At 44.4% G+C, this 288,358-nt stretch overlaps 1 protein-coding gene across 3 annotated transcripts; it reads left to right on the plus strand.

Moving 5' to 3' along the window:
- The first annotated feature begins 54,484 nt into the window (after positions 1 to 54,484).
- On the plus strand, positions 54,485 to 240,128 carry LOC144829153 (serpin B10-like). 3 transcript variants are annotated; one of them, XM_078687998.1, is made up of 8 exons: positions 54,485 to 54,633; positions 127,055 to 127,247; positions 144,014 to 144,133; positions 152,717 to 152,863; positions 165,474 to 165,591; positions 177,954 to 178,096; positions 186,542 to 186,715; positions 198,402 to 199,031. In XM_078687998.1, exons 2-8 carry the CDS (start codon positions 127,080 to 127,082, stop codon positions 198,804 to 198,806), a joined length of 1,275 nt encoding a protein of 424 aa, XP_078544124.1. In that variant the 5' UTR covers positions 54,485 to 54,633; positions 127,055 to 127,079; the 3' UTR covers positions 198,807 to 199,031. The 3 variants fall into 3 exon arrangements, with proteins under 3 accessions (XP_078544124.1, XP_078544122.1, XP_078544123.1); XM_078687996.1 differs by lacking the exon at positions 198,402 to 199,031 and adding an exon at positions 239,525 to 240,128 and having other exon boundaries at positions 54,486 to 54,633; XM_078687997.1 differs by lacking the exon at positions 198,402 to 199,031 and adding an exon at positions 218,678 to 219,306 and having other exon boundaries at positions 54,486 to 54,633.
- Positions 240,129 to 288,358: the final 48,230 nt, after the last annotated feature.

Genomic DNA, 288,358 nt, shown 5'->3' on the forward strand with positions numbered 1-288,358 from the left:
TACCCCCTCACGAGTTATCCTACCGACTTGCAATGCGCAACAATACTTTCATACGAATGTTACACTATTCACACCAGACTAGCAATGCCACTAATTGTTGGGTGTGTGGTCGACTCCCCCCTTTCCAGACGTCGAAGGGAGTTCTGCCACACTTTCCCTATCCGTTTTCACACAATGGTTCGTGTGGAGCATGGTTTACGATAACATCATCCCTAGACGATAAGTCCCTTTTGAATAAAACATGTTTCCCAGACAAGGAAGGTCTTTCCCATAGGACAGGGTTAGATCTAGAAAATGAAGTATATGATCTAGGTAATTTCTCTTCCAATTTCATGGTTTTGAATGTTCAGTCCGAGACTAATGCAAGAATACTGTGGTCAAGTATAGTGACAGTGGGAAATTTAATTTCAAAGCCTCACGTCATTCTTATTTTGTATGTGGCCAGACCGCATATGTACGTCTGCCCCTAGATTGGGATGGAACATGTTACATTGCCTTCCTACTGCCACCAGTTTTTCTAGCCCCATCCGATTATCACAGAAATACACATCTAGTACACATCAGACATAGAAGGGAGATCGAGTCCCCAATTGTCGATCAGACTGAAACTGCATTAGAACAGTATACAGATTTCAATAAAGGTTTCTTTTTCTTCATAGGACCTATCCAGAATAGTAAGCTAATACGTAGGTTAACCCGAACCCTTGAAGCAGTAGTGAATGAGACTACTTTTGCTCTAGGAAACTTAACCGAAGAGAAATCTGCTATGAGATTTGTCGTTCTTCAGAACCGCCTTGTTCTTGACGTCATACTGGCCGATAGGGGCGGAGCTTGTAGAGTCATCGGATCTAGTTGTTGCATTTTCATTCGTAATAACGCACCGTCTGTATATTCAGCTATAACCAGACTTCACAAGATAGCCCATCAGTTACACCAGAATCCAGGCACCTGGACATGGTCCGGTTGGCTCTGGAGTATAATATCTGCCTGGGGATGGAAAGTACTGTCATTCCTAGGAATAGTAGTAATGATCATATTCAGTTGCTGTCTCTGTTTACAATGTGGCCCTGCGATTTGCGGCTTGTGCGCTACCTCTTGTATTCCAAGTCCAAAGTCCCATTCCCAGAAGATAAGAGACGAGCAAATGATGCTGTATGAACAGATAGATGGTATCATGAATATTAATGTTTCCTGAGGGAAACGTAGGGAACAAGGAGGGAATGAGGAAAATTGAATTTTGCCCTGTTATGTGTCCCTACGTGTTCCCCATCGTAAGTTATATGTGCATGATCGATATGCATATTCACCCCCTTGACTGAATAAAGACGCATTTATAGTTGTGTCCAACGTTAGTATGCCAGTTATCTAGTCCCTCGCGAAAGCAGCGAGTTTTAGGCCTATGTTGCCAACGTCTTTACATTGTGCACGTTAAATCATCGAGTTGTCCCCGTTTCTAGGCCTCACAGGGCCCGGACACCAGATTCGAGTCTCCAGTCTCCTGAAACCACTCCGAGGAGCGATGCAGCCCCTCCCGTATCCCTGACCCTTCACTTACTTTCTACCAAGCAGCGCGGTGCCCGGCCTGGCCTGCCTGCCTGTCTGCCAAGAATATATTATGCCCTAGTTATCAGTTCAGCTCCCCGGCTTCACATTCCTAAGCTAACGAACCGCATAAACATCTTCATCTATAGTCTAGTCTTTCTGTCTCCATGCAAGAGAATTACTGAATTAGTATCCATAGAAGATTCATAGCACACGCAATACATGTAGAATATATGCATGCACCAGCCTTAGTGACAAGTAGCCTTTGCCCTGATGACTTCTAGATTCAAGCAACATGTTCTCCAAACACGAGATATCAGATATGCTATAGGTACATGTCGTCCTGACATCCCAGACTTTAGTCTCCTCTTCTAGTGCCAGAAGTCAGAGGCCCCAGCTCTCCCCAGTTACACGTCATGGCTCGTTTGCGCGCACCAGTAGGTTAAAGGTTCCAGCTGCCCAGGTAGCCCCCTCCATGTGTCCACCCATTTATGACACTTCTGTGACGTTTATATCACATGTCTTCGTGCACGCCCTGTGCACGCCTTCTTTTCACGCCCATATGTTCTTATCTTTCGTTTGTCACTTGTTACGCCTACTGTATTCAATGCAATTGTACTGTTTTACTATATATACTGTATAATGTTAATGAGAAGTTGCAGTTGCCATTTCCATTTCCCTTTCCTTGTGTCTATCCCTTCCTGAACCTTTGCAGGTGATGGAACCCGATGGTCCATTGGCTCGAGCCATCTAATTAAAGCCCATTCGACTCAGATACCACGGATCCTGCCTCTTATTTATTGAGCTATCTGTTTCAGTTAATGCATAGAAAAATATGAAAAACAGTTTAGGGCGGGTTGTTACCCGAGTGAGTTAGGACAGGGACAATTAGTGTCTCGAATACATTACTAAATTGACCAAACCTATGACAAGGAACCCTTCCTTGTCAAAATATGTCAGAGAAAGAAACATTGTCTTTTACGGAAAACCATATACAAAATTTGATTGCTTCTAATCCCTTCTCAGGTCTTTCTCTAAGTACTACTGCAAAACACCAAAATGAGGCAGACAAATTAACTCGTCTCCAAAAGAAACACATTAGGACAGAACTGCATGGGCATTTCCTTCTACAACATTTGCGGGCCGGCACAATACCTTGGGGTCTACAAGTCAAAAATATACCGGTGATCTTTGTGGAGGATCCGGAATACAAAAAAGGTTTTAGCTATATAAACACTAAATGCAGCAGAGACCTTATGGTCCACACAATTGAGACTGCCCAACGTTTATGTAGTGAGGAAGAGAAAGAAATCGCTGAACTTATAAAAGCCATAGCCGATAACAAAACTGAAATAGAGGCTAAAAATCTATTGGATAAAATTGAGAAAGAAATTCAAACCTTTAAAGATATTACAATTAACACCAAAACTGCTCAGTTTGAGAAAGACTCCAAATCGTTCAAAATAGAACAAGTGTATCCCTTTTTAAAAGAGGATTATTACACTACTGTTGATTCAAAAAGGGCTTTAAACTCATACCAGGGCAGGTCTAGGACAAGGTTCACCACTTTTTCTTCCACTTCATCATCAGGATCATCTCCTGATCCCAACCAAGGTCAACAAAACAAAAAGGGTTCAAATCAATCTTTTTTAGGAAGGGGCGGTCAAGAGAACGTCCGCTTCAAAGCACCATGGGAAATGCGGACAAGGAACAGGTACTACAACAATTAGATGTGTCGACAATAGTTAACCTTTCCAATAAAACCCTCACTGAGGACGAAAACACTATTCTGAACTTGGGTCTCAAATTTGTACCAAATCGACGGACGGATTTCACAAAGCTCAAACTTGAAGCGTTGGATTTTTGCCGTAAAATTTGATTAAAAACTTTTTTTGCTTGCGCTGAAGTCACCATGAGTTTTGAAGCTACAGGCCTCAGGGAAAAATCTAAATTTTTGCCTACTAGTAATATTCCTAAACAGGTATACGCTTTTGAACAAGCGGTCCTGTCATCCCTTACAAAATTGGAAAAAAGTAAATCATTTATTCATCACAATATCAGTAAGGGTCAACTCAAAGCCATAAAAGACTTGAAATCAGATCCATCAATCATCATCAAACAGGCCGACAAGGGTGGTGCGGTGGTTGTCTGGCCCCGCCCAATGTACCTACTAGAAGGTAGGAAACATGTAGACAATTTGGAGTGGTATCGAGCAGTGAAAGATGACCCGGTGGCAGAAATCCAAGCCAAAATTGCGGGCATTACCAAAGAAGCATTAGAAAGTGGCTTCTTGGGTCCAAAAGAACTTGAATTCCTAAACAAAAAGTCACCAAGAACGCCTGTTCTTTACTTTCTACCCAAGATTCACAAAAACAACACAACACCCCCAGGTGAACGACAAGAGAGTAGTGCAGACATCAAGGAAGCTAGGTAATCTGTCAGCATATTACTGTCGACATCGGTAAATTACGTGGCATAGGTGTACCCCACATGTTCGGGGGACGGCCGAATATTACTTCATACGGTGACAGGCCAGAACGGGAGTGGGCGACCATTCTCATATAAAAAAGGGCGACTGGCAGGGCTACCATCCAATCTACACCTTTCTCGGCACATACCTTTGCAATACGTATTTTCACAAAAAGATGTGGATACGATTCACTACTTGTTTTCAGACCGCTATTAATAATGAAACATTTCTCAAATCTGGAATAAAAATCACTAGTGTCTTCGTCTTGTTTCTGTTTACAGGCTGAGATGGCATCCCAATCTTCCTTTTTCGTGGCTAGTAATCTTGGCAAGACTTGTATTAACAGTTCGGGCAACTCTTTGGCTTTATCCCAAAGACCAGTACCTGGGACTCGTGTATTATCTTCGTTCTCTAATGCTGTCCAGTCTATCTTTTTCTCTCCCACCTCCCATTCTTTTTCTTTGAGTTTTTCATATATGCCCGCAGGCAACAGGACCTTTAACATTTTGATGATATCGGGATACGTGTATTCTCCCATACGGAGCATGTCTTTTAACTCACGGTGGAACCCTGCTGGATCTTTATCGTGACAGGGCACTAACTTTTTCATTTCTAGTAGTTCTATTTTCGTTATAGGGGTGTAAACAAATACTCGTTCGAGCTCACCCCCCGTTCCTTTAACTGGATGTACTTCTCTCAACGGATTCTGTCTGTCTATGTAGAATGGGGGTGAAATAGGAACAAAATGCGGAGTCAGGAACGTTCTGTATTTGTGGCGTTGTTCTAAAATGACACTAATTAAATCGGTACCTAGACCTTTCCATCTGTTTAGTAGTAACTCGTTCAATACATTATATAAGGGACCTGGATCAGAATGCTGACTCTCGTACAGCGTAATGAGGTGTACCCAAACCCGTCGGACCGGGGACAAATTAATGAACCCGTCTAGATACCCCCAGCAACGGTACTCACCGGGAAGCAAACTGAAGGCCTCTGACTGGACTGGACTGCTACGACGTCTGGTTACTGACAGGTGGGCCTCCGGATACCTCGGACCTTGCTCTCTCGGCTTGGGCTCTGGTCGGGACGATCCGCCTTCCTCACCGCCTCGTCTGGATGCCGGACCGCAGTCTCCGTCTCCTCCATGGGCCTGAGGGAGACTTGAAGCAGAAATATCTGCACGTGCACAGTAGGGTTCCGTCACGGCTGTAGAAGGGTCAGGGGGCCTGCGTTACATCGCCGGCGCGTGGGGAAGGGGCTCGTCCCTGTTCGGGCGCCATTTCAAAATCATCTCATGATCCCAACCAAGGTCAACAAAACAAAAAGGGTTCAAATCAATCTTTTTTAGGAAGGGGCGGTCAACAGAACGTCCGCTTCAAAGCACCATGGGAAATGCGGACAAGGAACAGGTACTACAACAATTAGATGTGTCGACAATAGTTAACCTTTCCAATAAAACCCTCACTGAGGACGAAAACACTATTCTGAACTTGGGTCTCAAATTTGTACCAAATCGACGGACGGATTTCACAAAGCTCAAACTTGAAGCGTTGGATTTTTGCCGTAAAATTAGATTAAAAACTTTTTTTGCTGGCGCTGAAGTCACCATGAGTTTTGAAGCTACAGGCCTCAGGGAAAAATCTAAATTTTTGCCTACTAGTAATATTCCTAAACAGGTATACGCTTTTGAACAAGCGGTCCTGTCATCCCTTACAAAATTGGAAAAAAGTAAATCATTTATTCATCACAATATCAGTAAGGGTCAACTCAAAGCCATAAAAGACTTGAAATCAGATCCATCAATCATCATCAAACAGGCCGACAAGGGTGGTGCGGTGGTTGTCTGGCCCCGCCCAATGTACCTACTAGAAGGTAGGAAACATGTAGACAATTTGGAGTGGTATCGAGCGGTGAAAGATGACCCGGTGGCAGAAATCCAAGCCAAAATTGCGGGCATTACCAAAGAAGCATTAGAAAGTGGCTTCTTGGGTCCAAAAGAACTTGAATTCCTAAACAAAAAGTCACCAAGAACGCATGTTCTTTACTTTCTACCCAAGATTCACAAAAACAACACAACACCCCCAGGTAGACCAATCGTCTCCGGTTGTGATTCAGCCCTCGAGCCGGCATCAAAATACATTGATTTTTTCCTCAAGCCTTTTTTGCCTGAGGTCAAATCGTACCTAAGGGATACTATTGACTTCATTAATAAACTCAATGAAATGACATTTGACTCAGAAACGCAATTGATGGTAACGCTAGACGTTACCTCTCTTTATACTCAAATTCCCCAAGAAGAGGCCCTTGAGGTGATGGAAATCTATTTGGAACAACGTGAAAGACCACATAGAGTTCCTACCGCGTTTATTCTATCTTTGGCCCAAATCACATTGAAAAGTAATTATTTTAAGTTTGAAAATGAATTTTTTGTCCAGGTCAAGGGCACAGCTATGGGTTGTCCCTATGCTCCGGAAATAGCGGTGCTGTACATGTCACAGTATGAGGAGAAATTCATTTATAAGGATAATCCCTACAGCACAAACATCAAACAATGGTTGAGGTATATTGACGACGTCTGGCTCCTGTGGCAGGGGAGCCGGACAGAGCTCATGGCCTTTCATGAATGGCTAAATCTGAGACATCCTGATATTAAATTTTCCATTGATTGCAGTAATCAAAGAATGACATTTCTCGACGTGGCGGTCTGCACTGAAGGGGGTAAGTTCACTACTACCCTATTCAAGAAGGCAACAGACAAAAACACAATCTTACACTATAAAAGTGCACATCCGCAGGGTTTAAAACAGAACCTTCCGTATGGTCAACTACTTAGGATTAGACGTAATTGTTCTGAACTCGATGAGTTCAATGCACACGCAGACACCTTCTGCGACGAATTAGCCAAAAGGGGCTACCCCAAAAAACTTTTGAAGCATTCTAAAAAAAGAGCACGCTTCACTCCACGAGAAGAATTGCTGAAAGTTAAAAACAAAAAGGAGTTGGAGAAACTTGTCTGTGTCACCACCTATGGGGTCCACACAAATAAATTTCGACAAATCATACTGCGTAATTGGCACTTGTTGGAGGGATTGGAATTTCCCTTACAAAAGCCAATTTTTGCAATGAAGAAAAATCCAAGTGTTGGCCAACAGATCATTAGAGCTGACAGTCACATACAGAAACCAAAAAGTGATCTGTTGGCTAAATGGAACCTTAAACCAATCACAGGCCACCATAAATGTGGCACTTGTGTGGCCTGCAATAATGTTGTGGAAGGAGATGAATTTTGCCATAATGGTAGGAAATGGAGACATAGCTTACACACAAACTGCAAAAGCAAAAATGTCATCTATGGGATTCTGTGTGCATGCAATAAACTGTACATAGGGAAAACATGCCAGCAAGTAAATGTCAGGATAACGCAACATCGTTCCCGGCTAAAGAAAAAAGTCCAAAATGCCCCAATGGTCGAGCACTTTTTGTCCGCCAACCATAAAGAAACGGATTTCAAATGGACAGTCTTAGCTGGGATGGACCCACAGCACAAATCGCCTATTGTTGAGAAGGCACTGTTGCGCAAAGAGGCCTACCTCATACTTCGCTTTGACACCATTAACACTGGCCTCAATTCAATTAGTGAAATCACCAGACTTTGAATAGTGAACAGACACCTTAACTACAAGTCACATAATGCACCATTTTGGAAGACCAACACGGGCCACCCGTGATTGGTCAAGAAAACAGCGGACCTTTTAGATAGGCCGGTGCAATTGAATTCCCATTCACTCTGTGTAAAGGAATGAGGAAGTGAAACGCGCTGCCAAACTGACAGGTACGTGCAGACAGTCCGACTGACTAAGGTAATGCGAGCAGGCGCCATGCCACATAGCGTCTGTGCCTCAGCAACAGATAGGCAGCCTCCGCATTATTTTTCATCTAGAGAGTGCCCCCCCTTTTCATAAATCCAACCTTAGAATTTGGACGCGGAAATGCAGCCGCGCCGCTTGTAAACAATTCTGCGCGCGCCCTTCACCGCAACGATTAAAAGCCAAGACTCGTGTTCGGCGTTTAACGTTTTACAAGCCTTTCACAAGCACAATGTGTGATTGCATCACAAATAATTAGTGCCCGTGTTCCTTCATGTAGGATCACTGAAACTGGTGGCAGCCTAAAGGGAGACCGGACACACCCTGGTACCTTCAGGAAACGAAGATGTTCTTGAGGGGCCCGCGAGCCGCCCACACTCACAATTTCAGACGACTTTAAAAACAACGCAGTAAGTTACACTATGCTCCGGCATACAACATCTGGGAGCAAGGTGATATTTATTACTGAAAGTGGGTAATCCGCATTTTTAAAAAAAAATGTCTTTCAGTGCTGTATGTGAAAAAAAACGAGGAAAATAAACGAGTGGCAATATTCCTAAATAGGAAACGGCAGAAACACAACAGGCTCTCCCCTTACCTTAGATTCAGGTACGAGACAATTGGTTTTTGTCTTTTCTTTTTTCCAATTTGCATTTTAACTTGCTAAAATACACACAATCAGTATCTGATGTAAAAACACGTTTTTTTAGAAAGGCGCACAGACTCTACGAATCCATGAAATTTGCTTTGGACCAACTGAACTTACCTCAAGTCCCCTGAGGTATGTTCCATTTTTAAAGTTGTACATATGAGAAGGATGGAGCAGGTTGAGGGGAGCAATTTATAACGAGTGTCCACAATTTGTTTATGTTTTCACTATTAGGTTTAAGAAACGAGGGAAAGAATTCATTTGGCCCTGATGAGAGTTTGTGAAGAACCCTCCCAAACTCGAAACGCGTAGGCGAACAGGATCAAGTCCTAAGTCTTGAAATATAGATAAACTGCTTAGGAATTTGAAGCCTACTAACACTTCTACCGAGCGGTGGTTGTGTTTTCAGCAGACTCATTGGAAGTCCGCTTATCGGTCAAATATTGTGATTAAGTGCTCATTATGTTGTGATTGAAAAATATTTTGACATTTTCTTCCCTTTTGTGTGATATGGTATCACTTTTTTGCACATTATTTATTAGTTATATGTTTCCACATTGTATATGTAATTTGATTCATGTTTCTGTGTTGTGTGGTAAAAATTAGACATCGCGACATTCATGGTTAGTACATGAAAGGCAATGGTATTTCTCTTGACTTAAAGAATATTCAGCAAAGGTTGCTTTTTATTGAATAAAACGGCACAATTAATTGCCAAGATAAACATATTAAGTTTTGTTTATCTTTTTTCATCCGAAATTGAATGGTGTGAAATGTGAAGTGTGGGTTCCTTCTTCTTTTTTACAAAGTTTAAGGCATAGATGGCACAGCCAGCTCTGATTCTCAAACATCCTGTTGTAGAGCAGCCAGGCTGATCTCGTTGAATGCAAGCACCTTCCTGGGAATCTTTCCTTGACTCCTAAAGCGTGGATTCTCTGTTTAGTACTTGCTATCCTGCTTGGTTGTATCTCCTCAGCAAATATATGGAATCTAACGTAACGGCCAGAATTGCCGACTTTGGAACTGGGAAACCCTGTCTTGGCTTCGGCTCAACATTCTGATATTCTGGGTAAACCACTTAATCTTAAACCTAACAAATGGTAGGCTCCGTGCCTATCAATAATGAATGTGTCCTTGTGTAATATAACTGGTGCTCATGTGAAGCGCTCCAATTCCTTCGGATCGAGTTTGCATTATATAAAACACCAACAACTAAAAATTGCGATTGTCCTGCTCTTGCAACTCTTCAGGCTCAGAGAGTAATGGAAGTGCCTGTTGTCCCAGTCTGTGTGGTCACTCCTATGTCGGTTAACTGCCTGGCCATGCTGTGCAGGTCCGATGTGACAGAGTAAACCCCCGGAGAACCGAGGTTGGTGTTCAGGGATGGTCACATCTGTGGTGGTATCTGTGCCTTCCACAGACACTGGACTGAGCCCCGGAGGTTCCTTGCATGTGGGAATCCGACCTTCTACCCCAAAAATCTTTAGAGTTGATTGTGCATCTTTTCTCTGGATTCTCTGTCAGATTAGGAGGTCTCAGAAAAATCATTGTTGCTTAGTGCCTATATAGCCAACCCTCCCCACCTTTGCAGAACCTATCATGCATTTGGAATAAATAAATCACACAACACAATTTTGCTGTAAGTTTATTCCTTACAAAAGTATGCCAACGTGGTGGGTTAACTTACAGGCGATCCAAGGGCAGGCAGCGGTGACTGACCAACGCTGCACTGCCCCCCTGAAGAGCCAAAATGCATCGTGGCCAATCCAATCGATGCTACCAGTTATGAGGGGATTCCCCCCTTGAATACCATGAACCACTGAGCCACCACTTTACTCACGCCCTTTTTAGGGTGTAGTGTTGCAAGGCAAGCCTCCGGTTGCTCAAGCTTCCAACCGCCCGAAGGACTAGCGGGCGCCGACGATTCTTTCTACAGGGTTCTGCTGTAAAGACTCCTGGGGTTTGGCACAGGCACCCCTATTGTGCTCCTGAAGAGGTACCCTTCTGTAACCTTCCACCTTCGGAACGCCCTGTAACTCTGCCTGCAACACAAATGAAAAAAAACATTAAACAGTCCTACCTAGCCGTGCTCACCAGCTGATACACGGGTATGCGGTAGGGTGGGAGACGACGTGTCCAGCGCCAAAGAGGGTGCCAGATGAGTGGGGGCAGCTATAAATAACTTGCGTCTACCCTCTGAGCGCCAGAAGTGATGCGGCCTGCGTGCAGGGCTGGGGGACTCCACCAAGGGGTCCCCTCCACTAGAGGGGTGGCAGTGTGCCTAAGTGGCACTGAGGTGGCCGCCCTTTTAGGTGGCCCACTGTGTGATTCGCGGGCAGCCTCATAGTGCATACATAGGCAACCCTCCCCACCTTTTCAGAACCTACCATGCAATTGGAATAAATAAATCACACAACACAATTTTTTGGGGAAAAGTTTGCTGCAGGTTTATTCCATACAAAAGTATGCCAACATGGGGGGTTAACTTACAGGCGATCCAAGATGAGTCAGCGGTGACTGACCTACGCTGCCCTGCCCGCCTGAAGAACCAAATTGTACCGTGGCCAATCCAATAGGTGCTACCAGTTATGAGGGGATTCCCCCCTTGAATACCATGAACAACTGGTCCACCACTTTACTCACTCCCCTTTTTAGGGCAGAGCGTTGCAAGGCAAGCCCCCAGTTGCTCAGGCTTCCAACCGCCCGAAGGACTAGCGGGGCGCCGATGATTCTTTCTCCAGGGTCCTGCTGTAAAGACTCCTGGGGTTTGGCACAGGCACCCCTATTGTGCTCCTGAAGAGGCACCCTTCCATACCCTTCCACCTCCGGATTGCCCTTTAACTCCGCCAATGCCCAGGATCTGGCCACCATCATAGCTGGGGCCCACCCACCATGGCATTCTCCTAAACCACCTACAACCTGCTGTTAGCCCTTCTAGGTAGCCCATTTCCTTGTCTACATCTGACAGGTGTACCCCAACCCTATCACTACTATGTGGTGTTCCACAAAGAGGCCACACCCAATTAACCAGCCATACGTATTTTGACTTGAATTTGATTGAACCATGCCCTCCCAATTGGTGGGCTTGTCCCTGGCTTTATTTTCTTCTCTGTGGAATGTGATGGCCTCCCTGGAGGGAAGCTCTACTGTAGTGTAGTTCCTATATTCCCAGTAGGCTCTGTGCATTGGAATAATATACCCTATAGCAGAGGTCTTCAAACTTTTTTCCGCTGAGGCCCCCAAACCAAAATATTTGAAAGTTGGCCCCCCCTTCAGAACTCTATGACAATGACTGGCGAGTGGAGGGGCAGGAATGAGTGCAGGGGGTAGGGGCTTGTGAGATCATTTCATGGATACATTTTCAGTAGCTCATAATCCACAATAAATCTGAAACCTACAAAGAGCAAATTCAGCAAACAAAAACAGAAATTGGACAACAAATTCTGCTCCCCATAATCAGTGTGTTGTGTTCAGCTTGCACATCTGGCGCCAATGCAACTACACCTGTTGCACTAGTGATAGATAGCAGCGGCCATGAGTAAAAGGATATCTCCTCTGTCTGTTTCAACCGTCTCCCATCAATGCCTAATAATCACTACAGTCTTGAAACAGGCTCTGTACCATTTGTTTTTTGGGTGTTCTATTCAGGGCAAACTCGGCCCAAGGGTATTGCAGCGCTCCTTTACATGAGCACCATTTACATTACACAGGGTCAGATTACTTGTTTTGTTTTTAGGCACATGGAAATTAAGTGATTTGCCAACGGGACGTTGAGACAGCATTGGGAGCCAACATAGGCTTGAACTAATGAAGCCACTTGTAGCTCTAGGAATGTTTCTTAATATTGAGAGGTAATGTGAGGGAGTCTGCAAAGTTTCAGCCCTCTGTCCATCAACTTATTGTCTTTGCTTTGTTTGCCCCAAATTGGCAAGGGAAGCCCAAACATGGGTCCCTTGCTCACTTTGCCACTGGATTCATGCTATCCTGGCTAATAAGGGGCATTACCCCTAAACCGGTCCCAGGATGCTTGTTTCCGGTCCAGGAAAGACCTGGCTTGGCAGTAAGGACTGGACTGTTTCCACGAGGAAGAGGGTCAACACTGATTTGCGTATAACTGGGTCTGAAGTAGGATGACAAAGTGAGCAAAAGAACAATGATGGATTCAACCCAGATCTAATGTGACTGGGGCCGAGTGTCTGAAAAGTTTCAGCGCTCTGTCCTTCATCTTATTTTGTTTGCAATGTGAGGGTTTTACCAGTTGAGTTCTTGAGTGCATCTTTTTAACAAACCTTCATCGAAATGTTTCCAGATGTAGCCTGATTACTTTTTACTAAAATATATAGATAAAAATGATGACTTACATATTTTCAGTGTTTTCTGTCACAGGCTTTGATTTTTTAGCACTATATACACATGTCACTATTTTCCACTGCGTCAACTAGGATTCAGCATTATGATTTTCTGGTAGGACCACTGAAATTATGAAACTCTGCATCATTTTCCGCATAGTTAGGGATTTTGCTGCATTCGTCACTTAATGAGTCATCTGCTGCATAATCAGTGAATGTTAACAAAAAAAATATGTTTCTAGCTCAACGGATTGAAAGGTATTAAAAATGTAGTGACATGTTGCCACGCAATGGACAGCCCTTCGCAAAAGGTGATTAGGCACCTTTCAGTTGCTCATTAGTGTATTTCAGGGGTAAACTGGTAATAATGAAGTGAAATCTTTGCCGAAACAGTATTCACATGTGTATAAATGGAAACATAGTGAAATACTATCATATAATGTACCACATTAGGTCGTATTATTTGCATTTTCTTATAACATAATTGATTTAGCCCTGCCGCATTACTTTGGTCCTTTCCTGCTGCATGCATCTATTGGTGCTGCTTTCTGGCCACAAACAGACATTTGCTTTGATTGCATTAGGCAACTGAGGTTTTGTAGTAAAAATGCTTAGTTTAACTTGTGTTTATTTTCCATTTGAAGTGTGCACATATTTTTGTATGCAGTTACCAGAAGGTTAGAAAAATAAACCTGTTACAGAATATTTTGCCCTTTTTTGCCACATCCTTGACCCTGCCACACCAATCACTGCCCTTTCCCCAACATACCGCCTCAGGGCATCCAGGATCACTGTTTATACTCTCTGGTAAAGCCCTTCAGCTGCTGTATGCAAATCAAGATTGCCTGGAAACGTGTCAAAGGCAAGTAAATAAATTCGCTCTACCAGGTCTTCCTGATTTGCATATACTTCAAGAGCCATTTGCGTCCCCCTGGGAATGCAGCCACGGCCCCCCAGGGGGGCGCGACCCACAGTTTGAAGAACTCTGCCCTATAGATATGACATAGGACTGAGGTCAGTATGTTTCTATCGAATATACTAAACTTAATTGTGAGTGCCAGCTAGCTCAGAGGTCACTAGAAACGTTCTCTAATAGACAAGAAGGGATTAGTTTCTGACAACCGTATAAACATGACAACTTTGTTTCCCTAGAATAAAACATATCTTAAGAGTCGTGGAAACAATAGTTAACTATTTTACTCAGTCTATCGTGCATGCCTCGTTTCTACAGAGTTGCAGAGAAAATAGAGAGACGGGCGTTTCAATAAATGGAATTTATTGAACAGTCTTCTTTCTCATGCAAGAGAGGTGAACTGCTACAATTGTTAGACAGAATGCAAAGTATAATGCGTGCAGCTAAACAGTAATATAAAATAATACTGAAATAGCATTGTCTGGTGCTATGACATATATAAAAATATATACATAAATAACACAGGCTAAAAAACTCAACTGGTGCTTCTAAAATACGCCTACCCCAATGTACTTAACCTAGGTCTAGTATGAGGTAATAAGTAAGTGTGCTCTTTAGCATAGGTTTAGTTTTTGCCAAGAATTTGCCAAAGGTTTCTCTAGGTTCTAATCAGCTCCATACCTTAGAATGAAGGAGGTTTGGTATCTCTGTCTCGAACTCGATTTTCCAACACCCCGCAAGGGGAGTCATAAACACTGGAGCTGGATTCTCAGCAGTGGAGGACAGCTTCCGATCAGTGTGTCAGCTGGAGAGTCGGCTTCCTTCGATACTTGCTGTTGCGAGCTGCGTCAGGCAAGTAGGTAGTCGAACTGCACCGAACCACACTGTGCTTTGTCATAGCAAGTGAAGGTATATATATACCTTGAAGGTGTTTTAGGAATGCCACCTTCGAAGTAAAGTCGGGCATGTGAACGTCATGAATGAACCCCTAAGGAATAGTTGTTCATGCATAATGATGAGTTTCTTGGAGAAATCAATATCCAGGCTAGGGGAAGTCCCTTCTGCTTAAGAGTCTGGTTTTCCAGGAAATCATTATGACGTTTGGTAAACAGATGGAAGTAGCCATGCCTGTATTTGGGTTGCATGGGCTATGCCTAAATAAGGGCTTGATTTCTATGCCTATATCAGGGCAACGCGGATTGTACCTATATAAGGGCATGAATCGGGAATTTCAATCAGAATCTAAAATGCCATACCAATCAATCAATCAATCAGGTCATTTGTAGAGCGCACTACTCACCCGTAGGGTCTCAAGGCGCTGGGAGGGGGGGGGGTGCCGCTACTGCTCGAACAGCCAGGTCTTGAGCTTCCTCCTGAAGGAGAGGTGGTCTTGGGTCAGGCGCAGATTGGTCGGAAGTGAGTTCCAGGTCTTGGCGGCCAGGTAGGAAAAGGATCTTCCTCCTGTCGTCGCTCTTCGGATGCGGGGGACGGCGGCGAGGGCGTGGTTGGTTGATCTGAGGAGGCGCTTGGGAGTGTAGAAGTTGATCCGGTTGTTGAGGTAGCTCGGGCCTTGGTCGTGTAGGGCTTTGTGCGCGTGGGTGAGGAGCCGGAAGGTGATTCTCTTGTTGACCGGGAGCCAGTGCAGATCTCTCAGGTGTCCGGAGATGTGGCTGCGTCGGGGGATGTCGAGGATGAGTCTCGCCGAGGCGTTCTGGATCCGCTGGAGTCTCTTCTGGAGTTTGGCCGTGGTTCCGGCGTAGAGGGCGTTGCCGTAGTCCAGTCGGCTGGTGACGAGGGCTTGGGTGACCGTCTTCCTCGTCTCGGTGGGGATCCACCGGAAGATCTTACGTAGCATGCGCAGGATGTTGAAGCATGACGAGGAGACGGCGTTGACTTGTCTGGTCATGGAGAGGGAGGAGTCCAGGATGAAGCCCATACAACACTACTGTTCACTTTTTAACCACAGCATATTACCCTTCAAGCTAATGCAAGCTCCAACCTCCTGCTACCTGTAGTTGCCAATCCTTCTAGCTGGATAATCACCCTATCTACCTCTGATAAGTGTGACCCCATCCCTATTGCACAGAAGAGGCCATGCCTCTTTACCAAGCCCTTCTAATTGGTTTGCATTTGCGAAGAACCAAGCCCTCCTGCTTTGTGGGCTTGTACCTGGCTTTATTTACCTTTCTGTAACTGTTCAATGGACTCACCAGAAGTTGGGAACCCCTGTTCCCAACTTTCACCACAGCCGTGCTACCCTTAGAATTATTGCTTGCGGCCGACCAATCCCTATCTCTACCCACTGACCTCCACTAATCTGGGAGCACAGTGCCAACAGGAGCAGGACCCACGAGAGCAATAAAACTAAGCCCTTGTTTACCCCCCTACTTGGCGAGTCCCCAATTTGAGGGTACGAACTGAATAATCATGTCCCACGACAGCCCCTGGGCATTGCTATCTCATCCTTGGGAGTCGAGTGACATGTGTTGCATAAGCTGTCTCATGTCCATACCATTACCTCGATCCTTGCCTGTCTTGAGAGCCCCAGACAGCCGATTTGGACGCTGTCTTGGGGAATCCTCCCTCGCTACCGCCAGCTACAGCGAAGCGAGTAAGCTCCGCCCACTTTACCGGCCACGCCCCCTTCCTTTCCTCCTTCTCCCCTGATCACCATATAAAAGTATGTGCATGAGCCGGAGGCGCAGCGGACGGGCGCAGCGGCGCGCCTAAGGCAAGCCCGTCTGCGCCCGTCCGCGCCTGTCCGGGGCTAGGGGCGCGTCACTCTGCCCAACTTACCATCTACTCCCCCGTTCAACTACGCTGCCTCCAGGGACCATGGCCCTTACCAGCCTCCACCTGCTCTCTCATTTCGTCTCTTGGTCTGTCTCCGGCTGTTCCCCTTGACATCCCCCCTCCCCAAGTTGCCCCCCTTCATTCTTCTACAGACAATGTTTTCCCTGCCACCCCCAAAACCCTCTCGGCATTTTATCTTAACACCCGATCTGCAGTAGCTCATGCACACGAACTCTCGGTACTACTAGACCTTCATGCCCCAGATCTTCTTTTCTTAACGGAAACTTGGTTCTGTGATGACTCCCTCCCTGCTCTATTGGCCACTTTACCGGCCCCTTATTACACCCTTCGCGCAGACCGCCTTACTGGCAGAGCCGGGGGCGGCGTGGCAGTCATCGCCCGTACCGACCTTCCCTTCCAAACTCTGTCTTTGCCAGATATCGCTACCACCGAGTATCTGGCTATCCGCACCATCTCCATAACGCCCCCCCCTCACCTGCATACTTACCTATCGTCCCCCTCAATCCCCTTTATTGTTTCTCCCGGATTTTTTGGAAGTCCTGGCCACGGTCACCGTTAACAACTCCTCCATTTTACTTCTGGGGGATTTCAACTTCTGGCCCTCTGACCCAGCTGAATGTCCATCGTCAAAAGAATTTTCAGAGACCCTCCAATCGCTCAACTTTACTCCTCATATTCACTCCCCTACCCATATCAAGGGTCACATCTTAGACCAGATCTGGTCCTTGAATTGCCCCATAGAGTCCCTTTCCATCTCGCCTTGCACGTGGTCTGACCACCACCTGATTTCATTTGCCCTTCCCATTTATCATCCGGTCAAGCCCCCTCTTCCCAAAAACATCTGGGTCCGCGCTTGGGGACGAGTTGATCCGGAAAATCTATCCTCCCTACTCACCACTTCCCTTCCTCCCTTACAAGGTCTACCCACCCTTTCCCAGGTCAAGGCCATTGAACAGTGGCTCTCCCTAGGCTGCAACTCTATTGCCCCTCTTAAACGAATTACCTCTAAGCGGGAGAAGGACGCCAACCTGTGGTTCAACGAAAATCTTAAGGCCACCAAACTTGCGGTACGTCGCGCGGAGCGGGCTTGGAGGAGAAATTATTGCCCCTCATTGCGATTGGATTTTGTTAATATCTTGACCCAATACAAAAAAGACATCTTGGAGGCTAAAACCATCTACTTCTCCTCCAAAATCCTCGCAGCAGAAAACCAGTGGAAGGAAATTTTCTCGATTGTGCACAATCTGGCGTTTTCGGACAGAACAACCTTAAAGCCCGCCCCTTCCATAGAACTCTGTCACTCCCTCAATAACTATTTCATTCAGAAAATAGCCACCATTAAGGCCAATATCCCTCCTCCCTCCCCCACTTTTGTTGACCCTCAGTGCACCCCTCCTAAGGGAGAACTCACTACCCTCCCCCCTCTAACCAGGGAATCTTTGACTTCCATAATACCTCTTGTCAAATCTGGTTCCCCATTAGATCCCTGTCCTGCTCATATTCTTCGTCACATTTTCATCACTTGTCCAGACCCCCCCCTTCACCTCCTTAATAGCTCTCTTTCTCAAGGCGTAGTGCCTAATCCATTCAAATCAGCAGTAATTGTACCCATCTTGAAAAAGCCGGGCGCGGACCCCTCAATCCCTGCCAATTTTCGCCCCATCTCCCTCCTGCCTTTCCTGGCAAAGGTGCTCGAGCGCCATGTCACCTGCGCTCTGAGCTCTTTTGTGGAGAAGCATGGAGCTCTTGCCCCCCGCCAGGCCGGGTTCCGCCCCGCACACTCTACGGAGTCCGTAGTTCTCTCGGTCCTGGACAACCTCAGGGAGGGTATGGATACCAACCAGCCCCAGGCCTTGGTCCTCCTCGATCTCTCAGCCGCCTTTGACACGGTGGATCATACCATCTTGTTTTCCCGTGTCAGGGCGGCGGGGATCGGGGGCACCGCATTGGTCTGGTTATCCTCCTTCCCGAGTGACCGCACCCAGGCTGTACGCCTGGGTGATTTTACTGCGGACGTTCGGAAAGTTCAGTGCGGGGTTCCCCAGGGCTCTTCCCTTTCCCCTCTTTTGTTTAATCTTTATATCGCCCCTCTTATCTTCTCTCTGCAACAAATGGAGGTCGCCGTATTTAACTATGCGGACGACCTCCAGCTTGTCTTTAATCTGTCTTCCTCCCTCTCTTCTGTTCTTAATTTCCAATCTGTTATGATCCATATCCGGGACTGGATGAACCACAATCATCTAAAACTCAACCCAGACAAGACTGAGCTGGTGTTGACAGGTGGTTCATCCAGCCCCTGGTCGTCTTTATTCTGGCCCCCCTCTCTTGGCTCTCCACCTATCCCCTCTACCTCAGTCAAAACACTAGGTATTAAACTCAATTCTCAACTCACTCTTCACTCCCAGGTTAGTTCTGTGGTTTCTTCTTCTTTTCTCTCACTGCGCACTATACGCAGGGTGTCCCGTTTTTTTTCCTTTGCTGCCCTCAAGCTGATCACCTTGGCCATGGTGGTCTCCCGCCTGGATTATGGCAACGCCCTATATGCAGGTATTCCTGCATATAGTTTACGGCGTCTGCAACCTAAAATCTCTACATTGGCTCCCTGTTCGTGCCCGTGTCCAGTTTAAGCTCGCCTCCATTGCCTTTCAAGCTCGACTGGGCACGGCACCGGCTTTCATCTCATCCGAGATCACCCCTTACGTTCCCACTAGGGAACTACGCTCATCTACCCAGTCTCTTCTTACAATCCCACGGTTCCGGAGAAAGAAATGGGGTGGCTCGAAATTTGCGACTCTCGCTCCACTCCTCTGGAACTTTCTGCCCCCTGAGCTCAGAGCCTTAACCCTGTATCCGCAATTCCGGAAGCAACTCAAGGCTCATCTGTTCACAAAGTCCTTCAATTAACCTTTTAGCAGTTTGTTTTTTTTGCTTAGCCAGCCCCGGTCCTTTGTTAGTTGTAGCGCCAAGAAACCGCTGGTGTATGTGCGCTTTAAAAATAATTTTAAATTCAAATTCAAATTCAATTCCATACGAGTACTCCAGATGACCTCCTCGCCTAAACTAGGACAAAGGTGGGAATACCCACAGGAGGTGAGGCCTGAGGTCCTTTAAGGGTACCCCTCGTGATCTGCTACATATCATGTCCTTATTGCCTGCAAAACCCATCAGTCTGACTGTGATCCTCAGATGCTGTGTCGCCATGCTGGGGTCCCCACCCCAGCATATGTGGCCCATATACAGCTTTTGCTAAAGGTATACCAGAGTGCCAAAAGGTTTCTAATGTTTTGGCTTTGAGGACATGGAGTAAAACATATGAAAAACGTTACTTGCACCTTCTTAAAGTTGACTGCAATATGTGTTCTGATAATTGTCAACATTTGTGCTCCAAACCCATATTTTCAACACTATTGGAGTAACAGCCCACTTCTCGGAATGGCGCTAACCCAACCAACCTGGCTGACTGACTGGCTGCTTTGGTGTAAGTAGCCCTTAACCCGACTTTTGCTAAAGATATACCAGGGTGCCGAACATATGCCAATGCTTTTGGATATTGAGAACCTGGCCTAAAACATACAACCTATGTGTCTGCACCTTCTTAATAAGACTCGCAAATGTGTTCTTGTAATTGTCAGTGTTAGATCTAGCACCATTGGCGTGGGTCTCCCTTCCATTTTTTTGCTGTTGCCTCCTGTGTTTTTGCTGTATGTTGGATTCCGTTTTGCTCGTCTAGATGCTTTTGGCACTTTGCCACTGCTGTTCAGTGCCAAAGTGCAAATGCTCCCTTTGTAAAATTACTGTTATGGGTTAGTGTTTCTATGATTGGCTATTTGATTTACTACTCTAACAATAAGGAGCTGTAGAGGGAAAAATGAACTGGTCGCCCTCCTCTCAATTTATATCAAACACACAAAAGACCTGTCACCCAGGGCTCTAGATTCATATACGTGGAGGTGGAACTTTTTTATCATTTTTCTTCACCTATCACTCCTCACTTTCTTAAGAGGCAGTGTCCTTCCACTTTATTTGCCCAATTTTATAAAACAGTGTTTTTTATCAAGTGACAGTCATACATCCCATATATAGTTACATATGGGAAAAGAACAAACTGGTGTATCTACCAAAAAACACACCTATAGATATGTTTATATTACAAAAATTGTGAAAAAGCAAAATGGTACCTCACGTGCGCACCACCAGTCGAGCTTGCTGATTGGTACTCACCGGCTACGCTCACTTTTATCATCATCGGCAACCATTTCACTTGAAAAAATATATATAGTGTCCCAAAATAGTGCTAAAAAAAATCAAATATGATAACACAGTGACATGTGCTTTGCGACTACCACACAGCAAGACCCAGTTAAAACCGGCTGCATTTATGCAGACCACTTTCTTTCTCAGCCGACATGTTTCATTGCCAATCCCTCTTTAAGGCAAGTTCGTGAGGGCAGGGTCATTCGTTGCAAATATTGGACACTGGTGCAATTTCTAAAAATGACTGTCAAATGACAAAACAACACAAAATGGACTGGTTACTATAACACATCTTTCTTCTCAGCTTTAAAAACACATACATCAATGTAGGGCATTTCATTAATAATCTTTACCATGTGGGAGTCCAAGTCAATCGTACCAGCTCTCCAATCATTGTAAGAAAAGAACTCCAAACGTAGGCATATCCTTAAAATGGTTTCTAGATATAAAGAAAACAAATGATTGCGCGTGTCTTTTCACCATTTGTCCCCTCTTCTTGTCCCCTTTGGAATCACTACGGGCTTGTACCCCGCCTTCTCATATCGTTATATCATTCTATGTTGTAGCCTCAACACAAGCCGCGTATATGTCTATCTCTATGTGTGCGCTGTGATTCAAATTATCACTTACTTCCTCACCTGTATTTAACTTCTGTGAACCACTTCATAACCTCACCAGTCCTTATCTTAACTGCTACACAGCACTTCCTTGGCAAATTTCGCTGTATGCTGCTGGCCCAACTTGTCTTACCGCCCTTCTTGACACGGGGCGCGTCTTCTCATTCCTCGGTACCGGCAAGCCGGCACTGCATGTTTACAAAGGCTACGTCCACAACGTTTCGCGCTACCTTATTCCAATCATGTGATTTTCTTTAGGACGTTGGCGGCCATCTTAGACTTCGCTATTCTCTTCCATTCACACTACAAGTATGACACAACAGACTACCTGGAGCCCGTTTTTTATGTTTTTACATTGTCTTCTATCTTTTGGTCATTAATCTTGATGCGACAAGGCGAACCCCACCCATTTCCGTAATTTGAGATTTCAAAAGAATCAACATATCGAAATATTGGTCAGCATTAAATTATGCTTTCCCAATGCCCTCCAAGCCTACCTGCGCCCCCCACATTCTCAGGGATGAACACACAGCGAGCGGGAGACAAATTATGCTGACCCATTAAGGATCCTTTATACCACTAGCTATTCATAGCGGCCATTTCGGAATGGGAAACTATCTCAATCAACTTTATTATTCCCCTGTGTCCCTGCACTCTAAAAACAAGAGCTTCAATTCGCTATCCATACGATCTCCAAAACAAATGGAGGAAACAGGGAGGGTCCACCTCACGGACACCAACAGGATCAAGATCTTATTAATGGATACTTTACACTCTGTTAATTTCTTATTTTGTTCCATTCAATAAAATCATTTAATCCAATTTGATCACATCTCTCTTGGAAAATCCAACGTGCCTCTTTAATTGCAAGGACACTCTCTATACTGTAGAGATCTCCCGTGACATTTTCCAGCTCTACCCACGTAAAGGAATGTTTACTTTCTTTGTAGTGTTGTACTTATTTAGTGGAAAGTTTGCCTGCTCTAATAGTGCTCAAATGTTCCTGCACTCTTACTTTAATCTTGCGTGTTGTAAGACCACTATATTGCAGTCCGCATTCACATGTCAGTCTATACACCACGTTCACCGTGTTGCAGTTACTGAATTGGGTCAGATGCCACACTCTCCAAGAGTTAAGAACCACCTCCACAGTCTTTTTTGTCATCTTGCACACTGAACACATACCACACAGGTAGTGCCCAGGCGGAATGGTGGCTTCATTGTGTGGAGATTTCGGGTGACAATCTACCAATTTTTCCTTCAAATTGCTTGATCTTTTAAAAGCAAACCTGGGTGGGGGCATTTTGAACTCAGTCGTCGACAGTATAGCCCAGTGTTTCCTTATAGATTGTCTAATCTGGGTCGCCAGAGGATCAAATGTCATAACAACCGGAAGACAATCTTCCTTGGTCCTCATATTTTTCTATAGTAGGGAATGCGAGGCGTTTTAAGCACTCTTTTTCTTGCCTGATTCACAATTCTGTTTGGATAATCTCTCTTTCTGAATTTTTACACAGTCCTTCTGATTGTGCCAGAAATGATGTTGTCGTGGAGCAATTCCTGCGATACCGCAGGAATTGACCCACTGGCAAAATATTGCGTAGTGCTCTCGGATGATATGAATTATAATGTAGCAAGGAGTTTTTGTCAGTTAGCTTCTGATGTACCATTGTATTTAACGTGTTATTCTCTACCTTAATATCCAGAACAAGGAACACAACTCCCTGATTACTGTAAGTCCAAGTGAAGCGTAAACTGGTATCCTGACCATTCAAATACAAAAATGGAGGGTCTGAGGGACAATTTAAAGACTTACACAGATTAAATCCCCCTGATTCTTTTTGTCAATAACAAAGTAATCCGTGGTCTATAAAGAAAAAAAGGAAAAAACGAAGAGAAAGTGTCTTTAGATACAATTCAAAAAGACACTGTAAGCCTTAAGTGCTCAGTAACAAAAGTGCAAAAAAAGGGAGGGTATAGAGAACAAGATCAAGATGTAGGATAGAAGGTCATCAGTAGGATGACCTGAATGGGGACAAGAAGAATCCCTTAAGGATCATTGGTGTCCCATCATTACACATTACGTGCCCAGTGTCATCATCTGGGATGCCAAACAACTTTTCTTCGTCCTTGCTCCATCCAGGAGGGGGACAAACTGATTAAGTTGTATCCTCTCGTAGGGATCTTACAGGAGAATAGTGTAAGAGGAAGAGACTCTCTTTTATAAATGGTGCAGTGCAAAATAACAAAAAAAGCAGTGTGTTTAAAATAGGATGTACAACGGAGACATAGAGTAATAGTATTCCTCTTAATTGCAATCTCACAGTTGTACTCCTGTCTAAAAACAGTGAAAAAAGAATAATGAGCAGTTTGAATTAGTCACTGCTCATATGGTCGACATGTTTCAGCTTACGGGGCTAAATCTTCCTAGCTTTGTTCAGGACCTTTGTGCTCAAAAGCTTTGTCACTGCAATTAATACATTCTTATACATACTGTTTGTCAATATTCTACCATTTGTGATTCAATTTCAAATCCTCTGTGTGTACATGATGTAACACGAGGACTAGACCTCACCTCTCTTGGCACCAGCGTTAGTCAAGGAGGCCCCGCTCTGTCTGTCATTGCCTCCAGCTTGGACCACGCTGGGTTTGCTGAGAGCACATACCCGATAACTGGCCAGAATGTTTGCACCTCATCCGAATTATAGATACCTCTATTGAACCAATGTTGTGTCATAATCCAGTACCAGTGGGTACCTACCTTTTGTGCATCACCAAGTCAGTCCCTTCGTTAGTTTAACTGTCAATGTTAAATTAAATGACATTAAAAGCAGTAGTTGTCTGGTCATGTACACCCCATCGACCTCTACAGCTGGGTACCTGACTAGATCTGCTAGCTGGGGTACCTAAATTGCTCCACCTTAGTGGTAATTTGTGGTAAAACCCATGTGTTGTCCACAGCAAAGGGCCGTGCTGCAAGGAACAACCGAAGTGCCCATAAATCCCTCTTGGAACACCTCTGCTAGCTGGGCTAACACATCTGCTCCTATGCAGTTGTAATTTGGTAATTCACGGCGCTGACAACCGCAGGGACCTATTGCAGGGCTGTGCATACGTGGCCCTGGCTGAACTTAAACAATCGGCTTAGTGTGTATGGGTTGACAACGTTGCCTGGCAATGGGCAATACTTTTGCCACAGCAACTCCATACAAGATGTGCCAGTGCAGGTGCAAGTAAGAGCTATATCCAGCCAGCCTTACTTGTTTTTTGTTTTTTTTACGGAGTTTTATATAGCCCAAACTTGACCCAAAGGTATTGGGTATCAGAGCGCTTTACACGAGCACCAGCTGTGTTACATGAGGACACATTCATTTTTGTTGGGCACGAGGACATTAAGTGATTTGCCCAGAATCACAGGATGTTGAGCATCCTTGCCAAGATTCAAACCTGGTTCCCCAGATTTGAGGTCGATTGCACTAGCCATGAGGCCAACTCCTTTATTCTAGTTGTTTGTGTATAGTGCCTGTCGGAGATAACATAATTGTGTATTTGAGAGGCGCATGTGCTCCCATAGGCATGCTGGCGCTGAACAAGGGAGGTGTTACCCCACTCACTGATACTCTTTTGACAACCTCAGGGGGTGAAGGGTTGAAGAACCCAATGGAGTTTGATCCTATGACCATGAGGTCGAACCAAGCATATAAATCGGTCCAGATTTTCTTAGCCATTGCCAAGACCCCTCCTGTGCCCTTTTAAGCTCACCATTTAACTTCAAGTGGCCAATTGGCTGGCAACCCAGCGGGACCTGGCAGTCCAGTTTAACCTTCTTATCCCACAGCGTGATAACACTCACCGCTGCAGATGCCTTGGTGAGCGAGTATCCGCTAGCCGAACTAGTTAATTCAGTAATTGTTTAATTAATTTGCTACAGTGTAAATGAATAAAACAATGCACAGGCAATTGAAAAGTGCTAAAGACTGTAATGTGAAACATTTGGACTTGTCTGTCAAAGTTAAGTTGTTCACATTAGATACATTGTGTGAGCAGTGCCAGTGTACCAAACAGAACGAGTTATGGACACTAAGTGACCCTAATGGAACTAATGCAGAAGTTTAGTGTGGATAGTTGTCCAAATGTTACCTGGCGTGGTAGAAATACCAGCCCCCACATGCAGTAAATTGGTGATACAGATCTGCTCCCTCTCCCCAGAAGTAAAAATATTAATAATGTGAGTGGTCCAATGACATCAATGGCAGAATGTAAGATTCCCAGTTTATGTTCTAACGCAGCCCCCCTTATTGAGGATGTTGCAAGGACCCCTCTACCTCACTTAGAGTAACCCGGATACTTCTCACTTAACGCGCTTGCATGTCACTCAAGAAGGACACCTGGCAAACACGTGACGCACTGCAGCTAGGGGAGGATGCAAACTGTTGCACCTGATTCTATGGGGCCATCTACTAGGGCTTGGATGGCCAGGCTCTTTTTATAACTTTTCTGAAATTGCTTCTGCATAGAGGAGACATCTAGTCATGACTTGGCCCTGCAGCTATTTGAGATACCAAGACTATTGCCTGTGCCAAGCCATGTTCAGATTAAGGGGACAGGAATGAGCACAATGCTCCCAGGTGTGCGCATGTTGCCTGCTTGGAGTTTAGAGGCCATACATACCATTTATCTTGTGTTTGAAATTAAACTATAATGTTGTCCTTCTCTCATATCAATCAGCAACCCGTAGGGTTCTTTGTGTTATCTTACTACCTAGGGTGCGGACTGGAAGAGTGCTGTGGACATACTGAGGACTAATCTACCCATGCTCTATCTCGGTTTCCTGCACATCAGTATCGCACGCCTAGTAATACACCCCTGGGTTTACCCTAATTGACTCACAAACCGATAAGGTCAGCACCACCTTACCATCATAAGAACTCCACAGTCGTTTTGTCTGAACAAGAAAAGTAGTTATACACTTCGGCGCTCTTAAATACCGCTCAACACTGATGTTACTTGAGGATAAAATAAGGATCTGAAACCAATCCTTTCACATCCTGATCGCAAGTCCTAACCCCTTCTGCGAGAAACATTCATCCCTTCTATCCAAGCCCTTCTTGCCACAGCAGAATAAAGTTGTTCTCCATCTGTACAGTGGCAGCATTCTTTCAATAAAGTAGATGGTGCCAAGTTCGGTCACTCGCGGTGGCACAAACCAATAGTTGGCCAAGCAGCGAGGTATCGTTCAAATATAATTTGACTGCATTCCACTTCTCCCAGCAGTATGAACACGTGGCATGCAGCATGAAGAGTTTGTGCCCGAGTATTCGTCTGTCCCAGAATTGATTAAGTCAAAGAGGCAGCTGCAGTATGCCTGTGGCTAGATGCTTTAAGACACACCTGCATGCCTGAGCCACTCACAGCTAGTGCCGTCCCACAGGGCCCACCATCAAGATAATGCCATGTCAAAATCTCTCTCAGGCCACGTCCCCCGGTTGCCTTACAGACCTAGTACAGATGCTGCCAGGATCCACGTAAGGCCAATGCGACAAAAGTCCTAACAGAGGTTTTCCCAATAGCAACACTGTTGGTGAATAGGAAACCTGAAAACTTGGCCAAAGGGAGGAACCACAGACCTAAACACCTTATGGCACCTTGGAACATGGAAGTATACGCTAAAGGGGGGGGGGGGTCATTCGACCAAATGAATGTCTCTACCCCACACCATAGGGTCGATGCCATACAATTCTCAGACCCTCCAGCCCGTCACGGGTCCCAAATTAAACAACAACTGTTTCCAGCACTACAACAAGACCAAGTGACCTGCTCCGAATCACAGGATGGAGGGCAGACGCCGAGACCCAAAACCGGGTCTCCAGCTCCACCGTCGCGAAAACCACCCCTGCCACGCCAATCACACCCAAACATCAAGCCAGTGACTAGCAACGCTGCCGCCCCCCCCCAGAGATACACCAACAATTCCGCTAGGTGCCTCCGGTGCGCACCAAGATTTTTCGCAACAACAATGATGGCGTCAACACTGCTGGGGCTTGAGCCATGGTCCTAGGGGAATGGCTAAAATCAGCACTGAGACGTTGCCTCTAAATACGCTCTAGCCTAACAGATGACCCTTGCATCATATACCAACCGTACAGCATCTGGCTGTAAGCGCTCACTGCTTCTGATGCATCAGCGCTTCCTGACACACCGCCAGCTCACCCTGATACAATCCGCTCGATGAGAGCACAAACCATACCTGCCTGACACTCACACCTCAACCAAGCTCCCACACAAGAGCCCTACACCAGCCATGTGGCCTCTTAACATTCGTTACAGTTGCACATGGGCTGTCAACAACTAATTGGCATTCTCCACTAATGTTATAAATGGTTTCTGTTTGGCTAGGGTATGCACCTAAGCATGACAGAACCCACCACTCTATTCAGGGTAAGGGAGATACCACTGAAGATAACACCTGATCACCCCCTTAATAGCTGGCAGAGTAGTCAGGCTTATCCAAGAGGCAATGTGTAAAATGTTTCATGTTGCACACTCACACAGCAGCAACACACTAGGCACACCACAAAGAGACTCAATGCAAGGTTATATAAATGATCCTTTGTTTACTCCATAAAATATACTACACTGTTCTACCAGGCACTCGCCATGGCTTCGCAAGGAGTGAATAAATCACTAGGCCAGTCGGGCCACTGTCCTACGGATCACTTAGCACGACCCAATAGTTAATGGTAGTAACTGTACTCAGCATAACACATTATGCATCAGGATAATCAGCAGTGGACCATTCTAAGTGCTTCCAGCAGGGCGCATACCATAAGTACCTCATGCCTAACTTAGGCAAATGCCGCTCACCATAATGGTGCGTACCATTGTCATCACCCAGGGACTAGGGTGCAGCTTCTGCACCCCCTATTGCCCTTTAGTTGGTAATTTTCTTCACTTTGTCGAGCACAGAAGTCTTCGGGCCTCTCTTAAGGTGATTACTGCTACCGACCGGGACTTTCACTATTCCCCCGCTTTCCAGATGAGGCACGGGAGGCCCCGTCGAGGTACCTGCCCATGGTACCCAAGTATTGGGGCCCAGAATCAGGCTCTCAGGCAGCTACCTGCGAGCCTGCGATAGAGGTGCCAACCACTTGTGGGAAACACAACTGTTCTGAGCCGCCCTCTTCCGACCTGCGCCAGGTATGGACACACCCGCCCACCTCAGGTCATGCAGGCTCCCCTCTGGGGGTCGGTGCTTGGTCGCACAGCAGAAACTGTGCATTCAACCGCTATGGAGGCTGTCTCCCAACATTGGGAGATGAGCCCGCCGGGCCCACACTGCAGCCCAGAGCCTCACCTGGATCATCCACCCACTTCCACCATGGAAGCTGACAAAAGCACATAGCGTGGTCAAGATCACCCAGAGGATGAGCGCCACCCACAATCCTCCAATAGTTGAGCAGCACCTCCACACACCTCTCGAACATGCTGCACGAGAAACCGGTCAAGAGCAATCTGTGTCTGAAAAGGGGGTGTGGAGGACACCCAACAATACCAAGTCACCATTCACAATAGATGCATTTGCCTTCCATTACTACGAAGCCACCATAGTCATAGGATGCAAATCAATGTCGTCACTAAGCCAAATGGTGACTTCGAAGCCGAAGTACCCCCCTTCTTCTAGGCCTCACAATACTGGAAAGCACTAAAGGCCATGAACCACTAGCAAACCGGAATCCCTTGATGCCAAACCACTGCACCGAGGCCCCGCCCGGGACCCGAGAGGCTACCCGGATCAGCACCCCATTGTACTGGGCCCACGGCTCCTTCTGCAACACAGTCAGGCCCCACCAAAAACAAAACAAAATGCTGCTTACTGCCAGTGGCCGCTCGGAGTGCACAAAGCTCACCGGCCCCTCAAGGCTGCGTAGAACTACCAGCTCTCTCATGTGCATGTGGGCGTTCTCTGAGGCAGTGGAGCCACCACGCCCCACAAAACAAAACAAAATGCTGCTTACTGCCAGCGGCTGCCCGATGTGCACAAGGGGGACTTGGGGGGGCAGCCGACCACAGGAGGTCCCCCCCACGGGCTGTTTGGGAGGGTTGGTGGGGGGGAAGGTGGCTTTTAAACCTCGAGCCGGGTTTTTTCTAGTTGGGCTGGTTTTTGGTTATAGCCCAAAAGGAGCCCAAGCAAATAGGCTTGGGGCTCCTCCTCCCGGCCACCATTTTAGGTTTGGTGACCTGGTGGCCGGGAGTTGTGCTGTTAATCTTTTTTCTCAGTACAAGTTTGTTGTATTTAGTTAGGAGGTTTATTTCTGCTGGTGTATTATGGCGGTGGAGGACTACCGAGTGCTTGAAGCTATCAGACTTCTCAGTGAGGCGGGAGACTTGACCCGCGACCTACGCGACAGGCCTCAGCTGGGGTGGCAGCGGTCGTTGCTGCCTGTATGACCCCGAAGTGACTAAGGGTAGAGTCGGTAAGTGAAAGGGGCCGCCCGCACTTTAAAAAGGCAGCCCCAGGGGAGAAACCTTGTAAGGTTGTTGTGCAGGGGGCAGGTGTGGGGCCCGGGTTGCCCGCAGCGCAGAGTGGGCCGCTAGTGGTGGACAGCGCAGAGGTATTGGGACCGCCGGAGCTGCTTCCTGCTTCGGCGGTTCATGTTAGAGCGTCATCGGCCCCTGTGCAGCGCGGTAAGCGGGGGAGAGGAGGGGCGGCAAGAGGCGCTCTGCCTCGTCAGTCGCCTCCGCGAGAGAGGAGTCGAGGCTGGGAAGGGAGAGGGAGGGGGAGCTGTTTTCAATTTTGCATACTTGCGGCCAGGAACAAGTGGTGGTGATGGCAAGGGAGGAGCGAGTTGATGATGTCATCGACCCCTCCGGTGTGTCTAAACGGGGAAATGTGGGGGGGCAGGATGGGAGGGGGGCTGGGAATGATACTCCTGCTCGAGCTCCTTTATTGGTAGGGACAGATACGGTTGGATTTGAATGGACACAGGTACATGAGGGGGTGAGGGCTGAGGCGAGGGGGGAGCTGGTTCCTTTGAGCCCCCTCCTTTTTTCTCCACAGTATTCCAGCAAGGAGGACGTGGTGCCTGTGCATAGTGGCTCGGTGGGGGAGGGGGAGTGGGCTCAGGTGGGTGGGTGGGTGCTTTCCCCATCTCTTGGTAGGGGTCAGGATACAGGGCCATTTCCACCCCCTCACATCCTTGGGCAGCTGGTGGGAATGTTCACGGGGACATGGGCAGGACACAGAGATTGATGCCAGCGGTAGGGGAGGACAGGAGACAGGTGGGGGCCGCCCGTTCTTGGAAGGCCTAGATATTTTTCCTTCCTGTGAAGAAGGGTTGCGAGATGCCGGGTTCGGGGAGGGTGGCACGGGGTACAGACAGCATAAGAGCGGGGTGGGTGCTATTGATATGCCTGTTGAGGTGTCACAAGAATATGCCAATGTTGATAACAGGGCTCAAGAGGGTCGGGCCCTTGGTCCAGTGGCAGGGCAGGCTACGTGGGAGTGGAGCAGTGAGGAGGAGGCGGGAGACGCTCCCCCTCCTCTCGCTGCCGCTCGGGGGCAAGTGGGAAAGTGATAAGACAGGGGGAGCAGGTGAGGGGTGCGTGGTCAGGTGTAGGTGCTTCAGGGAGGCAGGAGGATTTTGGGGTTTTTAGTTGTGAGGGACCTGGCACATCAGTCCGGCCTTTTTCTCCACAGGTTAGGGAATGGCGAGGAGCTGCAGACTCGGTAGGGCGAAGTGCGGCCCAGTGGCGCCGAGAAGGAGGGAGGGTGGAGCCTAGCGCGGCACATTCCGTATTGTCGGGGAATCCCGGCGCGGCCAGCAGACGAAGGTCCGGCGCGACCTCGCTGGCCCCAACAACAGTTCAGTTACGTCCTGTGAGTGGACAGCAGAGACTTTTTCTAGGAGTGGTCAACGTTTAGGGGAGTACCTGCACGTACAGTCGGCTCCCCCGCCAGGTGTACCGAAAGGGGCTGGTAAGGCCCATACCGGTGTTGAAGGGTCCGGTAAGGCCCGCGGTAGGCTGTTGGTGACTGGCCCTCTACAGATGGAGGAGCCCTTAGTTCTGGATTATGATGAAGACAGCCCAGAGGAAGGGAAATTGCGTGACAATGAAGTTGGGGGGGGCCTTCTCATGTTTCTGCAAGTTTTTTGCAGGCACCTGCGGTGGTGCTGCCCAAGAGGGCTGTGGTGTCCTGACCCAGAAGAGAGCGCGGCCCCTCGGTGAGGGCTCCTCGGATGGCGGACAGAGTGGAACAAGTGTCATGGCAGGCGGTGCCTGGCGAGGCCCCTTGTTAGAGCCAGGTGAGAGTTCTGAACCACGGGCCAGATCAAAAATGGTGTCTGTGGGGACGGGGGTGGAAGAGGCTGGGGGGAGGAGTGAGGGGAAACTTTACAATGGTCACTATGTTAAGGATCAGGGGGTAGGCACGAGGGAAGGAGAAGGAATATTGGGCGCTAAGGTGGAGAGTGGGATGAACATGGAGGAGGTTGAAATGGTTAAAGAATCATTACATAGCAAAGAGTTGAAGATTAAGAAGCTTCCTTACATGGGTGTGACAAAGCCTTTGGGAGCACACCTGATGTTATCGACAAAAGAGAGAATTTAGAAAGGGGAGTATGTTGAAATCCTGAAGTTGTTACACAGGGAAGTACGTTCAAAAGAAGGTTCTAAAGAGAAGGAATATGAATTTGCTAAGCGCCCGAAAGTACCGCTAACGATTGGAAATTGGACGGCAGCGTGTTTAATTTATGCTAGTGTCTACTGTGAAAAGTTTCTGGAGCGCTGCGTTGCCATTTTCAAGTACATGGACGTCATTAGAAAGGCGCAGATAATGGGTAGTGGTTTTGCGTGGGCCCAATACGATGAAGAGTTTAGGGCCCGCATGGCCTGGGATCCAGAGGCCAAGTGGGGGGAGTTAGATACTGATTTATGGCAACACACTATGGGTGCTCCAGCTGGGGGGAAGACGATTTTCACAGCTAGTGGTTTGCCGTTAGTATATCGGCCCTTTCAGGGGAAGCCCACCCGGGTAGGGGTGGGGAGTGCATCAACAACAACACCACAGACTGGGGTTGGGGCATGCTGGGACTTTAACAAGGGCATGTGCACCAGAGAATACTGTAGATTTCAGCATGAGTGTTCACAGTGTGGCAGGAAACATCCCTTGGTCAAGTGCTGGGGGACAAAGAATTCAGGCAGTCAGCAGTGGCAACAGCAGAGTAACAGTGCACCAGGCCCTGCACAGCAATCCCAGGGTGCTAGAGGGGGTAAAGGCCTTCAAGGAGTTGGGCCCAAAGGCTCATACTCCGGTTAGGCTAGAACAGTTAGCGGAAGGGCTGCAGGGTTATGGGGATGTGACAGTAAGGAAGATGTTATTGGAGGGCTTTCAGGAGAGGTTTCGCCTTGGCTACAACGGGCCGCGGCTGCGGCGCTGGTAAAAGAATTTGAAATCTGTTGATGAACAGAAGGTTGTTGTGCAGGAAAAATTGAACAAAGAGGTGCGTGAAGGGAGGATGGCAGGGCCATTTGAGGACTGGCCTTTGGAAGACTTGATTTTTCACCAATTGGTGTAGTCCCTAAGAAGGAGGCAGGGCAATACAGATTAATTCAACACATATCATGGCCTGAGGGGTCTTCAGTCAATGATTTTATTGATGAGGAGGCGGCCTCTGTGTCATATTTCTCGGTTGACGTTGCTATGTCACTGGTTGTGACAGCGGGCGCAACTGCAGAGATGGCAAACTGCGATATAAAATCTGCATTTAGATTGCTTTCAGTCCATCAAGATGATTGGAATCTTCTGGGGATCCATTTTGATGGGAAATGGTACATGGACAAAGCATTGCCGATGGGTTGTTCAATTCCCTGTGCTCTTTTTGAATCTTTCAGCACCTTTTTGCAATGGTATTTTACTCAACGCACCGGCCATGAGTTAGTGACACACTATTTGGATGACTTCTTTTTTGTTGTTTCCCCGGCTCCACGGAGTCCCAGGCAGCCCTGGACACATTCCAAGAGCTTATGGAAGAACTGGGGGTGCAGCTAGCACCAGAGAAGACAATGGGTCCTTGCGCGACCATGTCTTTTTTGGAGATTGAGAATGATTCAGTGGCAATGCAGACTCGCTTGCCAGTTGAGAAGAAAATAAAGATGTTGGAACTCTTAGAGATAATGCTAGCAAAACAAAAAGTGAGAGTCAAAGAGATACAAGTTCTGCTGGGCCATCTTAACTTTGCTTGCAGGGTGGTCAGGGCGGGGAGAACTTTTTGCAGGCGTCTTGGTCGGGCATTGTCTGGACATCATTTGCCTCACCACCATGTCCGTTTGTCAGCAGGGGTCAAGGAAGATCTACGTATGTGGGCAGTCTTTCTGCACTCTTTTAACTGAGTCCCATTAGCCAGGGAAGAAGACTGGGAATGGGACTTACAGATTTTCTCAGATGCAGCGGGCAGTGAAGGTTTTGGCCTTTATTGCAGGGCAGGTGGTGTGCAGAGAAGTGGCCTGACCAGTGAAATGAAAATGAAATGAAATGAAAAAGGTTCTTAATAAAGCGCACTGTGACCAAGCGGCTTCCTGGCGCTAGAGGTAGGAGCTGAGGGAGATGAGAGAAGCCTAAACTGTTTAACAAGAATATGCAATGGAAAACAAATGGGTTTTTAGGGCCTTACGAAATTGGGAGTAAATAGTGATTGATCTGATCGGCAGAGGGAGACTGTTCCAGAAAGAGGGACCCAAAACAGAGAATCTGGTGCCTCCGGTTTTGGATCTACGAAACCGAGGTACATTGGAAAGGAACTGATTAGAGGAACGGAGGGAATGGTTAGGGGTATAGGGAGTGATGAGAGAGTTGATAAAGGCTGGGCCAATGCGGGCCCGAGCCATGAAGACCAGACAGCCCATCTTAAAGAGGGATCTCTGAGAGATGGGGAGCCAGTGAAGTGCTTTCAGAACGGGGGTAATGTGGGAAGATTTCGGGAGGTGGAGGATAAGGCGGGCGGCCTGATTCTGAACAGCCTGTAGGTGGCGAAGTTCATACGCTTGAATGCCCACATACAGGCTGTTCCCGTAATCGAGGCGGGACAGAATCATGGCCAGGATAATGAGCTTAAGGGCGTCAGAAGAAAAGAAACGGGACACCTTTCGGATGATTCGGAGGGAAAGAAAACAGGAGGAGACAACCGAGCTGATCTGGGCATGTATAGAGAGGTCCCGACTGACTTTAATGCCCAGGGTCTTTGCCGAGGCCGTTGGTAAAGGTGGGGGGCCAGAGATGGAAGGCCAAAAGGCAGTCGACCAAGGGGAAGAGGAAGAGCCAGTCAGGACCAACTCCGTCTTGTCCAGATTGAGCTTCAGTTGATTCCGATTCATCCAATCTGAAATAAAGACCAGAGTGGAGTGGAATTTGGGTAGGGAGTGCAAGGGAGAAGAGAGTTCAAAAACAAGCTGGAGGTCATCCGCGTAGTTATACACGGAGACCCCCGTAGCAAGAAGGGAAAGAATAAGAGGACGGATATAAAGGTTGAAAAGAAGAGGGGACAAAGAGGAGCCTTGGGGAACTCCACAGGAGACCAAGCGGGAGGGGGCGGAGTAACAGGAAAGATGTACCGCCTGAGTCCGATCTTTAAGAAAGGAGGCGAGCCAAGAGAGGGCAGTGCCCCGGACGCCCGCTGTGCAGACACGGTCGAGAAGGATGGCATGGTCGACCGTGTCAAACGCAGCGGACAGATCGAGGAGCACCAAGGCTTGGGGCAGGTTAGAGTCTGCCTTACTCTTTAGCTCGTCCAAGATGGACAGAACAACTGACTCGGTGGAGTGAGCCGGTCGAAAGCCCGCTTGGTGGGAGGCCAGGAGATGGTTATCCTCGATGTAAGAGGAGAGAAAAAGAGGTGACATAGCTCTCCAAGATCTTTCCGAGGTAGGGGAGAAGGGAAGTAGGCCTAAAGTTAGAGGGGAGGGAAGGATCCAAACCAGGTTTTTTTAGAATGGGACGAACTATAGCGGATTTAAAATAATTGGGGACTAAACCAGAGGAAATAGAGGAGTTAAGAAGAAAAAGAGGAGGGTCAGGGCAATGGGTGAAGAGTACTTTCAAAATGCGAGCTGGCGCACAGTCGGCGGGGGAACCGGACTTCACTTTCTGGAGTAGAGCCAAGAAAACATCCTGGGAGATAGGGGGAAACTGATTAAGGGGAGGAGAGGACAAGGAGGGGGGAGAGGAAGGGGGAGAGGGAGAGGCGGAAGGAATATTGGCTTTAATCTTGGAAATCTTCTCCAGGAAGAAATCATTAAGAGAAAGACAGAGGTCTTGGGAAGGGGTGATGTTCAAATTGGCTCTGTCGGATGCAACAAGTTTGCGAACTATAGAGAATATCTCCTTAGGTTTATTTGCTGAAAGGGATATTCTCTCCGAAAAGTAAAAGGTTTTGGCTCGCAGAATGGCTTTTTTTATAGCTCACCAGTGGAAGGCAGGCGGGAGGAACATTGCCTTTTTGGAACTCTTTCCAGTGTTGGTAGCTTTGACACTATGGGGGCAGGAGTTGGCTCATAGGAAGGTTCTGTTCCGGATTGACAAAATGTCCGTTGTGGAAATTATCAATAGACAGTCGGCCAGAGATGAATAGGTTTTGAAATTGCTGCGAGTCTTTGTGTTGGGTTGCCTTAGATATGACATCACTTTTAGGGCCTTACACATTCCCGGTGTGGACAATGCTTTGTCTCATTCGCAGTGGGAGAGATTCCATGGGCTGGCCTCGGAGGCGGACAGGACACCGACCCCCAAGCCGGATCACTTGTGGTATGTAGGCAATGTAGGGTCATACAATTGATGATAGGTTCTTTGTCAGCGTCTACGCGAGCTGCATATGCTCTGGCCTGGAGGGATTTCCTGGCGTCGGGTGCTTGTAGGTGGGAGCCTGGCTGGCGGCGGTCTGAATATGTTATCCAGTTCATTCTTGATTTAATGGACAAAGGCCTGTCCAGAGTTACCATAGCCGGAAAGCTAGCAGGCATTTCATTCATGGGGAAGCTCATTTGGGGTTACTCTCCTTCCGCAGGGGAGGTAGGGTGGAGAATGTTGGAAGGTTGGGCTAGGGAGCGCGGAATGGAACACACAGTTCGTAGCCCCCTGTCATGGCAGACTTTAGCCAGGGTGTTGGAAGCGTTGCCGCTGGTTTGCAGAGATAAGTTTGAAGCGTACCTTTTTTCTACTCTCATGGTTTGGATGTTTTTTGGGGCGTTCAGAGTTTCTGAGTTGTTGGGTTCTAAGTTACATAGGGGCATAAGGTGGAGGGATGTGCGTTTGTCAGATAAAGGGGTTCACGTTTGGCTGCCACGATCAAAAACCGACCAGAGGTGCAAGGGAAAAGGGGTTTGGTTGGAGGCTTCCTCCCCGGTTAGGACGTGTCCTTTCCAGTGGGCCCGGCATTGGTGGGTTTTGTCCGGTGGGAGTGTCGTCGCCAGTATTTTTCAGCATGCAGATGAGTCCAAGGTCACGGAATACCAGTTGCGTATGGTGCTGCGTAAGGCTTTGCGGAGAATAGGTCTGGATGGGGCAAAGTATGGTACTCATTCTTTCAGGATCGGGGCGGTGACGGAGGCACACAATAGGGGTTGGTCTAGACAGGATATTATACGCTTGGGGCATTGGTCTTCAAACTGCTTTCAGCGCTACGTGAGACACAATGTGGGGGAGGCGCCTGCGTCATCCTCTTTGTCATAAGTCTGATACTGCTTTTCTCTTTTCAGGATCAGTGGCTCTCCCCCGCTCGGCAGCAATGACCATCTGGATTGTGGGACATTCCTTCGTTAAATGGGCCCATGTTTAAGCATGCCGTAGTTACTTTGGGTCATTGCTGGGTTTCAATGAGCGTTTGTTTAATGTGGTTTGGAAAGATAAAGGGGGGATGCTCTGGAGGGAGTTAATTCCGGCGCTCAATTCTTGGCTGGTTGGGGGCCAGTGCCCGGATGTGATGTTAATTCATTTGGGTGAAAATGATTTGTGTGGAGTCAAGGGAGTTGTTTTGTTGAGGGCTATGAAAAGGGACCTAACACTTTTGAAACAGCAGTGGGCAGGTTGCCATGTTTTGTGGACGGAACTGGTTCCACGTAGGATTTGGAGAGGTGCGCACAAGCCGAAAGCAATTGATAGGGTGCGCAAGAAGATACATTTGGAAATTTCCAGATTTTGTAGAGGTCTGGGTTTTGGGAGAGTGAGTCACAGAGACATTTGTTTTGACGCTGTTGAGTTGTTTCGAAGTGATGGGGTTCACCTTTCCAGGTTGGGTATGGATTTATATCTTTTAGAGCTGCGAGAAGTCTTGTCTAGGTGTTTGAAAGTACAAGAATTTGCCAGTTAAGGTATCTGCAGTTGTCTTATAATTTTTTCTTGTGGTTGGTGGGCAGAAAGGGGGGGGCAATTCTCTCCCCCCCGCTTTCTGGGTGGCAGGAGTTAGTGGTGTTTTTGCCGGATTTTGCAGGATTATGGTTGGTTTTTGCTTAGTTGTGTTATCGACAGGGTGAGTTGGGCAGGATAAGTTGTTGGGGTGGTCCCATAGGTTAGGGGAGCCAGAGTTGTTGAGGGGTTAAGCAAGGGAGTTTGTATAATAGTTTGAGGGATTTGCTAAGTTTAAATGATTATGCAGGGATTTGCATTGTTTGTTTTTGTAATGATGTAATGTATGGGTGGGGGGCGGGGTCAATGACATTTTAGGGGTGGGGGCAGTGATTGGGGGTTAAGGAAGCATGTTATTTAGTGAGGTTTAGTTTTGTAAGGCATTGGCCGAGGTTTTGTAATTTGTTAATGTGCACCTGTTTCAATAAAGCGGCCTTTTTCACACAATAGTTGGTTTGTGGTCTGCTTCCCCCCCCCTCCCAAGGGGGGATTAGGGGGTAGCCGACCACAGGGAGGTCCCCCCCCGGGCTGTTTGGGAGGGGGATTTTAGACCTCGAGCCGGGTTTTTTCTAGTTGGGCTGGTTTTTGGTTATAGCCCAAAAGGAGCCCAAGCATATAGGCTTGGGGCTCCTCCTCCCGGCCACCATTTTAGGTTCGGTGACCTGGTGGCCGGGAGTTGTGCTGTTAATCTTTTTTCCCCTCCCTCCCTCCCTATTATTAGGATATTTCTTAGGGTTTTCATTTTTCTTTTCCCCCCTTTGTGAGTTGTGTTTATTGGTACAGGTGTGCATGGGTTTTTGGTGCTGTAATGTCGCTTAGAACAGGTGCGGTGCGGGGGTTAGTGGTGTTTTTGCCGGATTTTGCAGGATTATGGTTGCTATTTGCTTAGTTGTGTTATCGACAGGGTGAGTTGAGCAGGATAAGTTGTTGGGGTGGTTCCATAGGTTGGGGTAGCAAGAGTGTTGAGGGGTTAAGCAAGGGAGTTTGTATAATGGTTTGAGGGATTTGCTAAGTTTAAATGATTATGCAGGGATTTGCATTGGTTTTTTTTGTAATGATGTAATGTATGGGTGGGGGCGGGGTCAATGAAATTTTAGGGTTGTGGCGGTGATTGGGGGTTAAGGAAGCGTGGTATTTAGTGAGGTTTAGTTTTGTAAGGCATTGACCGAGGTTTTGTAATTTGTTAATGTGCACCTGTTTCAATAAAGCGGCCTTTTTCACACAATAGTTGGTTTGTGGTCTGCTTCCCCCCTCCCACCCTCCCTCCCAAAGCTCACCAGCCCCTCAAGGCTGCGTTGAACTACCAGCTCTCTCATGGGCATGTCGGCGTGCGCTGAGACTGTGGAACCGCCACGCCCCACAAAACAAAACAAAATGCTGCTTACTGCCAGCGCCAGCCTGGTGTGCATGCAAACAGTGAGGGGGCGGGGTGAGGGTGGCGGTCCATCCCGTGGCACCCTTGCATCTGACCTGCGGTTGGTTTTTAAGTGAGTGGGTGCATTTCATGCGAGAACAGCAGCTTAGTATGGATATCAGACACTTCTCTGCTTGTCTGAATTGAAATTGGAAGTAAACCATGTCCAAATGCCATCCACCCACACTGCCATGCGTAGTTGGTGCATGTGCTGCCGAGAACCTAGACAGATGGGGAGCCCTGACTGCACCCGAGTGATCTGCGCTGCAGTCAGGAACCTATGCTGGGGCTAACGGCAGTGCAACCCCTCGACGTGTGCCCCTGAGCAGCAACTGCTCGTGTGGATTCCCCCCTTGAACCTGTAGCCGCTGGCAATGGGCCACGACCCACATCCATGATACATCGTACCCAGCCTTTGCCGCTTTGACCATCTGGCCCACCCCAAAAGATAGGGAGCGCGGGTAGATGGCGGCCAACCCCCACACCACTGCGCAGCCCACTCACAGCCCTGTGCAGCAGATGCATCGAAGCCATGGTAGCGGGGCTTATCCTGCCAGCTGGGCAACCTACAAAAGTGTGGGGGGGGGCATACGGTTTCCCTCAAGATCACCCTATTAGTATAGGCGGTCGGAGCGACGGTGATACAAATCCCACTGACACGCCCTGTAAAAACAGTCAAGCCCCGGGACGGTCCAAGCCCCCGCAGGCCTGACAAATGTTTCACTGGCTGGATCAATCTCCCCTCCAAGCAACCCGACTCCCTAACCCACGGGACATACCGCACCACACAGTAAGTGCTGAATTGGAACACCCGGGGCAGGTCCATCTAGCTCCAAATGACCGTTTAAGGAGGCGAGAGGAGCTGCCCCAAATGACCCAGACTCACCGCCAAAAACCCTGACTCTTTCTCTGACAAAAGCACGATGTGACACAGAACCAGGAGACTACCTGCAGACGGGGTGTCCAGGGCCAAAGAGGATGACAGCTGGTCGGGAGGCTACTCTCTCACGCACACAAGGCACTCCACAACTCCGGACCAGCATACCTCAACAGGCGACTCAGCTTCTACACCCCCAAACGCCAGCTCCGCTCCACCGACCTCTTCCTTGCCATTGTCCCCTGCATCCGAAGAGAGACCTCCGGCGGCAGATCGTTCTCCCACCTCACCGCCAAGACCTGGAACACCCTCCCCATCCTCCTACGGCAGACCCAGGACTGCTAACCTTCAGAAGACTCCTCAAGACCTGGCTATTCGAGCAGTAGTAACTTCCCACCAGCGCTTTGAGACCCTCACAGGTAAGTAGTCCGCTTTACAAATGTTCTGATTGATTGATTGATTGAGGCAGGTATAAATATCTCGCCCCTACCATCTGCACGCCGGAAGGGACGCGGCCGGCACGCCGGGCTGGGGACTCCACCAAGGGGTCCCCTCCACTAGAGGGGTGGTGGTGTGCCTAAGTGGCACTAAGGTGGTCCACTGCATGAGCCGCGGTCAGCCTCATTTCCATGCCTTGTTTTTGTGGTGACATGTAATGTGCATACTTGTAATGTAATGTGCATACTTGTAAAGCGCACTGTTGCCAGCCGGCGTCCTGGCGCTGTATACCGCTGGGGAACCCGTCCTGGCTTTCCCTGTGGGATGGTCCCTGCTGGGAATCCCCAAGGTGGAGCCAGGCATCACCGGCGTTGATGGGGCCATTGTGGAGATTAAGCAAGCTAATGCCCAGAGTTGCCGAGTGGGACCCCTGGTTAGAGTAGGCACCGAGGCGAGAATTATCGAGTCCGCTGACCCTGGTCCATGACCCTGCCGCGTCGGGAATCGAACCCTGGTCCCGGGCCGACTTCTGCTTCCAGGTCTGCCGCCTCTAACCAGTGAGCCAAACCACTCCATGTAGTGCCCCGACTCAACGTGACAACGCTGATGCGACTCTACACGAACAGAGGCGGCGTGACCTTAATTCATCTGCTGCTGGTCACCAAAAGAGGGATATCCGGTGTGGTGCCCACCTAAATACCCTGCTGCCCTCCCAGAAGTGACATCATGGCAGGGGTCATGGGGGCGGTGAGATCTCGCACTCCAGTGGCTTGCTTCTAGATCAGGTGACCACAGAAAAAATACTACCCTGGTGTAGTGGTTTAGTATCTAGATTTAATGTGTTGCTTTATGTATTGTATTTTGAATGTCCTAATGTTCCTTCTCGGGCGGGGATCGTTCGTTCTTGGATGTTCGATCAGCTGATGTCAGTTGCTGACCTGACCTTAGAGGGATGCCGCTCCTTGCCGTGGCTGAAGAAATGATAAGAATAAACCTACTTATTGATGAAAGACTACAACCTCTCGTCTGATTAATTAACTACTACATGTTGGCGACGAGGATGGGATACCTTCAGGAATATCTTCAGCCACACTCGAAGAAGAATCCACGCATATTCCTATACAGCATTCGCTTCTTGTGACTCGGAAGCTTTTCCTCACAAATCAAGAGTCCTTGAAGCGGTCTCGTTGAGGACTAAAAACTGGTAGAATCAATCTAATTTATGTTTACCGGATTGGGAGAGCGTTACCTTCACGCGGTAGACCCTTGTGCTGTGCTGAGATTTGAAAGGCTTGATACACGCGTGCACTCGGCACGCTTATGATCAAAGGCCTTACGTAGAGGCACGTGCAGGCTTAGAGTGCATCAGTTTGAAGAGCCAGAAAATCTACGTATACACGTAGCGGGAGGATGTACAGAGGTCATCTTAACTTGGGCAACTTAGCGCTACTGGCGGCAGTAAGCGATCAGCTGATCACATGTCACGGTGATGCGCACACCATTATTCTAGTTTTATCATCAGCGTATTGGAAATAATCGGTGATGAGCACACCTACAATACATTTAAGCATCTAGATTTTACGAATTGCAGCAAGTTTAAAAGTTTTGTTTACAAAGTTGTGTACAAATTACAGCAAGTTTAAAAGTTTTGTTTTATAAGTTGTTTTGTGCTATAATATTTAAAAAATAATAATAATTATAGCTATGGCAACACAACAACAGATTTCTCAGCTTACACAACCTCCACCATTTCAAGCTAAACCAGGTAAGCCAGGTTTACCCTGGCAAGAGTGGTTCGGTTTGTTTGAAAACCACTTAGTGGCTATTGATGCCACAGAATACTCACCTGCTCGTAAGTTCGCTTTTCTTTTTGGCAGTTTAGGTTTAGCAGCACAACGCATTTTTCAGAGTTTACCTCCGATTCCTCCTCCCACTGGCCAATCGGGTGACAGACATTGTAACATTTATTTGGAGGCTATAGAGAGACTTGAAAACAGTTTTCTGAGCTTCCTAATATAATGTTAGAAAGACATAAGTTTTAAAAAAGAAAACAAGGTGATGAAGAGAAAGTGGAAGAGTATGTATCAGCTCTGAGAGTGCTAGCTACTACTTGCTGATTTGGTCCTTTATCAGATGACATTATCAGAGATGAGTTTGTCTTCAATTGTACATCACAATAGATAAAGGAAAGTATTCTTAGTTGCAAAAATCCTTCACTTTCGGAGGTGATAGACATGGCCTTAAGTATCGAACACCCTGTCATCTCTACTAAAGTCATGCAATCCAGTTCTAAAAACAAAGTTAATTTTGTTTCTGAGTCTGAGGAAACTCATGAGGAAGGTCTATTTGCTGTGGGTTCGAAAGACAGCTTAACTAAATTTGCACAGAGGAAAAACGAATCTTATTGTTACAGAAGTGGGTCGAAATTTCACTTTGGTAATTTTACAGGCTGTCCTGCTTTAGGTAGACGATGTTCTATATGCAAAAAAACTGGTCACTTTCAAAAATGTTGCAGAGGTCAAAAGAAAATGGTTCAAAGTTCAAAGTATCGATATTGAAACGGAGGGTTGTGTTGCGTCTTTTGATAATTTACTTTTAACAGTGGATTAAACTGATGAACCTTTAGAGATTAAAGGCCCCTTATGTGTTGCTTTAATTGATGGTAAAGAGACAAGAGTCATGGCCAACTCAGGATCCCCAATAACAATTCTGCATGATTCGTATTTTCTGGAGAACTGGGGTGAAAAAGTTACACTTTCAAGTTCAGATGTAAACCCAAAGGCCTTTGGTGAAAAGGATATTGATATGTTGGGATTTTTTGTATCTGAGGTTGAAATTGTAGAACAAATATTTACTACCAAAGTATATGTGGCCACTAAGGGCAAAAACATTGTGGGCTTGAAAGATCTGGAAGGATCTGGCACATTTGGGTCTTTGTTTGGTCCCAGGGGATGTGAATCCTCTGAGGGTTAATGAGTCCTTTGTGGGCAGTGTGGATGAGTTGGTTATTGATTTAAAAAGTTTGAAGTCTGAATTTAAACCTGTGTTCAACGATCAAATTGGTTGTGTAAAAGGGTTTGAACACAAGATAAGGTTATTACCTGCTGCGCAACCAGTGGCGCATAAAGTCAGACAAGCCCTTTGAGTGCTAGAGAAGAATTAAAATCCATGTTGGAAAGGTTATGTTCACAAGGCATTATTCAGCCCACCGAGTGGTCACAGTGGGTGGCCCCCATTGTGATTGGGCGCAAAAAGACAGGGGATATTAGACTCTGTGCCGACTTGAGGGGCCTGAATAAAAGCATTGTTATTGACTTCCACCATCTTCCTAAGATCCATGAGCTTCGTGAAATTTTGAGGGGAGCTCAGTGGTTTTTGCTGATCGATTTAAAATCGGCGTATCATCAGATTCCACTAGCTAGGGAGTCTCAGGAACTGACTACATTCATTACACCTTTCGGTGCTTATAAGTTCCTGAGACTTCCAATCGATCTAGCATCCGCAGCTAGTGTCTTTCAGGGTTTGATGGACATGGTTTTTAAAGGTATGAAGGGTGTTCAGACATAATTGGATGATATACTAATCTTTTCTAAAAATTCAGACGATCATGTGCAACTTCTGAGAAATGTGTTGACAGCAATTGGTAAATATGGAATGACTGTAGGGGCTGACAAATGTAAGTTGGATGTGAAAGAATTGGATTACCTGGGTCCCACAATTTCTTGCAAAGGCTTCAAACCAAACTTTTCAGTCAGGGCTCTCAAAGAGGCAAAACCACCTACTGATAAAGATTCTCTCCGTTCTTTCCTGGGTCTTGCAGAGTATTATGCAAGATTTGTCAATACCTATGCCCAAATGTTGAAGCCTTTGCGAGTGTTACTAAAAAAAGGTCAAAAGTTTGTTTGGTCTCAGGAGCTTGACGGGGTATTTGCGAATATAAAAGATCTGATTATTTCAGCTCAAGCCTTGCATGCTTTTCGTGATGATTGTCCATCTATTATCACAGTTGATGCCAGTATGAATGGTCTGGGGATGGTCCTTAGTCAAAAGGTGAATGGCAAGGAAGAAACGGTGCTGTACGCCTCTACATCGCTCAAATCTTTTGGGAAACATTACAGCACCATTGAGCGTGAGGCTCTGACCTGTATTTGGGCAGCCCAGAAGTTTATAATGTATATCTGGGGTCGCAAATTTGTGATTTTTACTGACCATAAGCCCCTTACTTTATTTTTTGCAAGGTGTCAAACAATACCATGTCTGCAAGGTTAACTCGATTAATTTCAAAGTTACAAGAATGTAACTTTCAGATGAGACATATTCAAGGGGGCAAACATTTTCAAGTGGACTGTCTGTCGAGAATGTTGATGGAATATGATGATGAGGAGGATTTGGAGGAAGGTGAAGTTGAGTGTGTGGCAGTACTTGATGCAGTGGAGAATTGCAATTGTCATCTCTGAGTCAGATTGGAAAGTTGCATGTTCAGGGTGCTATTTTGTCCAGGGTTGTGGAATATTCTTCTACTAAATGGCCGGAGACAAGAAATGTATCTGTGGTGAGCTAAGAAATGTTTCTTTAGTAGCAGATGACATTTCAGTGAAGGATGGTTTGGTGTAAAAGGGAGATAAGTTTATATCCCCAGGTTGTTTAAGAAGAACCTTGCTCATAAAGGGCATTTAGGGACAGGGTCGGATTGGGATCACAATTCGGCTCGGGCACTGACGAAAAAAGTGGCCCACATTCAAGAGGCGTGGCCCATATTTAAGGGGCGTGGCCCACATTCAAGGGGCGTGCCCTTTCATGAAACACCATTTGCACAGACAAGGAATGAAAGTGGGAGGATACTGTTCTTGCACAGGACACAGGGCCAAGGTGACAATGGCCTACATGCTGAGCAACTAAAAAAAATAGCAAGGCCCCTTTCTGTCACAAAATTATTCCAGCCCTCCATCACAGGAGCACCTGAAAAGCAGCAAAGCCCCTGCTATTACTAACCTACTTAGCCCTCCCCAGACCTTCAGCTCAGGAGCACAGGAACAGAGGTAAGGCCCCTGCAATTAGTAAATTAATCAGCCCTCCAGGCCTCGGGAAAATGTCCTGGCAGGGGAGCACAAAACACAGCTTTCTGGGTCATCCAAGGTAGCCAGGTAGCCAGGGGGGAGGCTGAGGTGAAGCTGGTGCATGGGAAGTGCCTTCCCAGTGTGTTATGGCAGTTTGAGTGTTTACCATTTACTGTAGTATTACCCTTGTACCTGTGTATGGTACCCTTTTGTAACTTGCACACGTCACTTTTCTCTGGTATCACACTGTATGCTACCTCTCACTTTTGTTTGCTTTTGATACTTGCACAAGTGCCACCATTGCCTACGTAACGTTTGTTCTTGTGCTGGAGTGTCTGCCATTTATTGCAGTATTATACCTCTACTTGTACATTGTACGCTTTTGTTACCTGCACACATATCACTGTTTCCTCCTGTAATGTACCGATTGCTACCTCATGTATTTTGGTTGCTCACTATTGTCACTTTTGATTCATGTAACTTAACGTTTGCTTTTGTAATTTGTCCACTTGTAATTTTTCTCCTCATGTATTATTGCTGTTCCTAGTGTGAAGCGCTCTGACACCTTCGGGTAAAGTCCGCGCTATATAAAATTGCATAAATAAATAAATAAAATTAAAAAATCCCAAACATCACCTGGCCCCCACAGCAAGAACCATTCTTCCTCGCCCACTATGCCCTGAATGTGAAGGGCTGTGGGCGAGGTGTTAAGACTAACACCGTTTCTGGGCTGCATGGGTCCCAGGGGGGCCGAGGTGAAAATGGCTCAAAGGCCTGAGAAACACCTGGCCCCCAGGGAGGCCTATTCTTGCAAACAATCACCCCTCCCCAGCCCAGCCTCAGCTTGATTGCTTGGCAGGGGTGAAGGAGAGGCCACAGCTGACAATCGCTGTCCGGCCGCACAGCGAGGCTGCTTTCATTTTCTCTGTCTGTCTCCGTGTACTCTGTGGGCCGTTTTTTTTCTCCCCTTTCCTAGTCCACTCTCTGTGGACTGGTACAGGGGAGAAAAAAACGGCCCACAGAGGGCACTGAGGGCGGCACCGGCCCTTCGGCCCATGCCCGAATGCCCGCCTTGCCAATCCACCCCTGTTTAGGGGTGACTAAAACCTGCATGAGGATTAAACAACATTACTGGTGGCCTGCTATCGATGCCCAGGTGAGAAGTATGGTGGAAGGCTTTGAAGAGTGTTTGCTATCAGACAAACACTGGAAACTTTCAAAGTTACCTTTACACTCCACAGAGTTTCCTGAGAAACCTTGGGAAAAAGTTGGATTGGATTTTTCAGGGCATTACAATATTCTAGCTGAGTCATCGAGATATTTGATTTTAGCCGTAGATCTGGAAGGTGCACCTAGATCATTAGTAACTGATAACGGAACCCACTTTGTTTCGAATAAAATGTGTACATTTTTGAGGAGTCATAACATTAAGCATTTGAAGGTGGCTATGTATTCCCCAGCTTCTAATGGGCTGGTGGAAAGGGGTAATAACGTACTTAAGGAAGGAATACAGATAGCGTTGGCTGCTGGTCAGGATGTAGGGAAGTTTTTACAAGGAAATGTGTGGAATTATAATACTTCACCACACTGTACCACCGGTATCACCCCATTTGAACTTGTAAGAGGTAGAAAGGCCAATTTTGCCTTGCTACTGTCTTGGTTGGATAATGTATACTCACCGAATAATTTGGCTGTAGGTAACTCAGTTGAAACTGAAGCAAGTAGTTCTCTGGGGTGCCGTATCAGAAAACCTCCTTCAAAGTTCAAGGATTTTGTTTCATATGAATGCTGTCTGAGATGTCTGTATTTTCATTATTGTATAAAAAGGGGGGAGGTGATGTAGTGGTTTAGTATCTAGATTTAATGTGCTATTTTATGTATTGTATGTCGAATGTCCTAATGTTCCTTCTGGTGCGGGGAGCGTTCGTTCTTGGATGTTTGATCAGCTGATGTCAGTTGCTGACCGGACCTCCGAGGGACGCCACTCCTTGCCGTGGCTGAAGAAGTGATAAGAATAGACCTACTTATTGATGAAAGACTACAACCTTGTCTGATTAATTAACTACTATACCTGGGCAGTGAGGAAACACTGTGGGGCTGTTCCCTCTAGTGTCCCCCTGCTGGAGACGTGGCCTTCCACCTTCCCGGTTATAGATTTGTTTTTTCACGTGTGGCACGAGTGCATATACTCTAGATTGATGACACTGATATTCAAAAATGACAGATGTCCAAGGTGTCTGTAGGCAGCTTGGTACCTCATGGCCAACATTACACCCAGTGCGGGAGGCTGCCCCAACTAGGGGAGGCAGCAGTGACTAATGTGTGCGGATGTGCTGGTTGCACTTGATTACCAAAAGCCTTCATTTTTTGAGACTTGAACTTATTTTTCATCAACAGACTGATGCAGAGACCCAGTGCTTCATTTCAGCAGGTGGTTTCCGGTGCTCGGCATCAACACTTAATTTTCAGCACCAGGGCCTGTGACAGCCTGTCACAAGGTGGCGCTGTCTGGCTAACTTAGAGATGAGCACAAGGACAGTTAATTATTAACTTAATATACGTTAAAATTGCATACTACCTAACACACAAGCCATTCTTATAGCTTTGAGTGCCTGAAATAGTATAAACTGTCACACTTGTGGGCGTGTAAATATTAGTACATGTGTTGTTACTATCATTGGCGGCCCTGGCAGGGGCAACGTGTTGTACAAGGTGCAATGGCCTCCTGAGGAGAGCGCTGGTACTTATTATTATTATTTTTTTTACAAATTAAGCACTGAGAGAGAGATTGAAAAGGCGGGGATGTGAAGTTAGTGATTATTTATGTATTCCCATGACACCACCAAACGTCCTAGCTTGAGTCTCTGACAGTTGCTCCAATTTGACGTAAAAGAATCCTTGCCTTATATCAGGCCCGGTTCTAGGGGGTGAGTCGGGTGGGCCAGGCCCACCCAAACATGAGCCTGGCCCACCCAAACAGGAGCCTTGACCCTTGCAGTGAGGGCTTGAAAGCAGGCGTGCAACGCACAGGTCGTGTGTGTCAGCCTGGGCCGAGACAGCTTCCCGGGTGCACACACACAGAGACAGTTTTAGAGATCATCGTAGCCGCACCCAAGTACTTCACAGGTTTTTAAAAGACCATTTACATGTTAACAAAGCTTTGTTGATTTTTTCACCCCTTCATCTCTGCACGGCGAAAGGCAACAAATCCTTTCATTGACAATGGTAACCTTTGGTAACCTTTGCCTACTGTCCTGCTGTGTTGATATTTCTTTTTCTATGCAGTGCAGGAGAAAATAAGTTTGTTTATTCCTAGTCATCCTTCTTGACCCCTGCAGCGTCTTATCACATCAGGCTGTGACACAAAGTTTGACTAATGGAGTAGGTAAGAGAATGCCTTGTTACATTTTTTTCTTTTTTAGATCTCCACAGGCCCAGCAGGACAGATAATTCGAGTTTGCTTCATTAAAAACTGTTTTTATCATTATCATGCTGATGCAGGACAACAATAGCACAATACAAAATGCCCAGATAACGCTGGTGATTAATGATCCTGCTGGAGAGCAATCATTTGTCGGTTAGTAGTTTTTAAATTCAGATGAACTTTATTTTATGTGGATAGCTCAGTGGGTTACTGCCTTTGTCACAGAGATCCTTGTGTTACTTGCAGTTCAGAAGTTACAATCCTAACATAGGACAGTGACAAATGAACTACATACAAACATGAATGGTATAGTTAGAACTTCGCTTTTTTGTTTTGTGATATAGTTAGAACTTCCCCAGTCTTTCATTATTCTAATGTTGCAAAACGAGTATGTTTGGGCAGATATACATTTTTATCAGTAAAGCTGACCTCCATGGAATACTCTTTAAATCCTAAGGTTGTGTTTCCCCAGACCAAACCCTCTTAAAATATACTGCCCACCAGTATGGATGACATGTGATTCCTACACCTTGTAATCCTCGTTGGCTTATGTGACATTCCCTGTAGACTGATTTACATACTTGATTCACTGTCTCTGTATAATGTGTGCGTGGTGTAAAGTACTGACACACACTACACTGATATGGGTAGCGCTATACAACAAATGAAATGCATATGAGAGAGGGGCTAGGTAAAGATGAGAAGAGGGACAGTGTTGGAGGGTGGCAATGAGGGAATCCGAGGAAGAGGTCAATAGGGGGGAGCTATGGAGAGATGAGGGGCACTGGTGGAGGGTGGTAGTGAGGGAGTCCGATGAGGAGTTCAATGGGGGAGGGCTATGGAGATATGAGGAGCACTGGTGGAGGGTGGTAGTGAGGGAATCTGAGGAGGAGGTCATGAAGGGGGGGGGCTGCAGAGAGATGAGGGGCGAGGGTGCAGTGAAGGAATCCGAGGAAGAGGTCAATAGGGGGGCCATGGAGGGATGAGGGGCACTGTTGGAAGGTGGTAGTAAAGGTATTTACGGAGAAAGAGGTTATTGGCGGGGCACCAAGAAAGACTTTCGCATCAGCGCTGAAGCCGGCCCTGTCATGGCCTTTCTGTTTTTGTTTATTTAATTAGATGTCGGGCCATAAGGGCTACTGTGGAACATACTTTAAAGTGCGTTTGTGAGAAAGTGCAATCTTTCTTGCCTTGGTATGCCCCCACTTTTTTCTGAACTGCTGATGTGCTTTGATTGAGAGTGCCCTGGGTTCCTGCCAACCAGGTACCCAGGGCCTGTGTTTCTTCCCTGAAACTGTGTTGTAACTAAAACCCAATTGGCATATCTGGCCACCTGTCAGTCCCTAGTAAATGGTACCCTAGGTTCCCAGGGCATGGTGTACAGAGAAGACCCCTGAGGGCTGCAGCACTTATTGTCCCACCCTCAGGGGCCATGTACCCTGACCCCCACACACTGCCTTTTCAGGCTGAGTGTCTAGGTACAGAACTAAACAAAGAGTCGACATGGCACACATCCCTGTGTGCCATGCTCACAGAACCCACTGCCCTGGCATACTTCAGTCACCCCTCTAGCTGGGTGCCTTATGCCAGAGGTGTGGGCACAGGTGCATGAGCCCTGTGCCCCTTTTAGTACCCAGGGCCATTCCTGGGCACTGTAAGTGCAGTGATGCCATTACGAGTATGTGGTGCTGAGAGGTTGTCATTACGCACTCCACAGCACCATAATGGCTACACTGAAGACTGACAAGTTTGGTACCAAACTTCTCAGCACATTAAACCCACACTGATGCCAGTGTGGGATTTAATGTAAAATGCACCAGAGGGCATCTTAAAGATGCCCCCTGAAAAACCTAACCTACAATCCACATCTGGGCTGAGTGGCTGCAGAGGCTGCCACACAGCAGACATGTTGCTGGACCCCTGGGTGGAGAGCCCCCCGCTCTCCTGGGCCTGCAACAATGCACATCCTGGGTGAGGTGCTAGGTCTCCTCCCCCAGGATGGGCAGGGGGGAAGCTTCAAAGGCATGCCACCTCTGTGAGCTTCTCCAGACTAGTTGCTGTACCCAGCAACTGGCCTCCACCAGTCCTGACCCCCACTCTGGCGGGAAGACTGGCGGGAAAAACTACGTCAGGAAGGGGGGGTGCCAACCTGTGCCAACCCCACCCCTCAGGTGGGGGAGACAAGGTGAAGCACGACCCCGGGCTCCGGCCATCTTGAAGATGGGGAGCCCTACCCAATCACAGCTAGGCTCCTGCCCCCCCTCCCACAAGAGAGGAGCAGGTTAGGGGGTGTACCCACACCAGGACAGGGACCTATTGGTCCCTGTCCTCGTCCTACCTGTAACGCCCCTAAATTCAGTATTTAGGGGCTCCCTGAACCTCCCTTCCTCAGATCCCGATACCACAAGAAGAAAGAAGAGCAAGAATAAGAACACCCGCCGCGCAGCTGCTAACAACAGGACGACAGCAACTGACTTGGCCCCAGCCCTACCGCCCTGTCGATCCTGGAACCTGCTCCTGCCTAAATCCCGGCGACTCCTGCGGACAGCAACCTTGGGCCACCCGGAGGACCTGCCTGCCTTGACCCTCTTAAAGACTGGGACTCCCATCAGCAGAGGCTCTCCTGCAACAACCCCGTGGTGCCAGCCAGGAAGCTCCGGACCAGCCCACTCTGCACCCGCTGAGCCCGGCCCATGCCCGAGTGATCCAGGACCACGAGGACGTCCCCCCGGCGACTGGGACCTGAAGTCCAGTGCCCAAAGACCCTCCTCGATGAACCAGACGACACCTGCAGACTCAGAACCAGGGCCCCCCCAACCGCGACCAGCTGAGGGTAAGGTTTTCCGAGACCCAAAGACACCCCTGCACCCGGTGCCTCCTGTGCCTCCCTTTAGGGTACCTACCTGTGCTCCAAGATCCCAACTTACCTCTCGACGTGCTGGTCGCCCCGGAGAGTCTCCACCCCGAGCCTGCAGCCTTTGTTCCCTTTTGACCTTTTCCATTGGATAACATTGAGCGCCCAATGGCTCAAAAGCACCCTGCACCCGGCCGCCGAGCATAGCTGGCTGTGCCACCTTGGTCCTATCCTGCTTCCCCCTTTGCCCTGAGCAAGTGACCAGGAGCCCAGCTCCTACAGCCGTGTGGCCTGCTAGCCAGCAGCCACCAACCGGAGGCCCCCCGTCCCCCATTGGATAACATTGGGCCTAACTACCACTGCACCCAGCCGCCCCTGCTCTGCTGAGGGTGAACCAACTGTACCTAGCTGACCCTGGGGGACCCCTGAGTCTATGCCCAGAACCACAACTACACCAGTCGAGGACTCACCAGGAAACCGGTAACTCACTTACCTGCCATTGAATAACATTGACTGGTTTGACTCGAAAAATCTTCTGTCTACTTTTGAAAACTTTAAATATTCCTATAAAATCATCCAACTTCCGAATTCCGAAATACTCACCTGTGATCAGGAGAGGAGCCAGAACTGTAACTTTCAGCCCAGTGCTGAAACGCAAAAGTAATCCCTAGCGGGTTTACTAGTATTTTCTCCATAGGAATCCATTGTCTGCTTTTCTATGAAATTTCTTCTAAGTGTCTACTTCTGAAAACTAGAAATATTCTTTAAAAATCACACAAAATACTAAAATGTAATTACTTACCTGTTTTGAGTTGAGACCCCAGTGCTGGCCCCAGGAGACCAGTACTGGATTACAAAAGTAACGAGATCGTACTTTGCCTGCAACCAGAATTTTCTCCCATTGGATAACATTGCCAGATTCCTGTTGAAAAGTTTCTAAGTATGAACTTTTAAAATAGCTTTTTATTCCTGAAAAATCACTACAATACCCAAAACGTTTTTGCTAAACTGATTTCATTTTAGACCCCAGGACTGAACCTAGGAGCCAGTCCTGGGATTACCAAAGTAATCAACTGTGTTTATATAAGGAAATCCACTGAGCTCAATGCTAAAGTGTGTGTAGAATTGTGTTGCCTACTGCAACCCCTGTACCTATTGTCTTTCCAAAGTTTATTGCCTTTCTGCAAAGTACTCATCTATGGCCTCTCATATTGAGAGCAGTATATTGTTTATGCCTGTTGGTTCTAGAAATTAAATAACTATATCTATTGATATAAAAACAATTGGCCTGGATTTCAGTCTTTGAGTGTGTAAAACCTTTTGCTGACTGAGTGTGTACAACAAATGCTTTACACTGTCCTCTGGTACTGCCTTACTGCTGGACCAAGCTACCACTTTAGAGAGTAAGGTCACACCTGGCTTTAACCTCTGTTATACCTCTGGGGTTTGTGGACTCTATATACTCTGTACCTTATTCTGGTCCAGTATATATAGAGCCACTTTCTCACAGCGTGCTAATTATATTTATTGCTATATTCAATGTTTTAAGCATGAAGGTGATTTTACTAATGTTTTTACCGGGAAAAATGAAAGTGGAGCCCGATGGTGCCTGATATGGAGCTACGGCCCAAGGTCAGCAGTGAGATAAGGTGCAATGGAGAGGGTGGTAGAAAAGTGGATAATCAGGCCTGTAAGGGAGTGCGTTGCAGAGTCCGAGATCCGGTGGACGTAGTAATGAAGAGGGATTCTCCCTGAAAGCTTGCACAGAGAGAGCCCGAGACGTGTCACTTACCTGATACTCCCACCTCAGAAACCTCCTCTTCCCATCAAAGGAACAGTACATGGAAAAAACACTTTTTGCGAGTGATAACATTAAAAAGAGATTTGGAAAAGAGTGAGTTTTACTGGGCCTTGTAAGACTAGTAAGAGATAAAGGAGGGCCCTGAAGCAGGCCTGCCCAGACATATATGCGACAAATCGAGCCCGCAATGGCCCACCCAAATGCACCCTTGGCCCACCCAAATAAAAATTCCTGGAGCTGGGCCTGCCTTTTATGGTCACATAGCGACCAGCTCAGGAAGGTGGAACACAGGGAGAAGGGGAACCCATCGGGGGCGGTGGAACAGAAGGGGAAAGGACTGTACCATGAGGTAACATTAAATGAATGACTGCTTGAACAAAACAAAAGAGAAAGGCAGAATGTCCCAGGATACTTGCTTGCTAAGAAACATCGAGTCTGTCACGGAATCCCCAGTCAGGGCCACTGGGGGTCCATTTGAAAGGGCATTAACCGCCACAAACTGCCTTGATAGTGGCAAAACTCTTTCGCAGACGAGTGCAGAGCAGCAGAGTTTGTCGAATGGAATACAAGTATTCTGGTTGCAAACGCAGCCATTGCCAGAGGGCAAAAGGATGTGGCCCTATTAAGCGCCTGTTGAATAGCTTAGGTAATTTGTGATTCATGCATAAACCTGCATAGTGTGGGATAAATCTCTATAAATTGTGTAAACCAACATTCCTAAGCAGGTAGTTGTGCCTGTAGACATGTAGTTGTACACACCTTAAAAAAAACAAAAAAAAACCTAGGCTCGTCAGGAACTAACAGGGAGTGGATGTCACCAGTGGTATTTATAAGGAGCACACCCCGCAAGAGCAGGCAACCCCTCCAGACACGGACAGACTTCAGTGCCGACAAGAGCCAGGTAAACTAACTTCTGTTTGCTTTTGATAGCTAACTTGCTGGCGCTAGGGCTAAAGGGTTAACACATGGCGTGGAAGGTCCGAGGATGCTGCATGTTTATGGAAAGATGATTCATGAATGTCGGGGCGCAGCTTCCTTTGGGGCCCAGAGTCCTCAGGGGCCAAGTGATAGTTAAAAACAGCGACTAGGTGGTCCATTTCCGTCCTTGCACTAGGGCCCACCCAGAACGCGCTGGCATTTGCTCCAAATTCCGAATCACAGGTTTTACGCGATTACACAAAAATTGCTTTCTGTTCATGGTATGTATGTACAAATGTGCACAATAATGACACTGCCCGTAAGGGACTGTTGCAATTTCTCTGAAAAGTTGTTGCACAACTCTGTACGTCTGCAGTAAGACACAAGTACTTTCAGAAAAAAAGCTTTGCAATTTGTGCCCTGTGTTCCTATTATAATAGTAAAAGGAGGTGAGAAAATTTAGCACTTAATGCAGACATACAGACAGGGTCGGACTTGGGGACCAAAAGCAGCTCTGATAAAAATGCTCAAACCAGTTCCGCTAGCTTCCTCTCATCGCTCTGTCTCTCTCTTTCCACCCATCCATTCTCTCTCTTTCCTCTCTTCTCCCTCTCCGATCGATTAGTTCCACTTCCCTCCCGCTCTATCTTTCTCCCTCTCTCTGAAGCCCTCCTGTGCCTACTATAATTACCCTAAATGAGTTGGGAAAGTGACAGAGGCAGCAGGAGCGGCCCTGGGCTTTTAAAGTCAGCCTCCTTGGGCTCCAGCCCAATGGGGAAATGCCCGGTGGTTTAAAAGACCAGTCCGGCCCTGCACACAAAAACTCACTTTTGAGAGCACATTTGTTTCTCTTTTAAATCTCATTGGCTGCTGCAAAGTGGTTAGATAGGGTCTTTCTGGGACATGGCCATTTGTGGGTGTGGCCCCGCTTAACACCCATCCGTGAAACTCTAACATGAGCTTGATGATTGCTCACTCAACTCATTTTTCCGCCTGTCAGCACATACGCTGCTGCATGACTTCCAGCAGCTCTATGCAATGTTGCACGCATCTGGTAATGAATCATGAACCTCGTTTCCCATGGCACATTTTTCATGCCTCTCAAGTTTCGTTTTCATATTTTTACATACTCCTAAAACTTGCTTTTCAGCATCTAATGTATTTTTCCATTTATTTACTTATCAATTTTGGAAAGCGCCACGTATTACCTTTCTATTAGTTCAGAGCACTTGGCTCATTTATACTAATACGAGGGAGGGAGGGAGGGGACCTTGGCGTCCACTGAGAATGGACGGAGTGCTCTTGCCTAATACTCTTTGATCATCATCCCTCACCTGCTCCGATTAAACAGAAAGTGATTCTAAAGAGTTCAGTTTCAGGAGTTCCTTTAAAGGCGTGTGGGGGGCTCCACAGTTCGCACCCCCTGGATATATGTGGGAAATAAAGGGGTGGCAAAATATTGTAGCCTGACTACCGAGGATCAAACTATTGTGAAGGCAAGTATATATCGGGAAGTATACTTTTTCTATACTTATCCCCAGTTACACTACACATTTACTTTGTTAAGGTACAGAGATATGGAATTGAAAATAGTAAATATATATGACTTTAGAGGTTAAAATGGTCCTACCTCCCGGGATTCGGTTGGCCAGGCACCCAGCAAACTATCTAACTTATCCCTACTACATGTTTAGGTTGTTTATTTTCACAGTACCAGCACTTCTCTGAAATAACTTAAGATGGTAAAATACTCATAATTTCCCCCCCAAATCTTCAAATATGCTTATGCCCCATGCAGATTTCTTGTCTATATCGCTTATCTAATTTATGTCGGCACATCACTGCTTTTCACGTGTTGCTCCTCATGCTTTCCTCTCTATGCCACTCTAGAGGTAGAGTTGTCAATTGTGTCTGAAGAAGTCTCCAGCCATTTTTCTGGTGTCTATATAAGTGAAACATCATAAACATTGTAGATCCTTATCCTCCAGGTGGGGAATCCCAAAAGTATGGGTTATAACCCCATTCAACAAATAAGCAGTGAATAAGGCAGAGCCCATTCCAGTCACATGGATTCCCCAAATGTATTTTCAATTACATGGCTTCATTAAAATTATATTTGTTTTATTTTTTAAGGAAGGAGCTACGAATCTGGAATTTATGTGGACATCATATAGAACCTGTTAAGCATATGATTTTCCATAGAAACCAATTGCGAGGAGGCCAAGCATATATTTCCTATATTGTATTGTGTTGTAATTACATATAGTTCTTACTACCCCTGACGAGGAGTCAAAGCACTTTTTGGGCGAGTAGCACGCTACCAAGGATTAGTGGTGAATTAGTATAGTGAAATATGAAATTAATTTGAGCGGTGGGTATGTTAGTCAGTTATTTGGATTGAGAAGGATAGTAAAGGGATAGGAAAAGGTTTGCATTTATATAGCGCTTGATACTCCTGATGAGGTGTTGAAGCGCTTTTAGGCAAGTAGCATGCTTCTCCTGAACCAAAAAACGATTAGTGGTGAATTAGTGTGGGGAAATATGAAATAAATTTGAGTGGTGGACATGTTAGTTTGATATTTGGATTGGAAAGGACAGTGGAGGGATGGAAGAGGGAAAAGTTTGCATTTATATAGTGCTTGCTACCCCTGATGAGGCGTTGAAGCGCTTTTTGGCAGGTAGCACGCTACTCTGGAACCCAAACAGGATTAGTGGGGAATAAGTATAGGAAAATATTAACTTAATTTGAGTGGTGGACATGTTAGTCTGTTATTTGGATTGAAAAGGGTTAGCAGCGGGAAGGATCTAGAAAGTTTTTTTGGGGGGGAGTTTATAGCAGTAGGATGGGGTTTGGGCTGAGTAAATGGGAGGTGGAGGGGAAGAGTCAGAGGGAAGGATTTAGAAATGTTTGTTTGGGAGTTCTAAATAGTAAAAGATGTATGAGATGATGCAAGGAGGGATGGAGGAAGGATGAGTCTAGAAAGGGTTATTTTCGGGATCATAGTAGTGGTATGGGGTTTGGGATGAATGAGAGAGGGGAGGTAGAGGACCTCTCAGCAAAATATAAAGGAGCAAAGGCATTGTAATAACTAAAGGTTAGGTGTACTTTTACATCGCATAAAGTAGTCTCAATTTGCGACCAGTATTTTTTCTACCTGTGCGGACCCAACCTATGCACAAATTCCAAATCTGAATGTGTCACTATTAATGTTCATGAGGTAGGTCGCAAATAGCGACTTGATTCGATTGGACAGAATCACAGGGATAATGATCTGCAAGGGTCAGCAGACCACCATGTCTCTGATAGCTTTTCAAATGAAGAATATTATTATTATTATTATTTTTAAATTGTCCATTTTCCTTAAAGTAAATGGGGCTGCACTCATATCAATTGGGCTTTTGAAAGGGACACTCCCAATATACCCTTCCAAGTACTGATTCGATATGGAGTCCAAACCCCTTTTAGAAGCTGTTAAAATATTACTTATCCTTAAAATGTGTTTAGTAAATAGCAAAAAACTTTTTTGCTGGTGTGCACAGCTATTTGGACTGTTTGTGACCATAAAAATGCTTATACAACTTGCTTCATATCTGCACAAGATCAGACAGTTTGGTGAAGCCGAGGAACTAAAACTACAACTGTTACGTGTTCCCAGGATCTTGGCTTTTCCACTACATTTTGATGAGTGAACCAAAAGACTGGGTTCAGTCTTCAAAGACATAAGATCCAATGAGCATGTGTTGGGTTCCAATCTAGTTTTATTATCACACATTACTGCAAACTCTAAGCCGAATTCTAAATTCTTCCAATCTTGTAAAGATAACCAAAGACAGAAAATAAATGTGTAAAATCACACAACTTAGTCCCATTTGGAGACCAGGATTAAAACCATTGCCCTGTTTCCACAGTTTCCAAAATGACAACTAGATCACTGTTGTGGGGGTGGATCTGATAGCAAGATGCAAAGAAGGCTGTCCCCAGGGGTATGACATTGTTGGGAAGCAAGCCAGATTTTAATGCAGCGTTTATTATCAGGATATTTTGTTACAGTGGTAAAGGTGTGGTTAGACGTACAAAAAAACTTTCTAGACTCTTACCTCTTCTATTCCTCAAATATTCCTTTTCAATCCAAATAACAGACTAACATGTTCACCACTCAAATTAATTTCATTGTTCCCTATACTAATTCACCACTAATCTTGTTTTGGGTTCTGGAGTAGCATGTTACTAGCTGAAAAAGCTCTTTGAGGCCTCGTCAGGGGTAGTAAACGCTATATAAATACAATTGCAATACACTACAAATGCAGTAAACTGCGGGCTCCCAGAAACAAACGGGAGACTTACTAAGGCCAGTCATTATCTTTCCTCATTAAACATAGGCCGGGAACAGCCCTTTTTATGTCTCCCCTATGCAGCGCGCATGCACTGCATAGGAGGGGACGTTTTGGAATCGTCAGCATTTTGGCTAAAAGCGTGCACGTTTTGCATTGCTTTCTATTTCAACGCCTGCACGTTTGGCGGTTCCTTTCCAGGAGGGAGTTTCGGCACCACCTGTTTGTAATTATCTTGAAAACAGATGGTGCCCCTGCTCGCTCCCGCAAGGGAAACGCTATGTGTGTCTGGTTTACCTTTGTTTGCGTGTGGGCTGTGCGTTTACTCATGGGTGACATTTAATAATGTGCTTTACAAGAGTATCAGTTATCTTACAGTGGAGAGCTATACATGAGACCCAGTTACGTTACTTAAGGACACATTTGATTTTGGTAGGCACAGGGTACAAAAAAAGTTGTGCCACGCTGTTGGTGTACTTTGACACATTACTCATACCTTTACCACAAATGTGACATGGTTCTGGACCAATTGGAGCAATGCGCCTGAAAGATTCACAAAAGCACCAGTAAACCCAGTTCATATATGCAGCGTGATATACATCCAGGAAACGAAAGCACTCGCAGCGGTCATACGGGCTAGCGGGCAGCCATACAATCGGCCCTCGGTGATACCAGCAACAAAATCCATAATGAATCGCGCATGGCCTCTGATGGTTAGTCTGGGCGCCAATTCCGCACACAGAAACGGAACCATTTTAACAAATCCATAACACTATTCTTTCACCCCAACCACCACCACCACGTCCACCACCACCACAACCACCACCACCACATCCACCAACACCACCACATCCACCACCACGTCCACCACCATGTCCACCACCACCACGTCCACCACCACCACGTCCACCATCACCATGTCCACCACCACCACAACCACCACCACCACCACCACATCCACCACTACCACATCCACCACGTCCACCACCATGTCCACCACCACCACGTCAACCCCCACCACATCCACCACCACGTCCACCACCACGTCCACCACCACCACCATGTCCACCACCACATCCACCACCGCGTTCACCACCACCACGTCCACCACCACCATGTCCACCACCACTACATCTACCACCACCACGTCCTCCACAACCACCACATCCACCATCACGTCCACCACCATGTCCACCACATCCACCACCATCACGTCCACCACCACCACGTCCACCACCACCACCATGTCCACCGCCACCACCACCACTGCATCCACCACCACCACATCCACCACCATCACGTCCACCACCACCACGTCCACCACCACCACCACCACCCATGTCCATCATACCACATCCACCACCACTACATCCACCACCACCACGTCCACCACCACCACGTCCACCACCACCACATCCACCACCACCACATCCACCACCACGTCCACCACCACCACCCCATCCACCACCATGACCACCTCCACCACCAGGACCACCTCCAACACCACGTCCACCACCACCACCTTGTTCACCACCACCAACACGTCCACCACCACCACCACGTCCACCACCACCACCACGTCCACCACCACCACATCCACCACCATGTCCACCACCATGTCCACCACCAACACCACGTCCACCACCACCATCATGTCTACCACCACATCCACCACCACGTCCACCACCACCACGTCCATCATCATGTCCACCACCACTACATCCACGACCACCATGTCCACCACCAACACGTCCACCACCACCACCAGGTCCAACACCACCACCATGTCCACCACCACCACATCCAGCACCATCACCACATCCACCACCACCACATCCACCTCCACCACCATGTCCACCTCCCCGTCTACCACCACCACGTCCACCACCACCATCACCACATCCACCACCACCACGTCCACCACCACCACCACATCCTCCACCACCACGTCACCCACCACCACCACGCATGATAGGTAAAGTGTCACTGGAGGGCAGGGGTAATAGGAGTGTCAACCCCGGCTGTACATGGGACATATAAGGATGCATTGGATGCGAGAAGATGGGAATAGGGGTAGAAGTATTACACCAGACCCAAGATACATTTTGAAGAGGCACAATGTCACAGGGGCTCCCGTAAAAGCACTCACAGCATCTCTACCTCACAGTGGCATACCTGCACGAGCCACTCACTCAAAACAAGCATTGGCATAGCCAATAGGTTTCGCTTTTGGGACCTTATAAGTGTTTAGCCATGCAACAGTTGATATTGTTGCACCAAGGATATTGTGCTGGATAACTAAACACTTACAAGGTCCCAAAGCAGAGACCTATTGGCTATGCCAATGCTTGTTTTTACCAGCTCTTGACTATCTCTGACTTGGTACAAATTGGAGAGAAAGTCTCTTTTCAGCTTGGCTCTTGGGAGTTTGGCTATATTTCCAGGGATATCAAAACAACAGTTCAAGTTTCCCCATTTGATCTTGTATAAGTATGTCAAGTATTGGGGGTGGATGCCTTCCTTCAGAATTGGAAGGGTCTGACACCTTATGCTTTCCCTCCTTTTGTCACGCTACCCAGAGTACTATGGCACACTCGCAGGAACAAAGAAATGATAGTAGTAATAACCCCCCTCTGGAGATCGCAGGCATGGTTTCCAATCCTACTGGAAATTAGCATAGACCTTCCGATTCTGATACCAACACTCAAGGGAATATTAACAGGCCCAAGAGGAGAGCCACACCCTCTAGTAGAGCATGGTCTTCTAACACTGATGGCCTGAAAGATTTCAGGAGACAGTGGTAGATCGCAGGCCTTTCGGCAGATGCTTTCAAACTCATATCAGAGTCATGGGCACCTGGCACAAGGAAAGCATATAGACTGGCTTGGAAGAAATGGGTTCGTTGGTGTCTTCAATGGAATTACATTCCCATTTCAACTAATTTAGTTCATGTATTAAACTACTTATCTAAACTTTTCACATCAGGACTGTCTTACAGAACAGTTATTGTTTATAGGTCTGCGATTGCAGCAGGCCACTGCCTTGTAGAGAGAGTGTGTGTGGGCCAAAACTTACTAACTAAAAACATTATGCTAAATATGCGGGTCTTAAACCATCCTTCCTCAAAATACACCGCTCTGTGCGACGTAAAAGATGTTCTTCAAGTTCTAGTGAATGGGGGTGAAATCTCTAATTTATCCCTAAAATATTTATCCTACAAACTCAGAGTTTTATCAGTTCTTATCTCTTGTTAATGGTGTTGTAAATTCCTTTGGAATGGTCTTTGTTTATCTGACTGCTGCTATTTCACAACATTTAAATTGTGTCAGTTTGAAACTGCACTTCATGAAGTTGTAATTTTTTTAGTGTGCACGCTAAATGAAGTGCATTTCTACTTGCACTCTTGTATGTCATGCTGGTATGTACTTTAATTGAGGACTACAGTTATAGTTGTAAATCAATTTAATCTGTAAATCCTGCTGGTATGGCTTTCTAATTTGCTTTCAATTTTCTTGAATGTCAGAATATTTGTAAACCATTCAGTCCGTAGTGGTGTTTGCATGGCTTTCTAGTGTGCTTTCAGGGCTCTCATATGTCTTGCTTATATAGTCTCTTAACTAATACATTACTAAGTTTATTCCTATCTATCTATCTATCTATCTATCTATCTATCTATCTATCTATCTATCTATCTATCTATCTATCTATCTATCTATCTATCTATCTATCTGTCTGTCTGTCTGTCTGTCTGTCCGTCCATTCGTCCAGCCCGCCCGTCCACCCGTCCACCCACCCAATCTATCCCACTTATCTATCTATCTATCTATCTATCTATCTATCTATCTATCTATCTATCTATCTATCTATCTATCTATCTATCTATCTATCTATCTATCTATCTATCTATCTGTTAGAAATGGGATTTCTGGCTAGATGAGACTAAGCGAGGCAGAAACCACCCCTCTAGTCAGGATAAGGGAGTTACACTTCTAAAATAACTCCTGCTCACCCCCTTGGTAGCTTGGCACGAGCAGCCAGGCTTATCTTAGAGGCAGTGTGTAAAGCATTTGCACATAACCAACAGTAATACAGTGTACGGACTACAAAAGGACACCACACCAGTTTAGAAAAATATCAAATATTTTTATATAATTAAGACAAGACCAAAAACCATACAAATCCACACTACTATACTTAAAAGTTCACAGTTCCAAAAATACGCTGATTAAAAAGGGTTCCTTGTGGGGATAACTCCGTCCGGGCTACCACGGTGTTCTGAACAACAAAATCCAACAGTTCTGGCTGGTCGCGGGGTCACGGGCTAGCTACGGTGTCGGGAAGACCTGCAAAACAGTACCTGTGAGAAATGCAGGGCGTGGAAGCCCTTGAAGTCCCTAGCGTTGCAGGTCGAGCTCCTCTCTGGTGGAATCAGGAGAGCTGGCGCCGGCAGGTGTCGGGTTCTGCGGTGTGAAGTGCAGCGGTACGGTGTGCGGTGGCCCCAGGTCGTGGTGCGAGCAGTGGCTCAGTGGTGGCATCAGATGGCATAGTCGTAAGACCAGGGTCACGGTGCGAGATGAAGGCGATGCTCGCCACGGTGCTAGCAGGCCACGGTGCAAGCAGTGGCGTCGTTGTTGCTGAAGCGCTGTTGTCGGCTGACGAACTGGAGTCAATGGTGCCAGCGTCGGGAGGCCAAGGCTGCATTGCGGGATGAGGGCGGTGCAACGTGTGACTTACGAGTGGTGTCCTCGAACCACGGTGCAAGCAACGGCATCGATTTTGGCTGGAAGTGGTGGCTTCAGGCAGGCCAAGGCGTCCTCATGAAGCAAGGCGGTGCGGAGTGCGGTGCCCAGAGGTGGCGGCATCAACAGGCGTCGGCGGTGAGACCAGGGTCGTGGTGCGGTGTTGCGGCGGTGCTCTCTGCGGTGCCAAAGCTTCGGCGTGAAGCGAGGTGGTGCGGTGTGCGGTGCCCACAGGTGGTGGTGCGAGCAGTGGCTCGGTGGCGGCATCAACAGGCATAGTTGGTGAGACCAAGGTAGCGGTGCAGCGTTGCGGCGCTGCCCTCTGCGGTGCCTTCAGGACACGGAGTCAGCAGAGGCGTCGTAGACGTCGTTGAATTGTTTTTCCTCTGTTTGCAGCACAAAACACACAGTCCCCAGTGCTGCGGGCAGAAGAGCTTGAAGTCTTTGTTGTTCCTGAGACTTCGTGAACAGGGAGCAAGCTGTACCTCAAGCCCTTGGAGAGACTCACAGATTGGATTGCAGAAAGTCCAGTCCAGGCCTTTCACTGCCCAAGACAGAAGTAGCCACTGCAGGTCAGCCCAGCAAAGCACCCAGAAAATCAGTTGTTCCATTTCGGAGCTTCTCCGACCTACTTCTTGGCAGGCTTCTTGTTCCAGATGAGTTCTAAAGTTCAGGGGTCTGGGACCCAGTATTTGTACACAAAAATCAGTTGATCTTCCAGGTAGATGGTGTCGGTGTCCGGACAGAACCAGTTGGGCCTTCTCTGGCGTGAATTCCTGGCAGGAGGTGCAGACGGCTTTGTCAGAGGCAGACCAGGCCGTTTGAGGTGCAAGGAAATCTCCTCCCTCTTCCTCCCTCTTCCCCCCATCGTAACCCAGGTCTACTTAGCCCTTTCCTGACCTATCTAGACTATCGGGAGCCACCCTGTTTCCTAGCCATCTTTCGTCCAAAAACCAGACAGGCAATCCACATTCCAGCAGAGGCACACGGGATGACTGAGCAAAATAATACTCACTTTCTAAAAGTGGCTTCTATGAACTCAGAATGAAAAAGGCACCCTCGCTAAATGCTGCGTTTCCAGACGCTGAGTTCCGGCATACCAAACGTCATTAGCATATACCTTTTTTGGGCTACGTACGTGGGTGGCACAATCCGTGCTGCGGGCCCACGAGTAGCGGTTGACTCACAAGCCCGACACCCACAGTGCCCTTTACTGGGGACTTACAAGTAAGTCACACATCCAATCATAACATAATTTACCAGAGGAGCACCAGCGCTTTACCACTGATCAGCAGTGCGAAAAGCACGCAGAAATGTTATACCAGCAAAAACAGAGTCAAAACCGGGAGGGAAGAAAACAAAAACTCGGGGGGAACACGCCAAAAGATGCCAAGTCTAACTCTATCTATCTATCTATCTATCTATCTATCTATCTATCTATCTATCTATCTATCTATCTATCTATCTATCTATCTATCTATCTATCTATCTATCTATCTATCTATCTATCTATCTATCTATCTATCTATTTTTGTAAAACTCTCTAGCTATTGGTCTTTGCAAGCCTCACTGCCTTTCTTTGCAAGTCTCTCTACCTCTATGTCCTTGAAAGCCACTCTATCTATTTCTCTTTGCAAGCCTCTCTATTTGTAAGAATGTTTTTCAAAAACATTACAAATAAGCATTAGCAAAATAATGTAAAGGGCTGTTCTGGGCCTATACATTAAATGCAAATGCTACTAGTAGGCCTGCAGCACTGATTGAACCACCCACTCAATTAGCACTTTAAACATGTCTTTGGCCAGCCACTGCAGCCTTGGGGTGTGAAGTTTTAAACTGTCATTTCGGCCTGGCAAAATAAACCTTTTGCGAGGCCCAAACCTTCCGTTTTAATACATATAAGTCACCCCTAGACTTGGCCCTGGACAGCCCAGAGGGCAGGGTGCAGTGTATTAAAAAAGTTGGAAATGTACTTTTAAGGTTTATACGTCCTGGTAGCTAAAAACTCTTAAAGTCTTTTTTCACTACTGCAAGGCCTAGCTCTCTAATAGGATAACATTGGAGTTACTTTATTACATGTTATACGTGTAACTTCCAAATAGGCCCAGTTAAGTTCAGGTTTTGTGTCTTTAAATTAAATCAAAAATTCTAATATATAGTGAAGTCTAAGTTTAAATTACATTTTTGAAAATGACACTTTTAGGAAACTGGCATTTTCCTGCATTAGCCATTTAGTGCCTGCAGTCTGTGTCTGGATCACATGAATGGGTGTGGGTGACAGTTGGGCATTGTGTATTCTTCCTAGACAGCCGCACATAATGGGGAGCTTAGGTGTGCCTGTATTGGCCATCACTGGCAGGATGGGAGGGAGGAACTGAAACCAGCCCTACTTACACTTAAATAGGCAGTGCCAGCCCCACTTACACTTGCATAGGATGTGTCCTGTCTCCGCACAGAGGGCTTCACGCCCCTTGTAGTTAGTCTGGAGCCAGGACAGGGAAGGTAGGGCATCTGTGCACTTCAAAGGCTGCCTCTAGAAGCTTCTCCCCACATCAAAGACACAGATGGTATACTTATACGGGACCTCAGACACCACCACTTCAGTACACTTCTGGACCTGTGGATACTCTGCCAGGAAGAAGGACTAATGTGCGGCTGATAGGACTGTCAAGTTGCTGGGCTGCTGCTCTGAAAGACTGCTGCCCTGCTGTGCTGATCTACTGCCCTCTTTCCTGAGTGAGAAGGATTGGACTTGCTTGTCTTGAACTCAGGACTCCAAGGGCTAGTTGGCTGGCCTCCTGATATGAAGCCTCAGGGACACAACAGGATTTCAACCACCTTGCACCTGCACCTGCACCTGAACTCTGCCACCTGTCAGTCTACCCTGCCAAGGGGTGCCACCCCAGTCCTGGACCTTTAGAAGTGGGCTTAAGGTGCTCTGACAGCCTCTGTGGGATCCGATGGAACCAACGCACTTTCCCGGCTGCGCCATGCAACCCAGAGCAGAACCGACACATCTCTTCAATTGCGCGCCGCATCCTCCAAGCCAGACTTTGCTTCACATGCCCTGTTGACGGACTCCTCAACGATGATGAAAGCTTTCGCCTCGCAGTCTTGCCGCATCTTGGAATAGATGCATTGCTTTAGCTGGCCAACGCATTTTTTAAATGGATCCTCACAATGCTCCGCAAAGCAGGATTCACTCTGTTCAGCAGGCCTAACTGCATCCCTGTAGCCAGTCTTCACTCCATTGCAGTCAGCCTCAACTTCAGACCATGTCCCAGTTAGGCACAACCTGATATCCACAGTTGGCGCTATGTGCTATGTGGCGCTATTTGTAAAAAAAAATATTTTGCATATCTCTGGTTCTACTGACTGGATTTTTGTCATTTTGGTCTTGATGGATTTTTTAAATAAAGATCCTTTTGGTGTGGTATTTTCACTTTATTACTGATTGAAGTTTTGTATAAATACTTTACACATTGCCTCTGAATTAAGTCTAACTGCTCTGTGCCAAGCTATAAGAGGGTTGAGCACAGGTTATTTAGGGTTGGCTTGTGCCTCACCCTAACAAGGATTGTGGTGTCTGCTTGACCAGGGCTCCCACCGCAGTCAATCAACAGCCCATTTCTTACATTCCCCAACAATAAGGCTTTGCACAAACCATGACAGAACAAAGCACGAATTGCCAAAAGGCTGATCGCCAACATTGGCTTTGCCAATGCCAAAGATTATTTATTTTGCTTCCTGGGTGTGCACGTGTTTCTTTGCCCTGTCCTCCTTTCCTCTGTCTGCTTCCTCACACTTCTCACCCCCGCAAGCCTCCTGATATCCGTGTTGCTGTCCCACCGTCAGTTTCTTATGTGCTTCCCATCTCGCTCTGCTTTTTTTTTATAACTCCCATCTGTTGCTCCCACACCCCTCTCTGTTTGCCACTTGCAGCTTTGATCCTAGGGCTTCTCTGGTGCTCCCGTGCCTTTCCTGTTTTTTAATTACATTATTTTTATAAACTGTTTAGGAGGGTCAGGCAGCTGCAATTTGCTGTTATGCCACTGCTTTGCAAAAATGAAATATCTTGCACCTTTAATTTTTACCTACCGTCTTGGAATAGTATTTTTCTCTAAAAAAAAAAAAATATGGTGATTCATGTGCGAGTTCTACAGCATCACACTTTTTATTTATTTATTTGATGCTGTTTAGCATTAGCAATAGCCATTCTTCCTTTTTAGGACTCGCCTGAACCAGCGCACATGCACTACCGTGGGAGGCATTTAGTAAGGGCTTTTGACCTCTGAACACACGCTAGTGCATATGCTTTTTTTTTTATTAACCCGCAATTGGCCTGTGCATGCGTCTTTCTAAAAAAGACAGCACGCAATTGGTTCAAGGCGGGTGCATGTCCCGCTTTCTTTGTTCCCTGGCCTAGGGTGCTTGGGAGCGAGCATTAATGCCATCTGTTTCCAATTATCGCGTTTGCATTAATTGGAAACAGATGGCGGTCAGCACTGGTCGCGCAGGTTATCTTGTTTTTTCTTTCCTTCTCCTCTCTCGTGCTTTAAACTATTCCATCCGCCAAAAGTGCACGCTTTATACCCGTCTTCCCTGTGTATTTATGAAGAATATGTCAGTATTCCTTTTTTACGTGTCTTGATTTTCGATTGGTGTATGTTTACTTTATATTATTTGGGCTCGTCAGTGTTTTTGCCCTTGCCTATCTATAGTATGTGGCCAGTCAGTGTGATTTATTTTGGTGTGTCATCATGCTTCTATTGCAGGTTTGAGGCTTGTTCAGCTCTTAAATTGAAACTGTAGAGAAGAAATCTGCAAATTAGGCTCTGGAAGAAGCTCTCATAATCAGCGCTCAGATATATTTCTTAAAAGACAAACAAACGGGGTTGAGGGGTCTCCCCTCCGGTTTTTATCGTGTCTGCAAAGACAGCAGCTTATTGTGCTCAGGTAGCGCTGCTGATTTATGGCCCTATCTCGATTTATCCCTCAAATAAGTCACTTAGGTCATGAAAGTTCAGAGTCCAGACAGGGCCGTCTAGCAGTGAGCTCTGGTAATCGCTACAATAGCCCCTCGTCTCCGAGGCTGGAGACTACATGCTCTAGCCACGGGTTTGATGCACATAGCAGGGCTCGGCCCTGAGGCCTGAGACTGCAGGCTCTGGCCACGGGTTCGGCACCCTGCGGCCTGAGACTGCAGGCTTTGACATGGGTTCAATGCACATCTCAGAGCTCGGTCCAGGCTTTGGACACAGGTTCAATGCGCGTGTCAGGACTCAGCCCCTGGGCCCGGAGAACACAGGTTTCGGACACGGGTTCAATGCACATCTCAGGGTTCGTTTCCCAAGGCCGGAAAGAGTAAGACGACTTCACCGGTGACAAACCCAGCGTTTTGCACTTTCTACCTTCGGACAGACGAACAAAATCCACCAAACAAAAACAAAAAAATGCCATCTTTAGAATGAATGTCTTGAAGACTTTGGTCGTCTGTCTAAATTTGTGAAAGTGACAACAGCTATGTGATTTCTCTGCGAATAACCCAATGTTTTCGGTTGTGCAGTTTTCTGCTTATGGGTTTATCCTGAACTGTGAGGTGATCCGCAGGGATGCTCTGATGCTTTGTGAGGCGCCCTGATGCGCGTGTGGTGCAGAAGAGCTATACAAAATAGCCACAGAAAATAAATGCAGCTTACCAACTCCACAAAGTCACGTATTCTAACTCTGCTAATGCGTCATATCCTTACCATGTTCCACTTCGAGGGCAATGCTGGTGAATTCAATGTGCCCCAAAATGAAATCTGCCCCCTCAGTCTGAGTGCACTCCCATACATGCACAGGCAAGCACACGAACATTAACATGTGCACATATATACGAACATGAAGTCTAAACATGAACGCACCCATACACGTCAACATGCACAAAAGGCACATCCTATCCACACACACTGAATTGCTGGGTACTGATGGCGTTTGCACAGTGCTAGTGCAGCAACGCCTCTGGTGGGGGCTGGAAACAACACAGTAAGCCATGTGGGTTAAGCCGTGGATCATTTGTAAAAATTAAAAAAAAACATGATATTACGACTGCTTCTACTACCAACAACAAGGATACAAATACTGCTGCTACTACTAGTAATAATTAAAAACAAGCATTGGCATAGCCAATAGGTCTCGCCTTTGGGACCTTCTATGTATTTAGTTATGCAGCAGGTCCCAAAGGCGAGACCTATTGGCTATGCCAATGCTTGTTTTGACTATGCCGAACGCCATCCAAAAAAAACTTTGGTAAAGCCAGTAGGTCTATATTGACAAAGCCAAAGGGAGAGACAAGATGGCTCTTTTGAAACTTGTTTAATACAGCACTTCAAGTTAGATTTACTTGGAAATGTTAACCATAATTTCTTTTGCTATAAATATTTAACCCACACAAATTCAACTTGCTGTATGTTTCTAAGTACACATGGGACGCACATGCATTTAGCAGCCCATATATACTTGATATGCATACATTTAAATTCCAATGATCAGATTCAATTTTGAAATCAACTTCTTTCTTCTGCATAGTCCTCAAAGCAGGATAGGTCTTTTTGAAGCCTATGTGCCATCTTCAAGGTCAGCCATTTTAGTTTAAACAAACTAATGGATGCCTGGTATTCAGAGTAGGTAGGGCATTGTTTTCATTTCTTTAAACCAAAAGGCCAACACTTGTTTTTCTTTACTATTCTCATCTCTAAAAATTTCACAGTGGCTATGACTAAATGAGAAATGTCTCAAATGTTGTGCAAGATCTTGCTTCAGGTTATCTGGTGTGTCGGCGCATATCTTTGTTGTTTGTGCACTGTCAGGCTATTCTGCTTCGAAGAGGCTGGCTGCTTTTGTCTTGTGCAATTCATCTATGATATGCCAACCATGAACTTTGGCAATCTACTCTATGCTATCTAGTAACTGACCTTACTCTGTTTTTTGTAAAGTGGCCGAGATTGACACTGCAAGACTTCCTCACTCACTCTCCTGGCAATTTCCAGTGCTGATCTGCTTCACCTGCCTTTGACACAGCTTCATGAACTCCCCTACTCTGGCTAAATCCTGGTGCACTGTTCCTAATGCACCCCCTGCTTCCCTCCAGCCCAGTCACTCCTCCGCTACTGGTGCGTCTTATGTCTTTTCATCCCACTTGGGTTGATGGGTGGCTTTCCAGACTGCCCCTTCCATTCTGACCTGACTGTACATGCCTATGCACCTTGACTGAGCCCAGAGGTAACAGAGTGCTGCATTGTGGCATCCATGGGAGTTGGATCCTGAGCTTCGCACCATCAAGCACACTACATGTTCCCACATCACCTATTCCACTCTCATGTCTCTGCTGCACCCAAGTGCGTTTGGAAGAGAAACAGATCAAGTCTATGAGCGAGAGGTCAGAAGTATTGTGGCCATCTTGAGATCGGGCAAGCCCCATACCTGTTTCAATAGGTTTCACCCCTCCTCAGTGCAATAACTACCTACTGTCCCAAACTAGCATACTATTTAAGATTATAAGCCTTATATGCAAAGGCCTCCTCATACTGCTGGTTCGTGCTTCTACATATACACTGCACCATCCACTTTGTTTCCATTTGTTGCTAGATGTAGGTGTGTGGTGAGGAATTATATAGTCTTTCATGTCTTCAACTTCTGGAGTAGTTTACATTGTGTCTTCACACTGCGATGACTCTTGTTTTGCTATCATTTGTACTACTTCGATCATGAGTCATTTACTGTGAGTAATTTACTGGTACGCTAACAGAACAGATCTAATATGACTGGGCTCACAGTGTCGCGATATGAAATTAACATAACATATGGTATAGTCATCATGACGGATCAATAGCATTAATAGTGTATTATTAGGAAAGTGGCAATTTCTAGAATTCTGTTTGTAAAAGATGCAAATGGATTAGGGATTTGAGCAGTGTTTTTAAAATGCAGCTCTGAATTCAGAAGTAATGTATAATTCTTGTGTTCAAAGTCTTAGTCATGTGCGATTTTTGAACATCATCTAATTGATATTAAAATGCTAAAATTTTGGGCACTCAAATGAAGACAGTAGGGTGGCAGAGGACTAATGCCAGCAGGCAAAGACCTTCTGTCCCTACATTCCAGTCTTTGTCTTTCTCATTCGCCCTGTTTGATTTAGAACATTATCCCATCTGTGGTGGACTGCCCTGGCAGCACTGCAGCACTTCGGATTCACACCATCTCTTTTGTTATAGACACTTGCTTATGGTTCATGTCTCTTACTCGGCTAGAGGGCGTTCAAAGACTGTTAGAGCCCTCTGCAAGGGCCTGACGTGCTGTAATCAGAAGCTAAGATGAGCCATTTTGGGGGGAATAATACAGATACAAATACTGTAATATCGCGTGTAGAGTTTCCCTTTGAAAATAATCTTTCTTTTAGTTCGTTTTTCTTTTTACCTACATATTTTTTTTAATACTTGGCACAGAAACAGTTTCTCATCAACTGGGTGGAGTATTTCGCTGCAGTGGGTCATGATTTGAATGACAGAGGGAGTGTCTCCTTCAAGCAAAAGAAACAGGGAAGTAAGGTCGAGTTTTAGGCGTGAATAAGCTCATCTTTTTGGGGAAGAAAACAAGCTTCAGCAGGGCAGTGGCATGCTTTGAACTCGGGTGCTGCATTCACCTCCCACCCATCAAAGCCATATGCCAAACACAGTCAATCACCCTGGCAACCCGTTGATTAGTAATACAGCAACTGATTAACTTGGGGCGTTGTCCTTCTCAGACTATGTATTTTTCAGCTTTTAGTGTGCTAAGGAGAAAGCTCCTTCAAGTGGGCACTTGCAGGCGGCGTTAGATATGTATGTGCGATGCTTTAGGTATGTGAGAAGCGACTTGTGCCAAGATACATAAAACAGTCTGCCATGTTGAGTGTGGAGCGGGAAAGAGTATGAACAATAAAACCCACTAGTATAAAAAAGTATATCTGTCTGTAGTTCATCAGATGGGTAAAGGATGGCAGGAGCCAGTGCTTAATTTGTGCTGGAGGTTGGTTGTAGAAGTTGGGGCGGGTGCCGGCCATGTTTCGGGACCTGAAATTATTTTTCTTCAGACTTTGACCAAGATCAAGAGAGGGAAAGGCAGAAAAGAGAGAAAGAACAAAAAGATTGAAAAATAGTGTCAAAAAGAAAACAAGCATTGGCATAGCCCTTAGGTCTCGCCTTTGGAACCTTACAAGTATTTAGCCATGCAGCACATTATCCTGGGTGCTACAACATCTAGTGTTCTTTAACGTGGAAGCTTTGACACTAATAGGGGCATTATAGCACTGCATTGAGAAGCACTTGTTTAAAGTGCCATTTTTGAACAGTTGGTAGTCTGAATTCACATAACTGGAAGTGCTTTCACACATGATAATGAAGAAATTAAATAATTTGCCTGATTAAACAATTTATTAAGAGGCAGCCACAATGCATCCATGTTTTCTGGTTTCACTTTGAACAAATCAGCCAATAAATGGGTATCAATGTGTCGTTCCTTACGCTGAGGTTTTTTTTTTATCTCAGTGCACTTTTCAAAATATAGTGCAAACTTGACCAGAAGGCTATTGGAGCACTTTACATGAGCACCAGCCTCCATGACACAAGGTCACGTACAACTGTTACAGGAAGATTAAGTGTTTTGGCCAGAATCACAAGTTGTTGAACTGATGCTGAGACTCAAACAAGGTTCCCCAGTTAGCTGCTCTGACAGTAATGCCACATCCTGGGTAGAGAAAGGCAGGTAGAAGCCAAATGAAATCCCGGCTCTTTATGGGCCTGAGGTTCTAACAGGACCTCGAGCTGAGCCCGAGCCGGGCTTCAGGACCTAGCCTGGCTCGAGCCTTCAGTGACTCGCTCAACTCTAAGGTTGTGGTGAACAAACACTGACGATGGAGTGTGGGTTGTGTGTTTAGTGGTTGCAGGAGCGCTGACCATGGTGTGACCTGTGCTATCGGAGCACTGGCTCTAGTTTGTGCTGTTCCACACCAGTGCTGGCTGTGGGGAGCATGCTCCTATCTGACGATTTAGGCAACGGGAGGGACAAACTGAACCTGAAGAGCCTAAAGTAAATAAATCCAGCAAGTAGAAAGCCAGAAAATGTAAGTTGAAAAAAAGGAATCACATCAGTGCACATCATCAATAGAAAATGTAAGTTACAAACCACAAAGCCAATGATAATCAACGGGCAGAATGCATTCTTAGGTCAATTTTCTGAAAGTCCCCAAGATTTATTTAGCAAACTAGACAGCTGTGCTGTCTGCACTAAAGTATGTGTGAGGTGGCTGAATGAGTTTCTCTTGCCAGTGAAATTGCAGTATTCGTTGAATTCGGGTTTAGAGCAGGAATTGGCCCCCTGGGATATCCCAATGATCTACTAACATGGGAAACGGTATCAGGCTATTGTCGGAGTGAAGATCCCCCAGTGTGTCGAAACCTGTGGTTTACCAGGAATGTACCATACAGTGAGGCGGTGTGGCAGTGCCCATGGCCAGTCCCTTAAGAGGAATTTCTGGGGTGTAGGGGATAGCGCATTACGTACATGCTAAAGTGTGCCTCCAGCTGCCTATTGCAGTTGTAGGAAGAACTGAAAGTGCTGGAAGATATTGTTGGCTGGAAAGATTAAGGACTGTAAGCCCCTTTCATCCATCTGTAGTTGGGAAAGGCCTATCTTGTGGAGTTGTTTACCTGCTAGCCAACAGGCCAACCATTATAATTGAGCAGCTAGATAGTAGTTCTGGAAATCCTCGGCACCAAGCACCCCCATGTTCGTAGGCAGCTAAATTTTGCTGAGTCCTACTCTGCGTCTATCCCAAGCCCTAATTAATTACTCCAACAAAATATCAAGCTCTTAAAACATGCTCGAGGGCAGTATGAATGGGAGGTTGACAAAGTAATACTGGAGGCACAAAAGCATTACCATTTTAGAAAGTGCTATACATCCAGCCACCGACAGAGACAAATTATTCCAGAAAGATATTTGGGAGCACAGTGATCTGATGGCTCAATATAAATTACCTTCAATGGTGTCTTGTTGGCCATGATATATATTGATACTCAAGTATTTGAATGTGCGAAACTCCCATCGGAGTATCTGGCCATCAAGGGTTAGGGGTTGCTGGGGTTCAGCTGGCCTTATGGGAAACATACATGATTTAGTATAATTAACCAAGAGGCCCAAAACCTCGCGAAAATGGAGCAATAAGTCACTCATTTTTGTCAGGCTGTCGCGACTATCACAAATATAAAGCAACATATGAACCTATGCCACTTTCCCCATGATGTATATCCCAAATTTGTCACCCAGGGCCCTTCATTTTGCAGCAAGGGGTTTGAGGGCCAAAATGAAAAGGATAGGTGGTAATGGGCAGCCCTGTCTGGTCACCCTGGCAACATTGCATGCCTCAGATATATGTTTTCCCATCCCTACTCGAAGAAAGAAGCAAACCCCTGGAACCATTCCAATCGGGCTTCAGGGCCAACCACATCTTCGAGACAGCCCTGATTGCAGAGACAGACGATATCTGAACCCTCATCCACCTGGAACTCTCCACAGCATTCGAAACAGTCTCCCATCACAGACTCATCCATCGACTTCACCCGATCAGAATCACAGACGATGCGCTCAGATGGATGGGTCCTTCCTTCCAGGATGCACCCAGAGAGTCCGCCCCCCTTCACCGCACACTCCAGGATCACCATCTGTGGAGTACCCCAAGGTTCAGACCTCAGCAACTCCCGATTCAACATCTATATGACATCACGTGCAGACATCGCCGGATCACACATCACCAGATCACACAACATCAACATCATCTCCTATGCCGACGACACCCAACTCGCCCTTTCACTGTCAGCAAACCTCACCCGGATGAAGACCAACTTCCACAACTGCATGAAGAGTGTCGCAACATGGATAAGAGACAACTGCCTCAAACTCAACACAGACAAAACTGAAGTCCTGATCTTCGGAAGGCACACTACCTTTTGGAACAACTCCTTGAGGCCAGTGAAACTCAGACCAACCCTCCACACCAAATGCAACCTCGGCATGGTACTTGAAAGTGAACTCTTCATGAAACGCCAGGTCAACGATTTCTCCTCAGCCGTTCACATGATCCGCATGCTCCGCAAAATCTTCACATGGCTCCCGATCAGCACCAGGAAAATGATGACACAAGCCCTCATCAACAGCCGGGTCAACTACAGCAACAGAGGGACCCTGTATGCTGGCACCATCACCAAGCTCCCATGCAAAGACTGCAGACAATCCAGAACTCAGAAGCTAGGCTGATCCTCAATCTACCTAAGAGGACACAAATCACCCAGCACATGAAAGACCTCAGCTGATTCCCTGTCCAGAAGAAATGCCAGTTCAAGCTTCTGACCCATGCCTACAATGCTCTCCACAACCAAGGACCACACTACATGAACCTCCGCATGGCCTTCCACCAACCTTCCAGAAAACTTCGCTTTGCACACCTTGCCCTTGCTCAAACGCCACATATCTACCGCAGTCGCACCGGAGGACACTCATTCTCGCCTCCAAAGCTTGGAACACCCTCCCTTTCTATCTCCGAACCACACCCTCGCTGGAACACTTCAGGAAGGTACTCAAAACCTGGCTCTTCCACTGAGACCTGCAGCACAGAGCCTGTGTACCCCCAGTGATGATGAGCGTGCTCTACAAATTCTATCTGATTGATTGATTGATTGATTGATTGATTGACTTGCGTTGTAGGAGCTGTGTAGCGCAGGTGGATCCAGCTTATCGAAAAAGGGCCTAAACCAATCCAAGTCAACACAGAATATATATAATCCCATTGCATACTACAAATGGGTTTGTTCTTTGTCTATAGCAAGATCGAGGAGGATTATTCTATCAATTGGTGTCATCACCTCAAATTTAATGAAGTAGATCGAGATGGAATAAACCCATACTGGTCCATATGGACCAGTGCAGGGAGAAGCAGTAGAATCCTATTTGCCAATAGCTTACTCAGGATTTTGTAGAAAGTATTCAGGATAGATAATGGTCTGCAGGAATCCAGGTCTAAAGGGTATCTGCCAGGCTTCTATATAGAAGTGACTAGTGCTTCCTAGGTGGTGGCAGGGAGGGGGCCAGATTCCTGGGCCGAATTGAATAATGTGAGCAATTTAGGGGCCAGTAATGTTTCATAAGTGCCATAGAAGATGGTGGGCAGTCCATAGGACCTCAGTGCCTTACCCTTAGTTAGATGTCTTATGGTTTGTTTTATTTCCAGTTCTGTAAGTGGATCTTTGAAGGCCCTCCTCTGATCAGGGGATATTGGAGGTAGGGGTGGGTCCGCTAAGAATTCCCCCATTTTCGGCTGTTCTACTGGCAGGGTAGGGGCATACAGTCCTTCGTAGTGTTCTTCAATAGCTAAGTTGATGGCGTGTTGCTTCTGTACTCGCTGCCCTTTGTGGTCAATCATGCTTGTAATTGGAGGATCTGAAAGCGGTGGTCTGATAAGCCGGGACAACAAGCTCCCTGCCCTATCATCTTCTGTATGCTGTAATTCGCTGAAATTCACCTAGTCGAGACTACGAATACCTTCTGATAGGTCTGCACGACCTTTGTGTAATTCGGTCATTGAAACAGATTGATATGTCTGTTTTCAGATTGTTTCAATTGCTACATACATCTGCAGTTTACAGGCAGTTTAGAAGTTTTATAAATTATTGACAACAGATTGATAAATGTGTCCATTTTTAGGTCGGTTAATTGTGGTATGAAATCATAGTTCATAATAAATATGATACGTTTTTAAAGATATGTTTTATTTTCTCCTTGTTCATAGATGTATATTTCTGAATTTGATAACAGAACCCCCCATTCCCCCCCCCCCCTCCCAACCCCAACAAAGCGATTCCTCGCAAAATGTGTTATTGGGAGAAAAGGAGAACTGACACAAAGCTTTTAAACTTCTCTAGCTTTGCTAACATGCCGATAAGAATGTTATCAAAAAGTAAGGGAGTGAATTACAGTCTTTGCTATTTTCCTAAGGAATCTGAAAGATTAAGTGAAAACGATGACCAGAGAGACGCCGATGGGGTGCGCTTGGAAGCGTATTGAGCATTGGGGCAGTTTCTATAGAGAGACCCCTGCTGCGGTAACCACTCAAACACGTACCACATGGAAAAAAAACGTTGGCCACGAATTGTTAAACAGAGTGAGGAACTCGGAGCTAAAAGACAAAAAAATGCAATATCATTGTCGCATAATTGATGTGAGCCTCAAGCAAGCAAGCACGTCGGTTTGGGACTCATAAAGGCAACATATCACATTAAAGCACCAGGTGTGTGTGCAGCCGATCTGGAAGGGTGCAAAAGACAATCACCAACAATTACTGATTGTGCCAAAGGACAATCAGGACAGCACAGACCAGGTGTTAATCCGCAAGTGTTGGGTTGGCCACTCCAACAATGCTGCTAGTTGGTACATCTTTGGGCTTCGGTTTCCAATGCTCCTTGACGTCATCTCAATCGATTCCTTTGCACCCACCCAAGGTTAGTATGGGGCTGGGTGCACTTAGAAAGCCTGTAATCCGTTCCTGTCTGGCTTCCCTCTGTGCCAAGTTCATGCGCGGGCACTTCGGGCCGTGTGGATTCTTCCACTGGCATCTGTCAGCCGCGCCCCATAACTATATTGTGAAATATGCAGCATTGTGCAAACATCGACAAAGATTTTCAGAAAGATATGAAACGCCCTTTTGAAGATGCCAGAAATTCGCGGCATTGTCTAGTTCTGCTGTGGGCGTGCTTACATTTTGCAATCACCTTGTCTCCAGGACAACCCCATTCTCATCAGCGCCAAGAAACCCTTCCCGTGAGATGCGTGCTTTGCAAGTACATATAACATAACGTAACATAACATAACATAGCATAGCATAGCATAGCTTGGGCACTGTACGCTTGGCCATATACATTACTGTGCACTTATAGAGATTTAACATAGATCCATATGCAAGGTCCTTCTGAGAGAGGTCCTCTTGTTGTTACAAGTGTATTTACATCATCTTGAAATGTATGTCTGTGGGGTATAAATTACAATGCTAATTTCACTGCTTAATTTGAGACGGTGATTGCAGGTGGGGCCTGTTGGCACACATGTTTGGGGACCGGCACTTATTTGTCTTCAAGATTTTGGCCTAGAGATTTCACTCTTCAGACAGAACTAAGGCTCAGGCCTCACACAGCAATACTAGCCCTCAAATTACACAGATCTTACACGCAGTAACTTTTGACTGCAGAGCTTTTTCTCGGCTTGCACATGTTTTGCAGACGTTGGCTGTGGACAGACAAACTATGCCCGGGTTCCATTAAAACGTATAGGCTCAAACTACACATATGTGGGTACTGGAAGTGCAGGCACACCCACACCAGACACATCCTTGGCATGCTTGCAGGCGTCTTGCAGCATGTCAGGGAAATTCATGGCAGATTGGACAAAACTGCTCTATATAAAATACCTATATGTGCAAAGAAGCAGTAACATGTAACATGGTCCAATGTGCACAGTTATCTTGTGGATTTTTATGCACATTTTTCATGACATTTCTTAGAATTTTAGTTGCAGGCATAAACTCTTCTATATATGCACCTATATGTACATAGAAGCAGCAACAAGGGCATTTTCTATAGTGCGCTTCTCTTGTGGTGTAACATGCCTGTTTTCTCTTTATATGAATGTATGTGCTTATAACAGGAAGCATAGTTCTGTGTGCAATGGCAAATGTATAACAACAACTTTATCTCTATAACATGAGAAGCATAGTTGGTCATGTCTGAGTAGACTGTAGTGGTACACTGTTATGTTGTGAGTATAGTTGTCATGGTTAAATATATGGGGAAGAGCCACCTCTTGTGAAATCCTCTGAAGCTAAGATGGTTGCCATTGGATTTTATATGTGTGGGCATAGAATTCCATAGTTTGGCTGCTAGAACAGAGAAAGATGTTCCACTCATGTTTTGTTATATGTTGGAATGTTGGGGAAGGCAGAACGTATGGATTTATCATCAATGAATTGTAACATCTGGCCTGAGGGAAAGCTGCTGGTTCAATAAGTTTCCTTAGGAATGGTCGGTTTGCCATGGTGGCATACAGCACTATTGCAGAAATTTAACTAAAACAGGGTAACAGAAAAGGAAGCAAAAAAAGAAGCAGGGAAGAGTTCCAAACCATAACCGTTGGACAAGAAAATCGAGTACAACTATGTAAAATACAATAAATATGCCAAGTGAAACCCTTTTGGGATGTGTAATATTAGCATTTATTATTTAGGCACCAAGATGGAACCCACTTTATGGCATGATGCTCTATGTAAATAGACCATATTATAGAGAAGAATGAGGCATCTTAGGTCACCTGTTTCACTGTTTTTGCTCGTTCTCTAGGGTAGATATGATGACATTTTTCATAGTGAGTGGAGGTGAGGTTTAACACTATACATATTTGTATATGACTAAGACGATTCATCAGTGACTCTGTTGGTCAATTTTCACATACACTACATGCGTTCTTAGGTGTAGGGCTTCTTTAAGGCCACCAGAAAGCAACACCCTCCCATTTTTACATTGTGCCTTTTCTGAGCAAACACACCCATCAAAATCACCGCCGGGGAAAATTAAAGCATTTTTGCTACCTCCACTCCCTTTGAAAACATGTGCTCTAAAACAGTGCCATGGTGTTTGCCATGACATGTTTAAACTCAAGTTTAAATCCAATATTTGGAAATTGTCTTTATAAAACCAAGTTAGAACATATGCAAACTAGTAAAGTGCACTTGTTAAATCTGATGGTTTATTGCAAATGCTTACAACTAATGCACAGAATAAATTCCATTTTCTTTCCAATAAGGCCTTTATTTTTTTTTAGGTGATTTCTATAGCAACATGTCATGCTGCTGCTCTTCTAAGCACTTTGCCAAACAGAAAATTGTCCATATTACTGTATATACTTATGTAGCTAGTATATAATGGCAGCATGAAAGGTGGTGTGGAAAGGGTAAGCTTTGATATAATTAGATCAGTTTCTAACATTGATGAGGAATGAGTTGCTCTTCTGGGAACGTTAGTTCGTAGTTATCGTAGGTCGTGCTAAGTGAATGATAGACTATGCTTTGGAATTCCAGAAGTTAGGAGTTTGACAATCTGGGGCCATATCACGTATATGGAACACTTTCTCTGTTTGTGCTATGGTGCACCTTTAAATAGGGAAAGTGCGCTGTATTACAGCAAATGCGCTGCCCCCAGGGCAGTCACGAACTTGTGCTGCCCAGGGGGCAGCGCATTCAAGGGAAATACGTAGCAGCTGCTTTAAAGCAGCTCGCCTGCACTTTTAGGAGTGGCGAGAGATCCCCTTGCAAGTGGGTGCAGTGAGTGATAGCACCTGCCAGTAAGGGAGTGTATGGACCCCCTTTCTTCCCTCCAGAGGGCTGCCTTCAGGAAGCGCACTGAAAGTATGCCACCTTTTTGTGCCACACTTTCAGTGCGTCTCCTAAAGGCATGTTTGCCTCTGCTCCTGTGTCCATAATACGGCGCGGGCACAGAGACAAAGAGATGCCTTCATTTGCAAGGGGCCAACCCACCCGACCTTGGAAAGAGCAGGAGACCAAAATGGCCACCCGCTTTGTTAGAGGTGGCAAATGAGAAAAACAGTTGCAGAAAAGTGCAAGACCTAATCCTGTGCCAGTCTCGGGTGACCAGAGTGTCTCCTGTAGGCGACCAGATGGGTCTCCTGTAGAAGACCTAGGTCAGCCCCAGACTGTTCTTAATATGATAGAATCGCTCAGCGCTTGGACGGATTGTTGCGCCCCTTCACATTGAGGGTGATAACCTTTAGTTTAACATGTGGGGAGGGAAAGGATGAAAGTGCAGTAACGGCTACATGGGTAATAGTCAACCCTCCCTCCAGTGTGGACAGCGTGGTCCCTAGATGACCCCATGTTTTTGAGAATCTATAGTATAATTAACCCTTGTGTAGTGTGAGTACTCCCCTAGCAAGAACACAATGTGTAACAGGTACAAAAACGTAGTCCCATCAGAACCTAAGGCACTGGTTGTGGCCAAGAATGTCCTGTGGGAATCCTGGGTGCCGGGGCCCATTAGAGTATCTCAAACATCTCTCTGAGCCGTTCCACCAGACCTCTGCCCTGAGAGCCCAAACGCACCTTCCATTGCTGTTGAATGTGAGCTGGTAGCCACGGTGGCACTCAAGTCATCTCCAGCCTGTCGGAGTCACCAATTAATGTGTCCAGCACCGCTCAGCATTCCATAGCTATGGTTTCAGGATCAGGGGGTAGTCCTTTGGATGAGACAAACAGCTGAAAGGGTTTTGAGGAATTTCAGATAATGGCGCTCTGCCTAGAGTATACGTTAGATTCTGTGAGGAGATGAGTTCTGATGGGTGGCGTGTGTAGGGCGAACGGATTAACCCAAAAACCGTTCCAAGACAATCTAAGATTACCAAAAACTGTAACACAGCAATGCTCTCGCAGCCACAAAAACAGTGTAAAATAGGAAAAAGAAAAACAGTAGCAATACAGATGAAAGAAAGCAGCAGATCTCTATGTTCAAGTTCTTTTTCAAATGATGTTTTAATTGGATCCAAGCTCAGCCGACACGTGTTTCATCGCGTTAAAGTGGAGTCAACACGACTCTTCAGGGCTGATGAAAATAAATAAAACATGTGTATAGTACATTCCAGTATGTCACATTTTGTACATAAATTCATGACACGGACGTGCATGAAAGTGAAAGTGACGGATTGTTACGTGCCTAGTGGTCGTCTTTGTGATAAATGGACCATGCGCAATCACAAGCACATCCTGGTGACGATGGTGATAGAGTGTGGTTAACGGCTAAAATATCCTTATCTAATTGACCATTTTGTGTACTTATTGATAGTATATATAGACTTATGTAAAATCACATCACTTGGTGTTTCATGCTCACGAGGAACCCGCGTTTGTGGGGTGTCAGGGTGTGGGAGTGTTCAACGCTCAAAGCAATAGGCATGCCAGTGAGTATCTCATGCTATAAAGTGGTAACATGTGTCTGAGAAAAGGTACATGCTAATCTCAAGCCCTACTAGTAGCAGTTAGGGCATACCTAGTAGATAGCTTCAGGCATCCACGGTTAGATGCGGGATTGGAGCGAGGTTGATGGCGTATCTACGTTTAGAATAAAAAAGAAAATATATACATGAATATGTATATATAACAAACGGGAGAAAAATAGGAGCGGGCAATAGGCGCGTTTCGCAGGGTGCACTAAAATTTGAATGTTGCAAAGGCTCACCCTGATGAGATATTGGCGGGTCCGCCAATATGTCTAATCGATCAAGACCCTGGTTCCGGGTGGACAAGTGTGTCTTGCACCAGTAAGGTAAAATGTAAACACACAAATGTTGCACGTCTGAATTCAAAAGGAGACTGCATGAAAAGGAAAGAAAAACGGGCTGTGTAAAAACCTACAGCAAAAACCATCTTACTAGGCATAACAGAGTGAGATATACACAGTCCGAACTTTAGACGATCCGCATAGTACATACCTATGCACGTGTGCGTGAATAGCCGTACCGGGAGGGGACCCGACTGTGGGGTTTACAAGGTGGATTCTTGGTATATGAATCTTCGTGGGTAGCTTTAGGCTGAGTATGAAAAACAATAAAAATAGAGGTCAAACTAAGTGTTGTCTCCGTAAAGTAACCGATGAGACAATTAAAAGCGCAGGTACACGGATCATTGTGTCCTTACCTGACAGCCGGAGTCCCTCCTCCGTAGGTTCCCGGTCGCCGTGTTCCATGGACGGACACGTGACCGGAAACCGGAAGGCCTGAAATAGTATAGGCTGGTCGTTGCCTAGACCACAACGATAACATTACCACGTCGCGCCGAGACCGCCATCTTGGGAGTACAGATGTCGGTAGTCCGGAGCCTCATATGTAAGCAAAACGGCACAGGTTAATGTAAAAGACCGGAAGAGGTTGTAGAAGTAGGGGCATAATGAAGTTGGAGGGGTGTATCTTTTTGAGCAAAAGATAAAATATATAAAAACTCAAGCCGGATAACTGTATAGCATGCCCTGGATACAGTCCAGTACATACGCAAAAGTACTGGCGTGAAAACTATACGAAAGGTCACATGTATCCTTGTCAACTAAGTTAGAATGCGTGGCAAAAGGAATAGTTATTTAAGCAATAGTGGGCTAAGCCGAGTCGCCAAATTGGAAACTCGAGTAATCATTACTCGTTCAGACTAAGAAAGGAAATTGTAATCAGTAGTCAAGTCCACTAAAGGATCTCAACCATGAGAGCAAGCCACTCTTTAGCAAGATAAGAGCCTAAACTGAAAAGGTGGAGTCAATAATTCCATGAAGTGATAAAAGAAATGTAATTAAAATAAAAAATAAAAAAATTATTAATAACTGTGAACGTGGTCGTGATAAAGTGGTGACCTATGACTTGAGCACCCCTGAGTAAAATTAAAAATTCATGCTGTGACTCGTGACATTACAAAATTCATTGGTACAATCACGTCATTATGCCTATAAAGTAGTCGGATTACAAATTATGATGGTTGATGAGGCTACAGTTTGGCATTGCTTAATGAAATACTGAAAAATTCAAACCTTCACATCGTGGTAATCAAGCACAAGAAAAGAGAAACAAAAACTGAAAACATTAGCTAGTCATGTAGCCATATTTACAATGAGATCGTTCATGCAGGACCCATTAAGTCAGACGATTCCATATCATTATTACAGTTAAGTCTTCATATAGCAAATGTGCCAATCAAATGCAACATTTTGTGGAAACAGAGGGAAGAATTAATTCCCTAAAAAGAACTGAAGCTCTGGGTCATAGTTAAGCCCGTGTTCCACGCATTGTAAACGCATGATCCACGTGGCCTCCCTACGCCTCAAAGTCAGTTCTCTGTTACCACCCCTAATATTAGGGGGGATGACGTCAATCCCAAAGAAACGTACCTTTACTTCATCCTCCAGTGGTTGACAAGCTGCCACATGCAGCGCAACCGGGTATTTGGGATCCCTTTTCTGGATAGCCCGCATATGCTCCGCTAGCCTCTCCTTAAGGGGTCTGATAGTGCTGCCTACGTATATCAAGCCACATTGGCATTCAATGATATATACTACGTATCTGGTTACGCAAGTGATATTATGTCTGATGGAATATGTGACCCCGTCATGGCCATTGAATGTCTTGGTACCATGCTTACACCAAACACATAAGGAGCAGAAACCACATTTATAGAAACCCAGGCTACGTGTAGTGAGCCAATCTAAGGCCAAAGTGTTATGTGGAACGGTAGGGCTAAGCTTGTTTCTCAGTGTGCATCCCTTCTTGTATGTAATGGCTGGTCTAACCGGTAGCCATTCTCTTAGTGTTGTGTCTTCCATTAACATTTTCCAATGTCTATTAAAACTCTTGGAGATTGTTTGGTGTAGTGCATTAAACTCCGTAATGAGTCTAATTTTTTGGGTAGAGGAATCATTATCGGTACGCTTCTTTAAACAATCTGGTCTCGAGGCGCGGCGAACCCTTTTCTCTGCTGAATTTAGAGTCCGGAGGGGATAGCCTCTTTTTAAAAATCTGTTTTTCATGTTAGTTAGACAATCATCAAGTTCTCTAGGCTCGCTGCAATTGCGTTTGGCTCTCAGGTACTCACCATAAGGTATAGCCTGTATTTGGTGTGTAGGGTGAGAGCTGCAGGCATGGAGAACAGAGTTACAGGAGGTGGGTTTCCTGTATAGTCTGCTATGGAGTTTGCTGTCTTTAATGTAAAATTCCAAATCTAGGAATTCCATCTTTTCTTTGCTGAATTGCATGGTAAATTGTATACCCCATGTGTTTTCATTGAGGTATCTAAAGAAAGAGTTCAAAGAGTCTATTGTACCAGACCAAAGAAGGAAGCAATCGTCAATGTAACGTCCCCAAAACAAAATGGAGTCGATATATGCAGAGCCTTTAGGGCCCCAAATGAGGTCGGATTCAAGGGCCCCCATAAATAAATTGGCAAAGGAGGGAGAGAATTTCGAACCCATAGCTACCCCCTTTGTCTGTCTAAACCATTTGCGGTCAAAGATAAAGTCGTTGTTGTCAAGAATGATTTCCATCATCCGTAGTAACATCTTCGTGTGAGCTCACAACGAAGCTGAACGGTTGGAAAGTATTTTCTCCATTGCCTGCATCCCTAGTTCAGGATTGATGCTGGTGTATAAGGACACCACATCCATTGTGACTATTAAGGTTTCAGGTTGCCAGTCAATATCTGACATCATTCCTAAGATGTGTTTCGAATCCTGGATATAGGATGGTAAGTTTTTCACTAACGGACCTATAAAAAGGTCCACGTATTCCGCTAGTCTCTCTGTAGGACCCCCAATGCCTGAGACAATAGGTCTACCAGGCGGGAACGGTAAGTTTTTGTGTATTTTCGGAAGAGTATATAGCCATGGATAAGTAGGTCTAAAAACTTTCAGATACAAGTATTCGTCATCGTCCAAGAGGCCAGATTGTTTCCATTCAAGCAACAGTTGATTAATTAGAATAGTCAGAGGACCCATAGGGTTCTGAGAAAGTGGTTCATAGCAAGAGGTGTCACTCAGTTGTGTATAAATCTCATTATTGTAATCCGCCAGATTCATCACAACCACATTACCCCCCTTGTCAGCCTCCCTAATGATAATGTTCGAGTTATCACTAAGAATAGAGAGTGCAAGACGTTCGCCTTTTGTTAAGTTGTCCTTATATTTGAATTTGTCATTTAAGTTTTTCATATTCAGTTTATCGATGTCCTCCAAAATACGTTTATGAAAGTTATCTATAACATTACCCCCAGATAGAGTAGGGGTCCACCTGGATTTGTTTTTCAGGCCACTGGTCTGACCATAGTCTGTTTCGATATCTAGCTCCTCTAGAAGCCTCTCCATATCATACGGACTATCTTCTCTGTCTGTTAAGGAAAGAAGCAGATGGGTTGCTTGAATATCTTTAATCGTCAACATTTCTTTGTCACAAACAGTAGGAGAGGATCTAGACTCACCAGTAACCTTTGCTTTACAGGAAAAATACTTTTTCAATTTCAGTTTTCGTATAAACTTGAAAATGTCAATTTTGCTCTGACAGACATCACCAGTACTGTATGGATTAAAGTTTAAACCTTTGCCAAGTAAAGAAACCATGTCAGGGGTCAAAGAAAAGGATGAGAGGTTGATTACTTGAACAGTGTCCTCAGGGTCAACTAATTCCTTTGTGTGCCTGATCTGAGTTTTCTTCGATATTCCTCGTTTGAGGCTGCGCCTGCCCCTGTGGGTTTTGGGTCTATGGCGCCCCTGTTTAGTGTTGATCTGTAGCCTTTTCTGATGCGTTCCATCTCTAAAAAAAAGGGCATATTAGTGAGATCGGTGTTTTCTGTTCTTTCGTTCTCTGATTCCACAAGTCCTACAGAATTAAGCGAGGAAGTGCTCGAAGTTACTGAGCTAGCTGCAGTGGATCTACCCATTTGGGAACCTTGTCTGGATTTGGGAATCAGTGAATCATATTTTTGGTCATAAGTATAAACCCTCCCATTTTTGTAGTCAGACTCATCCCTTTTGATTTGTCGTGCCTTCCTGGTTTTGATGTCTGCCTGGTGTTTGAGGAGAATTTCATCCAAAGTGGTGTAGTTCTTGACAGTGGATTCCGGTTTGTTGAGATCCTTGATCTCTTGTTCCAAGGTGGATATCTCTAATAAGAGTTTAGCAGACTTTCGTTCCGCACTCTCTATTAATATATCCATTAGATTCATGGAATTCTGGTTGAGAGACTCTTCCCACTTGACCATGAGGTCAATATCCAGATTGTCATATGTGGGAAAGGTCTGGGAACGTAAACCTCTGGGAATTTGTTTGATACGTCTGTAATACTTCAGGGTGGTTCCATCCCACCACCGTGAGTTTTCTTGTTTTTTTAACCTTTCTAGTTTGAAAAACTTGTCCCTGAGACCTTCCACAGGTGCAGGACCTGTAGTGGCAGATGCCTGGTGTGTGGGCATTCCTTTAGCAAGATTGTCGAAGAGGTCTGCTGCTACCTTGTCCCTATCCATAATAGGGAAAGTGAAGTGAACTGATGCAATAAGGTAACGTGGAGGCAACCAATCTGAATACAATACAGACAAACAGCTGAAAGGGTTTTGAGGAATTTCAGATAATGGCGCTCTGCCTAGAGTATACGTTAGATTCTGTGAGGAGATGAGTTCTGATGGGTGGCGCGTGTAGGGCGAACGGATTAACCCAAAAAACGTTCCAAGACAATCTAAGATTACCAAAAACTGTAACACAGCAATGCTCTCGCAGCCACAAAAACAGTGTAAAATAGGAAAAAGAAAAACAGTAGCAATACAGATGAAAGAAAGCAGCAGATCTCTATGTTCAAGTTCTTTTTCAAATGATGTTTTAATTGGATCCAAGCTCAGCCGACACGTGTTTCATCGCGTTAAAGTGGAGTCAACACGACTCTTCAGGGCTGATGAAAATAAATAAAACATGTGTATAGTACATTCCAGTATGTCACATTTTGTACATAAATTCATGACACGGACGTGCATGAAAGTGAAAGTGACGGATTGTTACGTGCCTAGTGGTCGTCTTTGTGATAAATGGACCATGCGCAATCACAAGCACATCCTGGTGACGATGGTGATAGAGTGTGGTTAACGGCTAAAATATCCTTATCTAATTGACCATTTTGTGTACTTATTGATAGTATATATAGACTTATGTAAAATCACATCACTTGGTGTTTCATGCTCACGAGGAACCCGCGTTTGTGGGGTGTCAGGGTGTGGGAGTGTTCAACGCTCAAAGCAATAGGCATGCCAGTGAGTATCTCATGCTATAAAGTGGTAACATGTGTCTGAGAAAAGGTACATGCTAATCTCAAGCCCTACTAGTAGCAGTTAAGGCATACCTAGTAGATAGCTTCAGGCATCCACGGTTAGATGCGGGATTGGAGCGAGGTTGATGGCGTATCTACGTTTAGAATAAAAAAGAAAATATATACATGAATATGTATATATAACAAACGGGAGAAAAATAGGAGCAGGCAATAGGCGCGTTTCGCAGGGTGCACTAAAATTTGAATGTTGCAAAGGCTCACCCTGATGAGATATTGGCGGGTCTGCCAATATGTCTAATCGATCAAGACCCTGGTTCCGGGTGGACAAGTGTGTCTTGCACGAGTAAGGTAAAATGTAAACACACAAATGTTGCACGTCTGAATTCAAAAGGAGACTGCATGAAAAGGAAAGAAAAACGGGCTGTGTAAAAACCTACAGCAAAAACCATCTTACTAGGCATAACAGAGTGAGATATACACAGTCCGAACTTTAGACGATCCGCATAGTACATACCTATGCACGTGTGCGTGAATAGCCGTACCGGGAGGGGACCCGACTGTGGGGTTTACAAGGTGGATTCTTGGTATATGAATCTTCGTGGGTAGCTTTAGGCTGAGTATGAAAAACAATAAAAATAGAGGTCAAACTAAGTGTTGTCTCCGTAAAGTAACCGATGAGACAATTAAAAGCGCAGGTACACGGATCATTGTGTCCTTACCTGACAGCCGGAGTCCCTCCTCCGTAGGTTCCCGGTCGCCGTGTTCCATGGACGGACACGTGACCGGAAACCGGAAGGCCTGAAATAGTATAGGCTGGTCGTTGCCTAGACCACAACGATAACATTACCACGTCGCGCCGAGACCGCCATCTTGGGAGTACAGATGTCGGTAGTCCGGAGCCTCATATGTAAGCAAAACGGCACAGGTTAATGTAAAAGACCGGAAGAGGTTGTAGAAGTAGGGGCATAATGAAGTTGGAGGGGTGTATCTTTTTGAGCAAAAGATAAAATATATAAAAACTCAAGCCGGATAACTGTATAGCATGCCCTGGATACAGTCCAGTACATACGCAAAAGTACTGGCGTGAAAACTATACGAAAGGTCACATGTATCCTTGTCAACTAAGTTAGAATGCGTGGCAAAAGGAATAGTTATTTAAGCAATAGTGGGCTAAGCCGAGTCGCCAAATTGGAAACTCGAGTAATCATTACTCGTTCAGACTAAGAAAGGAAATTGTAATCAGTAGTCAAGTCCACTAAAGGATCTCAACCATGAGAGCAAGCCACTATTTAGCAAGATAAGAGCCTAAACTGAAAAGGTGGAGTCAATAATTCCATGAAGTGATAAAAGAAATGTAATTAAAATAAAAAATAAAAAATTTATTAATAACTGTGAACGTGGTCGTGATAAAGTGGTGACCTATGACTTGAGCACCCCTGAGTAAAATTAAAAATTCATGCTGTGACTCGTGACATTACAAAATTCATTGGTACAATCACGTCATTATGCCTATAAAGTAGTCGGATTACAAATTATGATGGTTGATGAGGCTACAGTTTGGCATTGCTTAATGAAATACTGAAAAATTCAAACCTTCACATCGTGGTAATCAAGCACAAGAAAAGAGAAACAAAAACTGAAAACATTAGCTAGTCATGTAGCCATATTTACAATGAGATCGTTCATGCAGGACCCATTAAGTCAGACGATTCCATATCATTATTACAGTTAAGTCTTCATATAGCAAATGTGCCAATCAAATGCAACATTTTGTGGAAACAGAGGGAAGAATTAATTCCCTAAAAAGAACTGAAGCTCTGGGTCATAGTTAAGCCCGTGTTCCACGCATTGCAAACGCATGATCCACGTGGCCTCCCTACGCCTCAAAGTCAGTTCTCTGTTACCACCCCTAATATTAGGGGGGATGACGTCAATCCCAAAGAAACGTACCTTTACTTCATCCTCCAGTGGTTGACAAGCTGCCACATGCAGCGCAACCGGGTATTTGGGATCCCTTTTCTGGATAGCCCGCATATGCTCCGCTAGCCTCTCCTTAAGGGGTCTGATAGTGCTGCCTACGTATATCAAGCCACATTGGCATTCAATGATATATACTACGTATCTGGTTACGCAAGTGATATTATGTCTGATGGAATATGTGACCCCGTCATGGCCATTGAATGTCTTGGTACCATGCTTACACCAAACACATAAGGAGCAGAAACCACATTTATAGAAACCCAGGCTACGTGTAGTGAGCCAATCTAAGGCCAAAGTGTTATGTGGAACGGTAGGGCTAAGCTTGTTCCTCAGTGTGCATCCCTTCTTGTATGTAATGGCTGGTCTAACCGGTAGCCATTCTCTTAGTGTTGTGTCTTCCATTAACATTTTCCAATGTCTATTAAAACTCTTGGAGATTGTTTGGTGTAGTGCATTAAACTCCGTAATGAGTCTAATTTTTTGGGTAGAGGAATCATTATCGGTACGCTTCTTTAAACAATCTGGTCTCGAGGCGCGGCGAACCCTTTTCTCTGCTGAATTTAGAGTCCGGAGGGGATAGCCTCTTTTTAAAAATCTGTTTTTCATGTTAGTTAGACAATCATCAAGTTCTCTAGGCTCGCTGCAATTGCGTTTGGCTCTCAGGTACTCACCATAAGGTATAGCCTGTATTTGGTGTGTAGGGTGAGAGCTGCAGGCATGGAGAACAGAGTTACAGGAGGTGGGTTTCCTGTATAGTCTGCTATGGAGTTTGCTGTCTTTAATGTAAAATTCCAAATCTAGGAATTCCATCTTTTCTTTGCTGAATTGCATGGTAAATTGTATACCCCATGTGTTTTCATTGAGGTATCTAAAGAAAGAGTTCAAAGAGTCTATTGTACCAGACCAAAGAAGGAAGCAATCGTCAATGTAACGTCCCCAAAACAAAATGGAGTCGATATATGCAGAGCCTTTAGGGCCCCAAATGAGGTCGGATTCAAGGGCCCCCATAAATAAATTGGCAAAGGAGGGAGAGAATTTCGAACCCATAGCTACCCCCTTTGTCTGTCTAAACCATTTGCGGTCAAAGATAAAGTCGTTGTTGTCAAGAATGATTTCCATCATCCGTAGTAACATCTTCGTGTGAGCCCACAACGAAGCTGAACGGTTGGAAAGTATTTTCTCCATTGCCTGCATCCCTAGTTCAGGATTGATGCTGGTGTATAAGGACACCACATCCATTGTGACTATTAAGGTTTCAGGTTGCCAGTCAATATCTGACATCATTCCTAAGATGTGTTTCGAATCCTGGATATAGGATGGTAAGTTTTTCACTAACGGACCTATAAAAAGGTCCACGTATTCCGCTAGTCTCTCTGTAGGACCCCCAATGCCTGAGACAATAGGTCTACCAGGCGGGAACGGTAAGTTTTTGTGTATTTTCGGAAGAGTATATAGCCATGGATAAGTAGGTCTAAAAACTTTCAGATACAAGTATTCGTCATCGTCCAAGAGGCCAGATTGTTTCCATTCAAGCAACAGTTGATTAATTAGAATAGTCAGAGGACCCATAGGGTTCTGAGAAAGTGGTTCATAGCAAGAGGTGTCACTCAGTTGTGTATAAATCTCATTATTGTAATCCGTCAGATTCATCACAACCACATTACCCCCTTGTCAGCCTCCCTAATGATAATGTTCGAGTTATCACTAAGAATAGAGAGTGCAAGACGTTCGCCTTTTGTTAAGTTGTCCTTATATTTGAATTTGTCATTTAAGTTTTTCATATTCAGTTTATCGATGTCCTCCAAAATACGTTTATGAAAGTTATCTATAACATTACCCCCAGATGGAGTAGGGGTCCACCTGGATTTGTTTTTCAGGCCACTGGTCTGACCATAGTCTGTTTCGATATCTAGCTCCTCTAGAAGCCTCTCCATATCATACGGACTATCTTCTCTGTCTGTTAAGGAAAGAAGCAGATGGGTTGCTTGAATATCTTTAATCGTCAACATTTCTTTGTCACAAACAGTAGGAGAGGATCTAGACTCACCAGTAACCTTTGCTTTACAGGAAAAATACTTTTTCAATTTCAGTTTTCGTATAAACTTGAAAATGTCAATTTTGCTCTGACAGACATCACCAGTACTGTATGGATTAAAGTTTAAACCTTTGCCAAGTAAAGAAACCATGTCAGGGGTCAAAGAAAAGGATGAGAGGTTGATTACTTGAACAGTGTCCTCAGGGTCAACTAATTCCTTTGTGTGCCTGATCTGAGTTTTCTTCGATATTCCTCGTTTGAGGCTGCGCCTGCCCCTGTGGGTTTTGGGTCTATGGCGCCCCTGTTTAGTGTTGATCTGTAGCCTTTTCTGATGCGTTCCATCTCTAAAAAAAAGGGCATATTAGTGAGATCGGTGTTTTCTGTTCTTTCGTTCTCTGATTCCACAAGTCCTACAGAATTAAGCGAGGAAGTGCTCGAAGTTACTGAGCTAGCTGCAGTGGATCTACCCATTTGGGAACCTTGTCTGGATTTGGGAATCAGTGAATCATATTTTTGGTCATAAGTATAAACCCTCCCATTTTTGTAGTCAGACTCATCCCTTTTGATTTGTCGTGCCTTCCTGGTTTTGATGTCTGCCTGGTGTTTGAGGAGAATTTCATCCAAAGTGGTGTAGTTCTTGACAGTGGATTCCGGTTTGTTGAGATCCTTGATCTCTTGTTCCAAGGTGGATATCTCTAATAAGAGTTTAGCAGACTTTCGTTCTGCACTCTCTATTAATATATCCATTAGATTCATGGAATTCTGGTTGAGAGACTCTTCCCACTTGACCATGAGGTCAATATCCAGATTGTCATATGTGGGAAAGGTCTGGGAACGTAAACCTCTGGGAATTTGTTTGATACGTCTGTAATACTTCAGGGTGGTTCCATCCCACCACCGTGAGTTTTCTTGTTTTTTTAACCTTTCTAGTTTGAAAAACTTGTCCCTGAGACCTTCCACAGGTGCAGGACCTGTAGTGGCAGATGCCTGGTGTGTGGGCATTCCTTTAGCAAGATTGTCGAAGAGGTCTGCTGCTACCTTGTCCCTATCCATAATAGGGAAAGTGAAGTGAACTGATGCAATAAGGTAACGTGGAGGCAACCAATCTGAATACAATACAGACAAACAGCTGAAAGGGTTTTGAGGAATTTCAGATAATGGCGCTCTGCCTAGAGTATACGTTAGATTCTGTGAGGAGATGAGTTCTGATGGGTGGCGCGTGTAGGGCGAACGGATTAACCCAAAAAACGTTCCAAGACAATCTAAGATTACCAAAAACTGTAACACAGCAATGCTCTCGCAGCCACAAAAACAGTGTAAAATAGGAAAAAGAAAAACAGTAGCAATACAGATGAAAGAAAGCAGCAGATCTCTATGTTCAAGTTCTTTTTCAAATGATGTTTTAATTGGATCTAAGCTCAGCCGACACGTGTTTCATCGCGTTAAAGTGGAGTCAACACGACTCTTCAGGGCTGATGAAAATAAATAAAACATGTGTATAGTACATTCCAGTATGTCACATTTTGTACATAAATTCATGACACGGACGTGCATGAAAGTGAAAGTGACGGATTGTTACGTGCCTAGTGGTCGTCTTTGTGATAAATGGACCATGCGCAATCACAAGCACATCCTGGTGACGATGGTGATAGAGTGTGGTTAACGGCTAAAATATCCTTATCTAATTGACCATTTTGTGTATTTATTGATAGTATATATAGACTTATGTAAAATCACATCACTTGGTGTTTCATGCTCACGAGGAACCCGCGTTTGTGGGGTGTCAGGGTGTGGGAGTGTTCAACGCTCAAAGCAATAGGCATGCCAGTGAGTATCTCATGCTATAAAGTGGTAACATGTGTCTGAGAAAAGGTACATGCTAATCTCAAGCCCTACTAGTAGCAGTTAAGGCATACCTAGTAGATAGCTTCAGGCATCCACGGTTAGATGCGGGATTGGAGCGAGGTTGATGGCGTATCTACGTTTAGAATAAAAAAGAAAATATATACATGAATATGTATATATAACAAACGGGAGAAAAATAGGAGCGGGCAATAGGCGCGTTTCGCAGGGTGCACTAAAATTTGAATGTTGCAAAGGCTCACCCTGATGAGATATTGGCGGGTCCGCCAATATGTCTAATCGATCAAGACCCTGGTTCCGGGTGGACAAGTGTGTCTTGCACCAGTAAGGTAAAATGTAAACACACAAATGTTGCACGTCTGAATTCAAAAGGAGACTGCATGAAAAGGAAAGAAAAACGGGCTGTGTAAAAACCTACAGCAAAAACCATCTTACTAGGCATAACAGAGTGAGATATACACAGTCCGAACTTTAGACGATCCGCATAGTACATACCTATGCACGTGTGCGTGAATAGCCGTACCGGGAGGGGACCCGACTGTGGGGTTTACAAGGTGGATTCTTGGTATATGAATCTTCGTGGGTAGCTTTAGGCTGAGTATGAAAAACAATAAAAATAGAGGTCAAACTAAGTGTTGTCTCCGTAAAGTAACCGATGAGACAATTAAAAGCGCAGGTACACGGATCATTGTGTCCTTACCTGACAGCGGGAGTCCCTCCTCCGTAGGTTCCCGGTCGCCGTGTTCCATGGACGGACACGTGACCGGAAACCGGAAGGCCTGAAATAGTATAGGCTGGTCGTTGCCTAGACCACAACGATAACATTACCACGTCGCGCCGAGACCGCCATCTTGGGAGTACAGATGTCGGTAGTCCGGAGCCTCATATGTAAGCAAAACGGCACAGGTTAATGTAAAAGACCGGAAGAGGTTGTAGAAGTAGGGGCATAATGAAGTTGGAGGGGTGTATCTTTTTGAGCAAAAGATAAAATATATAAAAACTCAAGCCGGATAACTGTATAGCATGCCCTGGATACAGTCCAGTACATACGCAAAAGTACTGGCGTGAAAACTATACGAAAGGTCACATGTATCCTTGTCAACTAAGTTAGAATGCGTGGCAAAAGGAATAGTTATTTAAGCAATAGTGGGCTAAGCCGAGTCGCCAAATTGGAAACTCGAGTAATCATTACTTGTTCAGACTAAGAAAGGAAATTGTAATCAGTAGTCAAGTCCACTAAAGGATCTCAACCATGAGAGCAAGCCACTATTTAGCAAGATAAGAGCCTAAACTGAAAAGGTGGAGTCAATAATTCCATGAAGTGATAAAAGAAATGTAATTAAAATAAAAAATAAAAAATTTATTAATAACTGTGAACGTGGTCGTGATAAAGTGGTGACCTATGACTTGAGCACCCCTGAGTAAAATTAAAAATTCATGCTGTGACTCGTGACATTACAAAATTCATTGGTACAATCACGTCATTATGCCTATAAAGTAGTCGGATTACAAATTATGATGGTTGATGAGGCTACAGTTTGGCATTGCTTAATGAAATACTGAAAAATTCAAACCTTCACATCGTGGTAATCAAGCACAAGAAAAGAGAAACAAAAACTGAAAACATTAGCTAGTCATGTAGCCATATTTACAATGAGATCGTTCATGCAGGACCCATTAAGTCAGACGATTCCATATCATTATTACAGTTAAGTCTTCATATAGCAAATGTGCCAATCAAATGCAACATTTTGTGGAAACAGAGGGAAGAATTAATTCCCTAAAAAGAACTGAAGCTCTGGGTCATAGTTAAGCCCGTGTTCCACGCATTGCAAACGCATGATCCACGTGGCCTCCCTACGCCTCAAAGTCAGTTCTCTGTTACCACCCCTAATATTAGGGGGGATGACGTCAATCCCAAAGAAACGTACCTTTACTTCATCCTCCAGTGGTTGACAAGCTGCCACATGCAGCGCAACCGGGTATTTGGGATCCCTTTTCTGGATAGCCCGCATATGCTCCGCTAGCCTCTCCTTAAGGGGTCTGATAGTGCTGCCTACGTATATCAAGCCACATTGGCATTCAATGATATATACTACGTATCTGGTTACGCAAGTGATATTATGTCTGATGGAATATGTGACCCCGTCATGGCCATTGAATGTCTTGGTACCATGCTTACACCAAACACATAAGGAGCAGAAACCACATTTATAGAAACCCAGGCTACGTGTAGTGAGCCAATATAAGGCCAAAGTGTTATGTGGAACGGTAGGGCTAAGCTTGTTCCTCAGTGTGCATCCCTTCTTGTATGTAATGGCTGGTCTAACCGGTAGCCATTCTCTTAGTGTTGTGTCTTCCATTAACATTTTCCAATGTCTATTAAAACTCTTGGAGATTGTTTGGTGTAGTGCATTAAACTCCGTAATGTGTCTAATTTTTTGGGTAGAGGAATCATTATCGGTACGCTTCTTTAAACAATCTGGTCTCGAGGCGCGGCGAACCCTTTTCTCTGCTGAATTTAGAGTCCGGAGGGGATAGCCTCTTTTTAAAAATCTGTTTTTCATGTTAGTTAGACAATCATCAAGTTCTCTAGGCTCGCTGCAATTGCGTTTGGCTCTCAGGTACTCACCATAAGGTATAGCCTGTATTTGGTGTGTAGGGTGAGAGCTGCAGGCATGGAGAACAGAGTTACAGGAGGTGGGTTTCCTGTATAGTCTGCTATGGAGTTTGCTGTCTTTAATGTAAAATTCCAAATCTAGGAATTCCATCTTTTCTTTGCTGAATTGCATGGTAAATTGTATACCCCATGTGTTTTCATTGAGGTATCTAAAGAAAGAGTTCAAAGAGTCTATTGTACCAGACCAAAGAAGGAAGCAATCGTCAATGTAACGTCCCCAAAACAAAATGGAGTCGATATATGCAGAGCCTTTAGGGCCCCAAATGAGGTCGGATTCAAGGGCCCCCATAAATAAATTGGCAAAGGAGGGAGAGAATTTCGAACCCATAGCTACCCCCTTTGTCTGTCTAAACCATTTGCGGTCAAAGATAAAGTCGTTGTTGTCAAGAATGATTTCCATCATCCGTAGTAACATCTTCGTGTGAGCCCACAACGAAGCTGAACGGTTGGAAAGTATTTTCTCCATTGCCTGCATCCCTAGTTCAGGATTGATGCTGGTGTATAAGGACACCACATCCATTGTGACTATTAAGGTTTCAGGTTGCCAGTCAATATCTGACATCATTCCTAAGATGTGTTTCGAATCCTGGATATAGGATGGTAAGTTTTTCACTAACGGACCTATAAAAAGGTCCACGTATTCCGCTAGTCTCTCTGTAGGACCCCCAATGCCTGAGACAATAGGTCTACCAGGCGGGAACGGTAAGTTTTTGTGTATTTTCGGAAGAGTATATAGCCATGGATAAGTAGGTCTAAAAACTTTCAGATACAAGTATTCGTCATCGTCCAAGAGGCCAGATTGTTTCCATTCAAGCAACAGTTGATTAATTAGAATAGTCAGAGGACCCATAGGGTTCTGAGAAAGTGGTTCATAGCAAGAGGTGTCACTCAGTTGTGTATAAATCTCATTATTGTAATCCGCCAGATTCATCACAACCACATTACCCCCCTTGTCAGCCTCCCTAATGATAATGTTCGAGTTATCACTAAGAATAGAGAGTGCAAGACGTTCGCCTTTTGTTAAGTTGTCCTTATATTTGAATTTGTCATTTAAGTTTTTCATATTCAGTTTATCGATGTCCTCCAAAATACGTTTATGAAAGTTATCTATAACATTACCCCCAGATAGAGTAGGGGTCCACCTGGATTTGTTTTTCAGGCCACTGGTCTGACCATAGTCTGTTTCGATATCTAGCTCCTCTAGAAGCCTCTCCATATCATACGGACTATCTTCTCTGTCTGTTAAGGAAAGAAGCAGATGGGTTGCTTGAATATCTTTAATCATCAACATTTCTTTGTCACAAACAGTAGGAGAGGATCTAGACTCACCAGTAACCTTTGCTTTACAGGAAAAATACTTTTTCAATTTCAGTTTTCGTATAAACTTGAAAATGTCAATTTTGCTCTGACAGACATCACCAGTACTGTATGGATTAAAGTTTAAACCTTTGCCAAGTAAAGAAACCATGTCAGGGGTCAAAGAAAAGGATGAGAGGTTGATTACTTGAACAGTGTCCTCAGGGTCAACTAATTCCTTTGTGTGCCTGATCTGAGTTTTCTTCGATATTCCTCGTTTGAGGCTGCGCCTGCCCCTGTGGGTTTTGGGTCTATGGCGCCCCTGTTTAGTGTTGATCTGTAGCCTTTTCTGATGCGTTCCATCTCTAAAAAAAAGGGCATATTAGTGAGATCGGTGTTTTCTGTTCTTTCGTTCTCTGATTCCACAAGTCCTACAGAATTAAGCGAGGAAGTGCTCGAAGTTACTGAGCTAGCTGCAGTGGATCTACCCATTTGGGAACCTTGTCTGGATTTGGGAATCAGTGAATCATATTTTTGGTCATAAGTATAAACCCTCCCATTTTTGTAGTCAGACTCATCCCTTTTGATTTGTCGTGCCTTCCTGGTTTTGATGTCTGCCTGGTGTTTGAGGAGAATTTCATCCAAAGTGGTGTAGTTCTTGACAGTGGATTCCGGTTTGTTGAGATCCTTGATCTCTTGTTCCAAGGTGGATATCTCTAATAAGAGTTTAGCAGACTTTCGTTCCGCACTCTCTATTAATATATCCATTAGATTCATGGAATTCTGGTTGAGAGACTCTTCCCACTTGACCATGAGGTCAATATCCAGATTGTCATATGTGGGAAAGGTCTGGGAACGTAAACCTCTGGGAATTTGTTTGATACGTCTGTAATACTTCAGGGTGGTTCCATCCCACCACCGTGAGTTTTCTTGTTTTTTTAACCTTTCTAGTTTGAAAAACATGTCCCTGAGACCTTCCACAGGTGCAGGACCTGTAGTGGCAGATGCCTGGTGTGTGGGCATTCCTTTAGCAAGATTGTCGAAGAGGTCTGCTGCTACCTTGTCCCTATCCATAATAGGGAAAGTGAAGTGAACTGATGCAATAAGGTAACGTGGAGGCAACCAATCTGAATACAATACAGACAAACAGCTGAAAGGGTTTTGAGGAATTTCAGATAATGGCGCTCTGCCTAGAGTATACGTTAGATTCTGTGAGGAGATGAGTTCTGATGGGTGGCGCGTGTAGGGCGAACGGATTAACCCAAAAAACGTTCCAAGACAATCTAAGATTACCAAAAACTGTAACACAGCAATGCTCTCGCAGCCACAAAAACAGTGTAAAATAGGAAAAAGAAAAACAGTAGCAATACAGATGAAAGAAAGCAGCAGATCTCTATGTTCAAGTTCTTTTTCAAATGATGTTTTAATTGGATCCAAGCTCAGCCGACACGTGTTTCATCGCGTTAAAGTGGAGTCAACACGACTCTTCAGGGCTGATGAAAATAAATAAAACATGTGTATAGTACATTCCAGTATGTCACATTTTGTACATAAATTCATGACACGGACGTGCATGAAAGTGAAAGTGACGGATTGTTACGTGCCTAGTGGTCGTCTTTGTGATAAATGGACCATGCGCAATCACAAGCACATCCTGGTGACGATGGTGATAGAGTGTGGTTAACGGCTAAAATATCCTTATCTAATTGACCATTTTGTGTACTTATTGATAGTATATATAGACTTATGTAAAATCACATCACTTGGTGTTTCATGCTCACGAGGAACCCGCGTTTGTGGGGTGTCAGGGTGTGGGAGTGTTCAACGCTCAAAGCAATAGGCATGCCAGTGAGTATCTCATGCTATAAAGTGGTAACATGTGTCTGAGAAAAGGTACATGCTAATCTCAAGCCCTACTAGTAGCAGTTAAGGCATACCTAGTAGATAGCTTCAGGCATCCACGGTTAGATGCGGGATTGGAGCGAGGTTGATGGCGTATCTACGTTTAGAATAAAAAAGAAAATATATACATGAATATGTATATATAACAAACGGGAGAAAAATAGGAGCAGGCAATAGGCGCGTTTCGCAGGGTGCACTAAAATTTGAATGTTGCAAAGGCTCACCCTGATGAGATATTGGCGGGTCTGCCAATATGTCTAATCGATCAAGACCCTGGTTCCGGGTGGACAAGTGTGTCTTGCACCAGTAAGGTAAAATGTAAACACACAAATGTTGCACGTCTGAATTCAAAAGGAGACTGCATGAAAAGGAAAGAAAAACGGGCTGTGTAAAAACCTACAGCAAAAACCATCTTACTAGGCATAACAGAGTGAGATATACACAGTCCGAACTTTAGACGATCCGCATAGTACATACCTATGCACGTGTGCGTGAATAGCCGTACCGGGAGGGGACCCGACTGTGGGGTTTACAAGGTGGATTCTTGGTATATGAATCTTCGTGGGTAGCTTTAGGCTGAGTATGAAAAACAATAAAAATAGAGGTCAAACTAAGTGTTGTCTCCGTAAAGTAACCGATGAGACAATTAAAAGCGCAGGTACACGGATCATTGTGTCCTTACCTGACAGCCGGAGTCCCTCCTCCGTAGGTTCCCGGTCGCCGTGTTCCATGGACGGACACGTGACCGGAAACCGGAAGGCCTGAAATAGTATAGGCTGGTCGTTGCCTAGACCACAACGATAACATTACCACGTCGCGCCGAGACCGCCATCTTGGGAGTACAGATGTCGGTAGTCCGGAGCCTCATATGTAAGCAAAACGGCACAGGTTAATGTAAAAGACCGGAAGAGGTTGTAGAAGTAGGGGCATAATGAAGTTGGAGGGGTGTATCTTTTTGAGCAAAAGATAAAATATATAAAAACTCAAGCCGGATAACTGTATAGCATGCCCTGGATACAGTCCAGTACATACGCAAAAGTACTGGCGTGAAAACTATACGAAAGGTCACATGTATCCTTGTCAACTAAGTTAGAATGCGTGGCAAAAGGAATAGTTATTTAAGCAATAGTGGGCTAAGCCGAGTCGCCAAATTGGAAACTCGAGTAATCATTACTCGTTCAGACTAAGAAAGGAAATTGTAATCAGTAGTCAAGTCCACTAAAGGATCTCAACCATGAGAGCAAGCCACTATTTAGCAAGATAAGAGCCTAAACTGAAAAGGTGGAGTCAATAATTCCATGAAGTGATAAAAGAAATGTAATTAAAATAAAAAATAAAAAATTTATTAATAACTGTGAACGTGGTCGTGATAAAGTGGTGACCTATGACTTGAGCACCCCTGAGTAAAATTAAAAATTCATGCTGTGACTCGTGACATTACAAAATTCATTGGTACAATCACGTCATTATGCCTATAAAGTAGTCGGATTACAAATTATGATGGTTGATGAGGCTACAGTTTGGCATTGCTTAATGAAATACTGAAAAATTCAAACCTTCACATCGTGGTAATCAAGCACAAGAAAAGAGAAACAAAAACTGAAAACATTAGCTAGTCATGTAGCCATATTTACAATGAGATCGTTCATGCAGGACCCATTAAGTCAGACGATTCCATATCATTATTACAGTTAAGTCTTCATATAGCAAATGTGCCAATCAAATGCAACATTTTGTGGAAACAGAGGGAAGAATTAATTCCCTAAAAAGAACTGAAGCTCTGGGTCATAGTTAAGCCCGTGTTCCACGCATTGCAAACGCATGATCCACTTGGCCTCCCTACGCCTCAAAGTCAGTTCTCTGTTACCACCCCTAATATTAGGGGGGATGACGTCAATCCCAAAGAAACGTACCTTTACTTCATCCTCCAGTGGTTGACAAGCTGCCACATGCAGCGCAACCGGGTATTTGGGATCCCTTTTCTGGATAGCCCGCATATGCTCCGCTAGCCTCTCCTTAAGGGGTCTGATAGTGCTGCCTACGTATATCAAGCCACATTGGCATTCAATGATATATACTACGTATCTGGTTACGCAAGTGATATTATGTCTGATGGAATATGTGACCCCGTCATGGCCATTGAATGTCTTGGTACCATGCTTACACCAAACACATAAGGAGCAGAAACCACATTTATAGAAACCCAGGCTACGTGTAGTGAGCCAATCTAAGGCCAAAGTGTTATGTGGAACGGTAGGGCTAAGCTTGTTCCTCAGTGTGCATCCCTTCTTGTATGTAATGGCTGGTCTAACCGGTAGCCATTCTCTTAGTGTTGTGTCTTCCATTAACATTTTCCAATGTCTATTAAAACTCTTGGAGATTGTTTGGTGTAGTGCATTAAACTCCGTAATGAGTCTAATTTTTTGGGTAGAGGAATCATTATCGGTACGCTTCTTTAAACAATCTGGTCTCGAGGCGCGGCGAACCCTTTTCTCTGCTGAATTTAGAGTCCGGAGGGGATAGCCTCTTTTTAAAAATCTGTTTTTCATGTTAGTTAGACAATCATCAAGTTCTCTAGGCTCGCTGCAATTGCGTTTGGCTCTCAGGTACTCACCATAAGGTATAGCCTGTATTTGGTGTGTAGGGTGAGAGCTGCAGGCATGGAGAACAGAGTTACAGGAGGTGGGTTTCCTGTATAGTCTGCTATGGAGTTTGCTGTCTTTAATGTAAAATTCCAAATCTAGGAATTCCATCTTTTCTTTGCTGAATTGCATGGTAAATTGTATACCCCATGTGTTTTCATTGAGGTATCTAAAGAAAGAGTTCAAAGAGTCTATTGTACCAGACCAAAGAAGGAAGCAATCGTCAATGTAACGTCCCCAAAACAAAATGGAGTCGATATATGCAGAGCCTTTAGGGCCCCAAATGAGGTCGGATTCAAGGGCCCCCATAAATAAATTGGCAAAGGAGGGAGAGAATTTCGAACCCATAGCTACCCCCTTTGTCTGTCTAAACCATTTGCGGTCAAAGATAAAGTCGTTGTTGTCAAGAATGATTTCCATCATCCGTAGTAACATCTTCGTGTGAGCCCACAACGAAGCTGAACGGTTGGAAAGTATTTTCTCCATTGCCTGCATCCCTAGTTCAGGATTGATGCTGGTGTATAAGGACACCACATCCATTGTGACTATTAAGGTTTCAGGTTGCCAGTCAATATCTGACATCATTCCTAAGATGTGTTTCGAATCCTGGATATAGGATGGTAAGTTTTTCACTAACGGACCTATAAAAAGGTCCACGTATTCCGCTAGTCTCTCTGTAGGACCCCCAATGCCTGAGACAATAGGTCTACCAGGCGGGAACGGTAAGTTTTTGTGTATTTTCGGAAGAGTATATAGCCATGGATAAGTAGGTCTAAAAACTTTCAGATACAAGTATTCGTCATCGTCCAAGAGGCCAGATTGTTTCCATTCAAGCAACAGTTGATTAATTAGAATAGTCAGAGGACCCATAGGGTTCTGAGAAAGTGGTTCATAGCAAGAGGTGTCACTCAGTTGTGTATAAATCTCATTATTGTAATCCGTCAGATTCATCACAACCACATTACCCCCTTGTCAGCCTCCCTAATGATAATGTTCGAGTTATCACTAAGAATAGAGAGTGCAAGACGTTCGCCTTTTGTTAAGTTGTCCTTATATTTGAATTTGTCATTTAAGTTTTTCATATTCAGTTTATCGATGTCCTCCAAAATACGTTTATGAAAGTTATCTATAACATTACCCCCAGATGGAGTAGGGGTCCACCTGGATTTGTTTTTCAGGCCACTGGTCTGACCATAGTCTGTTTCGATATCTAGCTCCTCTAGAAGCCTCTCCATATCATACGGACTATCTTCTCTGTCTGTTAAGGAAAGAAGCAGATGGGTTGCTTGAATATCTTTAATCGTCAACATTTCTTTGTCACAAACAGTAGGAGAGGATCTAGACTCACCAGTAACCTTTGCTTTACAGGAAAAATACTTTTTCAATTTCAGTTTTCGTATAAACTTGAAAATGTCAATTTTGCTCTGACAGACATCACCAGTACTGTATGGATTAAAGTTTAAACCTTTGCCAAGTAAAGAAACCATGTCAGGGGTCAAAGAAAAGGATGAGAGGTTGATTACTTGAACAGTGTCCTCAGGGTCAACTAATTCCTTTGTGTGCCTGATCTGAGTTTTCTTCGATATTCCTCGTTTGAGGCTGCGCCTGCCCCTGTGGGTTTTGGGTCTATGGCGCCCCTGTTTAGTGTTGATCTGTAGCCTTTTCTGATGCGTTCCATCTCTAAAAAAAAGGGCATATTAGTGAGATCGGTGTTTTCTGTTCTTTCGTTCTCTGATTCCACAAGTCCTACAGAATTAAGCGAGGAAGTGCTCGAAGTTACTGAGCTAGCTGCAGTGGATCTACCCATTTGGGAACCTTGTCTGGATTTGGGAATCAGTGAATCATATTTTTGGTCATAAGTATAAACCCTCCCATTTTTGTAGTCAGACTCATCCCTTTTGATTTGTCGTGCCTTCCTGGTTTTGATGTCTGCCTGGTGTTTGAGGAGAATTTCATCCAAAGTGGTGTAGTTCTTGACAGTGGATTCCGGTTTGTTGAGATCCTTGATCTCTTGTTCCAAGGTGGATATCTCTAATAAGAGTTTAGCAGACTTTCGTTCTGCACTCTCTATTAATATATCCATTAGATTCATGGAATTCTGGTTGAGAGACTCTTCCCACTTGACCATGAGGTCAATATCCAGATTGTCATATGTGGGAAAGGTCTGGGAACGTAAACCTCTGGGAATTTGTTTGATACGTCTGTAATACTTCAGGGTGGTTCCATCCCACCACCGTGAGTTTTCTTGTTTTTTTAACCTTTCTAGTTTGAAAAACTTGTCCCTGAGACCTTCCACAGGTGCAGGACCTGTAGTGGCAGATGCCTGGTGTGTGGGCATTCCTTTAGCAAGATTGTCGAAGAGGTCTGCTGCTACCTTGTCCCTATCCATAATAGGGAAAGTGAAGTGAACTGATGCAATAAGGTAACGTGGAGGCAACCAATCTGAATACAATACAGACAAACAGCTGAAAGGGTTTTGAGGAATTTCAGATAATGGCGCTCTGCCTAGAGTATACGTTAGATTCTGTGAGGAGATGAGTTCTGATGGGTGGCGCGTGTAGGGCGAACGGATTAACCCAAAAAACGTTCCAAGACAATCTAAGATTACCAAAAACTGTAACACAGCAATGCTCTCGCAGCCACAAAAACAGTGTAAAATAGGAAAAAGAAAAACAGTAGCAATACAGATGAAAGAAAGCAGCAGATCTCTATGTTCAAGTTCTTTTTCAAATGATGTTTTAATTGGATCCAAGCTCAGCCGACACGTGTTTCATCGCGTTAAAGTGGAGTCAACACGACTCTTCAGGGCTGATGAAAATAAATAAAACATGTGTATAGTACATTCCAGTATGTCACATTTTGTACATAAATTCATGACACGGACGTGCATGAAAGTGAAAGTGACGGATTGTTACGTGCCTAGTGGTCGTCTTTGTGATAAATGGACCATGCGCAATCACAAGCACATCCTGGTGACGATGGTGATAGAGTGTGGTTAACGGCTAAAATATCCTTATCTAATTGACCATTTTGTGTACTTATTGATAGTATATATAGACTTATGTAAAATCACATCACTTGGTGTTTCATGCTCACGAGGAACCCGCGTTTGTGGGGTGTCAGGGTGTGGGAGTGTTCAACGCTCAAAGCAATAGGCATGCCAGTGAGTATCTCATGCTATAAAGTGGTAACATGTGTCTGAGAAAAGGTACATGCTAATCTCAAGCCCTACTAGTAGCAGTTAAGGCATACCTAGTAGATAGCTTCAGGCATCCACGGTTAGATGCGGGATTGGAGCGAGGTTGATGGCGTATCTACGTTTAGAATAAAAAAGAAAATATATACATGAATATGTATATATAACAAACGGGAGAAAAATAGGAGCGGGCAATAGGCGCGTTTCGCAGGGTGCACTAAAATTTGAATGTTGCAAAGGCTCACCCTGATGAGATATTGGCGGGTCCGCCAATATGTCTAATCGATCAAGACCCTGGTTCCGGGTGGACAAGTGTGTCTTGCACCAGTAAGGTAAAATGTAAACACACAAATGTTGCACGTCTGAATTCAAAAGGAGACTGCATGAAAAGGAAAGAAAAACGGGCTGTGTAAAAACCTACAGCAAAAACCATCTTACTAGGCATAACAGAGTGAGATATACACAGTCCGAACTTTAGACGATCCGCATAGTACATACCTATGCACGTGTGCGTGAATAGCCGTACCGGGAGGGGACCCGACTGTGGGGTTTACAAGGTGGATTCTTGGTATATGAATCTTCGTGGGTAGCTTTAGGCTGAGTATGAAAAACAATAAAAATAGAGGTCAAACTAAGTGTTGTCTCCGTAAAGTAACCGATGAGACAATTAAAAGCGCAGGTACACGGATCATTGTGTCCTTACCTGACAGCCGGAGTCCCTCCTCCGTAGGTTCCCGGTCGCCGTGTTCCATGGACGGACACGTGACCGGAAACCGGAAGGCCTGAAATAGTATAGGCTGGTCGTTGCCTAGACCACAACGATAACATTACCACGTCGCGCCGAGACCGCCATCTTGGGAGTACAGATGTCGGTAGTCCGGAGCCTCATATGTAAGCAAAACGGCACAGGTTAATGTAAAAGACCGGAAGAGGTTGTAGAAGTAGGGGCATAATGAAGTTGGAGGGGTGTATCTTTTTGAGCAAAAGATAAAATATATAAAAACTCAAGCCGGATAACTGTATAGCATGCCCTGGATACAGTCCAGTACATACGCAAAAGTACTGGCGTGAAAACTATACGAAAGGTCACATGTATCCTTGTCAACTAAGTTAGAATGCGTGGCAAAAGGAATAGTTATTTAAGCAATAGTGGGCTAAGCCGAGTCGCCAAATTGGAAACTCGAGTAATCATTACTTGTTCAGACTAAGAAAGGAAATTGTAATCAGTAGTCAAGTCCACTAAAGGATCTCAACCATGAGAGCAAGCCACTATTTAGCAAGATAAGAGCCTAAACTGAAAAGGTGGAGTCAATAATTCCATGAAGTGATAAAAGAAATGTAATTAAAATAAAAAATAAAAAATTTATTAATAACTGTGAACGTGGTCGTGATAAAGTGGTGACCTATGACTTGAGCACCCCTGAGTAAAATTAAAAATTCATGCTGTGACTCGTGACATTACAAAATTCATTGGTACAATCACGTCATTATGCCTATAAAGTAGTCGGATTACAAATTATGATGGTTGATGAGGCTACAGTTTGGCATTGCTTAATGAAATACTGAAAAATTCAAACCTTCACATCGTGGTAATCAAGCACAAGAAAAGAGAAACAAAAACTGAAAACATTAGCTAGTCATGTAGCCATATTTACAATGAGATCGTTCATGCAGGACCCATTAAGTCAGACGATTCCATATCATTATTACAGTTAAGTCTTCATATAGCAAATGTGCCAATCAAATGCAACATTTTGTGGAAACAGAGGGAAGAATTAATTCCCTAAAAAGAACTGAAGCTCTGGGTCATAGTTAAGCCCGTGTTCCACGCATTGCAAACGCATGATCCACGTGGCCTCCCTACGCCTCAAAGTCAGTTCTCTGTTACCACCCCTAATATTAGGGGGGATGACGTCAATCCCAAAGAAACGTACCTTTACTTCATCCTCCAGTGGTTGACAAGCTGCCACATGCAGCGCAACCGGGTATTTGGGATCCCTTTTCTGGATAGCCCGCATATGCTCCGCTAGCCTCTCCTTAAGGGGTCTGATAGTGCTGCCTACGTATATCAAGCCACATTGGCATTCAATGATATATACTACGTATCTGGTTACGCAAGTGATATTATGTCTGATGGAATATGTGACCCCGTCATGGCCATTGAATGTCTTGGTACCATGCTTACACCAAACACATAAGGAGCAGAAACCACATTTATAGAAACCCAGGCTACGTGTAGTGAGCCAATATAAGGCCAAAGTGTTATGTGGAACGGTAGGGCTAAGCTTGTTCCTCAGTGTGCATCCCTTCTTGTATGTAATGGCTGGTCTAACCGGTAGCCATTCTCTTAGTGTTGTGTCTTCCATTAACATTTTCCAATGTCTATTAAAACTCTTGGAGATTGTTTGGTGTAGTGCATTAAACTCCGTAATGTGTCTAATTTTTTGGGTAGAGGAATCATTATCGGTACGCTTCTTTAAACAATCTGGTCTCGAGGCGCGGCGAACCCTTTTCTCTGCTGAATTTAGAGTCCGGAGGGGATAGCCTCTTTTTAAAAATCTGTTTTTCATGTTAGTTAGACAATCATCAAGTTCTCTAGGCTCGCTGCAATTGCGTTTGGCTCTCAGGTACTCACCATAAGGTATAGCCTGTATTTGGTGTGTAGGGTGAGAGCTGCAGGCATGGAGAACAGAGTTACAGGAGGTGGGTTTCCTGTATAGTCTGCTATGGAGTTTGCTGTCTTTAATGTAAAATTCCAAATCTAGGAATTCCATCTTTTCTTTGCTGAATTGCATGGTAAATTGTATACCCCATGTGTTTTCATTGAGGTATCTAAAGAAAGAGTTCAAAGAGTCTATTGTACCAGACCAAAGAAGGAAGCAATCGTCAATGTAACGTCCCCAAAACAAAATGGAGTCGATATATGCAGAGCCTTTAGGGCCCCAAATGAGGTCGGATTCAAGGGCCCCCATAAATAAATTGGCAAAGGAGGGAGAGAATTTCGAACCCATAGCTACCCCCTTTGTCTGTCTAAACCATTTGCGGTCAAAGATAAAGTCGTTGTTGTCAAGAATGATTTCCATCATCCGTAGTAACATCTTCGTGTGAGCCCACAACGAAGCTGAACGGTTGGAAAGTATTTTCTCCATTGCCTGCATCCCTAGTTCAGGATTGATGCTGGTGTATAAGGACACCACATCCATTGTGACTATTAAGGTTTCAGGTTGCCAGTCAATATCTGACATCATTCCTAAGATGTGTTTCGAATCCTGGATATAGGATGGTAAGTTTTTCACTAACGGACCTATAAAAAGGTCCACGTATTCCGCTAGTCTCTCTGTAGGACCCCCAATGCCTGAGACAATAGGTCTACCAGGCGGGAACGGTAAGTTTTTGTGTATTTTCGGAAGAGTATATAGCCATGGATAAGTAGGTCTAAAAACTTTCAGATACAAGTATTCGTCATCGTCCAAGAGGCCAGATTGTTTCCATTCAAGCAACAGTTGATTAATTAGAATAGTCAGAGGACCCATAGGGTTCTGAGAAAGTGGTTCATAGCAAGAGGTGTCACTCAGTTGTGTATAAATCTATAAATTATTGACTCCACCTTTTCAGTTTAGGCTCTTATCTTGCTAAATAGTGGCTTGCTCTCATGGTTGAGATCCTTTAGTGGACTTGACTACTGATTACAATTTCCTTTCTTAGTCTGAACGAGTAATGATTACTCGAGTTTCCAATTTGGCGACTCGGCTTAGCCCACTATTGCTTAAATAACTATTCCTTTTGCCACGCATTCTAACTTAGTTGACAAGGATACATGTGACCTTTCGTATAGTTTTCACGCCAGTACTTTTGCGTATGTACTGGACTGTATCCAGGGCATGCTATACAGTTATCCGGCTTGAGTTTTTATATATTTTATCTTTTGCTCAAAAAGATACACCCCTCCAACTTCATTATGCCCCTACTTCTACAACCTCTTCCGGTCTTTTACATTAACCTGTGCCGTTTTGCTTACATATGAGGCTCCGGACTACCGACATCTGTACTCCCAAGATGGCGGTCTCGGCGCGACGTGGTAATGTTATCATTGTGGTCTAGGCAACGACCAGCCTATACTATTTCAGGCCTTCCGGTTTCCGGTCACGTGTCCGTCCATGGAACACGGCGACCGGGAACCTACGGAGGAGGGACTCCGGCTGTCAGGTAAGGACACAATGATCCGTGTACCTGCGCTTTTAATTGTCTCATCGGTTACTTTACGGAGACAACACTTAGTTTGACCTCTATTTTTATTGTTTTTCATACTCAGCCTAAGCTACCCACGAAGATTCATATACCAAGAATCCACCTTGTAAACCCCACAGTCGGGTCCCCTCCCGGTACGGCTATTCACGCACACGTGCATAGGTATGTACTATGCGGATCGTCTAAAGTTCGGACTGTGTATATCTCACTCTGTTATGCCTAGTAAGATGGTTTTTGCTGTAGGTTTTTACACAGCCCGTTTTTCTTTCCTTTTCATGCAGTCTCCTTTTGAATTCAGACGTGCAACATTTGTGTGTTTACATTTTACCTTACTGGTGCAAGACACACTTGTCCACCCGGAACCAGGGTCTTGATCGATTAGACATATTGGCGGACCCGCCAATATCTCATCAGGGTGAGCCTTTGCAACATTCAAATTTTAGTGCACCCTGCGAAACGCGCCTATTGCCCGCTCCTATTTTTCTCCCGTTTGTTATATATACATATTCATGTATATATTTTCTTTTTTATTCTAAACGTAGATACGCCATCAACCTCGCTCCAATCCCGCATCTAACCGTGGATGCCTGAAGCTATCTACTAGGTATGCCTTAACTGCTACTAGTAGGGCTTGAGATTAGCATGTACCTTTTCTCAGACACATGTTACCACTTTATAGCATGAGATACTCACTGGCATGCCTATTGCTTTGAGCGTTGAACACTCCCACACCCTGACACCCCACAAACGCGGGTTCCTCGTGAGCATGAAACACCAAGTGATGTGATTTTACATAAGTCTATATATACTATCAATAAGTACACAAAATGGTCAATTAGATAAGGATATTTTAGCCGTTAACCACACTCTATCACCATCGTCACCAGGATGTGCTTGTGATTGCGCATGGTCCATTTATCACAAAGACGACCACTAGGCACGTAACAATCCGTCACTTTCACTTTCATGCACGTCCGTGTCATGAATTTATGTACAAAATGTGACATACTGGAATGTACTATACACATGTTTTATTTATTTTCATCAGCCCTGAAGAGTCGTGTTGACTCCACTTTAACGCGATGAAACACGTGTCGGCTGAGCTTGGATCCAATTAAAACATCATTTGAAAAAGAACTTGAACATAGAGATCTGCTGCTTTCTTTCATCTGTATTGCTACTGTTTTTCTTTTTCCTATTTTACACTGTTTTTGTGGCTGCGAGAGCATTGCTGTGTTACAGTTTTTGGTAATCTTAGATTGTCTTGGAACGGTTTTTGGGTTAATCCTTCGCCCTACACGCGCCACCCATCAGAACTCATCTCCTCACAGAATCTAACGTATACTCTAGGCAGAGCGCCATTATCTGAAATTCCTCAAAACCCTTTCAGCTGTTTGTCTGTATTGTATTCAGATTGGTTGCCTCCACGTTACCTTATTGCATCAGTTCACTTCACTTTCCCTATTATGGATAGGGACAAGGTAGCAGCAGACCTCTTCGACAATCTTGCTAAAGGAATGCCCACACACCAGGCATCTGCCACTACAGGTCCTGCACCTGTGGAAGGTCTCAGGGACAAGTTTTTCAAACTAGAAAGGTTAAAAAAACAAGAAAACTCACAGTGGTGGGATGGAACCACCCTGAAGTATTACAGACGTATCAAACAAATTCCCAGAGGTTTACGTTCCCAGACCTTTCCCACATATGACAATCTGGATATTGACCTCATGGTCAAGTGGGAAGAGTCTCTCAACCAGAATTCCATGAATCTAATGGATATATTAATAGAGAGTGCGGAACGAAAGTCTGCTAAACTCTTATTAGAGATATCCACCTTGGAACAAGAGATCAAGGATCTCAACAAACCGGAATCCACTGTCAAGAACTACACCACTTTGGATGAAATTCTCCTCAAACACCAGGCAGACATCAAAACCAGGAAGGCACGACAAATCAAAAGGGATGAGTCTGACTACAAAAATGGGAGGGTTTATACTTATGACCAAAAATATGATTCACTGATTCCCAAATCCAGACAAGGTTCCCAAATGGGTAGATCCACTGCAGCTAGCTCAGTAACTTCGAGCACTTCCTCGCTTAATTCTGTAGGACTTGTGGAATCAGAGAACGAAAGAACAGAAAACACCGATCTCACTAATATGCCCTTTTTTTTAGAGATGGAACGCATCAGAAAAGGCTACAGATCAACACTAAACAGGGGCGCCATAGACCCAAAACCCACAGGGGCAGGCGCAGCCTCAAACGAGGAATATCGAAGAAAACTCAGATCAGGCACACAAAGGAATTAGTTGACCCTGAGGACACTGTTCAAGTAATCAACCTCTCTTCCTTTTCTTTGACCCCTGACATGGTTTCTTTACTTGGCAAAGGTTTAAACTTTAATCCATACAGTACTGGTGATGTCTGTCAGAGCAAAATTGACATTTTCAAGTTTATACGAAAACTGAAATTGAAAAAGTATTTTTCCTGTAAAGCAAAGGTTACTGGTGAGTCTAGATCCTCTCCTACTGTTTGTGACAAAGAAATGTTGACGATTAAAGATATTCAAGCAACCCATCTGCTTCTTTCCTTAACAGACAGAGAAGATAGTCCGTATGATATGGAGAGGCTTCTAGAGGAGCTAGATATCGAAACAGACTATGGTCAGACCAGTGGCCTGAAAAACAAATCCAGGTGGACCCCTACTCTATCTGGGGGTAATGTTATAGATAACTTTCATAAACGTATTTTGGAGGACATCGATAAACTGAATATGAAAAACTTAAATGACAAATTCAAATATAAGGACAACTTAACAAAAGGCGAACGTTTTGCACTCTCTATTCTTAGTGATAACTCGAACATTATCATTAGGGAGGCTGACAAGGGGGGTAATGTGGTTGTGATGAATCTGGCGGATTACAATAATGAGATTTATACACAACTGAGTGACACCTCTTGCTATGAACCACTTTCTCAGAACCCTATGGGTCCTCTGACTATTCTAATTAATCAACTGTTGCTTGAATGGAAACAATCTGGCCTCTTGGACGATGACGAATACTTGTATCTGAAAGTTTTTAGACCTACTTATCCATGGCTATATACTCTTCCGAAAATACACAAAAACTTACCGTTCCCGCCTGGTAGACCTATTGTCTCAGGCATTGGGGGTCCTACAGAGAGACTAGCGGAATACGTGGACCTTTTTATAGGTCCGTTAGTGAAAAACTTACCATCCTATATCCAGGATTCGAAACACATCTTAGGAATGATGTCAGATATTGACTGGCAACCTGAAACCTTAATAGTCACAATGGATGTGGTGTCCTTATACACCAGCATCAATCCTGAACTAGGGATGCAGGCAATGGAGAAAATACTTTCCAACCGTTCAGCTTCGTTGTGGGCTCACACGAAGATGTTACTACGGATGATGGAAATCATTCTTGACAACAACGACTTTATCTTTGACCGCAAATGGTTTAGACAGACAAAGGGGGTAGCTATGGGTTCGAAATTCTCTCCCTCCTTTGCCAATTTATTTATGGGGGCCCTTGAATCCGACCTCATTTGGGGCCCTAAAGGCTCTGCATATATCGACTCCATTTTGTTTTGGGGACGTTACATTGACGATTGCTTCCTTCTTTGGTCTGGTACAATAGACTCTTTGAACTCTTTCTTTAGATACCTCAATGAAAACACATGGGGTATACAATTTACCATGCAATTCAGCAAAGAAAAGATGGAATTCCTAGATTTGGAATTTTACATTAAAGACAGCAAACTCCATAGCAGACTATACAGGAAACCCACCTCCTGTAACTCTGTTCTCCATGCCTGCAGCTCTCACCCTACACACCAAATACAGGCTATACCTTATGGTGAGTACCTGAGAGCCAAACGCAATTGCAGCGAGCCTAGAGAACTTGATGATTGTCTAACTAACATGAAAAACAGATTTTTAAAAAGAGGCTATCCCCTCCGGACTCTAAATTCAGCAGAGAAAAGGGTTCGCCGCGCCTCGAGACCAGATTGTTTAAAGAAGCGTACCGATAATGATTCCTCTACCCAAAAAATTAGACTCATTACGGAGTTTAATGCACTACACCAAACAATCTCCAAGAGTTTTAATAGACATTGGAAAATGTTAATGGAAGACACAACACTAAGAGAATGGCTACCGGTTAGACCAGCCATTACATACAAGAAGGGATGCACACTGAGGAACAAGCTTAGCCCTACCGTTCCACATAACACTTTGGCCTTAGATTGGCTCACTACACGTAGCCTGGGTTTCTATAAATGTGGTTTCTGCTCCTTATGTGTTTGGTGTAAGCATGGTACCAAGACATTCAATGGCCATGACGGGGTCACATATTCCATCAGACATAATATCACTTGCGTAACCAGATACGTAGTATATATCATTGAATGCCAATGTGGCTTGATATACGTAGGCAGCACTATCAGACCCCTTAAGGAGAGGCAGGCGGAGCATATGCGGGCTATCCAGAAAAGGGATCCCAAATATCCGGTTGCGCTGCATGTGGCAGCTTGTCAACCACTGGAGGATGAAGTAAAGGTACGTTTCTTTGGGATTGACGTCATCCCCCCTAATATTAGGGGTGGTAACAGAGAACTGACTTTGAGGCGTAGGGAGGCCACGTGGATCATGCGTTTGCAATGCGTGGAACACGGGCTTAACTATGACCCAGAGCTTCAGTTCTTTTTAGGGAATTAATTCTTCCCTCTGTTTCCACAAAATGTTGCATTTGATTGGCACATTTGCTATATGAAGACTTAACTGTAATAATGATATGGAATCGTCTGACTTAATGGGTCCTGCATGAACGATCTCATTGTAAATATGGCTACATGACTAGCTAATGTTTTCAGTTTTTGTTTCTCTTTTCTTGTGCTTGATTACCACGATGTGAAGGTTTGAATTTTTCAGTATTTCATTAAGCAATGCCAAACTGTAGCCTCATCAACCATCATAATTTGTAATCCGACTACTTTATAGGCATAATGACGTGATTGTACCAATGAATTTTGTAATGTCACGAGTCACAGCATGAATTTTTAATTTTACTCAGGGGTGCTCAAGTCATAGGTCACCACTTTATCACGACCACGTTCACAGTTATTAATAAATTTTTTATTTTTAATTTTAATTACATTTCTTTTATCACTTCATGGAATTATTGACTCCACCTTTTCAGTTTAGGCTCTTATCTTGCTAAATAGTGGCTTGCTCTCATGGTTGAGATCCTTTAGTGGACTTGACTACTGATTACAATTTCCTTTCTTAGTCTGAACGAGTAATGATTACTCGAGTTTCCAATTTGGCGACTCGGCTTAGCCCACTATTGCTTAAATAACTTCCTTTTGCCACGCATTCTAACTTAGTTGACAAGGATACATGTGACCTTTCGTATAGTTTTCACACCAGTACTTTTGCGTATGTACTGGACTGTATCCAGGGCATGCTATACAGTTATCCGGCTTGAGTTTTTATATATTTTATCTTTTGCTCAAAAAGATACACCCCTCCAACTTCATTATGCCCCTACTTCTACAACCTCTTCCGGTCTTTTACATTAACCTGTGCCGTTTTGCTTACATATGAGGCTCCGGACTACCGACATCTGTACTCCCAAGATGGCGGTCTCGGCGCGACGTGGTAATGTTATCGTTGTGGTCTAGGCAACGACCAGCCTATACTATTTCAGGCCTTCCGGTTTCCGGTCACGTGTCCGTCCATGGAACACGGCGACCGGGAACCTACGGAGGAGGGACTCCGGCTGTCAGGTAAGGACACAATGATCCGTGTACCTGCGCTTTTAATTGTCTCATCGGTTACTTTACGGAGACAACACTTAGTTTGACCTCTATTTTTATTGTTTTTCATACTCAGCCTAAAGCTACCCACGAAGATTCATATACCAAGAATCCACCTTGTAAACCCCACAGTCGGGTCCCCTCCCGGTACGGCTATTCACGCACACGTGCATAGGTATGTACTATGCGGATCGTCTAAAGTTCGGACTGTGTATATCTCACTCTGTTATGCCTAGTAAGAAGATTTTTGCTGTAGGTTTTTACACAGCCCGTTTTTCTTTCCTTTTCATGCAGTCTCCTTTTGAATTCAGACGTGCAACATTTGTGTGTTTACATTTTACCTTACTGGTGCAAGACACACTTGTCCACCCGGAACCAGGGTCTTGATCGATTAGACATATTGGCGGACCCGCCAATATCTCATCAGGGTGAGCCTTTGCAACATTCAAATTTTAGTGCACCCTGCGAAACGCGCCTATTGCCCGCTCCTATTTTTCTCCCGTTTGTTATATATACATATTCATGTATATATTTTCTTTTTTATTCTAAACGTAGATACGCCATCAACCTCGCTCCAATCCCGCATCTAACCGTGGATGCCTGAAGCTATCTACTAGGTATGCCTTAACTGCTACTAGTAGGGCTTGAGATTAGCATGTACCTTTTCTCAGACACATGTTACCACTTTATAGCATGAGATACTCACTGGCATGCCTATTGCTTTGAGCGTTGAACACTCCCACACCCTGACACCCCACAAACGCGGGTTCCTCGTGAGCATGAAACACCAAGTGATGTGATTTTACATAAGTCTATATATACTATCAATAAGTACACAAAATGGTCAATTAGATAAGGATATTTTAGCCGTTAACCACACTCTATCACCATCGTCACCAGGATGTGCTTGTGATTGCGCATGGTCCATTTATCACAAAGACGACCACTAGGCACGTAACAATCCGTCACTTTCACTTTCATGCACGTCCGTGTCATGAATTTATGTACAAAATGTGACATACTGGAATGTACTATACACATGTTTTATTTATTTTCATCAGCCCTGAAGAGTCGTGTTGACTCCACTTTAACGCGATGAAACACGTGTCGGCTGAGCTTAGATCCAATTAAAACATCATTTGAAAAAGAACTTGAACATAGAGATCTGCTGCTTTCTTTCATCTGTATTGCTACTGTTTTTCTTTTTCCTATTTTACACTGTTTTTGTGGCTGCGAGAGCATTGCTGTGTTATAGTCCTTTGGATGAGGCCGAGCTCCCCTACCACCAAAGGTGTTTCTGGACTATCCACTCTCAGGCTGCCCTGTTGTGTTTCTTCAGAGGACTCTTCATTGTTTAACACCCAGCATGTCTCTGCTAGGGATTGAAGTTGATGGAGCTTCCCCTGCAGCGAAAAACTATGTGAAAGTGAAACGGGTGGACCCAGGAGTAAGTCATACCTTTGTCCTTAAGGAAGGTGGTCACTTGGTAAACGTCTAGTCATTTTGCAGGGTGAGAGCCAACGGATCTTGGTAGAGTGATAGGAGATTAATGTTTCTGGCTTTGTGAAGTATGGTTTCTTTGAGTTGAAAGTCATATGCACATGCCAGGATGTCAACTGGACGGGTATTCTCTGCTCGCAGAGCACCCACCTTGTGAACCCTATCAATCAGTATTTCCCTGTTGGTTGGTGTTTCCAGGATTGGAGGAACAAGGCCTTTACATATACTCCAATGTCTGCACCCTCTGCTTTGTTTGGCATCCCCCTGATGTGGATGTTATTCCATCTCAACCGGTTTTCTAGGTCCTTCACATGGGCCTGCAAATTTATCTGTTGATCTCTGAGGTGAATTACTTCCTCCTGGAGTTGCTCAGTTTCCTCGGCGCAGCCAGAAACCTGGTCTTCGAGGGTGGAGACCCTGTCCCACTCCTCTGTTAGGTCCTGGCAAACCTCCTTTAGGTCCTTTGACAGGTGTCTCTTAACCGTTTGAAGTTGTCTCGGAGGGAAGAAAACAGGGCCTCCAGAAATGATTGAGTCACCAGCCCCTTCCATTCTCTATCGGCTGCTCTGGGGGTAGGAGCGGCAGCCGCTCCATGGATGGGCCCTCGGCCGGTTTGGTCCGTATCTCTTTGAGGGATCGCTCCTTTTTTGCCCATGCTGTAGTCATGATCACCATAGGCCCTGTGTAATTTACTCTGCTCGATGGGCTCTCCGCCGCAGGGTCCCCAAGAAGACAGGAAATGAAGAGTGGGAAGAGCCCCAAACCAGCGCCTCAGGACGGGAGGTCCGCAAGTATGCAGGAGCCTGGTGTCTTCGGGCAATATCTCCACCAGAATGGGGCACTGTCAAGGCCCACGTCATGCTCTCCTGGCCCTCTCCCCCTTGCCTTGCCTGGGTGCCCAATCACAGTCTCAGAAGAGGGGCTGAGATGACCCCTTACAGGCCTATGCCAACTCCAACCCAGGTCTGCCCTTTGGACTCCAGGCATTCCCAGAGCCCGCTGTGCTCAACAGGTGCCCTACCCCAGATCTCCTTTCACCTCCGCGGTCTGTGCCCAGTTTCCGTTGTTGCAGCGGAGGGTTAAATAGCGGGGTCATAGGTGTACAGTAATGGGCCTGAGGGGGCACTGGCCGGGGTTGAGGCCCAGATAGCTGCTGCGATCTCTAGGGCTTCTGTAGTGCTGGTGTCAGGCCTCAGCTGCTCTGCCGCTCCTTAGAGATATCTGTGATGATGTGAACATCTGGACAAGCTCCAGTGAAGTCATGGTCAGTAGTTGCCTCTCCTACACCGCCCGTAGTCAAGAGCCTCCAGCCATGGGGATCCTCCTAGCATCACAGTCCGGGGGCAGGCCCCCACCTCTAGCATTAATCACCAAGTGCCTTGAGTAGTGGCACCGGGATCAGTGCATTTATCTCCTTGCAGGGCAGCCGTTTGCCCCTTGTTTACAAAGCCGTGACCACCTCCATCTTGAGGGCTAGGTTCAGCGGTGGTGAGGCCCGTTGCTTTGGAATCCTGACTAGGAGGTGAGACCCCACTGCTGGCAAGGTCCTTCCAGTCCCCAGGTGCAGGCAACGTAATTGATGTAGGCAGGTCGCAGTAGGCACAGGTTTCACTGCGGGTGCTTAGGGTGGGGTGTCAATTGCTGGTTCCCCCAACCAGGCGCCTTTGCAGATATCAAAGCCCCAGTGGGACACAGCACTATCAGGAACGCCAGGACTAATGCCTGTGAGTCTTTGCCGGCCATGGTCTGTGCCTATGTCACCGCAGGCACCGCCATTTCGTGCACTGGTCCTGTGTATGCAGTGCCATTCCCCTGGGGCCAGAAGATGCCCGATCAGCAGGCGATGTCAAAAAATATCCCCCTGGGTCCTCCGGCAGGGGCTATGGTCCAGTCACACCTGTGCTGCTTCTGTCTTCGGGGATCGGGACACCAGGACTGTTGCCAATGAGCCGTAGCCATCACCATGCTGCGGCTCTCCCAGTAGCCCCCTCACCTCTGCATTCACCCCAACGAGCAGGTCTTGCAGCCTCAGCCGGCACCTCCCGGTGATATGCTGGCCCCAAAGCAGGTGAAAACACCCTAAGGCTCTTGTTGTGCGTTAGGAAGGGTGGGCGACAGGGCCTAGTCAGAAGTGGCGACGGAGGGGCGAGAAAGGCACGTCCTATCCGTCCGCCATCTTGGCCACGCCCTTTGTTGTAGTTTTAATGGAGTATTGCGTAAAAGTAATCTCTTAGATAATCTGCGGGACAATCAGCTGATTGGAGAATTCTGTAATTGGCATCATTAGCATTGTCAATTTGTAATGCAAGTAATTTTTCAGGTTAGATTGTACTTTCTTTAAAGACAATGAAAGCAACATTTAAGAAAAACATTTGGAAAACTTATTTTATTGGTTTGCTCGCCTTGTTGGTAAAACAAACAATGGAGAGAAGACAAATTTGAAGGCGAATAGTGCAATAGCATATGTTAGACCACAGAAAATTACAGATAAAATATCACAGGTGTCATAAAATTCAGATATCACATCTAAACTGCAGAGTGGATTTGCTGCACAAACACGAGAGACTTTAAAAACATGGTATTAAAGCTACCATTGTAGTCCTGATCTGTTCTAGGCCTAAACAGCAGCAGACACGTGCCAGGGCAAACAGTTTTTGACATATTGAAAATCCTACTTCTTAAATGAATGAAGTCACCTCTAAAATTTGAGTTGGAGCGCAGAAGACCTAGGTATGTAATGAATGAGACATGCTAAGTTAGTAACTAGTTTGCACCATCTCTACCATAAAAATCTTTAAATTCTACTTAGTGCACAGTCTAAATCAATCTTGCCATTTGCAACAGTCTGCTTTACGTATAGAATCCCTAAATGACTATCTTAGGTGAAGGACCAACTAGAAAAAACATTGGTGCATCATTGTATTCCATATTGAATGTTCAGTTCCTTAGTGAATCTATATTTTTGAAGTACGTACTGCAAAGATGATTTTTTAAGAGGTTCTTCCCTATAAGTCCATAGGAACCCGCTGCGACTATGATATGGATGAAGGGCCTAATTTAAATCTTGGCGCATGGTAATACTCCCGTACACCTTCTTACGATCCCATTATATCCTATAGAGATCGTACGTAATAGAGCGGACAGGTTATCCATCACGTTTGTGATGGAGTATTACATCTGCCGAGATCTAAATAAGGCCCTAAGTGTGAAAGTACCCCATCAGGTCTTTCTGGAGAGCAAAGGATGGTCTGGGTGAACTGAACAGTGAAAAATACCAGTTAGGAAGACAGAAGTTTAAAGGAATATCATTCTACATTTATCTATAGAATGTGAGGAGAGGCAAGGGATGTTGATGCCAACTGACCACACAAAGAACAGACAAGACCCTCCATCAGTGTAATGTTTATGTGAGAGCATGGACCACTGGCCTGCTTTAGACATTCGCCTGAGTGAGCTTTTGGAGAGATTGTAACTTTTGGTCATTTTGGAAACCCCCCTGAAATGGAAGTTCCTGTGATTGTCTTTTATCTTAAGTAAGGAGAGCTGCAGACCAGTTGGGATGGGTCAATTGTGGGAACTGTGTGAGGATAGGTTCAAAATACTCCACTAACCCCCGCTGACGCACTATTATCTTTTGGTCCTATGCCACCTAAAAATTATAACACTAATGACTTGAAGATGTGAAGAGGAAGAAAGAGAAGACGTCTGTTTGCTGTCTACCTGGGAAAGGACCAAAGCCCTTGTTTTCTATCCCTTGTACTCCAACTCTAGAATTGGGATTCAAAGTCCCAGGTTAGCTTGCCTCTTGTAGTTCACAGTGAAACCCAGGACAAGAAGGACATCTTTGGAGGGGAAACTCCAAACCCCATTCCCAGTGGGAACTGAGATGTGGGCTGGAGTCGTGGCTGAGACGAACGGTTGAGCTGTCTCCCACTGTATATTCTGGAAGCTGTTCCTAGCAGTTTAGAAGCTTTCGGAGTGACCATGAAGAAGAAACTGAGCAAGCTATGGATTGGTCTGTGGGCCTGAAGCAGAGGAGGTGTGTAAGTCTCCCCCCCCCCCCCACTGTGAATGTGTGTCCCGCGTCCCCTAGAAGAGCTCCTGAAAGTTTGGCACCATTCAGTGCAACCATCTCCATGCTAACTACTTTTTCCTCATCCCCCCAAACTGAGTGAGACTCAGAAATTTACCAATACCAATCTGATGTACTCAGCAAATCAGCAAAGAACGGAGTGATCGTGGGAAGTCTTGGCTTTTATCAGTGTTACTGCACGCTCCCCCCCTTCTTGCGGATAATACTGTGGGATGTTTTCCACCATGCAGGCTACATTTATTTTTATTTACTTTATTTTACCTTGTTCTTAACTGCTCCTCCTGGCCTCATTCCTGCACCTTAAAAACCCCCCTGGGGACCATCTTCACCGCCTTTGGCGGGTCCGGGATCACGGGGTATCGGGGACTGAGTGGAGCGCCATATTGGATCAGGCTGGGGCACTCTCGCGCATTCTCGCGAGATTTCGGCCAGCACAGCCTAATTTCAGCCCTCTACCGGTCGCGCAGCGGTGACGCGCAGCGGGAGCGCCTTCGCTGCGCCTGAGTCTCGCCAGAGTCCTGCCCGTCTGCGCCCGTCAGCGCTAAGGCAGGGCTAGGGCACGGAACTCTGGCTCATGCAGGATTCTATCTGCCGAGAGATTGCGCTCGATGCGCCATGAGGTAACAGGTTGCCGTCATAGCTCCTTGGACCCCCTAAGTGGGCCTTTTCATTGCCCTTCGTGCTCGTTTCTTCTTCCTAAGCCGCAGCCCATTATTAGTTTCCTATCTAGCCCCCATGGGGCTATCAAACCTTGCCCAAAGGTAGGTGGATCTATTCAAACTACCCTGAAAATTTTTCACCTTAATGTAAGATCTCTAACCTGTCACCATCAAGAAGTGTATTCGCTGATCTCGGATGATAAGCCGGATATCTTCTTTTTCACAGAAACATGGTTCAATGACCAGTCCACGGCTATTATCAACCTAGCCCTTCCGATGGGGTACACTATGTATTCCCATCATCGTAACGCTAGAGGGGGTGGTATCGCAGTTGCGGTAAAATCGCATTTTCCGTGCGCTTGGAAACCCACCACTATAGCAGGGTGTGAGAGTGCTCACTTTAACATCACTGTGACTCCTCACTTTACTTTTTCTGGACTTTTAATCTACAGGCCTCCTGGTCCTGATGGCGCCTTCCGGCTTAGCCTCCCGGAAGTAGTCGCCTCTTTAGCCTTGAAAACTGTGCACTTTACGATCATTGGTGACTTGAATCTACATATGGAAGCTCCATTGAGCAATTCGGTCCACTGCCTGCTGGCGGATCTTGAAGCATTCCAACTTAGTCAGTTGATACAGTCATCTACTCATATAGGTGGTCACCTGTTAGACCCTTTCCTGACTAATCTGACCACCAATATCTCAGTGCTTCAACCCAAACCTATGGCCAGGACCGATCATTATCTGATAGAGACCCATATACTGATTCCTAATTCTTCTTGTAGAAATAATCCTACTGACATCCTCAAACGCCCTTGGCGAAATTTAGATCCTGAGCACTTTCATCTGCTCCTGATGAGTGATCCTCCTCAACCCCCCACAGAAGTTTCCCTTGGTTATGACAATTTTTGCGAGTGGGTTAATCAAACACTGGATTCTCTCATACCAGTTAGATGGAGTAAGGCTAGATCTAGTCCCTCCAGTCCTTGGTATGACGAATCTCTTAGACAGCTTAAATCCTCTTGCAAAAAAGCTGAACGTGCTTGGCGCAAAAATTATGACGCTGGCCTTAAGTCGGCTTACCGGGCCTGCACTAGAATTTACCATCGGGCTATTTGTGCAGCCAGGGCTGCTTTTTATTCTCAAGAGATTAGGAACAGTTCTAATCCTACTAAGGTCATATTCAAGGTTTGTAATGACCTAACTAGTAAAAAGACTAATACCACCACTCTCGAAGCCTCGGCGGCCCATTGTGAGGATCTGGCCTCGTTTTTTGTGGAAAAGGTAGAAGCAATTTATAGGTCCTTCTCCCAAGCCCCTTGTATGGAAAATATTTCTGCCTCTGTTGTTTCTAAACCACTGCTTTCTATTCCTAGCCCCACTTTGGAGGAGTTTAAAGCCTTAACGATAAAGGTCAAATCTGGTTCTCCGGATGACCTCATGAGACCTTCTCAATTCCGGGAACTTGCCCAGTGCTGTTATCCCGCAATGCATAGTTTGTTGGATCTGTCATTTACCACCGGTATGGTTCCCAGGGCCTGGAAGCAGGCTACTGTTATCCCTATTCTTAAAAAGCCTGCCCTTGACCCCACTAAATCCGAACACTACCGGCCTATTTCTCTTCTCCCCTGGCTAGCTAAATTGGCAGAGTCTCATGCCAATCAGATTCTATCTTCCCATCTGCAGGAATCTAACATTCTGGATAATTCCCAGAATGGGTTCCGTGCAGGCCACAGTACTGAGACTGCACTTCTGTCTGTGGTGGAACACATTAGGAAGATGCTGGACCAGGGTCACACGGCGGCACTGATCCTATTGGACTTAAGTGCCGCCTTTGATACGGTTTCTCATCAGATCCTTTAGCACCGTCTCATGGTGGCTGGAGTTGGAGAGAAGGCCCTTGAGTGGTTCCGATCCTTCCTTTCGTGTCGAACATTCAGAGTATCTACACCTCCGTTTGTCTCGGCCTCTTGCTCTGTTCATCAGGGTGTTCCGCAGGGATCGGCACTTAGTCCTACCCTTTTTAATTTATATGTTCAGCCTCTGGCGGAGGTAGCACATAGTTTTGGTCTCACCATGGTGTCATACGTCGATGATACACAGCTGGCGGTGGCACTAAACGGTGATTCCACTATGGATGCCCCTACCTTTCAGTCCGCCCTTAAAGCGGTGGCGGGCTGGATGGCGAACAATAGATTGCAACTCAATGCCTCTAAGACCGAGGTTATCATCTTTGGTAGGGAAGGTGGACTCTGGGGAGATCAATGGTGGCCATCTGAACTGGGCCCTGTCCCCATCCCTGTTGCTGAAGCTAGAAACCTCGGAGTGTGGTTCGATGACAAACTTTCCTTCTCTGCTCATACAAAACGTGTAGCTGGTATCTGTTTTGGCGCTCTGCATTGCCTTCGACCAATCTTTAAGTTTTTCGATGCAAACACCAGACAGATTATAGTCCAAGCTCTGGTTCTTACCAGACTGGACTATGCCAGCTCTCTGTTTCTGGGCTTGAATCAAGCTGAACTGGCACGCCTTCAGAGGGTGCAAAATGCGGCGGCCAGGATGCTTGTTGGCCTTCCGAAGTTTGTCTCTGCCCGCCGCACTATTTGAGATCTACACTGGCTGCCTGTAGGGCAAAGAATCAAGTTTAAAGCATTGTGCTTAACTTTTAAAATTTTTAAATTTGCATCTCCTCCTATCCTGTCACAGGTTGTTCAACACTACATCCCGTCCAGAACCCTTCGATCCTCTGGCTCAAATCTTGCCATAGTGCCCCGCTTTAAAAGAGCTAGAATGGGCGGACGCTCTTTTTCAGTGTTGGCGGCGGCCCTTTGGAATTCTTTACCTATCACCCTTCGTGATATACCTGATCTGTTTCTTTTTAGGAAGGCACTAAAAACCTTCCTATTCTCCTCAGTTTAACCCCCGCTGTTTCTTTTAACTCTGTTGTGTTGTGTTCACCATCTCTGGAAAGCGCCGGGACGCCTCTTGGCTGCGGCATCTGAGCGCTATATAAAATAAAATAACATAACATAACATAACATGTGTAAGGAGGCTTGGCTCTGCAGCCTTCCATCTACGAGGAGTGCTCAAGTCAGAGGAAGCCCTCATCTAAACTCATGGTCTGGGGTTCAAGCCTTCAGCTGAACTCATGTGTGCATGAGGGGCAGCTAAGGGGCCACACCCACCACACTCATAGACCAGCTCCCACTGCTGGCATTATTAAAAAAATGTGAGCAATCCGTGAGCCAGACTCGAAGGGCCATTTCATTCTCCATGACTTCGAGCACAAGATAACATTGCACAGCCGGGGTGAGTAAGTAAGCTGGTTGGACAAAATTATAATTGACTTAAAATGATCCTATGTGAATCTTAGTATGATCCAGACTCACTCACGGCTCACAATACTCGCAAGGGGGGGGGGTCGCGTGGGGGTAAGTGCATGGGGGGAAGTTTTAAATAAAAAGAAAACTTACCGGGTCTGCGCAGCCTCTGCTGCTGGGCTGGCCTGGGTCCTGCATTGGCGCGTGGCGCCTTCAACTTCTTCCGAGCAGGTCTAGGAACAGCCACGTCACTGGCGACAACCCCTCTCAGCCAATACAGACACTGCTCCAGCAGCACCAGGATTGGCTTAGCAGGGATACTCGCCGCCCTGCCGCCCATTAGGAGACCGAGGGTTGTGGCGTTGATCAACGCTCGCTCTCCTAATGCGCAGCCGCCAGCTAGACTCAACACTAGTGCGCATGACTGGGCTGGTCGGAAAATTCTCCGACCTAAACTCAGCAAGCGCACTTGTGCAGCTGCCTACTGTGTCAGCATGACGCCAGACCGCCCACCCCCTTCAGGCGATCAGGCGTCATGCTGACTGACATGTATTGTCAGTTCAGCCTGAGCATCCGCCCAGAGAGCTGCGTAGCTTGTGGGTCAACCCCCCAGCGCCCCAATGGACACACCACCACTTTGCATCTTAGAACTGACTGTTGATATCAGGGCCTAATGGTGCCAGGGAACTTCAGCTGTTATTTCTCGTTAACCATCAGAAATGCATTTGCATTTTTAACTTTCGAGGTCCATATACCCGTTGGCCACGACTAGATCCAGTTGAAACCATATGCAACTGGTCATATTGAAGGTTTAGGAAGGTTTAGGGGAGAGGAGTTGGCCTAACGGCTAGGGCGGTGGACCTTAAATCTGGGGAAATAATGCTGAACATCCTGTGATTCTGGGCATGTCACTAAACTCCCCGTGCCTAACAAAAATGAACGTGTCCTCAAGTAATGCAACTGGTGCTATGTAAACCGCTCTGATACCCGCACTAGTGTTTTTCTAAACTTTTTAGAATGTATCAAAGAATGTACATTTTCTCTTTGTCTGCGACCTTCAAAGTGCCTGGCAACACCGATTTTCAATAATTTGCCAATATATCTCCTTTCTGTTCCAGGTTTTAGCTCATTCAAGAAATCAATATGGAGCAGCTAAAATCAGCAACCAATGAATTCTGTTTGAAACTGTACAAAGAGATTGCTAAAAGCAAGAAAAATGAAAACATCTTCTACTCTCCATATAGCATCGCCTCTGCAATAGCAATGGTCTACCGGGGAGCTGGAGGGAACACTGCTATCCAGATGGGTGAGGTAGGTGTCAGTGTCAACAGAGCTGCTTCCCCTACTGTGCGCAGGGTCAAGACTGATTTGCATGTGGCTGGGTCCAAACTGGAATGACATAGTGAGCAAAAAAACGATGGATTTAGGCCCAGATCTCTGTACTGGGGTGAATGTATGATATTGTTCTGCATGCTGTCCATCAATTGTTCTTTTTGCAGTTGTCACCCCGAGTGGGACGGGTCTGCCCAGACGTGGGTCCCGTGTTCTCCATGCCACTAGAGTCAAGCTATCCTGGCTGAAGAGGGCTGAAAGCCCGAAACTGGTCCCAGGATGCTTGTTTCCAGTCCAGGGAGACCTGGCCTGGCAGTTCGGGCTGGGCTGTTCCCATTGGGTGCAGAGACAAGACTGATTTGCATATGGCTGTGTCCAAACTGGAATGGCATGGTGAGCACAAAAACGATGGATTTAGGCCCAGATCTCTGTACTGGGGTGAATGTATGATATTGTTCTGCATGCTGTCCATCAATTGTTCTTTTTGCAGTTGTCACCCCGAGTGGGACGGGTCTGCCCAGACGTGGGTCCCGTGTTCTCCATGCCACTAGAGTCAAGCTATCCTGGCTGAAGAGGGCTGAAAGCCCGAAACTGGTCCCAGGATGCTTGTTTCCAGTCCAGGGAGACCTGGCCTGGCAGTTCGGGCTGGGCTGTTCCCATTGGGTGCAGAGACAAGACTGATTTGCATATGGCTGGGTCCAAACTGGAATGGCATGGTGAGCACAAAAACGATGGATTTAGGCCCAGATCTCTGTACTGGGGTGAATGTATGATATTGTTCTGCATTCTGTCCATCAATTGTTCTTTTTGCGTTTCTCTTTTGTAACGTGTTGCAAGTGACACACATGTAATAAATACAGCGTCTGCCAGCTGAATATAGACCCACAGCCATATTTTTGAAAATGCATTGAGCCCTTTTTCAGCAATTCTGGGCAGTCGTGCACTGAGCAGTTCAATTGTGTAGCAACATTTACATCAACCGACCAGTGTGAAAATTACATGTGCACTGACCGGTGAAAATGATATTTTGCATCAGTCTGTAGGTTGAAATGTAGGTGGAATTTACTTAACCTGGCTCTCACTCCCCATAGTGTTTTTGCCACCCTGTGTACAAATGTCATATGTTCAACTAATGAATTTATTCATACATGAGAGGGATGTGACTAACAATGATTAAAGGAATAAAGCAATCGGAAAACTACGCAATTTATCTAAAATTTAGAAGGCAATTGCTAAGAAAGATGTGTTCTTTATGTTATGACCAAAGAAATTCAATATTGCCTTTTCTTTGAGACAAAAGACGATAGAGAAAAAACGCAAAAGATTTCACAACTGAGACGCACTGTGCACTAAAGTTCTTTGTGGTGTGGAAACATCCTTAAACGTGTTGTAATGGGGAGAGGCGAGAAATCTCCACCCATCGTTGCCTGCCCTATTGTCCTCAAGGGACCTCACAAAAACTATTTACCACAAAGTGCATGCACTACAAAACCTTTTGAGAATATAACACCACACAAAGCCTGTTTTGAAAGGGTGCAGCCATTTTAGGTCTGGCAGAGACAACTTTAGCTGTTCTGCAGAGCTTAAAGAATCTATGCATAGAGTGTGGGACAAAACCTCCCACCCCCCGCTGGGATCAGTTGTTTTAATTGGCATTCACATGTTGATTAGCCCACATGTATCAGTCATTAGTTGATTGGAACTCCATTCACGGTTTGGGAGTTTTGCCGGTGCCAAGGCTATTTCATTAGTTTAATTAGTGCATACGTCCATATAGAAATAAGCATCCTATTTTTTTATTGTGCCCATCTTCAAAGATGACAGCTTGTTCACAATTTCCCAGGAAAGTCAATTTACTTGTAACCGAAATCCATTAGCAGCCATTACTCCGTTAACAGATGTACTGTAATTATAAGTAGGTGCACAGCTTGGGCACTCTGGTGCAAACAATCACACATATAGAAACATGTTGAAGTAGCCGCCGCACAGGTTGATGAGCTTGGATTGGTTGCAGAAACGTTTGCCGGGATGTATGATGTTACAACGCATGCTTTTACCACGCATTCTGTTACAACGCGGTTTTTACAACGCATACCATTACAACGCATAGCGCTTTGGGGTGCTGGATAGTGAATAGTTTAATTTACTATTCCAACTCCAGTCCCCGTGGACACTAGGGAAGGTGTTGGATAGTAAATTAAATCTATTCCCTATCCTAGAGCGCCCCCCAGCGCAATGCGTTGTAATGGTTTTCGTTGTAAAACCTGCGTTGTAATAGCACTGCGTGGTAAAAGTTGCGTTGTAAAGGATGTTTACCGTTTGCCGTGTTTTACAGTGCTGTGAGAATTGTTGTTGTTTATCGGCTTTTGGCATTGACTGTGTAAACTTTTGGAAGCTATTCATTGGATGTGAGGCCCTGGAGAATGCAAAAGCCCCTTGCACAGAATTGGCCTGATAGATTTACCCTTTTGCATCAGTGGAGGGTCTCTGACTCTGCTTTTATATAATTGAAGTTGTGGATGGATGGTTGAGGGGCTCTGTTAAAGGAAAACCACACCCTCGGCCTCTAAAAACATATATAAAAGATCCCAATTCCTCTATCCATTTATGCAGTCACTCATTCATAAATCTATACAGCCATCTTTCCTTGCATACACTCATTCATCCGCACTCAGACCACTCACCCATCAATCCTTGCACTGACTTGTCCCATTCTTTCTTCCCACTGTTGACTTATTCATTCATTGATCCACTCACCCATCCACACAACCGCATACATAAACTCATCAATTAATGAAACACTATCACTTGTAAGATTTGCCTATATTCTTTACAAATGATTGTTTATTGTGCATCAGAACTGTTTACATATATCTGACACCAATCAGATATTGATACTAATTATGCAAATAGCACCAAGAGGTGTGCAATCTACCCTGAAGAATGAGGGGGCTATCTGCCTTATGTTCTTGCTAGTTACACCCAGCCACTAAAGCTAAAACTCCATCAGCTTGACACTTGTCACTCCCTCCCATCAAACCTGAGTTCTAAACCTCAACATGAGGGGCACACTAGCAGTTGTAACATCCAGTATGTCTGTATGTCCTGCCCCAGGAGATGCCAAGCTGGTACTTTTCCAGATGCTCCAAACTAAACCACTGAGCCTGTTGAGGACGAAGGGTTACACCGCACTCCCCAGCCGCCTGGACAGACCAGGGGGCATATTATCAAGGACCGGTGTTAAAATTATCGCCGTTTTATCGGCAGGACACTGCGGATAAAAAGGCGATAATGGGCTTGATAATACGCCCTTGTTCATTCCCATAGAAGCCCATGTTAACACAAGAACATGGGCTTTATGGGAATTAACAAGGGCGTATTATCAAGACCATTATCGCCGTTTTATCAGCAGTTTCCTGCCGATAAAACAGCGATAATGTTAACACCAGTCCTTGATAATATGCCCCCTAGATCTGATTAAAAGCGCTGGTAAAGGCTGGCTTTACTAAAATACAGATCTGTTGCAGCAGGCATATTAAACCTCTGCGCTTCTTTATGGCAAGTCAAAACTGCCACTCCATCTATCTGTCCAGCAGGAACAATAATTGCAAGAGTTATCATGACATTTTTATTGCTGCCTGAAAGTTGGACTCCCAAGGAAGTCTGTAGTAGGTGGTTTTAAATCATACGTTATTGCTACACTGATGGCCCCCCGCTCCCACCCAAGTCAGTTTCCCCACTTCAGTTCAGCGTCAAGTAGCGTAACGAAACTTGAGGGGGCTCCCCTGCAAAGTACATAGAGGGTCCCCCTCTGGACTCACATAGGAGTTCCCAGACCAGGGTACAGTGCTGAGGGGGCCCCCTGGAGCTCGCCCTCACTCCAGGGGCGGCTCTTGGCTCATGGCGGCCTTGGGCAGGGAGCGTAGGTAGGGGGCCCCGGAAGAGGTGGTCCGGGCGGGGCGGAGCGCGGAGGCCAGTGAAGAGGAGGGGGGGGGTCAAGGTGTTTGGAAGTGGAACAGAGCCGGAGGCTGCCAAATCCCTGCCAGGGGCCGCCACGCAAATATGTATCCATCCTCAGAGGATTATTATATTAGGGATATATATTGGCGTGGTGGCCCCTGGGGTTTGGTGGCCCTGTGCAGGTGCACAGCTTGCACATGCCTAAGGCTGCCCCTGCTCACCCACACTGCAGGGGCTGGGTGGCCTTTATTATGCCATTATCAGCACCGGTGCAGCTGCACTAGAAGCACCAGTCGCAGCGCCTTAACACCTTCTCTGCGGCATGAATTCTGCCGCGGTGCTGGGACATTCCATTCGCGGGCATGGCTCAGACGGCCCACGGCCGTCGTGCACACACACCCACCGTGACTCATGATGGCGGGGGTCCATCATAAGCACGGAAGAGGCTAAAGCCAGCCCTGCTTCAAATAAAGAACCCATTTACCCACTGCTCGCATAGGCATCAGGATGTGGTTGTAAGTGAGTGAACCCTCAAAATTGAAACGCTAGTGCAGGACTTGCAACACGGGTAATGCACACCCTGATGTGCAGACACACCTGCTCTGCAAATGGTACTGTTTTGTACAAGCAGTGAGTGAATTATTTTCGATGCAGGCTATTAGGTTCTCACTTGTAGCACATCTGATTGTCCTGCTGCTTTTAGTCACGTAGCCCCGTGGCAGCATTTGTGATATATTTACTCAGCACACTGAAATTGACAGGTATTATTACTATAAGCAGGCAAGTGATACATTGGATGGTAAAAAATAGTTTAGGTGTAACATATAATTACCAGATGGGTGTGTGCCACCCCAGAGGCAATGCAAATGTAGAAGGGCGGGACAGAGTTTAACCTAGGTGAAGATACAAACAGCAGTTACTGCTCAGCGTTTGAGCAATTTGCAATTTTTATTGGGTAAAAAAACTTCTCCATGGACACCTATGCTGATCTCCCAGTAGCTGGAAATGCTAGTTCAGGCAAGAAACAGCAGCTTTGCTTGTTTTCTCTCATTAAATTGCTTTAGCCCAAGGGGCAAAATGGAGCACCGAAACATTTATTTTATTTATTTATTTATTGGGCTTTTAAAGCGCGACAGCTACCCAAAAAGGGTTTCCCGGCGCTAAGAGACATTTAACCACATGGACAGAACGAAAGACTCTGGGGAGAGGCCATGTTGATGGAAAAGAGATATAGGGTCCATTGCTCAGCCCTTCTTTTTCAAATCTTGTGGTAGGGAGATACTAGTAGACCTATCTTATCTCACCCACATACAATTTTAATATAAGTCTTACAGTTTAACAAAGGGAGAAAATAAAAGTCGACATAAGTGAGATACCTGCACCCAAAGTAGGGAACTGAACTAAGAGGCCGTACAACCAGGGACCAATACTGTTCTTGAATAGATCCCAGTGCAAGATATGGAACCCACTGATGAATATACCACACTTGGTAGATGAGTGTTCATCATCCTATACGAGTGCATGAATGTGTATATTAATTCCATAAGAGGTTTGGCTGTTGCTTTCAAGAGTTTTGTACTTCTTGTATGTTCATGGAAGTCGCACAAAAGTTGATTACCACCTCTCACTCACTCTTGTGTTAGCTACCTGTGTTGTACCTGTCCAGTATGTGTGAGAGAATCGCCTTCTGTTCCTTCTGCTACTGCCACATGTCCTTAACTTACTTTTGTTAAGGGAGGCTGCGCTGCTGCTAACCATGTTACTTTTTGATTTATATGTGAAAAAAGTATGTTTTTTAATGTAGTAGTTGGCTTTGTAAATTAGCTGACAAGACAACTTTGTAAAAATGTACAACTTTGTACAATTCTAAAACATACCTGACGAGTGGTCAATTCTGACATTTTAGTCAACAGCAGTTTTATAGGCTGGGGGTTTGAGCCCCTCGTGAAACTGTTAAAAAAAACTACAAGACCCTCAATGCAACATGTGGTTGGTCGAAAAAAACAAAAAAATTATGGTATCTTATGTCATAGTGTAATAATTTATAGCTTCATAGTTGTAAAATATAGACTAAAATTTAGGTCCAGGCTTTTTTTACTTTTTTCTCTGTAGACTATCATGTGTTGAACAGCACAATGGGTGAGAGGGCAGAGAACGCCTTTCAGGTGCAGTTGCGAGCATGTCACTGCTAATGGGCTAACAGTAACACTCCTTAGAAAACGTGCAAAAGGCGTCATTTACCAGAACACTGTGAGCAGCCACTGTTAGGCATGTCTAGGTACTCTCAGAAAAGAAAAATAATGGCCTGCGGGCGTTATTACCCAACACATCCTCTCCTTGAATCTGGTGCGATTTAGGTGGCTTGCTTATGACACAGTGCGAAGTGCCCTGCGTGAACAAGGTGGTAGAAAAGGGGGTGGTGATGGACGGAGCATCTGAACCAATCAAACACTCACACCAGGTCAACAGATCTGGGTTTAATCCTTCACCGTTCTTTAGCCCACTCTGCCACCCCAGTTCAGACATGGCCATATGCAAATCAGTCTGACGCTGTGCCTCATGGGAACAGTCCAGCCCGAACTGCCAAGCCATGCCTTCCCTGGACCGGAAACAAGCGTGAACAAGTGCAGCACATGCTGCAGGAGCTGCCCTGTGAGGGCCACTAGTGGCCAGAGACTGCGGCACACCCAAATGCGGACATCTACAGTGATATATGGCTGTTCTTTGAGAATTATTTCCAACACAAATGGATTGTAATCTCAAATGTGCACGATTCCACTAGCAGAATTTCACGGAACACAAGTCGCATGAACATAAGTCATATTGCATGAATAGGAATGTATGTTCAATCAGACCGATGAATCTGGGATGGTTCTATATACTAATGCTTATCCTTGCCACCCACGTGAAAATTCAAAGCCCCTCTCGCTTTATTTCCTGACATCTTTTTAGATCCCAGCTATAGGACCCCAACAGAGATATAAGAGAACACCCATGCACAATCATGGCCAGACTGAGAAGAATTTCAGACTCCCATAGTCACAAATATTGTGGCTGGATTCCATTCATATGGTGCTGCCAGTGCTTGATTTGAGCAGGTGGTTGTGATGGGGGGCTGCTGCCAGTCATATTTGGGGACCGGCACTTATTTCTCTGCAACAGATATTTAACAAGATAAGATAGTGAAAAACACACAAACGACAGAGAATAAGAAAGACTGTAAAACTGTCATAAAGGGAGAACGCAGGAACCTGCAGCCGTGAAATAAATGGGCAGGGAGTGTCTAGTAGAGGATGAAAGAGGTATGAGGTGGATTTAAGACTACCAACCTTGGTATTTGGCATGCCGACGTTTAATTGCAACCGTTGCAGGATTCTGAGCAGAGCTTTGTGCACTGGCACTTTTTCACAAATTAAGCTCTGAGTGCAGCTGTGGTATGGAAATTGTCTTGTAGAGTACTGTGCTGCACATGATTCATTGGGCCATATCCTCAGCAGCCTCTGCACAGATGCTCACACTCAAACATGTAGCATTTTTGTAGAGGACGTGTCTTATTAGTTTATGCCGGGCAGTTTTGCCACTGGGCTAATACATATTTCCTTATGGTTGGTCCCTAACCTGAATGCTAGAGTGACCAAAAGTGGATGTAATTGGATCTTCCTAGAGCAATTACCAGTGGTACAGATTAACTCAACATTTCCAGTAATCACTATTTGATTTTCTCAATGAACCATCAGTGAGGTATGGTCTTGCTCAGACTGAGAATCTTGTGACTAGCTGTGCCAAAGCTGCACATCACTGGTGAGGCCCAACAAGACTGAAACATGTCTTGGGAAGCCCGTGTTTCCAGTTTTGAGAAGATGTGTTGCATCCAATAACAGCAATGCTGTTGTAAGGTACAGGTTTGCCGATTAATCAGATGAGCAGATACTGAACAGAGGTTTATAGAAGCTGCCGACATCAAGAGGTGTCCTGGACCCCGTGTATACTATATGAAGAGTGCAAAGTATCTTAAATGTATTCCTGCCATCAACGGGGAACTAATGGAGAGCGTGAGTTTGATGTGGTGACACATGCTGAGTTTCAGGTGCAATCTAACAGTCTGGTTTGTAGTATTTGTAAGCTGGCAATGAAGTACTTGGTCAAACAAATATAAATGATTTTAAAATAGTTCAGCTATGCCAGTCCAAAGCTCTTGTCAGCACCACTCAATTTCAATTTGAAGCAGTGGTAGGATTTTGAAGAGTGAAAAGAGTAAGAATAGCTGCCAATTGATACCCTTATCTACTGCACTGACCTGTGGTATAAAGGAAAGGCCAGAATCAAAGTGTATACCTACATCCATACTATCGGAGAGAACCATTGGTGGGTTCCAACGCCTGGGGTCTGGTCAAAACTTAATGAGTCAGACTCTTATTGTTAGGATTTAATTTTTGGTGTCATTCCAGTGGCAAAAGCTGAGCTTTTTTTCAGAATAGAACATAGTTCAAGCATAAGGTGATGTTAGTTGAATTGTTAGGTGTCTTGTCTACCTGGAAGTGGATTTTCATATTGTCTGTGTTTATTTATTTATTTTATTTATTTTATGACACTTGTAGAGCGCGTACAATTACCCGTGGGCGTCTCGGCGCTAAAAAGCATTGAAGTCTCACCATGATCAGAAAGTACAGAGATGTGAGTTACTGATCGAATAACCACGTTTTCAGTTTTTTTCTGAACTGAAGAAGTGAAGAGCTTGTTTTTATGTGGTTTGGTAGGGTGTTCCAAAGTCTAGGGGCCGCAATAGAAAAGCGGCGATCACCCCAGGAAGCTGTTCGGCTACGTTGAACCACTAATTGGTTGAGTGAGGTGGATCGGAGAGTTCTCGGCGGGTTATAGGGAATCAGTTGCTCTTTGAGAAAGCAAGGTCCTTTGTCCTGTAGTGCCTTGTAGGCTATGCACAGAGATTTAAATGTTACCCTGTTGTGGATGGACAGCCAGTGGTAGTTTTTCAGAGTGTCCGAGATAGGTGCAAATTTGTTTTTTTTTTGACAGTACGCGGGCAGCCGCATTCTGCACGGTCTGTAATTTTTTGGTGACTCTGCACTGAGCACTGAGCAGCAGACCGTTGCAGTAATCTAATGATGTCAGAACAAGAGAGGTGACTAACGTTTTGGCTGCTCACTCTGGTAGATAAGGTATAATTTTTCTTACCATTCTGAGCTTGAAATGGGCGTTGGCTGCCACCTTATTTGCATGGGCCATGAAATTGAGCTGGTCGTCGAAGGTAACTCCTAGGTTTCTGACCTTGACCGTGGGGCAGGGAGGAGTACCTAGGACCGATGGCCACCAGGCTGCCGACCAAACTGGGGAGAGGTTACCAAAGATAACCACCTCCGTTTTATCGGAGTTGAGCTTCAGGCAGTTCTTTGCCATCCACTCACCGATAGCAATCATCCCACTTTGGAATCTCTCTGCCACCTTCTGTCCATCACCCTTTATTGCCAGCACCAGCTGAGTGTCGTCAGCGTATGAGGTTAGGCCCATCCCATATGCTTTGATGACCCTAGCAAGGTCCGACACGTATATATTAAATAGTGTCGGACTTAGGGATGAGCCTTGAGGAACCCCACACGGTAACGACAGGTCAGCTGACTGGAAGGGACCCAGTGTAATCGCCTGGGTTCTATTGGCCAGAAAGGAGGCAAGTAAGTCCCTGGCAGTGAGCTGAATACCCATCCTCTCGACACGGTTGACCAAGATCTTGTGGTCAACCGTGTCGAAAGCTGCTGAAAGATCCAAGAGAACTAACAAGGCAGTTCCTCCTTGATCGCGGATGACTCTAATGTCATCAGCTGTTTTGATGAGAGCGGTCTCTGTGCCGTGATTTTTGCGGAAACCAAACTGAGTTGCATCCAGCAATTTGTGGTTTTCTAAGTAGGTCGATAGCTGTTGATTCATGGCCTTTTCTATAACTTTGGCTAGAAAAGGGAGGCTCGCTATAGGGCGGTAGTTTTTTAGTTCACCTTTATCTAAGGTTTGGAAGTACATGTAGTGTTGGTCTATTAGCTGTGAACACAGACATATGTAAATATTAAATAGTAGTCACAAGAAGGATGCTTCTTGGGGGTTTGTCACAAGCACCAGGGCATGTAGTTGACTTGACAGTCCATATCTGGAATGTTTGACTGTGGTTAGTGATGCATGGTTGTATCGATGAGAGACCAGTTCCAAGTATATCTGCTTGCAGATCGTGTGATGATGTCATAACCTAGAAATTGGTCGAGGAGTTTTCTATTCTCGGCCATGGAGAGAAGGACCATTTCTGCATATATCTGGTGCCTGACTGATGTTCATGGAGAAGGTAGATGAGTTCTAGTGTTTTGTAGCTGTCTTATCACCTTTCTTTCCATGATCTTACTAAGTCGGGAGGGAACCAATCTTTAACCACCCTCTGAAATATGTTGTTTATGTTTGGCCCTGGTCTTCAGGTCTGCTTATTGATTTTTGAGAAGGTAGGGATTATTCAATGTTTTAATAGGCTGGAACAACTCCTTATTGGAAGGCAAAGTTAATCACATGTGATTAATTCATCACGATGAGGGAAGGAGTTGTTTGAAGCATGAGGCTGCACATTGGATGTTTTTTAACCCTGGGCAAAGCACTATGCTACGCTCGCGTAGTTTGCAAAGTTTGCGCTACTTCGCACTACTGAATTGCACGTAGCACAGTGCAAACACATGTAGCGTAGCTCAGCAATAATTTTTTGCTTGCTCGCGCTCCTCAACGTCAAGTTGGCGACCGCGAGCAAGCAAAATGACATCCCAGCGAGACCTTTTCCTCGTTTGTGATCTGCAACATCAAGTTGCCGATCGCGAGCGTGGAAAATAAACCCCCCCGGCGAGCTACCAGTCCACGTTGAGAAAGCTGTCGCTCAAGTAGAAATCTACTCGAGCAGCAGAAAATGACCGATTGCACTGTGCAAGATGCAGTTTGCACTGATTGCACAGTGCGGACAAGCATCCGGCACTGTGCAATCAGTGCGAACGGCATTTTGCACAGTGCACTACGCAGTTTGCGTAGCTACGCGTAGCTCGCGTAGTGCGAAGTGCATTTCGCATAGCTACGCGTAGCGCTACTTCGCGGACTACACACAGGCTTAATGTTTTTGTCTTGTTGACAAGATTCAGAAAATCATCAGTCTCAATATGCTGGAAAGAGATAAAAGCTGACTCTAACAGTAGCTGTGGGATGGGAAAGTAGTGAAAATGAATCTCTGAGCTGAAGATGACATTAGGATGTTAGGGACTTTTGCTTCACAGAACTCGAGACAATGTGAACATTGCTTTTAGGCCACTCAGTAGATATTCAGAGCTTATCGGCTGGAAAACATATGATAAATGTTAAGGATTTCCTTAGTTTGGGTGGGCTCCTTCAAGAAGTGTTTAACATCGAAAGTCTTTTTGAGTGTTTTGATGGCTTTCTGATGGTCTTTCCTCTGTGTCTTGTGTCAGATTTTCTCTTCTGTGGCCTGAAACTCATGCTATTGTTGTTTCAGGTTATGGTTAGCATATTTAAGTTTGGTTTGGTCACTGTTGAACCACTTACCCTAGTGGTGACTAATATGTATTGAAAAGTAAGGTTTGAGTCTGGCAAAAGTTTTTTTTGCCAGGTTGACATGGCAGTTTAAAACTGCACACACAGGCTCAGTAATGGCAGGCCCGAACAATGTTTAAAGTGCTACTTAAGTGTGTGGCACAATCAGTGTTGCAGGCCCACTAGTAGCATTTAATTTACAGGCCCGGGGTACATATATTACCACTTTACTAAGAACGTATAAGTAAATGAAGTATGCCACTTGGGGATAAGCCAATACCACCATGTTTTAAGGAGTGACACACGCACTTTAGCACTGGTTAGCAATGGTAAAGCGTGCAGAGTCCTATGGCCATCAAAAGTGAGATCTGAAAAACAAATGTGGGAACAAGGCAAAATGTTCTGGAAAGATCAAAGTAAGGGTGACTGCTAACAATCACCATGCATGCTAAACAAACAACACCACTCATGGAATACACAATACGACAATAAAGTGTGTGGTGTGCCAATCATACAAGAACGGCAAATTATGAAGAACATAAATCATGTAAAGTATAAAACCCATGAATATGAATCGCAGAGCCCTGGTATCACAAAGGGGCTTATGGTCAATTTCCAACACCTACACTCCCAACCAGAAAAAATAAAGTGACTTGTGAACCATTCTTATTGGCCCAAGAAAATAGGACAAGCCTCGACACTCCCAAAATTCATGGAAAGGAAAAGCAAGCCAAGCAAGAGCTGACTAAGGCTCTTCCTGCCCAGCGGCCATGGAATAATTGTCCAGGGCATGATACATCTTGCAATCCTGTAAAAACTGGTGAAGGTGTTTTATGCCCTGCAACTATGGAGAAACAGAGCAAGGCTCGACACACCTGGAAACCAAGTACAAATTCTGGCAAACACTCAAATGGCATTAACATATACAATAAACTTCAGGTGTATGCGTACATCCAGAAACCCAGGCCTTCAAAATCCATGCAGCAACTTTGCCTCACCCCATATTAGACCTAGATTTTCCAGTGGGTTTATCCCCAGACTTTTTGCTTTTTGGCCTCCTGTTTTTTACCACGTTTTTGTTTGTTTTAGGACTCTGGGCACTTTACCACTGCTGATCAGTTCTAAAGTGCATATGCTCTCTATGTAAATTGTTATTATGGATTGGTGTGTCCATGATCGACTTATTTGATCTACTACTAAGTTCCTTGTACAGTACACTGTGTGTGCCCAGGGCCTGTAAGTCAAATGCTGCTAGTAGGCCTGCTGCACTAATTGTGGCATCCGCACAAGCAGCCTTCAAAGGGTTCTCAGACCTACCGCCACAGTGTCTGCGTGCAGGTTTACTGCCATGTCGACCTGGCAAGTTCACCCATTTGCCAGGCCCTAACCTTCCCTTTTATTACACGTGAGTCACCCTTGAGGTAGGCTCAAGGTACCCCTGTGTGCAGGGAGCAGTGTATGTGAAAGGTAGAATATGTCCTGGTCTGTGTGACATGTCCTGATCGTGAACTACAGTGTTACTTGTTTTTCACTAGGGAAAGGTTATCTGTCCCTTAGAATACAATGCAAGTTTATTTATCATATGTCTTATAAATATAACTTCTCATTGGGACAAGATACAAAGATGGAGTTTAGTATGTCTGAACTTAGAATATAAAAATGCACCTTTTAGTAAAGATGAGTTTTATATTGTGTGTTTGAAAATATCACTGTTAGAAAGTGGGTTTTTTCTTGTGTAGCCATCCTGTGTGCCCCTGCTGGTTTGTGGATTGACTGTCTGGCTTTGAAGTGACAGGAGCTGGGGACGTGCATTCTCTTCAGACTGCCTCTGGGGGGTTGAGGTGTGTCCTGCCTTTCCTGGATGACTCAAGGCTGGGCTGAGTTGACCTGGGCTGCATTTAGATAGGGGGAGGAGATTTGCTTGCACCTGAATGGGCCTGGTCTGCCTTACACAATGCTGTCTCCACCTCCTACCAGGAAGCTATACCAGGGAGGCCAGAACCGGTTTTGACTGAGCACAGAGCCTGTCTGCCACATGAGAACAAAGAAGAGTATAAATATTGGGGCCCAGAACTTTAGAATAATTCTGGACTCAAGAGGAATGTCTGCCAAGGAGAAGTGCTGGGAAAGCTGTAGGAAAAGTACTGCCCCTTTGCTTTGTGCTTTCTGAGGTTGGCCTGCAGTGGCTGTTTCTACCAAGGAAAGGTCAAAGACGTTGCTGTGTGCTGTGTATCCTGGTTGAAGAAGATCTCCAAGGGTTTGAAGTAGAGCTTGACTCCTGTTCTGAAGTCTCAGGGACACAAAGACTTCACCACCAGCTCCCCTGAACATCCTTGTTGGGACTTCTAATAGGTGCCTATTGCTGAGTTAGGTCTCTGGAGGTGGTTCCTCCTGCTGGGAGCTGGGATTAATTCCTGTGTATAAATAACTTGGGTCATGAGGGAGATTTTTCTTTAGGAAAGTCTCTTTCTAGTACAAAACGTTTGCTTTAAGAACACACACACACCATTGCACTGCGGCAAGGGTGTGTGGGTTGGTGTATCGCAGCCAAAACTGTGCCAGCGCTGGGGGAGAGCGGATAAGGTACAGCCCCCTTCCAAGGCAGGATCAGCATCACTCTCTTGTGGTCTTCTCAGAAAAGCATACTTATCAACTTAGTTTGTTATTGTCGGGATCCTCAGCCAATACTCATGATGCGAACTTCTAAGTCTGCCACTGAGTTCAGATGATAGTTAACAGTTCTCAGAAGCGGGAACCTCAGAGAAGAGTACAGTCAGACTCACTTCACTTATGTACATTGCATCCGACTATGGGGGAGCGGGCAGCGTAGGTAGATGAGGATGCACCCGGAAGGCAGTACAATACACTACAGCTATTGTACACAGAGGATTAACCGTTTTAGCGGTCTCATAATCATACTGAGAAATTGCCTGGAGGTGGTCAGAGAAGTAATGCTGCACATCTCAGAGTCACAATATCAAGCTCCTACAGGCCCTTGGAGGGCAATTCACGGTAGGCCCTGCTTACTGATGGTTCAGGAGTACTTGCTCTTTGCAATGGGCTCTGTCTTTCTACTTCCAACACTCACTTTTGCAAGGGTAATTTCTGGAGACTACCTGGCAAGCAGGGAGCTCTTGTAGAATTCGGCCATCTTGCACCTCAGCATTTGTCATTACAACGCCTTTTTGACACCAGTCTCAAAAGGAAGAGCAGGTGCTATTTGTGGCATTAAGCAGAGGTAGGCACTGTCTAATCTGATTGGATGTCTGTCAACCAATGGACACAATTCACAGATAACTGTTTTGAAAGTCTGAGCACAAAGAGTTTGCCCATAACAACGTTTTCCAGAGTGAACTATTTACAGATGTCCTTTCCATCAACATTAATTGTACGTACATCCGTGTAGCTATCTTACCAAGGAAAGTAAAATAAAAAAATTTAAATAAAACCACTTACCTTGCGTTTGCCTCATCACCGAACACCTGTATCCTACCCCTGGCTGGAATACATACAGTCAGCAATCAAGCACTTTGCTCTCCTTTTGTCCTGATAATGACTTGATGAATTGCGGAAGGTCGAAGCGCTGTCGACATTTATCCAGCTGAAAAAGGATATTTATGGTGCAATGACATAATTGAAATTTTGGACTCTATCTATATACATGGACAATATTTGATTATCAATTAGTTTCGACATTTACTTGTTTTTATGTGTATCACTTTGCGCCGTCCACATGATATTCTCGAGCACTGTGTACACTCTGCGCACTTTCCTGTCTAATTCATATTTGGTGCTGCTATCAATTGAATATAAAAATTAATGGATTACAAAAATTAAAAGTGTTTGACTATATACTATTTTTTTGTAATCTTGTTTTGTATGCAATACATGTCTTGTAGTACTGTAAGAGAGGCCAAATCGTTTTTCTCCCATTAATGCCATAAGGGACAATGTTGCATGATACAGGTGCATTATCACAGTTCAGAAAAGTACATCACCAAATGGCACTCGAACTTACAGGTGAAATCCACAGGGGCACATTTACTGAAAAAAATAGTGCGATGCAGAGCAGCAATCAAAGCAGCTGCACTATGTTGTGCTAGGAGGGGAGTGCCTCACACAGCCATATCTAATTAATAGTGCTAAGGTGTGTGTGATATCTAACCAGTAGCGGCCACTGGTAGTATGAAGTGGTGAGGCGGGGGGACATAAACAAACGAACAAGTATAAATAAAAACAGAAAACTTACCTGCTCTGACGGCCCCGCCTTGCTCCCAATCCTCGTGTCCTTGCCAGGAGCCTGCTGCCCACTGCGCAGGCTCCCAGCTCCCAATCCCAGCACTGCTCACATGCTGGGAATGCTATTCCCAGCATGTGAGCTGGGCTGGGATTGGTCTGAGCGCCTCGGTTCGGCGCTCAGACATAGAGTGGGAGCCTATGTTGGTTTTCCACCCAGCTATGTAATGCAGCTAGGTGGAGAAAGGCTAAGTGCGCATGATGGTTTGGCCGGCCCCAGAGGGCCGGCCAGACTGTCATGAGCACTTGGCAGTGCCCACCCCTCCCCCGCCCCCTGGTGCTGCAGCATCAGGATGAGAGGCCACGCCTCTCCCTTGCAGCCGGCAGGGCTAAAAATAAAATGATGATAAAAATATTTTATTATAATTTTATTTTTGTCCTGACTCCTTTGTCTCTGCTGACTTTCAGCAGGGGGGGGACGACGCTCCTCCGCCATAACGGAGGAGCCGCCCCTGTATCTAACATTAGTTTTGTACTGGAATGATATCCTTCCGGTACAAACTACTATACTTACACTATCTTTAATACATTTGACACATTGGAAGTGTGCGGTACAGTGCAGCACCATGCATTTTGTGAAACATTAGGAGAAATGAGAACCCATGTCCCATCCATGGGAAGCCTCCTTGATGTAAAGGAATGCAAAGGAACGATAAACTTACAATGGAAACTAAATACTTTTGGAAGACTTTTCGCCGATTTGTATCACTTTGCGTGACTTTGCACTTAAAAAATCTGCCTCATATTGTGTCAGATGATTTGTAGTACTGGCACACATAGATTGTAACGGGAACAGTATTTGGATAATGCGAATACAAGCTCTTACGTTTTGCAACATCACACTTTACTTTTAATGTACATCATGGAGAATAATATACCCTTTTTTCATGTCTTTCGTTGTTAATTGTTTACAGGTGTTTCTCTTTAACAAAGTTGGGAAATCAGAAATTCATCATGAAAGCACTCCTGACACGGCATGTTCTGGAATGGAGCAGCAAGCGCTCAAATCACACCATCAGGTCTCCATTCCAAAGGTATGACAGGCCTTTTGATGATGTAGTTTTAGAAACTCATGTTTTACAAGTGAAACGTTTTTTCTTTGGTAGGTGGTTTGCATATATTCCAAGTCCTTCAGTCTAAAAGGGTAATTACTCCTATAATATATGGGAGTATATGATATACATATAAACTGCTGGTCTCGAGTTTGCTACTCTCTTGTAATAACTTATTACAAGTGAGTAGCCATGTTACGTTGTTGCTCTCCTCAGGTGAGAAGCCACTGGCACATATTCTCTGTGTCTTCAAAGCAAGAAAAAAAAAACCCTACCACTTCCCTTGCATAGTGACTGTCTTTGTGTGTCTGCCACCATCTCCCTCAAAAACTGAGAGTGAAACATTATTTTAACTAGCTTTGGCTGGAGTACTCCCTAACAGCACGGCCAATGGAAGCAAACAGATTGCCACAGAAGCATACAGAGTTAAGCTGCAGCTAAAAGCAGTAAGAAAATATTTAATTGGAAACCAGCCCACAATTTGGTGTTTATGAAGCGCGCAATTGAAAAAATAAATAAGTAATCCGTTTAGCTACATTTGGAAGTGCTGACGACACACCTTCGGTAAGTGCTTTACATTTTGTTAGGGAGGAGGTTTTATAGAAAACTGTCTAACAAATTCCGTATTGTAGCGTTTTGAATTCACTTTTTAGGGCATGAGCCACCTTATGCTCTGCCCAATGCAAATCTTTTTGGTTGGAAGCTGCCTTTCTATAGGTGTCCAAAAGCTCCATATCATATGTATGACTTTCTGCAATTCCAGCTTCTTTAACCTGCAGGTTGATGTATTATGGGACTTTTAGTTTTGGTTCTTAGCAAAAACATTTGAAATAGTAATATTGCAAGATGCAAAGTGGTCTAGCCTACAAGCCAGGACTAGCTAAAAGTGTGACATTTGCAGTGGCCACTTGGCAGCTATGAAAGAGTGTGTGTGTGGGGGGGTAGCTATATAGTTAAAGCATAAAATACCCCCAACTATACAGAAAATCAATATCGTAAGCCACTTGTGTTCCTATAAATGGATTGGGTTCCTCTGTGTGTTGTATTAGCCTTATAATCTACACATAAGGGGACATCATTCTTTAAATAAATTGGCATTTGAAAGGCGTACTTAATCAAGTGATATAAAGTCAGAACAGTCAAAACACTAATGGAGAGCTAATTCAATACACAAAACTGCAAGAAATATGCGTACTGAAAGTGCCAAATCCCTCTTGAATGAAAAGGTTTCAGGGTTAGATTATGTTGATTCGGTGTTGTGGGGAGTTCAGGTTTTTATCAAAAACAGTGGAATCATCAGTAAGGCACCAGCAAGTGTTGTACCTAATATAGAGATTGCCTTAATGAATGCTGTTTGCAGCATCCAATCTTGTCAATCCTCTTGGAGTTAAGGAGCAAGCAGGTGTGGTGTGGCAAGCGAATTTTTTTTATGCAAATGATTGAGCAGGAAAGGTCTACAAGCATCATGACTGAAGAATAGAGGTTAGCTGCTGTGCTTTGCAGAGTTTTTTTTCTAATACTCTCACAAAGGAAATCATCAAATGTAACATTATTAATGTTACATTTGATGATTTCCTTTGTGGCACTATTAAAAAAAAGAGAAACAGTAAGCCCAGGCATTTACTGTAAAAGGCTAGTTAAAAACTATTCTTATTGATTCTAAAGTTAACATCATAGCAATATAATGCGACAAACATCCCTTTGTTTCTTTGCAATCGTTTACCCATCCAAATAGCTTTCTATAATTGCTGTAATGGCCTTTTACGCATTCATGTAACTGCATCGTATGATGTCAACAATTTTAAAGTTTAGAAAAAAGTGGTCCCAGTAAAATGACATCAACTAAAACACTATAGTTAGACAATAACAAATTAATCAAAAAGGAAATTAAATAATGTTCAAGTGCTATTTGATCACACTGAACATATGCTGCACATTTTTGAAAAAACAATGTACAAAAGATATAAAAACCATCATTGGTGTGCGCGCATGGGTGGAGAGGGGAAGGGGCAGTGAATTGAGTGAGGTTGTGAGGCAAGTGAAAGATATTACTAGCGGTTATCACAATCAAATTGTTGGGCATGTTATTCAATGCCACATATTTCAAACATAGACCATATTCCCCTCTCACTACACTGGGGCCAAACTAGCAACAGATGGCTCAGGGAACAAATGCTTCTCTTTCCCATAACTATGAATGGGCAGCTTCTCATTGACCCTTTCAAGTTCCTGAATCCTCTCCAGCTGCCCTGAAAGGAGTCACATACCTCACATTTAGCTCTTCCTGTCAAAAGGCCTAAGCCATTGTTTCTACTCTGAGAATAGTTTTAACACCTCTTTAAGAGGAAGCATTGACAGGACCCATCTGCTTGCAGGCTAATGCAAGTTAGCCCACTGGAGGTTCAGGAAGACAAACTGTAACTTTTTAAAAGTTGATATTCCAAAATCTCAAAACAAAAAAGACAACTTCACCAGTTCGAAAACAAGCAGCATCAGTCCAAAAAAACATGGGAGTAGTCAGACAAAAAGGGCACTTTCTCACAAGAAGCTTAGATTCAGTCCTCAACAAAGAATGAATGGCCTTGAATTGTTAAGAATACAGATACAAGCATGAAGATTAGACCACAAAAGAGGCTGGAGAATGTAGTCAATGTAATCTTATTTCCGAGGATCCCATTCTCCAACAAGATCTTTTTTTTGTGTTGAAATTTTTTATTAAAATTTGCAAATGAAAATACAAATACAAATGTAGTAATGAATCAGAATAATTATAATGGTAAATGGAAGATAATATAAGTGAGAAGAACTCACATAAGATATAACAAATATGAGGAAACAAACATAGCATATATTCCATAATCCTTCCTATATGTGGTAATAATAGAAAGAATAATAGGTAAATCATACTATAGAGGAAAGGATAAAGAAAAGAAAAGAAAGAAAAAGGAAAAGAAAGGAAAAGAGAATGAAAGAAAGAAAAGAAAAGTAAAGAAAAAGATTACCAGAGTAACAAGAACAGATAAGAGGAGAATCAGTACGAAGGAAGGGGAAAAGCAACAATAGTAGAGTAGCAGGGAAAGGATCATGGAAAGAATAGAATCCAACAAGATATTTTAACATCTAGCAACATGCTCTGCTCTGAACCTCGGTTTGTGACTGGGTGCAACACAATACTACTCCTCTGCTGATTGCAAAAGGATGGCTGGGATTATTCTTCACAGTAATTCCTCGCTTTTCCCCCTGCTACTTGTCGGAGATTCCTGCATAAAATACTTGGCTGCATTTGCGCAGACATTTTCCCTTTGTCGGGATTGAAAATATTTAACCAGGTTGCCTCAGTTTAAATATGTTGGATCTGGCAAAAGCAAATCCTGATCCTCTCCTTTTAGTTCAGCCATTATCCACCCAAGATATTAACTTGTGGAAAACCTACTTTGTGATATATTTCTAAAAGGAAACACCCCATCAATCATATAGGAAAATAACTTCATGTTTCTTTTGCCTGTATCCTGTCCCAGGCCATCTCTCCATGAGCAGTTATAAGGAGACTGGTCAGCCAGTTTGGTCCATCACAACTTTGCGCTTTGATCACTGCAGAAGGCATCCTGTTTGCTTCCTGGTTTAGCTAAAGAATCCAAGCTGCTGCTTTTGATCAGCCTGTATTGTTAGAGATTTTTGCTCCCAGCTTTTTTCCTTTAAGGACTGAAGTTTTGTTTCTTACTTCAGTCTCCAATCTAGATTCAGAGGTGCAATTTGAGGCCCTAACAACACACAAGAAGGTGTCCATTAGAAGGTTTCAGAAGACCTGCTCGTGACAGGAAAACTGGAATCTGAGAAAATATATCAATACAAAGCTCAATTATCTTTACTATTGTCCAACTACAATGGATGTGTGATATTTTTAAATAAAGGAAAACAAATAGAAATCTCTAAATCTTAATGCAAGCCAACTCTAAACAACAATAAGGTGTCAGAAAGTAGCCAGATACAAAATGATTACTGAATGATATATAAGTAATTCAGAGAATAGAACAGATTCAGAGTAATTTTACAACTGCTCATAAAAAGCAACAGGCCATTTTATTAATGTCACTGTTGTTTGTTATCAGTGTTTTCTACTGTTGTGGCAGTCTGAAACCAATTAGGAACCTGCACCTTTGCACGCCTTGTGTGTTTTTGTAATTGTTTCCTTACCAATTTTTCAATGCAGTATTAAATACATGAATGTCTATAAGTTTGTGATGTATCTCACCATGAACGTATAAGTGGAGCAAGCTGGGTAAGTTGTGTCTTGTGGCTCAGTGGATTAATGCATCCACTGCAGGATCTGTGTTTGTCCCCATAATCACAGTCTTGAACTGTGGCACTCCACACAATCTTATATCATTTCAATATCAATAAAATGAGTACCAATGAGTTAGGTAACAATAAACATCTTTTTTGTTCACTGTCCGTCAGTAGTGCCAAGACATTCATTGGGCTGACTATGTGTTCTACAGAGATACCCAATATGTTTAGTGAACTAAGATGAACACAAATACGGTGGTCTTTAAATAAGCTCCCATCGATAGAAAGAGGGTGCATTACATATAAGCAGAAGAGTTGATTAGCTGAAATTGTCTTGGAAGTACTGAGGATTAAACTGATATATAACTAGAGATAATTTCATCTTGTAATATTTTTAGCACGTAATATCTTGCCTAGTAATAGACGCATCTTTAACATGCTATTACAGTGAAGTAAAACTAATGAACTTCCAAGGTTGATAGTGAATAGCCTTCTCTAAAGACACACAGGATGTGCTTTCTAATTAAAAAAATGTCATCATGTCAGTAACGTAAATGCATAAAAAAGACACACCGATTCTAAATTCTACAGACTAGCAAATGACTATTTGATCTCCATCACAAATGGGAACACAAGTGGGACAATGTAACCACTCTCAAAATGCCATGTCTTTGACAGACAGCCCATCCCAGCAATGACAACAACAAAGCAAAACATGAAATCCAATTTCTGAAGTGGGATGACCCAAAGACCCCTCTCTCTTTTTCTCTCTCTCTAATTCTTCTTACATGCACTTTTTAAGGTATTGGTAAAATGATCTCTCCCAGACAGCTAGGCCTGTCTACAGTGAGACCTAAACAGAGGGAGGAAGAGGGAAGATTGTTTCCAGTTTAGAATTATTCACCACAGATATTTTGCTTACACCAATCAAAATGTATTTTGTTTCTTGTTAGTTTACAAATATGTATGAAACAATTCAAGTAACTGAAGTCTGTAGGTTTGTAACATGTTTTGCTGTTTGGCTTCAGTGGATGTCTGAGTATGAAAAGCAGACCTGGTAAACATTTTTACATCACCCCCACATTGCACTGAGCTAATGTAGCGAGGGAGTCGATCCTCTCTTGTAGGTTCTGAGAAGCAAAGGTCTCACGAAAAGAAAATTAGAGAAAAATGGAGTCTAAATAGTGCACTCTGGATTTTTCAAATATATTGTTGAAAGGTTGTTGATTGTATAAGTGCATCAGAAGGAAAACTTGTGAAATTCTGCAGACTAGCAAAGTAAAGAGGAACAAACCTTAGTCATCATACCCTAAACACAACAACAGTCACTGTGCACTCTCACACACAATTAGTGTGTACAACAGTAGGTAACACAACCAATCACAATCTCAATTTGGGGTCGGGAGCTCACTGTCTGGCATACCGGCACAAACTCAATGTCATAATGACTGGTGCGATAAGCACTCATTCATTGTTTACAGATTGTTGGAAATTGAGTTACTGGTTGGGTGGGGTGAAACAATACTTAAGCAGCAACACAATCTCTGTCATGGTGAAACACAGGCAAACCCCAAATTAACCTGTGCTTAATTATGCAGCACTTCAAATAGTCATAAAGTGAAAACACAACACAAGAAAAGTCCCACACCAAGTTAGAAAAATAGATTACAGTTTAGTAAAATATTTGAGACCAAAACAACAAAAATCCAATCAGCAGGATCGGAGATATGCAGTGTTTTTAGCGAAAACAGTGCTTGGAATCACAAAGGGCCATCTGTGGGTATCTGGTCGTGCCTACTGGAGTGAAGTCACAAATTCAGGCTGAGCAAGATGGCTTCAGGGACCAGGGACCATTTTAGGCCCACTGAACAAAGTCCCTTAAATTCCTGTTGCGCAGCGTTGCAAGATCCTATATCGAGGATGCGTTTTGCAGCTGCGCTTTCGAAGAACTCAGGGTTGTGATGTGGAGTCCTGCATCGTCTTCGAGGATGCTGTTGCCAAGGGCTTGCAATGCAAAGGCCTGAGTCGAGGATGCCCATCCTGCCATCACGTATTATTCTCCTTTGTCTGACTGTTTGGGAGGAATGCACAAAGACCAACTGTCAGGGTCTCTAGGAGAAACCAATGTAAATCATCCCATGTTTAAAAAGTTTGAAAAATTGGAATTCGTCTGCCAAGCACTACAAATCATTTGACTGGAATTTGTTGCAGCACAAGAGGAATCTTAAGATGTTGATTTTCGATTTTCTGTGCCACTTAAAGAATATGTGGGGCCACAGGGCTTGGTACTGGTCTGAGCCTGCCATGTGGATTCAGCAGATTAAGCACAGCAAATCGTAAAACAACTGAGTATTTTGTCTTCTGCGGTCCACTGGAGGGCTATGAACAATATCAAAATAAAATGACATGGAGCAGAACCCAATTGAGGGTAAGAATTTTACTTATAAGCACTACAAGTTCCAGCATGCAATGTACAGCTGAACTCACTTGAGAGGCCCACTGGAGGGCAACACAATTAATTAAGCATACAGAAAAGGTGTTTGTGAGTTAACTGCAAAGTTTTATTAAGCCTATGAACAAGGAGCTGAGAGCTCCGAAACGGGTCAGAAAAGAGAAGATTCGGAATGTAGATGCCGGTTTTTGCTTTTATTAAATAAATGATTTGGAAGAAATCATCTGCTGTGGAGTGCATCTTCATTTAAAGGCATCTTTGGAAACGAGCAAAAAAAAAATATATATATATAGATTTAGCTATATATATAGATATAGATATATAGTTATATATATTTAACTCTAAGCATAGTCAGTGGAGAATTATAGAAGTGTGGTCAATGTTGATGTTTTATTCACAGCTACTCTTCAGTACTACATCCTCTCCATTTAATGAGAAGAGAGAACAAAGACGAGTAGAAGAGGAGAACCCAGGAAAATAAGACAAGCAGTCTCTTCTTATTTCGCCATATCCCCCCCAGAGCACTCTTAAGTCTCCGAATTCAGTTTTGCAGATTAGGGGGGCTCTGGTGAAGGCATTGGGAATAGGCACCATTCTGCTTCAGGGAAGGCTGGGTCACTCCAAAGAGAATCTGACATCAACTGCCAGCTACAGGCTTCTGGCACCAAATGGTTGGTACTAGAAAATGACAACTTTCTAAAAGTGGAATTTTCAGAATTGTGACTTAAAATCTGACTTTACCATTATTTAGGTTTTAAATTACAATTCTTTAGACACCAAACTCGATATTGCTACCTGCTTCCAATTGAAAGTTATCACTTATTGAATGTGATCAGTTATACCAATGTTATTCTAAAAGGAGAGGTAGGCCTTGCAATAGTAAAAACAAATTAGGGGATTTTCACTGCCCGGACATGTAAAACGTAAAAGTACATGTCCACATTTCTACATACAATGCACCCTGCCTTGTGGACTGCTTAGGGCCTACCCTAGGGGTGACTTATATGCATCAGAAAGGAAGATTGTGGCCTGGAAAAGGTTTAGTTTGACAGACCGAAATGGCAGTTTAAAACGGCACACACAGGCTGCTGTGGGAGGCCTGACACATGTTTCGAAAGGCTGCTTAAGGGTTGTGGCATAAAAAGGGCTACAGGACCATTATTAGCGTTTAATTTACATGTCCTGGGTATATGTAGTACCACTTTACTAGTGCTTTGCAAGTATATTAAAGGTGCCAATTGGGTGTAAGACAATTTCATCATGTTTAAAGGAGACAGAACAAATACTTTTAGCACAAAAGTGGGTTCAGAAGCAGGATGGTGAAGGCAAAATGTTTGAGGGCAGACCACTCTAAGGCTGGCAGGTCTCAAACGGATGTTACTGCTATGTATACACATGCAAGCACTCTATGTTTCTGGGGACTATGTACACACCTGGGCAAACATTGTGTGAAGAGCCTACACAGTACATAGAAATACAGTTTCTGGTAGAAAACGCACTGGATCACCCACACTGTCCTTCCCCGTCATGCTATAATTGCTTTAAGGAGTCTTTCTTTGACTTTTCCAATGCATGTGAATGTAAGAGACCCGTGAAAGGATTCTGTATGAGATAGGTGTCTCAGGTGAGCAGTGTAATTAAATGAGGGGAAATATTTTGCCTCATAGAATATAATTTCCTAATCCGTGAAAAAAATTAGATGGGAAGTAATCAAGTTTAGATAAAAATCCACAAATTTGACTGATATAAGAAATATTATTATGTCAAAGAATGTTCTTAAATTTCATTTCTGTTTGAATTATGACACCATGGTTCTTTCCTTCCAGAGGGCCCACCTTGATGCAGGTGTCGAAACCCAAAACATCCTGCCTGCCTTCAAGGCACTGAGTGCTGAAATCAATAAACCCAGCAGTAACTACACCCTTGAAACTGCCAGCAACATGTATGTGGAAAAGACATACGAGGTCAAGCAGGTGAGTGAAATACTCGACTAAGAACTATAAAATCAAAATATATTGTTTTCTGAACAGTTTCTTGTTTGCTGTTCCAACCAACCCCCTCCAGGTATTTTAGTGAGAGCTTACTAACCCTTTATTCACAGAAAGTTGAGCACAGTCATAAACCCCTTTGAAATGGTGAAACTAGTTGAGCACTCAAAATGAAACACATTTTTAAACCAGTATACCACAAAACCAGAATTGCAAATGACGCTACTATACATGAAGCTTTTTCCTGAGTTAGTTGAGCATTAATTTAGTATTTAGAAAAAAATCAATTGAATAGGTGGTCAGATTCAGGTAATGCCCGAATGTTCAGACTTAATTAATACACAAATGGATTGAGCTGTACTCGAAGTTGCGCAATCGAATTTGCATGTGTAAATGTGCACCAGTACTTATTGAGGTACAGTTTCTCTAACTTTGAATTTGAATTTGAATTTGAATTTTAAAATATTTATTTAGCGCACTTATACCGGGACGGTTTCATGGCGCTAGACGGCGGTGAACCAGTGGAGGCAGAGAGGGAAGCTAGACGGCTAGGGATTTGGAAAACAGGAAGGTCTTGAGTTGTTTGCGGAATTCCAGATAGGAGGTTGAAGCTCTAAGGGCAAAAGGGAGCGAGTTCCAAAAGGATGGAGCCAGAACCGCAAATCTCGTCCCTCCGGACTTCTGCTTCCTGAAGCGGGGGACTGACAAAAGGGCCTGGTGAGAAGAGCGGAGCTCTCTGGCCGGAAGATAGGATGATATAGCTTCGCAAAGGAAAGCGGGGGCAGTCCCTGACCTAACCTGATAAGTAATGCAGCCCAACTTGAAGAGAGCCCTCTCCTTCACCGGTAACCAGTGCAGAGATTGCAACAGAGGGGTGATATGGTGAAATTTAGGGAGGCCATAAATCAGGCGGGCAGCCTGGTTTTGTATCAATTGAAGTCGGCGGATCAGATAGTCTGGGGCGCCGTTATAGACCACATTCCCATAATCAAGGCGCGATAGCACCATGGCCATGAGAATGAGCTTGAGGGCGGGGGCAGAAAAAAAACGGGAAACCCTACGGATAGTGCAGCGGGAAAAGAAACAGGAAGACACCACTGAGTGAACCTGCGTGTGAAGGGAGAGCTGGGAATTAATAAAGATGCCCAGGGTTTTGACCTTGGGAACCGGGAGGGGAGGAGGACCAAGTGAGTGGGGCCAGAAGGAAGGGGACCAAGGACTGCAACCACTCCCAGTCAAAACCAGTTCGGTTTTGTCGGGGTTCAGTTTGAGGTGGTTGCAGTTCATCCAATCTTGGATGAAAAGCATCACCCTCTGGAAATTCTGGGCAGAGGTGGGGGAGTGGGAAAGGTTAAAGATAAGTTGGAGGTCGTCGGCGTAGTTAAACACCGAGACCCCCATCTGCTGTAAAGAAAAAATGAGGGGTGAGATGTAAAGGTTGAATAACAGGGAGACAAGGAGGAGCCCTGGGGAACGCCGCAAGTCACTCTGCGAGGAGGGGCAGCAAAGTCAGCCAGATGGACAGCCTGCTCCCTGTCCGTTAGAAAGGACCAGAGCCAGGCCTGGGCCACACCCCCAATGCCCGCCGCCTCGACACGGGTCAACAAGATGTCATGATCTACCGTGTCGAACGCGGCGGACAGGTCTAACAGGACCAGGGCCTGGGGGAGGCAGATGTCAATGCCCTCCCTCAGTTTGTCCATCACCGGAACTACCACCTTCTCGGTTGAGTGCCTCGGGCGAAAGCCTGCCTGACGAGAGGAAAGGCGGCCAGTGGATTCCACAAAGGAACTCAGAGTCGCGGTAACATGAGCCTCTGAGACCTTCGCCAGGTAGGGAAGAAGGGAAATGGGACGGTAATTAGCCGGCAGGGATGGATCGGCACCTGCCTTTTTCAGAATAGGAATAATAACTGCCGATTTGTGGGCGTTTGGGACGATGCCGGTTTTAAAGGAGTCATTGATTAATGTGAGTGGGGGGAATAGCAGCTAGAAAAAATCTCTTTCAGGGCAAATGCCGGGCCGATGTCCTTAGGTGAACCCGATTTAACCCGGGCCAGTAAGGGGAGGAGGGTTTCTCGTGTCAGGGGGGGAAACTGAGTGAGGAGTGGGGCAGAGGGAAGAGGGTAAACAGTGATCGGAGTTGGAACTGAGGGAGGGATATTAGCCTTAATGAGGGCTACCTTCTCAATGAAAAAGGAGTTAAGGGAGTTACAGAGTAATTGAGACGGGGGGATTTTAGAAATCACCCTGTCGGAGGCAGCGAGCTCGTGTACTGTAGCGAAAATTTCCTTGGATTGATTTTCCGCTGCCAGAATTCTGCCAGAGAAATACTCAGTTTTTGCTTTTAATATGTCCCTTTTGTATTCATTGAGTACCAGGCAGTACTTTACTTTGAGGAGGGGGCAGTAAGAGCATCGCCACGCTCGTTCTGCTCTGCGCGCCGCCAACTTCTTGTCCCTGAGGGAGGGGGTAAACCATCGGTTGGCAGCGTGGGCGTGTTTAATAGCCACTCTCTTAAGGGGAACAATGCTGTTGCACGCCTTTAACAGCCAGTTGTTGAGGGCTGTAAGCTGAGTGGGAGGGGATAGATCACTAAGCTCAGGGCTAGATGCCGCAAGGGAAGAGCAGACATCGGGAAGGTCAGCCTTGTCCCATTTTCTGACCCAGGTGTTTTTGGGCAAGGGAGATTTAGAGTCATTATTCCTACAAGCTAGGGCAGGACGCAACGTTCATGGGATATAAGAACTGCCCTTTTGCTGCCAATGTTGACTTCTTTGCCGCATGCCTTCACTTTTCCCATCAGCGGCCCTGAGACACTTTACAGCACCATGCTGCCTAGCGCCTACATGTTAACTCTCACAAAAGATGTATGACAAGTGGCCCTCCTTTTTCTCTAATATTTTTATCAAGATTTATTATGAAATTAGTTCAGTTTAGAGCTAATTCCCATGCAATATGATTAGGGAATCATAAACAACATGCTGGCAAGGACCCTTAACATGGAGAAGCGTGGCTCAATGGTTAGAGCGGCAGACCCTGAAGCAGAGGTCTGGCCCGGGACCAGGGTTCAATTTCCGCCTCGGCAGCTCTTGGACTCAATCTCCCCAGACCTGATAATTCTCGCCTCGTGCCTAGTCTAATTATGGGTCCCACTCTGTGACTCTGGGCAATAGCTTGCTTAATCTCCACAACAGCCCCAACAGCACTTGGATGCCTGGCTTCACCTTGGGGGTGCCCAGGAGTGGACATTTCACATGGAAAAGGCAGGAAGGTTTCCACAGCGGTATGAGTGCTGGGATGCCCTGTCGCGTGGGCAGCCGTGCGCTTTACAAATACAATACATTTACAATCGTACTTGATATCTCATTGGAGGAGGAGAGAAAAGCTTTTGGTGGTCTCAAGTCAGGTTCTCCTTTTCATCCAGGTCCAGTGGCTATTCTGAAACCACCAGCAACTAAAATATCTTGCCTGGTTGCTCATGACATCAACACTTCTTTTCAAGAGGGATTTGGCTGTGCCTTCTGTAAAAAGGGAGTGATCCCCCACCTCTTGAATACGGTAGATGTGGCCCCGGTGGACCCAACTAGTTGCAATCCCATCCCAGCACTGGCCAGGATTATGGAACAGCATCTTGCTAAATGACTTAAGGCCACGTCAGAAGCAAGAGAATTACTTGATCAGTTGCAGGCACGATTTTGTCCAGGAAAAAATGCTAAGGGGCATATTAACAAGGGCTGGCAATAACATTATCGCTGCATTAGCCTCCGTTTTTGGGCGAAACGCAGTGATATTCTTATCGCAATAGCATCAAGGACACGCTAGCCCGTGTTTCCTTGGCTTAGCGCCCGTTTCTAGCACACCTAACTTCGCATCTCTAATGAGATGCAAAGTGGGCATCACTGGGCGTACCCCTGACGGACTACCTTGTAAAATAGCGTGAAATGTACATCGCAATATTTACAAGGAGGCCCACGCATTTTTGCAGACGTTAGTTTTTGGCGAAAACCACGGTTTTTGCCAAAAACTAACGCCTGCAAAAATGCAGACTTACCTATACCTCACAATGGGGGTGGATTATGCTAATACGACCACAGGGTCGTATCAGCAAGGTTACCGCCATTTTCCATGGAACATCACTGGAAAACCAGCGATGTTCCATGGAAAACACCGCTATCGCTGGAAAATTATCGGCATTGCGCTATGCGTTGTTAATACAGCAATAGCATGGCGATATTGCCAGCGATAAAAAAAAACTCGCTAAGAGTGGCCAGCGATAATTATCGCTACCGGTTGATAATATGCCCCTAAGATGGTTCTTGCAACCTCACTTGACAGTCTATGATTCACGAAAGACCAATATCAGACTACAGTCTTTAGCTGCCAGGCCTGTCTGCAGCCTCTGATACTGCAGACAATCACATCCTCCTTGATCAGCTAACAAACCTTGGCCTGACTGACCCTGCTCTAAACTGGTTTTGCTCCTTTACTCCCAGCCTGCCGCCAATCAGGCTTCCTACCTCTGTTCCATCCCAAAGACGTGAGGGTGAGATGCGAGTCTCTCAGGCTTCTGCATTTTCTCTATTTTATTTAATATTTCTGTTCTGTTAGTGGAGTTTATTAGTAAGTTTGGGTTTCATGTGTATGCGTATGTTGATGACACCCATGTTCTCTTGAAATGGGTCTGTCCACCGGGTTCGGAGTTACCCCCTCTTAAAGATTGTCTTCTTGCCATTGAAGGCTGTGTGGCAGCCCAGCTGTTGAAGCTTAATAGTAACATGACCGAAATCCTGAATATTAGTAATAAATGTACTGCTTGTTTCAATTATCTCTGGCTCGCTGTCATGGTAAGTAAGTAAGTAATGTATTTATTGTACAATTAGTTAAAACCTTTACAAAAATAACCATCTCTTGTAAAACTGCAAAGCTTCAATTTAAAAGGCTGGTAGCCACAATTAAGAACACAGTTAAAATTGCAAAGAGATCCAGTCCCCCAGCCTTGGTGGGCCACAGTCCAGATTCTTCATTTTTTGTTAGAGGAGATTTAGCAGCAGTTCAGAAGGTAAGATAACCTCCATGGTCAGAGTCTTAGCCGCAAAAATGAGCGTGGGCGATTGAGTACAGGTTAAAGTGCGTAGTGCAGCAACAACTATTATTGCTCAGTGCAAAGTAGCAGAGAATAACCCGTTAATGTTTTTCTTCAAGGCGTAGATGTGCAAGAGTGCTAGTACTTGATGTAATAAGGTGCTGTAAGAGACTTTTGCATAGTGGGTCATCGGGCCGGCTCCAACCCGGCTCCAATGCCACTTCTCAGATAATCTGGTTGCATCTTTTAAAGTCTGAGATCAGCAGCAGTTAAGAATTTTACCAGGCAACAGCTTAGTTGAATGTCTTCACCAGAGAAACTTGATAGCACCGCTTGCCTACAGGAACGTATTTGTTTCTTGTTAAAGATTGGTCTAAGTAGTGGCTGGTGCTCCTGCATTAGTTCCTCATATGGTTATGATGTGCACTATGTTCTCCTCTCCTTCCCACAGAGACAGAAAATTGCTGGCTTCGAAGGGCGTAACTATGGAGGCAAGTGATGTGCAGAGGGCAATAGGCCTAACCAAAATCTCAGGAACTTCTCTTTTGTGGTTTTAGAGAAGTTAGACTGGAGGTATGCTTGGGGGGTCGCTTTGTTGTAGGACTGTACAGTGAGCCAGCCATGTGTGCGTTCTGACAAGACGGCTTTGTCTTGTATGATAGATTCATTTTTGACAGTTATTTACTATTTTTTTTAAGCTTGCCATGGACCCTGTCGATTCCCAAAGTTGCCATAACCCCAGCTAGTCCAGTGCAGTGTCCAAGAAATGTCTAGCTGGGCAGGTCTATGAGGCTTCTAGTTCTTTCCACAAGTAGAAGTTTAGCGTTTCAGGCTGCCCTTATTGATTTTGTACCAGGTTTTAACAAATGCTCCTTTGCAGGCCACCTCTTGTCTTTGCATCCAGATGTTTATCCTGGAAACCGTAGATTATTCTCAAGGCTCTTGCAATGGTGCCATTCAATGTTTCCGCATCGCTCCCTCTCATGGCTTCGCTTCCATAGGTGATTGATAGAATTAGTTTAGCCTGTATCACCCTGGTCAGAGGGAGAAAGCTTGGTCCAGCGGTCTTATTTTTCAGGTTTCTTAATGCCACTGCCGTCATTAATCCCCTCTTTTTTATTGCCTCACATTGTGCTTTGTAGTTACCTTTGTTATCAATCCTAACCCCCAGGTATTTATAGTCTTGTACAACTTCCAGCTTGACTTTTGCCAGGAATCAGTTGTGTTTTGTTTTTGTCTTTCATAAGTGACTTTTGTTTTTTCTTGATTAATACTTAGTCTGTTGGTCTCTGAGTATTGGGATGTGATGTCAAGGAAGCGTTGTAAACCTATAGGTGTCCGGCTGATAAGTATCAGGTCATCTGCATATAGTAGGTTAGATAACTGACGGCCTCCTAGCTTGGGGGCATGTGAATTGCTTTAGTTGAGTTGGACTGAAAGCTCGGCCATAAAAAGATGATAGAGTGTTGGGGCAAGCACACAGCCTTGTTTTAATCCTGAGGTTGTTTTTATCTTTTTCGTTAAATGGTCTCCTACCCCCTGCTTTACTTGCACCAAGGTGTTACTATGCAAAAGAATTAGATGTTTTAGAAGCAGTGATAGAATTCTTAGCCTTTTTAACTTTTGCCACAAAATATTTCTGTTTATATGGTCAAACACCGAGCTATAATCGATGAAGCACAGGTACAGGGGCTGTTTTATTACAAGTACAGCATCTATCATTGCTGTCATGGGTAACCTACATTCTCTTGCAAAAAGAGTTATCAACCACACATTCCTGGTTTGATAACAGTCTTTGTTTGTCTTCTAAATCCACAAACTCCAGACTTCCTGTTTTCGGCTTCTTCATGATATGGAATAAAATTGTGCCCTTTCTTCTACCTTAGTCTCCTGCTCCAGTGGTCAACTTCCTAATCCTCCTTTGTGTTGACTATGCTAATATTGCCTATCATGGGGCCAAAGATACACAGATTAACCTACAACAGAAGATTAAGATTATAGCGTTAACTCAAACTAGATTTATCACTTGATTTCTTAGTTCTACTTTCTTAGGATAGACAGGGACGTGAGATTACTATTGTGGAACGGGGCAGTTCCGCGGGTAGCACTGAAAATCTTATACTGATCTGTATATAATAGAAGGATTGCCTTACCACATCTTCGGGCATACTAATGGTATGCCCGGAAAAAACAATCTGTTAACGACAGGGTCTATGCCCCAGTTAGATACCCGGCAGTCCGCCTGGATAGATGCACGCTGGTGTACCCCACATGGGAGCACTACTTTCACAATGGCAAAGATGGGAGAACCCTGGGTCTCCAACTCAGGCTGCATTGATAGCCTGGCATAAAACATTTGAACATATAGGATGTGAAGAGAAGTTCATGAAGGCCAAAATGCTATGGGTGTGGGCGATGTTAAAAGGAAGTTCCCTGATTACAGGGCTTTGACAGATGGGATATACTCGGGATCCCAAAATACGAGACATCATTATAGATGGGAATGTCAAAACATTTGGGAGTATACAAGTAGCATATGACCTCTCATGCACACAATTTTAAAAATACACAAAACGTTGACATGCCCTCCACGATGAAGGCATGAAGACGTCATGCCAGATGTACACGTTGTGACGCATGTACACAAGTGTATCACAGCACATGCACATGTGATTTTGTTGTGTGCCTGCTTATGCATCATGACACAAGTTGTCCATTTTGTATTTTTCTAACTTACTGTTTTAACATGGTGGATGGCCATATTACATCAGTATATTGACATGTAAAATAGGGAAAAAACTGAGGATAGGATGCAATCAACTTGGCAGTACTTGGCAGCAGCTGTGCCTTTGTAAAAAAAAAAATCAAAACACAGGGAGTATGACATGGAGTGGGGTCAGAAAAGAGTGCGATCTGCCCTGTAATGGGATGGGGAGCGAGCTAGGAGTTTTGAAAATAGGTGCAGGGATTCAAGGGGGGATGAAAAGTAAAAGGAAAACAGAAGGAATGCTTATAATAAAAGCAAAAAAGTGTTTAGTGAAATAGGCAGTGGAGGATACAACTCACCTATTCATATCTCTGTGAGACTGCAATGCTCCTGCATGGGGCAAATACATAAATACAGAGGAAAGCTATTAAATCAAGATCATTCAACCGAGATACATAACAACGCCATCCAATCACGAGCAAGGGGCTGACCCAAACTCCATTCGATGTATATTGGAAACTGTATGTCTAGTCAACAGAACTAAAAGGAGTTTTTCTACTTCCACATTTCTATAAATACTACATGATTCTGAATAAAATAATTTAACTCTTTCAACTTCCACTAAGAATTGCGTAATTACCATGTCAAAGTGTAATTTCTTATCCAAAAACTCAAATAATTCCTCATTTTGGGCCAGACTTTCATTGGAGATTTCAGATGTTTTTAGCCACTGAAATCTCTGCCTGAAAGTAAAAGATCTAAGTGTTCCCGCAGATCTCTTAATTCCAATGGGACCACTAACTGCTCTTACCATCCCCATCTGGATTAAAAGGCCACTCGTAAAGAAGGCCCATCTCGAGTGCTACCCTTTCTCACAATTTGTGGTCTAGAAACCCTTGCTCATGGTTTTGTTTTGAGTAAGGTTAGGTGTAGAAAACTGATAACTCTAATCTTTGATGTTACTACAAAATAAGGAATGAGTTCAAAGGGTAAAGATGCAGGTCTGATTCACCATAGGGACAGTGACCAAATGCATCCAAATTTGTTTGACTTGCACTGATTAGTAACATTTTTCATCCAATTTATGGCTGCTGTAGTTACTATTTAATATGGTAAAAGCCCTTGATTTTTTGGGGGGAGTGTTATGTAGGTCAAACTCAGCCCAAAGGTATCAGAGCACTTTACATTGATCACCAGTAGTGGTTCAGATGGACACATTAATTTATTTAGGCACGGGGAGATTAAGTGATTTGCCCAGAATCACAGGATGTTGAGCATCCCTGCCCAGACTCCAATCCAGTTTCCCGGCTTTGAGGTTGACCGCTCTAGCCGTTAGGCCACATCCTCAGACAATTTCACCCGTCCCTGTCTGGAATCTCAAATCATATGCAATGGCTCATCTGTAGAGTGAATGGTCTGAAGCTGGAGTTCTTCTATGGCTTTGCATTGAGTACAAGCTTTTTGTGGCAAAGCATGATCTATGTTTCAGTACCAGTACAATTTGGATCCATGTGTCTGGTAAAATGTAATTTGACATCATACCTCATGATCCATTTTTTTCCATTTTCTCTTAAAGTTACACAGTTGCACCGCAGATAAAATTAAAGCATCAACAATATGTTCCCCATTAATACTTTGAGCAGTAACACTAATACAGCATTCCAATGACATATACACTTCTATTAATGTTAATATTTTTAGTGGAAGTGAGTTCCATCCAGAACATTCTAAATTATATAACATAACAGTTCTCAGAGCCAGCAAAAAATATTGTTATAACCATTTTCAGAAGGCTTAAATGCCTATTAAGCCCCAAATCAAACTTTCAAACATAATATCTATTTTTCCAATATCCACCTTATAAACTACTTTACGTATAAGACATACATTCATGAATCACACGTCATGTACAACTTACACAACTCAGTATTTTTATTATTTAAGAGTTTTAGTTAGTGCTGGCCAGACCCGAGGGCATCAGAGCGCTTTACAACATACGTGTCAAGGAAATCACATATAGTGGGGTAGTATACATAATGGTATAATGGTTCATGGCGCTTCGTAGGTATGGATGTGCTGTATCGCATTAAGGCGAGGAAGTCTGACGGAGTCATAGCGGTGTGTAGCTGAAGGGCCAAGGTTAACCAATGTTTCAACATAGTAAATAATCCCTTAATATCAGAGCACTGGATCGTAATACCACTCTTCATCTCAGTAAGTTTTATACCCTCTGACTATATTCTTTACAATGCAGAGTGTTTCCAGCATCTCTGCATCTACCCCTCCTATTTATGTAGAACCAAAATTGAAACAAAAACTTCTTTCCTTGAGTCTCAAAGGCAATATTTCTGTCAAGAGAACTTCAGGATTGGTGACCACATTCTGACTTCATTAAGCACAATCCAAAGTCTTTAAATTCCTATGAGTCCCCCTTACTCGGCCTCCGTTTGTTATCTTTGCACCCTTTGCTGTGGACTGAGTTGCCCGTTTGTGATGCTTTGGCCTTTCAGAAGCCCATGACCCTTAGTGAACTGCTCATTTCATGATTACTTCTCACATAACCTCCTCTTTAGGTCTGACGCTATACAAGACCTTTCAATATTTAAAAATATATATTATTAGATACTTATTTAACAGGGACTTCCAGCCAACTTTCTTCAGCCATTGGTCGGTTGGTGTGTCATTCATGTTTTGCTTCGGCCCACTATAGCATACAGCATGGTGCGGGGGGTCAACCAACTTCAGTCACTGGATTACTTTACTTTGAGTGACTGTATTTTGCTCTTTCACAAGGAGCACATCTACACACAAGGTAGCACTCTTCAGTGCCTATGTTTTTATTTTTACTTTATTACTTTGGTGTTGCATTTGTGTTTAGAGTCTGATGAGATAGTATTGTGCTTTCTACCAGCTCTCCATGTTGATCACAGAGCACATTCCAGCGTTGTTAGTTCCTGTCTCCTGCTGTGGAGTTGTAAATTCCTTTTGGAGTGGCCTTTTTATTATGTGACTGCCGCTATTTCACAACATACAAAATTGTGTCCATTTGAAACTTTTCTTAATGAAGTTGTAATGTATTGTTTTAGTATGCGTGCAAATCAACTGGCTATTTAGGTCTGGTATTATCCAAGGCCTTTTCATTTGACTAAAACTACGCGTGTAACATAATTAGTTATAGGGCTTTTCAGCCTGACTTCATCCATTTGTGTGTAGATGTGTCACTCACATTTTTCTTCCACCCACTCTTGTATGCTTCATAGGGCAATAAGTCAGACCCTTCCGCCATTGTCTGACTTTACTGTGAGTCAACGCATGCTGCCCTTTCACAAAGAGTACATCCACACACAAAGTAGTTCTCGTCAGTGCTAGGGACTACTTGTGTGTGCTTTTTGTAGACCGAAGCGCCAGAACTCTTGGCTTTGCCAATGCTTGTTTCGAAAATGGTTTGTCTCTGCTGCTTCTGAGCTTATGTTCGATATTTTCTTTCCTTCCTGATGCGTGAGATTGTATGGAATGTCTAAAAGAAAAGGCCACCCGGACTCACCTCCTTTGATAGTAACCCAATAATCAGCTTGCTACCGGCCGACTCTTCTTTTACTAGTGACAGATCATTGAATAGGATGTATGACGTTACAACGCATACATTTACATCGCGGTACATTATATAGCGGTTTTTACAACGCAAGTCGTTACAACGACTTGCGTTGGAGGGCGCTGGACTTAGGAGTAGTATAATTTACTATTCCAACTCCAGTCAACATAAAGTAAGGAAGGTATTGGATAGTAAATTATACTATTCCTTGTCCTAGAGCGCCATCTAGCGCAAGTCATTGTAACGACTTGCGTTGTGAAAACCGCAATGTAATAGCATCGCGATCCAATCCCCGCGTTGTAAACGATATTTCCCAATTGAATATCTTGATATTTGCTTGGACAAAGATGAACGACATTTTTCTGTTCACCTTCAGCAAGATTTTCCTCTTGTGTGCACAGTAGTGGAGCCTTGAAATAATACCCTCTGGGTTTTGTCTAGTTGTGTGCCCGGTCCATTAGCACCTGGAACGTACCCTTACTCCTGAAGAATGTATTGAAAATGATTGCACCATTAAAATGGCAATATGACCTCTGTGGCCCACCAGTTCAGTTACACCCAGGATGTGACGTAATATGCCATCTCTGTTCTGTACGTCATCCAAATAAAGCTGAAGTGCACTCGTTATGTTTAAGCTCCTTCAGTCACTCCTTTCTTTCAGCCCCTCTGGTGTTGGGGGCTGAATATCCCTGAAAGAAAGTCAGTTTAATAGGTGGGAGTGTGTGTATCGAGGTCGGTCTCCACCCGGATATGCAAAGCACCAACAAGCATCAATGCCTGTGGAGTTGGGGAGGTGGGGGTGGGGTTCGAAGGTGAGTATCATGGTAAACCCATTCCCCTGCCTGGTGGTCTCCCTCTAAGTTGTATTTTGCAGTAATATTCTAGAAAGTATATTTCACCTACTGCATAAGCATCACTAAAAGGACATTGCTTTAGCCAAACAGTGTAGTGGTACAATTACAAACCATTTTGAAGCACTTTCATAACATGCTATTATGGTGAAGCTATCAGTCTGTTTGGGTTTTCTTACCCCCACTCTCAGGGATATCTCATATTGTAATGTTTTTATTTTATTTGTGTATTTAATAGAGTAGTAATAACACTTATTGCATCTTGATATGATGCAGCTGAGGCCAAGCCCTCTATTTTACGTACCATTTTCCCGAACATGAAAGGGCTCGTTAACATTCCGATCTTTTCTTGCATTCAAGGATTATGTCAAAGACATTAAGAAGTACTTTGACGTGCAGCCTGAAAGTGTCAACTTCGCTGGAGATGCGGAAAATGCCCGAAAGAAGATAAACGGCTGGGTGGAAACCAAAACCAAGAGTAAGCACACAGCATGTTCCTTTCTATCTTTAGCTTCCATGTTTCCTCCCTCTCCTCCTTCCTCCAATCCTAACATTGTTTAGATTTTTCTACTTCTTTCTTCCTGTGTTTTATCTCCCTTTCTTACAAATCAAGTCTTATTGCACACGTCTCTTCCTTTGGCACATGGGACAGTGAGAAGGCTTGTGTGCTGGCTTTAGGTGCTCTAGAACTTTGTTGGTACTCTTCAGCACACATTGGGGCATATTTTCAAAGGATTTATCTCCGCTTTTTTGGCTTTAAAAGCCAAGAAAGCGGAGATAAAAGGATCTCCCTATTACCTAGCTGTCGCTAACACCAGTTAGCGACAGCTAGTAGGAGATAGCGACCATCTTGGACCCCGCTTTGCATGTCAGAGATATTTATCACTAATGACATGCAAAGTGGGCGTGCCAAGATGTTAGCGACTGGAAACAGTCGCTAACATCGCTATCTCCTATTACCAACTTTTGGAGATATTCGAGCTAAGCGCAAATTTCTCCAAAAGCTAACACCTGCCCTGAGCAGTTCTTAGCCATGTTATCCAATGGGAGGTGGATAACATGGCTAAGAGCATTAGCTCGGTAATGCATGAATATCGCGGACTTTACAGCGATATTCATGCATTTCGGCCGATTTTTATCGCTTAGGAGATAAACCTTGATAATAGCAAGGCTCCTAAGCGATAAAAATCGCCGCAACACGGCGATAAAATTATTGCCGCTAAGCCAACATAGCGATAATTATCGCTAGTTGTTGGTAATATGCCCCATTGTTTTTTGTTTGGGATGTGTTCAAGCCAGTTACCAATGTGACTAGTTGTTGCCAGCACAGCAGGATTATCGTACCGATGTAGGCATTTGTGGTGCTGCTGGAGACACCAAGAATAAGAACACCCTTCATACCATTATAATTCCACATTTGTACAGCGCAAACGTATCACCCCTAAGGGTATCCAGGCGCTGGGGGCAGTTGGGGAGATTAAGTGAGCTATTTCCCAGAGTCACATGATGCTGAGCTGAGCTGCCGCCGGGTAACGAGCCATGAGCCCCGCTCTGGCCGCTGCGCCACACCTCTCCCTCCCTTTGCGTCCCTATCAGTGTCCTCTCTGCTTTCATAAGAGCCTGAAATGAGACCCCCAAAATGACCCTTGCCAAATCAAAAGGCGTGCTCAGTAGCCCCTCTTAAGAAAAGGCCTGGTCAATCTCTTCTCTGAAAGGGCATGTCTGTAAGCATTGTTAGACGCCATCTTGACGTTCGGTGTTCCATCTTGGTGCATGGAGCTCACTGCTGTTGAGCACAGCACTCATTAAGAGGATGATGAAATAATGGCTAATATCGGAATTTATTTTGTGATCTGTACTTTACAAATAAATTGTAAGGAATTAAAGAGAAAATGTTCGTGATAGTTCATCCCTAAGATATCTGTCACTTACGGCCAGTTGGCAAATGCAAGGAATACCACATACTATGTCGTTCAAAAATTGGAAAAAATTCAAACGCCACCCATCTGCCCATTTGACTTTTCTAAACCAATTGTGCAGCATTGGGAAGTAAAGGGTTTCACACAGTAAAGTATTGACACTATTTCTTTTAAAAATTTCACATTTTAACTATACTTCCATGAGTACTCGGGAGGTTTTCTGTGACTCCCAAAAAGGCTACAGATCTACATGAAGTGAACTTCCAGACCTGCTGAAAGAAAATGACCCACCCTTACAGTGGCATAACAGGGGTGTGGGAACCTCGAACCACAAATTTTAGACACCGTGCAGTTCAGATCATCCCAAAATTTTCCTTAGGGTGTTCCGCTCCAGTCATTGATCGTGAGATAAAGAACACCCTCCTCAACATCAGACTCAACATTAATGTATCAGAGTATAACAATAAGTAACTGGATCCACTCAATAACTGAGTTCTAGATCAGGAAAAAGTTCAAGGATTTTATGGCAAAATCTCAAAAATCAAGAGTAATTAAGTCCCAAATCTCTATAATAAATGGGAGAGTCTCTGGTTGAAAAGGAAAGTCAGCTGGCAACTACACAAAACCAGGGTTTTATATAGAAAATTTCAGCACATTAAATGAGCAAAGACAGCAAATTCAAAGTGTCATGACTAGAGATAACACATTTTAGGCAAATCAGAATATAAACCCTAGTAATAAAGTACACAACACTAGCCCACTTTTGGGAAATTATCTAGCACCTTATATGGTGCTGCGGTCTGGAGATGCACACCACAACATTAAACATAACTTGAGGAATGACCCATACACCGGCGAATTCTTGGTAGGCCACATCAGAAATAAGTGGGAAAGATCTTGGGTACTCTGTACATTAGGAACACGAATCCCATTCATAATAAATGCACTAGTATCCAGTTACGTCACAGTGTCCCGTGCTCTGCGAGGGCTGTGGAGAGAGAAGACATGCAGTGCAACTTGTATGGGAGGGGGAATGAGCAGGAGCAATTTGAACAGCATTACAACAGCATCCATAATAGTTAAAATAGTGTCTTCACGAAAATATGGCACAACTAAATTAATCGACACACTTCTAAATATCATATTAAACTTGTTTCAAGTGCAATGTTACTGATCCAGCATTTGCATTTAGAATTCATCCTAAAAATCATTAACACTCATTATTTATTGTCAGGGCCGGACTAGCCGTAGCGGGTATCAGGCGTTTATCCGGCAGGATGGAAGGGTGGGGGGCGGTTTTGCAGCAGTGGGGACTGTTTTTTTGTTACTGGGGGCTGGTGTTGCAGCGGTGCTGCAGTATCTGCCCCCAGTAACAAATGCAGCAGTTCTTCACACTTGCACCTCTCCAAACCCCCAGCCGCCCCTTGGTGGCTGGTCCTTCAAAATTGCCAGGGCTGCTTTCGATTCCCAGTCCTGCCCTGTTTATTGTCACCCAAAATTGTGCATTAAAAAGCAATTCAAAGTGGTATCTGGACGCCCTTCTTTTAGAGGACTAGAACCTAACTCTACCACTCAGAAAGCTGACGGCCAGTCCAGACAATAAACTTAACTGTGATTTAAGGCAATATGGCTCATTCCTGCCTGTTTGCCTGTGCTGGCACCCTTTTAGCAGTCTAGCTCCAATGCAGGCATCCTTGCACCATGCACAACTGTATACACGTTGACTGAAGGGTCAACTACAGTTAGTCTCTCTGTGAGTCCAACTCCGGAGTCCACTTCTTTGCAAAATAAAATGGCTGTCAGAATTAAAGGTTGGTGCACATGCTGAAGACTGTGTCCTCAGTACCTGATTCTAGATATGCTGAGGGCTGTAGGGCTTGAGGCTCCAGTGTATGAATATGAGGTAGATGACAAGAATGCACAGCTGTTTTGGGTAACTGACGATGAAGCCTAAGCAACCGTCATATGATAGCTTGCAGCCATGAAGTTTGGAGGTGGGGTGAGTGGATGGCAGCAGCATAGGGTTTCTAGGCATTGGCATTACACAGGCCTCTGCAACACTTGAGGTGCAGGGGGGGACCCAGCCTTCAGGGTGCACTCATTCAGCATAAAGCCCATGGATTTCTTTGAGGGATGCAATTCTCAAGGCTCACACGCTACATTTTGCTGAGAGTCCATACAATTGTGCATTATGCCACAGTCTCTGGGATACTGTGTTCCACCAAATAAGCACATTCTAAGGCAGTTCTACAAATGGGTTTCCCGGAAAAGTAGACCTTTCAACCTATCAAGTAGCAGCGGCTCCTCCATTAGAGTGGAGGAGCGCCGTCCCACTGCTTTCTGGACAGTGAATAAAGGAAAAATAAAGTGATGATAAAACATGTTATTATCATTTTACTCTTTCTTGCTTTTGCCTGTATGTTGATTCAAGGGCGGGGCGAGCCAGGCCACCCTGATTGACACTGGGAAGAGGAGTGGTACACACTGATACAAGTTTGCATGTCTTATTGGCTGGTCGACTTAGGCTAGCCAAACAGACATGCGCACTTAGGTTTCTCCAACCCAGCTGTATTCACAGACGGGTGGAAAAACAGCACAGACTCCCTGTGCCTGAGCGAGTGTCAGACCAGCCCGCTCAGGCCAATCCCTTTGCTGATCTCATGCTAGATATAGCATGAGAGCAGTGTCTGGATTGGATGGGGAGTCTGTGATGTGTCCCAGGAACTGCTAAGAGCAAAAGAGCACCGAGGCGTGAGGCGGCCAGCAGTATCAGGTAAATCTTTTATTTATTTATTTTTAACACCCTTGCGCTCCGCTCCCACGTTCCCCACCCACTCTCCTCCAGTGCTCCCCGCACCCCATTCACCTGCCACACCACTTTTTATTTGCGTCGACCACCACTGCTATCAGGTGAGGAAATTGTTTACTCTTTGAGCCCTCCTTGGAGTAGAAGAAATACAGTCTTGCTAATGATTGACAGCAGGATGCAAGTTGTAGCGGCATACTCAGGTAGAATGAGCCAAATGTGGAAACAGGCGGACTGAAGAAGCGGCAGTGGCTAACAAACAAACACAGGTCCTGGGATGTCCTTTTTACGTGGTGGCATCATAAGGAAAGCCTGCAGACGAGGGCACTGCACATCCTCCAAACAATGACTGATGGCCAGATTCCTAAACTAGTATTCGGAGAAGGTAATTAGAACCCAGGGGCTCGGAGCTCCATACAGGACCAGCCTGCCTCGATGTGGGTTATTCTCACACATAGGCCCAACCAGCATAAGCTATACACATTCCTGACCTGTTTCCAGGACCAGTTTGGTGCTCAGATCTAAGGTTACCCCAGCTGGTTATCAAGGGACATGGTTCAACTCAACTCAATTGCTTTTGTAATATATTTGTCTATTTGCATCAAAATGTTTACATTCAGATTGGTTCATCACCTATGGCAGGGGTTCTTGTGTTCAAAATATTTTATTCTGATTTTTTTGTAGACAAGACAAACAAAAAAAGATACATTATTGGTATATATAATACAATAATACTAGCACTAAAATATTATTATAACAATATCAATATACCAAAAGATTACCATTGTCATGGAAAAAGAGTAAAATTACAAAGGTTGAAAACAGAAACAAACAAGGCTACTCCTCAAAACAATGGTGATACAGAACTGTTAATACAGTACACAGGGTTATTAAACACTTTATATATAAGTATTAATATAATCCTCAATTGGTTTCCATAGCTGTTGAAATGACAATGTGTTTTTTAATGGTCCTTCGTAAGATAAGTGAGCAGCAGATCTAATAAAAATAACATATGACCACCATGCTTGAATTGATATTGCTTCAGATGATTTCCAATTGGAAGTAATAGATTTACTAGTAATAGAAATAAGGAGATTAAAGTTTAAGCTGGGGATCCAATAAAATGGATGATAGGATGTACGATTTACCAATAAGTATACTATAGGTGAGAGTCTCAGAGATTGGAAGGATTTTAGTGATAATATCCTAAACATTTTCAAAATGTGAGCTACTACATTACAATCAAAAGACATATGTTTCAAAGTACCATCATAACATTTGCAGTTCCAACAAAGTGGAGAATCTATAAGTTTAGCCTTAAATAATTTACAGTGAGCCCAAAGACAATTGAACAAAATAAAGGTGTTGGTTTTGGGATAATGATACAGGAACCCATCCTGAAATATTGATAGTCCATATTTGTCTCAACTCTTTTAATGAAAGATTCAATGAAAGTTCTGCATTCCAGTAGGTGGATAAAAAGGTAAGGTTACTGGCATCTGTACAATGAAGCTGTTTATAAAATTTGGAGACCGTATGCTGGGAGGCAGGAAAAGCGTTAATAAAACTTATCGAGTCAGGAGTCTTTATTTGGGGTAATACATTTGGAAAGCTGTTAAGTAGTGTGTTGCATAGAAATTCATATTTAAAGGCTTCGGACTTGGGTAACATGAATCACTCTTATAGTTCAGAGAACGATAATAAAGCACTATCTACATAAACATCCTGAAGAAAGAAAATGCTAGCCGAAATCCACAGCTTCCAGAATGCAATTGTACGGTTACATTTTAGTGAAGGATTATGCCGAAGGGAGACCATCATAGAGTCTGAAATACGTGATAAAAAAGAAGAATCAAAACCAGCAACAATCAATTTAGTGGAATCAATGATGGTGGAGGATTTAAAAAACTTTATTTGAATTAGAAATTGACAAAAGTCATGGGAGAGGAAATGGTGACACCAAATTGCGTTCAATCAATAACCATTTAGGGGAGTAATTAGGATCCAAGCATGTGAACTTTGTTTTAATATAAATGCTCTATGGTATTTGAAAAAATCAGGTAAGCCAAATCCTCCATTCAGTTTGGACAGTTTAAGTTTAGTATAAGCAATACGAATGATTCCATATGAATTTAGAACTAAGCTTATCAATTTAATTTGTACATTGGGAGAGGTAATTGTACAGGCATCATAGACATGGTGTAAGAGATGATTGGGGCTAATACCATTTTAATGGTTTCAAGTTTCCCCCACCATGACAAATTTTTTCTGTAATTTTGTTAAATAGATAGTCACAATTTATAGTAATGGAGTGTTTTAAGGGGAGTGTGAAGAATATACCTAAATATTTGATGTTCTCTTTTTGCCATATAATTTCAGTGTTGTCCAGTACTGAGGGTGTACAGTGAACATTCAAGGGGAAAAATTCTGTTTTATGAGTATTCAAGGTATAGCCAGAGACAATAGAATATTTAAAACCGCAGGGAGAGAGGTGCTTGGATTAGTAAGGTATAATAAGACATCATCTGCATAGGCAGACATTTTAAGATTAACAACAGCTAATATAATTCCTTCAATCTCGACAGAGTTTCGAATGTGGGAAAGAAAAGGTTCAATTGCCAACACAAAAAGAAGAGGCGACAATGGACAGCCTTGTCGAGTTCCTCTATAGAGATAGAAGGGATTTGAAAATTGACCATTAATAAAGAGTTTGGCAGAAGAGGAGCCATATAAAGTCCATATAATTTTTATAAAAATATTGCCAAAATTAAAAGAAGAAAGTGTACGAAAAAGAAACTGCCAGTGAACCTCATCAAACGCTTTCTCCGCGTCCAAAGCTAGTAGGACAGCAGGAGAGGTGAGGGTAGAAGCCTTATCAATAACATGAGAAAGGAGTCTTGTGTTGTGGACAGAAAAGCGTTTTGACATAAATCCAGATTGATCGATATGAATAAGGGACGAAAAGACCTGAGCTAATCTGGTGGCTAGGATTTTTGCAAAAATTTTACAATCTTGGTTTATCAGAGAAATAGGACAATAATTTAAAACTTTGGTACGGTCTTTATCTGGCTTTGGTAGAACTATAATTAATGCCTCGGTAAAAGAGCCATTAAGTAAACCAGATTGAGCAAACATAGTGAATAGGTGATAAAGGTGGGGAATAAGAGTGACAGCAAAGGTTTTTATAAAATTCTGCAGGAATACCATCAGGGCCTGGAGATTTTTGAGGTTTAAGCGATTGAATAGTCAATATATTATCCTATTATCCTATATAGATCCTATGTGGCCTAGCTGTCTTGCCCCCCCCCTGTACCAAAGAAACAAATTAAGAGTCTGAGTGTATGGTTTGACTGCAACCTCAACTTTACAGTACAAACACGTACAGTTGCTGCTAACTGCTATGGTCTTCTAAGATTGATAAGGAAGATTCTTCCTCTCCTTCCGTTTGAAGCCAGGCGTATGCTGGTCCAAGCTCTTATGTTATCGCGGCTGGACTACGCGAATGCAGTTTACTTGGGTGCGCTGCAAGGAACCACTAATATCTTACAGACTGTCCAGAAATGTGCGGCCCGCCTCTTAATGAATGTCTCGAAACGGAATTCCGCTAAGTCAGCGCTTAGTCCGTTGCATTGGCTTCCTGTTCAGGAAAGAATCACGTTTAAGGCAATGTGTATTATCTGTAAGTCCATTGCTGGCAATGCCCCTCCTTTGATTCAGTCCATGGTGCAATTATATCGCACCAACAGGACTCTTAGATCTAACAATAAACTACTTCTTGCAGTTCCTAGGATTAAACGGTCACGGACGGGAGGTCTAAGGTTCCCATACAGCGCAGGCAAGTTTTGGAACCAGCTTCCAGACTTTATTCATCTTGAACATGATTATCTCAGGTTCAGGAAGCAGCTGAAGACCTTTCTCTTTCCATGAGCAGTGGTGAATGATACTGTGTCACAGGAAGCGCTGGGATGCCCTTGGGTAGCCGTGCGTTATACTAGTGCGTATTCATTCATTCATTCATAAAAGTTCATCTGTTGTGATAGGATTATCTAATTTAATTTTATCAAGGTGGGAAAGTTGGGGTAAATTGGCCAAGGTTAAAAATGTATCCAAAATTTGAGAATCAATAAGGCTAGGGTTACTATAAGGGAAGAGAATAATTTAAGAAATTCATCTATAATATGTGGGGTAGATGCAGCAACAGTGCCATTGTGTCTATGGATAGCAAGAATTTGATTTCTATCTTTCTTAATGCGAAGATAATTAGCTAAACGTTTTTCTGACTTGTTAGCATTAAAAGCAAGTTTAGCTTTCTGGCTAGCAATACTGAGAAGAGATAAACAGACATTCAATTTTTGTGATCTGTTTTTCCCCTCGCCATGGGAGGTCTCTCCCATGGCGAGGGGAGAATTTAGCAGTTTTAACTGCCCCTTACCACCGGGGTTTTCCTGGCGGTCACAGAAATTGAAAACCGACCTCTCTTTCAGCCCTTCTAAATGAGGTGGGTGGAATGACAGGCCACTGCCTCCTGTGGCCCTTACTCCATAGGGCTGTCAGAGGGATTTAATCACAGAGAAGTTGGATTAGTCTCAGCTGTTTTTAAATCTATGGTCTGCTCGCATCTAAATTGGACAGGCGGACCATTATCATGGCAGTAAACATACTCTGTTGGATTTGTAATAGAGTATGCTTACCATCAAGATATAAATTGGGCCCAAACTGTTTTAAAAAAATTTGAAAAGCTGTGAGTCGTTAAATTGTGTGAGTTTGCACATTAAAATCCCCTCTCCACTAGTGTGGACTGGGATGAGCAACGGGGTATCATTACTATCATGCTTCCTTCTTGGCCCCTCTTTTTGCTCCATGTCTCACTATTAGTATACTTTCATTCCAATCCCTGAAAACTTGGTGTGCATTATGAAGGGATTGTAGTTTGGGCACACTCACAGAGGGCAGAATTTGGGGTAGAAGTACTTTTGTGTTTAGGTACTGCTCTGTCCATCTGGAGAAGTACACTAGTCTCGTGATAAATGAGGACAAGAGTGAAGGAGGCAGAATGGTGGGGATAAGGTTTAAGGGCCTATTTTACAGTTTGGCAGCTGGGTACTTGATCACAAACATGACCAATATTCTGTCCGCCTTATTACAAGTGCAATATGATATAATGCACGTTTGAGTAGGTGGGTAGGATATCCGTCACGTTTGTGATGAAGTACCCATTTGCCAAACTCTAAATCAGGGCCTAGGAGACAGATTTATAGTTGGGCAGTATCAGAAAATCATCCAGTTCGCAGGGTAGCAGTGGAAATGATAACTCTGTTGAAGAGCCAAAACATTTGAACAAGAAGAAAACACAACACAATAAAAATCCATCACCAATGCATTACATTAGGCTGTATTTTTATCTTTAAACAGACACTTCAATGACAAACATCTACCAGAGGGTTCCGGAGGTATGAATTTTTAAAGGAACAATAAATCCCTGCTTTTCACGAGCGCAATTATTCATTGTAATTGGCCGCAATAGCGGTAAACTTCTAAAACCTTTATAAAAATTGTAAACAACTACGTCAGCAGTCTTGGGGTGGCCAACCCCAGCAGGTAGCCACTCACAAGGACCAATAAGTCAGGTTGAACAGTTACCTCGCAGTCTAAGCAATCTGCAGTCCACTTCCAGGCTCTATGATAGAAACTCCATAGACTTTAATGGAGTGGGCCTGATGCAAGGGATACTGGGTGCCTATAATGCTGAGGATGCTGAGCCAGTGATGGGGGTCTTCCTGGAGCCACTCCATGGTTCATGAACATGGTGGGGTGGATGTCCCTCGAAGTGCGGATACAGGCCATCCAAAAACCATTTACTACTGGCCTATTGGTCCCCGATCACAGCAAAACCAGCTGTTCCTTTAACTCCCAGTAGGTTCCTTGCTAGGCAACCAAACGGCACTCTGACAATGTACCTGGGTTCAGCAGACTCAGATGTAACTTTTGAGAGTTGAGACTTAGGGCCTGATTTAGATATTGCGGATGGGTTACTCTGTCACAACGGTGACGGATATCCTGTCAGCTGAAATCTTAATCCCATAGGATATTAAGGGATGGGATATCCATCCCTTTGTGACAGAGTAACCCGTCCGTCGATATCTAAATCAGGCCCTTAGCCTCCCAGGCTGCACTTCGGCAGTCAAGGGAGGTCAGGCGTTTCTGGCTACCAACTCGCCAAGGTGGGCTTCTTCAGCTTTTGTGGCCCTGTAGCTGTAACAGAAAGCCAGCCAACTAACTCTTCAAGTTACTTCATATGTGTGGGGCTTGGGATGACCTTTCCTTCAGCAGGGAACCACATGCACAGTCCTCTCCTTGCTAGGCCATGGAGCAGCAGCTGCAGTCCAGTGTTTGGGCAGCCTCTCTTTTCTGGGTCCAGGGAATCAACAGAGCAGTCCTTCTTCAGTCCTCTCTCTAGTCCAGATGTAATCTGAGGTCTAAGTGCTAGGCGTGGCACTTTTTTTTACCAGTTTGTGGCCCAGGGGATGTGGTGACTACTAGCCAATGGGCTAACAGGTCCCCTACCGGCTAATGATAACTTTCTGTGAAGAGTGGCATCTGGCTAGCCCAGAATGCACCATTCTGCCCGCTTCCAACATGGCAGACCCACTTCTCTTCGAGTGTGGAGCTCCACGGCCTATCCCAGAGGTATGGTTCCTTGGGGCCACACACCCACAGAAAAACGGGTGTGGTAGCAGCTTGACCCTCTCTGTCTTAAATTCGAACCTATCTTCAAAACAACAGCCCCTCTCATGTGTTTCCACCATTTGCCCTTCAAAGTTGGCTTCCACTTTGACGCTCAATTTGGGCTCATACCATGTTTGGCCTTCCTGCTACGAAGATGTACTACCTCTTCCAACAGTAGGCCATTTGTGTTCCTTCCTGAGAGTCATTCACAACTCCCTCTAGGAGGGTAGAAGGCTGGCTGACTCATTGGAAAACTTTGAGCAACAAAGTGGGAATTTTCTAAAGTTGCTATTTGTGCAAAAGGTACATAAAGTGTAACTTGAGCATCAAGTTGGGTTTAATGCAATGATTCTTTTTTATACTTTGGTGTATCATATTTAGTTGTCCCATTCAGAAGTTAGCACTGCTGAGTTGTCAGCGTGTAATTCTGTACTCGCCAATGGGGCTACTAGCCATTCTACAATAGAAAGCTACAATGTAGGGTTTTTAATGTCAGGGCTTGTAAAGACACATGGCCTACTTTTTAATATACAACATCGCTAGGCCCACCTCAGGGGTGACTTATATATATATTAAAAAGGAATGTTTGGGCTTTGCCATTACTATAAATGCAAACTCGAGTTAGCAGTTTAAACTTGCTCTACCAGTCTGCTGTGGCAGTCTGGAAGTCATGCTTTACTTTGTAACACTCAAGATGGCTCAATAAGTGCTGCAGCTCCTGAGGGACACTTTAACTTACAGGGCCTGGGTACTCCTGGTATCATATACTAGGGACTTATAAATAAGTTGACCTAGGTTAATTGAGTATAAGTCAATTAAACATATACTTTTAAGGGTAAGAGCACATGCACTGGTGCCTGGTCAGCAAGGGCCAGAACAAGTCATTACACCAGTACCTAACATTCAAAAAGTGGGGCAAAAAGGGGGGTTGGGAGTGAACTTGCAAAAAGCTTTTTCCTCACATATGTCAAATGCTGATGCAGAATATTAGAAGGTATTTCCAACAGCAATTCTCAGTTGGAGAAGGATCCTCCAGCAGACAATGTATCATGTTATGTACAAATCAGAGCATTTGGCATTAACACAGAACTCTAAATAAGACCCTAAACATGAGTGTACACGGATGCACCTAATCAGTATTTATTGCTTCTATTAATCGTACATATTCATACAACCTGATGTGCTTTATTTCGACCACATGAAACATACATAAATGAACTTAACATGCAACGTTATGGCATAATGTGGTAGCTTTCCAAAATGGTGTCTTTTTTAGAAGTTTGTTTGTCTTAAGAGTTTTTGAGGTGTGATTGCAAAATAATGTATTAGTGATTTCCAGTCTCACTTGAACCACTTCAACTGAGCATTGTCTTTGTATTCCCCAAGATAAAATAACGAATCTCCTGCCTGAGGGATCTCTTGACCCGTCTACAATTATGGTGCTGGTGAATGCCATTTACTTCAAGGGAAACTGGGCAACTAAATTCAGTGAGGAACATACTGAAGCAAAAGAGTTTAAAATGAGCAAGGTAAGTAAAAACACTGTACAATCAGTTGATCCTTGGTTTACATCTATTGAACATATTTGAAAAGTTCATGCCTTTTCAGAAGCAGTTCTTAATGTTAGAATGCCTTAATACATTTAGGTTATAACACCACTGTGAGCTTTTTCATGGGGCCACTGAAGTGTTAATGTGGGTTATTAGACTTGTCAGCCTTAGGGTGGTCTTCCTCCAAACATTTAGCCTTACTCTTGTTTTTGTTGATTAATTTTTGTTATCTTTAGGACTCTGCAGACTGCACCACTGCTAACCAGTGCTACAGTGCGTGTTCTCTCTTTGTTAAACATGGCAAAATTGGTTTACATTCAATTGGCACATTTAATTTACTTATAAGCCCCTACTGCATATACCCAGGACCTGTAAATTAAATGCTACTAGTAGGCTTGCAGCAATGATTTTGCCACCCACTTAAGTTGCCCATTAAACATAATTCAGGCACACTATTGCCACATGTGTGTGCAGTTTTAAAATGCCATTTAGACCTGGCAAAATAAACCTTTTGAAACACTAAGGGAACTCAACGTTGGTTCCCCTTCGAGCAGCACAGCAAAAATTGCTTGAATGAATCCAATCAATCGAATCCTTTTTTACTCTTCAACGTATTAATTTTTTTATCCAATTTACTTTTCATCCATTTAGTTTAATTACTTCAATTCATTTTATCCATTCTAATCCAATGTGAAGATGTTTAATGCAAACACAGAAGACAAGACGGTTTCCACATGTCACGTCTTTTATTTAAAAATCACTCAATGCATTTCGGGATTAACCCTTCTTCGGGGGTATCTACAATACAAATAATGAAACAATTCATGTGTGAGACCGCCATCACAATTGTTGCTCATTCAATGAACAATTCAATAAAAATAACACCATTTATGACAACACAGGGTATTTGCCATTAAATAATTTAGCCATGCTGCAATTATTACAATTTGTATCATAACGTTAATTTTGCATATCATGAAAGAAGTGATCCCCTCTATGAAACGCGCACATCAATGTACACTGCCACATCGTTCGCCTAATTCATTTGAAGCACCTCTGGAATCCCTTTAGCTGCTTTTACTTCTAATACCCTTACCGGGTACTGATGCAGGACTACACATTCCAAGCCTCAGTTGACAGCTTTATTGGAACCACCACTACACGATGCATCTCTGATGCAGGACCTCACATCACAGCCCGCAGCTTCTTCGGAGCTGCCATACCCGACCCGCTCTCCATCGCGGTAGGCCTGAACTTGAGACTTTGTCCCGTCCGGCGCAACCAGATAACTACAGTTGTGCTTTTAGGCGCAATTTTTACTGAAATATTTAATATTGCACGTCTCTGGTTCTACCTATTTGATCTTTGTTGTTTTAGTCTCAAATTATTTATTAATGTAAGAAATTGGGTTATTGGTTGACTGGGATGTGAGCTCTGGTCAAGCAGCAACCACAAGCCTAGTCATGGTAAGGCACAAGTAAACCCCAAATTAACTTATGCTCAACCCCCTGGTAATTGGCACAGAGCAGTCAGGATTTACTTAGAGGCAATGTGTACAGTAGTTGTGCAACACTTCAAACAGTAAAACTGTGAAAACACCACACAAAAAAATACCACACCAAGTTAGAAAAATAGAGTTTTCTTTAATAAATAAAACAAGAACAAAATTAAAAAATCCAATCAGTTGAACCAGAGATATTTTATTTTAATGTTTTTAGTAAAAATAGCACCAAAAGACATAAATCACTAACTGCGGATATTAGTTGCACCGGACCAGGACAAGTCACAAGTTCAGACTGACCGCAATGTTGCATGGGCCTGCTACAGGAATCCAGTTAGGCTGGCTGAACACAGTACCTTAATCCTGGTTTTTGGAGCATTGCGAGGATCCGTGTTGAAGCTGCGTCGAGCAGCCGAAGCGATGTGTTGATTCCGAGATGTGGCAAGGCTGCAGAGCAAGGGCCTTCATCGTCATTGAGGATCCTGTTGATGGGGATTACGATGCAAAAGCCGGCGTCAAGGATGCAGTGTGCAGTCGGGGCGATGTGTGGGTTCCGAGGAGCTTGTGAGGCTGTGATGCGAAGTCCATCATCAAGTCTGCTATGGACGAGGGTTGCAAGGGCTTGCACTGAAGATGCATTGCGCAGTGCTGGTTTTGATGTGGTGACCGGCTGCAATATGATGCAGGTCTTTTTGACGGGTCCAATCCACACAGCAGCTGCGATGTGACGATTCTGCTCGGCATTTGCGCTGCACAGCAGGGGAGATTTGTCAGTTCCACTGGATCCACAGGCTGCAGAGCACGTTAGGCCCACTTCCAGGGGTCCACACTGGGGTGGCACTACTTGGCAGGGTAGACTCACAGATGACAGAGTCTAGGTGCTGGAGAAAGGTTGTTGGAAGCTTGTTATGACCCTGGGGCTTCCGATCAGAAGGCCAGCCAACGAGCTCCTGGAGTCCCTCTGGGTTAAAGAGATGCAGGTCCAGTCCTTCTCACCCAGGTAGGAGGGCAGCAGGCAGCAGGTCAGGATAGTAAATTAGAAGTCCATCAGAGTGCAGTCCAGCAGAGTGGCAGTCCTTCAACATCAGAGCAGTCCTTCTTCCTGTCAGAGTATCCACAGGTCCAACTGTGTGCTGAATATTTGGTGTCTGAGGTCCAGTATTTATACCAAGTTGTGGCTTTGAATTGGGGGAGATGCTTTTTCAGGTTTCCCTTTGAAGTCCCCAGGCATCCTACCTTCCCTGGCTCCAGACTAACTACAGGGTCATTAGGCCCTTTGTGTGAAGGCAGAGCAAAGGCTTTTCAGTTGTAAGTGGGGCTGTACTGAGCTCCACCCCTATCCTGCCAGCAGATGGCCCACTCATGCACACCTAATGCCTCTATTGTGTGGCTGTCTGGGGGAAATTCACAAAGTCTGACTGTCATTTACACCCAGTCATGTGACCCAGGCCAGGTTATTGGCACAAAAGTCTAAGGACAGAAAAATGTTAACTGTCAGAAAGTGGCATTTTTAAAATTGTTATCAAAAACCCAGCTTCACCACTAAATAAGGCTGTTCACCCCAATTCTAAAGACACCAAACATTAACTGGTTATCTCTTCCCATTTGGAAATTACACGTATAAAATGTAATATGGTTTCTCCAATGTTACCTTATGGGAGGGATAGACTTTGCAGCTGTGAAAAACGAATTTAAGAGTATTTCACTATCAGGACATGTAAAACTTAAAAGTAAATGTCCTACCTTATAAATACATTGTACCCTGCCCTCTGGAATATCCAGGGCCTACCCTCGAGGTGATCTATATTCATAAAAATGGAAAGCTTGGGCCGGGCACATGGTTTATTTTGCCTGGCCGAAATGGCAGTTTAAATTGCACACTCAGGCTCTACAATGGCAGGCCTGAGACATGTATAAAGGGCTACTTAAGTGGCTTGCACAATCAGTGCTACAAGCCCACTAGTAGTATTTAATTTACAGTCCCTGGGCACATATATTACCACTTTACTAAGGACTTATAAATAAATTAAATAAGCCAATCGGGTATAGGTCACTATTACAATGTTTAGAGGAGGGAGCACATGCACTTTAGTTATGGTTAGCAGTGGCAAAGTGCTCAGAGTCCTAAGGCCAGCAAAAATGAGTTCAACAAAAACTAGGAGGAGGGCAAAAGGTGTGGGAATGACCCTGCAGAAAGGGTCAAGTCCAACAATTGACTTTTACTCTTTTTTTCAAAATTGGTGTGAGATTGTTCTTGTGTTGTATTTTCACTTTATTACTGTTCGAAGTGCTGCATAAATACTTTACTCATTGTCTCTATATAAGCCTGAATTATTTTGTGCCAAAATTCCAGAAGGTTAATCAAAGTTTAATTTGGGAATTGTAGTTGCTGCTTGAGTAGGGCTTTACTCCCATCAACCTGTAACCCTGGTTCCTGCATGGCTAGTAGACCAGCATTAGAAATAAATGAAATCGCTTTTTTAATTGATGCAAATTAGTCATGACACATCAGTTTGTCTGAGAGCACAAATATGCAAAGGGACTATATGTTACACCTGCAGACAGAACTCACTGGGGAGCAACTTTGGATCAATGGAGGTGGCAACGTGGTCATCTGGCACCACAGCAGACTGGAAGGAAGTGTGTCTCTCATGTACTATACCTCTGGTGTGAAGGTATTTGCACTAGATGCACAGGGATGATCCACATTTGCTTCATCCACGACCACAAGCTGCCATCAGTGTGCTCATGGCCACTGCAGCCTTGGAGGTTTCCAAATGGCAGGAGGCTACTAGTGAAGTCCAGGATAGTGGGCAGAGTGGTGGGAGGAAACAACATAGAGATTTGGAAGATCAGAATGCCAGATGGATGATGGGCGAATATTAAACATTTCGCCTCCCTTCTTGCACCTGTTGTATAAGGGGAACAGCATTTTCCTGAGAGTAAGTGTGTGGTTAGGCTTACATTTCTTTCTAACAAAGATGGTTGTAATTCCAGTTTGTGTTGCCTGAGTTTCATCTCCAAGATGGTGACCAACCATTTTCCTGTGATGCTATCTCCTCCCTAACTCACTGTTTGCAAATGATGTGTCGTGATACTTTTGAACCTTCTATTTTTCGACATGTTCTTGACGAGTCTTAGATACCTTTTTCCCTGATTGTAGCTAGTTTACTGCTGCTGTTTTCAATATTGGATTCTCTTGCCTGAAAGACTAAATACTAGACTCTTTCTCTACTCTGTCTGAGGGTAGTTTTGGTGTATACCAATATTGCCTGAAACTGAAGAAGGAGGAGTAGGGTAGGAACCTGTCCTTGTTGCTAGGCAGCAAACTACGATGGGAAATAACTCAAGATCAAAAACCTAATAAAGCACAAAACGAAATTATGACAATGAAAAATACATTCTTTAAATAATACAAAAACAAAATAAATACTATCCAAAAGGTAGGGCATAGAACAGCTGTAGTGCATATCTTTGGAATAGATTGGCCTTCTGCATTGGCTTACTGGTTTCAAATGAAGTCTTTACATGGATCTTTGCTTTCAAAAGGGATGAATGAATCGTTAGCAGTGTGTAATGGAGGCAGCACGTTCAGGATTTATAACAGAAATTATAGTGTTTCGTGATTGGAAGGTAATATTCTTAGCAATGGGTGTGGCACAACAGACCCTGCATAATAATTGCTTGGTCTCACAAAAATATTACTTTTCAATCAATCAATTAATCAGCCAATCAATGGTTTTATAGAGCGCCCAGCTACTCAAAGAGTGTTCCGGGGCTAAATAGATTAATTAAACAACAGTAGCAAAAGCAGTTTACTGATACCTCACTTCAAACAGCCAGGTTTTAAGGTTGTGTTTGAAGGCTTCATCTTGAGGTGTTTGACACATGGTAGATGTTCAGAAGGAGTAGTGTTTTCTGGTTCCCCTGCTGAGCTTATGGTCACATAAATTATTGGTGACTATTCATGACCATTGTGCTTCTCCTCTCTACGTGAATACACTGCCACACGTTAACCGCTTCTGTGCGGCGCCGATTCCCCCCCTGTGCTGGACATTCCAGAACAGGGTGCGGTCGTGACGGAACCGTTCCGTCATCAGCACAGCTCAACCGTGACTGATGACGGAATGGTTCCGTCACAAGCATCGAAGGGGTTAAACTGTTTCTACAACTCTTTGTTTGATCTCCCATGATATTGCACGTCTTCCTACAACTCCTCCTCTGGAGAAGCAGAGAATGGTCAAGGAGTCTCTTCTTCTTCTGATTGAGCCATAATGGAGTAAATGGGTTATCTCTTACTGTTTACAAAATAGCAGAATTGTGGAAAAGTCTGTTGTTGCCAAGGTAAAGGCACTTCTTCGTGTGGTAGAAAGTTAACTGGCCTTTCAGCTACTGAAAAGCTCAGAAAGGTCTTTAAAATGTGAAGGCTTAGCTTACTGGGCCTATAGATCTTTCTTTCAACTGTTAATAATGTGAATAGAATTCACAGAATTCAGTCAAAACCTAGAGCACAAGGACTGGCTGCACGTTTTGTGGCTGACCTGGGATAACTTGAAAGTAGTACATCCTTTACACCGGTGTTGCCCAAAGATTTTGGTGGCATACAAAAGTCCAAACAATAAATAAAGGTGGCTTTACATTCTGTATTTATCTTGTCACTGTTGCTGTGCTTTAAAGACAGAAGTCCAATATCAGACTATGTCTTCTGACAAATAGCTGCTCGTCTTTTGATTTGGAGATTGATGTTTACAAACTCCTCCAACTTTGCAGTCGGAGAAAGAAAAGTAAAGTGAATTATGTAAGAATCTTGCGAGAGTGCAGGGAGTGTGAAAGGAATGACTGTAGGATGTTCTTTTTTGTAGCACAAAACACAATGTAATAGCTGTAAATTAAATGTACTCTTTCAACAGTTGGGAAACCACAAATGACACACTTTCTTTGTAATTATTAAGTGTGATGGAAAAAATATTTCAAGAGCATAAAAAAACAAAAACAATACACTTTGGGGCATATATACAAGGAAAGTGGCGGAGTGAATCATTAGCCTTCCTGGATTAACGCCTCACACCACCACTTCACAAACTCAGGGCTGCACCATATTTAGAAGAATATGGTTCAATCCTGCATTTCTCCCTACGATGGCGCTACACTTAGCAACCTAGCGCCAACGCAGGGACCCTTGCACCACAGTGCAAGGGTGTCTGCGTGCAGGTGAAGATGGTTTATGTGCAGGAAAGTCCCCCATCCTGCTCATACACAATCTTTAAATGCCATTTTGTAACTTCTATGTGAGCTGCTTAATGCAACACACATAGAAGTTGCAAAACTGCATTTTTTTTTAAATGATTGTTTTTGCGCAGGAAGGGACACTTTTCTGTAAATAAACAGTCATTGGCCTTTTTCTGTTTTCATGTGTGCTGCACAACACACAGGAACACAGCAAAAACAAGGAGAAATGAAACATTTCTCCTTGTTGCGCCTGGGTAAGACCAAGTTTTCCCTGGTCTTAATTCTTGTGTAACCTACTTTTTACACCACCCTTGTAAATAGGGGGCAGCGTCCGAATCAATGGGTGTTGCGGTGGAAAGCCCACAGCAACACCCATTGCCCACCCCTTTCATGCAAAGCATAGCGTGAAAGGGAGCCTTATTTACAAGGCAGCGTTAAGGCACGTTAAGTGGCTAAAGGCTGCCTTGTAAATAAGGCAAAGTCCCTATCGCCACAGGAACAGCCTTAAAAGTGACGGTCCTGTGGTGATAGGGGCTTGGACATATACCACTTTACTTGGTGATACACAAATGATGACTAGTAAATTAAACCCTATTCCCACACGTTATACTTGGTGTGCAATATCTGTATGTCTGTGCAAATAAATTGGACATTTTAAAGGAAAATGTGCTATCTGTAAATGACAGACTGCTACAACAGGATGCTTTAGTTACATTAAAAATGGCTCTCCTCATGTCCATTAGAGCTAGGTGGGTTGCGGTACTCGGTCAAAAATTGGGTCCTGGTTCTAAAAGGTCTGGGAAGTACTGCTTTACACTATTGAAGCTTCACTCTCGCCTTACACAAGTGCTAATTAGTGCCTATGCAAATGGTAGCACAGTTGTAGAAGAAGAGCTGGTAGATTAGGTGGGTGTTGATAGTGCTGGGGTGGGAATATGTAGTCATTCAGCCATTTATGTAGATATGCAACATCTTGCACAGAAAGAAGGAAAAGGGGGTGGCTCAGTCCAACAGTCTGCAGCTTAAATTTCAGGGCAGCGAGAGGCAGGGTAACCAGGCAACCAGGCCCTGGCCTACAAGCGGTGGCGAATCCAGAGCAACTATTGCTGACAGGGCAATATACTACTATTCCATGTGAGTTTGCAGACTGGCTAGCTCTTATACCTCATTCGAAAATCAAAGAAGAAGCCTGCTATGTGAAATCATTACTCATTTGTAATAAGGTATTACAAGAGAGTAATGATGTAAGTGACAAGTGTGTTGTGATATCAGAACACACTTGTAATAAGAAAAAAAATGATGCCTGTTTATATGGAAATCCGACACTCACACGTATTATATGAAGTATCTGTTGCATGGTATGGTACCATTTCATGGAAGCTTCCAAGTGCTTTTTCCACATCTCAATGTTATAAGATTCATGGAGATTAAAACATTGAAGCCGGAATCTTTTTCTTGACTGCAAGTTATTAAACCTAATTCCTGTTTGTTTACCGTGGAAGAACAATTGCAATGTACCACTACTTCAAGTGTGAAGTAGAATCTCACACTTCGAAAATGTTCATGTTTTGATAAAAAAAACTGTTATTAATGGATTTTGCATATCTGATTAAATGTAATAAATGTAGATTTTACGTTTTTGGAGGATATTTGATTACCTGCATAGTTCTCATTCTATGTTTGCATGCCCTTAGACCTCAAAAAAGTCAGTACAGATGATGTTCAAGAGGGCTAAGTTCAACATGGCCCATGTGGTTGAACCCGGGCTCGCCTTCAAAGTCCTAGAGCTTCCATACGTTAACAAGGATCTCAGCATGATCATTCTCCTGCCCGATGAGATCGAGGATGACTCCACCGGCCTAGAAAAGGTAATTGCATATTTATTATGTGGTATTATGGGTCTGTGTGGGCATCTTTGCTATTGTTCGCAGAAGGTACCTTCCTGTTTGTAAGGTTTGAGTTAGATATTTAATGTGTTGTCTCATGAGGGATGTAAAAAATTTTATTTGGGAAAATAAATTATAATTATATTTGCCAACAATAAAGTTTAGAGTGCTTAGAAAGCGTGGTAAGTAAGAGCTTTACATTTATTAGGTCTCTTAGTGCCCCTCTTTAATTTAATGGCGGATGCTTTTCATGACATATTGGGGCTGGGCCAAGCGAAAAAGAAATTGAAAGGCTCATTTTAGGGCAGATGATGGGTAGAGTATCCCATTTTAACGGGGGTGGGGAGGGATGGGTCAGTTGTTAGTAGGGATCTGCAGGTTTGTGCAAGGTCATGCCAGTGGCAACCTCCATGGTGTAAAGTTAAGGCACCAAGTGTGGTTCTTCGAATATTTATTTCCATGTACACGGGATGGGAACGAAAAGGGGACCTCAGAGGCCATCATAAGGGCGAATCAGGCGTGGTGCCCATTAACGAGTGTGAAACTTAAGTTATTAGTGTTGCGCACATCAGACTTACATGAACATCCTATACGCAAAGCTCGCTCATTAGCTTGGAACTGTCAATGTTATGGATAATGTGAGCGTTAAATAAGAATTGCGATAAAAGGATGATTAAATAGGGTGTAAATGTCATTAGTCAAGACACGTTTTTACTGACAAATGCTGTCAGACTTTCTTCCATCCGGTTTTTGTGGTAATTCTGCTGTAGGACTTTGAACCCTACCTTGACACAACAATTCCCTTGGAAGCCAGACAAATTTATACAACATTTTAGGTCTGACATGCTAAACTCACTGTATATCAAAATTCACTTTGGATCTTTAGAATGATAAATAAAATGCAAATTAATGTGCCATGCCTGATTGTTTTCCATACAGTGAAAAGCTGATTGGTGTTTTCTATGTTTTGAGATAATATTCCCTGCCTTAATACATTGAAATATCACCAGTGGGTGCCTGAAACATGATGCTTAGAGAGGAATGTGATAAAAATGAGTCAGTCATTGGAGGTGAAAAGGTGTGTGAAGATGTTGGGAGTGTGCCTGCCAGATGAGGCCCGAAATGGAAACCTCACTCACTCTGAGAGACCTGTAATGCTGGAGACCAACCAACTCTTGGAGTTTTCACTCCCTTCGTTGGAAGACCTAAGAGTTGTGGCCCTCAGTATTAAATCTGGCTCACCAATGGATCCAGCCGTGCCCAAAATTATTAGAGAAGGATTAGGCACTATATTAACCTATGTACAGCATCTTTTGGAGTTATCCTTCCACTGTGGTGAGGTTCCGAGTAAGTGGAAGCAAGCTTTGTCCTTCCTCTTAAGAAAAAGCCATCAGCAGATCCGGGATTGCTGGATAATTTGTGTCGTATCTCACGCCTACCTTATTTCTCCACAATAGCAGAGAAGACGGTGAACACGCAACTGGTTGCACACATAAACAAGCACAACCTATTCCATCCAACACAATCAGGCTTTAGAGCCATGTACTCCACGGAGTCTGCGTTACTCCTCGCCACAGAGACATTACGCAGGCGGGCTGATGAGGGTCAGACTGTAGCTTTGGTCCTGATGGACCTCAGTGTAGCCTTTGACACAGTATCCCACAAACTGCTTCTGCAGTGACTCTGGTCAGGTGAGCTGGGGGGAGCTGCTCTTATGTGGATGACCTCCTTTCTACACCCCCTTGCCAAGACCACAATTCTTCTTGACTCAAACTCAGTCACCTATCTGCAAGTTAACTGCAGCTTTGCCAACCATGTCATCTTTTGATTTCTTACATAAACCCCTTCTTTCTGTGTCCTTAGTTAGCAAAGCCCTTGTAGTTCTTCCCCTCATGGCTTTAAATGGAATCTTGCTAGTGTTGGCATTTCGTGTGGTGCCATATGCCCTCATCAGTTTCCTAACAGCTTCTCACCACTGAATACCACTACACAGCTTCAACTGGATATCTTCTTTCAAGACCTATTTCACCACTCAACCAACCAATTACTTGTGGGTAATAAACAGATGAATCAATGTATTCAATACCTTTAGATTCCAAAAAGCTTTACGTGGTGTGTAACACAAATTCATTATCCATTGCCATGCCTCTTTTGTGCCCACCAGGGCACAAGTCGAGGGTACACATAGGTAGACCATGTCTACCCACTCTTCTCACAAGGTGGACGCCATCTACCCTGCTAGGATGTTGGGCCCAACAGAAATAAGCTTAATGTGTCCTTGTGTAATTTTCAGACAAGGGAACACATTCATCAATGCCTGCACATTGTCTGCTTTAGTTCCGAGCTGCAATGTGCAGGTGAAGGGGCTTTGTTATTCAAGTTCCATCTGGATCCAAAGCAAAGGCCAAATTTAAGGGGCCATCAGGCCTCCTTTTGTTGGAGATTGCTTGGCTGGGAGCAATCTGGATCCTCATACCTGTATGCAAATGCAATGGAAGGGCAACAAAAGCACACAGCTTGTTATTGCTTCATAAGCACTTAAGAGAGGCATGCTTTTGACGGTTTTCAGTCCCTGTATATAAGGGATATGCATGCACTGTAAGAATGTCAGATCTAATGGTCTGTCCCAGTATTTGCACAAATAACAATTTAAATACCACTATTTTGTTTTATTTATTTTATAGCACTATAGTGCTACTCATTCCAAAGCAGGGTGTCAGAGTCGATTGTTTTACATCACACGTACTATTATACATTGACAATAAATCATTAATGTGTAATTTAATGTACAGGTTGTGTTACATAGGACAGTGAGGGTTACGAGGGTAGGAGTTTCATGTTCTTCATAACTAACTCTGCTATTTCAGAAGGTTTGCAATTTATGAACTGCAAGTAACAAACAGATCTCTGTGTTGAAGGCAGTAATCCACTTAACCATTTCCATAAAATTAAAATTGGTCATCTGTGTGTTACATGATTTGCTTTGTAGGAGACATGGTAACATGGCATGCCACTTTTATTCAAAACTGGGAGTAGACAAACCCCAAATCTCTCCGGTAAATATGTTAAGCTACAGAATTATCTTACCATTATTATTGTTCCCTGAGATTCACTGGGCACACTAAGATCTCTGCTGCGGGTGCCTTACCCCATTAGGTATTTAAAAAACGCATACTTTGCAACCAATTAAGCAGAACATATTTACTGCCATGTTTCTTCTTGTTGCCAATTTCTTTGTGGCAGGGTTTTTAGAAAATAAATGTACACATTGAGGCCCAGATTTTGTGTCAGGGTTGTGTAATTTTTTGGCACAACCCTGACACAAAATCTAATTTATTAAATATTGCAATGCACTAAAATGTACTCATGATAGACCTACTAAACATATTGAGACCAATTCACAAAGGTAAACTGAAATGAAAGTTAACTTTACGACTTTCGGTATTCACAAAGGGCATTTGCGAGTAGTAACGTTAGACTTTGGCTCAGTTTTGGTCTCATTTAAACTTAAGACCAAAACTTAAGTTTATCTGAGACAAAGGTCTAACTTTACTACTAGTAAATGCCCTTTGTGAATACTGAAGGTCGTAAAGTTAGACTTTCGTCTCATCTTACCTATGTGAATCGGGCCCATTGTGTGGTCTTAAGATCTGATGTCACTTCCTGTGAGGTCATGGGTTGTGATGCCACGTGCGATGCCATGCGCTGTGATGTCATGCGCCATGCTGTTACATCTATATTGCCTAACTTGGTTAATCCCTCCACTTCTGTTTTTCTAAGTCTTGTGCCATGGTGCCCACTCTTCACTTACTGTTGTGTTGCCTCACTCTAATGGGTTCTTTTTCATCCATGTGTTCTACTTTTGTCACTGCTTTCCTATCTTTCTCTTTCTCCTTTCTACATTTTCTGCCCTTTTCTCTCCTACTTTGGGTTAAGGTCTGATGATGAAAAATAAGTCCAGGTCCCCCCAAAATCAGTGCTGCTGCACACCAACTGCAACTGCCTGAACAAATTATACATTGGATGGATGGTTCGAATTGCCCATAGTGTGCTGATTTGCCATGTTATGTCAGATAACAATAGTTTCAGAGTGAATTATCCTTGTAGAATCATGCCCCTAAGAGATCTTGTTCTCATGCGTCGGGCTTCAGTTTCTCTCCATATCTCAGTTCAGACATTGCAGCAGGAAGGCTTTCCTAGGCACCTGACTGCTTATATTAAGCAATCTTAATAGCCACCAGGGGTGAAGAAATGTTTTAGTCATTTGACTTACTTTTAAGGTGTAATGTACACCCCTGGAGTGTAACATTGCTGAACTTCTCAGTTTCTGGTTTAATTGGTCCTTTGTGAGCCATTCAGAAATATGTGCCTGCAAGTTACTGCACAGTGTTGTGCTGGCTCATTCGTTTACAAAGTCTATTTTGTCTTCATGGGGTCTTCCATTTCTCAGGCCTCTACAGTCTTGTCTTTCAGAAATCCTAATAGAAATGTCTTTGAATACGTTATCAGTACAGGTTTTATTGTCAGTGGCAACTTCCTCAATAAGGGATATTGGAAATGTGGGTGCTCTGCATTATTGAGAGCAAAATAGCAGACATCTCCTGGCTCTTTGCCCATGGCCAACATTTGCACCAAAGGCATTATCTTACTTTATTCCTTTATTCGAAAATCAGCAAAGCACAACATGGTAACCTTACCCTCATTGTAGAGCCTAAGGAACAATTGAGGAATTGTGTACGATACTATTTTGGGGGTGGCTAAGGCTAGGCAGGGGGTCTCCAGGGATTAGAGAGTGAAGAAGGTTCATTCAGGCAACACCAATGTAGACCGAATATTTAGTGTGTGATCAGGTGGACTTTCCATTGCCCTTTGATGAGCCAGATCATGGATAGGTGAATGCATTTGATATGAGCCCAAGAAGAGGTGGGTCTGCCAGGATGAAGTACGCTGCAACCATACAAGTGGCATAGCATATTTACTTTGCCTCTGGAGATTGTTCTACCATTTTGGGCTTTTTATGGCTTGTTCAGGGAGCAAAACTGTGCTTATTTACTTATAAAGATCTGTAGCTTTCCGTAAGTGCAGCAATTTGTTTGCCATACTTACAAACTCAAGTCAGAGCCAAAAGCTTTCTATATTCTTGTTGCAAATGGGTTTCACCCATTTAGTACGTACACATTTTTTGCTTTTTGATCACCCAATTTTTGACTTTTTACTGTGGGTGAGTCTCTACTGTGTCACCCACGGTAATCACATGGTAAATGGACTTCACATATTTACCGCAAGTGTCCACCTTTTAAGATATGGCAGCTGCATGCAGCTATATTAAGAAGTAGTTGGGTAGTGACACAAGAACACATGTGCACACATTTGCAAACTGCCTATGTGAGACTGTCATTCTGCGCAGCCCGGTAACTGCACACAGGTAACCTGGCTTAGAGAAGTTAGATGTTGACCTGGCATAGTCCTTTTAACCCGTTGCGTGCTCGTGACGGAACCGTTCCGTCACGAGCCTCGGGTGGGCTGTGCTGGTGACAGAACGGTTCCGTCACGGTCCGCGCCTGCGCTGAGCGTTCTGATGAGTGGGCGGAGCCGTGACGGAACCGTTCCATCACAAGCACTGCTCACCCGAGAGCCGTGACGGAGCGGTTCCGTCATGAGTATGGGAGCGCCGCGCGGCCCCACCTCCCCCTTAGCGCTGCGGCGGAATAGCCGCCGCAGCTAAGGGTTAATATTAATGGGCACTCATAAGCAAAGTCAGTACTGTTTGCTTTTTTATCTGCAGTGTTACTCTGTTATACACATAAGCGAAAATCTGCCTTAGAGTGCAGTTTCACTTTCCTTAGACCTACAAAGTCCCATAAGGTGTGAAACTGTGGTGAAACATGTGTGCCCAGTTTAAACACGTATGTGCCAAAATCCTAAATGTACACGTTATAGGTCATCCTGAATTTTCATATTTCACTGGCTCAGCTCAGGTTCAAAGTCAAAGCCTTTTGTTCCACTGCTGGGTCAAGTTAACTACGTTGCATCACAGCAGAAGGAACTAGGGTCTCCTCACAGAAAGGGAGTAAATAGCAGTGCTTCACGGAGCTCCTGAGGAGGAAAGGGTGGGAAAGAAAATTTTAATTAGCTTTCACACTGTACCAGGGTTGGGATAGCCCGGCCCACTGAACAAAGGTGGGAGCCCAGACAACTGGAGCCCACACAGGAGGGGGCTTCCCTTTTAGGATCTGGTGGGAAAGAGCCTGACAGTAATGTCAATTAGGGGCAGACCTGAGGTCCTCAGAGTAGATGTGCACAGTGACTTCTTGATGGTGCCATCTTGAATTGTCCCAGCATGCTGTGCAGGAGGGTTGGGACAGGGGTGAAGGGGTGATGTGGCACCTTGGGGTTGGACAGGGGTGCCTGGCTTCTAGAACTTTTCAACCCCATTTAAAAAATTCTTGCACAAGGGAGAGAGAGTTGCTGTTGTAGTTGGACACTGGAACTGGATGGCGGCAGCAGCCATGGATCATGGACCCTGATTCCCTGGTCGACTAAGGATTGTGCCTACAGTTGACCCCAGGACAAAGGACAAAGGACAAAGGACAAAGAAAGAACGCTCACTGGACATTTTTTATTGAGTGTTATTATTGAGTGCCGGCTGATGGTGATTACTAGCCCACATGACCTCTCCTGACTAGGCCTTGGACTATTCTGCTTCGATACCCTGAGAGAATCAAGGGCTACAATGGGGTGTTTGGTTCCCAGTAAGGGGAAAATGTGGACCTGTTACTTATGCAGACCTCACATCCTTCACAACTAATAACCCAATTTCTTACAATCCTCTTTGATGAATATAGGCATCCCTCTCTAATGCATATGCTCTGGCCCTAACTCTCCTCTCTCCCTTTATTTGGGTCTGGTCGAGTTGTACATATGATTGGAGAATACATGCATACAGACACTGTATCCTCTCCTAGCAGACATATTCTGGATTATAACTTGCACACAAAACAGGGATTGAAGAATAATTGTATGTCCAAGGTGCTGCAGAAGGTTTCTCATTGATATGCCAGATGTGTAAATGAAAACATGAGTCTTTACTACTTCTGTTGGCTGGAAATTATTATGTGCTGCTTGGTTGCATCCACTATTTGCAAGGACTGTGACAAAGAACTGCGTCACAAAGGTAATGCCTGTACTCAAACCCTACTCTTCCTCATCACAGCGCTTAGTTTCTTTGCTATCTCTTTTCCATGTGGTCTGTCTTGGACCTGTCGTGATCAGGGTACTACTCGAAAGAATTAGACAGGGGATGATTATGAGTAGGAGAATTTTCTAGTGGTCTGAAGACTGAATCTAGGGTGAAGAGACATAGATGTATTTACTTCTAGAAGTAAAAGGGACAAGGCAACAATGCAAAATGAAGCTGCACCTGTGCTACCCTTAGTACTTTAAAACAGTTTTCATAGTATGGGAATGGGCTGCATTTTTTGTTCAATTTCCTGCATTGACTATTCCATGTGATATTATATTACTGCCTGCAAAAATGAGATGTTAACCACTCCAGACTTTTTGTGCTACAAGTGCTCAATAAATAAGAAAACATAATTTATGAACTAATGCACATAGTAAATCACTCATCCATTCTTCTAAAAGATCGGCGTGGGAAAATTAAAGAATACAATGGTTCTTTTTTCTTCATGAAGAGTGCTTTATTTTTGCCAAAGATATTAGAATTGTTAGTTTGGATTTACTGCAGAAATTACTAATATGGTTGCCACAGAACAGAAATAGGGAATGGATTTCTGTTACATAGTAGATGATTGCCTATACAGGTGACACGACTGTTCATTAGCTTGATGTTTGCATACCCATCAGTAATTCAGTATGTATTTATCTGGTCCTGAAATTATAAGGGAACAGAAGTAAATGCTCTATTTCTTCAGTCGTCTCTCCATACTGGATATTACTGATACTTCGAAACACCTGAAGAAGGATCTGAGGCTCTGTAGAAGATGGGGACTGAGGAATTAAACCATCCTAAGCCGATTAGTCTAGTGAACACATTTGTAGCCCCTTAGGAATTTCTTTACTTGCTCACTTCTTGAGATGGGTAATGTATCCTCTGCAGGAGACACAAAGTTATATTTAATTAGAACTAGCTCAAATGAAATGTGTTTTAATGGACAAATGTTCTTTGAGAAATGTATATGAACAATTTACAATTGTGCGAAAGTAAATAAATAATTGGGTTGGATGTAATTCCAGCACAAGTAGCAAGGTCATTATCTTATTAGGTCCAGGTAAAGGTTTCAGTAATTTAAACATGAGCTGAACCCCTGGCAATTAAACTATGGCACAAAGCAGACTAGCTTAGGTAAAAACAAATGTGTAAAGAATGTAATATTACCATCATAGTTTACAAAATCAAAAACATACCACAATATAAATTCTACTCCTATTTAGAATTTTAAAAGATGTAAGTTAAAAAATGCACCAAAAGGCACTAAGAGCCAGAGATAGTCTAGGGTCACAGTAGATCGGGACCTAGGTGCAATTTCCGGCCGACTGTGTTAACCACTTCGGCGCTGATGACGAGCTCAGCTCTTCATGAGTTGCGCCGCTCGCACGCTGATGACGAGCTGAGCTCGTCATGTAACGCGCGTTTTTAAAAAACGCCGCGTACAGCGGTAAAAGCCGCTGCGCGCATGCGGTTAAAGAGTGTGTCTGACACACCGATCAGGTTCATATTGGTTAGAGGTTTCACCTCGGGCCTTAGTCTCTGAAATGAAAGCCAACATCCTTCTGCAGGACAGGACTGCAAGTTGTATCTAGTAATGTGGCTTTGAGTGACTTCCAAAGTTTCTACCTTATCCATTTCTGGTTAAATTGTACCATTGCTTACAGGGTTACCTAAATATTGTACATGTTTAGCTGCCAAGACACAGTTTCTTGTGTTGGCACCAAATCAGCCCATTTTAGAGTATTGAGAACCATCTGCAAATGCTGTTTATGAGATTTATGGGAAGGACTAAATATAACTGATATCACATTTTGTACCCATTATGCCAGTCTAGTCAAAGACCAGACATGATGCAACTTAGTCATGATCCTGTTCCAAAAGGCCGAGTAGTCCAGCCCAAGCTCCACATGGGAACATAAGCAACCTCGGACCAATTTCAGCTTACATTAGGTCTAGTCAGTGGAATATATACCATGTATCCTGTGTTACAGTGAGCATGGGACCTACTTCTGGGCATACCCATCACTGCACTGAGAAAAACAAAAAGATGATGGGTGGAATGCTCAAATTAATTTCAACCACTGGTAAATACTTGGGGAGAGGAGTTGGCCTAACGGCTAAGGAGCTCGACCTCGGACCTGGGGATCTAGGTTCGAGTCATGCCAAAACCTCCTGTGATTCTGGGCAAATCACTTAATCTCCCTGTGCCTAAAAATGAAAGTGTGTGTCCTCATGTAAAAAAAAAAAACGTAACTTGTGCTATGTAAAGCGCTCTAATACCTGATTCGGTTCAGGTCTAGTTCACGCTATATAAAACTCTACAAAAATAAATAGAAATACTTGTGACTGCATTCCAGTACATCTTTCTTTGCCCACTGTGCCGCTCTAGACAGAGAGGGGTCATATGAAAATTACCCTTTTTTTTGCTCTAGTAGCAAAAGTCCAGTCTAAACTGCCAAACCAGGTCCCCTCCAGATGAGAGCACAAGCGACGCTGGATTGCTTTTGGCTTGGCTATCCTGGTTGGTCTGTTCCTACTGAAGTACGGCCAAAACTGATTTGCATATAGCTAGAGTGGCATATTGGGTGAAAAAACATATTCTGTGAAGCGTCCCTGACTGAGCATCAGGGGCTGTGGTTATTTCACACATTCTTTCTTTCTATCGATTTGTTGTTTGTTGCAGCAGATGCCTTAAGTGCGATGAGTTAGCTTAAAGGTAGGTCCTTATCTCCTTTAACTTTAGTTAACTTTTAGGACACTTTATTTTTTGCTGTCTTATTAGGTGTCTTTTTAAACTCTGTTAGTGTTGGCAATATTGTTCATTGAGTTAATCCTCATAGTGATATCTTGTGTGATCTGAAGGTCAAGCAAGCCCAAATTAGCTTGAGATCTGAGAGAAAACAACAATCCTTGGCTACAGAAAAAGTTTCGAAACCTCCATTATTCAAAAAGAAGTACTAAGCTACCTTCTATTTCTCTTTTCTCTCACTTTAACTAGTTTATGTAATTTCTTTTAGTTTATGTAAATATATTTATTTATTATGTATGGTGATGCCACAAGAATGGTGGCTTGTGCCATGCAAATGCAGATAACATAACATCGAGAACGTCACGTCACGTTGTAAAGCCCTGTGCCAGAAGGAGGCGTTCCTGCGCAGGGGGGGTGTTCCGGCACAGGAACGCCTCCTAAAAGTGTCTGAGTGAAATCTACAAGATTTCACTCAGTCAGTTTGGGGTCCATGCTGCGTCAAAACCCTGCGCCTGCTTGAAGCAGGCGTAAGGATTGACGCAGCATTAACAAGATAGGGCCACCCCAGAGCTTTGCTGGAGCTGCGTCGCGCATGCGACGCAACTCCAGCAATGCGCCACTTTTACGGCACAGATGCGTGATGCATCTGTGCCGTTTTTTGCCCCATGGTGCGCCACGTTGTAAATGTGGCGCATCCATGGTGGCGGAGGCATGGCGCACAAGAAGTGGCGCATCCCTGCTGATATGCAGGGATGCGCCACTTATTGTAAATATGCCCCCTTAGAACAGAGTGTTCTGAGAGTGCATCAGACATCTGAGAAGTGCAGAAGTGCATGGATGTTTCCTAGGTGACAGATGCTCTGCATCCCTCTTCGATGCATCCCTGAGAAAGGCCCTGCAAAAGAGGGACACGTGATCATAAAGCCCAAGCTTAGCCACTAAATGGTGTTCCTCTAGTGAAGCACACTCCCCCCAACACTCTAAAGGACAGAAAGACCCCTGACTTATGCATATGAGGGTACAGCTTTGCTTCCACCCAATATAAGTGATACAGACACAGGACCAAAGAGACTGGCGGGAGACACACTAACTGTGGTCCGCATATGAGGTGGCACACTGACTGTGGTCCACACATGAGTTGGCACACTGACTGTGGCCCGCACATGAGGTGGTGCACTGCCATTGCAATCGCCTGAGAGCACCCGTTGGGAGGGATCCATGAGGCATCCCAGCACAGATGGGTGGATTCCAGGCTTAACCAGGTAGTGGGGGATTCCATCACGCCCTTTAAACGGAGACTGGGTCCAAAACGTGCAGTTGTACGCAGATGCCCTACCTTTCTTTATTGCCCTTATTCCTGCGTAGGTGTGATTTTTGCACCTTCCCTTGGACCACCACATTTTTTTATAAGCAGGCACATAGCCCCTCTATCTGCCCTACACTCCAGATTAAGAGGTTGCCGCAGAGCAGATTGGAAATGTGCCCCCGCATGTAATAGGATCTCAGGTGATGTCTTGATCCCAGACAAGTAGAGTGAAGAGGAATGGGGGGCCTTTAAGTGCTTTGGATAGTTACAAATGCAAAGTGTCAGGTTTGTGGCATACTGCTGCAATGAGTAGCATTGTTCACCAAGTCACTTGCTGTCTTTACTCAGTCTTTTTGGTTTCCTTTTCTATTTACCATTGCAGCTAGAAAGTGGATTAACTAATGAAAATTTATCAAAGTGGACCCGGTCAGATAATATGGAGAACATGACAGTTGAAGTTTCTCTGCCCAAGTTCAAGATGGAAGAAAGTTATGACCTCAAACAAACTCTGAGCATCATGGGGATGAGTGAAGCCTTCAGCCAGGGCTGCGCTGATTTTTCAGGGATGTCTGCAAACAATAATCTATTTTTGTCCAAGGTGCTCCACAAGGCTTTTGTGGAGGTGAACGAAGAGGGCACCAAGGCAGCTGCTGCTACTGCCGCAGTCATGACAATGAGAATGGCGCCAATCAGTGATTCGTTTGAGGCAGACCACCCTTTCCTCTTCTTCATCCGGCATAACAAGACCGGCACCATCCTCTTCAATGGCAGATTCTGCTCCCCATAATGTGAGCATGTTCAATTTACCAAGCGATATCCACTCATTCCTGACCCTAAAAATGTTAAGGATTTCATAGTATTCCTATAGTAATATTCCCCTAATGAAACACGATTTGATATTTGTTAACATCAGTATAATCATTGTTAATGAACGATTGCCTTCAAACAGATGTGCAGCAATTTCATGTGACTCATTATTCAAAATAAAGACATTTCCCTGAATCACTTTAAATGCTTTTAAACTTAATTTATCTTGACCAGCCAGCCAGGCGACTCAAAATGGCACAGTGAGCTTCGACAATTTCTGGGTACCATGAAAGGCGGTTTGAACATGATTTTCATAGTCTGGGCTTCAAACACACTAGTCAAGTGGTTATTTGCAAACACAAACATGTCCATGACGTAGAAACTCTGATGTAGTGAATGATAGTGGGAACAGAGGGGAATATTCATCTGGTTCATCAGAGGTGTTCCAAAGCATTCTACAGTGGCAAATTGAAGGAGCATAGTTTAGGATTTTAGGTGAAGGTAACTGATTTAGCAGGATTGACACAATTTAAGACAGTCACTGCCTGATTTTAAGACTCTTTGGGGCATATGTGGAGGAGCGCGGGTAGCTCCAAAATTGCTAGTGCCACGCTACGTACCTTTAGGAATGCAGGGATGTGCCGTATTTACAAAATTATGGTGCACTGCTGCGTTTCTCCCTGTGCTGGTGCTAAATTCAGCTGTCTAGCGCCAATGCAGGCACCCTTGCACCATAGTGAAAGGGTGCCTGCATTGAGGGAATGATTGTTTATGTGTAGGAAGGTGTCCCTTTCCTGCACATAAACAATCCAGAATGGCGATTTGTACCTTCTGTGTGCACTGCTTTGTGCAGCACACAAAGAAGTTGCAAATCGTCATTTCTAAAATTATTGTTTATGTGCAGGAAGGGACACCTTCCTGCACATAAACAATCATTCATGGCAATTTTCTGTTTCTGTGTGTGCTGCACAGTGCAGCACACATAGAAACAGCAAAAACGAGGAGAAATAAAGCATTCGTCCTTGTTTGCCATGTTAAAATCGGGATTCCCTGGTCTTAATGTTGGCGCTGCCTCCTAAATACGCCACCCTTGTAAATAGGGGGCAGCGTCAAAATCAATGGGTGTTGCGGTGGAACGCCCACCCAAACACCCATTGCAAGCCACTTTCACGCTAAGTGTGGTGTGAAAGTTGGCCTTATTTACAAAGCGGCGTTAAACCACCTTAAGTGGCCTAATGCCACATTGTAAATAAGGTGTAGGGTTTATCGCCACAGGAACGCCACTAAAAGTGACGTTCCTGTAGCGATAGAGGCTTTTAAACATGCCCCTTTACATTTGAAAGATTATCTGCTGTTATAGGTGCTCGGCAGTGGTCCTGTCTGTGCTTGACACCATTATCGGTGCAGTCTGAGCCTTGAAAATCAGAAACTGCATTGAAGAGCTCTTTGTGGTGGCCATAGTTTCTGCCACCATAACGGGCTAGACTTAGTGAGGTTGGACTCTAAAAGTATGTGGCGTTCAGGCAATATAGGAAGGGTAGGAAACTATCAAATGCCATGGGATATCCTTGGTACCATTAGAGATGCAACATAATGAGGAAGAGTGAGGAAAGGTCAAATGCAGTACAAATGGAACTGCTTAAAAGCTGTTCTTAATACTGGTGAACAATCTTCAGGGATACATAGTGGTGGTACAGGCAAGTGTTCCAGGTGAGCATGTCACAGGATGACTTTGCCAGAATGGGGCAATATTTAGATGGTTGTTGTTGACATGGTGTAATGACGCACAAGTGACAGTATTTCAACAGACATGTAAACAAACATGTGACTTTAACAGTACGATTGTAGATTGCTACATTGCTGTGGTGAATAGGTTCCTAATGGTGATGTGTTAGACTATTATTGATGGTATTTGCCAGTGGAGAAACAACAATGGTATGATAGTGTAATGTCCGGTAGAAATTTCGGAAATTACATACATCATCACTTCTCCTAGACCCTGAGGTCAACTCTTTAATGTCTTGGATGATTATTTATGTGATTACTTTGTGATTTATCTTGGCTTATAGTTTATAATGGATAAAGAGATTGTATTGAAGTTGTCCTAGGTTTTAGCACTTTAGTTGGCCGGAGATCAATCTGTTAACCCTTGTGGTGTTTGTGGTGATTCTTCTGGTCATTATAGTGGCAGATATGGGATTGTTTGTTGCCCTTACAAAGCCAAAGGTAAAACAAAATGTTGGGAATATCCAAGGATCTAGTGCCTTGATTGACCAGATGTCTGTTGACCTAAATACCTGCAGCTCTTGTGATTCTTCTGGCTGGTACAATAGTTCAGGTAAACATGATTATTGTTCTCGCTAGAGAGGTAATCCATGCTGAATAGATGCTTACTCTGGTTAGCATGTCAGAGATGAGGGAGATTATTTTTCTTTCATGACATGCATTATAGGTTGAGTGGATGCAGAAGACAAAATAACTCCTTCATTAACTGTTCAGTTGATTGCTCCAGTAGTTGCTCTGGATGTAGCTCCTGTGATTTCTCTCATCCTTCTCTTGTGTTTGCTCTGGCCAAGTGTTCCACAGAGAGCGGAAGAAAGGAATGGTAGCAAATAGAGTCATGATGTATATGGGTTAGGCTGGATAGACACACATTATTACAAGATAAGCAGGTAGGAGAGCAATTAAGAAGCAAGGCTGGTGCAAAAGAGATAATGGTTAGGTGTTTTGGGAAGGTTGTGAAGAAAGTGAGGCCATAGATGGTAGAAAGGAAAGGATAGGATAGGTGAAGGTGAAGGCGGGAAAAGAATGACATGAGAATGAAAGAGGGTATATAAGTGACCTTGGACTAGGTCTTTTACAACAGAGTTCACATTAAGGGGCACAAGTCAGGAGAATAGGAGGAAAAGTGTTAAAGGTAGGTTTTGGGATTAATAACAGGAAATAAACATAATCTCTGATGTGGATGGGATTTGAGAGCTCAGAATGGTAGGTGGAAAGTAGGCGGAGAGAGCAATAGATTAAAGGGGAAAATTAGAGAGTATAGTGTACTAGGGCATGTTATTCAGAGGTGTGGCAGAGGTTATGGGGTAAAGAAGTAAATTGGATGGATTAGTGGATAAAGAAAGCTGGTGTTATGTGGTGATTTTCTTTGAAAGGAAACTGAAGCTATATTAGGTCTAGTGGTTTAGGGGCAAAAGGTAAGTATTGGGAGGAGGTGGAGTAAAGAAGGTGTAATGGTACATAGGATAACAGAGATAGAAGAGAAGATTACAGTAAGTACATTAGCCAAGGCAGCAAAAGAAAGACAAGATAGGAGAAAGTCTGGTCATGGAGAAGCAAATGTGTGAGAAAGTTAGGAAATAAGAAGAAGATGAGATAGAGGAGGAATGTAAGAAATGTGGCTTGTGAGTAATAGAAAAGTTTGCAGTTGAAGTTGAATGAGTTATTATAGGCACATGGTGTAATGATGTAGGGTGCAGGGGCGTTACCCAGGATCGTGTTCATGAAAATGGAAGCTTTATCAAGATTTGTGCCATTTCTTATTGAACAGAGCCATTTTGACACTGAAAATACTGAGGAGCACTTAGATTCTTTGACGTGGGTCTGTAATTCTCAATGAATTACTTCTTTTTATCTTTGCAGCAGTGGATATTTCTTCCAACTCTTCCTAAGTGAACCATGCCCCAAAAATTGCCTGGACATCATCATGTTACATAAAGATGAAAATCTTAGCCCTCAATCGTATTTTCGAAATTAATAGTTACTTGGTGCTTTTGAGGAACATTACCCCAAATTAAATTTTTCATGCATTGCTCCCATACAAAACATGGCACAAAGTATTACCATTTCGGGGTAGAAGTGGTACACCGCCAAACAAGATGATCGCTTTCTATAGTGGCTCCCGATGCCCACAGACCCAATCCTCCTAAATTTGCCTAAAGATCAGACATCTGCACCCTCCAATGACACTTCGGTGTTGCGTGGATGTGGTGCCACTACAGAGCCTTCTGCAGTCAAAAAAGGTGAAAAACCAAGAAAAGGAGGCAGGGTAGAAACACCCTCACCCCCTAGGCCTGTTCAGGGAGCAACACAGGGACCACCCAGGACAAAAAAAGCATTTTCTGTAAATGCTTTTCTGAGGGAGTCACGTTGGAACTGTGAATCCCACCAATTTTTTTTTTTAAACGAAGCGCAGTCTTCTGAGCTTTATTTATGTGGGCCCCGGGTGGGCCAGGTCTAGGGGCAATTGAATTAATAATGCGGGCGCCACGCTGGCACTGCAGCCCTAGGGACGGTAGCTCCTGGTGGCTAATATATTAAAATGCGGGAGGCCACGTGCTCCCTGCAGCCCCGGGGACTGCCACCTCCCGTGGCTGATGGATAGTAATGCGGGTGACCACGTGGTTCCCCCACAGTCCTGAGGACCGCCACCACCCTGGGGCACAAATTAAGTAAAGACGTTGTTTTGTTGCAGACTCCTGACCCAGGGGACCACCACCTCCCAAGGCAACAAAGTGGATGGGAGGGGGGCCACACTGCCCCCCTCCAGGAGCCCTCCTTGACCCAGGGGACCACCGACCCCCAGGGCCGGCTCCAGCAATGACCTGGGGTGCTTACCCCCGGGACATTGCAGTTTGCTATGGCTTAGCGGGAACCATATCAAACACTGCTTCGTTACATGGAAGTGAGAGCATAAAAAATACTCTCGCTTTCATGAAGCGGAGCAGAATAGCTTTTTGACAGAGGGAGCTGCATGATTGCAGCTCCTTCTGCTCAAAAGCAATGCCGGCTCCCACAGGAGGCTGGAAGCTCCCCTCGCAGTCCCCAATGATGTGGCCATGGAATGGGGGATGGAGTCCCCGGGGCAATATCGGCCCGGGTAGGGGGAGGCACAGGCCCCCCTATCCATTTTTATAAAAAAGAAAAAAGGATAAGACCTGGCCCTGGGGGATGGAGTCTCCAGGGCCGAAATTGGCCTCAGGAGGCGGGCGGCGTGGCACCCTCCAAAAGTAAAAAAAAATAAAAATACAGCGAAGGCTCCAGGGGATGCGGTTCCGAGAGCCAAAACTGGCCGAGGGAAGGGTGGACCAACCGGCCCCCCTCCCCTGGAAAAAAAAATAATTTAATTTAAAAGAATTACCGGCCTTGGGGGATGGGTTTACCGGGGCCAAAATCGGCCTGGGGTTGGGTGCCTTAGGGACCCCATCCCCTTTAAAAATAATATAAACAAAGGCCTAGCCCCGGGGGATAGGGTGGCCTGGGCCTAAATCAACCTTTTTTTAAAAAAAAAAATGGGTTAGCCCCGTGGGTATGGGGTCCCTGGGGCCCAAGAGGATCAAGGGAAGGAGAGGCCACACAGCCACCTTCCTAAAATAAAAATAAAACATTGGAAGCAGGCAACTAGCAAATGCGTTTCCTTGCGTGTTCAAGGTTGAGGGATGAAATCCTGTTTTCTTCTGAGGGCCCTTAGGGGCAACTAGCCCACCTGTTACCTCAAGTAAGCCCCACATAGTGGGATTGCTGAGAGGTGGTCGCAGGCCATGCCACTTTTTCTACCACTCTGCAAACGAGCCTCTGCGCACTGCTGGTGGGGCGATGAGGCCGTCTTGCGTCCTGAGTGCCTCAGGACTAAAGTGGACTTCATTCCCCAAGCAGAAGTGTGCCAGGAGGCATGTTTGCAGAGTAGTGGAGAAAGGGTGTGTGGCCTCTGACCACCTCTCAGCAATCCAGCTGTGTTGTGCTTACTGGAGGTAACAGGAGGGCTAGTTGGCCACCAGGGACCCTCAAGAGGCAAGAGGACTTCATCCCCCAAATAGTAGTGTGCCAGGAGGCCCATTGGCAGAGAGGTGTAGAAAAGGGCATGGGCTGCAACCACCTCTCATCAATACCAATGTATTGGGCTTACTGGTGGTAACAGGTGGGCTAGTTGTCCCCTAAGGACTCTCAGTAGCGAAGGGGACTTCATCCCCCAACCAAGAGCGCACCAGTAGGTGCGTTTGCAGAGTGGTGGAGAAAGGGGAAGTGGCCTGCTATTAGAACTCAGCAATCCTTCTGTGTGGGACTTACTGGAGGTAATAGGAGGGGTAGTTTTGAGTTTTGAGTCCAGGATGATTCCCAGGTTGCGTGCGTGGTCCGTGAGGGTGGGTGGGCTTCCGAAGGCGGGGGGGCACCAGGTGTCGTTCCTGGCGTCGGGGTTTGGGTACTTCCATTTTGTTGATGTTTAGTTGTAGGAAGCTGTTTTTTATCCATTTGGCGACGGCTTCCATGCCTTCTCGAAAGTTGTTTCTGGCGGTGTTGGGTTCATTGGATGGGGAGAGGATGAGCTAGGTGTCGTCTGCATATGACACAATGATGACTCCATAGGTTCTGACGATGGGGGAGAGCGGAGCCATGTAGACGTTGAAGAGTGTAGGGCTGAGGAAGGACCCCTGGGGGACTCCACAGGTGGTAGGTGTAGGGTCTGAGAGGAAAGGGGGGAGTCTGACCCACTGAGTTCTGCTGGAGAGGAAGGAGTGGATCCAGTCAAGGGCCTTTTTCTTGGATCCCTGCGTCGTGGAGTCTGTGTATTAGAGTGTAGTGAGAGACTGTGTCGAACGCCGTTGAGAAGTCGAGGAGGATGAGGGCTGCTGTTTCTCCTTTGTCTAGTAAGGTACGGATGTCGTCTGTTGCGGCGAGGAGGGCGGTTTCCGTACTGTGTTTTTTTCTGAAGCCGGCTTGGGAGGAGTCGAGGATGTTGTGTTCTTCGATGAATGTGGCGAGTTGGCTGTTGATGGCTTTCTCAATGACTTTCGCTGGGAACGGGAGCAGGGAGATGGGTCTGTAGTTTTTGAGGTTGGTGGGGTCCGCCGAAGGTTTCTTCAGGAGGGGGTTGATCTTAGTGTGTTTCCAGTCGTCAGGGAACAAGGCGGTTGCCAGGGAGCGGCTGATGGTGTGCAGGGCCGGACTGGGAACCAAAACCGGCCTTGGCAAATGCTCAGCCGGCCCCCTCTCCCCACTCAGTGGGTTGGAGGTGCCGCCGACCTCTTTGCCAGGGCTGGTTTTAGGCTGCAAAAACGGCCCTGTAACAAAAACGGCCCCCAGGGGCCCAAACCCGGCCCCCACCCATGCGGCGCACCGGGGGATTGCCCGGTGCCCGCTACGGACAGTCCGGCCCTGATGGTGTGGCAGAGCATGGGCGCGATGGGGTCGGCGGCTCTGTTGAAAATGTGGTGGCATCAGGGCTCCGTGGGGGCCTCAAAGTGGATTGACTTCATCATATTCAGTGTGTCTTGGGTGGTGAGGGCAGTCCAGTTGTCGATCGCTGGCTACAGGATGTCGGGGTGGTTGGTGAGGGTTCAGTGTGTTGGTTGTCTTCGTCGAAGCTGCCATAGATGCTCTTGATTTTGTGGTGGAAGAAGGTGCTGAGTTTGTCGCAGAGGTCTTGTGAGGGAGGGATGTCGGTGGACATGCTGGTGAGTCGGGCGAACTCCTTGATGATGTTGAAGAGTTCTTTGCTGTTGTGTGCATGAGTGGAGATTCTGTTTTCAATCGCTTTTTTCCTTGTTTTTCTGATGAGTTGGTGGTGGGCGTTGGTGGCTGCTCTGAAGTTGTTGTGGGCTTCTGTGGATTTGATGTTCCTCCAGGCCTTTTTGAGGCTGCGGCAAGTGCGTCTAAACTCTCAAAGTTTGGTGGTGAACCATCTGGCTTTCTTGGCGTGGATGTTGTTGTTTTTCTTTTCTCGGGCTGCGGTGTTGGGGGTCATCATTTTCCGCGAAGGTTGGGGTGGAGTGAGTGATGAGGTTAGCTGGTCGTCGGTGATTTTGGTCCAGTTTCTTTGTGGGAGCAGGTGCTGGTGTCTGTGGATGGTGGTGTTCTGAAGGTGAAGTGAACGCATCGGTGGTCAGTCCATGGGAGTTCGGTGGTGTGGCTGAAGGTGATGGAGCTTCCTGTTGTGAAGAGGGGGTCAAGGGTATGTCCTGCTGAGTGTGTGTTCAGCCATGAGTCCAATGTTGTGGAGGTTGTCCAGGAGGGACGTGGTGCTGGGGTCCAGTTGGTTGTCGAGGTGGAAGTTGAGGTCTCCCAGTAGGGTGTAGTGGGTGGACGTGATGGCATGCGGGGAGATGATGTCCGCGATGGAGTTGGCGAAAAGTCCGCGTGATCCCGGGGGTCGGTAGATGAGGGTTTCTCGAGGAGTGGAGGTAGGGCTGGCCAGTATCTTGAAGTGAAGCTTTTCCATCAGGACTGTGGGCTCGTCAGGGAGTGTGCTCTGGCCTCTCAGGATTTGTGGACGATGGCAATTCCTCCTCCCCGGCAGGTGGGGCGGTCCTTCCTGGAGATTTTGTATCCTTGGTTAATGGCTTAGAGTGTATTTTTGTATAGTGATGTGATGCATAATGGTGTAATGTATGGTGGTGCAGAGAAGAGTGAGGTAGAGTACTGTGGTGCAGAGTAGAATAGAGTAGTATCTAGTGGAGTTTTTTAAAGTGTAGTGATATTTATTTGAAAAGTTTTATATAGTACGAACATGACCCTTGCAGGTATCAGAGCGCTTTACAAGTAAATGAGGTAAAGACATACAAATCATTAAGCATAGTAAATGTACATAAAGGATAAGGGAAAAATAAGCTCATGGAACAGAGTTCTGATGATCTTTTCAAGAAATGTGTTCATAAATAAAAGTTTCTTAAAGGAGGTAGTGGAGGGGGTCAATCTTATTTCAGGGGGGAGAGAGTTCCAAATTCTGGGGGCGATGCCAGAGAAAGCTTTGCTGTAGGTTTTCTTCCTTACGAAACGCTGTGGTTTTATCAGTAGGGTGCTATTGTTTTGTATTGTCGAGATAACTTTGTGCGTTATACATGCAATTTTTAGTAGATTTCTTGCTTCATAAGAGAGCCAGTTTGTGGCTTTCAAGTCAGGTGAGATGTAGTGTATTTTTATAGATTGATGTATCATGTACTTTTATAGAGTGCTGTAAATATTAAAATGTAATTTTTTTAAAGGGGTGTAAAGTTCAGTGTGGCAAAGTAGTTGTAGGTAGTGTAGGGTATATTAGTTTTTAGTAAAGTGGAGTTGAGTTTATTAGTATCGGGTGCAGTTTTAGACAGCAGTGGCATACCGTACTTTTTAGAGTGACATAGTGTATAATGTAGTGGCATGGAGTTGCATTTTTTGTAGTGGTATAGAGTGTAGAAATGTACAGTATATTGTTTTAGAGTATGGTGAATTGGTGTAGAGTGTAGTGATGTTGAGTGCAATTGTGTTTAATGAGGTATGTTGCAGTGGCATATAGAAGAATGTTGTAGTGTATGTTGATGTGAAGTGTAGTGGTATAAAGTAGTTGGCATAGGTATAGTGGGAGAGAGTGTATTTGTTTTAGTAAATCAAGTGAAATTGCTTCAGTGGAGGGATGTAGAGTAGTGTGGTTTAGAGTGTAGTGTGGTGTGGAGTGGTGTTGAGTGGAGTGGTTTATAGTGTAATGGTGTATATTGCAGTTGCATATATTTAAGTGGGTAATAGTGAAATGCTATTTAGTATGGAGCGCTGTCGTATAGAGTAAAGTAGTGTAATGTTAAGTGGTAAAGGTGAGGGTAAAAGTGCAGTGGTGAGCTGTAGATTTTAGTGTTGTAAGTATATTGGTACATAGGCTGTAGCCTTGTTTATAGTAGAGCAAAGTAGTGCCGAGTTTAGTGGTGTATAGTGGAATTGTATATAAGCTATTGACATATAGTAGTGTTGTGCAAAGTTTATTGACCTAGTTAAGTGGTTGAATGAAGTGGTAGAGAGTGGAGCATTTTAGTTTTGAGTGTTGTACTGTGCAGTGTTGTGGAGTAGATTGTTATTTAGTGCATTAGTGTGCACTGTGGTGGCATACAGTGGTGCTGTTAAGTGTTTTAGAGTGTACTGGCATACAGTATAGTGGAGTATTGTGTAATGGTATAAACTATAGTGGTGTACAGTGCAATGGTGTTTTAGTAGTTTTGAAATGATAGACAAGAGTTTTTCTTGCTTTTTTTGCCTTTTATTTATTCTACACACATAATTAGTTCCCATACTTTTTAAAAATAATTCTTTATTCTTAGATGCTAAACATTTTCTTTGTTTTATACCCTTGGTATTTCCTTTAGAATGCCAATAAGTCTCACATTTGCGAGAATTAGAGCTATTGGTGCTGTAAATGACAATGTCTTTTACCGATCTGTTATGGAGTGGCTGTATGTGGTGTGGGATGGAATTATGTTGGTTGGATTGGAATTGTTAGTTGTGGAATTGTGAGGCGTGGAATTGTGTGTTGTGGAATTATCAGGCATGGTTTGCAGTGGAATTATGTGGATAGTAATTATGTGGTATTGAGTGTACTGGAAGTATGTTGAGTGGGATTGTGTGTCACAAAGTGTAAATATGTAGAATGGTATTTTGTGTTGTTGAGTGGTATGTATTGGAGTGTAATTATGTGGTGTACTGTTGAATTTTGTGGCATGTTGGGGAATTGTGTTATTGAGTGGAATTATGTGGTATGTTGTCGAATTATGTGGTGTGGAATGGAAATGTGTTGAGTTGAATTGAGTGGCTTGGAACTGTGTGTTGAGTAGAATTATGTGGAATGGTGTTTAGTGTATCTATGTGGTTTGTTGCTATGTTAAAACATCATAGACCAGGTGAGGCGGTAAAATCAGTATGGAACTGCAAAGAACTGATTTCCACACAATGCTCAGACAGTCAACTGTATTGCATTAGGGGATAGAAAATGTACACACCTCAAAATCTTAACACACACTGAACAGCTCTAAAACCAATTCTTTTCTAAAAGTGTCAATTGTGATTGAACTGCAATGCATCCATTGCTACAATGTATTAAATTACAAATCATTTACTCAGGTCAGCCAATTGTTGGAAGGAACTGGTGAGGTGAGAGAAAGTGAGACTGACACTTTAAGATGATCTAAAGAGCACAGGGTTGACTGTAAAAACATGACACTTGAAGAGTCTGAAAGGGTGATTTAAGGGTAATACGAGGGGGCGATGAAGAGAGATGAAGCCCCTGAGGAAGATTTGGTCGTGAGTTCTGGGGAATATGGAAACAACAGAGTACATGGGAAGAGATAGCTGTCAGAGTACAAGAGATGAATGAGGGCGAGGGCATTGAGACAGACCCTCCAGGATTTAGCGATATGCAAAAAAGTTGTGAAATTGGCAGTTTTGTAAAAAGGCCGCGCTTTTTACAAAAGTGACAGCGAAATTCCTTCTATTGACCCAGCGTTGACCACTGAGCCAAATAAAAGAAGGCGGTGTTTTCTTACCTGCTGGGTCTCATCCCCCTGACTGGAGAACACTGCTGCTGCTCAGACCAGGACACTAATTAGTAAGTAAGTTGTGTCCCGGCTGGCAGGATATGCAGTTTCTCTGCTTCTCATCCCCTCGCCCTAAGCACATCCCAGCATATTCTGAGTTAGCCTGTTTGGGTTCTGCAATGTAGTTTTACTTGACTTGAATGATTTCTGACCTAGGTTACAACGTTTCCAACCTGTTCTTTACATCTTTTCAATGTCGAAGAGGCAAATAGGAAAACATATTCACTGAAATTGGTACCACCTACTTAAAGAAAATATTGTCAAGTTTAACAGACAATCGGACATAATAATGTAGCAAATTGTGCTGTACGATCCTGTTACAGTAAGGGTGGGGTTGTCAGCAGCCTTAGGACCGTTGGCCTCTTTGATATTATTAATGTTGAAATTTTAGATCAAATCATTCAATGTCTCCCCTTGCAAATCCTGTCTAAAATGTGATGCCAAACTTTGACTAAAAATCGGAAAACAATGTTTAAGATGACACTGTCCTGCTAAGATGCATATTAAAATCCCCATAAAAATCAATGAAACAGCTAGCACCTTGGAATCCTTGAAACAGCATTCCCCCAATCCCAGCATATTCTGTGTTGGCGTTTCTGGGTTATGCAGTGAAGTTTTTGTTTAATACCCCGTGTTAGATGAGGCTTTTGTTTTTTTGGCAGGCTGCTAGTATCCACCTTTCATGATACTAACTCACTCTTCTTCCTTCGCTGACAGAAAATCCAAATGATTCAGACACTTTTTTCCCTATAAATCACAATTGGCCTGGACAAAATCACTTTCCCTGGTTGTGGCTGATGCAGGTGAAGTGGACAGGATCACTTTCCCTAATTGTGGCAGATCACAGCTAATGTGGCCACAGACACACCTGCACCCATCCCTCTACCCAGTCTCTCCAGGATTTCCACTGGGGAACTATTTTTAATTAAACAGAAAGAATTTGAGCCTGCTGCCCGTGGTTTATGTGAAGGGACTTGCTGGGGTAATTTTTTGTTTCTTTTTTTAAAAAGAAACTAAAATAATTTGCCCCTAAAGTGCAGCAAAATTTCAATTTTTGTGCCGCTAAATTCCCGTTTTTGTGCCGCTAAATTTACTAATTTATGCCACAATATCTTGGGGGGGTCTGATTGAGAGTATTTAATTGAGATGAGTTTGAGAGTTAGAGCAGAAGGCGAGATAGTACTTGCTAAACTTGCAGTACAAAGAAAGGTGCGTTAGGAGGGTGCATACATAGTAGCACTCCTAATGCTTGTGGGAATCCGATTTTTAAAAAGAAAAACAACTTCAGCTTACCTTCATACCACTTAAAACTCCCTTCACTTATATATTCGTTAATGGGAAATTAATATAAACCGATTTTTTCAAAACCTGCTAACTGTTCACAAATGCTGTCATCAGTGGCAGCTGGTAGTTGAAGGCGGTGGGGGGGCAGGCTGCGGGCGGGGGTGCCTGTTTGCTGCAGCCGTCTGTCATTGGTTGCCTCCTCTTGGTCCTCTTCCCCGCTTCCACGGCAGGAAGCAGAAAGCAGGATGTACCTGGCTACCAGCCCACCGCTAGCCAATCACTACACTGTAATGCAGAGTTTTGATAGTTCTGAGCGCCATGGTTCAGCGCTCAGACAGAGAATGGGAGGCTGGGCATGTTCTCCATACAGGCTGTAATGCTGCCTGCATGGAGAACATGCAGAGTGCGTATAATGGTTTGACCGACCGAATCAACCGGCCAAAGCATCCTGGCCCTTGGAGTGGTCAAACAACCCCCCCTGCGAGCATTATCATTTAATTTTTTCCTTCTTCAACTTGCTCAGTGGGGCAACGCTCCTTTGCCTTAGCGGAGGAGCCGCCACTGGCTGTCATATAGGAAGGCGAGAAAAGTGAAGTGCATAAAGGGTGCGAGAGGATGAAGTGGATTCTTCAGCGAAAATCTGAAGAATCTGAGATACATAAAAGACTAGGTTACGGGTGTGATGAAGAGGTATTGGCTGGCATAGGTAGCCAAGAGAGTTTCTAGGAGGTATGAGGACAATTGAGTGTTGGAAGAGATGACAAACCAAGCGTAGTTTACGAGAGATGACAATTTGATGAGAAACTTGGAGTCTCGTTTGATTAGTAGGCACAAAAAGCAAACATCGTGAAAGGCTGCGACTGACACCTGTTAATAACACACATGGCATGGCTTGAATGCTGTTGTCTGAAGGGGTGACATCTCTGTGCACTGCCAAAAAGTATGAATCAAACATCAGTAAGAAGAGCAAAAATATGTAGCAGCAAAGCTTAGAATTTGTGTCAACGGGTGCAGAGAAACAGAAACTAATGTCAGCATGCAGGCAGAGCACCTATATGCATCTCTGTGTTGTTATGTACATAGTAACATCATGGCAACCGGCCCCCACCCCTCATATCATGCATCCCGCAAATAACACACTACACACCAGTGTTAACTTGGGAAAAGCTGCTGCAGGTTTATTACATACAACGTTATGTAATCATTGTGGGTTAGCTTACGGGGGATCCAAGGGCAGGCCGCATTCTCCCCACCTGCCCGCCTGATGAGACAGGCAGCACCGTGGCGAACCACCTATGTGCTGCCCCTTCTGGTAACCCTCCTGGATCACCTGACCCTTGGTCTTTTGTACTCACGCCCCTTTCGGGGCGGAGCGTAGCTAGGCAAGCCCCCGGTTGTACAGGCCCGCAACCGCCCGAAGGACTACTGGGGCGCCGACACAGGTTCCAGGAACCTCCCATGAGGCCCCTGGTGTTAGGCTCTGGCACCCCTATGTGCCGCACTGAGGTACACTTCTGTACCTATCTGCTTCCAGATCGCCCTGTAACTCCTCCTGCAATGAGAAATACAAACATTAAAAAGTTCTTGCCATATACCCCATGCTGACACGCAGGGTGAGCGGTAGGGTGGGAGATTGCGTGTCCCCAGCGAGGCCACCACGGCGCGTCCGGTGCAACAAAGAGGGAGGCAAAATTGCGAGGGGGACTTAAGTACCCCTCGCCCTGCCTGGTGCAGCGGACGTGACGTCACGCCCCCATGACCCCTTGGAGACTCCTCCTGTCTCCCGGAGACGGAGAAGGGGGGGGGAAGCCCTCTGTTACTAGAGGGCCGCCCTCCTGTGTGGCCACCGGTGGTGGCCTCGGGCAGCCGCAGAGATGGACTGATGTCGCTATGAAGGCTGATGGCATCACATGTTAGGGTAGAGCAGCTATTGCAAGAGTTTCTGAATAAAGTTTGGCACCTTGGCTTGTAGGAAGAGTAATCTCATGTAAGCATTACCCATCAGAAACATTATGTACATTCAATATCAGTGGCGGCTCCTCTGCCTTAGCAGAGAAGCCGCCCCACTGCTTTTCAGGAGTGTAAAAAAGGAAAAATAAAATGATAATAACGCAATGTTATTCTCATTTTTTTTTTCCCTGCTGAGGCAGTTTTACCGGGCAGGGCTCGGCAGGGCGGGGCTGGGCTGCTCTGCTTACTGAGCAGGGGTAGGAGTGGTGGTCACTCTGCAAGTGTGCATGACTGTTTGGTCGGCAGTCTTAGGCCAGCCAAACAGTCATGCACACTTAGCATATTCTCTACCAGGCTGTATTGCGCCCCTTGGGTGGAAAACATGCACAGGCTCTCAGTCCCTGTCTGAGGGCCGAACCACGGTGCTCACAACAATCAGGGCGTTGCTGTCAGCAGCATCGTGATTGGTAAACAGCGTTTACAACGCAACTTTTACCACGCACTACCTTTACCACGCAACTTTTACAACGCAATTCGTAACAACAAATTGCGCTGGGGGCACTGTAGGATAGGTAGTAGTTTAATTTACTGTCCAACACCTTCCCTACTATCCACGGGGACTGGAGTTGGAATACTAAATTAAACTATTCACTATCCAGCGCCCCCCAACGCAAGTCGTTGTAACGACTTGCGTTGTAAAACCTGCATTGTAAAGGCATGCGTGGAAAAAGCATGCGTTGTAACTTCATACATCCTCGTGATTGGCTATGGGGTGCATGTGTGCTTCCTACTTCCGTCCCATCCAGACTCATCGGGAAAAGATGCAGAGAGACTACGGAAGAGAGACACGGTGAAGAGGTAAGTGTATTTATTTTTCTTCACAGCCCCCACCCCGCCACTCCCAATCTGTGCCACCCACATAATGTAAAAACGCTCCTTTCTCCTTGGCCTCTGTTGTATTTCCATGTAGGTGCCTCAATGGCATTTGTGAATTAAAATGTCTTCATCTTTCACTCAGAAGCAGTGTACCTCATGAACAGCAATCAATAACAGAATTCATTATTTTGATACGACCCAGAGAACCAAAACAATGGCAGTGCGCTCTAGGAACTGGGAGCTTCAAATCTCGTACTAAGCGGTATTTGGGTCATGCCGAACTGCAGCTGTATTAGGGTTGCATGTTTAATCCCTACAGCAGTAGTGACACAAAGTCTGAGGCGCCAATTGCTCAACACCAAAAACAAGTGCCACACTATCACAATTCAGGCAGAGGTGATAGGATGGAAACAGGTGTCTGGTTCACAATTTCTTTAGATCAAAGTCAAACATTGTATCCCATTCTATCACTTAGAGAGCCTTTATATAAGCTACATTGGTCTCAAAGAAGCATTTTCATGAACTTCTGAGCAAACAAAAGCAAGTGGTTAGAATCTTTCTATATATAAGGAAGTCAGACCATCAATAACCAGCTCTGAAAGACTTCCATAGGTTCTGATCGGAAGTAAGGGGTAAATTTACAATGCTCTGATGTGAGCATAAGCCTGTTTGCGGAAAAATGCTAGAATTCCTCTAAAAAACTGAAAGAAGAAACAGGGGATATCTAGACATGCTAGAGCCTCACCCAAGGGCACTCCCCAGCTAAACATTATAAAAAAGCACTGAAAATCAGTGTATGCATGGAGTCGGCAAATTCAGTCGGGTTCTTCTGAACCCAAGAAAGTAAAGAACCAGCAACTCTGTCTCAGATCACAGCACTGGCTTCAATAATTGGTGAGTTACCAAGAGAGTCTGTATGGATTAAACATGGTCAGACACCTGCCCCTTGTGACCATTTATCAGAGTCGCCTAGTGTCACTCAGCGCTGCAAAGTTGCTTTTTGGCCACATGATGCCTATGGTAAAAATAAATAGTGATGCATAAATATATAAATGCAGTGTGCAAAAACAATTAAAAACAAGGGTTGGTCGTTGGTGTTTGGTGAGACCCTGATGGTGTTTTTGTGGACGATGGCAATTCCTCCTATGGCCCTTTTGGCGCGGTCTCTGTGGGTGATCTTGTACCCATCTGGGATGGCTATGGCAATGTTTGGCGAGGAGGTTTCGTTCATCCAGGTCTCAGTCAGGATGGCGATGTCCGGTGATGTGGTGTCGAGTAGGTCCCAGAGTTCGACGGCGTGTTTGTGTGCGGAGCGGGTGTTGATCAGGATGCATCTAAGCTGGTTGTATTCCGTCGTGGCGGGCGTCTCGGCGCTTACGAGGCAGGAGAAGCTGCAGTTCAGGCAGGTGAAGGGACAGTGGGTGCGCTTTGGGGCGGCCTTGCAGCAGGTGTGGATCCTTCCTGGGTTGAGAGCGACGAGAGTGTTGGTGTCGTAGCGGCGGCGGTCCTCGTGGCTGCTGCGGGAGGCAGGGGTCCTGGCACTGGGCGCGGAGGGGCGCAGAGGGGCTTGCAAGCCCCTCTGCGCCCCTCCGCGCCCAGTGCCAGGACCCCTGCCTCCCGCAGCAGCCACGAGGACCGCCGCCGCTACGACACCAACACTCTCGTCGCTCTCAACCCAGGAAGGATCCACACCTGCTGCAAGGCCGCCCCAAAGCGCACCCACTGTCCCTTCACCTGCCTGAACTGCAGCTTCTCCTGCCTCGTAAGCGCCGAGACGCCCGCCACGACGGAATACAACCAGCTTAGATGCATCCTGATCAACACCCGCTCCGCACACAAACACGCCGTCGAACTCTGGGTTCCGTTTAAATTCTTCCGATTTTATACTCTGTGGAATGGTTACATGAAATGCCATTTTAACATTATTAAATGTAAATTGTGTGCCCCGGATAGCGCAGGTTTTAGTCATTATTTCGGTTTTTGTCTTTGTTTTGAAGGATTGTGTAAGTCTAATTTCAAACATATATTTGGGAAACACAAAACTAGAACGCTAAGGGCCAGATGTATTAAGCTTTTTTGCAGTTTCAGAGAGGCTGTTTGGCCCCTGTGCGACAGAAAGAAAGGATTTTGTCAGTTATGAAACTCAAACTGTGATTCAGTACCAAGTTAACAAATCGCAATTTTGTTTTGTGCTAAAGGGCCATATGTATCATCAACCTGATTTGCGATTCTCAAATAGCGATTTTTAAGAAACCGCTATTTGAGAATCGCAAATAGGTATGTATGTACAAAATTGCATTTTTTTGCGATTTCTTAAAATTCCTTAATTGCGATTAGCAAATTGCGAATCGCAATTAAGGAATACTTTCCCATTCATTTCTATGGGCCAGGAGGCCCATAGGAATGAATGGGAAGTTATTCTCAATTTGCGATTCGCAATTTGTAATCGCAAATTGAGAATAATTTCAAGGGTGCAGGGGTGTCCAAAGGACACCCTGTTGTACCCCTGAAATATGCATGGCTGCACATGTGGTGCACATACATGCTCTAAGGGCATGTATGTGTGTCACATGGCACTTTGAAAAATGCAAAAATGTGCATTTTTCAAGGAATTCGGAACTTACCACCAACTAGAAGTTGGTGGTAATTTGCGATTCCTGAAGGACATTTTGCAATTTTGTTTTGCTTCACACATTGCATTTAAGGAATCGCAAAATTTGCGATTCCTTAAATGCAATTGCAAAATAAGGAATCGCAAATTTTGCGATTCCTTGTTTTGCACCAGGTTTTGCTTTATACATGCCATTTAGCAAATTCGCATTCGCAAAGGCCGAAATTCTGCGAATTTAGGCCTTTGCGAATGCGAATTTGATTGATACATATGGCCCAAAAAACGATATGGCATTAATGCTGAAGTAGGATAATATGTATTAATGTTTTGCGACCGGATTCTAGTCACAAAACATTAATAATTTACCGGCTAAAGAAGTGTAGTGGTAATACATTCGCAAACGAGGATGGGTCCGCTGGGAACAACTTGCCTTTTGTGAATGCAAAAAAAAAGTTTATTTAAGAGGAGGCAGTCCTTCTCTTGAACAAACAAAAAACACACAAAGTTATTTTTTTTATTTTTTTAACGCAGTCCTGTTTCTTTTAAAGGAAACGGGCCGCAGTGAGGGTGGCGATTCCTAGAGGTTCACAAATTGCGGCCTACCTCATTAATATTTCTGAGGTAGTTTGATTTGTGAACCACTGGGAATCACTAATTTAAAATTCAAACTTACATATGTTATAATTTGCCATTTCCAAATTGAAATTTTGTAAAAATAGCAATTTGGAGATATCAATTATTAATGTTGCTACATATGTCCCTAATAATGTCCCTCAACTATATTTGTAGCTTAGAGTTAAGGATGTATGTTTTAGAAATGTCAAATTTTCGAATATGTGTAAATAAAGAATTTGAATGTGTGTCCGGAGCTCAGTGGGGGTCACCGATATAAGACCATGCCACTGATTTTTCGGGGGAATAGCCTCACCTGCATGTACTGGCCAAACACCAGGCTTGCACAGAGACACCACTAGGCTTAGTTGAAGGCTATGATGTGTGGGAGGTGGGAGTTGGGAGATGAAGTGCTGGGAGCAGTACTTAATGTGGCGTGGGGGTCCTGACCTCGAGCAGTGCGTCTGCAGTCTTCCCGGCTATCCCTGGGGCTGAAGGGAGTGAACTGTAGGTCCTCCCTTGTTGTCTGGCAAGGACCAGTGCTGCATTGGTTGGCCCCCTGCAGGAGCTGTGGCCAGAGACCACGTTGGTGGCTTGGCAGAAGTGTGGCAGAGACAGGTGAAAGCAATCCGAGCCCTCTCAATCTGACTGTGGCTTGGTGTGGGGCCCCTACAACTGACCCACCTGTGTAATGCAAGTGGTCATTGAGGAATCTAAAGTCTGTATCGCCTTGCACTGCAGTGCCTGTGCATAGCTTGGGTCCAGATTAAAGATAAATTGTTAGGCAGATCAGAAACAATGTTGTTGCCATAAACTTGTTGCGTACTCCACACTAGGTAAGTCTTAAATTACGGTGTAACTCTTAAATATACTTGACCAATAAAAATTTACATCCAAAGCAGACAGGCATCTTGTTTTGGTTTAATTTACCAGATTTTAGGAAAACTGTAATATGTGGGGTTTAGTATTGGGTGGCAGCTACTCTTTAAGTCCTAGGTCTTTAACACTGCATTAGATCTGAATAAACTCTTCCTTACCGTGGTCCTTGCCTTAAATAGAGTTGGCGCAGCCGTCTGATGCCTTCTTTGTCATTCGCGGTCATGCCCATGCACAATCGCCAAGTCATTGGCTCATCCACCAACTATTTCAGTTGAATACAGAAGTGATCTTGATTTTCTTTCCTTGCAGTTAGAACATGGATTGAACTATGAACAATTATCACACTGGACAAGAGCAGATTCGATGAACATAATAAATGTCGAAGTGTCTCTGCCCAAGTTCAAGATGGAAGAAATGGATGACCTCGCACACACCCTGGGTGGCATGGGGATGAGTGATGCTTTCAGCAGGGGAAAAGCTGATTTTTCAGGGATGTCTAACAAAAATAACCTCTATGTGTCCAAAGTATTGCACAAGGCCTATGTAGAGGTGAATGAGAAGGGCACCGAAGCAGCAGCTGCTACTGGTGTGGTCATGGAAGTAATGTCAATGCCAAGCAGTGCCACGTTTGTGGCAGACCATCCTTTTATATTCTTTATTCAACATAACAAGACAAAAAGCATGCTCTTCTGTGGAAGATTCTGTTCCCCGTAGGGTGAGCACTTTCCCTGCTCAAATGTCACCTTCCCAGTTAAGAGTCTAAACAATGTGCAATTTGTACTATTTCCGTTACATGCTTTACACAGTGGTCTAAAGAAAAAGTACATTTAAGGTTTGCATTATCATTGTTGTCATCACTGACAAATTACAGACTACAAACTGGGTTTTGTTTTTGTATGAAATTGTCTCTGCAAAATAAAGACATTTTAGGTAATAAACTGTATAAGCTTCTCATTTTTATTGATTTTCGATTTCCACCTGGCTCCAAAAAGCTCAGTTAATCCTGATCAATTCACAGTGGGGGTTGGGTTTAGAAGTGGTCGCTATACTGACCTTGATAGGAAAGAGAAACAATTGGGAAGATCACAAAACACAAACATTTGTTCTGAGGCAAATGGGAAATATCCAGATTATCATAGGATTGTACAAAACAGGATCAATTTATGTCTTAAGGTTTGCAGCAGCGTAGAAAAGGGTTTAAATTCGGCTGACATAATTGTGTAGCGTCAACCAACAGAAAGCCTTCTGATCATCTTTAGATTTGAGTCAAGAGTTACCTAGGCATAGCAATGTTCCTAATGTATTCTCACTGCAGAAAAAGCAACAAAAAAATTTTTGAATTAAGGAGTGCTTTAATTTTCCCAGATGTTAAAGATCGGTCTGGTCACATTCCAGTCCATTGTGTTTTTGCTCACTGTATCACTCCAGATAGAGACCAGCTCTGCACAAATCAGTTTTTGTCCTACTCCAATAGGATCTGTCCATCTCAAACTGAGCTTAACTTGAAAGAACATGAAGTAATGTGGACCATTAGAGACCTGCCAATAAATACCATTTGCCCCATACATCAGTGGTTTCAGAAGGATAATTCCATAGAAGCAACAATGCCCCTTTTACCGCCAATCTTCTCCCAAACAATCAGACACAGGCTCGAGGAATAAGGAAGAATGACAGTTTCAAAGACTCTATCTGTTTTCAACTTACCTGGGTAAAGCCAAAGAAGGTGCAGCTTGAATTCGTCGGCATTTTGAGCGCTGGCCTTCAAATTTGCGCATAACTGACACACTTAGACCATTTATTGCAACTAACAAGTAAGTGATGGAAGGAATGTTTGAATTCATCTCAGCCGCCCTAGACCACTTCACAAATTGATCTTTTTGCCACTGTTCAACTCTAAACAGAGTTCACCCACATGTAATTCAGTCCGTGGTTCTGCTCCAATAGGAACAATTCAGCTGAACTATCAGGCCATATCTCCTCCAGATAGGAACATAATCAACACCAGCATGGTGTTGACCTTCTTGGGCATCATAAGTGAGGTGAAGCTTGAGTCCCCTGGGCACAGTGAAAACTGATCCATATCAGGGCACCTCTGTTGCACAGTGCGGTGATAGATGGATATTTTGAATTAAGGTCAGCTACTGGTTATTGCTCAGGACCTCACTTGAGTTCATCGTTTTTTGTCCATTGTGCCAGTTTTACTTCTGAATATCAACATGAAGGATATGAGCATACAAGAATATCAAGGACAGAATATAGAATTGCACAATATTGAAAGGTAGATGCATATAGGGAAGTATATGCCTACTATTCCTAGCTCCACATTTACGTACCTTCAAGATATACACATCATTTAAGTACGTATATATGTGAAATTGGGTATAGAAAAGCTGGACCTACCTGTCAATATTTTGTTTAGATATTTTGTCTTTGATATTTAGTACCCTAGATAATCTGACATTGATATTTAGTATGCACACCTTTATGCCACTCTTGATAGAGACCAGCCATTTGCAAATTCATCTTGATCCTACCCCAGCAGTCCAGCCCAAACTGCCAGGTCAGGTCTCATTCAACATAAAAGTAGTGGAAGCAGAGGTGAAAGATTGATTGTAATGCCTCTTGTTGATTAGATCTTAAAATGTGTTTTTGAGTGCACCAGACCACTTAATAAGACCAGAAGTTTTTTATTTTTGTCAGATTCAAAAATTTGTTATGGACATTGTTATTCTTCCATTCTTCTCTATTCTCCTCCCATCATATTTCTGTGGTGTCTTGCATTTTCCACTTCCAGCTTTATGGACATCTCGAAAAAAATGCTCTCACTCTTCACTTTCAATATCTAAAATTCACATTCTGGTTTTCAATGTCATCTTTTCTTCTTTTTTCTTTGTCTTATGTTTATTGCATCCATGGCTTATGCTCTCTTCCCTACCCTTGTCTTCTCCCATCCAGTGTTACATTCCCAACCGGCCTCATTGGTCTTCCTAGGACTTTCCTCTTATTTAGCACTTGCCCTAGTAGCACATTTGGCCAGCTTCAAACCTATTTCAAATGCAAATTTTCACTACTAGTTTGTCCTAATTTTTATTTATGACATGGAAGCAATGAATATACCCCTAGTCTTGTTTTATTATATCTGAGCAGACCACATGGCCGAAGGGCCCAACTGTCAAATCATTACAATAAGTGATCCCCTCTGTGCAGTAAACCCTATATATAATACTCTGCTGCAAACAGTAAGGCTAGCCATCTTGAGGAGGATAAGAGTTACAGCTGAAGAACAGTGAAAATCACAAGTAATAGCAGGAAGATCATGAGACATAACACCTTTCTGTCAAATAGGACCTCTGATGCATACGATTACTGGGTTGGAGAGTTGTTTAACACTGTAAAACAGGTGACTTCTTCTAGAGCATGTAACAAGGAGAGATAATATTCGCCTCAGTGTCCTTAATAAATCAGGAATTTCCTGACATAAACACAAACTAATTAGAAATCTGCCTTTCACGGCAAGACCATGGTTTCTTTTGTATTTGCGTAAAACATATCCACTAAAGAAGTGGAAGAGCAAGCCACTGGTTTGCAATATAAAGTGTAGAAGTTCAGATTTCTAAAACAATGTCCTACCTTCCGGATAGACTCCTATCTGGAACCTACAAACAATGCTTCAGATGCTGCAGTGCTCATAGAGCAATAGTCTAAATTTGTTTTGACATCACTAGTAAACAAATGCTTAATTTATCTGAACCAAGACACTTGTTTATGTTGTCTTTGAAAGGGTATAAGACGATGGGAAGAAGAAAATTGCCTGAGTGCAGTAGGCCAGTTCATAATCCTGAGAAATAAGGACAGAATATAACTACTGTGGTACTTTTGGTACTTCTATAAATATGGAAATAACCCCCAGAATGGGGACATTGTCTAGGATTATCACCCAAAGCCTTAACATCTGAAAATATCTTAGAATGTTACCAAGCAGAACAAACATGCCAGAATTACTGAAGGCATCTTTAATCTAAAGGAAGTACAATCGGGCCAGTTCAAAAAGAAAGCAAAAACAAAGAACAAGTCCCAAAGAGAAAGGTTCTGAGGGACTACTCACCAGAATACATGTCAGGAGTCTACAAACTAGCACATGTACACCCACTCATTACCGATTAACTATATATGTTCCACTGAAACAGTAACTCTGCAAGCATTAGGCCTTCGAAGAGAGAGCGTCAGATGACAGGTGTCCTAAATAATGAGAACAAAATATGCAGCTGCTGAAATTGAATTGAAACTCCTTACCAACAAAGATCTCCAAGTTAATATGTAAGCTTTACAAGTGCATTAAGCCCAGGAGCCCTACATAAGGCTAACATCTGGTTGTGAAAGTCCCAGGAACTTTCCAATCCCTGACTTATAGGGGTCAGTTCACAAGGGGCCTCCACACTCATGGGGGAGGCCCTGCAGTCGTGGCAGAGCCCTCACCCTCGTGGCGGGCGTCCACAATGGGTAACTACGGTATGGAAGCCCACCACGAGTGTGGGCTCCCACTATGTTTGCTGGGTTTCCCCCACGAGTGCGGAGGCCCTTTGTGAATTGGGCCAATAGTGTCTGGGACACTATGGATTCACAATGGATTCAAGAGAATGGCTGCAAATAAGGGGAATCAAATGATAGTACAAGGTGAGTCAGCAACCAAATCTGAGATTCCTAGGATCCAGTTTTGAGAACAAGTAAAGCTGTTTGCCTCCACAGATTAGCCAGGCATCTAAATGGTCATTGGAAATGGAGGTAAAACATAGTTTAAAATGTGACACTAATCTTGACAGAAAGTACCTGACTCTAGGGCACCTTTATTTGATTTTTAGCTGAAAAAGAGAAATGGGTGTTTACGTGGAATAAAAAGAGGTTTATAAGACAAGGACCCCCGAGCAAATTGAGGAACTAAAATGATTGAGAAGCTAGTTGTCAAAGTGTAGGAAATGCCTTGAATGCAAGTCTGCTATGCAACTGTGAACTCCTGGAAGGTATTCGGTGTTCAGTGACTATAGTTTTTGAACATACAATTCACAAAACCTTCTAGACGCAAATATGGTTCTCCTCACTCTTGCTGATTGGCTATCCACCCTACGGAGTGTTGAACACTTGTTTCTTCATTTTAGAAATGTCTGGGCAGCAAATGAACTCCAGAAAGCTGTGATGTGCAATTAGACCTAATCCCCTAGGATCATGTTCCTCCAGTCTGGCACCCCAACCTAAGTTGATTGTATTGTACTACAAGACTAGATCTGAGCTGGTACTTAAGGTAACTCTGCATTTCCAGGCATCTAGGTGATTCACCCACCATTGCAATTCCTTCCTGCTTACTAGACTGATACAAATGAAGTGAGAGTAAGATAGGCCCTTTCTTAGATGTTGGAGCACTCTGTAGGTGCTACAGACCCAGAAGATGTATAGGAATAGAAGAGTTGACTGATATCTTTGAAATGTTTTGGAACATCCAAAATTTCAAATTTTATGAGAACTATTTTGTAACATTGTAATGTAATTGCAGACTGACTTTCTCCATCCAAGTCTAGAAGAAAGCCCAGGAATTTTACTTTCTTGGAAGGGGAGGCCTCTGACTTCTTCCAATAGATCACCAAACCCACATTTTAAAGGAGTATTGAAGATAACTGAAGATGATAAAAAAGGACTTCCCAATACTGATTTATGAAAGCATATCACCCACACATATATGATCATGGAGATGCATGGCTCCAGAGAAATAAACCCAGAGGTTACATCAACTTTCCGAAGAGCCACAGAGCTGACAATAGCCTGACATAAAAAGAGGAGAACTGGTAAATGAAACAGAAGACATTTCCTATGGTGTTGAATAGGAATTGTGAGGTCTGTGTCTTTGAGGTTGAGACATACTAGCCAATCTTGGCAGAGAAAAGTATCTCTATCCTGGGTTCACTATAGTTTCCATTTTAAAATGCCTGCATAAACAAATACCATAAAATCTATTCAATTTATGACAGGACACATTTTTTAATTTTGCTACTGAACTAGGAAAAGCTTGCTCATTAAACCATGAGCATGAGGTACGAGCTGTGCTACCCTCAATGGCTGAAGAAGAGCGTGTACTTCTAGAGGGACCAGAATCTTTCCTTAAGTAAGAATAACACTGGAAGAGATGGAAAGGATTTATATGGAATGTCATAAAATTCGATGTGAAAGTCTTGATGGTGTTAATGTCCTGGGAATCTGATGAGAAAATAAGTCAGTCGTAAAGGAAGTTAACTAATCTGTCTCCCAGTGGAAGGTATGAAAAAAGCAGAAAAGTAGAGTTGCGTTTTAATCAGGGAAACAAAACTGAGATGTACTTTCCTAATTTCTTTATAAGGTTTTGGAAGAAAGAAAAGCTGGGCCAAAGAGACAGTGCCTTGAAACAATAGTTTGTTAAGTTTCAGATCCACTTTTATAATGAGCCATTTTTATTCTTTCTGTGGAATTACCATTCAGATACCGGCTTCTAGACTCTTGGATGCGATGGCAGTATACCATTTTTAAATGAATAGTGCCAGGCAGGTCCTTCTTCCCTCCTTCTGATAACAAATAAGTAGCCTCCCGGCCTCACTCAGTAAAGTTCCACTGAAGTGCTACAACTGGGTTATTGTGCTCACATCCTATGTGCTTGACTTGCGAGCCTTGAAAGAATAGGCTAACTAAATGGCAGATTAGAGAATTTATTTTCCCTTGTCAAGTATATAGATGTGCAACAGAGGTTTCTAGTTGAACCAGTGGCAGCTGCTACTTAAAGGGGTGGCAAGTGGGGATGAAAAATATAAAAATAGTCACTTACCTGCTGACCAGCCGCTGCCTCTAGTTCCTCTTTGGTCGACTCCAGATGCAGGAAGTGCAGAGGCTCCCAGACTCCCCTAGCCAATTACCACAGTGCTGTCACCAGCATGACAGCAGCATTGTGATTGGTCTGAGCACCATGGTTCAGCGCTCAGACAGGAACTGGCATCCTGTGCATGTTCTCCACCCAGGCTGTGCAATACAGCTGGGTGTGGGACATGCTGAGTGTGCATGACTACTGTTTGTCTGGCCCAAGACAGACAGCCAAACCTTCATGTGCACTTAAGAGAGTGTCCACAACTCCTCCCCCTGCTCCTGTAACAGCCCTGCCCTGCCCGCACCAAAATGTAGGCTTAGCCAGGACGGAAAAATAAAATGCTAATAACATTGCGTTATTATCAGTTTATTCTTCCTTTTTGAACCTGCTCATAGAGCAGTGAGGCGACTCTCCTCTGCCTTAGCGGAGGAGCCACTGCTGAGTGAAACAACAATCATAACTGGAGTATTGAACAATTGCATTCAAACTCAGGAAATCAAATGGTAGAAGCTAAAAGGGTGGACCCACTTCTATATCTTTCAAAGGGTATTGTATTTGTAATTTGGTACATATATACTCAGTGCTAATGTGATCACACAGTGAGTGAAAGATAAATAGTGCAATGGTGTGCAGAAAAGAACAAACTATTATGGAACATATAACTAAATTCTGTAGTAGGTACAATTATTCCACTCCAGATGATACAGTAACCTAATATAATTTAGAAACTATTATATTCCACTTATCGGAATAGTCTGACCAAGGGCATTATAAGAGTCACCATCAGGACAAAGCCAGTTTTTTAGAGCAAGAGCAGAAACTCTAAAATGATACAGTGGTGTGGGCGCCCGAAGTAGTGAATATTGGAAGGAAATTAAGCAACAAAAGCAACTCATATATGCATTATCCACTTAACTTGACATAGTTAAAGGGGTCTGCAAAAAACATAAAGTGGCAAGATTCATGTTAAAAACAAGCATTTGCAATGCAACAGGTCTCGCATTTTAGAAACTTTGACCTATTAGTTTTGTAATAGACAATGCCTTTTATTATTGCAGTGTTTTAAACACATAAATAAATGGCAGTGTCATTTACAATGCCAATAGGTCAAAATCTCGCAATTGAGAGACCTATTGTATTGCAAATACTTGTTTTAACTCCTTTCTCATGACGTTTATCAAATTGATGCAGCGTCTCTGCATTGGAGTTGCCTCTGTGTTGAGTACACTAATTTGCAGTATGATACTCGGGAGCGCGTGTGCCATGATTGAATTTTCAATAGTTACAAAGAAATATCAAGACATATTTTCATGCTTCTTATAGTCTTCAGAAAACAGGCTACGGAACTTCCGCCTGGAATCAATTTCACAGAAAAAGGAAAATCATTTAGGACAAAAACCTGACACTAGCACGTTAAGTGATCAATAAAAACAATGTTTATTTCACGAAAATGTTGTCCAGTGTCCAGTCAACAGAATATAAAGCGCGCAGTTTCAAGACTCACACACGGGGTGAATTCATTTTAAGATGACAGCAAAGGTTAAAACTTCCGGTTCCCATTGTCCTTGTTTTCTGCCCTTCTGTTGTGACTCACTTACCAGCCTGAGAGTTAACTTGCAATACGCTTGAGACTAAGGGGACTGCGCGGTTTAAGTTTCTTTTAGGTCGTTTTGGATACGTGTCTAAAATTCGTTCCGGCATGGGGGTACATTAATTTACTAAAACATGTTATGGTGATACTTCTGATGTTGTTTTTTGAAGTTTAGAGGACAATATTTCTACCACAGTGTATCAAAAACAGTATCAATAATCGCCAATGGGTGCTCTTCTGGCGCTAGTGACAATCTATATGCTTATGTGTTCTAAGAAAAACCAGCCACGGCCGGTAGTAGGTGTAACTGCAGGGCGGTGACGTGGGGAGGGGGAGGGGCAGGGTAGGGGGTAGTAATGTATGGATTACGGACTTTAACAGGTAAGTAAACATATAAATAAATAAAACGAATTTCGTTGCGCGCACTGCATCGCATTTGGTGAAGCAGTGCGTGCAACTAAATTTCTTTTATTTATTTATATGTTTACTTACCTGTTAAAGTCCGTAATCCATACATTACTACCCCCCACCCTGCCCCTCCCCCTCCCCACGTCACCACCCGGCAATTACATCTACTACCGGCGTGGCTGAGAAAACGCTGTAACCTGGGGCGCTGTTAACATGTTGTTCCAACATTGGCACATTTTGAAGTGCCAACCACTACATTTAAAAAAAAATAGAAGTTAATCGTGTTGGAGGAGTGCAGTTGCGCCGGATCTTTTAAGTATGCGCTTCAGAACAGCTGGGGACCCTTGTTTCATGGTACCATTAGCTCTTTAATTGTCCAGCTTTGAAAGAGAGAAATGACAACAGGGAAAGCTGATTTACAAGACTGCAGTTACTGTCAACATCATAAATCTGCAAACATCATAAAAAATGGACGACATCACCGTCGAGCAAAAAGCGATCCTAGTGGGGACCGGAAAGTCCTTCTCAGCCTCGCCTTGTCTGGCAGAGCCGCCAGTTACATTGTCTTTACTGAAGGGCAATGCCCAGCCGTACGTACAGTGGAGTATAGCATTGTTCTGCACATAGAAAACACGTTATATGTCTACACCCTATAGTTTCAGAGGCACAGACAGGTAATGGCATTTACACACAACATAGAAAGGCCACATTTACACTCCTGATGTTAAAATGTTCACAGCTAAAGTGGGGGTGCCGCAATTGTAACAGAAATAAGCAAATAGAAAATAAATGGTGGCCGCACGCTTGTTTACTTTTGTTACAATCGCGGCACCCATGCTTTATCTTTGAACATCTTAAGCTAAAGCAATTGCGGCACGCTGCGCTTTAGCTTACGGTGTTGAAAGCAAAAGCAATTGGTGCGGCCATTGTAAAAAATCAACATGAATGAAAAGAAATACGCATGAAGCAATGTTATAAACAACTTGGGCCCAGAGAGCGGCGTGCAGAAAGCGGACAAAAAAAAGAAAATAGATAAGGAGCGACAGGCGTGTGGCACTCAAGGGTGGCACACAGAGGGTGGGTGACGGTGCGGGGGAGGGGGGACGACGGTGGGTCGGACGGCATAGATGTGCATCTAGCACTGCCACAAGCAAGAAGGAATACAGTCAACACAAAAAAGAGTTCCCAAAATAAGAGTTACGCTGTCTAAGCGTAACAAACCTGTACTTGATCGGTGCTGCACAGGCAAAAAAGGGAAGTGACATTGGCTGCCTAAACCAATTACAAGACAGCAAAGAAGACCGACACTACCCTGAACAAATAGCAAGCAGCAGGAAGGAGCTACCTCAATTTACAGAATACTTCAGGTCTTGCGACAGCGCATGAGCTGTCTAGGCTCGACCTAAAAAGGAAACAAAATCCATAAGCGGGTTCAAGAAGGGAGGCACAGGATTGAAACTTCACCAGGGCCAAACCAACAGGGATCGCACTGAGTTACGTGCATAGAAATACTGGGCCTTATTCAAATAAGCGGAATTTAAACATTGGTCAAGAATTGAAACCTGAAGTAAGAATTCACAAAGTGATGATTCTAAAATGTGTTGAAAAGCTTATTGAAAAGGTTATAAGAAGGGCAGGAGGAGCCACTTGCAAAATGAGTGTCATTACCTCCCAACCTTTATTGATTTCCTGAATTTGAATATGACATCTCTTTACTCCAATTACTATTGTTCCACTCAGAACCTCTGTTGCACATTTATATATAAATGGTCATGGATACAGGAGGTAATTGGGCTGCCCCTGTTGAAAAGCATGGCACAAGATGAAGACTGGGTTACAGTCTCCCAACTAACAAGGAATTTATCTCATTCCTGAGGCTTTTGAGATGCACCAGACATTTAGGTGTGATTCCATAGTTGAAAACACTGAATTTTACCCAAGTATTACCCGCTAAAATGTACTTACAACTGCTTTCAGAGAAATACGTCTTATTCGCTGTGGTCAGTTTTTTATGTGCAGCTCTGGCGTTCAGGTGCTCAAGAACGGACTCAGTATTACATTAATGTATTAGGTGCTTCCTTGTTGCAAGTTGCTTTTATCATATTTAGCTTTAAAGTGGTATTTTATGTACATGTGTCATATTTGTGTGGTTTTATGGATATTTATTGTGTCTTTTATGGTTGCTTGTGCAACCAAATAAAGATTTCAATACTACTCATATTTTAGTATTGTACTAGTGACTCCATCAGGCAAGATTACATTTTTGGCTACCATATGCAAGATTACTAGCAGTGTTCACCTCATTGCATCAGACAGGGATGCCAGCAGTAATGAAAAAAGGCTTATTCAATTCAGAATGTCTCAAAAAGTGTAAAAAATTACCCGCAGATGCAATGCCAGGGCCCAGCATGACTATCTGTAATAAGCCTCCCCTCATGACTTATTACTCAACAATCAGCTTTAGATATATTTTGGAAATTCTGCCATTTTTCTCCAAACATCAGTATATTAGTTCAGAAAATACACATATTTTTGTCTTGAATGCAAAATACTGGCATACTTACTTTAATTCAACCAAGCGGAAGGCTCTAATTTAGTGGCTGGGATACACATAGGAGAGCTACTTACAGATAGCTGGAGAGCTGCCAGCAGCTCACAAACTGCTTGTTGGAGAAGCCTGGATTGGACAGTCATTATTTAGGTCTTTTGGGAGGTTGTTGATTTCTGAGTCTATACCTCAGCACACTACCTCCCTGAGAAATCTTGGGCTGCTTAACACATTACCCTGATACTCAAATGCAGAAAGTGTGTACCTGGTTGTTAAACCTGTCAGCCCTAAAATGATCTTCCCCCAACACTTTGCCCCCCTCCCCCAAAACGTTTTACTAAAATTTGTTTTTGTTGGCCTTAGGACTCTGTGCACTTTACCACTGATAACCAGTGCTAAAGTGCATGTGTGTACTCCCTAACACATGGTAAAAGTGGCTTACACCTGATTGGCATATATAATTTACTTGCAATTCCCTTCTAGAGTGATATACCATGAATTAAATGCTGCTAGTGAGACTGCAGTGCTTATTGTGTCACACACTTAAGTAGCCCCTTAAAACATGACCCAGATCTGCCATTCCAGCATGAATGCAGTTTTAAACTTCCAATTCATCTAGGCAATATAACCAGAGCCAAACTGGCCATAGCAGGCACCAGGCGTTTCTCCGGTGGGCCGCCAGTCCAGCCCTGAATATAACCCCCTTGAAAAGCCTTAAACTCCCTTTTTATTGCATATAAGTCACTCATACGTTTGACCTTAGGTAGCCCACAGGGCAGAGTGCAGTGTAATGAGAAGGCAGTACTCGCACTTTTAAGTTTTGCATGTCTTGGTAGCGAAAAACTGCTAAATTTGTTTTTAACTTCTGTGCCTACCTGCCCCATTGGATAACACAGGTTGCCTTATTACATTTAGAACTAACTTTTGATTGGGAACAGGTGAACATTTCATTTTTTGTGTCTGGGAAATTGTAAATCAAAATCCTCTTTAATGGTAAAGTTGGATTTAAAGTTAAAATTTTGAAAATGACACTTTTAGGAAGTTGGCATTTTCTTGCCCTACCCATTTGGTGCCTGCAGCATGTCCTTTGTCAGATTACTGGGTGTAGTTGGCAGCTGGACTTAGTATATTCCCCCAAGACAGCCGCACTGTAGAGAAACTAACTGTAAACAGATGGGCCATCTGCTGGGAGAATGGAGGGCGAAGCTTTCCAGAGCACCACTTGCAACTGAATAGGCTGGGCTCTGCCTTCACACACAGGACTTATCACCCCTGCATTGCTCATGCAGTCATTTTGGAGCCAGGACAGGGAAGTAAGGAGATTTCAGGCACTTCAAAGGAAATTCTCAAGAAACAGCTCCTCCTACAAAGAAGGCACCAGGTATACAAATTGGACCCTCAGACCCACTCTTCAGTTCACTTTCTGGACCTGCGGAAGGTCTCTGAGAGGACTGCCTGCTGCTGTGGACATCTGTGTACTACACAAGACTGCTTTGCTGCACTTTCAAAGACTACTTTGCTGCCTGGGGCCTGCCTTAACCCCTCAGAGGCCTACCCTGCTCTCTGTTCCTTTTTTCATCACTTGAATCCAGGACTACCAGAGTGATTCCAAGGGCTAGCTGGCTGGCTTCCTGATCAGTGCTTCAGGGACAGAAATCACTCCAACCATCTTGAACCCGCACTGGAACCTAGCATGATGAATCCTGTACTCCCAAGTTGTGGGTCTTCAGTCTTGGACCCTTGGTTGTGGTGTTAAAGTTGCCTAGATAGCAGAATAGGGAATAGATTTGGCTAACAACTTCTCTTAGAACAGAGGGAAGACTAGGACCAACATGCTCGTCCATACGGCCAATGTGCATCACCGGTCAGCCTGACTTCTTGGTAGCTCTTGCTATGTTCTTCTCTGCAGCAGAACATCCTGTTAAGCCGGCCTTAGCTAAAGGGATATCCAGACTTCTGGAACTCTTGTTGGCTACACCCTCCTGCCTCATGCTGCTGAATATTTTCGCCTTTCACAAAAGAGACTATGTCAGAACGTAAAATCCTTCACAAAGACTTCATCCAGTGGCTCACAAACAACAATGCCTCCTCCTTGGACACCACCTGCAGCCTTGACCTGCTAAACTACTACCTTCTCAGAATATTTTTGTTGGAATTTCTTCTATGTTTGAGGGAAAGTGCTGACTTGGCCCAACCCTCTTGTATTCAACTGGCACTCCATCACAGTCGGTCATACTTTTTGACTTTGACCTGGTTTTGCACGACTAGATGTCTGCAGTTGGCTCTTTGATATTTAAACTGCTAGTATTCACCTTTAGCTCTAAAATTAATAATTCTGGTTCTACAGATTGCATGTTTGCTATTTTGGTGACAAATGCGTTATTAAAATGTGCTCTATGTTTCTAAATTGGTGTGGGATTTTTCTTGCACTGGGTTTTCACTTTATTACTGCTTGTGTGCCGCATAAATGCTTTACACTTTGCCCCTAAGTTAAGCCTGACTGCTTTTGTGCCAAGATACTAGAGGGTTAAGCACAGGCTAACTCAGAGACTTTTGTGGTTCACCCTGACAGGCATTGTAGTTGTTGCTTGGACAGGAATCACCCCCCCATTCAACCAACAACCCAATTTCTCACACTGGTGCTCGGTTTCGAGTGCCGTAGTAGGTCCAGTCGTGGAACACCATTGATAAACAGCCCTAACCATCTGTACGTTCGGTGACCCCTGAATAGATTCGGAGAACAGCTTCCGATAATCTGATCTGCTGTGCTACATTTTTTATTAGAGGATCTACCAGGTTTTTAATAAAAAAATATATATATTTACAACACATTCCCTCACAGTATAGGTACAGACAAGTCGGACCAGGAAATAGACCATGGATTTGGCCACTTTATCACAGCTGTTTGCTCAGGTCAAATCGGGTTCCTCTCTGGACCTGGCTCCCCTTCATAAACTCTGCAAAGTAGAAGAAACTGTCCTTCCGGTTCCGCTGGAGGTACTAAATTCCTCGCTATCCAGTGACCAGGTACCCCTGGCATGGAAGCATGCTTTGATAAGAGCTCTCTTGAAAAAGTCCAACCTTTATCCAGAGGTATGAAGTAACTATCACCCGGTCTCCCTGCTTCCCGGGACCAGTAAAACACTTGAAAAATATGGAAATAAAATCCTCTCTGAACACCTAGATAATCACTCCCTTCTGCACACCACCCAGACAGGCTTCCGCCCTAACCATGGGACAGAGGCAGCCTCGCTAGCAGCAGTGGATGAATCCAGGAAAATCCTCGATCAGGGAGCGGCGGTCATTCTACTTGACCTGAGCTCCGATTTGATACGGTCAATTATAACATCTTATTTGATAGGCTCAGAATGGTGGGAGTCTAAGGCAAGGCCTTGACATGGGTTAAATCGTTCCTGAAAGAGAGAGTATTTCAGGTGTTCGAGGGGAATTACACCTCCAAATGTCTGCCACTCTCATGTGGAGTTCCCCAGGGCTCATCATTGAGTCCCACCCTTTTTAATATTTATCTCAAACCGCTGGCCGAACTACTCCTACCTTATGAGATTCAAATTATTTCATATGTGGATAATACTCAATTGGTGGTAGCATTAAAGCATCCGAAGAAGACACCAATTAATCTGAATCCTGTATGGAAGCTGTGGTCACGTGGATGTACCAGTCTTGTCTCAAGCTCAATGGAGACAAGACTGAGTTAATGATCTTAGATAACCACCCCTGTGCTTCAATGAAATCAGTGGGACTAAGTTGGCCTAAATGTCTTGGTCTACCTCCAACCCCCAAAGGTCAGATCAAAAGGTTAGGTGTCTGGCTAGATAAATCTCTCAATTTTAATAGCCAAGCAATTAAGTTAGCTGCATCATGTTTTGGCAATATCAGAATGCTGCGGAAAATCTTCCCATTGCTCCCGATACCGGCACGAAAGGTTTTAGTACAGGCATTGGTGCTCTCAGGGTTAGATTACGGGATCTCCCTCTAGCTAGTCACCACAAAAGTGACTATAAGGAAACTACAGGGGACACAGAATTACGCAGCCAGGCTGCTTTATCAGACTCCCTACCGGCAATCAATTAAGCCAGTTCTACAAAAACTTCACTGGCTGCCAATAAGCGAACGGATCAAGTTCAAAGCTTTGTGCATAGCTCATAAAACCCTTTGCGGTACAGGTCCCAAGATAAACCACTCTCTTATGGCCTTTCACCACCCATCAAGATGTCTCCGGTCGGCCAGCCAGTTTCTGGCAGTGATACCAAATATTAAGAGAGCACGAACAGGCTGTTGCATGTTCTCCCACAATGCGGCCAAACTATGGAACACTTTCCCCATCCAGCTGCGTTCAACCATTCACCATCTCTCCTTCCGGAGGCAGCTCAAGACTTGGCTCTTTCAGAGTCTGCCTTAATCAGTTCATCTTCTTTTGCTCTGCTTGTCATTGATAGCGCGGGGATGCCTATGGGTAGCCAGGTACTCTATAAATATTTATTAATAATAATGATAATAATATTAATAATAATAAGGCCCATGAGTTTGCCCTGATGTGACCACCATTATTATTCTGTACCTCCCTTAATGATCCTTACTAGATTTGCCTAAAAATGTCTGCAGTATGGGGTCAGTTGTGGCAGTTACCACCAATTTATCCAGAAAAGAGCATCTAGGTATTGTGTATTTTTTTATTATTTAAAGGGTTTTTTCATAAGAACATGACTGCGATTATGGACATATTCAGCAACACAGCCATAGGAAGCCACTCAGAAGAAAGCAGATCTTGGATTTGCCAAAGAGCTGGTAACAGGCTATCATTACGTCTTTCCTTTTTTGGAGAGGTTCAAACCAATGGGAGACAGAGTCATCTGTATCTGCACCTGTGGTAGAAGAACTGGCATTGTCTGCATCGGTCACTGGATCCAGATCTATGATGTTATACATTTGAAGAATATATTTATTTACCTCCTATGCAGCTAGACTATCTCGCGGATTGGAACCACTCTTCTTTTGTGGAACTAAGCTGCTCATCGCAAGCGCAGATAGCTGGGCAACCATTTTGTTTGGTGTTTAATTCTCTGAGTCACTAGTATTGCATGTATGCTTTCTTTTAGTTTTTCCTTTTTTCTTCTAATTATTATTATTACTTAGATTTGTAAAGCGCATGAGGGTCCCGGGAGGCTTCCCAGGTCTGAAACATAAAGAAAATGGCTAAGAGTTAGTAATTAAAAAAGCACGTCTTCAGGAGTTTTTTTTTTTACTTTTCAAAAGAATTGCAAACATGAAACGTAGAAGGCACAAAATCCCATCATTTTTCACCAAGTTATGCAAAGGAGCAACCTCCTTGCCTCACCTTATGAATAATGGCATCAACTGCATAATTCAAATTGCTGGATCTTAGAGCCTGATTAGGAAGATATGGCAACACCAGTGACGTAAGATACAGTGGTCCAGAATTAGTCATGTATTTGTACATGTAGCAAAGTGCCTTATACTGGATGCACTTACCAATCGGGAGACAATGTAGGTCCCGAATAAGGTGATAAACCGAGGAGTGTTTAGGTAGGTGGAAAAAGGCAGCTGCACCTCTGCATTCGGAATGAATCTCATTGTTAAGGTTTTTGTTGCACTCAAATAAAGAATATTACCATAGTCAAGTTTTGCGCTCGCACAACCAACCATCCTGGAACAGCAAGAAGCCAAAGTATTTTCCTCATACACCTAAGGATGCCACCTTGCTGATTTGCTGGTCCATGATAAGCTTTTTTTTTTTTTACACTGATTTTTATTAACATGGTTGCACATAAAAAGTTTTACAGCAATGGTACATCCCATCGTTTGTCATGCATCTCCGCTCCGATCTTGTCTTTATATGTTTACAGTAAATCTCAATTTCACATTTATGTAGCATACATTTTTCAGTTACTTTCACTTAGAAGCTCAAAGAACTTATGGCAGCTTTCCGGAATCTATTCATCTCGGATTCTTGCGTACAATCATTGGTTCAAGTATATTAAACAGTAACAACACTAATGGTAAGCTTGTTATAAAGCCAGAAACCTAGGTCCTACACTTGACATGGGGTTTTACCAAGTCTCAATTTGATAGTTCAGCAGTGAGGATCCAAAAATTGGATTTGATTGCCGTTCAATAAAACTGCAGACTTGCTCCCATGTAACTTTAACAGTTGTTACTCACCCGGGTTAAAACACAGATAAAGCAGGAATGAAGGCCTGATGAACGGCGATTATCATTAAGCGATAGAGATACAATGATTTGTGTATCATCACCGTAAGAAAGGAATGTGCTGCCAAACCCATCAACTATGTCTGCCAGTGGCTGCACATAGATGGTAGACAAAGTGGGGTTCAGAGCAGAGCCATGTGGCACCCCATAAGGTAGCATGTAGGTGGCCGAGTTATACGGTTACACACACACGAACGATCTTGCAGAAAAGAGCTCAGCCAGGCCAATGCCAAGCTTTAAATACTCAGATCCTCTAATCTGTGAAAGAGCACCTGGCGTGAGACAGTATCAAAAGCAGCACTCAGATCCAACAGGATAAGAGATGCAGTGCTTCCCCAGTCGAGCTCTGATCTAAGGTGTTTGGTAACACCTAACAGTGTTGTTTCTGTACTATGTTCAGTCCTAAATCCAGATTGTGAAGAGTGTAAAAGCCAATTGGTTTCCAAATAGGCTGACAGCTATTGATTAACATGATTTTCAAGGATTTTATCAAACAGTGGCAACAACGAAATGGGCCGATAGTTAACCCAGTTTGTCATGTCCAAGTTCAGTTTCCTGAGTAAAGGTACCACCATTGCATGTTTTCAAGTCTTAGGAACGGAATCCTCAAATAAAAAAGAATTGAGAAGATTTATCGAGATTGGAGAGAGCAAGGAACGCATTTTGCTCAAAAGGGCAGGTGGCAAAGGTTCTAACGGTGAACCCAACTTTGTAGTGTCCAAAACAGATAGAAATGTAATGTTCTCAATAAGGGAAACTGTCCCTAAAGAACAAAGAGATGGATCAGGGGAGCTAGCCCTGGATTTCCCAATTTCAGTGGAAGGAAAAGAAGCTTGATTAGTGGCCATTGTTTTGCAAAAATTGCCTGCTAAATCATCACACTGTTCTTTGCAGAATTGACAGACGTGGAGAGATAGTAGCAGCACCCGACAATGATTTGACAATCTGAAAAAGTACCTTAGGAGAATTCTGAAAATTGATAGATTCAGTAGGGGTGGGAGTGTAGGAAGAACATTAACAGAAGGAAGTGTGTGTACCTCTGCTGGAATCAATGCACTCTTTTGTAAGACTTTTGTCATAGGAAGTTCAATTGCTTGTGAAAGGGATTTTATTATGGAAGCCTTTTGCTCCTCTTCCACATGCTCCTAAACCATGTAAGAACCAGCCTTCTGTTCTTTTAAGCAATACCATTATAGAATCTATAATCACAATATATTACGTACAAAAGCACTTTAAATAGAGTGAAAGCAGTTCCTCTAACTCTCTGGTATCTGACCACACGGTGGGTTAATGTCCCCTTTAAAGATAGCAAGTCAAGTTCTGTAAGAAACAGAATTCCCAAGTGTGACAAAGTATTTCCATCCTCTGGGTTGCATTGCCTATACTGAGCACCTGAAGTAGTGTAGGGTGTGTAAAAGGAAGGGATATCAACATGCTGATGATAAATAGCAGAGACGTTTCTTCTGTGTGCGCACAGCTATGCTGAAGATATGAGTGCCTGTTGGTAAATGGAAGATCCTGCACACTCAGAGCTGCAGAGAAGAGAGCAGTCGTCAGGGGTGAGTAAGCATGGCGATAGGAGGACTAAGAGGAAATTAAAAAACAGATGTTGCAGAATAGATGGCCATGGAGGGAAGTGACTTGGGCAGCTTCACATACATCCAAACATGAAAAATATCACAAAGTGAGATACGGAGGCATCTTTTGTGAGGCATTTGCAAATAATATATGAAGTTACAACACCAACAATTACAACGCATGCTTTTACAACAACATTTTTACATCGCAGCTACCATTACATCGCATGATTTTACAATGCATGCCATCGTAACGCATTTTTTAAACAAACTATTACAACGCATGCCATTACAACGCATACCATTACAAGGCATAATACTTTTAGGACATCAGTAGGGTAAGTGTTGGATAGTGTAGGGGCAATAATTACTATTCCCACTCCAGTGAGTGCAACAGTAGGGTAAGTGTTGGATAGTGTATGGGTAAAAATTACTATTCCCACTTCAGTGAGTGCAACAGTTGGGTAAGTGTTTGATAGTGTAGTGGTAACAATTACTATTTCCACTCCAGTGAGTGCAACAGTAGGGAACATGTTGGATAGTTTAGGGGTACAAATTACTGTTCCCATGTACTCCAAAACCCATACCCACCCTAAAACTAAAAGATCTCCATTACTTACCTTATAATGCATTGTAATGGCATGCGTTGTAATGGTATGCGTTGTAATGGCATGCATTGTAGTGACATGTGGTGTAATGGCATGGGATGTAAAGGCATTTGAGTTGTAACAGTTGCGTTGTAAAAGTAGTGCGTTGTAATGACTGCGTTGTCATGGATGTTTCCCATTTGCAATACTGTATGAGAAAGTAAAAGAAACTGTAACATATCTTGGCTGTGAGCAGCAAAAAAAGAGGTCTCACTGCTCCCAGAATAACATTATCTATTGGATGTATTTGAATTGGAATTTGTTATTGTAATCACGTAACTGTTTGGAACACAGGGCCATGTTGACCTGTAGGGCCTCATGGCCACTTATAACACCAGAACGTCACTTTGTTGACGTTCCGGTGGCGCAATGTGCTCTGCATATTTACAAGGCCACATAAAGCCACTTACCATGGCTTTTCATGGCCTTGTAAATATATGCCGCTTTAACGCAGAACACTGCGTGAAAGGGGCGTTCCATGGGTGTTGCTGTTGGTGGGTGTTGTTCTCACACAACACCAATGGAATCTCACACAACACCAATGGAATCTGACACATTCCCAGATTTACAAGAAATTTACAAGACTCAGGGAAATCGCAAGACTTTACAAGAAATCGCAACCTTGGAATGCATCAGAATCTAAGGCCACCCCAGGGGGCAGCACACATAGAAAGAGGAAATCGCCTAAATTGATTGATTTCCTGCAGGAAGGTCTCCCTTCCTGCAGAAAATCAACCAGGCCTACTACACAGGCACCCTTGCACCATGGTGCAAGGGTGTCTGCGTTGGTGCACGGCAGCCCATTGTGCACCAGTGCAGGGAAACGGACAGGAATGCGCTGTATCCTATAAATATGGTGCATTCCTGCCCTTTTCTTTTGACGGAGAGCAGCTCAGCAAGATTCCTTGTGGCGCTGCCCTACGGCAAAACCTTATAAATGAGGTATGCAGTGTTTGTTTCTCTTTACTGGTTAAATCTCGAGTGCTAAAATATAATAGAGCAAAGCTGGAAGCATGCACTCTGCCTCCCTAGCTTTCATCTGTTGTTTGAGTGTTCCCTACTTTCTCCACTTATTTCATATGCATAATCATTGCTGTGCTTTGTTACATTTTTGTTAATATCAGTGCATACCTACCTTTGTTCTGTTGTGCCTTTATTCGCAGAGGTGATCAGACACGAGCATGTCACACATTAAGTTAAGTGGTGTAAATAAAGAAATGTGTGCAAACGTTTCTTCTTTCCTTCTTTTATGTCTGCAGCTTGAACATCAATTAACCAAGAAGAAACTGGAAGGTTGGACTAGGTCAGATAAAATGGCGTCGGTAGAGGTAGAAGTGCTGCTGCCCAAGTTCCGGCTGGCAGAGAGCTACGACATGCGTGAAACTCTGATCAGCATGGGGATGAGCGACGCCTTCAACCGGGGAAAAGCTGATCTTTCAGGAATATCCGACAAAAACGACCTGTACGTGTCCAAAGTGTTCCATAAGGCTTTTGTCGAGGTGAACGAGGAGGGCACTGAGGCTGCGGCTGCCACTGCCGCGACCGTCGTTTTGAAAATGGCCTCAATGAGTGTCAGGTTTGAGGCAAACCACCCTTTCCTCTTTTATATTCAGGAAAAAAAGACCGGCAGCATCCTCTTCTTTGGCAGAGTCGCCTCTCCATAGAGCAAGCATCTACTTGCCCCAGAGTCTGTAAAGGATGAGGGCCCTTTAAAGATATACATCTTCTACAACTTTTGTAACACAACAAAGAACAGACAAAACTGGTACTTTTGTATTTTATATGAGTTCACCTAATACCTTCAGACATATTATGTAGTATGGTATGAAGCATTATGCAAAATAAAGTTTGTCTATTAATCAATTTTGCACGTTTTCAGTCTTATTACGGCATCAACTCAGCTCCCTTATTTATTTACTCATTGGAAAAGCATACACCTCTCTCCAAGCTTTCATGAAACCCTCATACTCGAGAGCCCCCTTCCCCTAGGGCTGTTATTTTCATAATTTGGAGTGGGCAGTGTGGTCTCGCTCCCCAAGCCTCAAAGAGGCGGCAGGGACCCCATCACAGAGAGCCGTTCATTTAAAAAAGGTAAGATGTGTGCAGTCCCCTCCTTGAACAGATGATCGGCCCTGGGGACCATCCCCCAGATTCATCAATGTCCCGATTTGCGAGTCCTTAATAGCGATTATTAAGGAATCGCTATTAAAGACTCGCAAAACTGGATTCATGTAGAAATCGCACAATTAAATGCAATTTCTACTGCTTCCTTATTTGCGATTCGCTAATTGCTAATCGCAAATAAGGAATGACTCCCCATTTATTCCTATGGGCAAGGACCATAGGAATGAATGGGGAGTCATTCCTTATTTGCGATTAGCAATTAGCGAATCGCATATAAGGAAGCGATTTCAAGGGTGCCAGGGTGTCCAAAGGACACCCTGTTGCACCCCTGAAATGTTAATGTACACAGGTGTTGCGCACACACATGTCCAAAGGACATGTGCGTGTGTGTGTAACATACAACTTAGGAAAATGCACTAAAGTGCATTTTTCTAAGTTTTCGCTATTTACACTTCGCGGTAAATAGCGGCCCCATATTGCGAATTCGCAATTTTAAAAAGGTTCATGAATAGCATTTAAGGAATCTCTAATTGAGATTCCTTAAATGCGATTCTTCGCAATTAAGCGAATTCGGTAATTGCGATTTTTGCATATGGGATGATGAATCCCAAATGCAAAAATAGCACTCGCAAAGGGCCAGATTCTCAGAATCTGGCCCTTTGCGAGCCGATTTTACAATGATGAATCTGGCTGCATATTCCTTGGGGCCTGTTGGGCTCCAGTGTCACGGGAGCAATACCCCTAGGACACTGGAGTTCTCTGTTAGGGAGAGTGCAGGCTTACTCTGCCCGCACTCTACCGGCCAGGGAACAGAACTTTGCTGGCTCCCTTACTTTGCTCCACCGGGGTGGGAGCAGAGAAAGATGCTGCTCCTGCCGGGGCAGTATGGTGCTGGCTGGGTAGCAGACAGAGGCTGCAGGGACCTCGGGGCTCCCCCTGCTTCCCATGTCAGCTCCCTGGCCAGCCATACTTGGTGCTGGCGGAAGCCGGCTCCCTTACTGGGCTCCCACCAGGGCAGGAGCAGCATTTTTCACAGTTCCCACCAGGGCAAGAAAAAAGTGGATACAAATGTGGATACTTATGTAATCCCATGTACTTCCTCACCACTTAGAAAGCACAACATTTGAGGTGCGAAGAGGGTTCTCCCACTTCCAATATCATAGCAAGTCTGTGACGAAATGCTCCATTTCCTTTCAAACATTTGTCAAACAAATGGTCTCTTTATTTTAAGGCCCCCTTTGTTGTGTTTCTTCTAATGCCAACTATTGAATGATGCCTGGCTTTCTCTTCTAATTATAAAGCAGCATTCCTCTTTTTTATTTAATTACTGAGTTTTCATATTTTTTTTTTTCTTTTTTTAAGTTCAAGTTTATTGAAACCAATAGAAAATACAGGATGAAATGCTGTACGAGAAAATACAATATAGGAATGCAATAATACGTAATGCAAAAAGAAATTGCAAATCGGAATCAATAAACAATATACTCTCGTTCATGAAAAAAGGAATGAGAGAGGAAAAAAAAAAAAAAAAAGGGGGGGAGGATGAGAATAAATAAGAAAATCAACTTGGTTACAATAGCAAAAGCACAAGTTACATTGAATGCAAAATAGTAACAAGAAAACAATCATGTAAGTAACAGTTGAGATATTAAAAATCGGACCAGGAGTATGCAAAAAGACAACAATACAAAGTTCAAGGTGGCTTGCGAACTGCATCAGGTATGGAAAGAGGGGCAGCAATGATTGGAGGAGGATAAGAGGGAGAAGTGGAGGAAAGGTAAGTAGTGAGTGGAATCCACAGAAGGTCACGTTTGATAGCAAGGGAGACTGGGGATACATAGTTGGTGTCTAAACGATGATTAAAGCAAATAGCATTCCACCAGGCAGAATAAGTAAGATTTGAGGAGTCTTTCCAATTGGAAGTAATTAAGTGAAAAGCTACAGCTAGAAAGAGATCAAGCAACTTGTAATGGGAGGGGGAGTGAGGTAAGTCCGGGGATAGAGATCCAAGGAAAGCAACGGATGGAGAGAAGGGGGTCTGGAAATGGAAAATAGCGGAAATACGTGACCAAATTCCATGCCAGAAGGAGGTAACGTTGGGACAATGGAACAACATATGGGATAAATCAGCTGAAGAGGAAGAGCAGGACCAACACGCCGGAGATAGGTCAGGAGAGAAGGACGCTAATTTAGAAGGGGAAAACAGTAGCCTTTGGTAGATAAAATAAAGGGTTTGTGTTGTATTGGCAGCGCGAGAAGTTTTGTGAATCTTAATCCACAGCTTATCCCACAAGGAAATAGACCATGTGACAGATAAGTCTTGTTCCCAGACCAGTTCAGTGCGAGTTTTAGGGCGCTCCAAAGGCGTTAGGAGGCATGAGTAGATACGAGAAGCAGAGGGAGAAGAAGTTAAGAGAGGAGATAAGTGAGGGTAAAGTGGAGGAAAGTCAGAAGAAGCTGGAAGAGATTGAAGGAAGGAAAAAAGTGCCGGGAGGAGCAGAGTATACTGTTTATGAAAGGAGTTGGGGAGAAGATAACGAGTTTGTAACTCAGGGAAAGATAAGGGAATACCATCACAAAGCAATTGCGAAACCCATTTTATTCCTTTAGAATGCCAGGATTTCCAGCAGAAGGAGCGGTTTTTAATACGGAACTGTTTATTATGCCAGATGGGTTGATGAGATAAAGAAGCAGAGGACGGATAAGTAGAGGGAAGAAGAGGGGTAAGAACATGACACGAGTGTGTAATAATAGGAGAACGTAGAGAGGAAGTATGAGCTGAAAAAGCAAGGAGTTCGGAAAAGTCAAAAGGAGAAATGAAGGACTTTTCCAAGGATAACCAAGTCGGCGGATAGGTAGGAAGATCAGTAGAAACCCAACGAAGAGTCTGCTTCAGGGAAAAGGAATGATGATAAGTTGCAAAACTAGGGAATTTCACTCCTCCTTGAGATTTCTCCTTCTTGAGAGAGGAGAGCGCGATTCGAGGGGGTTTGTTTTGCCAGAGAAATTTAGATAGAATAGAGTCTAAGCGCTTAAAATAGTAATTAGGAATGTGAACAGGAATCATAGAGAGGGAGTATAAAATAAGAGGGGCTAGCATCATCTTAATCGAGTTTAGTCGTCCCCACCAAGAAAGAAATAGCGGGTTCCATTTGGTGATAGAGTCGGAAAGTTTCTTAGTGATAGAATCAAAGATGAATTTTAGAGTATCTGAGATGGAAGGGGAAAACCAAAGGCCTAGGTATTTAATTTTTGAGGGTTGCCAGGAGAAACCAGTTTGACCAAAATAATGTCGTAAACAAGAGACATTAAGGGGAAGGATTTCACATTTGTCACGGTTAAGGCGATAGCCAGAAACTAAGGAGAAAGCTTGAACTTGACGAAGAAAAGAGGGGGTAGTAGATTCAGGATTGGAACAGTAAAAAAGGATATCATCAGCGTAGACTGACAATTTGATTTGGGTAGGGCCAAGGGTGAAGCCAGTAATAGAAGCATCTTGTCTAATTTTTGTTAAAAAGGGTTCGAGTGCCACAATAAACAATAAGGGAGAGAGAGGACAACCTTGGCGAACTCCTCTGGAGAGGGAAAAATAATCAGAAATCTTACCATTAGCAAAAATAGAAGCTTTGGGGCCCGAATATAGTAGAGCGATGAGGGAAATTAATTTTGGGGAAAAGCCAATCCAGGAAAGAGCACGGAACATAAAATCCCAACCAATACGATCAAATGCCTTTTCGGCGTCAAGAGCAATGGCAGCTAAAGGGCAGGGGATAGTGGAGGCTTTAGTAAGGACGTTAAAGAAAACCCTCGAGTTGTCAGATGATAAGCGACCTTTGATAAAACCAGATTGCTCTGGACCAATGAGTTCCGGTAAAACGGGATCTAAGCGGAGGGCAAGTAGTTTGGCAAAGATTTTGTAATCCGTATTTACAAGAGAAATGGGTCTGTAGTTCTTGCATAGAGTAGGGTCCTTGCCGTCTTTAGGAATAAGGCAGATCATAGCCTCTTGAAAAGTACCTTGAGAAAAGCCATCAGAGATAAAGGAATTAAAAAGAGAGTGCAAATGGGGCAAGAGTTGTTTGGAGAAATGATTATAAAATTCGATAGTAAACCCATCAGGGCCAGGGGCTTTACCACGACGGAGAATGGAAACTGCATGAGAGATTTCTGCTAAAGTAACGTCAGATTCAAGCAAGGAAAAGTCAACATGGGCAGAGGGAGGAGGGGTAAGAGAATGGAAATAAGAAGTTAAATCATCAGGAAGAGGGGATTGTTCGGGGGTATAAAGTTGCTTATAGAAGGAAACAAAATTGTGTAAAATATCTTCATCTTTAAAATGTGAAATTCCTTCTGAGTCAGTGATGGACGTAATCTGAGTTCTTTCTTTACGTGTTTTGAGATAATTGGCCAAAAGTTTACCTATCTTGTTTTGACCGCCATAATAGCGGGCATTACATTTTAAAAGGTAGGAGGAAGCGGCATCCGTGGAAGCTTTATTAAAAGCAACTTTCGCAGAAATAAGGTCTTTAAGAGAAGAAACGGAAGGAGCCTGATAGTAGGAATATTCCAATTTTTTGATCGTTGTTAAAAGGCGGGAGGATTGACGTTCGAAACCTTTTCGTTTTTTAGAGACAAAATTAATTATAAAACCTCTAGCCGTTGCCTTAAAGGAGTCCCAAATCATGGCAGGGGAGGAGTCAGAGGTAGAGTTAGTGAGGAAAAAGTCAGAAAGGAAAGCACCGAACTGGTCTGTGAACTTGGGGTCAGCTAAAAGAGAGTTATTGAAACGCCATCTGCCTGGTGAGGGTGAGAAGGGAATCAGGTCAAAATCTACAAGGACAGGGGCATGATCAGATATGAGAATAGAGCCAATTTCAGAATTAAGGACACATTGGGTAAGGGATTTACTAAGGAAAAGGTAATCGATACGAGATTGAGTTTTGTGAGGAGGGGAGAAATAACTGTATTCTTGGAGATCGGGACGACAGAGCCTCCAAATATCCGTAAGGGAATTACGACGAACAGCGGAGGTAAATTGGTTATGCATTTTGGATCGGACAAAAGTAACTGGGGAGTGTCTGTCAAGGAAGGGATCATGAATCTGGTTGCAGTCACCACCAAAAATAATATAATTATCAGTGAGGGAAATTAATTTATCTGCGATAGAGGGCCAAAAGGTATGATCAACATTAACTGGAGCATAAACATTAAAAATAACAAGAGGCACATTATCAACCTTCATTCTTAATAAAACAAAACGTCCATCACTATCAATTTCAAAATGAGAATCAGTAACGGCAAATTTTTTATGAATAAGTATAACTACACCATTTTTTTTTCCCAAAGAGGGAGAGGAAAAAGTATGACCAAGCCAGAATCTTTTCAATTTAGACGATTCAGTATCATTAAGGTGCGTTTCTTGTAACATGGCAACATCAGTTTTTAACTTAGCCAAATGAGCTAAAACACGCTGTCTTTTAATTGGACTATTTAAACCTTTAACATTCCAAGATGTAACTCTGAACGATACACAGTAAAAGTATGATCAAAGAAAATAATGCAAACAATGCAATACAAAGTGCAAAAAGTAAAGCTGTATTCAGAGAAAAATATGAAAGTAAGGAAAGGGAAAAATAGGATAAAGTTATGAAGAAAAAAGAGTAAAAAGGTGAAGAAAAAAGCAAGTAAAAAGTGGAAGGAAGAAGTGAGGAGCAGAAGAGAGAGTAGGGAGAAGGAAAGAAAAAAAAGAAAACACAGCAACCAAATAATAACATAGAATCGTAACATACCTACGAATGACGGATTCAAAAGAAACAAGGGGGAAGGAGGAACCAGACGGAGTGACGGTAGTACCGGGGAAAAACAGGACGGAGGGCCGGGAGGCATCATTTCAAGGGGATGGAATAACTGTGGAGAAAGAACATGAGACAGTTAGTACAGATACGACAAGATGGGAAAAACATGTGTTAGGACAAGAAGATAAACAACAAAGGATAGGGAATATAAAGTCAGCCAGCAGACGAGGAGGAGGAGGATTCCATAGGATCAGCATGATGAGCGTTGATGAAACTGCGAAGGCGAAGAGGGTCCTCAAACGTTGTAGTCTTGTTATTATAAGTAACTTTAAAGAGGCACGGATGAAAAAGGCCATAACGAGCACCCATGTCCCGAAGAGCAGGTCGTAAGTCCAAAAAGGCCTTCCTCCTGGCAGCAGTGACCTGGGCGTAATCCTGAGCAAAGAATAACGTAGATCTGGACCAGGTAATGCGCTGAGAGGATTTTGCCGCTGAAAGAACTTTCAAAAGGTCCGTGTATTCCAGGAAATACAGGATCACCCCTCTAGGTTTCTGAGAAGGGGAGGTGGAGGATGGAGGGCGACCTAATCTATGTGCTCTTTGAATGTTCAACCGGGTATCCTCTGGCATACGAAGAACTTTGGGGATGAAGGATTTGAAGAAACCAATAGGATCTGTCCCCTCTTGTCCTTCCTCAAGGCCGTAGATACGAAGGTTATTTCGCCTGTTACGATTTTCAAGCTGCTCCACCTGACGCTGAAGGGTAGAAACTTGAGAATGTAGAGGAGATATCTTCGCACAGTCATTCGCTAGAGATGAAAGGGATTGCTCTACATCCGTAACCCTGCTGTCGAGCTGTGACCAGGAATCAGTGAGCACTTGGAGTTTCGCATTAGTATCTTCCATAAAAGGGCGCAGAGCCCGAATTTCTTCCAACAATAACTCCATGGAAACAGGAGATGATGATTTCGGAGGCGAAGGGGGATTTTGCCTGAGGCGTTTTGTGAGAGATTTCCCAGAGGGAGCTGGTAGAGTCTCTGACGCCGCCATCTTGTCTTCAGAAAGGGAAGATAAGGTAGAATGAGATCGAGAAAACTGGGTGAAAATCTTCGAATTTTTAATGAAAATATGCTTGGTAGGCGCAGCGGTTGTATTGCCTTTAGGTTTACCCATATATAGCCTTGAGAGAACTGAAGTCGGCACTGATAACTTTTGGAGGTCGTAAGAGAGGTAAAATGGCCGCCGAATGAAAGTCAGTCAAAAAAAAGGCAGGGAATTACTGAAAAATGAGCGTAAACTGTAGCATATCTCAAAGGAAGAAAGGAATAGGAGGATTGAAGGAAGAGTCACCACAGAAATCCAAAGAATGTCCTTGATACGGCGACAATGCTCAGCCGGAGAGGAATCAAAATGGCGGTCGCATCGCGACGTGTATCTGCGCAACTTACATCATTCGTAAATCGGGATTGTCGCACTCCAGCGAAGCCGCAAGTATCAGGGATGGAGGAGTAGATGGTCCGACGTCCTCACATCGCTGAATGAGGACTGTGCAAGGGCTGAGCGAGTCAGGAGAGATGCCGTTCACCGGACAGTCCGAGGAGCTTCCCCCGGACACCGCCATTCGCGTCGGGCGCCAAGCCACGCCCCGAGTTTTCATATTTTTAAGTGATGCTCGCTATGTGAATACAAATATTTAAGCAGTCGTGCTTTGGTTTTTCCCTTTCTCAGTCATAGGATATCTCACTTTTTGTAGGGATAAGTAGGCAGACCTCTTGAATGCCCCAGACTCCCCCTCTTTCTTCTGCCATGCAATTGTGAATAATATACCTTTCTCCAGAACTTTTTAAATTATTTCTACTGAGATTCCTGTGCTTTAGATTTATCAAAACCCACGATGCAGGATCTGCTAACATCTCTTCCTTGAACAGCCATTAAAATCCATGATTTCATCTTGATAGCGACCTTAATGTCCTTATGATTAGCACACCTGGAAAACATCATGTTAGACAGTTATAGCTGAGGATATATTTTCATTAATTTTTTTTAACCATCTTTATTAGAGTTTTGCATTATCAACGACAGCTGGCAAGTTATGATATATGGTTGTACAAATACAGACTCCACGTTATGCTGCAAATGTGTCAATAGCATTACATAGTATAATGGGATGCTATTGCAACCTAACTAAGAACAAAGAACATGAGCCTATAACCTTTCCACCAATGGCAGTAAACAAGATATGGAGACACATTATAGAGACGTCTGAAGTTCTCCCCTGGGAGGGGAGCATATAGGAAGTGGGTAGACTGCATTGGTCTCACTGCTAACCTGCACACCCCAGTCCATGCCAGACTGCTGAAGGCATTGTGCTAGAGGCTCCATCGCCAAGGGGAATAATATAGAAGAGAGAGGGCATCACTGGAAAGTGTCCCTGATAATGGAGTAGGTGCTGGGCTGCACAGCATGAAGCAAATATAGATTTCCCAGCAATACTTGCACCCTGACTATCTTCCCCTCCACAAACACATCAAACACATAAAATCCTTTCAAGTGCACCTCAACCTTGTTGCTCCCAAATGGTACCGACTGCAGCATCCATATTAGCACTTCCCAGCCATTGCCTCAGCAGGTTGTGCTAAATCATTTCTCTCTCCAGCTTTTCTGAGGTTTCAGGTTCCCCCCTTTTACCTGGTGATTTTCTTTGCAAGAAGGCCACATGTGCTTCTCGCCATCAGAGATATTGATGAACAGAGAGACGCCATGCTGCTATTCCCAACCCCTTGACATTCCAAGTGAGAAATGTTAGATTTGTCATTTGGCAGCCCTAAAACAGAGAGGAAATAGTGGAGATAAGCCCCCCCTCCAATGGGTAACCCCCAGGCATAGTGTAAAGAAGGTGTGATGAGAGGCTCAAATAGAATGACTGTTGGACCTGGCCTTCTTGGCAGGGTCATCCCTAAACTTTTTGCCTTCCTCCAATACTCTCTCTGACCTGTTTTTGTTGGTTTAATGACTCTGGGCACTTTTACCACTGCTGACCAGTGCTAAAGTGCATATGCTCTCCCTGTGAAAAGTATACATGTGATTGATGTCCATGATTGGTTCATTGGATTTACTGTCAGTCCCTAGTAAAGTGCACTAGGAGTGCCAGGGCTTGTGAATGCCAATACTGCTAGTGGGCCTGCAGCGCTGGTTGCGCCACCCACAGAAGCAGCCTTAAAATGTATCTAGGGTCTGCCATTGCAGAACCTGCGTGCAGTCTGGTACTGTCATGCTGGCTGGGCAAGTGCACACACTTGCCAGCCCCTAAACCTTCCCTTAACTTCATATTAGTCACCCCTATGGTAGGCCTGAGGGCAGGGTGCATTGTAAGTGTAAGGTAGGACAAGCCCTGATGTGTGTGGCATGTCCTAATAGTGAATTACTGCCAAATTCGTTTTTCACTATTGTAAGGCTACCAGTTTCCTTTAGGCCAGATGGGCTGCTGGAATTATTACTCTCTATAATCCCAGCAGGCTCAGGGAACATGGTAGAAATTAATGTTTAGTATGCCTGAACTCAGAATAATAAAATACTTCTTTTAGTAAAGTTTATTTTAATATCCTGTGTTTGCAAATGCTACTTTTAGAAAGCTAGCATTTGCTTGTCTAACCATTTCAGCCCGCCTCTGCTTTTGTGTGTATCTGACTGTCTGAGTTGTGTGAGTGACAGGGCTGGGAGTTGACAGGTGGTGAATAGCAGGATGACACCTTAGTGGGTGGTGGGAGTTTCCCCTGAATGATGCATCAGGCTGTGCTCTGCCTCCACAATGCTGGCTCCGCCCTCCTGGGGAGCGACTGATGACTCAGCCTGCACCTGGCCCAGGAAGGACCGAAGCTTGTCAACAAAGTGCTCAGGCTGCCCCTGTCCTCACAATGCCGGCTCCGCCCCCCTGGGGAGCGGCTGATGTGCCTGCCCTCACACTGAAAGCAGAAGCCAGAAGTACCCCCAACAAGTGCTCAGAGGCTAAGAGCAGTTATGCAAAGGCCCCCCTGGCCTGTGAGAACAAAAGAAACTGTGTATAAAAGTAGGAGCCCTGCTCCTTGTAAATTAGAATCCTGTTTTACCACAAAGAACCTCTGCCCGAATAGAAGGAGAAGAAGACGCTGGAAGGACTGGCCTGCTGCTTGCCTTGCTGAGGAAGGAGAGGAGAAGACTTTGCTAAAAGACTTTGCTGACTTGTGCTTGAAACTTTTCTCCAAGGGCTTGATTGAGCTTGCCCCCTGAACTGAACCCCAGGACCAGTGGGTTCTCCTGTGCTTTGGCTCGTCCCCTGCCTGAGGCCGAGTATTTCCTCCCGCCGGAGGTGAAGTCTGCCCCCTCTAGCCCCCTCCTAGGGCCGTGGTACTCGGGAGCCAGCCTGCCCTCTTGCCCTTGAGAGCCTCGCTCCACCCGGAGTCGCTCTCTGCCCCAGGACTAAGGCCGGCCGCTCCTCTACCCCTGCCTGCTTCACGGAGCCCTTGAGGAGACTTCAGCCCCTCCCGCCGGAATCCCGGGGACTCGAGCAGCCTGTGCCCGGGCATCTGATTGCACCCGGCTGCCCTGCCTTGCTCTGCCCCCCCAGGAGAGGCCGCACCGCACTGTGAAGGGTGCCTTGCCTCCCGGAGATCCTCCGCTTTGAGAAGGGACCCCTCTGCACTGACAATTCCTGAAAGAAAGCATTCCTGAAGGTGCCTTGGCCCCAGAGGCTCCTCTCACCCCTCCCTGCTCCTCACTGCAGCCGGGAGCCCCCACCTCTGGAAAAGGCCCGGGGCTCCTCTCATCGCCTGCTTGCTGCTCTGCTCCACAGCTCAGCCCCCACCACTGGAAAAGGCCCAGGGTTTTTCAAGCCCCTCTCTGGTCTCCATTCCAAGCCTGCCATGAGATGCGTGAGAGTTGGTAGGGGCTGTGTCAGTTTCACCCTTGAAGGCAGGAGAGGCGCTGCAAGGCGCTCCGAAGGCCCAGGGAGGGTCCCAAAGCCCCAGAACAGAGAGAGACTATCCTTTGAAAGGAAAGAGCATTGAGAGAACTGTGAAATTAGGAGATTTATAACAAAAGCGCCTTAACAGAGAAATCTCCATTTTTGAACTGCAACTAAGGAGAAAAGGAACTATTTTCTTGAAGTGAAACCATTGAAGTATTTTTTAACAAACAACCATTGAAAGCTACAACTGAGAACCTTTGCCTATTTACAACCTGTGGTGCAACAAAAACGTTATTTGGTCTTGTGATAAGTCTGTTGAGTTACATATATATATTTTTTACATAAAGAAGCGTATTTTTATATATATTTACAGCCTGGTGTCCATTTGTGGGGGGATTGGTATATTTTACTATGTGTGTGATTGCAAATGCTTAACTGAATAACGCCTGAAGATTAGCCTTGGCTGCTCACGCCACGCACCTAGAGGGTGAGCAAGGGTAATTCTAAGGGGTCATCCTTTGCCCTGACTTGGAAGAGAGGGTCCCTGCTTGTCACAAGTGCATACTTGCACCAACCAGAGACCCCCAATTCTAACAATGACAAAACAAATTCCCAAACTCCCCACTCAAGGGCGCAGAGCAACATCTGGCTCCCAGTTAACGGAACACTGTGAGTTCGCAGTCCCTGTAATGAGGCAGTCTAAGAGCCGCAGGGTTCCATGTTGGGAGTGTGAGCATGTACATGCTATGCTGTATCCAGGTAGCCATGCTGAGGTCTCAGCTTCGATTACATAGTCTGCCCCTGGTTCATAGCCCAGTGTTGGGGGGCAGAAGGAGAACAAAGTTCAGGCAAAAAAATAGGTAGAGCCCCTACAGTTGAGAGGCCTCCAAACTAGGTATCCGCTTCTCATTCTGCTGCATCTCCGAACCCCCTCCCTCACTCCCCAGGCAACCACCAACCTTGTAGGGTTCACCATATAGCTCTCTGATTCGAGGGGGAGAATGGCAAGTCCAGCATTCTACAACCGCTCTGTGCTACCAGGTAACTCCCTGTCTGCCCGATGGGCGTAGAGGCCCACCACCAACTCTGCACCACCACAGCCCTCAGGATCGCCACATGTGCAGGAATGGAAGCCCCCAGGCCCCTCCTAGGCCGCTCCGGCCTCCAAGGAGCTCCCCATCAACACAAGGCCCCCTTTCATCTCCGTCCGGTTAAAAAGGGCTGGATCCAGGACCACTGGGTGGGCAACAACGGGAGCCCCAGGACCCCCTGGTGTGTCCAGCCATACGGGGGGCTCCTGTCTGCACCAGTAATGGTCCCTCTCTGCCTCCGTCTGCTCCATTGAGCCCAGAAGCCTCACTGCTGGAACCTAACCGCCGCATCCTCCATGATCACTACACAGCCATCAGCAGGAGTCCCCAGGTCCCTACTGAGCAGCTCAGACACTTGAGGGTACTCCCGACTGTACCGCCAATGGCACCCTCGCTTCAGGTCGAGCTGCTATTGCCAGATTGCGGGGCCCCTGCTCTGGAGCCTCAGGGACTCTCGTCTGCCATCTTGCGGTGCTCATGCACGCACCCTGAGGCTGTAGCTTCATGTTACTGAATTTATCAGACTGCTCTCAGCGGCGACAAGGGTTTGGAGTAACCATTGTTGTAAAACTGCTGTCCACAGCACACGCAGTGTGCCCACTCAAGAGAGAGGGCCACCATAGTGTCACATTAGGCACAGCAACATGCCTAGTGTTTGGGACCCTCCGGGAGTCCCCAAAGTCTGGTGCGGGCCACGCATCACGCCCGGCACATCAGAGGGTGGGGGCAAGGTACTTTTACTTGCCCCGCCCATCTGGCTTTCCTTTTGTGCCTTCTGGTCACGCCGTCTCCCTCCCTACCGCGTACCCGGCGTGTTGGCTGGGGTGCATAGCTAGGGTCACAACATGTTAACTTGTTAATTCTGGTGCAGGCGGAGTTACAGGGCGATCCGGAGGCTGAATGGTACATAGGGGTACCCTCTTCAGAAGCATAATAAGGGTGCAGAAGCCAAACACCCCCATGAGTCTGTACGGCAGGACCCTGGAGGAAAGCGATGGCGCTCCACTAGTCCTTAGGGCGGTTGTAAGCCTGAGCAACCTGAATCTTGCCTGGACACGCTCCGCCCCCAAAAAGGCGTGGGTAAAGGGATGGACTGGTGGTCCACTGTATTTAAGGGGGATAACCCCCCACAAAAGGGTAGCATCAATTGGATTGGCCACGGTGCAGTTGGCTCATCAGGAAAGCAGGACAGCTTAGGTTAGCGATCACTGCCTGCCCTTGGATCGCCTGGCATATTTCTGGTATGAAATAAAATCTGCAGCAAAATGTTTCCCAACAAACATGTATTGTGTGTCTAGTTATTGATGTGCAGATTCTCTGGCAGCCCCTCTGTGGTCCCTACAGAACTGACAGCACGCTGCATCGCTTCACAAGATTCTCCTCGGAATAGTTGCGCAATTACAAGTTCTGTAGGGACCATAGGGGGCTGCCAGAGGATCTTCAGTCCCACTTCCAAGTGTCCAGGACTGGGGTGACTTCACTTGAAAGGACAGGACTCACAGCTGGTAGGTTCCAGGTGCTGGGTTCAAGGTTGTTGGAGCCTGTTCTCTCACTGGGGCTCTGATCAGAAGGCTAGCCAACTAGCCTTTGGAGTCACTCTGGGAGTCTAGGGTTCAAGGTGCAGGTCCAGTCCTTCTCACTCTGGCAGGAGGGCAGCAGGACAGCAGGCTATCACTGCAGGGCAGCAGAGTGAAAGTCTTTCTTGTAACAAAGCAGCACTGCAGTCTTTCTTCTGAGTCTTCTACAGGTCCAGATGTGTACTGAAAAGTTGAGTATGGGGGTTTAATTCTTTATACCATGTACACACTTTGAAGTAGTAGAAATCTCTGGAGGTTTTCACCCCCCAGAGGTGCTTGAATTTCCTGTCTCCCTGCACTGGCCATTGATTGTCCGGGGCTAAGATAGTCTGTAAAACCCTTTGTGAGTGTGCTCAGTCAGCGCTTTTATGATGTGCAAGGGTGAAAGGTGACAGTCCCTCTCCCTCATCAATTCAGAGATGGCCATCCTGTCAACATCTATGGTCCTTTGTCTTACTGTCTGGGAGCAATATACAAAGACTAACTACCAGCTACACCTAATCATGAGACCCAGAAAACAGGCTGCAAACACCAAATTGTTAGGAAAACAAAATGCCAACTTTCTAATTGTCAAAACAACTGAAAATGGTGTTTGGTTTTGATTAAAAAAACTTTACGGAAGATCCAGATAGTCAATACACTGGACGCATGAATCGGGAATTTTACAATAGTGTCCTAAAATGGTTTACAACAGACCTATGTGATCATATCACCATTCATTAAATATGGTTAATATATTTAACAAGTCTTCAAAAAGGCACACCAAACTTCTTTAACATAAACTACATTAAACTAATAAACTAATAAATAAAATAACAATGAATACCTAGACAAATCAGTGAAAATAGTGATAATAGTGCAACCTTAATAAAGTGGCATGTAAATAATCATAATACTTTTCAACATGAACAAAAACAAAATTGATACATTTGAAGGCACATTTAACTTTGATCAAACCAGTCCAAAATTTCAAAACTGGAGGGCATGTCATGGCAATTGAATAAACCTGACCCTGTTGGTAATGGTAATCGGGTTTCAAGCTATCTATGACGGATGGATAATGATTATACAATTTGATTCTACAGTCCATATAGATGTACAGTGAGTGGAATCTCCAATAAATATAGCCACAGGTCACTTAGGGTTCTCTTCAGGGCTTTGGGTCATTTATTCCTTATTGAAGATGGAGGTCCATGGGAACTCGTGAATTTCCCTAAACTGATACAGATAGAGAAATAAATGCGGTCATTCACTAACTAAAGGAAACTCAGCCGTCAATCCGGCGCGCAATAGTATTCGAGTTGAGATCAGCCTTCTCTATTAGTCCAAATCTCTTCCCCACTCAACTCTGTTCTAAGTGTATCCTCAGCCAATTGAAACAATTTTGTTAAAAGGTCATATTTCGCTTGGGCTATGGTAAAGAGTTGTTGTGTCATTTCATTGTGCGTTGTTGTTTTTCACATAAAAATGGTGCTTCAGGATTATGCCCCAATTTCATTAAATACCTTAATGCATATTAAGCACACGCCATGAAATAAGTCATGGGGAGAGAATGTGGCCTTACGGCTAGGGCGGTCGACCTCGGTGCTGGGGATTTGGGTTCAAGTCTCTGCAGAAACGCTCAACATTCTGTGATTCTGGCCAAATCACTTAATCTCCCTGTGCCCAACAAAAAGAATGTGTCCGTCTGTAATGCAACTGGTGCTCACGTAAAGCACTCTGATATGTTCGGGTCTAGTTAGCGCTATATAAAACTCCACAAAAAACAAAGTCCTCTATAGCCATTAACTGGAGTTGTTATAATAGTTTGTTTTTTTCTAACACAAGTCATATTGCCAGGTTCCTTTCTTAATGGGTTTATAGGGATATAGGGTCAGTATAGGCCCCCACAGAAGCCAGCTTAATCCAAGCTAAGCACCATGCACATCAACATCATTAATATTCTAGGTTTTGTGCAGAACATCGACTCTGATAACGTAGTTGTCAGCACTTGTGCGATCAGTACCTAAGGATAACGGATTCGTTTAGAAAGCCAATCTGCATAGTGTGCATACACAATCAAATAATATAGCTTGATCAGGAGAACTAGCTGTGACATGGAAGCAATGATGTAATGAGCACCACTGGCACAAAGCAGAAAGAGGTACAGGAAGTAAGTGGGACACATAGAGGCATATTTGCATGGAGCTAACGCCGCCGCCGCATAGTATTTTTTACGCAGCGCGGCACAATCATTGCTCCATACTGTTAAATATTCACAAACTGATGCATTGGACACAATACTTCAGTTTGTAGAGGCCTGCATCACATTATACCTGTGGCAGGTATAATGTATGCAGGGTAGGCATTTTCATGGTAAAAGCCATGTAGAATTTACGCAGTGAAATTGACAACTTTTCACTGTGTCACTCTACGACTTGACTGAGTCAAAATCCCTACACCTTCTCAAACCAGGCGTAAGGATTGCCACAGTGCTTTTAACATAGGACTTGCCTCTGTGTTCTGATGCAGTCAGCCACCCTAGCACCAAAAGATTAATCAGAATTTCTGACGCATCTGTGAATCCTTGAGCCATGGAGCACTGTATTGTACATACAGCGCATCCATGGTGTCATTAGGGCATTTGCAGCAGGTGCAAGAATTCTGACGCATTGATGCTGATGCGTTAGTTCTCGTAAATAGGTCCCATAATTTTGATTAGTAATACCAGCCCCACCACAGACTATATGGTAACCTATCCGTCCACTTGGGTCTTTTCTTTACTAACATCTCTAACAAAAGTATCTTCAATGAGAGCAACTGGATCTCGGTTAAAGTTAACTTCAAATAATTTTATGATCTGCCACTGTTTTCCGGGGAATTCATGCTCCCCTTACATGGTCAGAACCTTTAATGGAAAGATGCAATTTATTCTTAGTCTGGCAACGGCAATGAATCAATGAATTGTTCTGAATACTCTTGCTGTGAAGTATAGTACAATATTGTCTTCAAAGGGAAATCAGGAGTCACTTTCCTGAGAATCCTACTTCACAGGTTAGAAGATGTTCCTGCAGCAGACTGACCGGCAGCTCTACTGCAAGGGTGAACAACATAGGAGAGGGAGTGGTTCTAGCTTCTCTTGATAGCGATACACTACCAAATGCCTCCTTAATCATTTGAATTCTTGAATTATGGCATGTTTACAGTATCTTAATCAATTGAAATAAATATGTCCCTATGCTCTTTTTTGCAAAATAATAAATATGTATGACCCTTTCTGCAAATCAAGCGCTTTTTCAGCATCCAACAGCACATTGGCAACCATTAGAATGAGATTCATATGAAACATGATGAGAAGTGCACATAAATTATTCACAACAGATGATCCATTAATAGATCCAGTGATCTTAAAGAGAGCAGTCTATAAGATGCAGAGCTAGTGCAGTCCTTATTTGGCTTGAGGAATGTCGGCGCTTTTACCATTAAAAGCACCAATTGGATGGATCAATGACGTGTGTGAATCTCAAGGGTCGAGGGCCCGACGCATTGAATGACAGGAAACTCAACATATGAAAATCCACACAAGACAAGATTCAAGTTCAAACCATGAAGATTCATTGAAGATTAAAAAATAATTCCAGAAGCCAAAAAGGGTTAATTAATTCAATTCAGATTGTTGAAAATGCAAACACAAATGAAAATTAGTAACGGCAATTGAGGCTGAGCCTTTTACTATTTAATAGCCAGATTCAAATATGGTGTAGCACAGGCAAGTAATAAGCCAAAGAGCAAATTGTTTTAGGGACTTATCTGTTTAAAAGGAAAAGAAACATCCTGAAAAAAATCTTTAAGTATGATGTCAATAAACAGAATAACGTAGAGTCTGGCCTCTATGGAAATTCAAGAAGGACTGGGAAACATTCCAAAAGCATCATGCTATATAGAGAAATCGCACTGCCAGCATGGCGTGAAACAAATGATACGTCACAATATATAATGTTAAAATAAAAAACACATTACATGAAAAACTACTTTTGCTCCAATACTGATGTATTATCCTGTATTATTCTAAACATGAAATAAAATAAGCACATTTGAAATTACATTTGCAACCTCTGCTAGCCTGAGAAAGGGGCCATGTAAAGATACCTTTGAAAGGGCGAGATTTTGATCGATACCTTATATCTATTGATCCAAACCTCGATCTGGTCGACTGAACCTTTGTTGCCTGTCTAGGAGGAAAACAGTACACCCATTTCCAAGCCAGTTCACCCAAGAAAGGACTCTACTCTCAAAGATCACGGACAACTTCTAGTTTTCAAAAGTTTATTGTAAAGATATAATGAGCTGCAAATACAGGCATCTCAGAATGAGATTCACGAGATACACAGGTCCAATTACATACATGTGCTCTCGAAAAGCCCTCAGACGAGCAACAGAAATCACTAACACAAGTTCTAAGAATAGTAAAGCTATCAGCATAGACGCATATCTCTCCTTCATTTAGGTTGAAGGAAAACAAACACAGGTTAGGCGTCCCTACCCTGTTCTAGATGGTATCCCTACTTAACCAAATCCCAACCTAACAAAGGTGTCAGCAATGAATGACCCCCAAGGGAAGTCACCCACTCTAAGTCTCTTGGTGAAAACCTATAGTTCTCCAGTCATGACCCCTCACTGCCTACCCATCCGCTCTCTAAAGGGTCCTCAGGTCTCTGCTCTAACTCCACCCAGGGGTGCTGTCCCTAATACAAAACAGTCAACAACATTTGAGACGCCCCTTGCGAAACGCCTCTCACGTGGTGCAACTTCAGGCTTTTTCCATGATGCTTTGTATTGGGCCTCAGACGTTAGAGTTGACCTTGCTTCTCAGACTCTTCTCCGGCCCGCTGATACCCCCTAAACATTCCAGAACCCTCCTCCATGTCTGGGCCGGCTACTGAACAGACCTCTATTCATTCATTTATAATTGGATCCCCCCTTTCCTGTTGCAGACAGATATCTGCCGCCAAGAACCCAACTCTCATATACTTCTAAAAAGGCTTGCAACATTTCTCAGCCCAGACATGTACGTGTAAATCAATGCTAAAACATTTCAGGCCTACAATATTTCTCATTATGATTATAGCATTCAACTTCTTCATTTAATTAAAGCATGTTAATACTCTTATTCTATTATTCAGTAAACATTTTATAAATCCTGGCCCATTAATGCAATGACCAAAAACGTTAATATAATCTGTGTCATGAAAAGAACCATCTTCCCTTTCCCTCCAGCTCTGGCTCTGAGGCCTACCACGTTCTGCTTTTAACCACATACCATCTTATGCTTTAGCAGCTTCACGACATGGATTCAAAAATAATCACGTCTAATAAAGTCATATAATGTCACACATTTCTGTATTAGTTCCACTTCTATTAAATCTCTACATTAGCTATACATTTTTGATATATTTGCAGATACTATTAGCACTCATGGCATTTCTCTTCATGATTTGTGCTTACTACAAGTAAGTGTGATGTACTCATACATTTAAATCAGTTTGCGCTCTCTCAGTTCCCCCCTTTGATGACCTCTCGGGGTCATCACTAACATTTAAACTGCAGTTATTGCTGGCATTCTCTGCGCTTCCAGAGCTCTCAGGCTCCTGTACTGATTATCTTGTATGGCAGCCAATCTCCGCAGCTGCTCTCTTTGGGCCCTTTCTGACCTTCTTGCTCTGTACCATTTGAATACCCTCACCAATCCCCACAATATTATCCCACAGATCAATATTATGATGATAGGTTTTAGGATATACCATACAAAGCTTTTGCCTAAGGCGGAAAACCACCCACCAACTGTACTCATTCCGTGGCCCACCTTTTCCCAGACATTTTCTCTACTCAAGTCTTCGATCTCTTTGTGAATATTAGTTATGTTTTTAATAACTTTCTCAAGGGGCTTCGAATTGTCTGGAATGTAGGTGCAACATTCCTGGACCTTCAAAGCCTTACAGACTCCGCCCTCTTTTGCTAGTAGGACATCTAATGCAAGACGATTTTGAAGAACCATAGCCCTTATCGATTGCATCTCTCCTTCTACCAGCATTAAGGACTGAGCAGTGCTGGCAGACAACCTGTCGACAACTGTTGCCAGTCGTCTAATTTTAACATCATTAAGGATTATTCCCAAAAGAGGAAACATAGCTCCAAAGACATCTCCAACCATTTCGGTATCACCTACATCTCTCCTTCCCCTCGATGATGTCTGACCCTCAATGATCACTAAATCTTGTGCATGATATATTTTGGGGAAGACAATTGCCAAGTAACATGATCCATACCAGTTGTCAGGTAGTCTCACGTAAGCATTTCTTCCACATACAAAATACACATTTGGAATCACTTGCATTCCCTTCAGGAAATCCTTAGTGTAGTACTCTAAATTAAAAGCATGCTCACAGTCAACTGCACCCACGTATACATTTTCATAATACGTTTTGGCTCGGTGAAGACATAACTTTCCTCTCTGTGCTTTATCTAAAGCTATTGGACCACTACTACCCTTTCTCTTGTGTGACTTCTCTTCCTCGGTCCAATCTATTTTCCCTTGTCCTGATTTTTTCAAAATCTTTTGTCTCCTGTATCGATCATCCACCTGCCCTATGAACTTCTTCTCGACTTCTGACACCTTGCATGTCAGGTTATTTCTACGGGCATGTGAAGTATCTAAGGTAATCCAAGGAATGAAGAATTTGGCCAATCTGTCTTCACTCTTCCAGTAATCCCATTTATTCATCTGCTTATAATTCGGGACTTCTGGCAACACTGAATCATAATTAGAGAAATAGTATTCAAAACTATCTCTCTCATAAAATATACTAAGCAATAAGCTACATGTAATGCCATATGTCAGAGGGAGGTGATGATAGCGAATTCCTTCATCTACAGACGCAGGCAACTGCATGCAGACGTAGCAATCCTTAACCTCCATGGCATCCACGTATTCATACAAGAGTTTAGCATAAGCATTTGACCTAAAGTCTCCTTGGGACTCGTCTACATGTAACCTGCGGGCTTCTGCAGCTAATAACGCTTTCTCTTGAGTGTTTTCCCTTTTCTCACCAGCAACAATAGGTGTAAGCGTTACTACAGAATTCGCATCAGTTACCTTTACCTCTTCTTCATTTCCCTTTACATAAGAAATTGTTACCACTAAAGCTATCAATATTATCACTCCTACTATTAGTGTACCTATTATACATTTAGCTCTGCGGTTCGGGGTGCCGGCCTCCATTTCGTCAGACAATCTAGCTCTCTCTTTATCTTTGCAAAAAGTTATTTTCCTCTCGTTCCTTTACAGTCTCTTTTCAATCCTTTTGTCTTTAGAATCCACACAACTGGAGGCTGACAACCTTCTTCGCAAAAGTCCTTTAACAGTTCAAAAAGACAACCCTAGCCCTTCTCCATCAACTCAAGGGAAGTTCCCTAAAATTCTCCGCTTCCTGGGCGCTAGGTAATCTTCTTTTTCTGCTTGCTTTATTTACAAAGTCCTTTAACAGTCTACTATCAGATTTGTGGTTGCAGCTTCAATAGCATAGTTCAGTATTTCCAAACGAAGATTGTGCTCTTCATGTGCTGTTATCGTTGTACCAAAGTCGGGGAATTGCAATTCTGTAAGAAACATGTGTTTTAACTTGCTGAGGCGGGGAGGTCTGGGGAGTACGAATGTTAGTGACCCTTCTTGTTCGACACCGGGTACCAACAGTCGTATTTCCACGGTGATAATGGGCTCAGAACTGGACACCACCACCGCTCGGATCCTCCCTGTCTCCGGTTTCACAGACATTTGTCGCCAGATATGTCCACTCAGGTGTGGAGTATCTTCTGTTAGGCACTCGCACTCTTCTTGACCTTCTTCGGTCCGGTGCTTCAGCGCCCTGAGCACCTTCTTCTGGATCTGAGTCTTCTGATATCGGAGGAAGGGTTAACTCTGGAGTTGACCTCAGGCTAGAGCTCCTTCTTTGCGGCCAATTAGCTTCTCCACGTGCCCTTCTACTCCTTCTCCTTCTGGTCTGTTCTCGCTCTCTTTCAGACCTGTCAGGGTCAGACTCGTACTCCCAGCTACTTTCTCCTTCTGTAGCGTCTTCTGTTTCGCTGTTGTACTGACCGTCCTCAGCTTGGTCAGACTCGTTCCCTGCTTCCGCTGGCACCTCTACAGCTTGGCTAGCCCCCTCTATGGCTTCTCGGTCCTCTGCTGGACGTCTATCCGAGAGAGGAGCTGTTTCCAGAGGTGCTGGAACCCTTTTCGTATGTGACGCGTGGATCCAATTGGGCAGGCCTCCCACCTTTACAGCTGTGTTTGTGATCAGGATGACCTGGAAGGGCCCACGCCAACGAATATCCAGACAGCTTCTTCTCACGTGTTTTCTTACCAGGACCCAGTCCCCAGGGTTCAGGTCATGGCACGGGCCCTGGCACGCTGGAACCTCTGCAGCCTGCACCTGAAGGGACACAGAACGCATGGCGTCAGACAGCCCCTTACAATAGTCCAGGATCATATCATCTGTGATATTTAACAGTGCAGTAGCTGGAATAGATGGCAGCCTCATTGCTCTCCCCATTAACACCTCATGTGGTGACAACCCTGTTCTTCTGTCTGGGGTACTACGAAGGCTCATGAGGACTAATGGCAGGGCATCAGGCCAACTCAGGGTCGTTGAGGAGCACACCTTCGCTATTCTGGCCTTGATTGTTCCATTGATTTGTTCCACAATTCCTGAGGCTTCTGGTCGGTAACTGCAATGCAGCTTTTGGTCAATATTTAGTGCTACACAGATCATCTTCACAAGCTCGCTGTTAAAATGTGTTCCCCTATCTGATTCCAAAAAGGCCGGCACCCCGAAGCGAGGGATGAGTTCTCTAAGCAGTAACTTGGCCACTGTGAGGGTGTCGCACCTACGTGTAGGGTATGCCTCAACCCATCTGGAGAACACACAAACAACCACCAGGACATAGCGGAGGCGGTTGCACCTTGGCATTTCAATGAAATCTATCTGCATTCTATTGAATGGACCTCCAGACCTTCCTATGTGACTTAGTGCAACTGGTGTTCTTTTCCCTACATTCAGCTGCTGGCAGGTCACACAACGCTGGCACACTGCTTCTGCTGCTATTCTAAACTTAGGATTGTACCAAGTCTGTCTAAACACTCTCAGCATAGCATCTCTCCCTAAGTGTACGGGACCATGTATGAGTCTAGCCATTGGACTCACCATCTCATTGGGCAACACTGCTCTGCCGTCTGCCGAGACCCAAAAATGGGTCTCACCCATTACACATCCTGCCTTTTCCCATGTTTCTTTTTCAGAATCAGGAGCATTTTCTTGCATGGTTGACAGTTCATCCCAAGTATCAACAGTTTCCAATATCATGGCTAATTCAGTTCTTACATTTATTCCACCCACATCCACCTCTGTGAAAGAGTAACCTTGTTCCGCGCAATACCGCGCAACTTCATCAGCATATCTATTGCCTTTCGAAACAAAGTCCTCATTTCTGGTATGTGCGATGCACTTTACAACTGCGATACTTGCTGGGCATTGCAATGCTTCTAACAACAGGCGCACAAACTCTCCATTGCGAATGGGAGAGCCTGAAGAGGTCATGAACCCTCTTTGAGACCATAACTGCCCGTAATCATGAACTACCCCATAGCCATACTGGCTGTCGGTGTATATGGTGACTCGAATTTGATTGCCTGCTAAGCAAGCACGTGTCAGGGCAATAATCTCGGCTACCTGAGCGGAGTGTACTCCTTCCAGGCACCCTGCTTCCACAACTCCTTCAATTGTGCAAACAGCATAAGCTGCTCTCAACTGCCCAACTTCGTCTCTTACACATGAGCCATCAACAAAGAAAACTTCGTCTGGGTCGGTCAGTGGCTCATCTACGATGTCGGGTCTGGGTTTGGTGCATAGTTCAGTCACATCGAGACAGTCATGGTCTGTACATTCATCATCATCATCGATATCATTTGGAAGTGGCATCAATGTAGCAGGGTTCAAAACAGAGCATCTCTTGAGGGTCACGTTCTCTGCAGCAAGAATAACTTGCTCATAGCGCGTGAGCCTGCTGTTGGTCAGATGCTGTGTTTTGGTCCTGGTCATTAACAGTTCAACAGAATGTGGCACGCACACCTCTAACGGGTGCCCCATAACGATATTTTCACATCTTTCAATGCTGACACCCGTTGCAGCAACGGACTTGAGACATCCGGGCAACGCTGCGGCTACTGGGTCTAAAGTAGCCGAGAAATAAGCAACTGGTCTACGGGCATTCCCATGGATTTGGACCAACACAGACAACGCACAACCTTCTCTCTCACAACAGTAAAGAAAAAATTGTTTATTGTAATCAGGCATTCCCAATGCCGGAGCACGACACAGGTCCTCTCTCAGCTGTAGGAACGCCATCAAACAGTCTTTGTCCCATGGTACCGGATCACTCACCTCTTTGTGCGTCAGTTTTTGCAAGGGCTTTGCTTTCAGTGAAAAGTTCACAATCCACTGTCGGCAATAACCCACCATCCCTAGAAACATCCTGACCTCTCTCTGTGTCTTAGGCGCATTCATTTTCATGATCGCCTCTATCCTGTCTGGTGACACTTTTCGTTTGCCTTTCTCAATTCTGTGTCCTAAGTACTGCACTTCTGTCAGGCAGTACTGCAATTTTCCCGGGGACACCTTATGCCCATTGGCAGCTAGGTGATTTAACAAAGCAATGGAGTCTTCTCTGCAAGCTTCCTCTGTTTCTGACGCCACAAGGAGGTCGTCTATGTACTGGACCAGAACTGACTTCTGGGGCAGCACTAGACTTTCAAGATTTTTCTTCAAAAGCTGGTTAAAGATCGATGGGCTCTCTGTATACCCCTGAGGGATACGACACCATGTTAGGACGCGATTTTCCAGCTTAAATGCGAAAAGAAAATGGCTATCTTCGTCCAAAGGGATCGAAAAGAAAGCCTGACAAAGATCGATCACTGTGAACCACTCTGCTTGGAATGGAATCTGAAACAGTATCACTGATGGATTCGGTACCACTGGACAACACGAAACGACTATGTTATTAATCTTTCGCAGGTCCTGTACTATCCGAAATTTCCCATTGGGTTTCTGCAGACCCATAATCGGGGAGTTGCATGGACTACCCACGATTTCTTTCAGTATTCCCTGTTTAATCATGGACTCGATCACGGGTTTTATGCCTGCAATCGTTTCTGGAGTCAATTTGTATTGGGGTGTTCTTGGGAACTCAGCATGCGGTTTCACTACTATTTTCACTGGGTCCACCCCTTTGACCAATCCAATCTCTTCCCCAGTGAAATCCCATACTTCTGATGCCACTATCTCTCTCAAGTCCCAGGGAAGCTCATCTACTGTCAAAGTAGGGTACAGCTCCACGCATATTCTGGAGTTTGCAACTTTGAAATCTGCGTCATCATCATTGGTCAATACCTCCACTCCCTGAGGTGTACAATATATAGTACAATTCAATTTACACAACAGGTCTCTTCCTAGCAGACACACAGGGCTTGAATCGCAAACCACAAACTGGTGCTCATCACTGTACTTCCCTATTTTCACCTGTACCGGTTCTGTCAATTGGCTGGTTATTCTCCTGTTGGCGACCCCTACCACCTGTATGGTCTCTCCAGACATGGGCAGGTCTGGAACTGCAGCTGATCTAATCGTGGATCTAGTGGCTCCTGTGTCCACCAGAAATGTCGTAGGGCACCCTGCTACTTCTGCTTCCACATAGGGTCCCCTCTGATCTACCTCTAAGGCTGCCCCAAGGGTGCAGTCTTCTCTTTCCACTCTCTGTCCGGTTAATGGGTCCACATAATAGCACTCTTCCCCTTCCACAAACAGGGGCATTTGTCTATAGGTCTTACCCATACTCCCTACTCGAGGAGGTTGCGGGAACTGGGCTCGGGGAGGAGCCCCCCCTTTGAGCACCTTTCCTTGGTATGGCGTTACCCCTCTTGTAGGCGCGCTCTGAACCTCTTCCTCCTCTATCTCTTGTTCTCCTATCTCTACATTGTAGGGGCACTCGCGTTTCCAATGCCCCAGCTCGTTACACTGGTGGCACCTAGTCGTTTTCTTCAAGGTAGCTATGTCTATTCTGGGTCTAAAGGTGGAACTCTCCTCATTACCCTTGTTCTGACTGTACTGCTTCTTTCCTCCTGTACCTGTTCCTTGCTGCTGTTGCTGCGGCCCCCCCTTCCCTGCTGCTTGCATCTGTACCACCATCAATTTTTCCTTTAGTTTCTTAGCCTTGGAATCTATCTCATCACAGCAGTACCTTGCATATCTCAGTATTTCATCTAGGGGTTTAGTTTGCCAACAAATCGAGTGTTGCTGAATCATTAAACTAATATCCGGTCTCAGTCCCAGAACGAACTTGGACACAAATTGCCCTATGTCTTTTGGATCCATTACATCCAAGCCGCTATACTGTTTAAACGCCTTCAGCAGTCTCTCATAATATTCGTGGACTGTCTCTTTGGGTTCCTGTCTCGTTCGGTCTATTCTGACCCAATCTATATCTTGCATTGGCACCTTTTCTTTCAGCCAAGTCATCACTCTCTCGAATTTTGCCATCACAATCTCAGACGGTCCATTAGTCTTTGCATCTCTCTCTGGCTCCGTTATGGGCCACTCAGCGCTAACCTTGCATGCTGTCCACAGATCGCCTGGTACTACAATGTCAAACAGCGTGTTCAGATCTATCCATAGGACTTTTGAGATTTTCACAAATCTCTCCACTTGCTTGTACCACTCCACAGGGTTCTCTCGTAACTTGGGGAAAGAGGTGGTAAAAGCAGCTAAATCTCCCCTACTCCAAGGGACATGTACATAGTTCCCATTTGCAACTTCCCGCAAAGGGTAAGCTTCTATTCCCTGCTGTCCTGGTGTCATACCAATCATGCTTCTTCTGCCGGTCCCTTTCTTGGACCACCTCTCTTCCCACTTATCTAGTGCCCTCCATGTCCTTATTCCAGTAATCAGTTCCCTTATGTGTGTTTTCAGCCCAATCGTTCTCCTCTCATCTAGGTCTCGATCTGAGTAATGTAGCCTGTGGTTACCCTGTAATGCTTTGGTTCTTGACAAGTCCACCATATATTTGCCTGCTAGTTCGACTAACTTCTCATGGACTGCTCTCGCCTTTCGAGTGATGTCCTTTGCCATATACAGTATTTCATCCTGTTCATACATTTCCATTCTTTCTAAAGGCAGGGTGCCATCTACCATGTCATCCAGATCTGACCTTAAACTGGAGACATCAAGTCTCTTGGCTTTTATCTCAGCTCGCAATATGTCTTTCGAAGGGGGCTCGCTGGTCTCCCTACCATCCCAACTTCGAGCTCTGCGTTTGGGCTCAGGAGAGTTAATGGGTGGCCTCCCTTGCTCCCATCTCTCCAGGTCCCATGCTCGGCCATCCGATCTTGGAAGGTGATGGAACACGGGCCTGTTACCCCTATTCTGGCTCTGCCCATTCTCTTCTTCTTCTCTCCTCTCACTGCACCCCTCTCTGTTATTTTCCCTCTGGTCGCTACTCTCCCTTTGCCTCGTATCGCTCAGTATCCGATACGATCCTTCCTGGTTCCCCATATTCCCTGGGCTGCGCTCATTTCTGTCATCACAGGGACTATGGTGCGTCCTCTCACAACTCCCATTCAGTTCTCTGGTGCCAGGTACACAGTGTGGACACTTAAAGCTGTTTCTGTACTCTTGTGCTCTCCTCTCCTCTCCACTGAGTATTGGGCGCGCCACCCCTCCACTCCCGGGGCCCCCGTTTTCCAGGTCTATTCTACCTCCACTCCGGGCCCAATGGGTGACTCCCCTACTCCCTCTACAGTCCCACTCCGGGCTACTCTCCCCAGCCCCGCAGTGAGTCCGTGCTCTGCTGTCCTGACTTTCCCTTTCAGCTTCCGCAACATTGATGCACTTTTGAGCCTTCACTGCCTCATCCCACTGTTTCATGTACTCATTTAGCTCTTGAAAGGATTTTCGTCCAGATCCCCTCAAATCCATTGGCCATCTAGGACCCCCAGGATCTCCTCCTGGGTCCCCTGCTGTGTGCATCGGGGTGCTCCACTCTCTGGGTATCGGCATCTGACTTGGGGAATTAGTGGTATCGTTCCTCCTTGCCTCCTCTGCTCTTTCTCTGTCTTTCCGTTTCCGTTCTTCCCCTTTTGCTCTCTCTTGGTCATATATCGATATTATAGGACCTATGGTAACAGGTACCTGTAGTGCATCTGGTAATGGGTAGGATGTGGCGCTTTCCGTTTCCGGCGCTCTTTGTACCACAAACCTACCGACTACCTGTTGCACCTGACTAGGCTGGAACAACTCTTTCTTTGGCTCAGGATCCCACTCTGAACTGGGAAGCGGTCTATGCTCTCCTGCATTGCCCCCTTTTGCTCCTTCAGTATTCTCGACCTCTCCCCCTGCTCTATTATACGGGGGTGGCCTGTCTGTCAGTAATCTGTTTATCAGGCTGTCCTCTGTTTCGCTCTCATCATCTTCTTCCAGGGGACTTTTATTTGCTGGCGCCTCTAACACTGGGTACAGTTTATTCACTTCCAGGTTATGCACTCTCCATCTTTTAGCATCCGCATCCCACCTGGCATCCTGCACTGCCCTTACCGAGCGTTTCACCCTTTCTTGTCGTCTGTTCATATTCTTTTCATGCGCTGCCCTAATCCATGCTTCAAGAGCTTCAAACTGGGTTGGTCTAGGCAAGGGTCTCTTTGAGGTCATGACTGATTTCAATCGATGTAACACCTCCAATCTGAACGTCCCGTACTTCGGGAACGTCAGTTCCTCATTTCCTTCAGTAATCTTACTCCACTCTGATATCCAAAGGATCGTATGCAACCCAACATTTACTGCCATATAACGAGCTGGCGTACCCTCCGGCGGGGCTTCTTCCCCTTCATACGATCCCCGCTTCTCTTTTTTAAACAGCGCTTTCAACCATTTAAAACACTTCATAATTATGCGCACAAAATCCAGCCTCGCTACTCTGTTTACTTCCTGATGACAATCCACCAATCCTGTCGCGGCTTTGCTAGCTTGGCCTATCACAGCGCGGTCTTTCTCCTATCGGCCAATCACGTCGCGACCCTGTCTGACGTGTTCGCTAGCTGGCCTACCACAGCGCGGTCTTTCTCCGGTCATCCAATCACTGCGCGACACCACCTGACGTCACTTTTCTCCGCTTCGCAGCAGCACCCCTCCTTTCTCAACTCGTCTCCCGGTTATGCATGCGTCCCATTCATACACCGAAAAATGACTACTTCCGACCAAGCGGTCACTTCTCTCGACTGTACGTCCACAGTCTATCTGTAATTGTCAACACAACTGACGAGATGTCTATCGTCTCTCTGATAGGTTGCTTACACACACAGTAACTTCCGACCAGCTTCCGTTACTCACGCACTCACTCTTACGTTCCCCCTATCTCGGTCTCTCGGGTGATCAATGGTACCTCATGACCCCCTTCACACTAGTTGACAATTACTCTGAGTGTCCGATACACCCGAACCACTTAAGCTCTCCTTGAACTTAAGATTTCCACCGGTTGCGCGCGCTCACAACCTGTTCCACAGTCACTCTACAGACATTCAACTCCGCCAGACATTACAACATAGATACAATACAAAAACACCGCAATCTAACACGCATAACCCTTTATACTCACTCTCGACCGATACTGCTGCTTTTTCTGTCTCACGTCATCCGGATCTTCATCTGCGGGCTGTTCTTCCGATCATCGATTTCTAGGGGCCTTGGGGTAAGCTAACCTGGCCTAGGTCACCGTCCTCAAGAAGGCAACCATCCTCTATAGCTACCAACTGAAAGGGCGAGATTTTGATCGATACCTTATATCTATTGATCCAAACCTCGATCTGGTCGACTGAACCTTTGTTGCCTGTCTAGGAGGAAAACAGTACACCCATTTCCAAGCCAGTTCACCCAAGAAAGGACTCTACTCTCAAAGATCACGGACAACTTCTAGTTTTCAAAAGTTTATTGTAAAGATATAATGAGCTGCAAATACAGGCATCTCAGAATGAGATTCACGAGATACACAGGTCCAATTACATACATGTGCTCTCGAAAAGCCCTCAGACGAGCAACAGAAATCACTAACACAAGTTCTAAGAATAGTAAAGCTATCAGCATAGACGCATATCTCTCCTTCATTTAGGTTGAAGGAAAACAAACACAGGTTAGGCGTCCCTACCCTGTTCTAGATGGTATCCCTACTTAACCAAATCCCAACCTAACAAAGGTGTCAGCAATGAATGACCCCCAAGGGAAGTCACCCACTCTAAGTCTCTTGGTGAAAACCTATAGTTCTCCAGTCATGACCCCTCACTGCCTACCCATCCGCTCTCTAAAGGGTCCTCAGGTCTCTGCTCTAACTCCACCCAGGGGTGCTGTCCCTAATACAAAACAGTCAACAACATTTGAGACGCCCCTTGCGAAACGCCTCTCACGTGGTGCAACTTCAGGCTTTTTCCATGATGCTTTGTATTGGGCCTCAGACGTTAGAGTTGACCTTGCTTCTCAGACTCTTCTCCGGCCCGCTGATACCCCCTAAACATTCCAGAACCCTCCTCCATGTCTGGGCCGGCTACTGAACAGACCTCTATTCATTCATTTATAATTGGATCCCCCCTTTCCTGTTGCAGACAGATATCTGCCGCCAAGAACCCAACTCTCATATACTTCTAAAAAGGCTTGCAACATTTCTCAGCCCAGACATGTACGTGTAAATCAATGCTAAAACATTTCAGGCCTACAATATTTCTCATTATGATTATAGCATTCAACTTCTTCATTTAATTAAAGCATGTTAATACTCTTATTCTATTATTCAGTAAACATTTTATAAATCCTGGCCCATTAATGCAATGACCAAAAACGTTAATATAATCTGTGTCATGAAAAGAACCATCTTCCCTTTCCCTCCAGCTCTGGCTCTGAGGCCTACCACGTTCTGCTTTTAACCACATACCATCTTATGCTTTAGCAGCTTCACGACATGGATTCAAAAATAATCACGTCTAATAAAGTCATATAATGTCACACATTTCTGTATTAGTTCCACTTCTATTAAATCTCTACATTAGCTATACATTTTTGATATATTTGCAGATACTATTAGCACTCATGGCATTTCTCTTCATGATTTGTGCTTACTACAAGTAAGTGTGATGTACTCATACATTTAAATCAGTTTGCGCTCTCTCACCTTCAAGCTCTGCTCCTTCCTCCAAGACATTTGAAACATGAAAAAATATATATAAGAAAATATATATTTAAGATACAAGAGGAACCAGCCCATCCACTTCTTTTCGACTTTAACATTTTAGTGTACTATTGTAACATAGCTGTTCGCCATTTTAGAAAGGTGACTAAAAATATCTGCTATTCGTCACAATGCATGTGCTTGCACGTATCACGATACCTGTATGTGTCCACATCATGATGCACATGCGTACATGAATCACAATGCATGTGTGCATATCGGCAGCCATTTTTAAATGTGCTAGGCAACGAGCATCGGCAGATCCAATACCTTGGCCTTTTAGAGCATGTGACGTATCTTTAGAGCATGTGACGTCTTGCCTTTGATAATGCTTGTTTCTCTTCGTGTTCACCTTGTCTGCTTGTGATAAGTGTCACATGGCTGACGTTGGTGTGCCTGGCTTGAGAGTTGGTGTACGTTGAGTATGGCTACTGTTGGTGTGATTGGCTTGAGAGATCGTGTTCATTGTGTGTCTGTTGACCAATTGTTGTGTGCTTCCTATTTCCTACTTTATGAGTTTTAATGGCGCATAACACGGTTCTCTCTTTCATATCACATCTTGCTGCTTGGAACAAAGCATACATGCAACTCAAGAAATAACAAAGCTGATGTTGTGTTTTGCTGTTCGATGGTTTGTGTCTCTGCTGCCATCTTGTACAAAAAACATGGCCTTTATTGCAGTTTTTTTTAGCATATTGTGGACATATGCAATAATGCAAGCATCTGTAGAGAACTGAGAAATTGTTCCATTTCGTCTCAGGAAATATATGCAGTGATAAACTCAACCTTACACAAAATTCACTTAATTTCTCAAGTTGCTGGATGTTTATAGCAAAAGTGGCAAGCTCTCCCTGTGTAGTTAGCTCTTCTACAGAGATGTGAACTATTCTATGCATATTAAACTACCTTGCACCACTGCAGCAGGAACTAATAAATAACACATGTGGGCGCCATTTCACTGGTAATCTTACTTGACAGAGACGAAACGCCAAACGTGGGACACGGATGGCGTTGTCCTCAAGGATATGAAGCAATGAGCCCCTAAAGATAATATATAAAAAGCATCCCCAAAACAGTTAACTCATAATGTCCAACTCAGAAAACCTCAAGATCAGTGGATTAAAAAACCATGAAGGTTTATTAAAATATTAAAGTGCAACACAGAAGGCAAAAATATAATTTTCTCAATGAATCAGTCATAGAGCTTGGAAATCAATTGCCATGAATGCTCAAAGTATTTAAAATAGATGCAGCAATGTGCAAACTCTGAAAAATAGACTAAGTTCAGGGTGTGCAGCACATCAACGGAAAGTTGGGCAGTATACCTAATAGGGTGTGTTCTCTAGCATTTTCAAGTCCCGGCGCTGTTCCAAGCTTACCAGCACCTCGGTGTCTCCCTGGTGGGATTGTGGGCCCAGGGATTGCTTCTTATTTGACACCACCAAAGGACTTCATTGCCCAGGGTGCACAGCGATCCAACCCCGCTGCCGCTAACGAGAGGGAGGCGCTGTAGTGAACTCGCGCATTTAAGCGCTGCCTCTACCCCGCGGCGTGGGACGCAGCCCGGACCAAGCCCGGACCAAGGGCGGGCCCGTCTGAGCCCGTCCGAGACTGGTAGAGGCTGGGCTGGGCCACCTTAAGTTCATCTGACTTTTTTTTTAATAAGCAAGGTACTGTTTAGCTTTTTTGATCCGCTGCCATGCCTTCTGTGGGGGCTGGTCCATCTTGTAAGCGCAAGGCAGGTGTGGGAGGGGGGTGATGGGAACCCTTGATGCCTTTTTGTCAGGGCACAATCTGCGCTGATCCATGAGATCCAACTAACAGAGCACAGGTTATCCTTAGAACCTCTAATGCCCCTAACTAGTGGTACTTTGGCTCCCCCCTGGTTCAACACACATAGATATTCCCTCTGCCATACCTTCCTTGCTTTAAGCCAGTACACCTTGGGTTCCAACGCCCAATTATCATCTATTCTATCCAACCCAGATTCCAACTCAGGTATAACAATGGTTACAACCAGGGGCAAGAAACCAACACAGGCTGAGAAAGGGGAGCCACCCTCAAAGAAAAGGAAAGGCCGTATCCATCGAAGGCCACCCCCCAATCATCAGGGGGAGTCAAATGGAAGGTTGCCTTAAGGGGGCATGGTGTGTGCAGCCATACTACTTTGGCTACCATCAGCGATAACCCACCAGGTCGTGCCGTTGTTATCCCACCTATATTAAATGAGGCAATACTCTACACACGGATAGTGCAGGGAATTTCAAACCTTATCGACCCCTTATGCAAAAATTGTGTCTGATAGAGGATAGACTTAACAAAATGGAGCAGGACCTATTCCCTACTACCTTAAGTACATCCAGAGCTCAGTTAGTTGGTGGGAGCAGCTCTCCTCAGGGAGGGGGGGTTCGCACAACAGTGGGCTTGCAACAAATGCCCCGGTTCCCACTGAACCAGCCTTTGCTGATAGTTATCATATTTCTTTGCCACGGTGAGGTACTAGCTTACTGGGTTCGCAGCAGGTCCTGAGAGAAACTCACTCACGCTCTCCTCATCGACCATGTGCTGCAAGTGCCCAGACTGTTTTTAATTTTTCACATCTTCCCCCGGAAGCCACTCCCTACACTGTAGTCCTAGGTAACGTCCCTGGGCTAGCATCGCAGGCATCTGAGGACTGGTCAACCCTGAGAAATAAGGCCTTACATTTACTGAGCTCAAGGACAGGGATCAAAAACCAACTGTTTACCGAATTCAAAATGGTCCGCACAGTACCATGGGTAGGGAAGTCCCAAAAGTCCCTCAGGGTTGACTGTGTGGTTCTAAGCTTTAGGTCCCCTGGTTTGGTTCACCATGTTCTGGAGAGGGCAGGGGACCTTGACGTCAGGGATGATATCTCTGTTCTCCCCCTGAGATATTTCTACCGACCCTTTGATACAACTAGGGGGCATATTACCAACAACTAGCGATAATTATCGCAATGTTGGCTTAGCGGCAATATTTTTATTGCCGAGCTGCGGCGAGTTTTATCGCTTAGGAACCTTGCTATTATCAAGGTTTATCTCCTAAGTGTTAAACATCGGCTGAAATGCATGAATATCGCTGAAAAGGCAGCGATATTCATGCATTACCGAGCTAATGCTCTTAGCCATGTTATCCACCTACCATTGGATAACATGGCTAAGAACTGCTCAGGGGGAGGTGTTAGCTGTTGGAGATATTCGCGCTTAGCGCGAATATCTCCAAAAGTTGGTAATAGGAGATAGGGATGTTAGCGACTGTTTCCAGTCGCTAACATCTTGGCACGCCCACTTTGCATGTCATTAGTGATACATTTCACTGACATACAAAGCGGGGCCCAAGATGGTCGGTATCTCCTACTAGCTGTCGCTAACTGGTGTTAGCGAAAGCTAGGTAATAGGGAGATCATTTTATCACCGCTTTCTTGGCTTTTAAAGCCAAAAAAGCAGAGATAAACCCCCTTGATAATATGCCCCTAGATCTGTTGGAAGGAGAGGGACTTCCCAAACACACGGAAAATTTAAATATTCTGTCCCCCTTAATAACCGCTTCGATGTCTTTTCCACACTAGAAGACATCGACTGACTTGATCCACCTGACTGCATTGACTTATCTGGGACAGGCATATCCAGGGACCCTGAGGCTCATGGTAATTGTCACCTTATTCGCAATCCACATGACTTTTTTAAAAGAACTCGGGATATTCCAACAGAGCAGGATGCATTAGGTAATAACCCTGGCTATCTTGGGGGGGTCCACTCTATTCAAGTGGAACAGAGCATGGTGGAGAGACCGGAAAGCATGGTCGATGCTTACCTAGCAGGATCAATCCCACTCGACTGTTCCTATGGCCCGGACACGCAGGCGGCTGTGTTTATACCTCCTCCCTATCCATCCCCTGTTTGTCCATCTCAAGGGCACCTTAAGTCTGTTATGATAGTGGGCTCCTGGAATATTGCAGGTCTTCTGCCCAAAACCGTATCATGCGATTGGGCAGCTTTTATCGAACAGTTTGACCTCTTGACATTCCAGGAGACCTGGTCTTTTGACCAGGTATACCATCCCAGGTTTTTAAACTTTTCTAAACCTGCCCAAGGGGGACGGAAAGGTAGACCGACTGGCGGTCTCACTTGTTGGGTGAGACAGCAATTGGGTTACAGGGTTGAGGTGGTCCCTATTGATAGTCCGGATATTACGGCCCTACGACTTTGGATTGCCCAAGCTCGAGATACATTGTTAATTAACATCTATGCAAGAGGGCAAACGGGTGGGATGCGCTCTGAGACAGTCGCCTTCCGTGATAGTTTTCTGGATACCCAGAGGGGTGGATATAACTTGTTAATCATGGGAGACTTCAACTGCACCTTCGAACCGCTTGACCTAGAAGATGGCAATTTAAGTTCCGATGAGGATTCACAGTGGAATATCCCATCCCTAGATCTGTGCCCAATAAAAAAATGGACAGAAGATGCCTTGCAACTTAAGGGGCTATGCCTGGAAAGGGGTGTGAGAGCGGTGAATCGGAGGACCCACTCGGACCGGAAGGGCGCATACACCTTCAACAATGGTACAAGGAGTAGTCGCATCAACTTTATTCTCCTCAATATAGAATCATGGCCTTCCCTTCTTGACATGCTGGTCCTGGAATGCATAGAAAGTGATCATGACCCGCTAATTTTGACAATCAAGGCCCCGGGCTTAATAAACATCACTAAAAGGGTCGCAGCGGACATACCATTAGAAGTATTGCTTTCAAGTGACACAAGATGGTCCAGGCTTATCGAGAATGAAGGGGACTTGGGCATGATGAAGGCCATGGTTGCTCATTCGATAACCTGTTTTCAAAGCTGTGACTCCCAGGAGGATATTAACCTCATCGCCCCCCAGGTTCACAGAGACCTGTTTTTAAACCTAAAAACGTTTTTTATTAAGACCAGCAAAAAGAAGGCAAAGACAGGGACACCAACAGCCACCTGATACAATAAAACCTGTAGAGAGGCATATCGCTTATTGACAAGGGCTATCAGATCCAAAGACATGCGAGAGGTTAAATCTGCCAGGGCAAATTACAAAGCAACTCAATCAAAAGCTAAAAAGGAGTGGGATGACAATCTTTGGCATGACTTGCTTTTAGCCAGTAATGAGCAAGACATGGTAGAATTCTGGCAGCTAGTCAAGTGGGGGAGTGGTGCAACACTCTATAAACCTACTAATTATGTTCCCCCGGAACAGTGGGCCTCTAATTATATGGCCCAGTTCTCTGCCCCCGTTATTAACTCGGTAGACTTTTAAACCCCCCCCCTCTATACCCACCCTATTATTTAACAATTCTGAGGTTGAAACAGTCCTCTCCCAAATCCCGAGAGGAAGGGCCCTGGGCCTCGATTGCGTACCAGCGGATTTGTTTGTTCATGACAAGGACAACTGGGTGGTCTATATCACCTATCTTGCTAATGCCATCTCCAGTGGCACTTGTATTCCTGGGCCGGTGCAGTTATAATACCAGTATATAAAAAGGGGGACTGCGCACTCCCTGGCAACTATAGGCCCATCAGCCTTATAGATTCCATTCAGAAAATAGTTGCCAGGTTGGTACTGTGTCGAATCCAGCTGTGGATAGAGGAATTTGAGATACTATCTCCTATGCAGGCAGGTTTCTGCCCCAATACCAGCACAATTGATCAGGTGCTTAGGTTTGTAATGATTTATTGGCGGGTTGTTATCATAGAGGGGGCACGCTATATGCGGCCTTCATTGACCTGAAGTCTGCTTTCGACTTGGTCCCTCGTAATAAAATGTGGAGAGCTTTTATGGATGTGGGGATGCCATTGGAGTTACTAGCTATGCTAGTCAAACTGCAGACTCCAACCACGCACAGGTTCGATGGGACACACATGGAGAAGTAACAGATAGAGTTCCTGTGTTAAAGGGTGTGCCAAAGATGTGTCCTCGCTCCTACCCTGTTTTCTTTATTTATTAACAGGGTTGTTCAGTATTATTCCACATGCCCCACAGATGCCCCAACCCTGGCGGGCTTGAAGATCCCTTTACTCATGTTCGCAGACGATACCCTGATTTTATCTAAGACTCAAACTGGGTTACAGGTTGCCCTGTCCCGATTCGAGGAGTTCTGTCGCAACCATGAGTTGGTGTTCAATGTGGACAAGACAAAGTTTATGGTTCTCCACATGCACAAGGCCACTAAGGGCAAAGTCTACATGAATAATGTTCTTTTAGAGCAGACTGAAGTGTTCAATTACCTGGGGATAATCTTAAATAGGAAGGTAAACTGGAAGCCACAGATTGACATGCTAGCTCTAAAACATGCGCAGTTGGCTGGGGTTTTTATAAAAGAGCACAGGCTTTCATTCACCAAGCCCATAGCTCCCGCCCTTAAAATATACAACTCTAAAGTTGCTAGTGCAATTCTATATGGCGCTGAACTCTGGGGCTATGATAATATCACTCCTCTGGTTACTGTCCCCCAAAAATGTATTAGGGCACTAATTGGTTTGCCGCAATCAACTCCATTGGTGCCCTTATTTTTGGACCTGGGATGCTTCTGTATTGAGGATCTGGCTTGATTTAGGCCTATAGCTCTCTGGAGAAGGCTTTGGGCTACCCCTGAGCTCTCTTTTTATGCCATAGCCGTCTTGGATTTCAGGGGGGTAGGGTGCCTAAGTAAGATCAAGTGGCTAAGGATATAAAAAAATCCCTGACAGAAATGGGGATGAGTATATTGTGGGAGAACCCTGAAGCGAATCCATTCCCGACAAAAAAAGAGCGTAAGGCTGTTTACATGGACATGGTGAAGACAAAGCGTTTTTCCTCTATCACAAGGCCAACTCTGACCAGGGATTTTCTGTTGATTAAACATCAATCAATCAATCAATCAATCAATCAGAGTACTTGTAATGCGCGCTACTTACCCGTGAGGGTCTCAAGGCGCTGAGGGGAGGGGGTGCCGCTACTGCTTGAAGAGCCAGGTCTTGAGGAGTCTTCTGAAGGCGAGTAGGTCTTGGGTCTGCCGTAGGTGGGTAGGGAGGGTGTTCCAGGTCTTGGCGGCGAGGTAGGAGAAGGATCTGCCAACAGAGCTTGTTCGTTGGATGCGGGGAACATCGGCGAGGCTGGCGGAGCAGAGCTGGCGGATGGGGGTGTAGAAGCTGAGTCTGCTGTTCAGGTAGGCTGGTCCGGCGTTGTGGAGTGCTTTGTGTGCGTGGGTGAGGAGCTTGAAGGTGATCCTCTTGTCGAGTGGGAGCCAGTGTGGGTCTCTCAGGTTGGGGGTGATGTGGCTGCGGCGGGGGACGTTGACGATCAGTCTGGCGGAAGCATGTTGGATGCGTTGTAGTCATCGTAGGTGTTTGGTTGGGATTCCTGCGTAGAGTGCGTTGTCGTAGTCCAGTCTGCTGCTGACGAGGGCCTGTGTCACCGTTCTTCTTGTTTTGGTCGGGATCGACTTGTAGATCCTGTGGAGCATGCGGAGGGTGTTGTAGCAGGAGGAGGAGACGGCGTTGACCTGTTTAGACATGGAGAGGGAAGAGTCGAGGATGAATCCTAGGTTGCGTGCATGGTCGGTGGGTGTCGGTGCTGTTCCCAGTGTGGTCGGCCACCTTGAGTCGTCCCAGGCTGAGAGGGTGGGTCCGAGGATGAGTACCTCCGTCTTGTCAGAGTTCAGCTTCAGACGGCTGTTCCTCATCTAGTCGGCGACGGCCTTCATTCCCTCGTGAAGGTTGGTTTTGGCGGTGTGCGGGTCCTTGGTGAGGGAGAGGATGAGCTGGGTGTCGTCAGCATAGGAGATGATATTGAGGTCGTGTTGGCGGGCCACTTGTGCAAGGGGGGCCATGTAGACGTTGAACAGCGTCGGGCTAAGGGATGAGCCCTGGGGGAGGCTGCAGATGATGTCGGTGGCCTCGGATCAGAAGGGTGGGAGGCGGACGCTCATGGTTTTGCCGGAGAGGAAGGACATGGTCCAGTCAAGGGCCTTCTCTGGGATTCCGGCTTCTAGGAGGCGTGTCTTTAGAGTGCGATGGCAGACCGTGTCGAAGGCGGCTGACAGGTCCAGGAGGATGAGGGCTGATGTTTCGTCGTTGTCTAGTTGGCGCCTGATGTCGTCTGTGGTGGCGATGAGGGCTGTCTCGGTGCTGTGGTTTCGTCTGTACCCGGACTGGGACGGGTCCAAGATGTTGTTGTCTTTCAGGGGGCAGGCCAGTTGCGTGTTGACGATTTTCTCGATGACCTTCGCCGGGAACGGGAGCAGGGAGATGGGCCGGAAGTTCTTGAGGTCCTTGGGGTCCGCCTTGGGCTTCTTGAGGAGGGCGTTGATTTCAGCATGTTTCCAGCTTTCCGGGAATGTCGCTGTTTCGAAGGAGATGTTGATGACCTTCCGTAGTTGGGGTGCAATGGCAGCGTTTGCTTTGTTGAATACGTGGTGTGGGCACAGGTCTGACGGAGATCCTGAGTGGATGGAGTTCATGACCTTGCGTGTCTCGTCATCGTTGAGGTTGGCCCAGGAGGTCAGGCGGTTGGCGCTAGTGGTGTTCACAGGGGAGGTGGGGTCTGGCGTAGTTGGGTCGGTCATGGTGTTGAAGCTGTCATGGATGTCAGCGATCTTGTGGTGGAAAAAGATAGCCAGTGAGTTGCACAGTTCTTTTGAGGGCGGTATGTCATTGGCGTTGGCGCTGGGGTTGGAGAGTTCCTTTACAATACTGAAAAGCTCTTTGCTGTTGTGTGCGTTGCTATCCAGGCAGTCTTTGAAGGAGGGTCTCTTGGCTAATCTGATGAGGTGGTGATGTCTGTGGGTGGGGTCCTTGTGGGCTGCGTGGTTGTCCAGAGTGCGTTTGTGGAGCCTTATCTTCTCCAGTTTCCGGCATGCGCATTTGGAAGTCTGCAGCTCGTCGGTGAACCAGGTGGCTCTCTTGCTGGCGTGGTTGTTGGAGGGTTTCTTGAGTGGGGCGAGGGTGTTGGCGCAGTCGTCCATCCACTGTCTGAGGTTGCGGGCTGCATATTTTTGGATGCAAATGTGAGTCTCCGCTGTCACATCTCTCTGTGCAAGGTAAGGTAAACAAGAGGATGGGTTTGAACCGTATTGGGATTTTATTTTAAAAACGTTGGATAGGAAGCTATACCATTAGTATAGGGAAGGTTCCCTTCCGATTAGAGCTTTTACCAGCCGATGGCTTAAGCCAACAACAGAATTGTGCCCATTGTATCCTGCACAGACCAAATCAATCGCCCATATCCTATTCGTTTGCCCGGCCTACAGGTCACCTAGGATGAAATGGCTCAAACCCATCTTACCATCCTGGGCACGAGATCTGCTAAGGAGGCCCTTAGGACCCTGCCGACATGTACCCAAAAATCTATCGTTGTTGCCATGGCAACATTTTTGATTTGGGCATGGGCGATTCGGGCTAATAAATTAAGGGATCACTGACCTGTTTTACTTCTCTTTGTACTAATGTTATGGGATGCGTGGTAGTTTTAACTTGCTACCCTTGTCTTGAGTCTTGAGGTAGGGTCTAGTGATTTCACCAAAGACCGGGGTAGCTGTTTGTCTAATTGACTGCAATACGTGTCTGGTTTTATACTTCCTTTTTGCCATCAAACCAATGCTGGGCAGACATATCTCAAATTACATCTTTTAAATAATTGTTTTTACAGTATACAAGAGTATGTCGATCTGTTGTATTATTATTTCATCTCAAACATCCTATTGTGGTTGTTTTATATTATTGTCAGTTCTGCCTTGACTTGATCTTTTTCAATTTTTTATCTTTAATCTGTTTAACTTTTAATTGACTGTAATGTCTTTTATGGTTTTTACAATCGAAATAAAGACTAATGAACTGAACTAATAGAGACCCAATGAAGACTGGTTTACCCCCAAAATCATATCAATGTAGAGAATTCCACCATAGACGAAAATCACACAGTCAGCATAGGGTGCACAAATGGATCAACACTTTGACAAATCAAAATACAGCATTATAAAGCGTCATATAAGGCCCCCATCCTAGTACTATCCCACTAAATAAATATTACATGAGCCCTTTGATCTGATGTCATCAGAAGCAACAACACAAATATAGTCGCATAAACAGTAGAGAGTCTCATAATGAATAGTCTACAGTGAGTGAGCAGGAAGAGCCTTGGAAATTATCAAAAAAGCTTCCTTGAGAGTTCTTCGAGAACAGTATATCAACACAAAGCAGCAGTGCACATGTTGTTGTGTGCAATGCTAACGAGAAATATAAACACACATTGAATAATATGAAAAAGCCATAATAATGGAAATTCTGGTTGAGGCCTAGTTGAGGCCTAGTTTGGCAAAGGTCAGGAAAACACAGTTCTGTACATCACGCCATGATTGTTTCAATTGCAAAATAGTTCATGCTAATAAGCAATAGAAATCTAACCTGAAAATAGCTATAACACACATTATCACTAAATGTTTTCCATCTTTCACCATTTTGTCATAATTCCATCAAAGAAATAAGTTGGGAAAGGTGCACACATAGCCTCGCATAGTCAGGTCTTGTGTGAGAAGAGGCATTGTGTCAAGATTCCCAAAAATAATTTTAGAGTCACCTGATATAGACAGGGTCAAAGAAGTAGATTGTGGAAGAGAAGACAGTAGTATGTAAGAACAGCTAAACCACTAACCTCTGCAGGGGTGAAAACTTCCTAGTGAGGGTCTCTTTCAGGTCAGCAGCGGAAGAGCCTATTGAAAATCCCTGAAACATGATTGTGAGAATGTGGATGATTAGTTGGGATGGTTGCGAGATATCACCAAGTAATGATATCACTATTCTGTATCAGGTTCAGTTAGGTTACTTCCATTTAAACCTTAGCTCAATCCAGGGTAGCTGTGGCACAGAGCAGTCCGACTTAATTCAAAGGAAAAAGGGTATAGCTTTTATCAGTACCAAAACAGTAAATAAGGAGAAAACACGACACAATAAAAATACCACTCAAATTTATAAACATGGGATACCTCCCTACACAAAAACAATCCTAGAGGGGTATGCCTCATTCCATGTGCGCTGCACAATGCAGCACATGAGGAAAAAGTAAATAACAAGGAGAAGTAAAGATATTTCTCCTATTGCAACTCACTTGGTAAGGTGTAGCATTTTGACGCTTTCCCAGATTTACTAGCTTTAGTGAATCTGGGATGTGCCTAAATCCATGGTTGATGCATGGGAATGTCCATAGTCCATCCATGGAACGCCTTCCAAAGGCAAGGTAATGCCTTTGCTATGTGCTGTATTGCGTTACTTTGTATTTACTATCCTGTGCAAAGTCACACAAAGTGGCTTTGCATGGCTTAGCAAATACCAAAAATGATTTTGGTCTGGGCCGCACCACAAAAGTGATACAACCCGGACACAAAATCATTGTAAATCTACCCCCAGGTCTTTATTTGTCAACCAACCTAGAGCAACAACAATGGTGATTGATCTAACGCAGCAGATTGATGCTCACCAGACAACCCACTCTAACGAGGAAGCTATTCTAGATGTTCCTGGATTCCTCTGGGAACTGAAAACTCTGAGAGTACAAGTTAAGCAGAGAAAACAAAAGGAAGGGTTCTAGTTGTACTGTAGCAAGACTGGACATTATTATAAGCCTGGCCTAGCAGCAAGAGTCAGTAGGAGTGTGTTGAATTAGTCTAAATTAAATCTGATAGCCCCACCACTGCAAGATGGCGCCTATTGGGAGGTCTTAGAGTACCAAATCATGGGTCAAGCAGAAACTGTTCAAGTGCCACACACCTTCTGCTAGAGCCTAAATGGAATCTTATCTCCAGGGCCATTCACCAGTGACTAGGATTGGAATACTATAGAGAGCTCGTTTGCAGATTTAAAGTACCATGCATCCATGTATGATAGAGAGTCTTTTCTCACAATGCACTACTACAGACATTTATATTGTCAAAATCAATATGCTGATTGGTTCTATGATGAAAATTACACACACCTGACTTGTGCTTTTCTTTCAAGGCACACGATGATTTCTTCACTTACATTTTTGGATGGATATTGTAAACAGGGGTTTGTGATTTAGAATAGAACAATATCACTACAATCAGTATGAGGAAATTCGGGTTGGCAAATTCAGGTAACTGACACATCGTTTCCTGTGTGTCACGTTTTCTAGAGCTTTCACCTTTCTCAATAACAAAATACAATAGAACATGTTTTGCTTGTGCGAGCATTAGAGATTAACTAATTCCTTGGATGACTAGGCAGAATTATTTACACTTTCTGAACTGGGGTGGAGAAGAACATCAAGCAGTGATAAAACGCATGCATTGGTTGCTAATGGCACTTTTCAGGGAAGTAACTTCTGACTGAAAGCGAACATGTGTTTGGAATTTACATAGAAATAAGTATCAAAGAATGGCCAAATGAGTCAAAGGATCATATCAACAGGGGTGGGCTCCTGGCGGAGGTGCGTCGCCCCACTGCTTTCTCACAGTGCAAGAAACAGAAACATAAAATGGCAATAACGTTTAGTTATTACCATTTTATGTTTATGTTGCGGGTGGGCAGGGCTGCTCTGCTCTCTGAGCGGGGAGGAGTGGTGTGCCCACTCCCGCGTGCGCAAAGATTGTTTGTTCGGATCTCTCGGGCCGCCCAAACTTGTCATTCGCATTCTGCCCTTTTCCATGCAGGCTCCATTACACCCTGCTTGGAGAACATGCCCATCCCATAAGCCCCTGGCTGGGCGCTGTCCCGACCAATCACAACACTGCGTGCAGCGTTGTGATTGGCTTAGGGGAGGGCGCCTGGCTGCTGGTTTCCTGTTCCTGTCGGAGGCAGGAGAGCAGGAGCCGAGAAGACGTGGCACCCGACCTCAAGGTAAGTTTGAATTATTATATATTTATTTTTATTAAACCCCCGCACAACCTCCCTTCTGACCCCCTATAGTCCCCCATCCGTCCCTACCCCCACCGGCGAGCCATGTGGGCCGCAACTGCATATCAACACCTACAATATTGGTAAATTGTATTTGCATTCGGTTAACAGTGATTCATTTGACACCATCTATCAACACAGAAACATTTCATGAACGAATGAATGCGAGCGCGTTCTCAAATGTCCAAAGTAAAAAGTAGGTCTAAAACAGATCTGTTATCACAGATTTGCAAGACCCATATGACAAACCATCTACCTCTAGAAAGGAGGCAGCAAGAAAAAGTAGGTAAATAGACACTAAGAATATTTGAGGAAAATTTGTGGTTATAGATGGTTATTGGAAGGTGGATTATTAGCAGGTGCGGGTAGACCGCTACTGTTGAAAGGTGGTTTACTAGTAATGGCGGGTAGCTACCTACACTTAGTAATAACACTCAAATCACAAATAAGGTCCTGTCAAGTTCTTAATAAATTATTCCCTATTGAATATCGAGGGATGCTTTGCACGTCAGTCACGCAAAGTGTACATGCAGAAAAGTCTAATAAAAATATGTTTGAAGGGGGTAAACCATTGTAATGTTGGGGAGATTGAGATACATTGATTGTCTAGGAACCATTAACGTTTGCCCATTATTGGATTACGTCTCAACACACTGTGATATGACAGATGCTGTCATCACAATGTTCTGTTTGATTATTACAATAAAAAAGATTTATTAAAAAAAAGAATTAGTCTTTACTCAACCCTTTGCAGCTTGGCTGTGAGCAGACAGGCTTAACTCAGGAGACAGGTGTGTAAAGCATTTAGGACACAACACACAATAAAACTCCTATGCAAATTTATAAACATTGGATATATTTGTATGTTTAAAATGACACCAAAATGACAAAAGTCCAATGTAGGGACCCGGAGAATAAACACTTTCTAGTGCATAAAAGCCCAAAACACCAACTGGTCGCAATTGACTGGGGCAAAGACAAAGTTTCAGGCCGACCACGATGGAGCGTGGTTCAAATACAGCGAGCAGTAGGGCCCGGTCAAGTTTTTACCTTCTGACTTAGTCACTTTTTTGGAGCTTTTCTTTCAATGTAGAGCAGGTCTACTCATTAGGCTGGCTTGCAGTTTGATGACTGCTGCTTGGCTCAGCGCAATGCCTTGGTCAACTCCTGGAAGTCTTGTCAATGGCAAAAAATCCACAGCTTCAGTAGGGCAAACCTAGATCTTAGTCTGAGTGACGGTTCAACGTCGTCAGCTTGACTCTCGATGACGGGTAGGTCAACTTTTGGAGCTTTTTAATTAAATGGTCTCAAAGTTCTGGATATTTTCCCAGAAGGTCATATTGGTCTCTTTAAGTGTATACAACACCAATACAAGGTTCCAGAATCTCTGAGTTGCTCCTTGGGAAGTTGGGACTTTAAGACCCACAATGCACCATGCAAAATCCTTAAAAGTCCACTGAACGCTGTCCAGCTGGGTTCTTCTTTGTGGAGATGATGCAGGTGGAACACTTTTAACCTGTTGCTTTCAGGGAGTCCACTCCTCAAACCTGCAGAGTCAGGCAACGTCTTTCTTTGCTTAACTCCAAAGTGTGCCACAGGTGCAGTCCTTCGGTGTACAGTCCTCTTGGTGCAGTCCAGGGGTTTGGCAGGGCAGTCCTTCGTCTTCTTGTTTCTTCCAGGCAGGGATCTCAGGGGCATATTACCAACAACTAGCGATATTTATCGCTAAGTGGGCTTAGTGAGTATTTTTTTAACGCCAAGCATCGCCGGATATTATCGCAGAGATAACGTGCTATTAGCAACGGTTATCTCTAAAGCGATAAAATATCCAGCGTTAGCGGTGAAATGCATGAATATCGCTGGTAATCCAGCGATATTCACGGATTATCGCTAATGAGGACTTAGCCATAATATTCCAACTCCCATAGGATATAATGGCTAAGAACTGGTCTGAGCAGGCGTTAGTTTTTGGAGATATTCGCGCTTAACGCTATGGCTGCCTTGCTAATAGGCGATAGCGATGTTAGCGACTGCTTTCAGTCGCTAACAGGTTGGGTACGCCCACTTTGCATGTCAGTAGAGATAAATATCGCTGACATGCAAAGCGGGTCCCAAACCGCTCGCTATAGCCTACAAGCTGTCGCTAACTGCTGTTAGCGACAGCTTGCTAATAGGGTGATAGAAATATCACTGCTTAGAGGCCAATAATCACATATCGCCCGCCTTGGTAATATGCCCCTGAGTTGCTATACAGCTCTCCCACATTTATCCAGGCTTCTTGACTGGCAAGCAGGAGGGCACCCCTGAACAATGGGGTGCCGCTCTCAATGATGATCATTTTCTCTGAAGTGTGGCAAACTGTTGTCCCAGAAAGCACTGTTATTTAAAAACCAAAATAGACAAAATCTCTCCTGGAGCTTAAGGTCTGGCTAACCCAACCTACAGGTGTGGCTATCTTTCCCTGACACTCTCTTCTAGCCCTTCTGCTAATTCAATTACATGGGCCCCCATCTGGCAGGAGGTGCAGGACGTGGGGGTGGGCCTGGGTTCTGTCATTAGTGTCTTTCCCTCTTTGAAGACCAGTTTGGCTACCCAGACTCTTTCCTGCCGTTTGCATCTCTCCCCCCACTAGATGTCTCTTTGTTTCCTTAAAGCACACTTCACACCTCATCAGAGCAGCTTGGCTCAGCCTGCCAAAGGCTACCCAAGAGCTGGATTTAGGCACATCAGAAAAGCAAGTTTTATAACTTATTTTCTGTCACAGTTATAATAAATCCAACTTTGGCAAGTTGTTGGATACTAACTATTATTTAGACACTTTGAAGTATCGTTTTAGTTCACTCCTGGCAATAACTAGACTTTAATAAAAGTTTTTCCCTCACCAGGGCATGTAAAACATATGTTATAATGTCCCTGCTTTTAGTGACAAGGCAGCCTACCCATGGGGCACTTAGGGGAGACCTTAGGGGTGACCTTTACGTACAAATAAGATAGTTTAAGACTTAAGAAGCCCCTTTAATTCCAAGGTCGAACTTGCATATAATTTTAATTTAAAAGTGGCTTGCAAAGCAGGGCTGACTTTTAAAATGACAGCAGGCCACACAGCAGTGCACACTTGATAAGCATTACATCTGATGGGCCCCCTAAACCTATATGCCCTACCATATACTACAGGTAGGTTGTCATACCAATTGTAATTACACTTAATTCCCATATACCTTTGAAACAGAGCACTGGCTCTGGGCCTGGTTAGCCGAGTCTTAATCAGAGTCAGTAACCACCTGTATCAGTCAAAACATGGGGGTGATCAGGGCAAAAAAGGATGACTTTCTCACAATGGTGATCAAAAAACGCTCAAAGAGAAATTATAATCAATTATAAAACTAACATTGTCTTCCTATGGATTTGTAAACATCCTGTTACAAAGGTACAAGCATGTGCAGGAACAATATAAAACAATAGTTGTGTTGCAATCTTCTCTATAGGTTTGGTCTCTGCACAGAAGTTTGGAATGTCAGCATTTATTCTTTTAGAAAACCATGTATTACATGACTGATACATGGCTTTTTGTTTTTTAAATACCAATGTTTTATGTTTTCAAAGTTACTCCTGTAAAAAGAGATAGGGTTGGATTTGCAGTGGGGAATTATTTATTTGGCATTCTTTTTCATAATTATATATTCATTACATTGCTTGTTATAAGATGAACCGACTCATTTCAGGGCAAAGGACAGCTCTGGTCCTATTGGGAATTCCTCACATTTGTATACAGATTGAATTATATGATGAATATAAGTTACTCAACTCGAATAACATTTGTGCACTGCAGATGTAGCCAGAACTAAAGACAGTAAATGTATTTTTATCAAAGAAAAATGGTTCACATCTACTGAGAGCCTCAAAAAATTTTCGTTAAGGAAAATCTACAGTTTTCTAATGACTGTGAGTAATACAGTTGAGTGTTGTGGCTGAAATTACATTCACTGCAGTTACTTTGCTCCATTGGCCAAAACTAACAAATTCTAATTAGACAAATTAGATAACATAGTTTCATTATTTATTTTCAACAGGACATGATATTAGAATCAGCAAATAGATATTACACAACATGGGTTGCACTTGGCTAAAACAAATAACGCAGTTGTTACAAACAGCCTACCCTCCAGCATTTATTGCAAGCATAGAGACTATCTGTCATGCCTCCAACATTACATGGCTAATGCCCAATCCATGGGCATATTAGATGCATCCAAACATACATTAGGATGAGCTTGACAAAT

Source organism: Lissotriton helveticus, chromosome 4_1 (assembly GCF_964261635.1).
Source record: "Lissotriton helveticus chromosome 4_1, aLisHel1.1, whole genome shotgun sequence".
Classification (NCBI taxonomy): Eukaryota; Metazoa; Chordata; class Amphibia; order Caudata; family Salamandridae; genus Lissotriton; species Lissotriton helveticus.

What these genes read in the sequence shown, in the direction of transcription:
- LOC144829153 (XM_078687998.1), top strand. Translation starts at nt 127,080, where the DNA reads ATGGAGCAGCTAAAATCAGCAACCAATGAATTCTGTTTGAAACTGTAC. An exon ending in CTGCTATCCAGATGGGTGAG is followed by an intron (nt 127,248 to 144,013) that starts GTAGGTGTCAGT and finishes AATTGTTTACAG; the next exon opens with GTGTTTCTCTTTAACAAAGT. An exon ending in GGTGGAAACCAAAACCAAGA is followed by an intron (nt 165,592 to 177,953) that starts GTAAGCACACAG and finishes GTATTCCCCAAG; the next exon opens with ATAAAATAACGAATCTCCTG.